Raw genomic sequence first — 203,218 nt, 5'->3', positions numbered from 1 at the left:
TTACTGAGAAATTTTTCTTGAGGGCTAAGTTTCTGGAACAACAACAACAACAACAGCAACAACAAAAAGCCATAAGTAACTGAGGGCATTGGAGAATGCTGTTATAAATGGCTTAGCAGAAGAGACAGGAAGAAATAGTAGAAGACCCAAAAGAAAAAAAAAAGTCATACTCAACACTTGAGGCACTAGTGTATGAGTTTTCCCTTTACATTAAACAACTCTCTAATTGGACACTTTATCCTACAACTAAATTGTGACACTAGCCACCTGGAATGAATGCCAGTTAGGAGACACAGGTTGTGACCTGCACTTCTGGCCAACCAGCTATATATCAGGATGTCTTGAGCCCTTCTTGTTCAATAACTTGTTAGAATGACTCACAGAACTCAGGAAAGTCCTTTACTTATGATTACTGGTTTAATATAAAGGATACAGCTCAGGAACAGTCAAATGGAAGAAACACAAAGAGTAAGGTATAGGAATGGGGAGGGGGATGCATGGACCTTCCATGTCATTTCTGGGCAAGTCCTTCCTCCTTCTTCAGAACCTTAATTTATTCACCAAACTGAAAGCTCTCTGAACTATGAAATCCAATGATGAGGGTTTTTATGAAGGCTTTATTATTACATAAATATGATTGATTAAATTACTAGCAAGGAGTACTTAAATCAATCTTCTCTCCCTCTTTTCTGGAGATCAGAGTGGGCTGAAAGTTCTGATCATTTAATCACAAGATTGGTTTCTCTGAAAGTTCACTACCAAACTCTATGAAGCCATCATAACCCTCATCCCAAATTCAGGCAGGGACTCATCAAAGAAAGCGAACTATAGACCCATTTCTTTGATGAACATCGATGCAAAACTTCTCAACAAAATTTTGGCCAAGCAACTTCAATGCCTCATCAAAACAATCATACACCATGATCAAACAAGATTCATTTCAAGGATACAAATCTGGTTCAATATATACAACTCAATTATTATAATTCATCACATCAACAAGAGCAAGGATAAGAATGACATGATTATCTCAATAGATGCAGAAAAAGCATTCGACAAAATCCAACACCCCTTTATGATGAAAGCTCTGGAAAAACTAGGAATCCATGGAACATTCTTCAATATAATAAAGGATGTGTATGATAAACCTACAGCCAGCATTATAATGAATGGAGAAAAGCTGAAGCTATTTCCTCTAAATTCAAGAATGAGACAAGGATGTCCACTCTCTCCACTTCTCTTCAATTTAGTATTAGAATGCTTAGCTAGAGCAATAAGACAAGATACAAACATAAAGGGGCTCCAAGTAGGGAAAGATGAAATTAAACTTTCCCTTTTTGCAGATGACATGATCTTGTTTTGTTGTTGTTTTCTTTTGTCGGTCATGGGGCTTGAACTCTGGGTTTGGGCGCTATCCCTCAGCTCTTCAGCTTTTTTTTTTTTTTTTTTGAGTCTGGTTGTGGGGCCTGAACTCTGGGCCTGGGCACTGTCCCTCAGCTCTTCAGCTCAAGGCTAGCACTTTACCACTTGAGCCACAGTGCCACTTCTGGCTTTTTTTTCTTTTTGCTTATGTGTTGCTGAGGAGTCGAACCCAGGGCCTCTGGCATGCAAGGCAAGCGCTCTACCACTGAGCCACCTTCCCAGCCCAGCTCTTCAGCTTAAGGGGAGTGCTCTACTGCTTGAGCCACAGCACCACTTCCAGTTTTCTAGTGGTTTATTGGAGATAAGAGTCTCACGGACTTTCCTGCTTGGGCTGGCTTTAAACCACGATCCTCAGATCTCAGCCTCCTGAATACCTAGGATTACAAGAGTGAGCCACCGGCTCCCAGCTTGATCTTGTATTTAAAGGGCCCCATAGCCGGGCGCTGGTGGCTCACGCCTGTAACCCTAGCTACTCAGGAGGCTGAGATCTGAGGATCGCGGTTCAAACCCAGCCCGGGCAGGAGAGACCGTGAGACTCCTATCTCCAATAAACCACCAGGAAACCGGAAGTGACGCTATAGCTCAAGTGGTAGAGCGCTTGCCTTGAGCTGAAGATCTGAGGGACAGCGCCCAGGCCCAGAGTTCAGGCCCCACGATCGACAAAAAAAAAAAAAAAAAGACGGACCCCATAGACTCTACTCCCAAGTTACTGGAACTGATCCGAAACAATGGCAAAGTAGCAGGACACAAAATTAACCCTCAAAAATCAATGGTTTTTCTGTATTCCAATAACAAGATAAACACGGCTGAAATCAGGAAAGCAACTCCTTTTGTGAACCTCCTCCCAAAAAAATAAAATACCTAGCAGTTAACTATAGAAGTGAAGGACCTCTACCATGAAAACTTTAAAATCCTGAAAAAGGAAATTAAAGCAGAGCTAACCAAGTGGTAAAACCTCCCATGCTCCTGGATTGGGAGGATTAACATCATGAAAATGGCAATACTGCCAAAGGCTATCTACAAATTCAATGTGATACCTATCAATATCCCAACCTCATTCTTCAAGTAAGTAGAAGAAGCAATCCAAAAATTCATATAGAACAATAAAAGACCCTGAATAGCAAAAACAATCCTTGGCAGAAAGAACAAAGCCATAGTAATCAAAACATCTTGGTGCTGGCACAAGAAAGAACAGACCTGAGGACCAATAGAATAGAACTGAAGACCCAGAAATGAACCCACAGACCTACAACCACCTAATCTTTAATAAAGGAGCTAAAAAAAATAGAATGGAAGAAAGACACACTCTTCAATAAATGGTGCTGGCAAAATTGGTTAGTCACCTGTAGAAAACTAAAGTTAGATCCTTATATATCACCTTGTACCAGAATCAACTCCAAAAGGATCAAAGACCTCAAAGTCAAAGCAGACACTCTGAAAACATTACAGGAAGCAATAGGAGAAACTCTAGAGTTCCTTGGAACAGGCTGAAATGTTCTTAATAAAGACCCAGAAACACAACAAATCAAAGAAAGGTTGGGCAAATGGGATTGCATGAAACTGCAGAGCTTCTGCATGGCAAAGGATATAGCTAGCAAGATCAATAGCCCCTGGATTGGGAGAAGATCTTCACTAGCCATACAATGGACAAGGGTCTCATATCTAAAATATACTTAGAACTCAAAAAATTAAGTCCCCTGACAACAAATCCTCAAAGAAACAACCACCCGATTAATAAGTGGGCTAAAGACTTAGAGACTTCTCTAAAGAGGAAATAAGAATGGCCAATAGACACATGAAGAAATAATGCTCAACTTCTCTAGCCATAAAAGAAATGCAAATCAAAATAACATTGAGATTCCACCTCACCCCAGTTAGAATGCCTATCATCAAGAAATCTAATAACAACAGATGCTGGAGGGGATGTGGTCAAAAGGGAACCCTACTGCATTGTTGGTGGGAATGTAAACTTGTTCAATCACTTTGAAAAGCAGTATGGAGGTTCCTCAAAAGGCTCCACATAGAGCTCCCCTATCAACCAGCAATCCCACTTGGGACATTTACCCAAATGATCACAAACAAGACTACACTAAAGCTACCAGCACAACTATGTTTATTGCAGTATTATTTACCATTATTCACCCTCAGTAGATGAATGGATCAAGAAAATGTGATATATATATGAATTCTATGCCTCCATCAGAAAGAACCGCACTGCCCCATTTGTTAGGAAATGGAAAGACTTGAAAAAAATTTATATTAAATGAAGGAAGCCAGACCCAAAGAAGCATCGATTTCTTCATTTCACTTATCTACAATAACTAGTATATGTCTAGGACAAGCAGAAGAGGTCAAAAGCTATGTACATATGACCATATAACCTCATGCTAAGTGAAATGAACCCCAAGATAGGAACACAAGAGATTTTATCTTTCTTGTTGTTCTTTCTAATGTACTTGTAATGTATTGTGTGATTTTTTTTTTTTTGTTTCTTTGTATGTCCTTCCCCCATGGTACAACCTCTGTTGTCACTGTATTTGATACCGGTGTCCTGCATCTTATATATACATTTTTCTAATTTGGGGAGAAAGGAAATAACAACATGCTGATAGAAGAAAACAGGATGGGACTGGGAAGGTGGCTCAGTGGTAGAATGTTGCCTTGTATGCATGAGGCCCTGGGTTCAATTCCTCAGCACCACATGAGCAGAAAAAGCCGGAAGTGGCGCTGTGGCACAAGTAGTAGAGTGCTAGCCTTGAGCTGAAGAGCTGAGAGACAGCGCCCAGGCCCAGAGTTCAGGCCCACAACTGACAAAACGAAAGAAAGAAAGAAAGAAAGAAAGAAAGAAAGAAAGAAAGAAAGAAAGAAAGAAAGAAAGAAAGAAAGAAAGAAAGAAAGAAAGAAAGAAAGAAGGAAAGAAGGAAAGAAGGAAAGAAAGAAGGAAAGAAAACAGGATGGCTCATTGTAGCAATGAGATGTACAAGACACTATGTTGAAAATGATCTTTACGACTTTGCAGCTTTGGAGGGCGGGGAGAGTTGGGGAGGTGGGGAGGGAAGGGATGGTAGGAGAAAAACAAAGGAGGGAGTAACAGTGCTCGATAGGAAATGGACTCATTACCTTGCTCATGTAACTGTTACCCCTCTGTACAGTATCTTTACAATAAATATATATATTTAATTTTAAAAAAAGATTGGTTTCTCTGGCAGTCAACATCTCATTCTCCAAGAGTTAGCTTACTACCATAAACTCTGGTATATAGTTGAAAAGAGCTGATTATGAATTTTAAAAAACATGCTTGCCTCACTCCTGTCACTCAGGAACTTCCAAGGGTTCTAGGAGCTCTGTGTCAAGACCTCAGGATGAAAACCATACATATTTCTTACTGTACTGCAATATCACCTCTAAGCTGATGATTTCTGTATATGTGTTTTTCTCAACTGTGTTGGTGTGGCTGGCGCAGCTTGGATTATAGTCCTGACTAAGTTGAAAAAAGTCTTAAGATCTAAGCAAGAAGTATACTTTGAAATATGTCCCATAATAAAGATTGTCGGAAAAAATTTAGGCCTCTAAAGGGACAGGGATGCTGGTTTTTTTATTGTTGTTTTGAGGTTTTTTGGGTTGTTTTTTGTTTTGTTTATGGTTGGTCATGGGGCTTGAACTCTGGGCCTAGGCACTATCCCTCAGCTCTTCAGCTTAAAGTGAACACTCTACCACTTGAACCACAGTGCCACTTCCGGTTTTCTGGTGGTTTATTGGAGATAAGAGTTTCAGGGACTTTCCTGCCCAGGCTGGCTTTTAACCATGATCCTCAGATCTTAGCCTCCTGAGTAGCTAGATTACAGGCAGGAGCCACCAATGCCAGGCTGTTTTTGTTTTGTTTTATAGTAGTGGGGCTTGAATTCAGGGCCTAGGTTCTATCCTTGAGTTTTTGTGCTCAAGGTTAGCACTCTGCTCACTTTGAGTCAAAGCACCACTTTGAGGTTTTCAGTGGTTAATTGGAGATGAGTTTCATGGACTTTCCTGCTGGAGCTGGCTGCAAACTGTGATCCTCAGATCTCACTCAGCCTTCTGAGTGACTAGGATTATATGCGTGAACTACCAGGGTCCAGCAAGGATTCTGCTCTTTGTATAACCTTTTGATCCTACTTTTCAGAGACTTTGTATTACTGAGGAAGACCCTGTCCTTTCATTGATCTTTTCCCAATCTACAGCCAGCTTCTTCCTCTTCCACTGCTTCCTTCCTCTCACAATGAATCCCTATCCTAATATTCTTTTGGAATGCCCCCCCCCCCACACACACACACCATCTGTATGTATGTGTGTGTGTGTTCTATTGGCCTGGCTGAGTTTTCCTTATTTCTAGAATGGTTTGTAGAGTGAGAGTGGTTCCTGGCAATTTCCTTTCTCCTGCTCCCTTTGTGTCTGAGAACTAGCCCTCCTTGGGCTTGATCTCCAGTGAGTTGCTGTCTTCTTGTTCTTTATCATCTCCTTAAGTGTAATTCCTCTGCTATCTATCCTTCTGAAAACAGATTTTGGAGGTTAAGAAGTTTGCTTTTTATGTTTAGTTGGCTGCACTGATGCATTTCTTTCTGTTTATTTTAGTGATAACTCTGACTCTAGATCTACAAAGAGAATTAGTCCTCAGGCAGAAATCAGCCTGTTTCTAAAGCTTTGGGGGAAATGCTGTGGGAGAAACTTCCTGTTTCTTCCTTGGCTATTTGTCTCTTGCAGTCTTCATGTTAGGGTGGTATTGACAGTCCACTGTTTTCCTTTAACACTCTAGTTTTCTCATGGTCATTATTGTTGATCAATTAAAACTCTGAGAATGTAAAATAAAAAGAACTTTATTTGGGAACCTTAGGAATTACAATTAGGGAAAAACTGGATGAGTGACTTGAAAGAGACAGGGAGAGTGGGATCTTTTTTTTTTTGTGTCCTGGGACCTGAACTCTGGGCCTGGGCGCGTCCCTGAGTTCTTCAGCTCAAGGCAAGCCCTCTACCACTTGAGCCACAGAGCCACTTACAGATTTTTCTGCTTATGTGGTGCTGAGGAATCAAACCCAGGGTCTCATGCATGCAAGGCAGGCACTCTACCACTGAGCCACCAAGCAGTGCTGATTTATTGCAAAATGCTAAAAATCCCTTTGTAGGAAAATTCTGTTGAGTGTTGAGAAGGAACAGGGGCTGTGATAGATAAGAGGATTTTTATATGTAATAAAAATGTCCATAAAACAAGAGTCAGACAACCTCTTGACACACATTTTGAGTCTCTGGATACATTGTAATTATCTGCTCATTCAAGATTCCTACAGATTTCTCTCTCAAATCTTTATTTTTATTTTTTGATGATTCTGTCTTCTTTTCTTTGTGTTTAGGATATTAACATGTATATCTTCAGGGGGGAGGAAGACTACAGAACCAAGGAAAATCTCAAAAATTGTGGCAGTAGAGCTTACTGGACACTGATGAAAGTGAACTATACAACTTGTGGGTAGAGACAGGAGGTAGGGACTGGGAGAGAGTGAGGGAACAGAAAACACTGTAGGAAAGGAATGTACTCATTACCTGACTCATGTAATTGTAATCCCTTTGTACACCATCTTTATAATAACAATAGAGTAAAATTTAAAAAAGATTCCTGCAGTCAAAGATGACAGTAAATAAAAGCTCACACTCTAGAAAAGGAGTGAAGAAAGAAGGAAAGAAAGGAAGGAAAGAAGAAAGAAAGAGTAAAGAAAAATAAGTAAATGGCTATGAATGTAGCTTGGTAGTAGAGTGCTTGCCTAGTATGCATGAAACCTTAGGTTCTATTCCTCAGTACCATATAAACAGAAAAATCCAGAAGTGATGCAGTAGCTCAAGTGGTAGAGTGCTAGCCTTGAGCAAAAAAAGCTTGGAGACAGTGCCCAGGCCCTGAGTTCAAGCCCCAGGACTGCAGAAAGAAAGAAAGGAAGGAAGGAAGAAAGAAAGATAGAAAGAAAGAAAGAAAGAAAGAAAGAAAGAAAGAAAGAAAGAAAGGAAGGAAGGAAGGAAGGAAGGAGTGAGGGACTCCAACAGAGGGAGAGAGAGAGAGAGAAAGGAAAGAAAGAAAGAAAAAAAGAAAGAAAGAAAGGAAAGAAGAAAAGTAAAAAGGGAAAAAGAAAAAGAGAAAGAAAAAAGTTTACATTCCTAGTCAAAAACAATATAAACATCTTGTTCCCTTAATGGCCTGCTGACTACATTTTTACAAAGCTTCTTGTGTTGTTTTCAATGTGATTTTTCTTTTATTGTCACACAATGTGATCATCATCCTTACCATCATCATCATCATCATTATCATCACAGGCTTTCCTAATTCAGAAAGGCCATCTTCATTAGATTACCTGAAAATATCCCTACCCATGTACAACACTGTCAAGCAGCCTTCTTCATAATTAAGGAGGCCTTCAGGGATACTCATTCCCCAACTTGGAATGACTCTCTAACTTCATGATACTATAGGACATGGATGATACTATTAATATCTAAGATTTGTAAAGTGCTATGTGCCAGATCCTGTTTTAAACACTTGCTCACATATTTAGCTCTTTTAATTCTTATAAGACATAGATTTTACTAGTATTCGTGTGTGTGTGTGTGTGTGTGTGTGTGTGTGTGTGTGTGTGTTGGTTGTATGGCTTGAACTCTGGGCCTGGGTGCTGTCCCTGTGCTCTTCATTCAACTCAATGTGGGTGCTCTACTGCTTGAACCACAGTGCCACTTCTGGTTTTCTAGTGGTTTATTGGAGATAAAAGTCTCATGGACTTTGTTGCCCAGGCTGGCTTTGAACCATGATCCTCAGCCTCCTGAGTAGCTAGGATTATAGGCATGAGAGACCCCCACCCAGCTGTTCTTATTTTATATATGAAGAAACTGAGGCACAGAGATATCAAGTAGCCTTTTTTTGGTCAGTCATGGGGGCCTGAACTCTGGGCCTGGGTTCTGTCTCTCAGCTCTTCAGCTCAAGGCTAGCGCTCTACCACTTGAGCCACAGCACCACTTCTGGCTTTTTCTGCCTATGTGATGCTGAGGAATGGAACCCAGGACCTCATGTATGCAAGGCGAGCACTCTACCACTGAGCCACCTTCCCAGCCCTCTAATAGCTTTTCTAAAGCAACTGAGTGGTTGAACTAGCACCAGAATTCAGGCAGTCTGACTTCAGATCTGTGCTTTTTATATCACACTGACAAGGGACTGGATAATTGAAGGGCAGCCAGAATGGTTGTCAAGGATGTTGTCCAACCTAGCTTAGAGGACAAAGAGAGCAGTTTCCCTAAACTGAGCTCACAATTTTCTGCTTGGATCCTCATATCCCAAACAGGTAAGATCTAGACCTCTTACATCTTTCCAGGGAAGGAACCACATCTGGTCTTTACTACTCCCTGACTGCTTTATTAGGCTCCTCCTGACTGTATAAATGCCCTGATCTCATCCAGTTGCCTTCCCTATTGCTTGCGGGAACATATGGCCAGGAAATCTGAAATTTAAAATGGCTTGAAATGAAATGCTTAGAGTAATGGGGCTTAGGGGCTGGGAAGGTGGCTCAGTGGTAGAGCGCATGCCTTGCATGCCAGAAGCCCTGGGTTTGATTCCTCAGCACCACATAAGCAAAAAGAAAAAAGCCGGAAGTGGCATTGTGGCTCAAGTGGTAGAGCGCTAGCCTTGAGCTGAAGAGCTGAGGGACAGCACTCAGGCCCAGAGTTCAGGCCCCATGACCGGACCCAAAAAAAAAAAAAGAGTAATGGGGCTTAGAACTTGGGAGGTATGGCTAATATGCATGCAGAAAGAAGTGTCCAAAGTACAGAGTATGACAGGGAAAGGTATGGTATCCTGAAATGAAGCTTATTCCATTTCTAACTCTTGAGAGAACCCAGGCCTCATTTACTCCCCTGAATCAGTTCTCAACAGGAGGATGTACTGCCCTCTAGGGGTTATTTGGGGAATCTATAGGATATATTTTTGGTTGTTCGACTGTTTTGTGTATAGTGCTGGAGGTTTCTGGGAGTTAGTGTTCGAGTCAAGGATACTAAACAATACTGGAATGACCAGAACAGTGAAAAGAATTATGCCACATACTTCATGACGGGTATTAATGTACTTGAAAACCTATTATTAGCTGGGTGCCAGTGGTTCATGCTTGTAATCCTAACTACTCAGGATGAGATCAAAGGATTATGGTTCAAAGGCAACTTGGATAGAAAGTCCAATTAACCAGCAAAAAGGATGGAAGTGGAGTAGTGGCTCAAGTGGTAGAGCAGCAACCTTGAGCAAAAAAGCTAAAAGACAGTGAGTTCAAGCACACACACACACACACACACACACACACACACACACACACACACACACCTGTTATTATCTGAGAGAACCTAGAACCAGCTCCCTCTTACATGGAAATGCAAAGTTGTTTTTTTTCTTTTTTTTATTGTGAAAATACTGTATGAGGGGTTACAATTACATGGGGCAAGATAATGAGTACATTTCTTTTTTCTTTTTTTTTGGGTCCGGTCATGGGGCCTGAACTCTGGGCGTGGGAGCTGTCCCTCAGCTCTTCAGCTCAAGGCTAGCGCTCTACCACATGAGCCACAGCGCCACTTCCAGCTTTTTTCTTTTTTGCTTATGTGGTACTGAGGAATCGAACCCAGGGCCTTAGGCATGCAAGGCAAGCGCTCTACCACTGAGCCACCTTCCCAGCCATGAGTACATTTCTTATCATGCCATTTGTTGCCTCCTTGTTTCCCCTTCCCATCCCTTGCCATACCCACCCCCCTTCCAGCAAAGTAGTTTTTGCATCATTTAGATTGAGTTTCCCAGAAATGCTACTAAGGTATAGATTGAAATTATAATTATAAATTATAGATTGAAATTATAATTTGTTCAGAAATTTACTAAAAATTGTTCACCATTTCAGAAATTCTTGTCAACATTGACAGTGTTGCTCATAGTATTTGAGTTGCTGATACTTATATCACTCTGTTTGCCTTTGCTGCTGTTGAATTCAAAGTAATTCTATGTATAACTCTAAGGCTCTGACTTCTACATTATGGTTCAAGTACAGTCATGCTTAAACATTGTATATTAAAATACTTACACTTTTATTATAAATTAATCTTATTGCAACTACAATACAGAGAATCACATTTACTTTTTTGAAAGTAAATGCATGTATCTATGTTCTATTACATGTGAATTTCATTTCAGGATAATAAAAAGGGAAGCAGGTCTGACAAGAGTACAATGGTACCTATTGCTCTAAATGTTTAGGAAGCCATACACACAGAAAGTAGAGTCAGGAAGATTGCCAGTTTAAGACCAGTCTGGATTATATAAGGAGATCCTGTATCAAAAAACTGAAAAGAAGGAAAAAGAAAGCCCAGCAATTGCTTGAATATTCAGGGACCCTATCTGTCTTTTGCTTTCAGTCCTATTCTATAAAGAGTCTGTGAATCTCACTGCTGGGGTAGAAATCTTTGCCAATAGATTGGACACTGGACAGTCAAGAAGCTACTGCAAGATAGTTAGTGGGGGCTCAGCTGGGAGTCTAACTTAGAACAGAAAGAGTGTTTTTTCCCTCCCGTGCTGGGGATAAAATACAGAGCCTTAAGTATGTTAGGCAAATGCACAATATTGAAATCCATCTTCTAATCCCAGCCTAAGGAAAGGCCTTTGTTGGATAAAGGGATAGTGCCTAAATTGTGATGATGTTGTGATGGTGTCCAAATTATAAGGCAAACAGAACTAGAGTAAACTACCAGATAGTCAGTTAGGATTCATAAAATGTCTCCTCCATAGCTGTGCCATTTCTCATAACTTCTGTCTAATCAAAGAACTTAATTAACAGCAAAGAAATACGTTGCTAGGCTCATGCTCATGGAATTAAAGTAATCTCAGCACATTCCCCAGCTCTTGGTAAGAAGATGCTCATTTAAAACTTGGATTGGCTTCCTGAAGACTCAAAACAACAGTTGAAAGATAATACCTAGAAAGAATGAGGATCTCTCTTATAAGATGCAATATACAGGGGGTAGAAATGTGGATTAGCAGTAGAGTGCTTGCCTAGCATGCATGAAGCCCTGGGCTCGATTCCTCAGTACCACATAAACAGAAAAAGCCAGAAGTGGCTTTTTCTCAAGGAAAGTGCCAGGCTCTGATTTCAAAGCCAGTAGGACTGGCAAAAAAAAAAAAAAAAAAAAGCAGTATATGCTTTGAATGAGAGGTTGTTATATAGAATGTTGTTTTCCACATAGTCAAAATGGATTCAGGAGTGATTCTTTCACTGTTATAATAATCACTCACAGATTGTGTGTGTGTGTGTGTGTGTGTGTGTGTGTGTGTGTGTGTGTGTGCATGTGCATGTGTGTGTGTGTGTGTGTGTGTGTGTGTGTGTGTGTGTGTGCTGATACTGGGGGCTTGAACTCAGAGCCTGAACTCTGCCCCTTAGCTCTTCTGCCCAAGGCTGGCACTCTACCACTTGAACCATACCTCTACTTCTGGCTTTTTGCTTGTTAATTGGAGATAAGAATCACATAGACTTGCCTGCCTAGGCTGGCTTTGAACTTTGATCCTCAGACCTTAGCCTCTTGAGTAGCTAGGATTATAGGGAGCCACTGGTAGCGTCACTGATAGAATTTTTGTTTCCCATCAGCCAGCTCTGCTGCTTTGGAGGACTTGGACCCCAAAGGGAGATTTCTCCCATTGGAAAACACAAGAATGGTTTCATTGGCTTGGAAAATGGGACTGCAACCTGGCCATTTGGACATCTATATGCTACTGAACAAAGAGGAATAAAAGGAGCTAGTAGTGTGCCTAGCAAGCAAGAGGCTGTGAATCCAAACCCTAATACTTCCCATCCTTTCCCCCAGAAAACCAACTTTGTGCAGTGGCAGTATAGCCAGTGAGGTTGATTCTAGGTGTGATTATTGCTAAGAGGTGGGGAAAGGCACTGTTCACTGACTGGTGTGATTGATCCTGAATATCTAGGAAAAACTGTGTTGGTACTGCACAGTACCAGTGAGGAAATCTAGTTCTAAAACCCAGGAGAGTCTCTGGAGGTGCTACTTAGTACTTCAGTACCTAATCATAAAGGGGAAAATAGTGCAACCAAATAAAAGCAGGTAACTCAGACCTTGAGTCAGAAATGGACACTTGGATCATTTCATCAGGTAAAGAACTTTGACTATGCTGGGCTCTGAAGGCTCAAGCCTATAATCCTAGCTACTCAGGAGGCTGAGAGCTGAGGATCCCTGGTTCAAGCCAGCCCAGGCAGAAAAGTCCATGAGACTTTTATCTTCAAATAACTACTAAAAAAGAATGGAAGTGGAGATGTGGCTCAAGTAGTAAAAGTGGTTCAGAAAAAAAGCAGAAAAAGACAAATGAGAGTATGAGGCCTTGAATTCAAGCCTCAGTTACCAGTACAAATAAACAAAAAACCTTGCCCGCTGTTCTGGCTGTAAGTGGAGAAATAAAAGTGGGTAGGATACCAGGCGCTGGTGGCTCACACCTGTAGTCCTAGCTACTCAGGAGGCTGAGATCTGAGGATCGAGGTTCAAAGCGGTGAGACTCTTATCTCTAATAAATCACCAGAAAACCGGAAGTGATCTTGTAATTCAAGTGGTAAAGTGCTAACCTTGAGCTGAAGAGCTGAGGGACAGGGCCCAGGACCAGAATTCACAACTGACAAAAAAAAAAAAAAAAAAGTGGGTAGAATAACATAACATAAATGGCAATTATGGCTCTTGACCAATCAGAAATGAGGACCGTGATAAGTTGGCATTACTTTTTTATTGTGTGTTTGTCATTGCTAATCATTTTATTAATCTCCCTTTCATTTTTTTGGTTAATCATACATCTAGAATAATGTATCAACAAAACTGTATGTGTAGGTAGAGAGATGAATGAGATTTATGCTAGTATATTAACTGTATACACTTAGGCAAGAGCTAGAAACATCTTTAAAGGACTGGCCCTTAATTCTTAATGGTATATCAACTTTTATAACTTCAAAAGTTTTCTATACACAGATCTCACTTGATTCTCACAAAAAATATGGAGAGGGTAAGGTATCCTGAGCTTAGTTGTTTACAAATGTATAAACAAACGTATAAAAGTCTAGCAACTATCCTCATAAGTAGTTGAGAGGTTTTAGAATTCAGATCTTGGTAAAGGGGAATTCTGTGTTTTTCACTATGTAAAAGTAGAGGCTGACAGGTTAGCATATAGTACAACTCACTGAATATTTGTTGAATATATAAACATGTCTTGTAAGCCTATGTCAGAGTTTTTCCCCCCCTATACTACAAAAGCCCCACCATGAGAACCAAGTTCAATAACTGAAACCAGTTCATAAGAAGGAAGCATGGGAGGCTGGGGTTGGGAGAAGAGGTGAGGCGTATTCTGGGGAAAACTAGGAAATACAAGATGAGGCAGTGGCTTTTGGAAATGTCAGTGTTTATTAAACATTTAACAACATGTGGAGACTTGAGAAGCAATATACAGAATGTAGAAAAATCCTAAGAATCCCCTGTGGCTGAAAGTACAGCCTCTTCTTTTTCCCCCTATTTTCTACCCTCCTCCCCTTTCTCCTTGTTAAAGCCATTTCTTAGTATTAATTTGTTCCCTCTTCTGCCCCTGACTTGTGAGAATCAATTCTCTCTCTCTTTCTCCTTCTCTCTCTCTGTTAGTCACTCTTTCTCCAAGACCTTGATTTCCAGAACAGTGTTCCAAAGCAGTCAAGGGGCATCAAGCCTATAATGAGGTCTGAGGATCAGGGGCCCCTCTGTTTGAGCTGGCTGGATCTCCATTTAGGACTTAATGGGAGTGGGGACCTGCAAAAGCTACATGACGTCATTGGTCCTCAGTCATGGGAGTAAAGGGCAGGGAGCACCGGCACAGGTAACCAAACCAACAACAACAACAAAAAAGAATGGATTAAAAATAAAAAAAAATCAATAACCTAACTAAACCCTGAAGGACAGACTGATCCGTATGTTAGTCAGAGGAGAGGATGTGGAGCTGGGCCACCGGATAGAGGAAAGGGAGGGACAGAGAAGGAAAAATCAAGATCCATGGTGGTCAAGCTGAAGTACATAGGATGAGAAACCCAGGTGGCTTGGAGTTGGGGCAGGGGCTTTCAAGGTCCCTTTCTTCTCAGTGCCTGAGGGACAGGCACCAAACACGCAGCCCTTGGGGCAGGGAAGGGGTAGGATTAGTCCATGGGCTCCCAGAAAACCAGGGATAAGGTGTGAGAGTACAATTGCTTAGGAATGAATTTTGGAACGAAACTTACATCTCAAAGGAAGGTGAGGGCAGGGCAGGGCTGGGGAGCAAGGGAGGAAAGCACCTAGACTGGGGGATGAGAGGAGCCTAGGTCCCCCTGCTCGGGTGGGGCCTGGGGGTGGCGATCACTTGTCCGAGTCCAGGCCCATCATGTTCTTGAGGGCGTTCTTGAGGCTGGTTCTGCTGGGGGACTTGACAGCAGGCCGAAGCTCCGCGCTCTGCTCATCCTTTCGAAGCTCCATCTCGATGACCACCACTTGAGCTCCTTTGGCGGACTCAGCCCCTGACCCCCGACCCCCTGCCCGGCCCGCTAACCGCTATTTCTTATCTTTGCGAGACTCCCCCAGCCCCTTAGACTTCTTCTCACTGGCAGCTTTGGTGCTTCTGCTGTGGTCCAGCATGGCATACAGCACTGGCGTCTGGGGGAAGAGGTGCGTGCATCAGCGGCCAGTCACAGCCGTAGAGGCTGGACTTTGCTGATCCCGCCCCTCATGGCTGCCGGGGAGGCTCCCGGGGGTTCTCCTCCCCAGCTTTATCCAGCACCCCCAATCCCCGCTAACCTGACGCCCGCGCTTCGACGAGTCCTTGGAAGACTTGTGCAATTTCCCCTTCTCCATGGCACTGCAGGAAAAGGGGGTGCCGTGGATTCGGCCTCACAGGAACCCCAAGGCCAGCTGGGTGCGTCTTCCCGGGCTTCCCTTTGGCCCTCCCTTCCCAGAAGTAGTCTCCGCCCACGTCGGGGAATCCTGAACTGCTGGCGGCGAGCCACGCTCGGCCCTTACCTGAGCCGCCTTTGCAAGGTCGCCTGCCTCCGGAGCCAGCAGTATCGAACCAGGTAGAAGAGCAGCAGCAACAACAGCACCACCCCAAAGACACCTCCAATCACGGAACCCAAAATCACCCCGTACCTAATTGGCACTAGGAAAGAGGGGAAAAGAAGTTGGGGAAAGGGCAGGGAGTTCTGTTGGTGGTTCCTTGTTCCATTCCTAGCCATCCCTTGCCAAGGCTACTTAATGTTCATCTTTCTAGAACCTGACCATCATTAGGCTGAGACTTTTGTGTTTTCCCCCAGACTATCAGTACTTCCTACCCCTCTCCTGGAAGTGCCTCCCAGACTCCCTGTGCCTTTCCCTTTCCATACCTTTTTCAAAGACATAGAGTGTGACCTGAGAGGTCTTGCCCACTATGTCTGGTGGGTTTTTGACATCGCAAGTGAAGGTACCGTTGTCACTGTAGTCTAGGTTGTGTATGACAATGGAGCCATCCTTCCAGCGAGGGTCTCCTACCCACTGGATGCGCTCTTTGAAAGCCCCCACCTCATCGATGTAGGGTTGTCCCTTGGCATAGTGGAAGATCTAGGGAAAATGAAGGGAAGGACTCTACTGTGAACAGTGCTTCGGGGTAAAAGGATCCTGGTTTGGGAAGGGTAGTGCCATGTGACAAAGGTCACCACTTACCTTACCAATGTTGGACTTACATCGCATAACAAATTTTACCTCAGCAGGATTTCTCTCTCTTTGTTCTTTAAAGCACACTTTTTATTATCCAACCCCAAAAGCCCTCCCCACAAGGCACTCACTGAAATGGCATCTCGGCCCCCTTCAGGCTGGTAGCGCCAAGTGAAAGAGATGTCATCTGAGACCCATTCACTGGACCAGAAGGAGCAATGCAGGGTCACCCGGGAGCCCACAGCACCATGGACCTCCCTGTCCGTGTAAACCACAATGGCCTGGGTTGGGGACAGCACTGAAAGCACAGAGAAGAAATCAGATAGACATATAGAAATATAGAGGATGTGAGACCAATAGGTAGACAAGGGCTGAGTCACAAGTCTGAAGTCATAGCAAAGAAACAGTATGCTCTGAGGTCTGGATTTCTGAATCAACTGAATTGGCTAGTATAAATGCTGCATATCTTCAAGTTCTGAGCAAATCTGTAGAGGAAATAAACTTCCAGAACTTCCAGAAAATGGGTGTCTACAAGTCTCACTTTCCACTGAGTCAAACTCTCTTTTGAGACAGGGTTCAACTATGTAGCTCAGGTGGGCCTCAAACTCACTTCCTCCTAAGCCATGTTCAGAAGTGCTGGAAATGCGGTCATGCACCACCATGCCCAGCTAGTATCTATCTTGTAAGCTATCCTTTAGATACAGGCCTTAAATTTGACACAAATTATATATTTAATATTTATTGCTTTCTTCTCAGCAATTATTAAAGCAATATGATAAAGTTTCTTTGAATCTACCCCAAATGTTAGCAGTTTAATGTGTATGTTCTCCTTATGTATCAAACTCAAACTCAAGATACAACTGTATTTAAATACTTTTATAGTTTTTTTCATATATTGCATTATATTCCACTTTTTTAGTTTAAGAATATATGGATCTGGGTGAGATCTGCATAGACATCAAGAGAGCCTTAAGCTCTCACTTGGCCTTTAAATATATATACATATATATATATATATATATTATCTGTAAGTATTTGGACAAAGGAGTTACCATTCAACAAAATACCAGGCATTTTGATCAGTGTCACCCCTCTTCATCATTCTCCTCCATCTCTCCCAACCCTTCTCTTCAATTTTCCTAATTTCATAGAATATGCATTGAATGTTATAACTGTATTTTCCCCACCTTGCTTGGCTTTTTTGATCATGGTTGCTGCTCTACCACTTGACCCATACCTCCAGCTCCAGATTTTTAAATCTTTATTTATTTGTCAGTTATGGGGCTTGAACTCAGGAGCTGGGTGCTATCTATGAGCTTTTTCACTCAAAGCTACTGTTCTACCACTTTGAGCCACATTGCCACTTCTGGTTTTCTAGTCATTCATTGGAGATAAGCTTCTCACAGATTTTTCTGCCCAGGCTGGCTTTGAACTGTGATCCTCAGATCTCAGCCTCTTGAGTAGCTAAGATTACAGATCTGAGCGATTGGCACCTGGCCCAGATTTTTTTTTTTTCTGGTTAATTGGAGATAAAAGACTCATTCATTGATTGCCCAGGCTGAGTCTGAACCTTGATCCTCAGATCTAAGCCTCCTGGGTAGTTGGGATTACAGGTGTGAGCCATTGGTGCCCAGTCAACAATTTTTAGCAGCTATGTATGCTGTATTTCACAGGATAGCAAACTAAAATTTCTTGCAAAAAAATAATAAAGATAAAGAAAGTTATTCTCTGACACAGCTGTCTTCACTGATGAATTCCTGGTTGCCATACTACTTGGCTTCCTCTTGACCTAGGGAGCCAGAAAGAAAAGGACCTTCCAGCTCTCTCAGCAAAGCTGATGGAGAGCAAGACCCTAAATGCAGATCTCAGATGCCAGTGCATATGAAGCTCTGTGGTTCAACCATTCACACTCCTGATAGCCATTCTGCTCCAGTGACACCCCCAAGACCCACCCACACATGGAAGGCCATTCCAGGGAGACTATGTGTGTGGGTTGGTCCTCAATTGGGGTAACTGTAGATTCTTTTGTTCTAAAGGAGACAAACAAAGTCCTATTGTCTAACCAATGTTGAGGATTCATGCCATCCCCAACCCTTACCTTCATTGTTCTCTTCCACCTCAGCATGCAGTATCATTTATTCACTCCTGCAACTTTCAACTTACATAATTCTTGGGAATCACCAATATACAAGAGAGGTTATTTATTGGATCTAACTTCTATTCCTTTTGTTATAATATCAACCATTGCCCTTCTCAGCTCTGCTCAAAGGCTCTAAGAGCAGGACAGAACCCACTCCCTCCCCTTATACTTCACATTTTCTTCTCCTCATTTCCTTTGCTATAACTTTTTCCAACTCACTAATTTAACATATTTTTAGGGGATTAGAATAGCATAGACTGCAGTGAGTCTAGGTTCTGGGCTTACAACTCAAGGAATTGACACCAGAGAACCTTGGACCTTCCTCCTATTCCTTTTTCTGCTACTCCTCATCCCTCAGTCCAGCTTGCTGCTGTCATTTATTATGTTAGGCATCAGGGCAATTTGGAGAAGGGAAGGATCCACCATTAACACTACTTTGACCTTCCCTTGCTCACCCAACAAAATCCTAGGATTCAGCTCTGTACCAGATGAGGAGCTGCAGAGAGAAACGAAGACACCACAAAACAAAGAATCTGAGGAGCTGAGACCTAAATCTTCAGCTCTCTCTTTAGACCTCTCTTTAGCATTTCCCTTCTGGAAAACTAAGGTTGGATATCTCATGTACTACTAGGGGTAAAATGGGGATCAGACCCCACTCTTTGGATCCTGCTCCTTCCCACACACACTCTAACATTGTTTCCTACCAGGCCCTCAGCACAGCTTTGGGAACATCTGACTAGTTTCAACCTAAGTACAGCCATGCCCACTCACAAAAGTTATCCATGATCTCTTTTACCATCTCCCTTCCTGGAATACCTTCTCTCACCCACTCTAAAAAGATTCCCCGCCCTCCCCTGTAAATATAGTATCACCTTCGGACCTTTGTTTACTGGCTCTCTGCAGTGAAGAGGGAATGAAGGCAATGGGAAGGTATTGAAAGACCACCTAAGTAGCAGGGCTCCCAGACTGTAGGGGTTCCACTTACCCAAAGAAGATAAGAGTAGCACAGCCAGAATAGGGCTGGAGCTGGATGAGGGAGCCCCAGGAGCCATAGCTGGGGAAGGGACTATGGCCTGGAGCGTCTGCGGGGTGAAGAGAGTGGGGGACAAGGACTGAGCGGGGGGATTCCTGGAACCTGCTTAAAATCCCCTGGGACTTCATCAGGAGGGGGCTGTCCTGGGCCAGTAACCAATTGCAGTTTGGCATGTGCAGTTAGGAGGTGGTGGGGAGGGAGGCAGAGTGCAAGGAGCAGAAGGGGCATTGTACAGTCTGGGTGGGGGGGGTGGGGGGACACATACCACCCCATACACAGAAGGCATTGTGTCTATTGGCCTCCCCCTGCCCCAGGCTGGAATGTTGGGGGGTGGTGAGGGACAGGGACAGAAAAATGGACACACACTTCACTAAGAGAAGATAGGAAGGGAAATCTAACTACAAAGTCCACAAAAAGGGATTCCTCCTTAGCTCCCTTGTCTGGAGGTGGCTCCTTGAGAGCTTTAGGAGTTAGAGGCAGGTTCTCCTCAGAGAACTCCCCAAATAGGATATGCTTTGTTATCTTGATGACGTAGGCTACATTACAGACTTCTTGAGATAACCTGGTCCTTTGGGAATCTTTTTTCCATTTCTCTTCATCTTAAGAGATAGAAGCTTAGCTCCATTGGAAAATTCACAGCAAAGAGGTATCAGACCTTTCACTCTCTGTTAGGAACTCCTTCAAGGCCTCATGCTGCAGTTTAATATATTTCAGTTTAGAGCAATGCAACAAACTGCATCCCAATTATATGTAAAGTATGGGAATGTGGGGAATAGAATCAAAATAATAAATTCCTTTTACAAGTTCAAAATCTAGTTTAGGGAGGCAGAAAACAAACCCATCAACATCTTGCTTTAGTAATGAACTACTTGCTTTAGTAATAAACAAATGCCAGGAAAACCACAGAGGGCATACAAGTCACAATATCAGGAAAGTTATATGATTAAAAACAAAAAATAAACTGCATTTAATAAATGAAGCTCAGAGGACGTGGCAGTCAGGCACGGGAAGCAAGGTTAGATACGACCCAACCTTAAAGAATGAGTGCCATTTTGAAAAGGGGAATGGGTAGGGAGGGTAACAGGACAAGCAAGAACAAAGAGGTGACTTGGGTGTCAGTGGTTCACACCTGTAATCCTACCTAAGCAGGCTGAGATCTAAGGAACCAGGCTCAAAGCTAACTCAGGCAGGAAAGTCTGTGAGACTCTTTTTTTTTTTTTTTTGGGTCCGGTCGTGGGGCCTGAACTCTGGGCCTGGGCACTGTCCCTCAGCTCTTCAGCTCAAGGCTAGCGCTCTACCACTTGAGCCACAGTGCCACTTCTGGCTTTTTTCTTTATGTGGTGCTGAGGAATCGAACCCAGGGCCTCAGGCATGCAAGGCAAGCACTCTGCCACTGAGCCACCTTCCCAGCCCCTCTGTGAGACTCTTATCTCCAATTAACAACCCAAAGTCAGAAGTGGAGCTGTGGCTCAAGTGGTAGAGTGCCAACTTTGAGGGAAAAAGCTAAAGAACAGGGCCCGTGTGTCCTGAGACACACATAATAAAAAGGGTGGATTTAATTTGCTTCATCATAATTATCTTCTGAAGATTTAGGGGGGATGGAGTTAGGGATGGGATGTTTATATAAACAGAACTGAGTTTTAAGACAAATCTGGCTAACAGTGTTTCAGACAGAGCTCTCCTGATTATGACTTCCTTTGTTTACCTCCTTAGGATCATATAAAACGATTTTGCTTTTCATCCAACTTACCTCACTCCCGTTCCTTTCTCTCACCTTTTCACCTGTAACCTTGGCAAGGCTCTGCTTCTTCTTGATTACTTTTTTTTTTTTTTTTTTTGAGCTGGTCCTGGGGGCTTCAAGGCCTGGGCTCTATTTCTGGGCTTTTTTGCTCTACCGCCTGTACTACAGCTCCTCTTAAGGCTTTTTCTGTGATTAATTGGAGATAAATTTCATGGCCTTTCCTGCCCTGGATGGCTTCGAACTTTATCCTCAGAACTCAGCCTCCTGAGTTGACTTCTACTTTTGAGTCAGGCTGTTACTGCGTAGTCTAGTCTAGCTACAAAATCCTCCTGTTTCTGCTTTTCAGTGTTGTGATCATAGCCTTGCCTCACTATGCTTAGCTAAAACTTATGTTTTGAGGTATTCATCATGGAATGTGTTGGAGCAGTCTTAAAGATCCAGGAATGCTGTAAAGGGATTCCTGAATAGAAGGTTGAATTAGGGAGCCTCAAAGATCTCTTCCAATCCTTAAGTCTATGAAAGTAATTCTGTTGTCAAGCATTAATAGAAATGCAAAATAGCATTATTCATTTGATACAGTAATAAGCAAATTTGTGCTATTTAAATCCTGAAAGGAACAATACAATAGTGCTAAATATAAATGAGATTTAAATATGAATACAGCCAAACATGTTTTATTGTAAAATCACTAAATTGCTCTGGGCTGCCTCATTTACCCCTCCCTTCTTTTAACTTTCTCTCTGCCAAGGGTCAAGAACTTTTGCATTCTAGTTCCTTTCTCACTAGCTCATTTTCCCTCTTCAGTCTCTCAGGGATTGATTCCTGTACTTAAACGCCTCAAAGCTGCTAATTGATATACAGCATATAAATCAAGGCGGGTTCTCCTCCACACCCGGGTTCTTGTGGTTGTGGGTGTCACCCACACAGTGCTGAAACAAGGAACAAGGGAGCGTTGTCTTTGGCTAGTGGGAGTTCAGCGCATGCAGCAGCTGTAGCCCAGGAACCCCGGGACTTGAGATAGTTAGAGGCCCCCCAACCTTTAAAATGGTGGTGTGAGGTCCTCCTGCAGCCATGTCCTGTCTCCTTAAATTGGGTTTCAAATGTGGGGTGGCAGGGCACAAGTGATACTTTGTAATACTAAAGACTCAGGAGATCTGAGATCTGACCATCACAGTTTGAATCCAGCCCGTTAAAGTCCATGAGAATCTTATTTCCAATTACCCACCAAAAAGCCAGAAGTGGGGCTGTGGTTCAAGTGGTAGAACACTAACCTTCAGCACAGGGCCCTGAGTTCAAACCACAGGATGGACAAACATACATAGACAAAATGTGTTACCGCCTTCTGACTGAAGCTTCCCCTTAGAACCAGAGAAAATCTAAACTTATCCTTTTTCTTGAGTGCCTCAGCTGGCCAAGCCTGACCTTTTTAGGCTGACCTGTGAAGGCGAGTGAAACTGTGGGAAGGGCTCCATGAAGAATCTAGGCAAATTCGTCACTTGGTAAACCTGTAAGGCATGCAAAACATAAGACTGCAATTTTTTTTTCCTTTGCCAGTCCTGGGGCTTGAATTTAGGTGCTGGGCACTGTCCCTCAGCTCTTCAGTTCAAGGCGAGCACTCTACCATTTGAGCCACAGCACCACTTCTGGTTTTCTAGTAGTTTATTGGAGATAAGAGTCTCACGGACTTTCCTGCCCTGGCTGGCTTTGAACGGAGATCCTCAGATCTCAGCCTCCTGAGTAGCTAGGATTACAGGTGTGAGCCACCGCTGCCAGGCGCCCTGAGCTTCTTTTGCTCAAAGCTAGCACTCTACCACTTGAGCCACGGCGCCACTTCCGGCTTTTTCTGTGTATGTGGCGCTGGGGAGTCGAACCGAAGGCTTTATGCATGCAACGCAAGCGCTCTACCACGGAGCCACAGTCTCAGACCCTACTGCAAATTTTTAAGCCAGTGGTGTGTCTACCCAAATCCTTGTAAATAATCAGTGGTGAGGGAGCAGGAGAGCAGTACCATGAAGGAGAAAAACACCATCATCCGAATACAGACCCGAGCCGCGCCACGCCACGCCGGAGCCGGCTTTAAGGAACGCGTGCGATCACGTGACAGCCCCTCCCCTCCCGCTCGGCCCCAGCTCGCGGGGATGGGGGAGGGAAGGGGCGGGAGGGGCCATTCGTCACTTCCGCCCAGGCCGGAATCCAAGATGGCTGCGCTGTTGCTGAGGTGACTTTAGCGCGGGGCGGGGACGCCGTGCTTATGACCCTTGGGGTTTCTGAACTGTCCCCTCTCGCCTTGTCATCTGCGGCTTATGCTGTGCAGGGGCAAAGAAAGGACCCCTGGGTGTGGAGGGTCCTCGCTCTGGAGTCGGGAGACCCCGGCCCTTCTCCCCTGCGGTTGCTATGAGACTGGGCCGGGCTGCGGGGCCCGAACTCCGGACGTTGGGAGTTGTGGCGCGGCGCTCTCCTTTCTTACTCCCCCTTCCCTTCTACTGCTTCGCCCCCATTTTTTTTTTTTTCTTTTCTTTTGGCCCCACAGCCGAGACCCTATAAATCATTCTTGGAGGTCAGCCGACCTTGGCTGCTGCAGCTCGGTGTCCTCTTCGGAGCCGGGCCCGGGGAGGGCTGTGCTGCACCGCTGCCCCCGGGGCGCACTGGGGACGGTTCAGGTTCTAACTCTGCTTTTTTTCTTTTTGCTGTGCTAGGGTGGAACTCAAGGCCTTGTGCTAGACCTCGAGCCACACCCGATCCCTCCAACAGTTTTGTTCCTATTTTGCGAAGCTATTTGTTCTAGAAAGTTAACCTTCGTTAACGGTTGAGATTTCAGCGACTGTGACTGCCTAAGTTCCTAAGGAAACCCTACCCAGCCCGTGACGAGCGGTAGCACCCGGATTAGCCTCGGCTGCCCTCAGAGGGTTCATTTTTGAGTTTTATTTTTCTCCACCGGGGTCTTGGGTAATGGAGTAGATGTTCCAACTTTTGGCGTAAAAGATCAACTCACTGTCTAGAGTAGCATCCTATTTACAACTTTCTCTTTTGTTGTTGGTGGTGGTAATGGGGCTTTGAATTTAAGGACTTGGCGCTGTCCTTGAGCTCTTTTGTTCAAAGTTAGCGGTCTGCCACTTTTAGCCACAGTTCCACTTCTGGCTTTTTCAGTGATACTGGAGATAGTAGTCTTACAGACTTTCCTGCCCAGGCTGGCTTTGAACCGTGACCCTCAGATCTCAGCCTCCTGCTTAGCTAAGATTATAGGCGTGAGCCACCAGGGACCAGCTACAGTTTTATTCAGAACTGTCTAGCTCTCTTTCTGTAATTCACTGCCCTCTAGTTCTAGGGACTAATGCCTTTAGATAACTTCTGGTACAAATCCCAGCATTGTTTCCCTCACCCCCCCCCCCTCACTCTCCCTTCCCTCTCCCTTCCTCCCTCCCTCCCTCCCTCCCTTCCTTCCTCTCTTCCTCCCTCTTTCTCTCTCTCCCCCTTTCCAGTACTGAAGGTTGAATTCATATTTGTTGATAATTGATTGATATTGATTGATAATAAGATAAGTGACCTTTTAAAACATGTCTTCAGTATTCAGGAAGCTTGTATTGTTTTTCTAATATTTACTTTTGTCTTTGTTTTTGCCAATCCTGGGCTTGAACTCGGCGGGAAACTGTCCCTGAGTTTCTTTGGTTTCCGACTTTTTCTGTTTATATGGTACTGAGGAATCAAACCCAAGGTTCATGCATGCTAGGCACTGAGCCACATTCCCAGCCTTATGTTTACTTTTATTTCAGTCATTTTATATATTATAGAAATTTCTTTTGGGGACCGTTTAAGTAGTATCAAAGTTATCTTTTTTTTCTTCTAATCTTTTTTAGTAAGGTGCTGGTGGCTCACACCTGTAATCCTAGCTACTCAGGAGGCTGAGCTCAGAGGATTGCAGTTCGAAGCTGGCCTAGGCTGGAAAGTCTGAGACTCATCTCCAAAAACTACTCAGAAAAAGCCAAAAGTGGTTTTATGGCTTGTGGTAGAGTGTTAGCCTTGAGCACAAGAGGCTCAGGGACAGAGTCTAGGCCCTGAGTTTCAAGCCCAGGTCCAGCAAAAAATAAAATAAAAATAATAATAAATAAAATTACTTTTTATGTGTGTGCCAATACTGGGGCTTGGACTCAAGGCCTGGAGCTGTCAGCATTTTTCCTTACAGCTAGCTGGCTCTCCACACCTCCATTCTGATATTTTTGCTGGTTAATTGGGAGATGGAATATCTTATCTGCCATAGCTTTGAGCTGGGATCTTCAGATCTAAGATGATAGGCCTGAACCACTGAAAAATCTTTGTGCCTGAACCCCTAAAAAATCTTTGTGTTTTCCTTTGTGTTGTACTCGAGTTTGAACTCAAGGCCTTGTGCTTCATCTAGTACTTAGCCATATCCCTACTCCCCAGTACAGGTTTGTACTAACTTTATTTTTGGAAACTTATTTGTTATGGAAAGTTTGCTTCATTGCTGTTGAGATTTCAATTTCTGATTTCCTCAAATACCTTCTCATTTCTCTCCATTTCAGTCATGTAATATAAAAATAGACTTTGTTTAGTTTTTCTTGACAGAATGATTCTCTTGGAGTTGTGATCAGAGTTATCTTAATTCTTCATTTTCTCCTGCCCTTTTTTGTATCTTTTCTCAAAGACAGGCCAAGGCAAGTAGTTCTAGAGAGGCTTCCTGTATTTCAGATGATCAGTTTGAATGCTTTTGAATTATTTGACATTTCACATATATTTCAGTACATGTTTCAGAATCAATGTTTAAAAGCTGGGATTTTTTTTTTTTTTTTTTTTTTGATCAGTTGTAGAGCTTGAACTCGGGGCCTGAGTGCTGTCCCTGGGCTCTTTTTGCTCAGTGCTAGCACTCTACTACTTGGAGCAACAGTGCCACTCCTGGTTATCTGGTGGTTATTTGGAGATAAGCATCTTATAGGGACTTTTCTGCCCTGGCTGGCTTTGAACTGCAGTCCTCAGATCTCAGCCTCCTGAGTAACTAGGATTACAGGTGTGAACTACTGATGCTTGGCTTAGCTGAGCATCATTATACAGTTGATCATTTTCACTCTCAGGTTTTCATTCTTGGATTTAACCAATCTCAGATTGAAAATACTTGAAAAACAAATTGCAGAAAGTTGCAAAACTTGATTTTGTTACTTAGTATTACATCATGTGCACATGCAGTAAAGTAATGATTATATGAGAGAATTGCATTGAATATATGAGAAACCTCAAGCATTTTATACAAACAATTTAATTATTCTTAGATCTTAGTTCTGCTGGGTATCCTGGAACCAGTCCCTGGCCACCATACTTAATATGTGTATCCAGACAATATCATTTGGGGTTGTGTAACACTGACCATTCTAGGACTTAATGTCCCGAGCCCTCAGTCCAATATTTATCACAAAAACAACAACAAAAGCAAAGAACAAGAAAACTAACCACAAAAGTTATACTTAGTACTTTTTTTTGGTTTGTTTTTTCTCTTCTATATGTCAGACATTTTTATTGTTGCTATAGATGCAAAGTATTCAATCCTATCCTCAGGAAGCTCAAAGTCTAGTAGGGGAGATAAATAGGTGAGTTATTAGCATAATGTATAAAGATAGGAACAAATACTATGGGAATATGACTGATGAACCACGTAAGGCTAAAGAAGTAGTGACTTTTTTTCCCCAGTCGTGGGGTTTGAACTCTGGGCCTGAATGCTCAAGGTGAGCACTCTACCACTTGAGCCACAGCACCACTTCTGGTTTTCTGGTGGTCAATTGGAGATAAGAGTCTCATGGACTTTCCTGCCCGGGCTGGCTTTGAACCACAATCTTCAGATCTCAGCCTCCTGAGTAGGTAGGATTACAAGTGTGACCCACCAGCACCTGACTTAAGAAGTGGTGATTTTTAAGCCATACTTAGCCGTACATGGAGAGGCTGAGGCAGGGAGAATCTTGAATTTGAGGCCAGTCTAGGCTATAAGAGCTTGTCTCAAAAACAGACAGAAAATGGTAATTTTGCCATCTAGGAATTAGATTTTGAAGGATGAGTTTTATAGGTTGTGAGAGGTTCCAATAAGATTATGAGCAGATGCATGTAGTCATAAGAGGGCTCCTTCTATTTGGACATAATATAAAAATCAAAGTGGGAGAAGTAAGGAAATTAAGGGAGTTTGTGAGAAAGAGGTCTGGAAAGTTGGGTTGGGTTTTGTTTGCTTACTTTGGATCTTATATTCTAAATAACAAGAGCTGTTAAGTCTTTTAGGCAGAATGATAAAAATAAGCTCTATTTTAAGTTCACACTGGTGATATTGAAAGGTAGGGAAGAAACTACTATTAGGGAGGTCAAAGGTTACTGTTTCAGTTTTAAAAATAGGATAAAGCCAGGCACTGGTGGCTACTGCCTGTAATCCTATCTATTCAGGAAGCTGAGCTCTAAAGATTGCAATTTGAATCCAGTCAGGACAGGAAAATCCATGAGACTCTTCACTAAACTACCAAAAAAAAAAAAAAAAAATTTGGAAGTGGCACTGTGGCTCAAGTGATAGAGTGCTAGCCTTGAGAACAAAAGCTCAGGGGCAGTGCCTAGCTGACTTTGAGCTGAGATCTTCAGATCCAAGCCACTGGATCTGGCCCAGAGTTCAAGCCCCAGGACTAGGAAAAAAAAAAAGAGAGAGAATATGGACCAAAGAAATGGACTAGATTGAAATTTTCTACATAGTATGGTAGGATTGGATGGTTTCGTACATGTATATGAGAGGTAAGAGTAAAGGAGAAATCAGGTATGACTTACGTTGTTGCTTGGGAGTTAGTTGGATGGTAATGATCTTTTAGGTCATTACAGTTATATAAATCAGGTAATGAGTACATTTCTTTTTGGACAATGTCATCTCTTTTCTTCTCTCTTCCATTTTTTTCCTCCCATTGCCACTCACAAGTTGTATAGCTCATTTTCAAAATAGTCCCAGAGCTTTGTATATAAATGATTGTTCTCATCATTCAAGGTTATATATTTTATTGTTGCTTTCACCCAGACATTTATGAAGTTTGGATATAGTATCAGATAAACCTTAGAGGTTGTGTAAGAGAAATACATTATATATGTGTAAAATATTTACATTATACACACACACCAGTTTTTTTAATGCCAGTACCAGGGCTTGAACTTAAGGCCTTATGTTCTCCCTCAGCTTTTTCATTTAAGGCTGCCACTAACACTTGAGCTACCCCTCTACTTTCAGCTTTTTATCTACTAATTGGGGATAAGAGTCTCTTGAATTTGTCTGCCCGGGCTTGCTTTTAACCAGAACTCAGCCTTCTGAGTAGTTAGTAGGCATCAGCCACCAGCACCTGGCCTTTTTTTTTTTTTTTTTTTTGGTCATAGACTCAATATGTAACCCATATTGGTCCTAACTTATACTCCTGCCTCAGCCTCCAAAATGGTGAGATTATAGTTACAGGCTTATTTGTTGTATCTTGTTTTGTCCTAAAAATGGTATTTAATTTGATCACATAGATTTGGCTTCAAATAACTTTTTGGATTTTTTTTCCAGAAGTAATCTAATTTTCAGCAGATGACTTTTTTTTTTTTAATCACCATTGATAGTTTTAAAAATGTGATGTGAATTCTAGAGACCTTGGGAATGGGAGAGGAGAAAGAAGCAATGAGAATATGGGTGAGGGAATGAATTTTTCAAAGTATACTGTGTGCATGTATGGAAGTATCACAAAAAAAACCCTCATACTACAAAATCTGTTAGCTAATGGAACACTAATGGAACAGTATTTTATATATGTGGTATATTTCAGTTTATAGAGAATGTTTTTCTGCACATTTCCTTTTTCTTCCAGCATGAGGTTGAACTCACTGCCTGGGCTCTGTCCCTGAGCTCTTTTACCCAAGGCTACCGTTCTACCACTTTGAGCCATTGCACCACTTCTGGTTTTCTGATGGTTAATTGGAGATAAGGGTCTTGGACTTTCCTGCCTGAGCTGGCTTTGAACTACAGTCCTCAGATCTCAGCCTCCTGAGTAGCTAGGATTACAGGCGTGAGCCACCAGTGCCTGGCTCCACATTTCCTTTTTTTAATGTTTTAAACTTTAAGATAAGTTACCCTATTTATCCCAGACTGGCCTTGAGCTCACTATATCATCTAAGACTGGCCTTCAGTTTACTATCCTCCTGCCTCATCCTGAGTACTGAGATAATAGTGCCCAGCTCATTTCCTATACAGCTCATTTCCTGTATGTTTTTTAAAATGTAGTTCTTAGTTGACACTAAGCAAAAGGAATGTACATATCACCCGATGTAGAAGAAATAACTGTATTTTCAAAGCTTTATAGACCATGATAAAAACAATTTGCCCCATGAAGGTTAGAATGTGTTTGTGACTTTAACTAAGTATCACTATCCCACAATACTGTGAAGTTTGTGAAATTTATGTATCACTTAATCACAATAAAAATTGCAAAAAATAAATAAAATGCAGTTCTTCCAATTTTTTTTTTTGTCGGTCGTGGGGCTTGAACTCTGAGCCTGGGCACTGTCCCTCAGCTCTTCAGCTCAAGGCGAGTGCTCTACCACTTGAGCTACAGCGCCACTTCCGGTTTTCTGGTGGTTTATTGGAGATAGGAGTCTCACGGTCTCTACTGCCCGGGCTGGCTTTGAACCGCGATCCTCAGATCTCAGCCTCCTGAGTAGCTAGGATTACAGGCATGAGCCACCAGCGCCCGGCAGTTCTTCCAATTATTAATGAGGTAGATTGATCAGTCTGGTGAAAATGGTAAAGCAGAAGTTCAGTGAATCCTTCGTGTTAAAACTCATGTAGATCTAAAACTCTAACCTAGCATTTTTACATATTATTGTTGCTGCCTTAGTCTGTAGAAGTGGTTCAAAGATGTTAAATGATTACATTTTTGAGGAGACACGTTTCATGCACAGGGAAAGAGACAGCACTAGAATTATAGATTTCTACTTTGTAAAAGTAAAACAAACTACTGTTTTCTAGCTATAACATTTTAAGTTCTATCATTGTGTAGAAAATGAGTCTTTCTGTTGTTGTTCCTGGTTGCACATGAAAGGCAAGTATCGATAATTACTTTTGTCATGTTTAAAATGAGGTTATGGAGTTTGGTATAACTCATTTCTATAAGGGCCTTGTGAAAGCTTACATTGGTATTTGGGGAACAATAGCACTAGACCGGACACGCCATAGATTCCAACCCACATCTGCAAACTCTTACTGGGTAGCGGAGTAACAAGGCCTAGCCTCGTGTAAGGAATGTGTGCCCTGCAACTTCAGAGACAATTCAGTTGATTTAAAGAGATTTGTTCCCACTTCTTTCTGAGAGCATTGGGTATACAATGGGTATATTCACGTCTTGCCTCCAAAGCTGGGGAGAGGGAAGAATTGAAGAAGGAAGTGTTATTGGATTTTTCTCTTCAAATAGTGGTCCCTTCCAATATATTGCTGTATAGCATAAGGCTCTTGAAATGTTTGCGATTCTAATATCAGTGGTATGAGATCTTTATATCCTTATAATGCCTTCCACATAATGGATACAGAAAAAACTTTTCTAGAAGCTGGATACCAGTTGCTCACGCCTGTAATCCTAGCTACTGAGGAGGCTAAGATCTGAGGATCACGGTTCAAAGGGAGCCCAGGCAGGAAAGTCTGTGAGACTGTAATCTCTAGTTAACCACCAGAAAACCAGAAGTGGCACTGTGGCTCAAATGAGCTGAAGAGCTCAGGGCCAGCACCCAGACCCAGAGTTCAAACCCCATGACCGACCCCCCCCCAAAAAAAAAAACCCAACTTTTTCAGAATCAATTTTTAATTTTTGCTCCCAGAATTCCAAGTGATCAATTACTTAAGTGCTTTTGAAAATTTTGATTTTTTGTAACTAAAAGGTAGAGTGGGTTGTATGTTTTTTCATAATACTATTTCAACTTGGTATTGGTTACATTCTCCATAAATAAAATGCTTGGCCACACTTTAGTTTTTACTTGAAAAGTAGTTCTGGCCATAATATATACATTTCTGCAAGTTTTACTTAGAAAATTTAATGTCTGTTTAAATACATTTTTACGAGAGTGGCTTTTTAACTTGAAGTTTATATAGGTTTTCTAGAATTTGATGGTAGTTCCTGAAATAATGTGGTTAAGATTAGGATAATCCCTCTTCAAATCCTGTAGTCTTTTGGGGGGCTGCAAGAGGGGAGAGCGTTAGCAGGCTTGAACTCCAGGCTTTAATTGGCTAAGCTTGCTCAGCTAGCACTCTACCAGTTGAACTAAGCCTTCATCCTGGCTTTTTGCCGTGCCACTGGGGATGACAAGAGATTGCCACTGTATTTAGTCATTGTGCCTCCCCCATAGCTAGGACAATAAGCAAGCATCACCATGAGTCTAGCCATTGAGTGAAATGGAATGTCCTGAACTTGCTTGGGCTAACCTCAAAGCTCAATCCTTAGATTTCGTCCTCCCAAGTAGCTAGGAGTATAGGCTTGAGTGACTGTACCTGACTTGTTTCTTTGTGTTCAATTGATACATTATTTTACAATTGTAGATAATACTTTTATTTTCAAATTACATTGTAGGTAATACTTTTCAAATTACGTCCAAGTGTAGGTTTTCAGCCAGAAAATAGGACACATACTGTTACTATTTTCATCATCTTACTTTATTTTCTATTTTATGTGTTTAGGTGCTGTTTGAACTCTGCTCCATATATGCTAAGCTCGTGTTTACCACTGAGTTACAGTCCTAGACCTTCTCTTCTTTTTATATAATACTCTAAGGCTAACGCAGTACAAAAATAGAAAAGTTGATATACTAATGTTGATCTCTAAATGTGTATTGATTCTAGATTCTCTTATGTTGCAGACATACAGGCCGTCATTGCCTCCGAGCCTACGTTAATCCTCAGCTCTGTTTCAGAAAGTAAGTTTCCAAATCTATTAATAATAATATTATCACTTTTCCCCCTCAGAGAAAAGCAGTAGATTGTTGGTAGAGATTTGAAGAATAATTAAGAAAGCATGCAGTAATTGACACTTGGCTGAAAAGTTAATAATTGTAGAAACTGTGTTTCTGATTTTGTGTGTGTGTGTGTGAGAGAGAGAAAGAGAGAGAAGGGAGAAGGAGAGAGAGAGAGAAAGAGAGAGTGAGTGTGTCCTGGGGCTTGAACTCAGGACATGGGCACTGTCCTTGTGCTTCTTTTGCTTAAGACTAGCACTCTACCACTTGTGGTGCTGAGGATTTGAACCCAGGGCTTCATGCATGCTAGACAAATGCTCTTCCACTAAGCCACATTCCCAGCCCTGTGTTTCTGTTTTTTAATTTTTTTCTTTTTTCCTTCCTTCCTTTTGTTTGTTTCTTTCTTTCTTTCTTTTTTTTTTTCCAGTTTAAATGGTTCTCCTGACTGAGATGCTGGAGTACTGGGATTACAGATATATGCCACTATGTTTAGCACAGTTAGCCTTTTGCCTTTTACCCAGATACATCAGTTGTTAACATTTTCTTATATTTTCTTTTATAACACAGTACAATTATATAGGCATAATTAGCAAATTTAGGAAGTTTAACATTTTCAAACACTTGATATACAGTTAATTTTTAGATTTTTTATTTAAAAAAATATGCTTTATAGAAATACAATCTTCTGGGGCTAGGAAGGTGGCTCAGTGGTAGAGCACTTGCCTTGCATGCCTGAGGCCCTGGGTTCGATTCCTCAGCACGACATAAGCAAAAAGAAAAAAAGCTGAAAGTGGCGCTGTGGCTCAAGTGGTAGAGCTCTAGCTTTGAGCTGAAGAGCTAAGGGACAGCACCCAGGCCCAGAGATCAGGCCCCACGACCAGAACAACCCCCCCCCCCCCCCAAAAAAAAAAAAAAAAAGAAATACAATCTTCTTTTTCTCATTCAGGGAACTAATTCGATGCACACATATTTCTGTCATATTTCTGTAGTATCTTTTAACCTAGATATGAGTCTTAGCCTTTCTTTGTTGTTGTTTGTTTTTTTTTTTTTTTACTGTACTGGCTTTGCTTGGTCTCTCCTCTGGCACTGTCATTTGAGCCACACCTCCAGCCCTTCCTTTTTTTTTAAAATTCCAGTTCTAAGGCTTGAACTCAGGGTCCAGATGCTGTCCCTGATCTTTTTCTTTTTTGGGGGGGTTCCGGTCGTGGGGCCTGAACTCTGGGCCTGGGCGCTGTCCCTCAGCTCTTCAGCTCAAGGCTAGCGCTCTACCACTTGAGCCACAGTGCCACTTCCGGCTTTTTGCTTTTTGCTTATGTGGTGCTGAGGAATCAAACCCAGGGCCTCAGGCATGCAAGGCAAGCGCTCTACCACTGAGCCACCTTCCCAGCTCTGTTGTCTGTGAGTTTTAAACATTGGTCATCTGAATAAGGAAATATAGACCAGGCTTTTGCTACTACAGAGGTGTTTTTTGTTTTGTTTTGTTTTCATTTTGTGCTTGCTTTTTGTTTTGTTTTTATCCTTTTATAGTACCAAATAATTTATCAGGAGCTTTTCACCTTTGTCAATCCTTCCTTCCTAACTTCTTTTCTTCCTTCCCTCCATCCCTCTTTTCCTCTCTTGGTAATAGCATTGATCCCCAGGCTTAGTATATGTTAAGCGTGTACTTTTACCACTGGTCCATACTTATAGCCCTTGATATCCTGAGGGAAATGGAATCACATTTTGTTTATTTTATTTTAAATTTTTTTATTGTGAAAAAACTGTACAGAGGGGTTACAATTACATGGGCAAGATAATGAGTACATTTCTTATCAAGCATTGTAGCCTCCTCCTTTGTTTCCCCTTCCCATCCCTTCCAAGCCTCCCCCCACCCCCCCACATTTCGTTTAATATTTGTTTTTTGTTCTTCTGTCTTGGAGGTCAAACCTAGGGCCTTTGTATGCCAGATAAGTATTGTACACCACATTCCTTGGCTGAGGTTATTAATTGAATCAGACTTGTCAGAAAAATAAAGCAATTGGACAAACATGTTTTTCTCCCAAGTCAGTCTAGTCATCTTACCTTTTTAAATATTTTATTCTGAGCTGGGATCCAGTGGCTCACTCCTGTTATCCTAGCTATTCAGGAGGCTGAGATCTGAGGATCATGGTTCGAAGCCAGTTTAGACAAGAAAGTCTATGAGACTCTTATCTCTAATAAACTACTCAGAAAAATTCAGAAGTGACTCTGTAGCTCCAGTGATAGAGCACTAGCCTTGAGCACAAAGAGGCTCAGGGATGGTACCTAGGCACTGAGTTCAAGCCCCAAAACTGGCCAAAAAAACAACAACAACAAAAACCCTAATTAACTAAATAAATAAATATTTTGTTATGTAAAGTAGTAAGCCAGGTTTACTTTTAATACTTCTTAAACCTTCTGATTTTGTTTTAGTGCTATTCCTATGGGAACAACAGCCAAAGAAGAAATGGAACGGTTCTGGAATAAGAACACAACTTTAAATCGTCCTCTGTCTCCCCATATCACTATCTACAGGTAAGAATTCTGGAGCCAAGAATGTGGAGGGAGTAGGTGAAAGTTCTGCAAGTTGGTCTTTGTCTCCCTGTTATTTTCTTCAGATAGAGGGAAATACTTACTTCACTGGTATATAACATTAGATGATAGGGTAGAGAGAGATAACAAAAGTCTTATATTTGGCTCCTTATATAAGAATGACTAAATTCTAATCTTACTAGATCTTTAAAAAAATGCTATCATTTAGGAAATTTTGGTAAGTCAAATGTAATTCCTGTTAACTAAAGAAAAAAACTTTGGGAGCAATTTCAAATTTGTATAACCCTTAAAGGAAAAATGTAGAGTTTCCCTTTACCTTTATGCTAGCTCCCAATTTGTTAATATGTCTGAATTATTTAAGAAAAAGAAGCAATGAGGCTGGGAAGGTGTCTCAGTGGTAGAGCGTTTGCCCTGCATGCATGAGTACCACATAAGCAAAAAGAAAAAAGCCAGAAGTGGCACTGTGGTTCAAGTGGTAGAGCGCTAGCCTTGAGCTGAAGAGCTGAGGGATAGCTGAAGAGCTGAGGGATAGCATCCAGGCCCAGAGTTCAGGCCCCACGACCGGACCCAAAAGAAAAAGAAGCAATGCCTCATTACTCCTGTGTGGGCTTTTTTTTTTTTGGTCTACATTAGTTGTGCCAGGGGAGTTTCATTGTGATATTTCCGTACTTGGAAATAATATATCTGAATTGAACCACCTCATTTATTATCATTTTCCTTTATCCCTCCTTCTTAAAACAATTTCAACCATTTTTATACTTGCAAATAAACTATTTCTACCATATTTATCCTCACTCACTTTCTCCCTCCTTGTCATAGCCTTCCCCAACAGATTCTGTTTGAGTTCATGACTTTCAGTTTTTACTATATATTAATTGTACGAAGGAATTTTACCATGATACTTCAAATGTACAAATATTTTAATCAAAATAACTCTTTCTTTTGCTTTCTCTTTCCTTTTATCTCTCAGCTCCTTATTGACTGGCACTATTTAGATAGCTTTTTTTTTTTTTTGCCGGTTGTGGGGCTTTAACTCAGGCGCTGTCCCCAAGCTCTTCAGCTCAAGGCTAGTGTTCTACCACTTTGAGCCACAGCTCCACTTCTAGTGTTTTGTGTGGTTAATTGGAGATAAGAGTCTCACAGGGACTTTTCTGCCCAGGCTGGCTTCAAACTGTGATCCTCAGAGATCCTCCTGAGTAGCTAGGATTATAGGTGTGAGTCACTAGTGCCCAGCTTTTAGATACTTTTTGAGTAGTTGTACAGAGTGGTTACAATTCCATAAGTCAAGTTATGAGTACAGGTCTTCTTGGTCAGTGTTATCCCTTTCTTTGTTCTCCCATTTTCTCCTCCATTTAGATGCATACAAAATTATCAGTATAGGCAGAGAGTCTTGGGACACCAACAAGAAGCATTTGAGGGGTTGGGAAGGTGGCTCAGTGGTAGAGTGCTTGCATGCATGAGGTCCTGTGTTCAATTCCTCAGTACCACATAAGCAGAAAAAGCCAGAAGTGGCACTGTGGCTCAAGTGGAAGAGCACTAGCCTTGAGTTGAAGAGCTGAGGGACAACAATCAGGCCCAGAATTCAGGCCCCATGACCAACAAAGAAAAAATTTTTAAAAGAAGCGTTTGAGAAGCATTATGTCTTTCTTGCCATATATGGTCTACCCATTGGCTGGGCATTCCCTTCCCCTGCACCAGTTCCATAGTTAGAATCATGTTTCTGTGTGTATATTAGGTGTATATATGTGTCTGTGTATGTAAGTGTATATATGTGTGTGTGTGTGTGTGTATATGTATATAGATACATATATATATATTATGTATGTGTTCACAAATACATATATCTTTTAGATCTAGCTTTTACAAATGGGGAAAAAATTGCTATTTGCTTTTCTAAGCCTGACTTACCTTGTTCAATATAGTGTTCTTTAATTCCATTCATTTTCCTGCAAATGACATGTTTTCATTCTTCTTTATGGATGTGTAATATTCCATGGTATGTATTGCTATATTTTCTTTATCCCCTTTACCTGTTATTTGGTACCTCAGCTTATTTCCATAGTTTGGCTGTGGTGAGCAGCACTGCAGTAAATATGGCTATGCAGGTATATTTCTTTTCTTTTTTCTTTTTTTTTGGTAGGTGGTGGGGCTTGAACTCTGGGCCTGGGTGCTGTCCCTCAGCTCTTCAGATCAAGGCTAAGCCTCTACAACTTAAGCCACAGCACCACCTCTGGTTTTCTGGTGGTTTATTGGAGATAAGAGTCCAATGGACTTTTCCTGCCCCGGCTAACTTTGAACCACAATCCTCAGATCTCAGCCTCCTGAGTAGCTAGGATTATAGGCATGAGCCACCAGCATCTGGCCCTGCAGGTATATTTCTTGTGTTTTGATTTATACTCCTTTGGATACATGTCTAGTAGTGCTATATCAAGGACATAAGATAGGTATACTTTTAGGTTTGTTTTTTTTTTTAAACAAACAAACATGTTGTCAGGTGCTGATGGCTTATTCCCTTTAAGGTACTCAAGAAGTTGAAATCTGAGGATCATGGTTCAAAGCCAGTCTGGGCAGGAAAGTCCATGAGACTTTTATTACCAATTAACCACCAAAAAAAATAAGCTGAAAGTAGAGCTGTAGTTCAAGTGGTAGAGCAATAGACTTGAACAAAAACTCCCAAGGATAGCTCTCAGGCCCTAAGTTAAAAACCCAGGATGACCACACATACACACAGAAAGGAACCTTCTTACCGATTCTATTGCAGTTGTGATAGTTTTTGTTCCTACCAACAATGCATGAGGGTTCCTTTTTCTCCACATCAACTTCAGCATTTGTTGTTGTTGTTGTTGTACACTTTTTGTTTTTTGGGTTTTTTTTTTTTTTTTTGGTTGGTCCTGGGGCTTGAACTCTCAGCCTGGGCAGTCCTTCAGCTCTTCAGCTCAAGGCTAGCGCTGTACCACGTGAGCCACAGTGCCACTTCCGGTTTTCTGTGGTTTATTGGAGATAAGAGTCTCACAGACTTTTCTGCCTGGGCTGGCTTTGAATGGAGATCCTCAGATCTCAGCCTCCTGAGTAGCTGGGATTACAGGCACCCAGCTGTTGTTGGTGTTTTTAATGATTGCCATTTTGACTGGAGTGCGATGGAATGTTACTATAGTTTTGTTTTGTGTTTGTTTGTTTTGATTTGATTTTTTGTTTTTTTGGTTGGTTGTGGAGCTTGAACTCAGCTTGTGCACTGTCCCTGAGCTCTTTAGCTCAAGGTGAGTTCTCTACTGCTTGAGCCACAGTGCCTCTTCTGGATTTTTCTGCTTATGTGGTGCTGAGGAATCGAACCCAGGGCCTTAGGCATGCAAGGCCACCTTCCCAGCCCATGCTTTGTATTTTCGTAAAGCTGAGGGTGTTGAACATATTTTCATGGGTCTATTAGCCATTTGTATTTCTTTTTCTGAGAATTGTCTTTCCATTTGCACCCCCCCTTTTTTTTTGGTCATGAAACTTGAATTCAGGGCCTGAATCTTGTCCCTGAGCTCTTTTGTTCAAGGCTAGCACTGTACCACTTTGTGCCATAACTCTACTCCCGGTATTTTTTTGGTTAACTGGAGATAATAGTCTCATGGACATTGTTGCCCGTGCTGGTTTCTAACGGTGATCCTCAGATCTCATTCTCCTGTGTATCTAGGATTACAGGCATGAGCCATCAGTGCCCAAGTTTGCTTATTGATTTATTAATGGCTTATTCTCTTGCTGTCTAATTTTTTGAGATCATCTATCTATCTATCTTATCTATCCTATCCACAAATGTTTTTATAAATTTATTTCTCCCAACATACTATATGTATGTAGCCATATTAATATACACACAGACATAATCTCTGTTTATCACTTGTTCTCACAAGGAATTACTAGCTTACTTTGTGGGTATCTTCTAAGAAAGTCCCTGAAGAGTTGCTTTTTGTTTGTTTGGTTGGTTTTTCAAAGCTAACCCAGCAAATCATCTTGACTTCTTCTACCTTCTTTACTTGGTTTCCTGCCAGAGAGGCTGCCATTTTTTAACCACCTCCACAAATACCACAATCCTTCGTTTTTTTTCCAACCCAAATTCCAGGAATAATTCTGATTGCAGAAGTTGGACATTGTACTAAAAATAAGGCTGCTAATAAGAGATCTCAATTCTTAGTACTTCATGGTAAAACTTTTTAAAAGAGGTAAATGATTTAGGGAGGATTATATTTGACAGAGAACTTCCAAAATTATTCAGTCTATATTTAAAGCCCGGGACTTTTCCCCCCACAATCATACAAAATTGGGCAGTAGATTCATAGTAGAGGTAAGTAGAGATAGTAGAGGCAAGTCTCTTACTGCCTTTTTTTTGAGGAGGGGGGGGGGAGGTGAGGGAGTCCGGTTGTGGGGCCTGAACTCTGGGCCTGGGTGCTGTCCCTCAGCTCTTCAGCTCAAGGCTAGCGCTCTACCACTTGAGCCACTTCTGGCTTTTTTTCTTTTTGCTTATGTGGTGCTAAGGAATCGAACTCAGGGCCTCATGCATGCAAGGCAAGCGCTCTACCACTGAGCCACTTTACCAGCCCTACTACCTTATTTTTTATTCCAGTTATGGCACTCCAGACCCACTTTTGAGAAAACAAAAGGAACAGCAGGAAACATAGGGCTTTTTCCAGCATGATATGTTAGGGACATATTTGATTAGGTAAAGTCATATTTTCTCTTAAAGAGGCATAGAAAGTAAGTGCTTAATGAAGTTGAGCATTACTGGGTATACTTTTTTCTTTCCTTCTTTCCTTCTTTGTGTGTGTGTGTGTGTGTGTGTGTGTGTGTGTGTGTGTGTGTGTAAGACCTAGGGGTGCTGTTCCTGAGTGTGTGTGTGTGTGTGTGTGTGTGTGTGTGTGTGTGTGTGTGTGTGTGTGTGTGTGTGTGTAAGACCTAGGGGTGCTGTTCCTGAGCTTCTTTTGGTCAATCATAAGGCTTGAACTCAGGGACTTTCCAGCTTGGACTGGCTTTGAACTGTGATCCTCAGATCTCAGCCTCCTGAGTAGCTAGGATTACAGGCATGAGCCACCAGTGTCCAGTGTCCCTGAGCTTTTATGCTCAAGGTTAGCACTCTACCACTTCAGCCACAGCTTCACCTTTGTTTTTTTTGTGATTAATTGGAGATAAGAGCCTCATGGACTTTCCTGCCCAGGTTGTCTTTGAACCAACATCTTCAGAACTCAGCTTCCTAAGTAGCTACGATTACAGAAGTGAGCCACCAGTGCCGGGCTTTGTTGGTTATAGTTTTTAGCCATCTGCGTCTACTTTCTCAGTGATATTGTTAGATTACTTGGTGAAACTCATATATTCGATATCCCTAGCATTTCTTCAATTAATATTCTATTTTTAAAAAGCAAAAAGCAAATAAAGTTAATATAATTCATCTCAGTAGATTTTTTTTTCATGGTTCCTAATATGCTTGGGACTCCTTAGGAACTGGAAATGCAAAGATAATAAGTTAGATACTTTGTTGCAAGAGGATTGTAGTATTTCCTGATAAAATTTTTTTTTGCTTTTAAAAGGATATCACACAAGTTCCTAGTAATTTTGTATCAGTGAATCAGTGAATTAAAACCAGTTTTGTTTTGTTTTGTTTTTGTCAGTCCAGGGACTTGAACTCTAGGCCTGGGTGCTATCCCCCAGCTCTTCAGCGGAAGGCTAGTGCTCTACCATTTGAGCCACAGCACCACTTCTGATTTTCTGAGTGGTTTATTGGAGATAACAGCCTCATAGATTCCCTGCCTGGGCTGGCTTTGAACCATGGCCCTCAGATGTCAGCCTCCTGAGTAGCTAGGATTATAGGCATGAGCCTGATTTTTTTTTTTTTTTGCCAGTCCTGGGACTTGAACTCAGAGCCTGGGCTCTGTCTCTGAGCTTCTTTAGCTTAAGGCTAGCACTCTACCACAATGCCACTTCCAACTGTTTCGGTTTATGTGGTACTGAAAAATTGAACTCAGGACTTCATGCATGCTAGGCAAGCACTCTACCACTAAGCCACATTCTCAGCCCACTTTTGATTTTTTTTATGCTAGCCTTTTTACCCTAATGTTTGAACATGGAATAAAAAACTGTGGATAGAGCTGGGTGCCAGTGGCTTGCACCTGTAATCCTAGTTCCTCAGGAAGCTGAGATCTGAGGATTGATGTTCAAAGCCAGCCTTAGCAGAAAATTCCATGAAACTTCTTTTTTTTTTGGGGGGGGGGGGGTCCGGTTGTGGGTCCTGAACTCTGGACCTGGGCGCTGTCCCTCAGCTCTTCAGCTCAAGGCTAGCGCTCTACCACTTGAGCCACAGCACCACTTCCGGTTTTTTCTTTTGTGCTTATGTGGTGCTGAGGAATTGAACCCAGGACCTCATGCATGCAAGAGCATGAAACTTCTTATCTCCACTAAACTACTCAGAAAAAGCCAGAAGTGGTACCATGGCTCAAGTGGCAGAGCACAAAGAGGCTCAGGGATGGTGTTCAGGCCCTGAGTTCAAGCCCCAGGATGCAAGGGAAAAAACAACAAAAAACTGTGGATTGTTTGTCTCACATGAGCCTTTCTACATAAACCCTGGGAAGGTGGCTCAGTGGTAGAGTGCTTGCCTTACATACATGAGGCCCTGGGTTTGATTCCTCAACACCACATAAGCAGAAAAGGCTGGAAGTGGTGTTGTGGCTCGAGTGGTAGAACACTAGTCTTGAGCTGCAGTGCTGAAGGACAGAGCCTAGGCCGAGTTCAGGTTCCACGACCTGCCAAAAAAAAAAAAAAAAGGCGACTTAAATTCTTAGCTGATAAGAAATGACAAGATTCTGGAAGATCATATAGTATTAGAAATTTGTCCTGGTCAGTTTTGGAAATTAAAATATCCCTAACTCTGTACTAGACTAGACAGGTTATGTTTTAACAAAACACTTCTTAAAATTTGAGTGATGCAGGTTTAAGAGCTGAATAGTCAGGGCTGGGAATGTGGCTCAGTGGTAGAGTGCTTGTCTTGCATGCCTGAGGCCCTGGGTTCAATTCCTCACCATCACATAATCAGAAAAAGCCGGAAGTGGTGCTATGGCTCAAGTGGTAGAGTGCTAGCCTTGAGCTGAAGCGCTGAGGGACAGCACCCAAGCCCAGAGTTCAGGCCCCATGACTGACCAAAAAAAAAAAAAGCTGAGCAGCCATTGAATTTAAATTATTTGGGCCAGCATCTCTAAATGAATTTAGAATGTTAAGTGTTTGTTCTCCTGCAATTTTCTCACCTCTTCAGGTTTTAATCTTTTAAATCAATATTCTATCATTTTCAGTCTGATAAAAATTTCTGACAAAATATTTGAATAATCTGTTTCAGTTAGCATATGTGTTTGGAGGTAGGCTTTCTCTGCAAACAGTTTTAAAAATCCCCTCTTTTTTGCTAAAAATTAAGTCATTTTTACTTTTACATAAAAAAAACTAAATGACATACTAAAGGGCTGGGATGTAGTTCAGGGGTAGAAAGCAGCCCTGTGTTCCATCCTCAGTATAAAAAAAATAAGTGCTGGTGACTAACACCTGTAATCCTAGCCACTCAGTAGACTGAGATCTGAGGGTCACAGTTCAAAACTAGCCCTGGCAGGATAGTCTGTGAGACTCTTTATCTCCAATTAATTAAAAAAAAAAAAAAAAAAAGAGCTGAAAATGGAGCTGTAGCTTAACTTGTAGAATGCTAGCCTTGAGCATAAAAAAGTCAGGGAAAGTACCTAGGACCTGAGTTCTAGCCCCAGGACAAACACACACACACTTAAAAAAAAAAAAAAAAAAAAGACAGGATACATTACAAGTTTTATTTATTTATTTTTTTGTTTTTAGTCTGGTCGTGGGGCCTGAACTCTGGGCCTGGGCGCTGTCCCTCAGCTCTTCAGCTCAAGGCTAGCGCTCTACCACTTGAGCCACAGCGCCACTTCCAGCTTTTTTCTTTTTGCTTATGTGGTGCTGAGGAATCGAACCCAGGGCCTCGAGCATGCAAGGCAAGCGCTCTACCACTGAGCCACCTTCCCAGCCCCACAAGTTTTATTTTTTAACATTTAAAAAATTGGGGGGGGGGGGGGCCTTGGTCGTGGGGTCTGAACTCTGGGCCTGGGCACTGTCCCTCAGCTCTTCAGCTCAAGGCTGTACTCTACCACTTGAGCCACAGCGCCACTTCTGGCTTTTTTCTTTTTGCTTATGTGGTGCTGAGGAATCAAACCCAGGGCCTCAGGCATGCAAGGCAAACACTCTACCACTGAGCCACCTTCCCAGCCTAACATTTAAATTTTTAACAGGATTTAGAACATTCTAGAATACATCACTGAAAAACAATTATGTGGTAACTATATATTATATTAAGGGAATAAATTATCTTTTTCAAATGTAAAAGGAAGTCTTTCTACAATGTTAACCATAAGAACTACTGTCCTTTATAGACTACAATATTGTCAGTTTCATACACTTTTACTTTATTGAATTAAGTTACTTTTGTAAGGTATATGGGTAGGCTTCATTAGGTAGCTGATGAAGAGTACACCAGGCCCTATTCAGGCAGGAAAAGAAGTTTATTTACCAAACTGCTGCCCCCACCTTGCATGGTGGAGAGGCTTGGCTGAAAATGGAAGGGCCACCCACCCCTCAGCCAGGACTTATCTATGCTAAGGACAAGAAGAGGTGTGGCCACACTAGATCTGGATGTGACCTCAGGGTCTGGGACCCTCCTAAGGTAAGGAGACCTGTGACCAGAGGTGGCCCAGGATGTGACCTAGCAAGAGGGAAAGGTGACTGCTTCCAGGTCTGCCAGTTACCCAGGTAACAGATACTGGACCGAAACTTAGCCAAGAGGGAGGGAGGTGTCCCTGTGCAGACCTTATAATTTTGTGCTAGTCCTGGGCTTGAACTCAGGGTTTGAGTGCTGTTCATAAGCTTTTTTTTTTTTTTTTTTTTTTGATTGTGGTGCTTGAACTCTGGGCCTGGGTGTTGTCCCTTAGCTCGTTAGCTCAAGGCAAGTGCTCTACCACTTGAGCCACATTGCCACTTCCGTTTTTTATCTGGTGGTTTATTGGAGATGAGTTTCACGGATTTTCCTGCCCAGGCTGGCTTTGAACTGCGATCCTCAGATCTCAGCCTTCTGAGTAGCTAGAATTGCAGGCATGAGCAAGTGGCGCTGGCTCCTAAGCTTCTACCACTTGAGCCACAGCTCCACTTCCAGATTTTTTTGTATGAATGATTAGAGAAAACAGTCTCGTGGGTATTTCTGCCCAAGCTGGCTTTAAACCATGATCCTCAGATCTCAGCATCCTGAGTAACTAGGATTACAGGTGTGAGCTACTGGTTCCCGGCCACTTTTGCTTTTTTTTGGGTCCGGTTGTGGGGCCTGCGCCACTTCCGGATTTTTTCTTTTCCACTTTTGCTTTATAAAGAGCTCCCACAGGAAGAAATTTCTGAAGGTTTTCCCAAATTCTTTATAAAGCTGCATTTTCTGACATGCTTACAAGGCTGCAAAATATGGCACATCTGACTCCCTTTAATACAATCAGGGGGTTTCAGAATGATCTCCAAGTGTTTTCTGAGGTCAAAATGGTCAAATTCATAACCATTCCTGTAACAGAATCAAGTCTTTTTAATTGTGTCCATAGCCATTTGGATTATTACATTTCCTGAATGGTTTCAAGTTCTCTTCATCACTCAGAGATTTGCTATGTAGATAGTGGTTTGCATTGAAGGAGACAAGACAGGATACTCGTGCCTGGGAGCTGCTGCCAAAGGCCTGCCATGCTCTGCCATGTTCATGTCTTCCAGCTGGCACCTGGGGACCATAGCACCTTCTTCCTTTGCCCACCATGGCCAGAAGCCGACTTTTGGTTGTTTTGACATTTTTGCAAGGTCTTAGCTCATTCTGGGTTTTAGTATCCTGATTCTGAGTTACCAAATTATGTCATTATTTTCTAATTGTCTTTGGTTATATGAGTTTTACCTATTACCTTTTATATTTATCCCATTAAATGTGTCAGAGTGGTTTCTAGCTAGTTGTTTGTCCTTTTTTTCTTTGAACATTATTCTTTTTTTACTAACACTACTTTCATGTAGGTAGGATTTTTGAGTTCCTTTTAACCTTGTTTCTTTTTAAAGTGCGGAGTACAATTATGTTTAATATTCCCTGTGTAAACTGATTTTCCAAATAAATGGCAACCATCCCCAAAAATTCTTACTCTATTTTACCAACTAATTCTCTTGAGCATGAGAACTGGGACTAGATTAACAATATATTGGTTGACCTCCTATGAAAATGCTTTGGAAAATTGGTGGTTTGTAATCTTAAAAAGGGATTTGATGACAAAGTATGTAAGACCACCATAGGTAAGGAAATGTATACTAAATCCAGCAATGTAATGTATTCAGTGTAGATATTTTAGGACACAACAGTTGGGCATGCCTATAATTCTAGGACCTGGGAGGCTTAGGCAGAGGATCCTGAGTTGAGATCAGCCTGAGTGCTACATAATGAGTTCAAGCCAACCTAGGCTACATAGTTGAGATCTGTCTTTTTTTTTTTGGGGGGGGGGGGGAGGGGGGGAGGGCCGGTTGTGGGGCTTGAACTCTGGGCCTGGGTGCTGTCCCTCAGCTCTTCAGTTCAAGGCTAGCACTCTACCACTTGAGCCACAGCGCCATTTCTGGCTTTTTACTTTTTGCTTATGTGGTGCTGAGGAATCGAACCCAGGGCCTCAGGCATGCAAGGCAAGCGCTCTACCACTGAGCCACCTTCCCAGCCCCCTGAGATACTCTTTTATATAGCTTATGGTTACACCTATAATCTTAGCCACTCAGGAGGCTAAGGTCTAAAGGTTTGGGGCCAGCCTGGGCAGAAAAGTTTGCTAGACTCCATCTCCAAAATAATTAGCTAGAAAAAAAGCAAGACTGGTACATGGCTCAAATGGGAGAATGCCAGCCTGCCAAGTGTGAGGCCTCTGTTCAAGTCCTAGTAGCACCGAGAATGAAAGAAACTAAAAAGACTTGTGTGTTCTATGAAATCATGGATAAATAAAATTTGTGTTTTGGCTTGCCTTTATGACTGTAGAACAAAAGAACCCAAGTGGACATATTCTTGTAATAAGTGTTCCCTGTCTCTCTCTCTGGTCCTCCCCACTCCACAGCATATTCAGCTAAGATCTAGAGATTACTTTGTAATTTTACCAACTTTAATTGGTGTCATGGTGAACCATGTTGTTTGTCCTTTTGAAGGGACTTTTGAGTTATGATTATTCCTGCTTCTAGGCTCTAACACTTACATAGTCTTGTAAAAAGGGAGAGACATTTCTCCTTAAATAAATTAGTTTTCTTCTCCTCCACCCCCTGCACCAGGGGATTAAACCCAAGGCCTAACACATGCTAGACAAGCATTTTGCTACTGAGCCATGCTCCTGGTCCAATTATTTATTTTCAAATTAGAAAAGGGAAATAAAGGAATGTGAAAGTATTTTTGTTTTTTAAAAACAGGACGTTGGTGGGGCACCAGTGGCTTATGCCTGTAATCCTAGCTACTCAGGAGGCTGAGATCCGAGAGAATGATGGTTCAAAGCCAGCTCGGGTAGGAAAGTTCATGAGACTCCTATCCAATTAAGCACCAAAAACAAAACAAAATAAAACAAAACAACAACTGGAGGCAGAGCTGTGGCTCAAGTGGTAAAATGCTAGCCTTGAAGAAAAAAAGCTCAGGGACAGTGTCCAGGCGCTGAGTTCAAGCCCCAGAACCAAAACAAACAAAAAAAACCACAAAAAACTATTCAAAATTATATTTCCTTTGTGAAGATGGACCTTTCTCTATAGATATATCTTTTTTGTTCTTTCTTTTTTTTCTTGTAGTACTAGAGGTTGAACTCATGTTCTCACACTTGTCAGGCAATCTACCATTTGAGCCAGGACCCCAGTCCTTTTTGTTTCCATTATTTTAGGGACAGGTTCTTTAATTTTTGCCCAGGACAGCCTAGACAATGCTTGTCCATTTACATTTCCCCACTTAACTAGGATGACAGGTGTGTGCCACTGTGCCTAACTATAATTGAGGTACATTCTTGATCATTTTTTGCCTAACCTCATAACCATCCTGATCTCCACCTTTCCAGTATTTAGTATTATAGGTGTGAGCCACTGTGCCCAGCCCATCTTTTCCTGTGTAAAATTGACTTTGTATTTTCTTTGTAGGTGGTCTCTTCCCATGGTGATGTCTGTTTTCCACCGTGGCACTGGTATAGCCATGAGTGGAGGTATGTATGTATATTTTTAAATATACACATATATGTTTGTATGTATACTTTTTTGAAGAACAACTGTTTCTGTGGCTTGTCACTGACTCCTTTACTACTCAGCAACTCAGAATGATGGATCCTTATCATGAATTCCCATTATGCTCAGATTCTTTGTTAGCAGATATTTTCCTCATTTAGTAGAAGTTACTGATACTATATTTATGAAAATTAAAGAGAACAAAGATTGAAATAAAATAGCGATGTTAGATGATGAGTATATCCTTTTCAGGTAGAAAGGTTTACTTCATGGAATACAATACAGGTAGATAATCAGGTTTCTGAAATGTGATATGTATCTCTGCATAGTATGGGTATATTTCACAAGAGGCTGATATATCTGAGGATCATGGTCTGAAGCCAGCTGAGACAGTTAACCACCAAAAAGCTGGAAGTGGAGCTGTGGTTCAAATGGTAGAGCACCAGCCTTGAGCAAAAAAGCTCAGAGACAGCACCTAAGCCACAGCACTAGCACACAGAAAAAGGGGATAGTATATGAAATGAAGTCAGTTTCAGCAGCTGCAATCTTCCTTTTAGCCTTATTCCCATCCTTCATGCACAGCAAGAAAAAAAAAATCTTTTGAAAATAAGTGGAATCAGCTGGACACAGTGGCTCACACCTCTAAATCCTCAGGAGGCTGAGATCTAAGGATTGCCATTAGAAGTCAGCCCAGCCAGGAAACTTTCCCTGAGACTTTTCCAATTAACCACTCAACAAAAACAAACAAAAGGAAGTAGCTGTAGTTCAGAGTAGTAGAGCACTAGCCTTGAACAAAAGCTTTGGGACAGCGCCCAGACCCTAACTTCAAGCCCTACCTCTGACCAAAAAAAGGGATCATCTTACTCTCTTACTTAACAATCTTCCAGTGACTTCATTTACCATTTTACTTAGATTGAAATTCAGATCTCATTCAGGTATAGTAATATATGGCTATAATCCCAGAATTTAGAAAGCTAAAACAGGAAGATCAAGAGTTCAAGGTCTGGGACTGGGAAGGTGACTCAGACGTAGAGTGCTTGCTTTGCATGCATGAGGCCCTGAGTTTGATTCCTCAGCATCACATACCCAGAAAAAGCCGGAGTGGTGCTGCGGCTCAAGTTGTAGAGCGGTAGCCTTGAGCTGAAGCGCTGAGGGATAGTGCCCAGGCTCAGTGTTCAAGCTCCAGGACTGACAGGGAAAAAAAAAGAAGAGTTCAAGGTCCATCTGAGCTACATAGTTAGGCCTTGTTTCAAAAATATTTTTCAAGTGGTAGAGTGCTAGCCTTGAGCCAGAGAAGCTCAGAGACAGCATCCAAGCCCTGAGTTCAAGCGCAGGACTGGGGGAAGGGATTGGGGGGGGGATATTTTAGCAGGGCTGGGAATGTGGCTTAGTGATAGAGTGCTTGCCTAGCCTGCATGAAGCCCTAGGTTCGATTCCTCAGTGCCACATAAACAGAAAAGGCCAGAAGTGGTGCTGTGGCTTGTGGTAGAGTGCTAGCCTTGAGCACAGAGAGGCCCAGGGACAGTGCCCATGCCCTGAGTTCAAGCTCCAGGACTGGCTAAAAAATAAAATATTTTAGCTCTTGGTACTGGTGGCTCATGCCTGTAATCCTAGCTACTCAGGAGAATGAAATCTGAGGATCATGGTTCAGAGCTAGCTGGGGCAGGAAAGTCTGTAAACTGTTATCTCCAGTTAATCACTGAAAAAGGCATAAGTGGAGTTGTGGCTCTAGTGATAGAGTGCTAGCCTGGAGCAAAAGAAGCTCAGGGACCTTGCCTATGTAATTGTAACCCCTCTGTACAGTATTTTCACAATAAAAATTAAAAAAAAAAAAAAAAAAAAGAAGACGCTCAGGGATAGTGCCCAGGCCCAGAGTTCAAGCCCCAGCACTCACACACACAAAAGAGGTGTGTGTGTGCGTGTCTGTGTGTGTCTGTATGTGTGTGTGTGAAGAAATTTCAAAATGTATGGCTTTTGCTCTGCCATATCTGGCCATTTCTGCCATTCTTCTTATACTGATCTCTGAATTCTTGAAACAGGCGAAACTCTTCCACTTCAGAGCCGTTGTATACTTTTGTCCCTTTATTTGAACAATTTTTTGTGTGTGTGAGGAGGTGTCAGTCATGATTCCCTTGATTTGAAATGCCCATCCAACCTTTTGCCTTGTTAGTTCTTCCAGTCTTTCAGATGTCAACAAAATTGTCAACTCAGAGTACTTTGCTTCCCATCTTATCTAAAACAATATTTTCCTTGTTACTTTTCTATTTCGCAGAACTAGTCCTTTGTAGTTCATTATATTGGTTGTTTCTTTCACAGCTTTTATCACACAGTTTTTCTAACTTCTAAATTTTATATCTTTAATCATACTGTAAACTCTTCAGAGTGTGTGTACTTCATCTTATTTACCATTTATACCCTCTAGCACACAAAGATTTGCTTAGCAAATTTGCTAAACAAATTCTAAATTTCAGTTAGTAAACATATAAGATACACACATAAGTCACTTTCTGTCAGAGTTGTCACCTCAGAAATGTTTAATCCTCCTACCTTCTAATGAGTTACACTCTTTTTTTTTTTTTTTTTTGGTCGGTCATGGGGCTTGAACTCTGGACTTGGGCGCTGTCCCTCAGCTCTTCAGCTCAAGGCTAGCACTCTACCACTTGAGCCACAGCGCCACTTCCAGCTTTTTTTCTTTTTGCTTATGTGGTGCTGAGGAATCAAACCCAAGTCCTCATGCGTGCAAGGCAAGCGCTCTACCACTGAGCTACCTTCCTAGCCCCTACTTCTGGTTTTTTAGTGGTTTATTGGAGATAAGAGTCTTACGGAGTTTCCTGCCCGGGCTGGCTTTGAACTGTGATCCACAGATCTCAGCCTCCTGAGTAGCTAGGATTACAGGCATGAGCCACTGGCACCTGGCCCTATAATATTCTTTATGAAGTTCCCTAACTGCCTAATCCTGCTTCTTTCCTTGATCTCAAAATCATCACTTATTAAATGTCTGCATATGCTTTTTAAAAAAATCACGCATCAGATACATGATTTGCAAGTATTTTCTCCCATTCCCATTGGTTATGCCTAAACATGTCTTCTTAGTAAAACTATTTCCAGGGCAAAAGTTTTTAATTTTGATGAAGTCTAATTCTTCTGTTTATCACTTATGGTTTTAGTATTATATCTAAGAAACCAATGCCTAATCCAAGATCAAGATTTAGTCCTATGCTTTTCTGCTAAAGGAAGGCTTTATAGTTTACTTACAATATTTAAGTCTTCTTATACAAAATTTATGTTGTAATGGTGATGTACAGAGGAGTTTTACAGTTATAGAAGCCAGGTAAAGAGTGTGTTTCATTTTTCTTTTGCCTATTCTGGGACTTAAACTCAGCCTGGGTTCTTTCCCTGACCCTCTTTATGCTCAGGAATAGCACTCTCCCACTTGAGCCACAGCAATACTTCTTGGTCTTTTTAAGTAGTTTATTGGAGACAAGAGATTTTTCTGCCCAGGCTGACTTTGAACTGCGATCCTCAGATCTCAGCCTCCTGAGTAGGTAAGATTATAGACATGAGCCACTGACACGCAGCTTTTTTTTTTTTTGTCAGTCATGGAGCTTTGAACTCTGGGCCTGGGTACTGTCCCTCAGCTCTTCAGCTCAAGGCTAGCACTCTACCACTTGAGCAATAACCCCACTTCCCTTTTTCTGAGTAGTTTATTGGAGATAAGAATCTCATGGACTTTCCGGCCCAGGCTGGCTTTGAACCTCAATCCTCAAATCTTAGCCTCTCCTAAGTAGGATTACAGGTGTGAGCCACCAGCACCTGGCTAATCCACCCAGCTTTTATTTTTTTGATGGAATGTGCTAAATGTCTGTAGAATTATGTTCAGTTGACTTCAGAACATGGAAAAGCTCTTGCTACTATTGATGTTATAACATGCTGCTATTGGTCATATCTCTCTCTATATATATACATATGTATACTTAAATATAATGTGTATATTTACATATATAAGTATGTATGTTATATATCTAAAGTTATATGTGTACTTATATAACAAAGTATATATACATGTTTATATGTAAGTTGTAAATAACTCACATATGAGTTATATGTACATTATATATAATCTACATGAGTTATATATAACTACATATAATATACTTTATATGAGATATATATGCTATTTATGTTCTATAAAATAGTGTATGTGCATATGTTATATAGTTACAATGAATAATTATAGTTATATTTCATATGTAATATACTGCATGATACATGTGTTATATATTACATGTGGCATATAGTTGTATGCTATATATTACATAATATATATTATATAATGCATACACACATATATATAATTTGAACTTTAGGAAATTTTAGCTATGATACCAGCTTTTTAAAAAAGTATCCTAGAGGCAGGGAAGGTGGCTCAGTTGTAGAGTGCTTGCCTTGCATGCATGAGGCCCTGGGTTCCATTCCTCAGCACCACATAAGGAGAAAAAGCTGGAAGTGGTGCTATGGCTCAAGTGGTATAGCGCTAGCCTTGAGCTGAAGTCAGCTGAGAGACAGTGTCCAGGCCCAGAGTTCAGGCCCCATGACCAACAACAATAACAAAAAAGTATCTTGTGTTGAGTTGGCATTGAACAGAAATTAATGGCTCTATTGGTATAGAAATGTTAAATGTTATTTTTTTTCTATTTGTACAGGGTTCATTCAAAATAAAAGGTCTATCGTTTGTGGGTTTAGATTATGAAAACTTGTATTCTCTAAATAGGGAAAGAAAAGTGGTTTAGAATTATATAAGGTGCCAGCAGCTGTCCTAGAAGCCCACTTTTACACTTCATACTTGTTGTAACCGGTGTTGTGATAGGCTCCTTGCTTTTCTCCTCAGTGATCTCTCTTGTTGGCTTGTCATCACTGGTGCTGCCTTGGAACTTTGAGACTTATTTGGAATTTTTGAAGTCGCTGAATCTGGGGCCAACACTGATCTATACAGCTAAGTTTGTACTTGCTTTGCCTCTCTCATATCACATGTGGAATGGGATTCGACATTTGGTAAGTTAAATTTGGATTTGTACATTTTCTGAAAGAAGGCCACAGTATGAGGGAGGACTTTACTTCATTGCTGATTTTTAAGGCATGTGTGTGTGTGTGTGTGTGTGTGTGTGTGATATTTTTAAGGCGTGTGTGTGTGTGTAATGAGTATTCAACCTAGAGTTTCATATATGTTAAGCCTATGCCTGGGGCTGGGAAGGTGGCTCAGTGGTAGAGTGCTTGCCTTGCATGCATGAGGCCCTGGGTTCGATTCCTCAGCACCACATACACAGAAAACGCCAGAAGGGGTGCTGAGGCTCAAATGGTAGAGCTCTGGCCTTGAGCTGAAGAGCTGAGGGACACAACCCAGGCCCAGAGTTCAGGCCCCAATATGGACCAAACAAACAAAAAAAAGCCTATATTGTACCTCTCAGGTATACCTTTAATCCTTAGAGCTGTTCTGAGGAGAGTTGTGAAAGACTTTTACTTCAGGTGTTCTTAGGGAAAGATCCCTCCTCTATTTCTTAATAGGTATAAGCCAAGCAGATGCTTCAGTGTGTCAGCATGAACTCTCCCAATGTTGAGTGATGTTACTAAAAGATACTCCTGAAACTAGATCATTTATTAAGCATAGAAGACATATTTATTAAGTAAATATGAACTGATAGCTATTATGTGTTAAACACTATTCTAAACATTGGTAATTCTGTTATGAGCCACATAGAACTGCTTTCAGGCTAATATTTCTGTCAACTCAGTGATAAATCTGACTGAATACGAAACTATAATAACCTTTGTCTTTTTAACTTTTGTTGTCTTAACATTATATTGTATTAACTATTTTTATTTCTTTTGAATGACTGGAGAAAAAGCCAATACTTTAATAGATAATACTACGGATCCTAGCTTTTGATCTTGATTTCGAATCTATCAGTGTATGTTGTTCATACATTACCTTAGTGTTAGTCACGTGCTCTCTCTCTCTCTCTCTGTTTGAACTTAAGGCTTACATTTATTTATTTATTTTGCTGATACCTGATTTGAACTTATAGCTATATGTGCTCTATAGGCTTTTTTTTGGGGGGGGGGGCTAACAACTGAATCTCTACCACTTGAGCCACACCTCAAGTCCACTTTAGTTATTCTTTGTTTTTATGCCAGTCATGGGACTTTTTGCTTAAGACTAGTGCTCTACCACTTGAGCCATAGCTCTGCATCTGGACTTTTCTGCCCAGGCTGGTTTTGAACCATGATCCTCAGATCTCAGCCTTTTGAGTAGCTAGGATTATAGATGTGAGCCACTGGTGCCTGGCTAGTTTAGTTATTCTTTGAACAGTCTCACTTTTTGCTGAAGCCAGTCTGTACTTCTATCTTCTTATTTATGTTTCTTGAGAAGCAGGGATGAGAGGTGTAAAAACTAGTGCATACCCAGTATTTTTTTTTATTCAGTTGAGATATAATGTTGCAGTTTTTTGAATTTTTAATTGTTTTATTTGCCCTGGCTGGTCTTCAATTGCAATCTTCCATCTCTTAGCTGAAATCACAATTTTTCCCCCCACCCAAAGGAGTTACAGACATGAACCACTTCACTTGGCATCTTTTCTCTTTATAAAGGAATTAAAACTGAAATAAACATGCCCTGAGTCAAAGGTTAGTCCCTCCTCCAGATGTTATTTTTTTTTTTAAGATTACATATTTTGTAGTTTCGTTACCTATAACTTTGCATTCTTCCCCAGGAAAACAATTAAAAATTTTGTTTTCTAGTTTCCTATTACTTCTGAACCTGAGCCACCTGTCAGATGGATACTTTTGTCCTGATTTAACCTTTTATAGCTTCCACATAGGAGCTTTAGAGACATGTACTTTATGGATTTTGGTCCTCTCCAATCGACAGTTTCATAGAAGAAAAACAAAGTGAGACCAAGTGACCCATTAAATTATGTTTATTAGTGGTTCCCATGAGCAGTGTTGAGTTTGACTTAAAAGGACTTTTCACTTTTCTGAAAGGGAGAAGGAAGTGGAGATAGAAGACATTATTCTATAAACAAAGCTATCTTTAAAAAAAAAAAAAAATCAGCTGCTGAGCTTCCTCTGTTCAATTCTGTCCAGGCAGGAACTTGCCTTGTATTTGCTTTTGTCTCAATTTGGGGTTTTGGAGAAGGTCAGTTTACAAAATCCTAGACTCAAGCTTTTTTGCTCTGGTTGCTGCTAATAATATTCTCTTTGTTGAGAGAAGTGAGGAACCTAAAGGCTTTACTTAAGCCCTTAAGTCTCTTTTTCTTTTTTCTTCTAATAAATATTAGCTCTAGGTATGGGTCAGATTTTAACTGTTTCAGAAATTTGAGGCCTCTGAAGTTGCCTTACTAGAAGATCTAACAGGTATGAAGAATAGTGTGAATGTAAAAGAGAAAGATTTTAAGGCATTCTACAGACTCTTCTCTCCTACTAACACCCAATATGACTCTTTTTTTTTTCTTACCAGTGCTGGTATTTTACCTCAGGGCTCACACTTGCTCATGACTTGCTCTATATTTGAGATATATTCTACCCTGGCTTTTTTGGAGATGGAGTCTTTTCCACATGGGTTGGCTCTCTGGATGGATCTCAAATTCCTGAGCCATCAGTGCCCAGCCAAACTGTTTCTTTTTTCCATTCTTTTTTTTTTGGCTGACACTGGGGTTTGAACTCAGGATTAGGGTGCCATGCCTTAGCTCTTTCACTCAAGTCTGATGCTCTACCACTTAAGCCATACCTCCATTTCTGGCTTTTTGCTGGTTAATTGGACATGACAAAATTACTGTGCCTCTCCGTGTGGAAATGTCACATGAAACCCCCAATTAGCATACCAATGAATGCTGATTTTAAAAATACACTATGCCTATATAAGCAAAACTGCTCTTTGTGAAATTTGTTTGACTCAATTTGATCTAGGTAGAAATTAATTAGAGGCTGAGATGGGAATATTTTCTTTCTTTTTTTCCTCCAGGCTCCTGCCAACTTTTCTCTGAAATGGGTGCTAATTTAGTCACTACTTATAATCAGGATGTGGAAATTTGGGTGTGTGTTGTATGTATGGAACCTGAAGACTTCACTTCTGCACAAGGAGTCAGGCAGGGCAAAATGCTTAGATGTTAATATGTTTGTAGAACAAGAGAGGCTAGTATTTTTTTTTTAATGTGGGTTTTTACCCAGTGGGTTGAAAGTCAATTTATGGGTTGCTACCAATAAAAAAAGAAAGAAATTTAAGTAAGGCTGATGGTCCACACCTATAATCCCAACTGCTTGGGAGGCTAAAATAGGAAGATAGGGATTTGATGCTAGTCTAGGAAAGCCTTTGCCCTTGCTCAACCAATAGCTTGGCATGGTGGCATTTGCCTATCATTTCGGCTGCATAGGAAGCTGAGACAGTGTGGATGGTTGTTTCAGGACATCTTGTACAGAAAAGTTTATGAGACTCCATTTCTTTTTTTGTCGGTCATGAGCTTGAACTCTGGGCTTGGGCGCTGTCCCTCAGCTCTTCAGCGCTGAGATGGGGCGGGGAGAAAAGGAAAGAAAAGAGTCTCACAAAAATAACTAGTACAAAAAAGGTGAAGGCATGGCTTAATGGTAGAGCACCTACCTAGTTAGTATAAGGCTCCATGTTCAAACACAGTGCCACTTCCAGTTTTCTAGTGGTTTATTGGAGATAAGAGTCTCATGGACTTTCCTGCCCGGGCTGGCTTTGAACCATGATCCTCAGATCTCAGCCTCCTGAGTAGCTAGGATTACAGCTGTGAGCCACCGGCACCCGACTGCAAGACTCCATCTCAACAGGAGTAAGCTGTCAGGTCAGCTACTTTGGAAGCCTAAAATAGGTAGATCTCTTGGCCCAGGTGCTTATGAAATCAAAAATGAGATCCTATCTCAAAATTAACTAGTACAGCTAGGTGCTGGTGGATCATACCTGTTGTAATCCTAGCTACTCAGGAGGCTGAGGTAGGATCAAGATTTAAAGTCAGCCCAGGTAGGAAAGTCCATGACACTCTTAACTCCAACTAACTAACAAAAATAAGCCAGAAGTGGAGCTGTGACTCAAGTTGAAGAGCACTAACCTTGAGCAAAAAAGGTAAGGGACAGCACCTATGCCTTGAGTTCAGGCCCTAGTACCAGCACAAAGAAAGAGTACCAGGCACAGTGGCTCATGCCTGTAAACCCTAGCTACTCAAGAGGCTGAGATCTGAGGATCACAGTTCAAAGCTAGCCCAGGCAGGGAAGATTCTGTGGGACTCTTATCTCAATTAACCACCAGAAAACCAGAAGTGGTGCTGTGGCTCAAAATGGTACAGTGCTAGCCTTGAATGAAGAAGCTCACCCATCAGGCGCTGAGTTCAATCCCCACAACTGACAAAAGGAAAAAAAGAGGAGGTGGGGCAGGGAGAAAAGGAAAGAAAAGAGTCTCACAAAAATAACTAGTACAAAAAAGGTGAAGGCATGGCTTAATGGTAGAGCACCTACCTAGTTAGTATAAGGCTCCACATTCAAACACATCAGTACCCCCACACACACAAAAAGATAGAAAATATAGAATGTAGCACAAATTAATAGTGGTAAATGTTTTTTATTGTTTCATGAACTTTTGTTGTATTTCTGCTAGGTTCTAATTTAAAAGATTTTTAAATTTTGGTATGATCATAGTCAAAATTGAGAGTTGGTCATTGGTGGTGAGTGCCTATAGTCCCATAGTTCAGCTGTTCAGAAAGCTGACATGGGAGGATCTGTTGAACCTAGTTTGAATCTGCTTAGGAGCAACATAACAAGTTTCCATCTCAAAAGAAAAAACTTTTTTTGAAAAAGTATTTTAGATCCTCAAAAACATTTTTTAAAATAGTAGTCCTCTGGGGCTGGGAAGGTGGTAGAACGCTTGCCTTGCATGCCTGAGGCCCTAGGTTCGATTCCTCAACACCACATAAGCAAGAAGAAAAGCTGGAAGTGGCGCAGTGGCTCAAGTGGTAGAGCGCTAGCCTTGAGCTGAAGAGCTGAGGGACAGCGCCCAGGCCCACAGTTCAGGCCCCACGACTGGACCCAAAAAAAAACAAAAAAAATAGTAATCCTCTGATAGGTATTCTCACTAGAAAGGAATTCTATAACTCAATATATCATAAACACTATCTCTTTTTGGAGACTCACAGGATGCACCATAATTGGTTTTGAGAATTTTTTTCTTTCTTTTGCCAGTCCTGGGGCTTGAACTCAGGGCATGGGCACTGTCTTTGAGCTTCTTTTGCTCAAGGCTAGTGCTCTACCACTTGAGCCATAGCACTACTTCCAGCTTTTTATGTTTCTGTGGTACTGAGGAATTGAACCTAGGGCTTCATGCATGCTAGGCAAACATATTCCCAGTCCCATGTTTTGAGTATCTTTTTTTTTGGTCGGTGGTGGGGCTTGAACTCTGAGCCTGGGCGCTGTCCCTGAGCTCTTCAGCTTAAGGCAAATGCTCTACCACTTGAGCCACCGTGCCACTTTGGTTTTCTGGTAGTTAATTGGAGATAAGAGTCTCATGGACTTTCTTTGCCCAAGCTGGCTTTGAACCATGATCCTCAGATTACAGGCATAAGCCACTGGTGCCTGGCTGTTTTGAGAATCTTTTTTGGGTCCGGTCGTGGGGCCTGAACTCTGGGCCTGGGCGCTGTCCCTCAGCTCTTCAGCTCAAGGCTAGTGCTCTACCACTTGAGCCACAGCGCCACTTCCGGCTTTTTTCTTTTTGCTTATGTGGTGCTGAGGAATCGAACCCAGGGCCTCGAGCATGCAAGGCAAGTGCTCTACCACTGAGCCACCTTCCCAGCCCTGTTTTGAGAATCTTATAGTGAAATATTTACCAAATTTATATGACCACAACTTTTCCTAACCTCATATAATGCCTTATAATAGCAGTATTCAGAATTAAGTTTGGGGGCACAAATTCAAAAGGTTGTTTTTGTTTTGTTTTTGGATTTTTTAAATGATCTTGCTGTGTAACCCAGGTTAAACTTGATCTTCCTGCTTCACCCTTACAAGGGCTAAGAGCACTGAAAAAAAGTTTGGTTTGTTTTTTTGTTTGTTTGTTTTTTTGTTTCTGTTTTTTTTGTCAGTCGTGGGGCCTGAACTCTGGGCCCAGGCACTGTTCCTCAGCTCTTCAGCTCAAGGCTAGCGCCCTACCCGCTTGAGCCACAGCACCACTTTACGGCTTTTTTCTGCTTTTGTGGTGCTGAGGAATCAAACCCAGGGCTTCATGCATGAAATGCAAACATTCTACCACTGAGCGAACTTCCCAGCCCCCTGAAAAGAAGTTTTATCAGTTCAGTCTAGAAGCTTCTTTATGTAGGGTCTGTGGTATTGCAGTAAATACTCCTCTATCACTATCACATAATAGGACTTGATTTTGTCTTTAGGATAAATGGGTAAAGGTATTATATTGTGGGTTTTGAGAAAGGCAAAGGTGGGATATTCTTTATAATCACACAGAGGTACCTATTTTATTAGGTAAAGAATTCCTTTCTTAGAAAGGAGCTGTAGGAATGACAAGTGTCTTAATTACTAGAAAAAAAAAATTTTTTTTTTCCTTTTTCTGCAGACATGGGACCTAGGAAAGGGCCTGAAGATTCCCCAGCTCTACCAGTCTGGAGCAGCTGTCTTGGTTCTTACTGTGTTGTGCTCTCTAGGGCTGGCAGCCATGTGAAGATCTGAAGTTCCCATCATTGTCTTCCTGAAAATTATTATACCAATTTATCTTCCTGTTTGTCACTCACCTCCTGCCAATAAAGGTCTTCTGACTTGTTTAGTTCTTTTTGCAAATTCCCTTTAGGCTTGTTAGAGTAGAAAAGGTGCAATTTCCCTTCATTTCTAACAGTAGCTGTAAAAATTCTCTTTTTCTGCCCACAGGTTATAGCCTACACTAGGCCTAGGAACCATTTTTCCCTCTCTATATTGGGCTCTAATTTGTGCTGAGAGTCAGCTTTTAGTTTCTTCTTCCTGAGACAGTGGAAACAATGCCATCTCTGTGGCTGCCTGGGGACTGGGGGAAAGGCTTTGGGTGCCACTGCCTGTGGGTTGCTTGTTTAAAGGACAGTTCTGCTCATTGGTCAGAGTCCAAGGCCTTTAGCACCCACATAGTGTAATTGAAAGAAGGGAGATGGGGGTGGAGGGGAATTATCCTGGCCCACCTAGAGCAAGATAAAGAGTTGTTACTTAGAGCTGAGGCTTTGGAAAAAAGACATATAAGTTCGATGCAAGAAGACCCAGAAATTACTCTTGCATTTTTGTTTTCTATTTCTGGAAAAATAAAACTCTTGGTGTCATGTTTTCTAATCCAAATTCATGTACCAACTTTTTCTAAAACTTCAATTAAAGAACTAATTTTATCTTTGACTCTCTTTTTCTAGAGAAACCAAAAGGATGGCTGCTGGGGAGTAACCAATTTCCTCCCCCTCCTTTGGGTTTCAGGTATCCCTCAGTATAAACTTTCCCAGGGGAAAGTTTGTCATATAAATGACCACAAGAAAAATTTTAGAGGGGAGCTGGGAAGGTGGCTCAGTGGTAGAGCGCTTGCCTTGCATGCTCAAGGCCCTGGGTTCGATTCCTCAGCACCACATAAGCAAAAAGAAAAAGCCAGAAGTGGCACTGTGGCTCAAGTGGTAGAGCGCTAGCCTTGAGCTGAAGAGCTGAGGGACAGAGCCCAGGCCCAGAGTTCAGGCCCCACGACCGGACCCAAAAAAAGAAAAATTTTAGAGGATTAAATATAAGTAGCCAGAGATTTGAGTATCAATCACAAGCCGGAGAAAGAGAAGGGAAGTTAAACATATTGAGAGCATTAGAGTTACTACAGGCTCCAAAATCCCATCGAGAGCTGATATATGCCTCATGATATAGTTCAGCAAATTATCCAGTGAGAAGTGACAGCTAAGGGGTGATGACCAGCAAAGAGATGATTTGAAGATAAAGATGAATGGAGATTAAGAAAAAAAGAGATTATTGAAATCCTAGCAAATTATAATGAGAAAACTTGGTACTTTTTTTTTTTTTTTTTTGGTCAGTCATGGAGCTTGAACTCTGGGTTTGGGCGCTGTCCCTCAGCTCGTCAGCTTAAGGCGAGCACTACCACTTGAGCTACAGTGCCACTTCCGGTTTTCTTGTGGTTTATTGGAGATAGGAATCTCAGGGTCTTTCCTGCCTGGGCTGGCTTTGAACCATGATCCTCAGATCTCAGCCTCCTGAGTAGCTAGGATTACAAGCGTGAGCCACCAGCACCTGGCTAAAACTTGGTATTTTTATAATCGTATAAGCCACGCTACTGGGTCCCTAAAGCCCTTGATAGGAGTACAGTTTTCATAGTCTTGCCTACTCAGGAGTAAAAGTAACCACTTGTCACTCTGAGTTGGTGGTAAAACTTGTTAAAACTATGGGTTTCTGGGACTGGGAAAGTGGCTCAGTGGTAGAGCACTTGCCTTGCATGCTCGAGGCCCTGGGTTCTATTCCTCAGCACCACATAAGAAAAAAGCCGAAAGTGGCGCTGTGGCTCAAGTGGTAGAGTGCTAGCCTTGGGCTGAAGAGCTGAGGGACAGCGCCCAGGCCCAGAGTTCAGGCCCCACAACCGGACCCAAAAAAAAAAAAACTGGGTTTCTGGGTTGAAGAGAAGTAGTAACTAATTCACTGTCAGTTGGAAAGAGTCATATAAGCTAAGACAATGGGATCTACTATCCCACTAGTCTATCCAGTTCCCAAAGTCTTTAAGTAATGCTTACTTCCCCTTTTTTGCTAGACTGGCCCTAGGAAGTCTGATAGCCATCAACTGTATCCTATAGTTTGAGGAACAAGTGTTCAGAGGGAACACTGATATTGAGACTAGGAAAGGGCATTAAATTTAACAGGAAGATGCAGAGTATGGCCAATGATAAATAGGACCCTGGGAAAGGGATAGAGGACTTTCTGGCTTTGGGGATTGCTTCTTACTATGCCAGTTACTGAAGGAAGAGGATAGTAGAAGAGCATGAATTCATTTCTATCCAAAAGAAATTTAGGATAAAAAGTAGAAATACTTGTCATCTTGATTTTTCTTCTGTCTTCTTCCATATCTTTTTTTTCTTAAATAACTTACTTTTTATTTATTTTTATTTGTTGTTTTGTTGGTCCATGGGGCTTGAACTCTGGGCAGGACGCTGTCCCTCAGCTCTTCAGCTCAAGGCTAGCTCTCTACCACTTGAGCCACAGCGCCACTTCTGGCTTTTTCTGTGTATGTGGTGCTGAGGAATCAAACCCAGGGCCTCATGCATGTGAGGCAAGCACTCTACCACTGAGCCACCTTCCCAGCCCCATATCTTGTTTTTATATTTTGTTTAGATTTTTGTCTTCTACATTGGTTTTCCATACCTTTTCTTTCTTCTCTAAACACATGCATATATTCTAGTAAACAATCCCTACTTTTGGTTTTTAAATTATAAGCTGTCCATTGTCAGAATGAGAGAGTAAATGATTGGTTCTTTGAGATTCTACCCTTTTGCTTCAATTCAGATCATTTTTTTTCTTGGTCATTTCTGGAGTTGGAACTGACTCACTCCTTACAAAAATGAGTTGCATCCCATTCTTATGAGTATGTATTAGTTGTAAAGGGGTGTTTCATTATGACATTTCCATGCACACGATGTACCCCTCCCCTATCAAACTCTCATCCCCTTCCTTCCCTAATCCTAATTATGACTTATAAGCAGCAGGTGTAGCAGGAAGAGAAAATCCAGATCAGCAAAAGATTCAACAATGTTTATTGTTCAAATTTGTCTTTATAACTTTTCTGTTACACATTTCTGACCTAAGTCTTACTTCTTTATTCTCCAAGACAGATTTTTCTCAGTGTGGCCTCTTGAGCTCCTGAAGTTGTAGATTTGCATTTCTGGGTTGTGGCTACATAAAAGACCTGCTTAGTGTTCTAGCACACACATGGGGCTTCCAGGTACGCTCTTAGGAGAGCTGATTGGGCTTTGGGGACCTGGAGTGTGACCTGCAGAAGGGTGTGAGCTTTGGGAATGATCTGGGGAATTTTCAATAGTAGGGGATCTTGGAATTATGGTTGGACTTGATGCTTGCTGTACAGTCTTCGTGACAGACTCCTTCCTGAGTTTCTTCTGATTGTCTGGATCATTGGGCTGGTTAAAGTTAGAGTGGGAGAGACTATCATGTTTCTTATCAAGCCCAGGTTACTCCCAATCCACCTTAGAATTCTATCTCCATTCGCATACTGTAAACATGTTTCCTGCAAGAATAGTTAAACTTTAACCTCCCCTTCAGATTAGATTAATTCATAGCTTCAGACCTCAGAAAGTGATTAAAGAGTAGGCAGGAAAAAACAATTGGCTAGTGCTCCCCTACTGGGCTAAAGGTGGCATAACTACACTTTGTTGAGAACAATAAGGTTTGAGGTTAAGATGGAAAGAATAGATACCTTGCCTAAAATTTCAGGCTGAAGCCCATTAGAGGCCTTAAGTAGATCAGGATTTTTCTGTATCCATTTGGTGAGGGAGGCAGCACCAGCCGCTGTCCGGGAGGTCAAGTTCACGCGAGCAGGAGGTATCTTCAGAGGCATTTGCCAGGTGCCCATGAAAGAACCCCAAGGACTCGCCTGAAAGGAAAAGGGATTTCTCAACAGGGCCAGGAGATTTCTTGTTGGAGGACTTTTGTTTTCTTATTTCCATCTTTTTTCTTTTTCTTTTTGTGTTGGTACTGTGGCTAGGACTCAGGGCTTAGGCAACGTCCCTTAGCTATTTTTCTGCTCACAGCTAGTACTCTACCACTAGATTCAAATCTTTACGTCTGACTTTTTGGTGATTAATTGGAGAGTCTCCTTGCTTTAAACTGTGGTCCTCAGATCTCAGCCTCCTAAGTAGCTAGGATTTATGAGCACCTGTAGTACCCAGTTTATTTCTATTCTTTACCTTTGGGAGTGCTTGATAATGAAATAAGGATAATTGGGGGTTTTAGCTGAGTAGTAGTATACTTGCATAGCATAAAGGCTGCTCTGAGTTTGATTCCCAGCACCACAATAAAATAAAAACACACATCCCTGAAAAAAAAACTCAGTTACTTTTAACATGAAACAAAGCTGAAAGCATAATCTCATGTTTTGCAGTCACTCCTTTGCTGACTTAATATGCATCCTTGGCGTAAGTGTGACGAGTCCTGTGCATAAATGTCTCACCTGCAAACATTTGTTGATAAGAATCACTCATCAGTTTTAAGGATTTGTGTGTTAAACCAAACTCTTCTGTTGAAAAAACTGGAAGTTTGGGTTACTTACCACAAAATTAGATTAAACTTTAATTTTCTAAATAGTGGCTACAATCTGCCAAGTGCTATATGCCTCAGTTCTTTACCTTCTTGATAGGAATCCAGATTTGTATCTCACCTTGGAACGGGGCACAGAAGGCAACAGATGACCTCGATCATCAGCAATAATCTGAGTATAGCCTTCTTGGGGAGAAATTGTCTGTAGTGAAGGTGGGAGAGAGAAGTTATTGAAATGAAAAAGAGGGAGGGGGAAAAAGGAATATCTGGTGGGCTTGGATTAAGGTCCTGGGGAGGGCTAAAGTTTAAACAAGGCTAAAAGGGATTAGGCCATGGGAATTATAAGGTATGTAGGCATACTGTAAAGTACTGTAAACTATCCTTATAGAGGTAATGAACATAAAATACCTCTTTTGTTGGCTTGGCAGGAGACCAGTTCTGCAGATACCTAGCTGAGAAGGCTTTCTCATACTGTGGGGAGAAAGATGAGAATACTTGTGTGGGTTACAGGCCCCAAATCTAGGAAATCATGACTAAAATAAAGGTCTGAACAACCATGTATGTTCAAAATTACATCCTGGAATTAGGATGTAATTCATTTTGTTTTTAAAGTGCTCAGGATTGAACATAGGACCTTGTTCATGCTGGGTGGTACAGGGTTAATTTAGTTTAGTGGGTGCAATCTGGCATGTATCTATTGAAAACATGAAATATGACTAGGTGCTTTGTAAATATGAAATGCATTGGATTTTGAAGATCTAGTACAACAAAATCTGATTATAATGTTTAACACTGTTAAAATGTTCAAATAATATTTTGGATTTATTGAGTTAAACACTACTAGAATGAACTTTAATTTTCACAACTGCTAGAGGTTTTTGTTTTTGTTTTGGTCAGTCCTGGGGCTTGAGCCACATCACCACTTCTGGCTTTTTCTGTTTATGTGATACTGAGGAATCGAACCCAAAGTTTCATGTATGCTAGGTAAGCACTCTACTACTAAGCTACATTCCCAACCCTAGAGATTTTTTAAAGAGCATATAAAGTGATTTATTGAAACTGGCTAAGGTCCATTCTATAGAGGTAGAAACCATGAGAAGTGTACCAAAAATTAAGAGTATCGATAAAGACAATTTTATAGACGGAACAAATGAAAAACATGTTTAACACAGACAATATGTAATTATGAAAAAAGTAAAACATTATTCTATGATTATTAAAAGTCTTTGCAAATCCCAGCATTGTAGGCTCACACCTGTAATCCTAGTTATTCAGGAGGCTGAGATCTGAGGATAACAGTTTGAAGGCAGCATAGGCAGAAAAGTCCACAAGACTCTTTTGACCAATTAACCACTGAAAAAGCTGGAACCAGAACTGTAGCCTAAGTGGTAGAGTGCTAAATTTAAGTAAAAAAGCTCAGGGACAGTGCCCAGACCCTGAGTTCAAGCCCTAGGGTCACACATATACATGTGTGCATACACACACACACACACACACACACACACACACACACACACACACACATTATACAGCAGGGAACTAGTTGCTGATGTCCATATCCTAGATACTTTGAAGGCTGAGCTCTGAGGTTAGAGGTTCAAAGACAGCCTAGGCAGACAAATCAAAGAGATTTATCTCCAATTAACCTGCAAAAGACAGGAACTAGAAGCATGGGCTTAAGTGGTAGAGTACCAGCCATAAGCAAAACTGAGTTCAAGCTCCAGTATCAGTACCAAAATTTTTTTAAATGGTTTATAAACATGGCAAAAGGCAGGAGCAGATCTGTAATCCCAGCACTCAGTAGGCTGAGGCCAGAAGATCAAGAGTTTGAAGGCAGCCTGAACCAATCAAAATTTGAATCCAATCAATTAGAGTCCCTGCCTCAAAACAACAACAACAACAACAAAAACTAACTTTGTTGTTAGCTTTTTATTTTTCTTTTTTATTTACTTATTTATTTTTTTTCAGTCATGAGGCTTGAACTCTGGGCCTGGGTGCTATCCCTAAGCTCTTCAGCTCAAAGCAAGTGCTCTATCACGTGAGCCACAGCACCACTTCTGGTTTTCTAGTGGTTAATTGGTGGTAAAAATCTCACAGCAGGATGGGAAGGTGGCTCAGTGGTAGAGTGCTTGCCTTGCATGCATGAGGCCCTAGGTTCTATTCCTCAGCTCCACATAAACAGAAAAAGCTGGAAGTGGAGCTGTGGCTCAAGTGGGAGAGTGCTCGCCTTGAGCTGAAGAGCTAAGAGACAGTGTTCAGGCCCAGAGTTCAAGCCCCATGATTGACAAAAAACAAACAAACAAAAATTCCTGCTCCAGCTGGCTTTGAACCACAATCCTCAGATCTCAGCCTCCTGAGTAGCTAGGATTATAGACATGAGTCACCTGCACCCAGCTAGCTTTTTATTTATTTATTTATTTATTTTGGGGGGGGGGGGGTCCAGTCGTGGGGCCTGAACTCTGGGCCTGGGCGCTGTCCCTCAGCTCTTCAGCTCAAGGCTAGCGCTCTACCACTTGAGCCACAGCGCCACTTCCGGCTTTTTCTTTTTGCTTATGTGGTACTGAGGAATCGAACCCAGGGCCTTAGGCATGCAAGGCAAGCGCTCTACCACTGAGCCACCTTCCCAGCCCCTACATTTAAAATTTTGCCAAAACTTAAGAGCATGGCTCAAGCAGTAGAGCACCTGCCTATCAAGTCTAACACCCTGAGTTCAAAACTAATGATAAAAATTTAAAAATAAAATAATACTGCCAAATTAGTACTGCAAAATATAAAACTTATTTGAAATCATTCATCTTATGTAGATATCTACACAATAGCTTTGTTTTCCTACTTTGCTCAAAAGCCTGAAATATGTACTCACTGGCCTGTTAGGGTTTTTTTTGTTGTTGTTGTTTTGTTTTTTGTTGGTCCTGGGGTTTGAACTCTGGGCCTGGGCGCTGCTGTCCCCTCGACTCTTCAGCTCAAGGCTAGCACCCTACCACTTGAGCCACAGTGCCACTTCCTGCTTATGTGGTGCTGAGGAATCGAACCCAGGGCCTCATGCTTGTAAGGCAAGCACTCTGCCATTGAGCCAACTTCCCAGCCCTGGCCTGCTTTTTTTTAATGCTGACTTCTGGTTTACATCGTGAAATTTCAACCAAGAGGTACCTTTAGCTTGTCTCTAGCCCCTCCCAATCTTTTTTTTTTTTGGGGGGGGGGGGGTAGGGGTCGGTGGTGGGGCTTGAACTCTGGGCTTGGGCATTGTCCCTGCACTCTTTAGCTCAAGGTGAGTGCTCTACTGCTTGAGCCACAGTGCCACTTCCGGTTTTCTAGTGGTTTATTGGAGATAAGAGTCGGACTTTCTTGCCCGGCTGGCTTTGAACTGTGATCCTCAGATCTCAGCCTCCTTAGTAGGTAGGATTACAGGCTTGAGCCACCGGCGCCTGGCTGCCCCTCCCAATCTTGAGGTAAAACAGATTGTAACCCATTCTCAGTATCTGCTCAAAGATCAGAATCCTATAGGAAGGGTCAGTCCAAAGATAGAATCTGGGACACAAAATTAAAGAAGTGGAGAAAGAACATACCTGGTTAGCACTGTAGTTAGTGGCCATAATCCAGTGCTGTTTACACTCAGTAGCCTGGTAACCGCTGGAGGCAGACCTTCAGGACTGCCTCCCAATCAGCAAGGGTGTGCTGCCTATTATTTCCTTGGCTCACACTGCTCCCATGCTTTCTGAAACAGGTTAATTTTCAGTTTAGAGATATGATGGACGGAGTAAATATAAGAAAATTAGCTAAACAGCAGTGCCTCTATCCTTCCCTCCCTCCCTCCTTCCCCCCAGCATAACCCTACTTAAAAACCTTTAGGTTGTCCTTGACTAGCAAATTTAGCCACTTTAACAAACTATGGGATTCTAAAAACCAGGTTCCTTGGACAGTGTAGGGTTGTAAACAGACCATAGAGCCAGAACCTGGGATTTGAGTCTTCATTCAAAATTAAAACATAAAAACTCTATGGCACAAAGAAACTGGTTTCCCTTCATTAAATATCTGTTGACTCATTTGTATTTTAAAATAGCCTGTTTTTTTTTTGTTTTTTTTTTTTTACAAAGTAAAAAAGTGTTTACATAATGCCAAAGGTAATGGGTAGTCAATACTGGTAAGATAACTGCTAATAGGACCCAGGCCTAGGTTTATTAGGTACAATAACAAAGGAAAAATGTCTAAAAAGTAAATGACTCCTCAAATTTACTCTCAAGGAAAAATGTATCTGGTCCTTGGTCTTTAAATAATTCCTGTCTTTTCCATTACTCTCTAAAATCACAGAATCTAAACACAGGTGCATAGTATTGGCTGGGCTTGGATGGAATCAGGAACTAGTACAGGGAGATTGAGCCTGGAAAGTAAAGTGTTGGTGCCAGGACACAATCCCAATAACTGTCCAGGCAAGCATCCTGGACTAATCTAAATTGGTATTCTAGAGCTGAGAGCAGGGCTCAAATGGTAGAGTGTTACTTAGCAAGTTCAAACCCCAGTACTGCAAGATGGAAAAAAAAAAGTATTATGATACCCATTTCAGGTTGTTAGAATTAATAAGGGAGGGAAAGTGTGCTTTGTAAAGGTGTCAAGGTGATAGGGAAAACTAGGAAATAAGTAGTCCAATTAAACAGATAACTTAAAAATGGGTGAGGTAGCAGACACCTATGAATTTAAGACTAGGGAAGATGAGGCAGGAAGATTGAGAATTCCAGGCCAGACTGGGCTACACAACAAAATTCTCCCTCTCTCCCCCGCCTCTCACACAACACACAATTATTAATAATAATGCAAATTTTTAAAGATACAATTGAGATAAGAAAAATGTAAAGGATAATTGTTAATCCTTCCTTTTTGTTCTGTGGCCATTCAGGGTCTGCAGCATACTAGGCAAAACACTTCACCTCTTGAGCCATGCCCTCAGTCCTTTTTTCTGTACCTTTTTAGTCTAGTTTTGCTAACTTTGCTAGGGTTAGCCTCAAATTCACCATCTTCCTGCCTCTATCTCCAAATTAGCTCATATTAATAGAAATGTGCCACCAACCTCCAGCTAGTCCCTTCTTTCTCTTCCCCTTGAAGTCCTCATCTCAACCAAACATACCAAGTGTATGGATATTCCTAACACTTCCAGAGATGGTGTAAAACAATTGCTACCTATAAATATCTTAGTATCTGTTGCATAATGTGAGGTTAGATGAAAACTCAGATACTTCTGCCCTGTGGTTCTCATTTCTCTCTAAAGTGATGGAAGAGATGGGATTATTTAAGGCCTATGGACACCCACTTCCCCTCACCATGCTGGAGATCCCACTCAGAACTTCATGCATGCTAGGCATGTAAAAAAAACTAAAAAACTTCATGTTTTTATTTAGCTTTCAGACTCTGTGCTATGTCTTCAACACTTTCATAATCATTTCCACTCCTCAAAAAACACATTTGACAGTGAGGGAAGGGGGGTAACCCTCTCCAAAAAGAAATGTACCCTTGACCTGACTTATGAACAGTAACCCCTCTGTATATAACCTTTATAATAACAATAAAAATTTTTAACCCACATTTGATTCTGTCACGGACACATTCAGCACTCTGCCCTGGCTAGCCAATCTCAGCTTCCTGAGGAGCTAGAAGTACAGACTCTGTGTCTGGCTTACAAAAAATTTACATTGTTTGATAAACTACCATGTATGAATTTATAATAGCCCCCAAGTCAGCAACTTCAACTTTTAATATATTTTTCTTCCCATGACAGAATTTTAAAGCTTAAAAAAATGATGAGTAACCAATTGTTATTAAAGACTTATCTATTTAATGTATTAGTATGCTTCATGAGACAGGCTGACTTCTTAAATCACTGTCACTAGTAATATCATCAGCTTCCAAGCTATAGCACAAGCTATAGCTACTAGCCTCCAAGTAGCTCCATGCTACCTCCCCAGTATAGGTGTTGGCTTGGAGATCTGGCTTTTACTTCATTTCCTTAGCTAACAGGATTGTATCCAACCAAGTTACTAGTCAAGTTTTAAACTATTTATAGCCCCTGTCCCCCATGGCCTTTCTTTTCCTTCCTTCCTTCCTTCCTTCCTTTTTCTTTTGTAGGTCGTGGGGCTTGAACTCCTTCAGCTCTTCAGCTCAAGGCTAGCACTCTACCACGAGCCACAGCGCCACTTCCGGTTTTCTGATGGTTACTTACCTGTCAGGGCTGGCTTTGAACCATGATCCTCAGATCTCAGCCTCCTTAGTAGCTAGGATTACAGGCATGAGCCACTGACACACGGCCAAGCCTTTCATTTTCTTATAGGAAATGAAAACACAATTCTGAACAAAGTATGCATGTGCATAGAGATAGATTGCTACACACATACATGCATCTGTAGATGTGTCTCTGTAGATTTCATATTGCTGAGCTAATTTCCCTTCCTGAGACTAAGGCTCCCTCTAATGGAGACTACTATTACATCCTCCTTTAGCACCGATATACCCAAAATATTCTGGGTTTTCTTTTGTTTTAAGTTTTAGCAAAGTTTTGTTCTAGAATAATAGGTCTAAAGGAGCAAGAAATGGAGAAGAGAAACATTTTCTGCCATGCAGGAGTTAAAGATTTCTTGGTAAGAATCATGTTTGTCGGGGCTAGGAAGGTGGCTCAGTGGTAGAGCGCTTGCCTTGCTGAGGCCCTGGGTTCGATTTCTCAGCACCACATAAGCAAAAAGAAAAAAGCCGGAAGTGGTGCTATGGCCCAAGTGGTAGAGCGCTAGCCTTGAGCTGAAGAGCTGAGGGACAGCGCACCAGTCCTAAGGCTCTTGTACTCAAGACCTGGGCGCTACTGAGCTATTTTGCTCAAGGTTAGCATTCTAGCACTTGGCCACAGCTCCACTTCTGGCCTTTTGGTGAAACAGTTCAGGGAAAAGCACCCAGGGTCTGACCAACAAAAATAGATTAATAATTTAAAAAAATCAGAATTTAGACCCAGCACCATTACTTGATAGGATCGGAAACACATCTCATCACACTTGATCCTAGCCAAAAGGCTGATAACGCCTTCTTTACAACCTTATTCCTTCATCTGTAGCATTTCAGTAATAGATGTTTACCAGATCATTAAAGAGCATTAACTATACTAAGTTAGACTGATACAGCATAAATGTAAAATAAGCGCCAGACATATTAGCATATTAGCAAAATGAAGATTGAAAGCTACTTAAAGGGAATTTCCCAACTGTGGAACTCAATTTCCCGAGTTGACAGGCTCCCGCAGAAATGACACACTTTCCCAACTGTGGAACTCAATTTCCCGAGTTGACAGGCTCCCGCAGAAATGACACCCAACTGAGACGAGAGGATTAGATGGGGTGTGGACCCCTGAATGGCGGGGACAGGCGCGCAGACGTTAGTATGACGTGTTCGGGGACAGGCCCGCCGCTCCCCTGCCGGGAACACTGGCCGGGTTTCCTTGCCCTGCGGGAGGGAGCCCGGATGGGTTTCCGTTCCCTCGCCACACCCTGCGCTCGGCTCCGCCTCCCTCACACGAAGTCCACGTCCTGTCCCGTCCGGCTCTGCTGCCGGGAAATGAGATCAGTCCTTTTCCCTATCTTCCGCCTCGACTCCAACCTCACTTACCGGAAGCTACAGACTTCCCTCAGTGGACCCGAGTTAACGGAGCAGGGGGCGGGGCGGGGCCGTGCGCGTTCAGGAAACGGGGCAGGGCACGGGCATAATGGGGCGGGGCCACCCACAGGCAGGAGGCGGGACAATCCATCTACAGGAGGCGGGGCTAAGGCGGGGCGAGGCGGGGCTAGAGTGGAGCGGGGCCGTCCGCAGACCAGCCCTTGGCTTCCGGAAAACTCCGACTGCCTATCTTCTGGTCTCAGGATCCTCTGCTGAACTTGATGTTTTTGTAACCTAAGGTTAGCCAGGAGAAGTTGGTCAGTGTGCAGGGTCAGTGCCCAGGCCACAGCCTGGCCCAGCTGTTACTCCTGCACACACTCAGGCACACCTAAGCACACACACCCAGAAATGAGCCTAAGAGACACTTGTCATAACTCCAGAGGTTAGCCAGAAGCTTCATTTACATTTCATTATAGTTATGGTCATATGCCTATACCTCTCTCAAATGGCCATCTGGGCTTTGAGGACACCTTATTAGGTAAGCCCTACCTGGGTCCCGGTTCTTGAAAATGCCCTCCCAGGGCTGGGAAGGTGGCTCAGTGGTAGAGCGCTTGCCTTGAATGCATGAGGCCCTGGGTTTGATTCCTCAGTACCACATAAGCAAAAAGAAAAAAAAAAACGGAAGTGGCGCTGTGGCTCAAGTGGTAGAGCGCTAGCCTTGAGCTGAAGAGCTGAGGGATAGCGCCCAGGCCCAGAGTTCAGGCCCCACGACCAGACCCCCCCCAAAAAAAATAAGTAACAAGATAGTTTAAAATAACAATTAAAAGGGCTGGGAAGGTGGCTCAGTGGTAGAGCGCTTGCCTTGCATGCATGAGGCCCTGGGTTCGATTCCTCAGCACCACATAAGCAAAAAGAAAAAGAAAAAAGCCGTAAGTGGTGCTGTGGCTCAAGTGGTAGAGTGCTAGCCTTGAGCTGAAGAGCTGAGGAACAGTGCCCAGGCCCAGAGTTCAGGCCCCATGACCGGACCCCCCCAAAAAAAATAATAATAATTAAAAATTTACGTGAACAAATATTGGGATTAAAATCATAGGAAATGGAGAATGCCTGACTCAACCTGGAAGTGGATTTTTAGGATGGTTTCAAAGGGATTTGAAAATATATGGAAAAAATAAAAAGAGTACAATATAAGACAGCCCTGTCTTAGGTTTGTTAATTATTAAACATAAAAAGGCTGAATAGATGATGTATTGTATTAAACAATATGCTAGACTTGTTTCGCACCACTTAGCAGTTGGTGGGATAGTCATCAATTTCCATGTAACCCATTAATGCTTTGCTTTTCTTAAAAATTGATTACGTGCTTAAATAAACAAAGAATCTATGTCACAATCACACACTGTATAAAAATGTTAATTCTCCTCAATAAAGATACACTCAGATGCAACTCTTTTGAGTCTGTGTCTGTTTATCACTTCACCGACTCCTTGCCCACCTATCCCGAGATCCCTGTCCCGTCAGTCCCAGTGCTCTGGCCGAGCTGGTCCGTTGCAGAAAAGTCCATAATCATGTCCATACTCTTTTCTTTTTCTTTTTTGTCGGTCATGGGGCTTGAACTCTGGGCCTGGGCACTGTCCCTGTGCTCTTCGGCTCAAAGCTAGCACTACACCGCTTGAGCTACAAGGCCACTTCCCGTTTTCTGGTAGTTTATTGGAGATAGAGTCTCACGGACTTTCCTGCCTGGGCTGGCTTTGAACTGTGATCTCATTTCTCAACCTCCTTAGTAGATCAGCTTATAGGTGTGAGCCACCATTGCTGGGCTATGTCCATAATCTTAGCATAATCATTAAATCTTATCCAGAGAAATGCCTGAGACCCCAGAGCTTCCTACACTTGACTGCTTTGTTGGGGGGTGTGGAGTGTGGGTGTGTTGGTCATCCACTTTTGGCTTTTTGCTGGCTAAATGGAGATTGCAGTCTCAAGGATTGTCTGCCTTGACTGGTTTTGAACTGCGATCCTCAGACATCAAACTCCTGAGTAGCTAGGATTATAAGCACTTGGTACCTGACTTCAGTTTTCTTTGAAGGTGCTTTACAGTCACTTCTGTTTCAATGAAATCTAGCTTTTGTCTAAATAAGTCTTCTCTGTTTAAAACTAATTTATTTTTTTTCTTGGTCCTGGGACTTTAACTCTGGGCCTGGGCGCTGTGCCTCAGCTCTTCAGTTCAAGGCTAGTGCTCTACCACTTGAGCCACAGTGCTACTTCTGACTTTTTCTCTTTATGTGGTACCAAGGAATAGAACCTAGGGCATTCGAGGCAAGCACTCTACCACTGAGCCACCTTCCCAGCCCCTAAAACTAATTTCTATGTCTTCTCTGACAGTAGAAAAAAATATTAGTTTAATTTTCAAAAAAAAAGAGAAAAAGATATGACAGTATTGTTAGAGAAAAGAGTAAGAGACAAGCTGACATCAATCATAGAGGAAAGCAAAGTAAAATAGGTAGGTACCATTCTAGTGGCTGGAAACAAAGGACCAGGGTGTATAACAGGAGGAAGAATAATAAAACCATCATGCTGAATTTTTTAAAAAATCGCATGCACAGCCAGACACCGGTGGTTCATGCCTATAATCTTAGCTATACTCAGGAGGCTGAGATCTGAGGATCGCGGTTCAAAGCCAGCCCGGGCAGGAGAGACCGTGAGACTCCTATCTCCAATAAAACCACCAGAAAACCGGAAGTGGCACTGTAGCTCAAGTGGTAGAGCGCTCGCCTTGAGCTGAAGAGCTGAGGGACAGCGCTCAGGCCCAGAATTCAAGCCCCACGACCGACCAAAAAAAAAGAAACAAGCATATGTTAAATACTACATATTAACCCCAATGGATTGAGATTAACACTCTATTAAGATCTATCTAGGACATGACAAATTATACAGGATTCTAGACACTCACAGTGAGACCCAAAGATGATAATCTTAAGAGAAAATCACCAAATTGCAATACCTAAGCACCTCTTCATACGTGCATAAAGTAATATACATACTGAAATGAATTCCAAAGATAAGGAAACAAAGGACCTTTTCTTGATTTGTCTTTTCGTTTTCTGATGACTCTGAATTCTTTACCTCATATGTGGTATATACACTTGCACATCTGACAGAAGGTGTGGGGAGGACACAGAATTAGTAGAAAATGGGAGCGAAAGTGCAGCAGCAGAGCCCACTGGCTACACTGGATATTGATGAAAGTGAACTACACAACTCATGGGCGGAGATGGGAGGGAGGGAATGGGATAGAATGAGGAAATAGAGGATACTATGCAAAAGGAAGGAAATATACTTATTAACTAACATATGTAAAGGCAACCCTACTGTATATCACCTCTAAAACAATAATAAAGTAATTTTAAAAAATTCATCTAGGAGCCAGGAGCTGGTGGCTCACATCTGTGATCCTAACTACTCAGTAGGTTGAGATCTGAGGATCAAGTCCATGGAACTTAAACTCAGGGCCTGGGCAGCCAGGGCACCATTTCCTGGTTGTTGTTGTTTTTTCTGTGATACCAAGGAATATAAACCCAGGGCTTCATGCATGCTAGGCAAACATTCTTACCACTAAGCCATATTCCCATCCCCTCCATGAGACTTTTTTATCTCCAGTTAACCACCAGAAAACCAGAAGTGGAGCTGTAGCTCAAAGAAGGAGAGTACTAGCCTTAAGCAGAAAACTTCTGGGACAGCATCCTGTCCTTAAATTTAAGCCCCATGACTACCCCCCCCCAAAAAAAAATCTATCTAGGAAGTGGAGGTATTATAGCTCAACTGGTCCAGAGTACCAGCTATAAGCAAAAAAAGCCAAGTGAAAGTTCAAGGCCCTAACAACAACAAAAAAATCCGTCTAAAATTATTGTGGTGGATATATATGTATGTATGTATATATATATATATGTATAGATATATATTTGTTTCATCATATTTTTAGAAAAATATTTATGTATACAGACCAATTTTCAAATATGAGTATTTGGGAGGAAAGTACTAGTTTTGAGTTCATATTTACACTGGGAGCCAAAAGGGGCTGCTGAATAAATGAAGTCACATGTTAGAACTGGGTCAAGAAATCAAGTCTGGTTCAAGGGCAGATTTTTTTTTTTTTTTATGTCTTCTACATTGGAAAGAATGTGGAAGAACTGAAACCCTAATATGAAATGCTGGTGGAAATGTAAAATGGTACATCTATTTTAGAAAACTCACAGTTAAACTGGGACTGGGGATGTGGGAAGGAGGAAACGGAGCCAGAGAGGGAAGAGGAGGAGGATCACCCAACTCAGTCATCCTCAGTCATTTTCTTTGGAAAATACCTAGGAATATAGGTATAGAGCACATCTTCATGAAGTCTTGCCCAGAGATGTTCACAGAAGTTCTATGTGTGATGTGTCCAAATGGGAAACAATCAAAAAGGTAATCAACAGATGAAAGATAATGCCCATACAATGAAAATTACTAGAAAAAAAAGGAACAAGTCAGGCACTGATGGATCATGCCTGTGAGCCTACCTACTAGGAAGATGAAATCTGGAGAACTGCAATCCAAAGAGGTCCAGACAGAGAAGTTCACTACACTCCATCTCCAAAATCACCAGCAGAAAGTAGGGCTGTAGTCATGGTTCAAGTGATAGCTCACCAGCCTGTGCCTGACTTTGACTTCAAATCCCAGTGCCACACACACACACACACCCCAAAGAAAGAAACAATGACAATATAATAAGAACAAATTGATACACACACAAGATGAATCATAAAATAAGCCAAGTTAACATGTCACCAAACTCAGGTTCAGAAGCTTGTCATACAGGAAAACCAGTATCTGAGATATGAATGTTAGGAGAGAAAGAAGAGTTCCTTCTGAGTGTCAGAAAGGACACGACACAGAAACTGAAAGGGTTCTCCGGAAGCACAGATGCATGCCAGTTTCAAAAGTCTAGCTGCAGAATCAAATAAGCAAACAAACCAGGCCAAAACAAAAGCTGATGATTCACACCTGTAATCCTTAGCTACTCAGAAGGCTGAGAACTGAAGATTGAAGTTCAAAGTCAACCAAGGTAGGAAATTCAATGAGGCACGTATCTCCAATTAACCACACACACACACACACACACACACACACACACACACACACACACTCCACAAGTGGAGCTGTGGCCTTGAGCAAAAAGCCCAGACCTTGAGTTCAAGCCAAAGGAAAAAAAGAAAGAGGGATGGAGGGAGAGAGGAAGGAAAAAGAAAGAAGAGCAAAGAAAAAGAAAACCAAAACATTAGTCTTGGTCCACAAGAACCAAGTCATCCCGTAGGGACCTCAACGGGTGCCTTCTTGCTGCTGGGCTCGCGCCCTCCAACCGGCTTAGCCCCAAGATCTCCAGTCCTGGCAGATTATTTTAAGAGAGGAAAAAAAGGCGAAAGGAAACTGTTTCCGCCCGGTTTCGAACCGGGGACCTTTCGCGTGTGAGGCGAACGTGATAACCACTACACTACGGAAACAAGCTGCCGGCAGGCCTGATAGGGATAACCCTTGAAGCATAACCTTCCATCTTTGTATCGCTACCTAGTTCACAGCGAAAGTATTTAAACCCTGTTGTATTTTTCTACTTGATACTAGCATCAATTAATTGTACAAGGGGCTTTGTTTTGACATGTCCATATCGACATCGCATGTACCTTAATCAGATTCACCTCTCCCTCAATTCTCTCATTCCCTTTCCTTGATTCCCAAACCAGTCTCAACAAGCTTCGTTGGGCACCCCCCTCACCCAGCGTGGGGAAACATTCAGCAAGCTCGAGAGAGTCCGGCAGACACGGAGAACTGGAGAATGCCTGCACGATTAGGACCCCAGCCAGAATCCCTGAGGCGGTGAAGCAGCGAGCCCAGACTTCCCCAATGTTCCTTGGGGAGACTTCCTGCACCGCTCTGGTCACGCCACCCGAGGGCACTTAGCACGTGTGTTCTGCTACGGGAGTGGAGAAAAATGCAGTCCCCCCCCACCCAGGACGCCCAAGTGATGGGCTTGGACTTGAGGGAGTTCAGGTCCTATTTGAAACAATAAACATTGAAACAACAAACCTTAGGTTTGTCTTTAGAAGGCACTTTTACATGTTCTCATTTTTTAAATATAATACGACAACAAAAGTATTAAAACCCTGTTGTATTATTTTCATTTGATATTAGCATCAATTATTGCAAGAGTTTTTGTTTTGGCATGTCCATATCTGCATCCCATGTACCTTATTCTGATTCACCCCTCCCAGACTCCCCCATTCCCTTTCCCTAATTCCCAGGCCAATCTCAACAAGTTTGGTTGTAAAAACAACACACACACAGACGTACACTCACCCAACAGGAACTTTCACATAACTGGTGTTCAATTTTTAGTATATTGCTAATTGTTCACATATGCACTTGCAGAATTTTAATTGTATTGATCCCCTCATTTACTCTCACTTTCTCGATTTCTACTACCTTTTATTGTTAACTGCTTTCAATGAGTTTTCTGAGACGAATAAACCCTAGAAGAGAAAGGAAGCTAGAACCTACAGCAGAAAGTGGATTGTGGGGTGACTAATTACAGGGGCTGTGTAAATGAGCTGGGAGAGAGTGTGAGACTCAGCCATGTCTGAGGGAGTGATGCTAGGTTGTAAGCAGAGACATTTTCAGATTAAGCCACTTGAATAGAAAGTTTGTTTAAATAGGCTTAAACAACAAAGGGAAAATATTAATTCTATGTGCTAGGTATATGAAGGCTTCAGGAAAATCTTTATTTAGATTAGCCTTTCTTCCTCCATTTGTTGACTATTCTCAGGGAGATAGTGTACTCATACTCTAAAAATGCCCCAAATTCCCAACTTAGGGTACTGGCTTCATTGCTCATATCCAATGGAAGAGTGTTTATATCCTGCAGAATTCATTATTAGGCAGTAATCATGCTGTGTATAAAATGGGTCAGATAGGCTGCTATCACTTGGAGACTACGCTTGAAGTTTCAGATAAAATCAATCCCTCTTAAATTAACTGACTGACAAATTCAAGGCCTCTCTAAAAGAAAAAGAGGTAGGTTTGCTGCAAACCACCCAGGCTGGAAAGTACTTGAGACTCTTACCTCACTATCGAAAAGCTGGAGTTGGAGCCCTGGCTCAAGTGATAGAGCACTAGCCTTGAGGGGAAAAAAAAGTGAGGAACAGTGCCCAGGCCCAGAGTTCAAGTCAGGATTGGCACACACACACACACACACACACACACACACACACACACACACACACACAATTGCCTGACCAGAAAACAAGCCAAGATCACAGTGAAGAAAGCACTAAAATAAGCTACTAGATCAAAAGAAAGAAATGCTGTACTGTTTGGGGGTAACACTTCAAGGTAAAAGTTCTCAAGAATAATTCAAGGGTGCTGGGCGCTGGTGGCTCACACCTGTAATCCTAACTACTCAGGAGGCTGAGATCTAAGGATCACGGTTCAAAGCCAGCCCGGGCAGGAGAGACCGTGAGACTCCTGGACAGCGCCCAGGCCCAGAGTTCAAGCCCCACGACCGACAAAAAAAAAATAATAATAATTCAAGGGCTACAAGAATATTTACCTACTATGCCTCTAGCCTATTAAGCATGAAACCCTAAATTTAAATTCAAGTACACTTCCTCCCCAAAACATTAATTTATGGGTATTTTAGAGATGGATAAATATATTGGATATGTGCTAAATTGCAGACTACCTCCCAGATGAAAGAGTAGCAAGTAGCTTTAGGTGAAGAAAGCATCAACAATCAGGGCAGAAAATAGAAAAGTATTTCTGGCAATATTTTCAGATAGGTTCTTTCCTTCTCTTGTCTTTTTTTTTTTTTTTTTTTTTCTTCTATAATCTAGGTGATGCTTCCATACCTACGGTTTCCTAGGTGGGCTGGGTAGCTTCTGAGTCAGACTAAGCTGATGTGAATCTAAGGAATGAGGAGGAGGAAGCAAAATAAGGGAGACCAAGAGCTCATGACTGCTTACTGAAAGGAAAAGTGAGAGAAAGCCTGTGGAAGGAGGATTGGTTCTGGAGGTGTGAAGCATAGAGAATATGGATATGTGGCCCAAACTGGCTGTATAAAATGGGCCTCCTATGGAGTCAAGAAGAAATTTATTGGAAGTGGGCTGAAGGTAGAATAATATCAAGACCCAGTGGTCAGAGAAAGAAACAGAAAAACACACAGACCAGAGAATCAGAAAGTACTAGAGAAAATATGGCAGAATGACGGGAATATCAAAGCACTGCTCAACATTCAAATACTACAAAGTGTTTACAGTGGTAGGCAAGGATGCAGGACTCAAGAGTAAAATCCCTTCTCAATTAAGATCACCCACACCTTGCAAGGGAAAACTTCATGTTTGAGAAGCAGACACTGTGCAAGTGGTGAGCCTTGAGCCAAGTTGTGGATTATGGTAGATGAGGGGTTTGGGTGGGGTGAGGGTGGAGATGGTAAGTGTCAGACATGCTGTGGCTGAGGGTGGCATAGGGGAGACAGCAGTATTCATGGGGCATGGTAGCACTGGAAGTCCCGGGAGGTCCATGGTATGCACGGATGATAGTGGGGCACGTAGGAGAGCTGAGAACAGGTGTTGTGGCCATTGGAAAAGTGTACTTGTGGGCTGGTTAGTGGTTTGGAGAGAAGGTAGTAACGTTCAGGGGTAGGAGATGACAGGAGGTGGGTTGATGGGGTGCTGGGACAGGATGCAGGTACAGTGTGTGTGTGTGTCAGTGTGTGGGTGTATGTGTTGGAAATGGTGTGAGGTGAAGGACGGGTGAGCAAAGATGTAAGAAGGAATAATTTTCTGTCTGTCTGTGAGCATCTGTGAGTGTGTATGCACACGCGTGCAAAGGCAAATGGCCAAAATAAGGCAGGAGGAGAAGGCAAGGTAGTACTGTGATTGTTGGCTGGGGTGGGTGGGCCCCAGGCACGGTTCCCTGAGTGTCTGTGCCAAAAAGGGGAGGATGTAAGGACTGGGATTCGACCCCACACCTCCAGAGGAGACTGTGACCTGAACACAGCACCTTACACCCTTGGGCCATCCTGATGGCACAGGTAGACAGCAGCTGGAGAAGTAGAAAAAAGAAGTTGGCTCCCAAACAGTCAGTCGGTCCAGGAGGGAGCGGTGGGGCGCCTGGTGCTGCAGGGAAGGGGCGTGGTGAGCGAGGTGTAGACTCACTCCTTTCCGCCTTGCCATCTGGGTCAGGAGGTGCGACGTGTGTGTCCCGCCATGCCGTGCCATGCCGTGTGCCGTGAGTGGCCGAGTGCCATGGTTTCCACAGCCACCAGTACTCTCCAAAGCGTGGATGCCCTCTCTTGACGAAGCTTGCCCGGCCTGGCTGGCCTGGCCTGGCCAGTCTGGTACGATGCACAGGTCAGAGGCACCACTTGCGGTGGCGCGGGGCCGCCCTGCTGTGTTCCCACGGCCCAGGCCCTGTGCTTTCCCTTAGGGGTGCTTTGTGGTGTCCAGGTGGGCGACGCCGGGGCTGGAGCTAAGCCGCCCTGTCCACTCATGCCGGTCATTGTCTTGGCGTGGCCCGGCACCCCTCTGTTCCCTTGTTTTGCCCTGCCCTGCCCTGCCCTGCCCTGCCTTGGCCTTTCCTGGGGTCTGGCTCTCACTGGCGAGCCTCGCCTGGGTGTGCCTCATTGTGAGAGATGTTGGCCAGCGCGGGCAGAGAAAGCAATGCAGCCAGCGCGTCCAACCCCAAGGCAAGCTGTCCCGTGAGGAGGAGGATGGGAAGACAGGGAGCGCGTCAACCCCGGCAGGGTGCTGTGAGAACGGGATGAGAAAAGGGGTGAGTCAGAGGACGGGGTGGGGGGTACGTGGGGCAGAGACTGGTGAACAGGACAAGAAGTCGCACAGGGTTGTCCCCTAGAGCCTCGTGTGCAGAAATGTGCGGCTTTGGGCGAGTGGCTGCCTGGGCCCTGCTGGCGTTAGCCGGTGGTGTGGGATGGGTGGGAGGGCTTTCCAAATGGCACAGGTGTGAGCGGTGCTGGGCTCAGGGCAGCCACCAGTCTGTCTGTCTTTGTCCCTGTGTGGGCTTGTTGGTTAGGGTTGTGTTGGAGGGAAACACTGGGCTTGAGTGTGTGTGTGTGTGTGTGTGTGTGTGTGTGCGCGCATGTCTTTTGTTGTGTGTGGGGGTGTAGAATGGTGGGGGTAAGGGGAGATGGAAGGTGGAGGGTCAGCAGAGCAAGCCACTGGAGGAAAGAAGGAGGGAGCGGTAGATGGAAGGGGTGAAGCTCCACCTGAGTTGGTGGGTCGTGCGTGCGTGCGTGCGTGTGTGTGTGTGTGTGTGTGTGTGTGTGCCTGGGAATGGACTTTGACAGTGGGTAGAAGGCCCTGCCCGCACCCCCCTCAACCCCACGGGTGGGAGGGAGAGAGAGTGCGGGGGGTCGGGGGAGGGAGGAAGGGAGAGTCGAGAGGAGGAGCAAGATACAAGGGAGGCAGCCAGCGGGGAGGGTGGCAAGAAAGCGAGGGCAAGGCAGGAGGAGAAGGCAAGGTAGTGCTGTGATTGTTGGCTGGGGTGGGCGGTCCGCAGGCAGGGTTCCCTGAGTGTCTGTGGCCAAAAGGCGAGGTTGTCAGGAGTGGGATTCGAACCCACGCCTCCAGGGGAGACTGCGACCTGAACGCAGCGCCTTAGACCGCTCGGCCATCCTGACGGCGCGGCGCGGCTGGTGGCTTCTCCTCTCGCCTGGCTGGGGCCAGGCGTGCGCCCTGGCCCTGGCCGGGAGCCGCGTCCACCGGGGTGCGCTTGGCGCGCCGTATTGCCGGCCTGGGGGTCGGAGGGCAAGCGGGGTCAGCGGGGAGGCTTAGGGGCTCAGTCCCGCGAGGTCAAGCGCACGCGCGCCCCCGCGATCGAGCGGCGGCTGCGGGCGGCGTGCAAGCTGGAGGCGCGCAACCAGCCGCTGCGGGCCGGGCCGGCCGGTGCTTCTTGCTCGGGTCCGCACCCACTGGCACCGAGGCGGCGGCGGCGGACAGGTGACCCCGGCCGGCAGGTGGCCCCGGGTGGGTCCTTGGCAGGCGGGTGGGGCGGGGCTTGTGGGGAGAGCGCGGCAGCGCGTGCTTGGGCTTGGGCTTGGGGTCGGAGGCCAGACAGGGCAGATGCGAGCCCCAGGCCGGGGCTGGAGGGCCGCGGGTCCGGGCGGCTGTCGGAGAGGGGCCCGTGTCCCCGACGGCGGGCGGCGTCATCCTCGTTAGTATAGTGGTGAGTATCCCCGCCTGTCACGCGGGAGACCGGGGTTCGATTCCCCGACGGGGAGGCCGCCGTGGCGTTCTTTTTGCCCAGCGCGGCCTCTCTGCTCCAAGGCGTCCTCACTTCAGCAGCTCCAGGCCCCCTGGTCCACCTCTCGGTCGTCGTCGGCGTCTGCCGCCCAGCCACCAGTGGGGACTCACAGACGAGCGAGCGAGCGAGCGAGCGGGCCCTGGCAGTGGGTGTGGTGGGCTGCGGGCCGGACGAAGGAAGACGCTGTGGCTGTCGGCCGTCGCGCCGCCGCGCCCGCGTCCAGCCCGGGAGGCGTGCGGCGCCGGGCTCCGGAGCAGTCAGGCGGCCGGAGCTCGGAGGGCGCCCCGCAGGAACCAGGAGGCTAGGCTGGACCCAACCCGTCCCTTTGCGTGGCTGCGGCAGCCAGCAGCTTCGGGCGTGGCGCAGGACGGGCCGTGTGTGGCTCGGGCTGGCCCGGCAGCGCCGCGTGTCCCAGCCCACAGGGAAGTGAGGTGCGAGACACGCGCTGCGCCCACCCGCACCCGCGCCCACCCGCACCCGCACCCGCACCGGCAACCCCCGCCTCCTTCCCCGCAGGAGCTGTGGCCCGCGCCAGTCCCCGGCGTCCTGTGTGCGCTGGCCGTGGCGTGTGGCGTTGGTGGTATAGTGGTGAGCATAGCTGCCTTCCAAGCAGTTGACCCGGGTTCGATTCCCGGCCAACGCAACGCAGTACCAGGCCACTCAATGCAGCCGGCCGACCTTTTAGCCAGCTCCAGCTGTGGCTCGGGCCTGCGGGAGGGAGCAGAGGGCGTGGGTGCCGGAGTGCACGCGTGTTGTGTTGGACACTGCCGCAGCCGGCCGGGATTGCGGGCTGCTCGCGGCTACAGGCAGGAGGAGAGCTGCCGCTGGGTTTGGCTTGGCTTGGCTTGGCTTGGCTGACGGGGAGGGAGCTAGGGAGGAGGAGGGGAGAGGGGGAAAGGGGGCAGGCGGAGGGGGAGGGCGAGGGGGAGGTCGGCCAGGCAACCGGCTCGCCAGTGTCCTTGTCTTTTTGGCCAGCCATACCTCCAACCCATGGGGCCGGTGGATGGCAGGCGTCCAGCGGCGGTGAGTGTCCGGCAGCGCTGCTCGTTTGCAGGAGGAGTGCTCGGTGCAGGCAGTGGCACGCTCCCTGGTGGTCTAGTGGTTAGGATTCGGCGCTCTCACCGCCGCGGCCCGGGTTCGATTCCCGGTCAGGGAAGCCTTTCTTCTTCCTTTCCCACTTTCACTTGCCTTCTTCACTGCCCTTCCACTTCCCATCACACAACTCCACCCACCCCCTTTTGGGACTAGCGCTCCTCCCAGGCCCCCACCAACACACCTGCTGCGCACTCACCCTTCCTCCTGCAGGCAGCATCACTGCTTGGCTGCTTGTTCTCCTGCCTTGTACCCCACCCTGCCGCCTTCAGCTTCTTCCCTTTGCTTTTCCCTTCCTTAGCCAACGTCTCCCTTTCCTCATCTGGCCACCCCAGAACTCTCCCGGCCTGGCCAGCTGACAGAGGAATGCTGACACTGCACCAACACCACCAGCCTATCCTAGCACGAGTGTGCTTGTGAGCAGCAGTGCTCCCGCGCGTGGGCTCGTGCGCGCACACAGACACACACACACACACACACACCATCCACACCTGAGTCAAGTGCCTGACTTCCTTCTTGAATCTTACTGAGCCTCCACTCACCTTTCTCCAGCCTCAGCCCATCACAATCTCCAAACCCAGTCTTCCAATCCACCACTCACTCACCCCACACTCCACCACTGGCCCATCCACTGCCTGCCTCTCTCCCTTTCCCTCCCGCTCTCACCCTCCCTGCCTCCTTCCCTCCTGTGTTGCATCACTCCCTCCGTCTTTCACTCCCTCTGTCCCTCTGTCCTGCTCTCCTTCCTTTCCTACCACCCTCAAGGACTCCCTCACCTCACTCACCTGCTTGTTCCCTTGCATATCCCCTTCCCCCTGAGCTGCTCCCCCCACCCCCAACCCTAAGCTCAGGCATTCTTCCCTCTGGCTCATTTGATCACCCGCTCACTGCAACATATACAAGTCTCTCTCCGATTCTCTCAGGCATCTATCCCTTCCTGCACACCTACCCTTCCCTCGCTCTAGCTGTCACTTGTGCAACCTCCAGCTCACTCACTCACTCACTCACTCACTCGGAGGGGGGGATGGATGGATGGATGAATGGATGGATGGATGGATGGGTGGATGGATGGATGGAGGAAGGGAGAGAGGGAGGGATTGGGAGAGTGATGGACCTCCATCCACACTTTTCACACACTTCAAGCTATTTACAGTGGTAGGCTAGTGGTAAGGAAGGCTCAAGAGTAAAATCTCTTCTCCATCCAGACCACCTACACCTTACCTTGTAAGGGACAAGTTCATGTTTGAGAAGGCAATTCAGTGATGCCCGAGGAGCAGACACTGTGCAAGTGGTGAGCCTTGAGCCAAGTTGCGTATTACGGGAGATGAGGGGTTTGGGTGGGGTGAGGGTGGAGATGGTAGGTGTCAGCTGTGCTGCTGCGGGGATTCGAAGACATGCTGTGGCTGCGGGTGGCATAGGGGAGACAGCAGTATTCATGGGGCATGGTAGCACTGGAAGTCCCGGGAGGTCCATGGTATGCACGGATGATAGTGGGGCACGTAGGAGAGCTGAGAACAGGTGTTGTGGCCATTGGAAAAGTGTACTTGTGGGCTGGTTAGTGGTTTGGAGAGAGGGGGTAGGACAGGTCAGGAGGGGGGTTGATGGGGTGGCGGGGCAGGATGCAGGTACAGTGTGGTGGGGTATGTGTGTGTGTGTGTTTGAAATGGTGTGAGGTGAAGGACTAGTGGGCAAAGATGGAAGAAGGAATATTTTCTGTCTGACTGTGAGCGTGTGTGCACACGCGTGCATAGGCTAAGGGCCAAAATAAGGTCTAGCAATGAACTGCATGGGCCGGGAATCGAACCGGGGCCTCCCGCGTGGCAGGCGAGAATTCTACCACTGAACCACCCATGCACAGTCGTCGGAGGCCGTCTGCTCAAGGCACAGATGTGCACCCAGGCTGGCCAGGCATAGCTGTTGCCTGCCTGCCCTCTCTGAGCAACTGCTGGCTTCACGTGCGCGCCGGGGTCCGCGGTGGCACAGGATCCATGATGGTACAGGGGGCCAGGCCATGGGCAAGTAGAAAGAAAGGCTGGCTCCCAGACGGTGGGCTCAGGAGGGGGTCGTGGGTGCCTACTGCTGCAGGGAGGGGGTGGGGTGGGCGGGGAGTGCGCTTTCCCTATCCTGTGCCATCCCTGCTGGACTGCCTATTGGGTTCAGCGTTGTATGTCCGTCAGGACAATGGACGTGCCGTGCCGTGTGCCGTGAGTGGCTGAGCGCCACAATTTCCTTGGCTACCTGCATTCTCCAAAGCGTGGATGTCCTCTCCTGACAAAGCTCGCCTGTCCAGTCCTCTCCTGTCCTGTCTGGTCTGACGTGCAGGTCAGCGGCATCACTCCTGGCGCCGAGGGGCTGCCCTGATATGTTCCTATGGCCCAGGCCATGTGCTTTCTACTTGGGGTGCTTGGTGGTGTCCATGTGGTGAGTGCTGGAGCTGTGGCTAACCACCCACGTGACCCAGACTTAAGGCTTTGGCCCTAAGCTCCACACTCCACACACCTGAGCCATTGTTTCGGCTCGTCACCCCTACTCTGCTCTACTCCGCTCCGCTCCGCTCTGCTCTGCTCTGCTCTGCTCTACTCTGTTTTGTGCTGCCTTGCTCCCATTTCCACTTCCTGTCTGATTGCAGCGGTGGTGGTGGTGGTGGTGGTGGTGGTCTGGCTATCACTGGTGGCTATTGCCTCACTGTGCCTCATCGTGAGAGGTGTTGGCCAATCTGGGAGGGGAAAGACATCCCCCTTCCCATTTCTGAGCCAAGCAGTCTCAAGAGGAGAAGGAGGACCGTTTCCCAGCAAGACACAGATAGCATCATCCTCAGCAGGGTGCAGAGAGAATGGAAGGGGTTGGGGACATGGTAGGAAGACACAGAGGTCCCGAGGACTGTTGACCAGATCAGGAGGTCACCCTGGGCGCTTCTAGAGTCCCCATCCCCCATGTGGCTTTTGGAAGAGTGACTGCCCAGAGACCGGCAGAGGGTCACACAGACACACAGATAGATACACACTCACACACACACACACACACACACACACACACACACACACACAGACTCCCCCCCTACACACACACAGAATAGGATTGGGAGAATGACTCTATACCCCCGCCCTTCACACACTGCATGGTGTGCTCAGTGGTTGAGTAGCGGTAGGCAAAGCTAGTGCACAAGAGAATGGTGGCGTCACTTCTCCACTGAGACCAAACCTGCACGGGGCGAGTTTATGTAATGAAGTCTAGTGACATGTAATGAAGTCCAGGCACAGGCTCATACAGTGATGCCCAAGGAGCAGACGAGGTGCAAGTGGTGAGCCTTGAACCAAGGTGTGGGAGATGAGGAGTTGTGGGTGGGGTGGGGGTGGAGACAGGTGTGGGTGTCAGCCGTGGTGCAGTGGGGGTATTCGAAGACATGCTGTGGCTCTGGGCGACCCAGTGAAGGTGGCCATGTGCACATGGGGTGATTCTATGGGGAGTCCTGAGAGGTCCCTGGTGTGCACGGATGACGGTGGGGCCTGGTGGGAGAGCAGGGAGCAGGTGTTGTGGCCACTGGGAAAGTGGAGTGTGTGGACTAGATAGGAGTTTGAAGCGAGGGTGGTAATGTCCATGGGTAGGAGCTATCAGAGGGTGAGGAGATTGTGTGGCAGGCTGGGATGAAGGTGCAGTGTGGTGGGCTGTTTTTGTGTTTGTGTGAAATGGGTTAGAGTGAAGGAGTGGTGGGCGAGGAAGGGAAAAGGAATAGTTGTGTTTGCCAGTGCATGTGCATGTGCATGTGTGTAAATGAGGGAAGTAAGGAGCAGAGCACACACCGGAGCAAAATGTGCTGTGGTAGTGCATTGCATGGGCCGGGAATCGAACCCGGGCCTCCCGCGTGGCAGGCGAGAATTCTACCACTGAACCACCCATGCATAGACGGTGTGCTGTCTCTGGGTATGCCCCAGATGTGCTCCCAGGTCGGCGAGGGCCGGCCGTTGACTTCCTGCCCTCCGAGCAAGTGCTGGCTTCAAGAGTGCGCCGGGATCCTGGATGGCACAGGGAGCCAGCGGCTGGGCAAGTAGAAAAAAAGGTTGGCTCCCAAACAGTCAGTCGGTCCAGGAGGGAGCGGTGGGGCGCCCGGTGCTGCAGGGAAGGGGCGTGGTGAGCGAGGTGTAGACTCACTCCTTTCCGCCTTGCCATCTGGGTCAGGAGGTGCGACGTGTGTGTCCCGCCATGCCGTGCCATGCCGTGTGCCGTGAGTGGCCGAGTGCCATGGTTTCCACAGCCACCAGTACTCTCCAAAGCGTGGATGCCCTCTCTTGACGAAGCTTGCCCGGCCTGGCTGGCCTGGCCTGGCCAGTCTGGTACGATGCACAGGTCAGAGGCACCACTTGCGGTGGCGCGGGGCCGCCCTGCTGTGTTCCCACGGCCCAGGCCCTGTGCTTTCCCTTAGGGGTGCTTTGTGGTGTCCAGGTGGGCGACGCCGGGGCTGGAGCTAAGCCGCCCTGTCCACTCATGCCGGTCATTGTCTTGGCGTGGCCCGGCACCCCTCTGTTCCCTTGTTTTGCCCTGCCCTGCCCTGCCCTGCCCTGCCTTGGCCTTTCCTGGGGTCTGGCTCTCACTGGCGAGCCTCGCCTGGGTGTGCCTCATTGTGAGAGATGTTGGCCAGCGCGGGCAGAGAAAGCAATGCAGCCAGCGCGTCCAACCCCAAGGCAAGCTGTCCCGTGAGGAGGAGGATGGGAAGACAGGGAGCGCGTCAACCCCGGCAGGGTGCTGTGAGAACGGGATGAGAAAAGGGGTGAGTCAGAGGACGGGGTGGGGGGTACGTGGGGCAGAGACTGGTGAACAGGACAAGAAGTCGCACAGGGTTGTCCCCTAGAGCCTCGTGTGCAGAAATGTGCGGCTTTGGGCGAGTGGCTGCCTGGGCCCTGCTGGCGTTAGCCGGTGGTGTGGGATGGGTGGGAGGGCTTTCCAAATGGCACAGGTGTGAGCGGTGCTGGGCTCAGGGCAGCCACCAGTCTGTCTGTCTTTGTCCCTGTGTGGGCTTGTTGGTTAGGGTTGTGTTGGAGGGAAACACTGGGCTTGAGTGTGTGTGTGTGTGTGTGTGTGTGTGTGCGCGCATGTCTTTTGTTGTGTGTGGGGGTGTAGAATGGTGGGGGTAAGGGGAGATGGAAGGTGGAGGGTCAGCAGAGCAAGCCACTGGAGGAAAGAAGGAGGGAGCGGTAGATGGAAGGGGTGAAGCTCCACCTGAGTTGGTGGGTCGTGCGTGCGTGCGTGTGTGTGTGTGTGTGTGTGTGTGTGTGTGCCTGGGAATGGACTTTGACAGTGGGTAGAAGGCCCTGCCCGCACCCCCCTCAACCCCACGGGTGGGAGGGAGAGAGAGTGCGGGGGGTCGGGGGAGGGAGGAAGGGAGAGTCGAGAGGAGGAGCAAGATACAAGGGAGGCAGCCAGCGGGGAGGGTGGCAAGAAAGCGAGGGCAAGGCAGGAGGAGAAGGCAAGGTAGTGCTGTGATTGTTGGCTGGGGTGGGCGGTCCGCAGGCAGGGTTCCCTGAGTGTCTGTGGCCAAAAGGCGAGGTTGTCAGGAGTGGGATTCGAACCCACGCCTCCAGGGGAGACTGCGACCTGAACGCAGCGCCTTAGACCGCTCGGCCATCCTGACGGCGCGGCGCGGCTGGTGGCTTCTCCTCTCGCCTGGCTGGGGCCAGGCGTGCGCCCTGGCCCTGGCCGGGAGCCGCGTCCACCGGGGTGCGCTTGGCGCGCCGTATTGCCGGCCTGGGGGTCGGAGGGCAAGCGGGGTCAGCGGGGAGGCTTAGGGGCTCAGTCCCGCGAGGTCAAGCGCACGCGCGCCCCCGCGATCGAGCGGCGGCTGCGGGCGGCGTGCAAGCTGGAGGCGCGCAACCAGCCGCTGCGGACCGGGCCGGCCGGTGCTTCTTGCTCGGGTCCGCACCCACTGGCACCGAGGCGGCGGCGGCGGACAGGTGACCCCGGCCGGCAGGTGGCCCCGGGTGGGTCCTTGGCAGGCGGGTGGGGCGGGGCTTGTGGGGAGAGCGCGGCAGCGCGTGCTTGGGCTTGGGCTTGGGGTCGGAGGCCAGACAGGGCAGATGCGAGCCCCAGGCCGGGGCTGGAGGGCCGCGGGTCCGGGCGGCTGTCGGAGAGGGGCCCGTGTCCCCGACGGCGGGCGGCGTCATCCTCGTTAGTATAGTGGTGAGTATCCCCGCCTGTCACGCGGGAGACCGGGGTTCGATTCCCCGACGGGGAGGCCGCCGTGGCGTTCTTTTTGCCCAGCGCGGCCTCTCTGCTCCAAGGCGTCCTCACTTCAGCAGCTCCAGGCCCCCTGGTCCACCTCTCGGTCGTCGTCGGCGTCTGCCGCCCAGCCACCAGTCGGGACTCACAGACGAGCGAGCGAGCGAGCGAGCGGGCCCTGGCAGTGGGTGTGGTGGGCTGCGGGCCGGACGAAGGACGACGCTGTGGCTGTCGGCCGTCGCGCCGCCACGCCCGCGTCCAGCCCGGGAGGCGTGCGGCGCCGGGCTCCGGAGCAGTCAGGCGGCCGGAGCTCGGAGGGCGCCCCGCAGGAACCAGGAGGCTAGGCTGGACCCAACCCGTCCCTTTGCGTGGCTGCGGCAGCCAGCAGCTTCGGGCGTGGCGCAGGACGGGCCGTGTGTGGCTCGGGCTGGCCCGGCAGCGCCGCGTGTCCCAGCCCACAGGGAAGTGAGGTGCGAGACACGCGCTGCGCCCACCCGCACCCGCACCCGCACCCGCACCGGCAACCCCCGCCTCCTTCCCCGCAGGAGCTGTGGCCCGCGCCAGTCCCCGGCGTCCTGTGTGCGCTGGCCGTGGCGTGTGGCGTTGGTGGTATAGTGGTGAGCATAGCTGCCTTCCAAGCAGTTGACCCGGGTTCGATTCCCGGCCAACGCAACGCAGTACCAGGCCACTCAATGCAGCCGGCCGACCTTTTAGCCAGCTCCAGCTGTGGCTCGGGCCTGCGGGAGGGAGCAGAGGGCGTGGGTGCCGGAGTGCACGCGTGTTGTGTTGGACACTGCCGCAGCCGGCCGGGATTGCGGGCTGCTCGCGGCTACAGGCAGGAGGAGAGCTGCCGCTGGGTTTGGCTTGGCTTGGCTTGGCTTGGCTGACGGGGAGGGAGCTAGGGAGGAGGAGGGGAGAGGGGGAAAGGGGGCAGGCGGAGGGGGAGGGCGAGGGGGAGGTCGGCCAGGCAACCGGCTCGCCAGTGTCCTTGTCTTTTTGGCCAGCCATACCTCCAACCCATGGGGCCGGTGGATGGCAGGCGTCCAGCGGCGGTGAGTGTCCGGCAGCGCTGCTCGTTTGCAGGAGGAGTGCTCGGTGCAGGCAGTGGCACGCTCCCTGGTGGTCTAGTGGTTAGGATTCGGCGCTCTCACCGCCGCGGCCCGGGTTCGATTCCCGGTCAGGGAAGCCTTTCTTCTTCCTTTCCCACTTTCACTTGCCTTCTTCACTGCCCTTCCACTTCCCATCACACAACTCCACCCACCCCCTTTTGGGACTAGCGCTCCTCCCAGGCCCCCACCAACACACCTGCTGCGCACTCACCCTTCCTCCTGCAGGCAGCATCACTGCTTGGCTGCTTGTTCCCCTGCCTTGTACCCCACCCTGCCGCCTTCAGCTTCTTCCCTTTGCTTTTCCCTTCCTTAGCCAACGTCTCCCTTTCCTCATCTGGCCACCCCAGAACTCTCCCGGCCTGGCCAGCTGACAGAGGAATGCTGACACTGCACCAACACCACCAGCCTATCCTAGCACGAGTGTGCTTGTGAGCAGCAGTGCTCCCGCGCGTGGGCTCGTGCGCGCACACAGACACACACACACACACACACACACACCATCCACACCTGAGTCAAGTGCCTGACTTCCTTCTTGAATCTTACTGAGCCTCCACTCACCTTTCTCCAGCCTCAGCCCATCACAATCTCCAAACCCAGTCTTCCAATCCACCACTCACTCACCCCACACTCCACCACTGGCCCATCCACTGCCTGCCTCTCTCCCTTTCCCTCCCGCTCTCACCCTCCCTGCCTCCTTCCCTCCTGTGTTGCATCACTCCCTCCGTCTTTCACTCCCTCTGTCCCTCTGTCCTGCTCTCCTTCCTTTCCTACCACCCTCAAGGACTCCCTCACCTCACTCACCTGCTTGTTCCCTTGCATATCCCCTTCCCCCTGAGCTGCTCCCCCCACCCCCAACCCTAAGCTCAGGCATTCTTCCCTCTGGCTCATTTGATCACCCGCTCACTGCAACATATACAAGTCTCTCTCCGATTCTCTCAGGCATCTATCCCTTCCTGCACACCTACCCTTCCCTCGCTCTAGCTGTCACTTGTGCAACCTCCAGCTCACTCACTCACTCACTCACTCACTCGGAGGGGGGGATGGATGGATGGATGAATGGATGGATGGATGGATGGGTGGATGGATGGATGGAGGAAGGGAGAGAGGGAGGGATTGGGAGAGTGATGGACCTCCATCCACACTTTTCACACACTTCAAGCTATTTACAGTGGTAGGCTAGTGGTAAGGAAGGCTCAAGAGTAAAATCTCTTCTCCATCCAGACCACCTACACCTTACCTTGTAAGGGACAAGTTCATGTTTGAGAAGGCAATTCAGTGATGCCCGAGGAGCAGACACTGTGCAAGTGGTGAGCCTTGAGCCAAGTTGCGTATTACGGGAGATGAGGGGTTTGGGTGGGGTGAGGGTGGAGATGGTAGGTGTCAGCTGTGCTGCTGCGGGGATTCGAAGACATGCTGTGGCTGCGGGTGGCATAGGGGAGACAGCAGTATTCATGGGGCATGGTAGCACTGGAAGTCCCGGGAGGTCCATGGTATGCACGGATGATAGTGGGGCACGTAGGAGAGCTGAGAACAGGTGTTGTGGCCATTGGAAAAGTGTACTTGTGGGCTGGTTAGTGGTTTGGAGAGAGGGGGTAGGACAGGTCAGGAGGGGGGTTGATGGGGTGGCGGGGCAGGATGCAGGTACAGTGTGGTGGGGTATGTGTGTGTGTGTGTTTGAAATGGTGTGAGGTGAAGGACTAGTGGGCAAAGATGGAAGAAGGAATATTTTCTGTCTGACTGTGAGCGTGTGTGCACACGCGTGCATAGGCTAAGGGCCAAAATAAGGTCTAGCAATGAACTGCATGGGCCGGGAATCGAACCGGGGCCTCCCGCGTGGCAGGCGAGAATTCTACCACTGAACCACCCATGCACAGTCGTCGGAGGCCGTCTGCTCAAGGCACAGATGTGCACCCAGGCTGGCCAGGCATAGCTGTTGCCTGCCTGCCCTCTCTGAGCAACTGCTGGCTTCACGTGCGCGCCGGGGTCCGCGGTGGCACAGGATCCATGATGGTACAGGGGGCCAGGCCATGGGCAAGTAGAAAGAAAGGCTGGCTCCCAGACGGTGGGCTCAGGAGGGGGTCGTGGGTGCCTACTGCTGCAGGGAGGGGGTGGGGTGGGCGGGGAGTGCGCTTTCCCTATCCTGTGCCATCCCTGCTGGACTGCCTATTGGGTTCAGCGTTGTATGTCCGTCAGGACAATGGACGTGCCGTGCCGTGTGCCGTGAGTGGCTGAGCGCCACAATTTCCTTGGCTACCTGCATTCTCCAAAGCGTGGATGTCCTCTCCTGACAAAGCTCGCCTGTCCAGTCCTCTCCTGTCCTGTCTGGTCTGACGTGCAGGTCAGCGGCATCACTCCTGGCGCCGAGGGGCTGCCCTGATATGTTCCTATGGCCCAGGCCATGTGCTTTCTACTTGGGGTGCTTGGTGGTGTCCATGTGGTGAGTGCTGGAGCTGTGGCTAACCACCCACGTGACCCAGACTTAAGGCTTTGGCCCTAAGCTCCACACTCCACACACCTGAGCCATTGTTTCGGCTCGTCACCCCTACTCTGCTCTACTCCGCTCCGCTCCGCTCTGCTCTGCTCTGCTCTGCTCTACTCTGTTTTGTGCTGCCTTGCTCCCATTTCCACTTCCTGTCTGATTGCAGCGGTGGTGGTGGTGGTGGTGGTGGTGGTCTGGCTATCACTGGTGGCTATTGCCTCACTGTGCCTCATCGTGAGAGGTGTTGGCCAATCTGGGAGGGGAAAGACATCCCCCTTCCCATTTCTGAGCCAAGCAGTCTCAAGAGGAGAAGGAGGACCGTTTCCCAGCAAGACACAGATAGCATCATCCTCAGCAGGGTGCAGAGAGAATGGAAGGGGTTGGGGACATGGTAGGAAGACACAGAGGTCCCGAGGACTGTTGACCAGATCAGGAGGTCACCCTGGGCGCTTCTAGAGTCCCCATCCCCCATGTGGCTTTTGGAAGAGTGACTGCCCAGAGACCGGCAGAGGGTCACACAGACACACAGATAGATACACACTCACACACACACACACACACACACACACACACACACACACACACACACACAGACTCCCCCCCTACACACACACAGAATAGGATTGGGAGAATGACTCTATACCCCCGCCCTTCACACACTGCATGGTGTGCTCAGTGGTTGAGTAGCGGTAGGCAAAGCTAGTGCACAAGAGAATGGTGGCGTCACTTCTCCACTGAGACCAAACCTGCACGGGGCGAGTTTATGTAATGAAGTCTAGTGACATGTAATGAAGTCCAGGCACAGGCTCATACAGTGATGCCCAAGGAGCAGACGAGGTGCAAGTGGTGAGCCTTGAACCAAGGTGTGGGAGATGAGGAGTTGTGGGTGGGGTGGGGGTGGAGACAGGTGTGGGTGTCAGCCGTGGTGCAGTGGGGGTATTCGAAGACATGCTGTGGCTCTGGGCGACCCAGTGAAGGTGGCCATGTGCACATGGGGTGATTCTATGGGGAGTCCTGAGAGGTCCCTGGTGTGCACGGATGACGGTGGGGCCTGGTGGGAGAGCAGGGAGCAGGTGTTGTGGCCACTGGGAAAGTGGAGTGTGTGGACTAGATAGGAGTTTGAAGCGAGGGTGGTAATGTCCATGGGTAGGAGCTATCAGAGGGTGAGGAGATTGTGTGGCAGGCTGGGATGAAGGTGCAGTGTGGTGGGCTGTTTTTGTGTTTGTGTGAAATGGGTTAGAGTGAAGGAGTGGTGGGCGAGGAAGGGAAAAGGAATAGTTGTGTTTGCCAGTGCATGTGCATGTGCATGTGTGTAAATGAGGGAAGTAAGGAGCAGAGCACACACCGGAGCAAAATGTGCTGTGGTAGTGCATTGCATGGGCCGGGAATCGAACCCGGGCCTCCCGCGTGGCAGGCGAGAATTCTACCACTGAACCACCCATGCATAGACGGTGTGCTGTCTCTGGGTATGCCCCAGATGTGCTCCCAGGTCGGCGAGGGCCGGCCGTTGACTTCCTGCCCTCCGAGCAAGTGCTGGCTTCAAGAGTGCGCCGGGATCCTGGATGGCACAGGGAGCCAGCGGCTGGGCAAGTAGAAAAAAAGGTTGGCTCCCAAACAGTCAGTCGGTCCAGGAGGGAGCGGTGGGGCGCCCGGTGCTGCAGGGAAGGGGCGTGGTGAGCGAGGTGTAGACTCACTCCTTTCCGCCTTGCCATCTGGGTCAGGAGGTGCGACGTGTGTGTCCCGCCATGCCGTGCCATGCCGTGTGCCGTGAGTGGCCGAGTGCCATGGTTTCCACAGCCACCAGTACTCTCCAAAGCGTGGATGCCCTCTCTTGACGAAGCTTGCCCGGCCTGGCTGGCCTGGCCTGGCCAGTCTGGTACGATGCACAGGTCAGAGGCACCACTTGCGGTGGCGCGGGGCCGCCCTGCTGTGTTCCCACGGCCCAGGCCCTGTGCTTTCCCTTAGGGGTGCTTTGTGGTGTCCAGGTGGGCGACGCCGGGGCTGGAGCTAAGCCGCCCTGTCCACTCATGCCGGTCATTGTCTTGGCGTGGCCCGGCACCCCTCTGTTCCCTTGTTTTGCCCTGCCCTGCCCTGCCCTGCCCTGCCTTGGCCTTTCCTGGGGTCTGGCTCTCACTGGCGAGCCTCGCCTGGGTGTGCCTCATTGTGAGAGATGTTGGCCAGCGCGGGCAGAGAAAGCAATGCAGCCAGCGCGTCCAACCCCAAGGCAAGCTGTCCCGTGAGGAGGAGGATGGGAAGACAGGGAGCGCGTCAACCCCGGCAGGGTGCTGTGAGAACGGGATGAGAAAAGGGGTGAGTCAGAGGACGGGGTGGGGGGTACGTGGGGCAGAGACTGGTGAACAGGACAAGAAGTCGCACAGGGTTGTCCCCTAGAGCCTCGTGTGCAGAAATGTGCGGCTTTGGGCGAGTGGCTGCCTGGGCCCTGCTGGCGTTAGCCGGTGGTGTGGGATGGGTGGGAGGGCTTTCCAAATGGCACAGGTGTGAGCGGTGCTGGGCTCAGGGCAGCCACCAGTCTGTCTGTCTTTGTCCCTGTGTGGGCTTGTTGGTTAGGGTTGTGTTGGAGGGAAACACTGGGCTTGAGTGTGTGTGTGTGTGTGTGTGTGTGTGTGTGTGCGCGCATGTCTTTTGTTGTGTGTGGGGGTGTAGAATGGTGGGGGTAAGGGGAGATGGAAGGTGGAGGGTCAGCAGAGCAAGCCACTGGAGGAAAGAAGGAGGGAGCGGTAGATGGAAGGGGTGAAGCTCCACCTGAGTTGGTGGGTCGTGCGTGCGTGCGTGCGTGTGTGTGTGTGTGTGTGTGTGTGTGTGCCTGGGAATGGACTTTGACAGTGGGTAGAAGGCCCTGCCCGCACCCCCCTCAACCCCACGGGTGGGAGGGAGAGAGAGTGCGGGGGGTCGGGGGAGGGAGGAAGGGAGAGTCGAGAGGAGGAGCAAGATACAAGGGAGGCAGCCAGCGGGGAGGGTGGCAAGAAAGCGAGGGCAAGGCAGGAGGAGAAGGCAAGGTAGTGCTGTGATTGTTGGCTGGGGTGGGCGGTCCGCAGGCAGGGTTCCCTGAGTGTCTGTGGCCAAAAGGCGAGGTTGTCAGGAGTGGGATTCGAACCCACGCCTCCAGGGGAGACTGCGACCTGAACGCAGCGCCTTAGACCGCTCGGCCATCCTGACGGCGCGGCGCGGCTGGTGGCTTCTCCTCTCGCCTGGCTGGGGCCAGGCGTGCGCCCTGGCCCTGGCCGGGAGCCGCGTCCACCGGGGTGCGCTTGGCGCGCCGTATTGCCGGCCTGGGGGTCGGAGGGCAAGCGGGGTCAGCGGGGAGGCTTAGGGGCTCAGTCCCGCGAGGTCAAGCGCACGCGCGCCCCCGCGATCGAGCGGCGGCTGCGGGCGGCGTGCAAGCTGGAGGCGCGCAACCAGCCGCTGCGGGCCGGGCCGGCCGGTGCTTCTTGCTCGGGTCCGCACCCACTGGCACCGAGGCGGCGGCGGCGGACAGGTGACCCCGGCCGGCAGGTGGCCCCGGGTGGGTCCTTGGCAGGCGGGTGGGGCGGGGCTTGTGGGGAGAGCGCGGCAGCGCGTGCTTGGGCTTGGGCTTGGGGTCGGAGGCCAGACAGGGCAGATGCGAGCCCCAGGCCGGGGCTGGAGGGCCGCGGGTCCGGGCGGCTGTCGGAGAGGGGCCCGTGTCCCCGACGGCGGGCGGCGTCATCCTCGTTAGTATAGTGGTGAGTATCCCCGCCTATCACGCGGGAGACCGGGGTTCGATTCCCCGACGGGGAGGCCGCCGTGGCGTTCTTTTTGCCCAGCGCGGCCTCTCTGCTCCAAGGCGTCCTCACTTCAGCAGCTCCAGGCCCCCTGGTCCACCTCTCGGTCGTCGTCGGCGTCTGCCGCCCAGCCACCAGTGGGGACTCACAGACGAGCGAGCGAGCGAGCGAGCGGGCCCTGGCAGTGGGTGTGGTGGGCTGCGGGCCGGACGAAGGAAGACGCTGTGGCTGTCGGCCGTCGCGCCGCCGCGCCCGCGTCCAGCCCGGGAGGCGTGCGGCGCCGGGCTCCGGAGCAGTCAGGCGGCCGGAGCTCGGAGGGCGCCCCGCAGGAACCAGGAGGCTAGGCTGGACCCAACCCGTCCCTTTGCGTGGCTGCGGCAGCCAGCAGCTTCGGGCGTGGCGCAGGACGGGCCGTGTGTGGCTCGGGCTGGCCCGGCAGCGCCGCGTGTCCCAGCCCACAGGGAAGTGAGGTGCGAGACACGCGCTGCGCCCACCCGCACCCGCGCCCACCCGCACCCGCACCCGCACCGGCAACCCCCGCCTCCTTCCCCGCAGGAGCTGTGGCCCGCGCCAGTCCCCGGCGTCCTGTGTGCGCTGGCCGTGGCGTGTGGCGTTGGTGGTATAGTGGTGAGCATAGCTGCCTTCCAAGCAGTTGACCCGGGTTCGATTCCCGGCCAACGCAACGCAGTACCAGGCCACTCAATGCAGCCGGCCGACCTTTTAGCCAGCTCCAGCTGTGGCTCGGGCCTGCGGGAGGGAGCAGAGGGCGTGGGTGCCGGAGTGCACGCGTGTTGTGTTGGACACTGCCGCAGCCGGCCGGGATTGCGGGCTGCTCGCGGCTACAGGCAGGAGGAGAGCTGCCGCTGGGTTTGGCTTGGCTTGGCTTGGCTTGGCTGACGGGGAGGGAGCTAGGGAGGAGGAGGGGAGAGGGGGAAAGGGGGCAGGCGGAGGGGGAGGGCGAGGGGGAGGTCGGCCAGGCAACCGGCTCGCCAGTGTCCTTGTCTTTTTGGCCAGCCATACCTCCAACCCATGGGTCCGGTGGATGGCAGGCGTCCAGCGGCGGTGAGTGTCCGGCAGCGCTGCTCGTTTGCAGGAGGAGTGCTCGGTGCAGGCAGTGGCACGCTCCCTGGTGGTCTAGTGGTTAGGATTCGGCGCTCTCACCGCCGCGGCCCGGGTTCGATTCCCGGTCAGGGAAGCCTTTCTTCTTCCTTTCCCACTTTCACTTGCCTTCTTCACTGCCCTTCCACTTCCCATCACACAACTCCACCCACCCCCTTTTGGGACTAGCGCTCCTCCCAGGCCCCCACCAACACACCTGCTGCGCACTCACCCTTCCTCCTGCAGGCAGCATCACTGCTTGGCTGCTTGTTCCCCTGCCTTGTACCCCACCCTGCCGCCTTCAGCTTCTTCCCTTTGCTTTTCCCTTCCTTAGCCAACGTCTCCCTTTCCTCATCTGGCCACCCCAGAACTCTCCCGGCCTGGCCAGCTGACAGAGGAATGCTGACACTGCACCAACACCACCAGCCTATCCTAGCACGAGTGTGCTTGTGAGCAGCAGTGCTCCCGCGCGTGGCCTCGTGCGCGCACACAGACACACACACACACACACACACACCATCCACACCTGAGTCAAGTGCCTGACTTCCTTCTTGAATCTTACTGAGCCTCCACTCCCCTTTCTCCAGCCTCAGCCCATCACAATCTCCAAACCCAGTCTTCCAATCCACCACTCACTCACCCCACACTCCACCACTGGCCCATCCACTGCCTGCCTCTCTCCCTTTCCCTCCCGCTCTCACCCTCCCTGCCTCCTTCCCTCCTGTGTTGCATCACTCCCTCCGTCTTTCACTCCCTCTGTCCCTCTGTCCTGCTCTCCTTCCTTTCCTACCACCCTCAAGGACTCCCTCACCTCACTCACCTGCTTGTTCCCTTGCATATCCCCTTCCCCCTGAGCTGCTCCCCCCACCCCCAACCCTAAGCTCAGGCATTCTTCCCTCTGGCTCATTTGATCACCCGCTCACTGCAACATATACAAGTCTCTCTCCGATTCTCTCAGGCATCTATCCCTTCCTGCACACCTACCCTTCCCTCGCTCTAGCTGTCACTTGTGCAACCTCCAGCTCACTCACTCACTCACTCACTCACTCGGAGGGGGGGATGGATGGATGGATGAATGGATGGATGGATGGATGGGTGGATGGATGGATGGAGGAAGGGAGAGAGGGAGGGATTGGGAGAGTGATGGACCTCCATCCACACTTTTCACACACTTCAAGCTATTTACAGTGGTAGGCTAGTGGTAAGGAAGGCTCAAGAGTAAAATCTCTTCTCCATCCAGACCACCTACACCTTACCTTGTAAGGGACAAGTTCATGTTTGAGAAGGCAATTCAGTGATGCCCGAGGAGCAGACACTGTGCAAGTGGTGAGCCTTGAGCCAAGTTGCGTATTACGGGAGATGAGGGGTTTGGGTGGGGTGAGGGTGGAGATGGTAGGTGTCAGCTGTGCTGCTGCGGGGATTCGAAGACATGCTGTGGCTGCGGGTGGCATAGGGGAGACAGCAGTATTCATGGGGCATGGTAGCACTGGAAGTCCCGGGAGGTCCATGGTATGCACGGATGATAGTGGGGCACGTAGGAGAGCTGAGAACAGGTGTTGTGGCCATTGGAAAAGTGTACTTGTGGGCTGGTTAGTGGTTTGGAGAGAGGGGGTAGGACAGGTCAGGAGGGGGGTTGATGGGGTGGCGGGGCAGGATGCAGGTACAGTGTGGTGGGGTATGTGTGTGTGTGTGTTTGAAATGGTGTGAGGTGAAGGACTAGTGGGCAAAGATGGAAGAAGGAATATTTTCTGTCTGACTGTGAGCGTGTGTGCACACGCGTGCATAGGCTAAGGGCCAAAATAAGGTCTAGCAATGAACTGCATGGGCCGGGAATCGAACCCGGGCCTCCCGCGTGGCAGGCGAGAATTCTACCACTGAACCACCCATGCACAGTCGTCGGAGGCCGTCTGCTCAAGGCACAGATGTGCACCCAGGCTGGCCAGGCATAGCTGTTGCCTGCCTGCCCTCTCTGAGCAACTGCTGGCTTCACGTGCGCGCCAGGGTCCGCGGTGGCACAGGATCCATGATGGTACAGGGGGCCAGGCCATGGGCAAGTAGAAAGAAAGGCTGGCTCCCAGACGGTGGGCTCAGGAGGGGGTCGTGGGTGCCTACTGCTGCAGGGAGGGGGTGGGGTGGGCGGGGAGTGCGCTTTCCCTATCCTGTGCCATCCCTGCTGGACTGCCTATTGGGTTCAGCGTTGTATGTCCGTCAGGACAATGGACGTGCCGTGCCGTGTGCCGTGAGTGGCTGAGCGCCACAATTTCCTTGGCTACCTGCATTCTCCAAAGCGTGGATGTCCTCTCCTGACAAAGCTCGCCTGTCCAGTCCTCTCCTGTCCTGTCTGGTCTGACGTGCAGGTCAGCGGCATCACTCCTGGCGCCGAGGGGCTGCCCTGATATGTTCCTATGGCCCAGGCCATGTGCTTTCTACTTGGGGTGCTTGGTGGTGTCCATGTGGTGAGTGCTGGAGCTGTGGCTAACCACCCACGTGACCCAGACTTAAGGCTTTGGCCCTATGCTCCACACTCCACACACCTGAGCCATTGTTTCGGCTCGTCACCCCTACTCTGCTCTACTCCGCTCCGCTCCGCTCTGCTCTGCTCTGCTCTGCTCTACTCTGTTTTGTGCTGCCTTGCTCCCATTTCCACTTCCTGTCTGATTGCAGCGGTGGTGGTGGTGGTGGTGGTGGTGGTCTGGCTATCACTGGTGGCTATTGCCTCACTGTGCCTCATCGTGAGAGGTGTTGGCCAATCTGGGAGGGGAAAGACATCCCCCTTCCCATTTCTGAGCCAAGCAGTCTCAAGAGGAGAAGGAGGACCGTTTCCCAGCAAGACACAGATAGCATCATCCTCAGCAGGGTGCAGAGAGAATGGAAGGGGTTGGGGACATGGTAGGAAGACACAGAGGTCCCGAGGACTGTTGACCAGATCAGGAGGTCACCCTGGGCGCTTCTAGAGTCCCCATCCCCCATGTGGCTTTTGGAAGAGTGACTGCCCAGAGACCGGCAGAGGGTCACACAGACACACAGATAGATACACACTCACACACACACACACACACACACACACACACACACACACACACACACAGACTCCCCCCCTACACACACACAGAATAGGATTGGGAGAATGACTCTATACCCCCGCCCTTCACACACTGCATGGTGTGCTCAGTGGTTGAGTAGCGGTAGGCAAAGCTAGTGCACAAGAGAATGGTGGCGTCACTTCTCCACTGAGACCAAACCTGCACGGGGCGAGTTTATGTAATGAAGTCTAGTGACATGTAATGAAGTCCAGGCACAGGCTCATACAGTGATGCCCAAGGAGCAGACGAGGTGCAAGTGGTGAGCCTTGAACCAAGGTGTGGGAGATGAGGAGTTGTGGGTGGGGTGGGGGTGGAGACAGGTGTGGGTGTCAGCCGTGGTGCAGTGGGGGTATTCGAAGACATGCTGTGGCTCTGGGCGACCCAGTGAAGGTGGCCATGTGCACATGGGGTGATTCTATGGGGAGTCCTGAGAGGTCCCTGGTGTGCACGGATGACGGTGGGGCCTGGTGGGAGAGCAGGGAGCAGGTGTTGTGGCCACTGGGAAAGTGGAGTGTGTGGACTAGATAGGAGTTTGAAGCGAGGGTGGTAATGTCCATGGGTAGGAGCTATCAGAGGGTGAGGAGATTGTGTGGCAGGCTGGGATGAAGGTGCAGTGTGGTGGGCTGTTTTTGTGTTTGTGTGAAATGGGTTAGAGTGAAGGAGTGGTGGGCGAGGAAGGGAAAAGGAATAGTTGTGTTTGCCAGTGCATGTGCATGTGCATGTGTGTAAATGAGGGAAGTAAGGAGCAGAGCACACACCGGAGCAAAATGTGCTGTGGTAGTGCATTGCATGGGCCGGGAATCGAACCCGGGCCTCCCGCGTGGCAGGCGAGAATTCTACCACTGAACCACCCATGCATAGACGGTGTGCTGTCTCTGGGTATGCCCCAGATGTGCTCCCAGGTCGGCGAGGGCCGGCCGTTGACTTCCTGCCCTCCGAGCAAGTGCTGGCTTCAAGAGTGCGCCGGGATCCTGGATGGCACAGGGAGCCAGCGGCTGGGCAAGTAGAAAAAAAGGTTGGCTCCCAAACAGTCAGTCGGTCCAGGAGGGAGCGGTGGGGCGCCCGGTGCTGCAGGGAAGGGGCGTGGTGAGCGAGGTGTAGACTCACTCCTTTCCGCCTTGCCATCTGGGTCAGGAGGTGCGACGTGTGTGTCCCGCCATGCCGTGCCATGCCGTGTGCCGTGAGTGGCCGAGTGCCATGGTTTCCACAGCCACCAGTACTCTCCAAAGCGTGGATGCCCTCTCTTGACGAAGCTTGCCCGGCCTGGCTGGCCTGGCCTGGCCAGTCTGGTACGATGCACAGGTCAGAGGCACCACTTGCGGTGGCGCGGGGCCGCCCTGCTGTGTTCCCACGGCCCAGGCCCTGTGCTTTCCCTTAGGGGTGCTTTGTGGTGTCCAGGTGGGCGACGCCGGGGCTGGAGCTAAGCCGCCCTGTCCACTCATGCCGGTCATTGTCTTGGCGTGGCCCGGCACCCCTCTGTTCCCTTGTTTTGCCCTGCCCTGCCCTGCCCTGCCCTGCCTTGGCCTTTCCTGGGGTCTGGCTCTCACTGGCGAGCCTCGCCTGGGTGTGCCTCATTGTGAGAGATGTTGGCCAGCGCGGGCAGAGAAAGCAATGCAGCCAGCGCGTCCAACCCCAAGGCAAGCTGTCCCGTGAGGAGGAGGATGGGAAGACAGGGAGCGCGTCAACCCCGGCAGGGTGCTGTGAGAACGGGATGAGAAAAGGGGTGAGTCAGAGGACGGGGTGGGGGGTACGTGGGGCAGAGACTGGTGAACAGGACAAGAAGTCGCACAGGGTTGTCCCCTAGAGCCTCGTGTGCAGAAATGTGCGGCTTTGGGCGAGTGGCTGCCTGGGCCCTGCTGGCGTTAGCCGGTGGTGTGGGATGGGTGGGAGGGCTTTCCAAATGGCACAGGTGTGAGCGGTGCTGGGCTCAGGGCAGCCACCAGTCTGTCTGTCTTTGTCCCTGTGTGGGCTTGTTGGTTAGGGTTGTGTTGGAGGGAAACACTGGGCTTGAGTGTGTGTGTGTGTGTGTGTGTGTGTGTGTGTGTGTGCGCGCATGTCTTTTGTTGTGTGTGGGGGTGTAGAATGGTGGGGGTAAGGGGAGATGGAAGGTGGAGGGTCAGCAGAGCAAGCCACTGGAGGAAAGAAGGAGGGAGCGGTAGATGGAAGGGGTGAAGCTCCACCTGAGTTGGTGGGTCGTGCGTGCGTGCGTGCGTGTGTGTGTGTGTGTGTGTGTGTGTGTGCCTGGGAATGGACTTTGACAGTGGGTAGAAGGCCCTGCCCGCACCCCCCTCAACCCCACGGGTGGGAGGGAGAGAGAGTGCGGGGGGTCGGGGGAGGGAGGAAGGGAGAGTCGAGAGGAGGAGCAAGATACAAGGGAGGCAGCCAGCGGGGAGGGTGGCAAGAAAGCGAGGGCAAGGCAGGAGGAGAAGGCAAGGTAGTGCTGTGATTGTTGGCTGGGGTGGGCGGTCCGCAGGCAGGGTTCCCTGAGTGTCTGTGGCCAAAAGGCGAGGTTGTCAGGAGTGGGATTCGAACCCACGCCTCCAGGGGAGACTGCGACCTGAACGCAGCGCCTTAGACCGCTCGGCCATCCTGACGGCGCGGCGCGGCTGGTGGCTTCTCCTCTCGCCTGGCTGGGGCCAGGCGTGCGCCCTGGCCCTGGCCGGGAGCCGCGTCCACCGGGGTGCGCTTGGCGCGCCGTATTGCCGGCCTGGGGGTCGGAGGGCAAGCGGGGTCAGCGGGGAGGCTTAGGGGCTCAGTCCCGCGAGGTCAAGCGCACGCGCGCCCCCGCGATCGAGCGGCGGCTGCGGGCGGCGTGCAAGCTGGAGGCGCGCAACCAGCCGCTGCGGGCCGGGCCGGCCGGTGCTTCTTGCTCGGGTCCGCACCCACTGGCACCGAGGCGGCGGCGGCGGACAGGTGACCCCGGCCGGCAGGTGGCCCCGGGTGGGTCCTTGGCAGGCGGGTGGGGCGGGGCTTGTGGGGAGAGCGCGGCAGCGCGTGCTTGGGCTTGGGCTTGGGGTCGGAGGCCAGACAGGGCAGATGCGAGCCCCAGGCCGGGGCTGGAGGGCCGCGGGTCCGGGCGGCTGTCGGAGAGGGGCCCGTGTCCCCGACGGCGGGCGGCGTCATCCTCGTTAGTATAGTGGTGAGTATCCCCGCCTATCACGCGGGAGACCGGGGTTCGATTCCCCGACGGGGAGGCCGCCGTGGCGTTCTTTTTGCCCAGCGCGGCCTCTCTGCTCCAAGGCGTCCTCACTTCAGCAGCTCCAGGCCCCCTGGTCCACCTCTCGGTCGTCGTCGGCGTCTGCCGCCCAGCCACCAGTGGGGACTCACAGACGAGCGAGCGAGCGAGCGAGCGGGCCCTGGCAGTGGGTGTGGTGGGCTGCGGGCCGGACGAAGGAAGACGCTGTGGCTGTCGGCCGTCGCGCCGCCGCGCCCGCGTCCAGCCCGGGAGGCGTGCGGCGCCGGGCTCCGGAGCAGTCAGGCGGCCGGAGCTCGGAGGGCGCCCCGCAGGAACCAGGAGGCTAGGCTGGACCCAACCCGTCCCTTTGCGTGGCTGCGGCAGCCAGCAGCTTCGGGCGTGGCGCAGGACGGGCCGTGTGTGGCTCGGGCTGGCCCGGCAGCGCCGCGTGTCCCAGCCCACAGGGAAGTGAGGTGCGAGACACGCGCTGCGCCCACCCGCACCCGCGCCCACCCGCACCCGCACCCGCACCGGCAACCCCCGCCTCCTTCCCCGCAGGAGCTGTGGCCCGCGCCAGTCCCCGGCGTCCTGTGTGCGCTGGCCGTGGCGTGTGGCGTTGGTGGTATAGTGGTGAGCATAGCTGCCTTCCAAGCAGTTGACCCGGGTTCGATTCCCGGCCAACGCAACGCAGTACCAGGCCACTCAATGCAGCCGGCCGACCTTTTAGCCAGCTCCAGCTGTGGCTCGGGCCTGCGGGAGGGAGCAGAGGGCGTGGGTGCCGGAGTGCACGCGTGTTGTGTTGGACACTGCCGCAGCCGGCCGGGATTGCGGGCTGCTCGCGGCTACAGGCAGGAGGAGAGCTGCCGCTGGGTTTGGCTTGGCTTGGCTTGGCTTGGCTGACGGGGAGGGAGCTAGGGAGGAGGAGGGGAGAGGGGGAAAGGGGGCAGGCGGAGGGGGAGGGCGAGGGGGAGGTCGGCCAGGCAACCGGCTCGCCAGTGTCCTTGTCTTTTTGGCCAGCCATACCTCCAACCCATGGGTCCGGTGGATGGCAGGCGTCCAGCGGCGGTGAGTGTCCGGCAGCGCTGCTCGTTTGCAGGAGGAGTGCTCGGTGCAGGCAGTGGCACGCTCCCTGGTGGTCTAGTGGTTAGGATTCGGCGCTCTCACCGCCGCGGCCCGGGTTCGATTCCCGGTCAGGGAAGCCTTTCTTCTTCCTTTCCCACTTTCACTTGCCTTCTTCACTGCCCTTCCACTTCCCATCACACAACTCCACCCACCCCCTTTTGGGACTAGCGCTCCTCCCAGGCCCCCACCAACACACCTGCTGCGCACTCACCCTTCCTCCTGCAGGCAGCATCACTGCTTGGCTGCTTGTTCCCCTGCCTTGTACCCCACCCTGCCGCCTTCAGCTTCTTCCCTTTGCTTTTCCCTTCCTTAGCCAACGTCTCCCTTTCCTCATCTGGCCACCCCAGAACTCTCCCGGCCTGGCCAGCTGACAGAGGAATGCTGACACTGCACCAACACCACCAGCCTATCCTAGCACGAGTGTGCTTGTGAGCAGCAGTGCTCCCGCGCGTGGGCTCGTGCGCGCACACAGACACACACACACACACACACACACACCATCCACACCTGAGTCAAGTGCCTGACTTCCTTCTTGAATCTTACTGAGCCTCCACTCACCTTTCTCCAGCCTCAGCCCATCACAATCTCCAAACCCAGTCTTCCAATCCACCACTCACTCACCCCACACTCCACCACTGGCCCATCCACTGCCTGCCTCTCTCCCTTTCCCTCCCGCTCTCACCCTCCCTGCCTCCTTCCCTCCTGTGTTGCATCACTCCCTCCGTCTTTCACTCCCTCTGTCCCTCTGTCCTGCTCTCCTTCCTTTCCTACCACCCTCAAGGACTCCCTCACCTCACTCACCTGCTTGTTCCCTTGCATATCCCCTTCCCCCTGAGCTGCTCCCCCCACCCCCAACCCTAAGCTCAGGCATTCTTCCCTCTGGCTCATTTGATCACCCGCTCACTGCAACATATACAAGTCTCTCTCCGATTCTCTCAGGCATCTATCCCTTCCTGCACACCTACCCTTCCCTCGCTCTAGCTGTCACTTGTGCAACCTCCAGCTCACTCACTCACTCACTCACTCACTCGGAGGGGGGGATGGATGGATGGATGAATGGATGGATGGATGGATGGGTGGATGGATGGATGGAGGAAGGGAGAGAGGGAGGGATTGGGAGAGTGATGGACCTCCATCCACACTTTTCACACACTTCAAGCTATTTACAGTGGTAGGCTAGTGGTAAGGAAGGCTCAAGAGTAAAATCTCTTCTCCATCCAGACCACCTACACCTTACCTTGTAAGGGACAAGTTCATGTTTGAGAAGGCAATTCAGTGATGCCCGAGGAGCAGACACTGTGCAAGTGGTGAGCCTTGAGCCAAGTTGCGTATTACGGGAGATGAGGGGTTTGGGTGGGGTGAGGGTGGAGATGGTAGGTGTCAGCTGTGCTGCTGCGGGGATTCGAAGACATGCTGTGGCTGCGGGTGGCATAGGGGAGACAGCAGTATTCATGGGGCATGGTAGCACTGGAAGTCCCGGGAGGTCCATGGTATGCACGGATGATAGTGGGGCACGTAGGAGAGCTGAGAACAGGTGTTGTGGCCATTGGAAAAGTGTACTTGTGGGCTGGTTAGTGGTTTGGAGAGAGGGGGTAGGACAGGTCAGGAGGGGGGTTGATGGGGTGGCGGGGCAGGATGCAGGTACAGTGTGGTGGGGTATGTGTGTGTGTGTGTTTGAAATGGTGTGAGGTGAAGGACTAGTGGGCAAAGATGGAAGAAGGAATATTTTCTGTCTGACTGTGAGCGTGTGTGCACACGCGTGCATAGGCTAAGGGCCAAAATAAGGTCTAGCAATGAACTGCATGGGCCGGGAATCGAACCGGGGCCTCCCGCGTGGCAGGCGAGAATTCTACCACTGAACCACCCATGCACAGTCGTCGGAGGCCGTCTGCTCAAGGCACAGATGTGCACCCAGGCTGGCCAGGCATAGCTGTTGCCTGCCTGCCCTCTCTGAGCAACTGCTGGCTTCACGTGCGCGCCGGGGTCCGCGGTGGCACAGGATCCATGATGGTACAGGGGGCCAGGCCATGGGCAAGTAGAAAGAAAGGCTGGCTCCCAGACGGTGGGCTCAGGAGGGGGTCGTGGGTGCCTACTGCTGCAGGGAGGGGGTGGGGTGGGCGGGGAGTGCGCTTTCCCTATCCTGTGCCATCCCTGCTGGACTGCCTATTGGGTTCAGCGTTGTATGTCCGTCAGGACAATGGACGTGCCGTGCCGTGTGCCGTGAGTGGCTGAGCGCCACAATTTCCTTGGCTACCTGCATTCTCCAAAGCGTGGATGTCCTCTCCTGACAAAGCTCGCCTGTCCAGTCCTCTCCTGTCCTGTCTGGTCTGACGTGCAGGTCAGCGGCATCACTCCTGGCGCCGAGGGGCTGCCCTGATATGTTCCTATGGCCCAGGCCATGTGCTTTCTACTTGGGGTGCTTGGTGGTGTCCATGTGGTGAGTGCTGGAGCTGTGGCTAACCACCCACGTGACCCAGACTTAAGGCTTTGGCCCTAAGCTCCACACTCCACACACCTGAGCCATTGTTTCGGCTCGTCACCCCTACTCTGCTCTACTCCGCTCCGCTCCGCTCTGCTCTGCTCTGCTCTGCTCTACTCTGTTTTGTGCTGCCTTGCTCCCATTTCCACTTCCTGTCTGATTGCAGCGGTGGTGGTGGTGGTGGTGGTGGTGGTCTGGCTATCACTGGTGGCTATTGCCTCACTGTGCCTCATCGTGAGAGGTGTTGGCCAATCTGGGAGGGGAAAGACATCCCCCTTCCCATTTCTGAGCCAAGCAGTCTCAAGAGGAGAAGGAGGACCGTTTCCCAGCAAGACACAGATAGCATCATCCTCAGCAGGGTGCAGAGAGAATGGAAGGGGTTGGGGACATGGTAGGAAGACACAGAGGTCCCGAGGACTGTTGACCAGATCAGGAGGTCACCCTGGGCGCTTCTAGAGTCCCCATCCCCCATGTGGCTTTTGGAAGAGTGACTGCCCAGAGACCGGCAGAGGGTCACACAGACACACAGATAGATACACACTCACACACACACACACACACACACACACACACACACACACACAGACTCCCCCCCTACACACACACAGAATAGGATTGGGAGAATGACTCTATACCCCCGCCCTTCACACACTGCATGGTGTGCTCAGTGGTTGAGTAGCGGTAGGCAAAGCTAGTGCACAAGAGAATGGTGGCGTCACTTCTCCACTGAGACCAAACCTGCACGGGGCGAGTTTATGTAATGAAGTCTAGTGACATGTAATGAAGTCCAGGCACAGGCTCATACAGTGATGCCCAAGGAGCAGACGAGGTGCAAGTGGTGAGCCTTGAACCAAGGTGTGGGAGATGAGGAGTTGTGGGTGGGGTGGGGGTGGAGACAGGTGTGGGTGTCAGCCGTGGTGCAGTGGGGGTATTCGAAGACATGCTGTGGCTCTGGGCGACCCAGTGAAGGTGGCCATGTGCACATGGGGTGATTCTATGGGGAGTCCTGAGAGGTCCCTGGTGTGCACGGATGACGGTGGGGCCTGGTGGGAGAGCAGGGAGCAGGTGTTGTGGCCACTGGGAAAGTGGAGTGTGTGGACTAGATAGGAGTTTGAAGCGAGGGTGGTAATGTCCATGGGTAGGAGCTATCAGAGGGTGAGGAGATTGTGTGGCAGGCTGGGATGAAGGTGCAGTGTGGTGGGCTGTTTTTGTGTTTGTGTGAAATGGGTTAGAGTGAAGGAGTGGTGGGCGAGGAAGGGAAAAGGAATAGTTGTGTTTGCCAGTGCATGTGCATGTGCATGTGTGTAAATGAGGGAAGTAAGGAGCAGAGCACACACCGGAGCAAAATGTGCTGTGGTAGTGCATTGCATGGGCCGGGAATCGAACCCGGGCCTCCCGCGTGGCAGGCGAGAATTCTACCACTGAACCACCCATGCATAGACGGTGTGCTGTCTCTGGGTATGCCCCAGATGTGCTCCCAGGTCGGCGAGGGCCGGCCGTTGACTTCCTGCCCTCCGAGCAAGTGCTGGCTTCAAGAGTGCGCCGGGATCCTGGATGGCACAGGGAGCCAGCGGCTGGGCAAGTAGAAAAAAAGGTTGGCTCCCAAACAGTCAGTCGGTCCAGGAGGGAGCGGTGGGGCGCCCGGTGCTGCAGGGAAGGGGCGTGGTGAGCGAGGTGTAGACTCACTCCTTTCCGCCTTGCCATCTGGGTCAGGAGGTGCGACGTGTGTGTCCCGCCATGCCGTGCCATGCCGTGTGCCGTGAGTGGCCGAGTGCCATGGTTTCCACAGCCACCAGTACTCTCCAAAGCGTGGATGCCCTCTCTTGACGAAGCTTGCCCGGCCTGGCTGGCCTGGCCTGGCCAGTCTGGTACGATGCACAGGTCAGAGGCACCACTTGCGGTGGCGCGGGGCCGCCCTGCTGTGTTCCCACGGCCCAGGCCCTGTGCTTTCCCTTAGGGGTGCTTTGTGGTGTCCAGGTGGGCGACGCCGGGGCTGGAGCTAAGCCGCCCTGTCCACTCATGCCGGTCATTGTCTTGGCGTGGCCCGGCACCCCTCTGTTCCCTTGTTTTGCCCTGCCCTGCCCTGCCCTGCCCTGCCTTGGCCTTTCCTGGGGTCTGGCTCTCACTGGCGAGCCTCGCCTGGGTGTGCCTCATTGTGAGAGATGTTGGCCAGCGCGGGCAGAGAAAGCAATGCAGCCAGCGCGTCCAACCCCAAGGCAAGCTGTCCCGTGAGGAGGAGGATGGGAAGACAGGGAGCGCGTCAACCCCGGCAGGGTGCTGTGAGAACGGGATGAGAAAAGGGGTGAGTCAGAGGACGGGGTGGGGGGTACGTGGGGCAGAGACTGGTGAACAGGACAAGAAGTCGCACAGGGTTGTCCCCTAGAGCCTCGTGTGCAGAAATGTGCGGCTTTGGGCGAGTGGCTGCCTGGGCCCTGCTGGCGTTAGCCGGTGGTGTGGGATGGGTGGGAGGGCTTTCCAAATGGCACAGGTGTGAGCGGTGCTGGGCTCAGGGCAGCCACCAGTCTGTCTGTCTTTGTCCCTGTGTGGGCTTGTTGGTTAGGGTTGTGTTGGAGGGAAACACTGGGCTTGAGTGTGTGTGTGTGTGTGTGTGTGTGTGTGTGTGCGCGCATGTCTTTTGTTGTGTGTGGGGGTGTAGAATGGTGGGGGTAAGGGGAGATGGAAGGTGGAGGGTCAGCAGAGCAAGCCACTGGAGGAAAGAAGGAGGGAGCGGTAGATGGAAGGGGTGAAGCTCCACCTGAGTTGGTGGGTCGTGCGTGCGTGCGTGTGTGTGTGTGTGTGTGTGTGTGTGTGTGTGCCTGGGAATGGACTTTGACAGTGGGTAGAAGGCCCTGCCCGCACCCCCCTCAACCCCACGGGTGGGAGGGAGAGAGAGTGCGGGGGGTCGGGGGAGGGAGGAAGGGAGAGTCGAGAGGAGGAGCAAGATACAAGGGAGGCAGCCAGCGGGGAGGGTGGCAAGAAAGCGAGGGCAAGGCAGGAGGAGAAGGCAAGGTAGTGCTGTGATTGTTGGCTGGGGTGGGCGGTCCGCAGGCAGGGTTCCCTGAGTGTCTGTGGCCAAAAGGCGAGGTTGTCAGGAGTGGGATTCGAACCCACGCCTCCAGGGGAGACTGCGACCTGAACGCAGCGCCTTAGACCGCTCGGCCATCCTGACGGCGCGGCGCGGCTGGTGGCTTCTCCTCTCGCCTGGCTGGGGCCAGGCGTGCGCCCTGGCCCTGGCCGGGAGCCGCGTCCACCGGGGTGCGCTTGGCGCGCCGTATTGCCGGCCTGGGGGTCGGAGGGCAAGCGGGGTCAGCGGGGAGGCTTAGGGGCTCAGTCCCGCGAGGTCAAGCGCACGCGCGCCCCCGCGATCGAGCGGCGGCTGCGGGCGGCGTGCAAGCTGGAGGCGCGCAACCAGCCGCTGCGGACCGGGCCGGCCGGTGCTTCTTGCTCGGGTCCGCACCCACTGGCACCGAGGCGGCGGCGGCGGACAGGTGACCCCGGCCGGCAGGTGGCCCCGGGTGGGTCCTTGGCAGGCGGGTGGGGCGGGGCTTGTGGGGAGAGCGCGGCAGCGCGTGCTTGGGCTTGGGCTTGGGGTCGGAGGCCAGACAGGGCAGATGCGAGCCCCAGGCCGGGGCTGGAGGGCCGCGGGTCCGGGCGGCTGTCGGAGAGGGGCCCGTGTCCCCGACGGCGGGCGGCGTCATCCTCGTTAGTATAGTGGTGAGTATCCCCGCCTGTCACGCGGGAGACCGGGGTTCGATTCCCCGACGGGGAGGCCGCCGTGGCGTTCTTTTTGCCCAGCGCGGCCTCTCTGCTCCAAGGCGTCCTCACTTCAGCAGCTCCAGGCCCCCTGGTCCACCTCTCGGTCGTCGTCGGCGTCTGCCGCCCAGCCACCAGTGGGGACTCACAGACGAGCGAGCGAGCGAGCGAGCGGGCCCTTGCAGTGGGTGTGGTGGGCTGCGGGCCGGACGAAGGACGACGCTGTGGCTGTCGGCCGTCGCGCCGCCACGCCCGCGTCCAGCCCGGGAGGCGTGCGGCGCCGGGCTCCGGAGCAGTCAGGCGGCCGGAGCTCGGAGGGCGCCCCGCAGGAACCAGGAGGCTAGGCTGGACCCAACCCGTCCCTTTGCGTGGCTGCGGCAGCCAGCAGCTTCGGGCGTGGCGCAGGACGGGCCGTGTGTGGCTCGGGCTGGCCCGGCAGCGCCGCGTGTCCCAGCCCACAGGGAAGTGAGGTGCGAGACACGCGCTGCGCCCACCCGCACCCGCACCCGCACCCGCACCGGCAACCCCCGCCTCCTTCCCCGCAGGAGCTGTGGCCCGCGCCAGTCCCCGGCGTCCTGTGTGCGCTGGCCGTGGCGTGTGGCGTTGGTGGTATAGTGGTGAGCATAGCTGCCTTCCAAGCAGTTGACCCGGGTTCGATTCCCGGCCAACGCAACGCAGTACCAGGCCACTCAATGCAGCCGGCCGACCTTTTAGCCAGCTCCAGCTGTGGCTCGGGCCTGCGGGAGGGAGCAGAGGGCGTGGGTGCCGGAGTGCACGCGTGTTGTGTTGGACACTGCCGCAGCCGGCCGGGATTGCGGGCTGCTCGCGGCTACAGGCAGGAGGAGAGCTGCCGCTGGGTTTGGCTTGGCTTGGCTTGGCTTGGCTGACGGGGAGGGAGCTAGGGAGGAGGAGGGGAGAGGGGGAAAGGGGGCAGGCGGAGGGGGAGGGCGAGGGGGAGGTCGGCCAGGCAACCGGCTCGCCAGTGTCCTTGTCTTTTTGGCCAGCCATACCTCCAACCCATGGGTCCGGTGGATGGCAGGCGTCCAGCGGCGGTGAGTGTCCGGCAGCGCTGCTCGTTTGCAGGAGGAGTGCTCGGTGCAGGCAGTGGCACGCTCCCTGGTGGTCTAGTGGTTAGGATTCGGCGCTCTCACCGCCGCGGCCCGGGTTCGATTCCCGGTCAGGGAAGCCTTTCTTCTTCCTTTCCCACTTTCACTTGCCTTCTTCACTGCCCTTCCACTTCCCATCACACAACTCCACCCACCCCCTTTTGGGACTAGCGCTCCTCCCAGGCCCCCACCAACACACCTGCTGCGCACTCACCCTTCCTCCTGCAGGCAGCATCACTGCTTGGCTGCTTGTTCCCCTGCCTTGTACCCCACCCTGCCGCCTTCAGCTTCTTCCCTTTGCTTTTCCCTTCCTTAGCCAACGTCTCCCTTTCCTCATCTGGCCACCCCAGAACTCTCCCGGCCTGGCCAGCTGACAGAGGAATGCTGACACTGCACCAACACCACCAGCCTATCCTAGCACGAGTGTGCTTGTGAGCAGCAGTGCTCCCGCGCGTGGCCTCGTGCGCGCACACAGACACACACACACACACACACACACCATCCACACCTGAGTCAAGTGCCTGACTTCCTTCTTGAATCTTACTGAGCCTCCACTCACCTTTCTCCAGCCTCAGCCCATCACAATCTCCAAACCCAGTCTTCCAATCCACCACTCACTCACCCCACACTCCACCACTGGCCCATCCACTGCCTGCCTCTCTCCCTTTCCCTCCCGCTCTCACCCTCCCTGCCTCCTTCCCTCCTGTGTTGCATCACTCCCTCCGTCTTTCACTCCCTCTGTCCCTCTGTCCTGCTCTCCTTCCTTTCCTACCACCCTCAAGGACTCCCTCACCTCACTCACCTGCTTGTTCCCTTGCATATCCCCTTCCCCCTGAGCTGCTCCCCCCACCCCCAACCCTAAGCTCAGGCATTCTTCCCTCTGGCTCATTTGATCACCCGCTCACTGCAACATATACAAGTCTCTCTCCGATTCTCTCAGGCATCTATCCCTTCCTGCACACCTACCCTTCCCTCGCTCTAGCTGTCACTTGTGCAACCTCCAGCTCACTCACTCACTCACTCACTCACTCGGAGGGGGGGATGGATGGATGGATGAATGGATGGATGGATGGATGGGTGGATGGATGGATGGAGGAAGGGAGAGAGGGAGGGATTGGGAGAGTGATGGACCTCCATCCACACTTTTCACACACTTCAAGCTATTTACAGTGGTAGGCTAGTGGTAAGGAAGGCTCAAGAGTAAAATCTCTTCTCCATCCAGACCACCTACACCTTACCTTGTAAGGGACAAGTTCATGTTTGAGAAGGCAATTCAGTGATGCCCGAGGAGCAGACACTGTGCAAGTGGTGAGCCTTGAGCCAAGTTGCGTATTACGGGAGATGAGGGGTTTGGGTGGGGTGAGGGTGGAGATGGTAGGTGTCAGCTGTGCTGCTGCGGGGATTCGAAGACATGCTGTGGCTGCGGGTGGCATAGGGGAGACAGCAGTATTCATGGGGCATGGTAGCACTGGAAGTCCCGGGAGGTCCATGGTATGCACGGATGATAGTGGGGCACGTAGGAGAGCTGAGAACAGGTGTTGTGGCCATTGGAAAAGTGTACTTGTGGGCTGGTTAGTGGTTTGGAGAGAGGGGGTAGGACAGGTCAGGAGGGGGGTTGATGGGGTGGCGGGGCAGGATGCAGGTACAGTGTGGTGGGGTATGTGTGTGTGTGTGTTTGAAATGGTGTGAGGTGAAGGACTAGTGGGCAAAGATGGAAGAAGGAATATTTTCTGTCTGACTGTGAGCGTGTGTGCACACGCGTGCATAGGCTAAGGGCCAAAATAAGGTCTAGCAATGAACTGCATGGGCCGGGAATCGAACCCGGGCCTCCCGCGTGGCAGGCGAGAATTCTACCACTGAACCACCCATGCACAGTCGTCGGAGGCCGTCTGCTCAAGGCACAGATGTGCACCCAGGCTGGCCAGGCATAGCTGTTGCCTGCCTGCCCTCTCTGAGCAACTGCTGGCTTCACGTGCGCGCCAGGGTCCGCGGTGGCACAGGATCCATGATGGTACAGGGGGCCAGGCCATGGGCAAGTAGAAAGAAAGGCTGGCTCCCAGACGGTGGGCTCAGGAGGGGGTCGTGGGTGCCTACTGCTGCAGGGAGGGGGTGGGGTGGGCGGGGAGTGCGCTTTCCCTATCCTGTGCCATCCCTGCTGGACTGCCTATTGGGTTCAGCGTTGTATGTCCGTCAGGACAATGGACGTGCCGTGCCGTGTGCCGTGAGTGGCTGAGCGCCACAATTTCCTTGGCTACCTGCATTCTCCAAAGCGTGGATGTCCTCTCCTGACAAAGCTCGCCTGTCCAGTCCTCTCCTGTCCTGTCTGGTCTGACGTGCAGGTCAGCGGCATCACTCCTGGCGCCGAGGGGCTGCCCTGATATGTTCCTATGGCCCAGGCCATGTGCTTTCTACTTGGGGTGCTTGGTGGTGTCCATGTGGTGAGTGCTGGAGCTGTGGCTAACCACCCACGTGACCCAGACTTAAGGCTTTGGCCCTATGCTCCACACTCCACACACCTGAGCCATTGTTTCGGCTCGTCACCCCTACTCTGCTCTACTCCGCTCCGCTCCGCTCTGCTCTGCTCTGCTCTGCTCTACTCTGTTTTGTGCTGCCTTGCTCCCATTTCCACTTCCTGTCTGATTGCAGCGGTGGTGGTGGTGGTGGTGGTGGTGGTCTGGCTATCACTGGTGGCTATTGCCTCACTGTGCCTCATCGTGAGAGGTGTTGGCCAATCTGGGAGGGGAAAGACATCCCCCTTCCCATTTCTGAGCCAAGCAGTCTCAAGAGGAGAAGGAGGACCGTTTCCCAGCAAGACACAGATAGCATCATCCTCAGCAGGGTGCAGAGAGAATGGAAGGGGTTGGGGACATGGTAGGAAGACACAGAGGTCCCGAGGACTGTTGACCAGATCAGGAGGTCACCCTGGGCGCTTCTAGAGTCCCCATCCCCCATGTGGCTTTTGGAAGAGTGACTGCCCAGAGACCGGCAGAGGGTCACACAGACACACAGATAGATACACACTCACACACACACACACACACACACACACACACACACAGACTCCCCCCCTACACACACACAGAATAGGATTGGGAGAATGACTCTATACCCCCGCCCTTCACACACTGCATGGTGTGCTCAGTGGTTGAGTAGCGGTAGGCAAAGCTAGTGCACAAGAGAATGGTGGCGTCACTTCTCCACTGAGACCAAACCTGCACGGGGCGAGTTTATGTAATGAAGTCTAGTGACATGTAATGAAGTCCAGGCACAGGCTCATACAGTGATGCCCAAGGAGCAGACGAGGTGCAAGTGGTGAGCCTTGAACCAAGGTGTGGGAGATGAGGAGTTGTGGGTGGGGTGGGGGTGGAGACAGGTGTGGGTGTCAGCCGTGGTGCAGTGGGGGTATTCGAAGACATGCTGTGGCTCTGGGCGACCCAGTGAAGGTGGCCATGTGCACATGGGGTGATTCTATGGGGAGTCCTGAGAGGTCCCTGGTGTGCACGGATGACGGTGGGGCCTGGTGGGAGAGCAGGGAGCAGGTGTTGTGGCCACTGGGAAAGTGGAGTGTGTGGACTAGATAGGAGTTTGAAGCGAGGGTGGTAATGTCCATGGGTAGGAGCTATCAGAGGGTGAGGAGATTGTGTGGCAGGCTGGGATGAAGGTGCAGTGTGGTGGGCTGTTTTTGTGTTTGTGTGAAATGGGTTAGAGTGAAGGAGTGGTGGGCGAGGAAGGGAAAAGGAATAGTTGTGTTTGCCAGTGCATGTGCATGTGCATGTGTGTAAATGAGGGAAGTAAGGAGCAGAGCACACACCGGAGCAAAATGTGCTGTGGTAGTGCATTGCATGGGCCGGGAATCGAACCCGGGCCTCCCGCGTGGCAGGCGAGAATTCTACCACTGAACCACCCATGCATAGACGGTGTGCTGTCTCTGGGTATGCCCCAGATGTGCTCCCAGGTCGGCGAGGGCCGGCCGTTGACTTCCTGCCCTCCGAGCAAGTGCTGGCTTCAAGAGTGCGCCGGGATCCTGGATGGCACAGGGAGCCAGCGGCTGGGCAAGTAGAAAAAAAGGTTGGCTCCCAAACAGTCAGTCGGTCCAGGAGGGAGCGGTGGGGCGCCCGGTGCTGCAGGGAAGGGGCGTGGTGAGCGAGGTGTAGACTCACTCCTTTCCGCCTTGCCATCTGGGTCAGGAGGTGCGACGTGTGTGTCCCGCCATGCCGTGCCATGCCGTGTGCCGTGAGTGGCCGAGTGCCATGGTTTCCACAGCCACCAGTACTCTCCAAAGCGTGGATGCCCTCTCTTGACGAAGCTTGCCCGGCCTGGCTGGCCTGGCCTGGCCAGTCTGGTACGATGCACAGGTCAGAGGCACCACTTGCGGTGGCGCGGGGCCGCCCTGCTGTGTTCCCACGGCCCAGGCCCTGTGCTTTCCCTTAGGGGTGCTTTGTGGTGTCCAGGTGGGCGACGCCGGGGCTGGAGCTAAGCCGCCCTGTCCACTCATGCCGGTCATTGTCTTGGCGTGGCCCGGCACCCCTCTGTTCCCTTGTTTTGCCCTGCCCTGCCCTGCCCTGCCCTGCCTTGGCCTTTCCTGGGGTCTGGCTCTCACTGGCGAGCCTCGCCTGGGTGTGCCTCATTGTGAGAGATGTTGGCCAGCGCGGGCAGAGAAAGCAATGCAGCCAGCGCGTCCAACCCCAAGGCAAGCTGTCCCGTGAGGAGGAGGATGGGAAGACAGGGAGCGCGTCAACCCCGGCAGGGTGCTGTGAGAACGGGATGAGAAAAGGGGTGAGTCAGAGGACGGGGTGGGGGGTACGTGGGGCAGAGACTGGTGAACAGGACAAGAAGTCGCACAGGGTTGTCCCCTAGAGCCTCGTGTGCAGAAATGTGCGGCTTTGGGCGAGTGGCTGCCTGGGCCCTGCTGGCGTTAGCCGGTGGTGTGGGATGGGTGGGAGGGCTTTCCAAATGGCACAGGTGTGAGCGGTGCTGGGCTCAGGGCAGCCACCAGTCTGTCTGTCTTTGTCCCTGTGTGGGCTTGTTGGTTAGGGTTGTGTTGGAGGGAAACACTGGGCTTGAGTGTGTGTGTGTGTGTGTGTGTGTGTGTGTGTGTGCGCGCATGTCTTTTGTTGTGTGTGGGGGTGTAGAATGGTGGGGGTAAGGGGAGATGGAAGGTGGAGGGTCAGCAGAGCAAGCCACTGGAGGAAAGAAGGAGGGAGCGGTAGATGGAAGGGGTGAAGCTCCACCTGAGTTGGTGGGTCGTGCGTGCGTGCGTGCGTGTGTGTGTGTGTGTGTGTGTGTGTGTGCCTGGGAATGGACTTTGACAGTGGGTAGAAGGCCCTGCCCGCACCCCCCTCCACCCCACGGGTGGGAGGGAGAGAGAGTGCGGGGGGGGTCGGGGGAGGGAGGAAGGGAGAGTCGAGAGGAGGAGCAAGATACAAGGGAGGCAGCCAGCGGGGAGGGTGGCAAGAAAGCGAGGGCAAGGCAGGAGGAGAAGGCAAGGTAGTGCTGTGATTGTTGGCTGGGGTGGGCGGTCCGCAGGCAGGGTTCCCTGAGTGTCTGTGGCCAAAAGGCGAGGTTGTCAGGAGTGGGATTCGAACCCACGCCTCCAGGGGAGACTGCGACCTGAACGCAGCGCCTTAGACCGCTCGGCCATCCTGACGGCGCGGCGCGGCTGGTGGCTTCTCCTCTCGCCTGGCTGGGGCCAGGCGTGCGCCCTGGCCCTGGCCGGGAGCCGCGTCCACCGGGGTGCGCTTGGCGCGCCGTATTGCCGGCCTGGGGGTCGGAGGGCAAGCGGGGTCAGCGGGGAGGCTTAGGGGCTCAGTCCCGCGAGGTCAAGCGCACGCGCGCCCCCGCGATCGAGCGGCGGCTGCGGGCGGCGTGCAAGCTGGAGGCGCGCAACCAGCCGCTGCGGGCCGGGCCGGCCGGTGCTTCTTGCTCGGGTCCGCACCCACTGGCACCGAGGCGGCGGCGGCGGACAGGTGACCCCGGCCGGCAGGTGGCCCCGGGTGGGTCCTTGGCAGGCGGGTGGGGCGGGGCTTGTGGGGAGAGCGCGGCAGCGCGTGCTTGGGCTTGGGCTTGGGGTCGGAGGCCAGACAGGGCAGATGCGAGCCCCAGGCCGGGGCTGGAGGGCCGCGGGTCCGGGCGGCTGTCGGAGAGGGGCCCGTGTCCCCGACGGCGGGCGGCGTCATCCTCGTTAGTATAGTGGTGAGTATCCCCGCCTGTCACGCGGGAGACCGGGGTTCGATTCCCCGACGGGGAGGCCGCCGTGGCGTTCTTTTTGCCCAGCGCGGCCTCTCTGCTCCAAGGCGTCCTCACTTCAGCAGCTCCAGGCCCCCTGGTCCACCTCTCGGTCGTCGTCGGCGTCTGCCGCCCAGCCACCAGTGGGGACTCACAGACGAGCGAGCGAGCGAGCGAGCGGGCCCTGGCAGTGGGTGTGGTGGGCTGCGGGCCGGACGAAGGAAGACGCTGTGGCTGTCGGCCGTCGCGCCGCCGCGCCCGCGTCCAGCCCGGGAGGCGTGCGGCGCCGGGCTCCGGAGCAGTCAGGCGGCCGGAGCTCGGAGGGCGCCCCGCAGGAACCAGGAGGCTAGGCTGGACCCAACCCGTCCCTTTGCGTGGCTGCGGCAGCCAGCAGCTTCGGGCGTGGCGCAGGACGGGCCGTGTGTGGCTCGGGCTGGCCCGGCAGCGCCGCGTGTCCCAGCCCACAGGGAAGTGAGGTGCGAGACACGCGCTGCGCCCACCCGCACCCGCACCCGCACCCGCACCCCCACCCGCACCGGCAACCCCCGCCTCCTTCCCCGCAGGAGCTGTGGCCCGCGCCAGTCCCCGGCGTCCTGTGTGCGCTGGCCGTGGCGTGTGGCGTTGGTGGTATAGTGGTGAGCATAGCTGCCTTCCAAGCAGTTGACCCGGGTTCGATTCCCGGCCAACGCAACGCAGTACCAGGCCACTCAATGCAGCCGGCCGACCTTTTAGCCAGCTCCAGCTGTGGCTCGGGCCTGCGGGAGGGAGCAGAGGGCGTGGGTGCCGGAGTGCACGCGTGTTGTGTTGGACACTGCCGCAGCCGGCCGGGATTGCGGGCTGCTCGCGGCTACAGGCAGGAGGAGAGCTGCCGCTGGGTTTGGCTTGGCTTGGCTTGGCTTGGCTGACGGGGAGGGAGCTAGGGAGGAGGAGGGGAGAGGGGGAAAGGGGGCAGGCGGAGGGGGAGGGCGAGGGGGAGGTCGGCCAGGCAACCGGCTCGCCAGTGTCCTTGTCTTTTTGGCCAGTCATACTTCCAACCCATGGGGCCGGTGGATGGCAGGCGTCCAGCGGCGGTGAGTGTCCGGCAGCGCTGCTCGTTTGCAGGAGGAGTGCTCGGTGCAGGCAGTGGCACGCTCCCTGGTGGTCTAGTGGTTAGGATTCGGCGCTCTCACCGCCGCGGCCCGGGTTCGATTCCCGGTCAGGGAAGCCTTTCTTCTTCCTTTCCCACTTTCACTTGCCTTCTTCACTGCCCTTCCACTTCCCATCACACAACTCCACCCACCCCCTTTTGGGACTAGCGCTCCTCCCAGGCCCCCACCAACACACCTGCTGCGCACTCACCCTTCCTCCTGCAGGCAGCATCACTGCTTGGCTGCTTGTTCTCCTGCCTTGTACCCCACCCTGCCACCTTCAGCTTCTTCCCTTTGCTTTTCCCTTCCTTAGCCAACGTCTCCCTTTCCTCATCTGGCCACCCCAGAACTCTCCCGGCCTGGCCAGCTGACAGAGGAATGCTGACACTGCACCAACACCACCAGCCTATCCTAGCACGAGTGTGCTTGTGAGCAGCAGTGCTCCCGCGCGTGGCCTCGTGCGCGCACACAGACACACACACACACACACACACACCATCCACACCTGAGTCAAGTGCCTGACTTCCTTCTTGAATCTTACTGAGCCTCCACTCCCCTTTCTCCAGCCTCAGCCCATCACAATCTCCAAACCCAGTCTTCCAATCCACCACTCACTCACCCCACACTCCACCACTGGCCCATCCACTGCCTGCCTCTCTCCCTTTCCCTCCCGCTCTCACCCTCCCTGCCTCCTTCCCTCCTGTGTTGCATCACTCCCTCCGTCTTTCACTCCCTCTGTCCCTCTGTCCTGCTCTCCTTCCTTTCCTACCACCCTCAAGGACTCCCTCACCTCACTCACCTGCTTGTTCCCTTGCATATCCCCTTCCCCCTGAGCTGCTCCCCCCACCCCCAACCCTAAGCTCAGGCATTCTTCCCTCTGGCTCATTTGATCACCCGCTCACTGCAACATATACAAGTCTCTCTCCGATTCTCTCAGGCATCTATCCCTTCCTGCACACCTACCCTTCCCTCGCTCTAGCTGTCACTTGTGCAACCTCCAGCTCACTCACTCACTCAATCACTCGGAGGGGGGGATGGATGGATGGATGAATGGATGGATGGATGGATGGGTGGATGGATGGATGGAGGAAGGGAGAGAGGGAGGGATTGGGAGAGTGATGGACCTCCATCCACACTTTTCACACACTTCAAGCTATTTACAGTGGTAGGCTAGTGGTAAGGAAGGCTCAAGAGTAAAATCTCTTCTCCATCCAGACCACCTACACCTTGTAAGGGACAAGTTCATGTTTGAGAAGGCAATTCAGTGATGCCCGAGGAGCAGACACTGTGCAAGTGGTGAGCCTTGAGCCAAGTTGCGTATTACGGGAGATGAGGGGTTTGGGTGGGGTGAGGGTGGAGATGGTAGGTGTCAGCTGTGCTGCTGCGGGGATTCGAAGACATGCTGTGGCTGCGGGTGGCATAGGGGAGACAGCAGTATTCATGGGGCATGGTAGCACTGGAAGTCCCGGGAGGTCCATGGTATGCACGGATGATAGTGGGGCACGTAGGAGAGCTGAGAACAGGTGTTGTGGCCATTGGAAAAGTGTACTTGTGGGCTGGTTAGTGGTTTGGAGAGAGGGGGTAGGACAGGTCAGGAGGGGGGTTGATGGGGTGGCGGGGCAGGATGCAGGTACAGTGTGGTGGGGTATGTGTGTGTGTGTGTTTGAAATGGTGTGAGGTGAAGGACTAGTGGGCAAAGATGGAAGAAGGAATATTTTCTGTCTGACTGTGAGCGTGTGTGCACACGCGTGCATAGGCTAAGGGCCAAAATAAGGTCTAGCAATGAACTGCATGGGCCGGGAATCGAACCCGGGCCTCCCACGTGGCAGGCGAGAATTCTACCACTGAACCACCCATGCACAGTCGCCGGAGGCCGTCTGCTCAAGGCACAGATGTGCACCCAGGCTGGCCAGGCATAGCTGTTGCCTGCCTGCCCTCTCTGAGCAACTGCTGGCTTCACGTGCGCGCCGGGGTCCGCGGTGGCACAGGATCCATGATGGTACAGGGGGCCAGGCCATGGGCAAGTAGAAAGAAAGGCTGGCTCCCAGACGGTGGGCTCAGGAGGGGGTCGTGGGTGCCTACTGCTGCAGGGAGGGGGTGGGGTGGGCGGGGAGTGCGCTTTCCCTATCCTGTGCCATCCCTGCTGGACTGCCTATTGGGTTCAGCGTTGTATGTCCGTCAGGACAATGGACGTGCCGTGCCGTGTGCCGTGAGTGGCTGAGCGCCACAATTTCCTTGGCTACCTGCATTCTCCAAAGCGTGGATGTCCTCTCCTGACAAAGCTCGCCTGTCCAGTCCTCTCCTGTCCTGTCTGGTCTGACGTGCAGGTCAGCGGCATCACTCCTGGCGCCGAGGGGCTGCCCTGATATGTTCCTATGGCCCAGGCCATGTGCTTTCTACTTGGGGTGCTTGGTGGTGTCCATGTGGTGAGTGCTGGAGCTGTGGCTAACCACCCACGTGACCCAGACTTAAGGCTTTGGCCCTATGCTCCACACTCCACACACCTGAGCCATTGTTTCGGCTCGTCACCCCTACTCTGCTCTACTCCGCTCCGCTCCGCTCCGCTCCGCTCTGCTCTGCTCTGCTCTGCTCTGTTTTGTGCTGCCTTGCTCCCATTTCCACTTCCTGTCTGATTGCAGCGGTGGTGGTGGTGGTGGTGGTGGTGGTCTGGCTATCACTGGTGGCTATTGCCTCACTGTGCCTCATCGTGAGAGGTGTTGGCCAATCTGGGAGGGGAAAGACATCCCCCTTCCCATTTCTGAGCCAAGCAGTCTCAAGAGGAGAAGGAGGACCGTTTCCCAGCAAGACACAGATAGCATCATCCTCAGCAGGGTGCAGAGAGAATGGAAGGGGTTGGGGACATGGTAGGAAGACACAGAGGTCCCGAGGACTGTTGACCAGATCAGGAGGTCACCCTGGGCGCTTCTAGAGTCCCCATCCCCCATGTGGCTTTTGGAAGAGTGACTGCCCAGAGACCGGCAGAGGGTCACACAGACACACAGATAGATACACACTCACACACACACACACACACACACACACACACACACAGACTCCCCCCCTACACACACACAGAATAGGATTGGGAGAATGACTCTATACCCCCGCCCTTCACACACTGCATGGTGTGCTCAGTGGTTGAGTAGCGGTAGGCAAAGCTAGTGCACAAGAGAATGGTGGCGTCACTTCTCCACTGAGACCAAACCTGCACGGGGCGAGTTTATGTAATGAAGTCTAGTGACATGTAATGAAGTCCAGGCACAGGCTCATACAGTGATGCCCAAGGAGCAGACGAGGTGCAAGTGGTGAGCCTTGAACCAAGGTGTGGGAGATGAGGAGTTGTGGGTGGGGTGGGGGTGGAGACAGGTGTGGGTGTCAGCCGTGGTGCAGTGGGGGTATTCGAAGACATGCTGTGGCTCTGGGCGACCCAGTGAAGGTGGCCATGTGCACATGGGGTGATTCTATGGGGAGTCCTGAGAGGTCCCTGGTGTGCACGGATGACGGTGGGGCCTGGTGGGAGAGCAGGGAGCAGGTGTTGTGGCCACTGGGAAAGTGGAGTGTGTGGACTAGATAGGAGTTTGAAGCGAGGGTGGTAATGTCCATGGGTAGGAGCTATCAGAGGGTGAGGAGATTGTGTGGCAGGCTGGGATGAAGGTGCAGTGTGGTGGGCTGTTTTTGTGTTTGTGTGAAATGGGTTAGAGTGAAGGAGTGGTGGGCAAGGAAGGGAAAAGGAATAGTTGTGTTTGCCAGTGCATGTGCATGTGCATGTGTGTAAATGAGGGAAGTAAGGAGCAGAGCACACACCGGAGCAAAATGTGCTGTGGTAGTGCATTGCATGGGCCGGGAATCGAACCCGGGCCTCCTGCGTGGCAGGCGAGAATTCTACCACTGAACCACCCATGCATAGATGGTGTGCTGTCTCTGGGTATGCCCCAGATGTGCTCCCAGGTCGGCGAGGGCCGGCCGTTGACTTCCTGCCCTCCGAGCAAGTGCTGGCTTCAAGAGTGCGCCGGGATCCTGGATGGCACAGGGAGCCAGCGGCTGGGCAAGTAGAAAAAAAGGTTGGCTCCCAAACAGTCAGTCGGTCCAGGAGGGAGCGGTGGGGCGCCCGGTGCTGCAGGGAAGGGGCGTGGTGAGCGAGGTGTAGACTCACTCCTTTCCGCCTTGCCATCTGGGTCAGGAGGTGCGACGTGTGTGTCCCGCCATGCCGTGCCATGCCGTGTGCCGTGAGTGGCCGAGTGCCATGGTTTCCACAGCCACCAGTACTCTCCAAAGCGTGGATGCCCTCTCTTGACGAAGCTTGCCCGGCCTGGCTGGCCTGGCCTGGCCAGTCTGGTACGATGCACAGGTCAGAGGCACCACTTGCGGTGGCGCGGGGCCGCCCTGCTGTGTTCCCACGGCCCAGGCCCTGTGCTTTCCCTTAGGGGTGCTTTGTGGTGTCCAGGTGGGCGACGCCGGGGCTGGAGCTAAGCCGCCCTGTCCACTCATGCCGGTCATTGTCTTGGCGTGGCCCGGCACCCCTCTGTTCCCTTGTTTTGCCCTGCCCTGCCCTGCCCTGCCCTGCCTTGGCCTTTCCTGGGGTCTGGCTCTCACTGGCGAGCCTCGCCTGGGTGTGCCTCATTGTGAGAGATGTTGGCCAGCGCGGGCAGAGAAAGCAATGCAGCCAGCGCGTCCAACCCCAAGGCAAGCTGTCCCGTGAGGAGGAGGATGGGAAGACAGGGAGCGCGTCAACCCCGGCAGGGTGCTGTGAGAACGGGATGAGAAAAGGGGTGAGTCAGAGGACGGGGTGGGGGGTACGTGGGGCAGAGACTGGTGAACAGGACAAGAAGTCGCACAGGGTTGTCCCCTAGAGCCTCGTGTGCAGAAATGTGCGGCTTTGGGCGAGTGGCTGCCTGGGCCCTGCTGGCGTTAGCCGGTGGTGTGGGATGGGTGGGAGGGCTTTCCAAATGGCACAGGTGTGAGCGGTGCTGGGCTCAGGGCAGCCACCAGTCTGTCTGTCTTTGTCCCTGTGTGGGCTTGTTGGTTAGGGTTGTGTTGGAGGGAAACACTGGGCTTGAGTGTGTGTGTGTGTGTGTGTGTGTGTGTGTGCGCGCATGTCTTTTGTTGTGTGTGGGGGTGTAGAATGGTGGGGGTAAGGGGAGATGGAAGGTGGAGGGTCAGCAGAGCAAGCCACTGGAGGAAAGAAGGAGGGAGCGGTAGATGGAAGGGGTGAAGCTCCACCTGAGTTGGTGGGTCGTGCGTGCGTGCGTGTGTGTGTGTGTGTGTGTGTGTGTGTGTGTGCCTGGGAATGGACTTTGACAGTGGGTAGAAGGCCCTGCCCGCACCCCCCTCCACCCCACGGGTGGGAGGGAGAGAGAGTGCGGGGGGGGGTCGGGGGAGGGAGGAAGGGAGAGTCGAGAGGAGGAGCAAGATACAAGGGAGGCAGCCAGCGGGGAGGGTGGCAAGAAAGCGAGGGCAAGGCAGGAGGAGAAGGCAAGGTAGTGCTGTGATTGTTGGCTGGGGTGGGCGGTCCGCAGGCAGGGTTCCCTGAGTGTCTGTGGCCAAAAGGCGAGGTTGTCAGGAGTGGGATTCGAACCCACGCCTCCAGGGGAGACTGCGACCTGAACGCAGCGCCTTAGACCGCTCGGCCATCCTGACGGCGCGGCGCGGCTGGTGGCTTCTCCTCTCGCCTGGCTGGGGCCAGGCGTGCGCCCTGGCCCTGGCCGGGAGCCGCGTCCACCGGGGTGCGCTTGGCGCGCCGTATTGCCGGCCTGGGGGTCGGAGGGCAAGCGGGGTCAGCGGGGAGGCTTAGGGGCTCAGTCCCGCGAGGTCAAGCGCACGCGCGCCCCCGCGATCGAGCGGCGGCTGCGGGCGGCGTGCAAGCTGGAGGCGCGCAACCAGCCGCTGCGGGCCGGGCCGGCCGGTGCTTCTTGCTCGGGTCCGCACCCACTGGCACCGAGGCGGCGGCGGCGGACAGGTGACCCCGGCCGGCAGGTGGCCCCGGGTGGGTCCTTGGCAGGCGGGTGGGGCGGGGCTTGTGGGGAGAGCGCGGCAGCGCGTGCTTGGGCTTGGGCTTGGGGTCGGAGGCCAGACAGGGCAGATGCGAGCCCCAGGCCGGGGCTGGAGGGCCGCGGGTCTGGGCGGCTGTCGGAGAGGGGCCCGTGTCCCCGACGGCGGGCGGCGTCATCCTCGTTAGTATAGTGGTGAGTATCCCCGCCTGTCACGCGGGAGACCGGGGTTCGATTCCCCGACGGGGAGGCCGCCGTGGCGTTCTTTTTGCCCAGCGCGGCCTCTCTGCTCCAAGGCGTCCTCACTTCAGCAGCTCCAGGCCCCCTGGTCCACCTCTCGGTCGTCGTCGGCGTCTGCCGCCCAGCCACCAGTGGGGACTCACAGACGAGCGAGCGAGCGAGCGAGCGGGCCCTGGCAGTGGGTGTGGTGGGCTGCGGGCCGGACGAAGGAAGACGCTGTGGCTGTCGGCCGTCGCGCCGCCGCGCCCGCGTCCAGCCCGGGAGGCGTGCGGCGCCGGGCTCCGGAGCAGTCAGGCGGCCGGAGCTCGGAGGGCGCCCCGCAGGAACCAGGAGGCTAGGCTGGACCCAACCCGTCCCTTTGCGTGGCTGCGGCAGCCAGCAGCTTCGGGCGTGGCGCAGGACGGGCCGTGTGTGGCTCGGGCTGGCCCGGCAGCGCCGCGTGTCCCAGCCCACAGGGAAGTGAGGTGCGAGACACGCGCTGCGCCCACCCGCACCCGCACCCGCACCCGCACCCCCACCCGCACCGGCAACCCCCGCCTCCTTCCCCGCAGGAGCTGTGGCCCGCGCCAGTCCCCGGCGTCCTGTGTGCGCTGGCCGTGGCGTGTGGCGTTGGTGGTATAGTGGTGAGCATAGCTGCCTTCCAAGCAGTTGACCCGGGTTCGATTCCCGGCCAACGCAACGCAGTACCAGGCCACTCAATGCAGCCGGCCGACCTTTTAGCCAGCTCCAGCTGTGGCTCGGGCCTGCGGGAGGGAGCAGAGGGCGTGGGTGCCGGAGTGCACGCGTGTTGTGTTGGACACTGCCGCAGCCGGCCGGGATTGCGGGCTGCTCGCGGCTACAGGCAGGAGGAGAGCTGCCGCTGGGTTTGGCTTGGCTTGGCTTGGCTTGGCTGACGGGGAGGGAGCTAGGGAGGAGGAGGGGAGAGGGGGAAAGGGGGCAGGCGGAGGGGGAGGGCGAGGGGGAGGTCGGCCAGGCAACCGGCTCGCCAGTGTCCTTGTCTTTTTGGCCAGTCATACTTCCAACCCATGGGGCCGGTGGATGGCAGGCGTCCAGCGGCGGTGAGTGTCCGGCAGCGCTGCTCGTTTGCAGGAGGAGTGCTCGGTGCAGGCAGTGGCACGCTCCCTGGTGGTCTAGTGGTTAGGATTCGGCGCTCTCACCGCCGCGGCCCGGGTTCGATTCCCGGTCAGGGAAGCCTTTCTTCTTCCTTTCCCACTTTCACTTGCCTTCTTCACTGCCCTTCCACTTCCCATCACACAACTCCACCCACCCCCTTTTGGGACTAGCGCTCCTCCCAGGCCCCCACCAACACACCTGCTGCGCACTCACCCTTCCTCCTGCAGGCAGCATCACTGCTTGGCTGCTTGTTCTCCTGCCTTGTACCCCACCCTGCCACCTTCAGCTTCTTCCCTTTGCTTTTCCCTTCCTTAGCCAACGTCTCCCTTTCCTCATCTGGCCACCCCAGAACTCTCCCGGCCTGGCCAGCTGACAGAGGAATGCTGACACTGCACCAACACCACCAGCCTATCCTAGCACGAGTGTGCTTGTGAGCAGCAGTGCTCCCGCGCGTGGCCTCGTGCGCGCACACAGACACACACACACACACACACACACCATCCACACCTGAGTCAAGTGCCTGACTTCCTTCTTGAATCTTACTGAGCCTCCACTCCCCTTTCTCCAGCCTCAGCCCATCACAATCTCCAAACCCAGTCTTCCAATCCACCACTCACTCACCCCACACTCCACCACTGGCCCATCCACTGCCTGCCTCTCTCCCTTTCCCTCCCGCTCTCACCCTCCCTGCCTCCTTCCCTCCTGTGTTGCATCACTCCCTCCGTCTTTCACTCCCTCTGTCCCTCTGTCCTGCTCTCCTTCCTTTCCTACCACCCTCAAGGACTCCCTCACCTCACTCACCTGCTTGTTCCCTTGCATATCCCCTTCCCCCTGAGCTGCTCCCCCCACCCCCAACCCTAAGCTCAGGCATTCTTCCCTCTGGCTCATTTGATCACCCGCTCACTGCAACATATACAAGTCTCTCTCCGATTCTCTCAGGCATCTATCCCTTCCTGCACACCTACCCTTCCCTCGCTCTAGCTGTCACTTGTGCAACCTCCAGCTCACTCACTCACTCAATCACTCGGAGGGGGGGATGGATGGATGGATGAATGGATGGATGGATGGATGGGTGGATGGATGGATGGAGGAAGGGAGAGAGGGAGGGATTGGGAGAGTGATGGACCTCCATCCACACTTTTCACACACTTCAAGCTATTTACAGTGGTAGGCTAGTGGTAAGGAAGGCTCAAGAGTAAAATCTCTTCTCCATCCAGACCACCTACACCTTGTAAGGGACAAGTTCATGTTTGAGAAGGCAATTCAGTGATGCCCGAGGAGCAGACACTGTGCAAGTGGTGAGCCTTGAGCCAAGTTGCGTATTACGGGAGATGAGGGGTTTGGGTGGGGTGAGGGTGGAGATGGTAGGTGTCAGCTGTGCTGCTGCGGGGATTCGAAGACATGCTGTGGCTGCGGGTGGCATAGGGGAGACAGCAGTATTCATGGGGCATGGTAGCACTGGAAGTCCCGGGAGGTCCATGGTATGCACGGATGATAGTGGGGCACGTAGGAGAGCTGAGAACAGGTGTTGTGGCCATTGGAAAAGTGTACTTGTGGGCTGGTTAGTGGTTTGGAGAGAGGGGGTAGGACAGGTCAGGAGGGGGGTTGATGGGGTGGCGGGGCAGGATGCAGGTACAGTGTGGTGGGGTATGTGTGTGTGTGTGTTTGAAATGGTGTGAGGTGAAGGACTAGTGGGCAAAGATGGAAGAAGGAATATTTTCTGTCTGACTGTGAGCGTGTGTGCACACGCGTGCATAGGCTAAGGGCCAAAATAAGGTCTAGCAATGAACTGCATGGGCCGGGAATCGAACCCGGGCCTCCCACGTGGCAGGCGAGAATTCTACCACTGAACCACCCATGCACAGTCGCCGGAGGCCGTCTGCTCAAGGCACAGATGTGCACCCAGGCTGGCCAGGCATAGCTGTTGCCTGCCTGCCCTCTCTGAGCAACTGCTGGCTTCACGTGCGCGCCGGGGTCCGCGGTGGCACAGGATCCATGATGGTACAGGGGGCCAGGCCATGGGCAAGTAGAAAGAAAGGCTGGCTCCCAGACGGTGGGCTCAGGAGGGGGTCGTGGGTGCCTACTGCTGCAGGGAGGGGGTGGGGTGGGCGGGGAGTGCGCTTTCCCTATCCTGTGCCATCCCTGCTGGACTGCCTATTGGGTTCAGCGTTGTATGTCCGTCAGGACAATGGACGTGCCGTGCCGTGTGCCGTGAGTGGCTGAGCGCCACAATTTCCTTGGCTACCTGCATTCTCCAAAGCGTGGATGTCCTCTCCTGACAAAGCTCGCCTGTCCAGTCCTCTCCTGTCCTGTCTGGTCTGACGTGCAGGTCAGCGGCATCACTCCTGGCGCCGAGGGGCTGCCCTGATATGTTCCTATGGCCCAGGCCATGTGCTTTCTACTTGGGGTGCTTGGTGGTGTCCATGTGGTGAGTGCTGGAGCTGTGGCTAACCACCCACGTGACCCAGACTTAAGGCTTTGGCCCTATGCTCCACACTCCACACACCTGAGCCATTGTTTCGGCTCGTCACCCCTACTCTGCTCTACTCCGCTCCGCTCCGCTCCGCTCCGCTCTGCTCTGCTCTGCTCTGCTCTGTTTTGTGCTGCCTTGCTCCCATTTCCACTTCCTGTCTGATTGCAGCGGTGGTGGTGGTGGTGGTGGTGGTGGTCTGGCTATCACTGGTGGCTATTGCCTCACTGTGCCTCATCGTGAGAGGTGTTGGCCAATCTGGGAGGGGAAAGACATCCCCCTTCCCATTTCTGAGCCAAGCAGTCTCAAGAGGAGAAGGAGGACCGTTTCCCAGCAAGACACAGATAGCATCATCCTCAGCAGGGTGCAGAGAGAATGGAAGGGGTTGGGGACATGGTAGGAAGACACAGAGGTCCCGAGGACTGTTGACCAGATCAGGAGGTCACCCTGGGCGCTTCTAGAGTCCCCATCCCCCATGTGGCTTTTGGAAGAGTGACTGCCCAGAGACCGGCAGAGGGTCACACAGACACACAGATAGATACACACTCACACACACACACACACACACACACACACACACACAGACTCCCCCCCTACACACACACAGAATAGGATTGGGAGAATGACTCTATACCCCCGCCCTTCACACACTGCATGGTGTGCTCAGTGGTTGAGTAGCGGTAGGCAAAGCTAGTGCACAAGAGAATGGTGGCGTCACTTCTCCACTGAGACCAAACCTGCACGGGGCGAGTTTATGTAATGAAGTCTAGTGACATGTAATGAAGTCCAGGCACAGGCTCATACAGTGATGCCCAAGGAGCAGACGAGGTGCAAGTGGTGAGCCTTGAACCAAGGTGTGGGAGATGAGGAGTTGTGGGTGGGGTGGGGGTGGAGACAGGTGTGGGTGTCAGCCGTGGTGCAGTGGGGGTATTCGAAGACATGCTGTGGCTCTGGGCGACCCAGTGAAGGTGGCCATGTGCACATGGGGTGATTCTATGGGGAGTCCTGAGAGGTCCCTGGTGTGCACGGATGACGGTGGGGCCTGGTGGGAGAGCAGGGAGCAGGTGTTGTGGCCACTGGGAAAGTGGAGTGTGTGGACTAGATAGGAGTTTGAAGCGAGGGTGGTAATGTCCATGGGTAGGAGCTATCAGAGGGTGAGGAGATTGTGTGGCAGGCTGGGATGAAGGTGCAGTGTGGTGGGCTGTTTTTGTGTTTGTGTGAAATGGGTTAGAGTGAAGGAGTGGTGGGCAAGGAAGGGAAAAGGAATAGTTGTGTTTGCCAGTGCATGTGCATGTGCATGTGTGTAAATGAGGGAAGTAAGGAGCAGAGCACACACCGGAGCAAAATGTGCTGTGGTAGTGCATTGCATGGGCCGGGAATCGAACCCGGGCCTCCTGCGTGGCAGGCGAGAATTCTACCACTGAACCACCCATGCATAGATGGTGTGCTGTCTCTGGGTATGCCCCAGATGTGCTCCCAGGTCGGCGAGGGCCGGCCGTTGACTTCCTGCCCTCCGAGCAAGTGCTGGCTTCAAGAGTGCGCCGGGATCCTGGATGGCACAGGGAGCCAGCGGCTGGGCAAGTAGAAAAAAAGGTTGGCTCCCAAACAGTCAGTCGGTCCAGGAGGGAGCGGTGGGGCGCCCGGTGCTGCAGGGAAGGGGCGTGGTGAGCGAGGTGTAGACTCACTCCTTTCCGCCTTGCCATCTGGGTCAGGAGGTGCGACGTGTGTGTCCCGCCATGCCGTGCCATGCCGTGTGCCGTGAGTGGCCGAGTGCCATGGTTTCCACAGCCACCAGTACTCTCCAAAGCGTGGATGCCCTCTCTTGACGAAGCTTGCCCGGCCTGGCTGGCCTGGCCTGGCCAGTCTGGTACGATGCACAGGTCAGAGGCACCACTTGCGGTGGCGCGGGGCCGCCCTGCTGTGTTCCCACGGCCCAGGCCCTGTGCTTTCCCTTAGGGGTGCTTTGTGGTGTCCAGGTGGGCGACGCCGGGGCTGGAGCTAAGCCGCCCTGTCCACTCATGCCGGTCATTGTCTTGGCGTGGCCCGGCACCCCTCTGTTCCCTTGTTTTGCCCTGCCCTGCCCTGCCCTGCCCTGCCTTGGCCTTTCCTGGGGTCTGGCTCTCACTGGCGAGCCTCGCCTGGGTGTGCCTCATTGTGAGAGATGTTGGCCAGCGCGGGCAGAGAAAGCAATGCAGCCAGCGCGTCCAACCCCAAGGCAAGCTGTCCCGTGAGGAGGAGGATGGGAAGACAGGGAGCGCGTCAACCCCGGCAGGGTGCTGTGAGAACGGGATGAGAAAAGGGGTGAGTCAGAGGACGGGGTGGGGGGTACGTGGGGCAGAGACTGGTGAACAGGACAAGAAGTCGCACAGGGTTGTCCCCTAGAGCCTCGTGTGCAGAAATGTGCGGCTTTGGGCGAGTGGCTGCCTGGGCCCTGCTGGCGTTAGCCGGTGGTGTGGGATGGGTGGGAGGGCTTTCCAAATGGCACAGGTGTGAGCGGTGCTGGGCTCAGGGCAGCCACCAGTCTGTCTGTCTTTGTCCCTGTGTGGGCTTGTTGGTTAGGGTTGTGTTGGAGGGAAACACTGGGCTTGAGTGTGTGTGTGTGTGTGTGTGTGTGTGTGTGCGCGCATGTCTTTTGTTGTGTGTGGGGGTGTAGAATGGTGGGGGTAAGGGGAGATGGAAGGTGGAGGGTCAGCAGAGCAAGCCACTGGAGGAAAGAAGGAGGGAGCGGTAGATGGAAGGGGTGAAGCTCCACCTGAGTTGGTGGGTCGTGCGTGCGTGCGTGTGTGTGTGTGTGTGTGTGTGTGTGTGTGTGCCTGGGAATGGACTTTGACAGTGGGTAGAAGGCCCTGCCCGCACCCCCCTCCACCCCACGGGTGGGAGGGAGAGAGAGTGCGGGGGGGGTCGGGGGAGGGAGGAAGGGAGAGTCGAGAGGAGGAGCAAGATACAAGGGAGGCAGCCAGCGGGGAGGGTGGCAAGAAAGCGAGGGCAAGGCAGGAGGAGAAGGCAAGGTAGTGCTGTGATTGTTGGCTGGGGTGGGCGGTCCGCAGGCAGGGTTCCCTGAGTGTCTGTGGCCAAAAGGCGAGGTTGTCAGGAGTGGGATTCGAACCCACGCCTCCAGGGGAGACTGCGACCTGAACGCAGCGCCTTAGACCGCTCGGCCATCCTGACGGCGCGGCGCGGCTGGTGGCTTCTCCTCTCGCCTGGCTGGGGCCAGGCGTGCGCCCTGGCCCTGGCCGGGAGCCGCGTCCACCGGGGTGCGCTTGGCGCGCCGTATTGCCGGCCTGGGGGTCGGAGGGCAAGCGGGGTCAGCGGGGAGGCTTAGGGGCTCAGTCCCGCGAGGTCAAGCGCACGCGCGCCCCCGCGATCGAGCGGCGGCTGCGGGCGGCGTGCAAGCTGGAGGCGCGCAACCAGCCGCTGCGGGCCGGGCCGGCCGGTGCTTCTTGCTCGGGTCCGCACCCACTGGCACCGAGGCGGCGGCGGCGGACAGGTGACCCCGGCCGGCAGGTGGCCCCGGGTGGGTCCTTGGCAGGCGGGTGGGGCGGGGCTTGTGGGGAGAGCGCGGCAGCGCGTGCTTGGGCTTGGGCTTGGGGTCGGAGGCCAGACAGGGCAGATGCGAGCCCCAGGCCGGGGCTGGAGGGCCGCGGGTCTGGGCGGCTGTCGGAGAGGGGCCCGTGTCCCCGACGGCGGGCGGCGTCATCCTCGTTAGTATAGTGGTGAGTATCCCCGCCTGTCACGCGGGAGACCGGGGTTCGATTCCCCGACGGGGAGGCCGCCGTGGCGTTCTTTTTGCCCAGCGCGGCCTCTCTGCTCCAAGGCGTCCTCACTTCAGCAGCTCCAGGCCCCCTGGTCCACCTCTCGGTCGTCGTCGGCGTCTGCCGCCCAGCCACCAGTGGGGACTCACAGACGAGCGAGCGAGCGAGCGAGCGGGCCCTGGCAGTGGGTGTGGTGGGCTGCGGGCCGGACGAAGGAAGACGCTGTGGCTGTCGGCCGTCGCGCCGCCGCGCCCGCGTCCAGCCCGGGAGGCGTGCGGCGCCGGGCTCCGGAGCAGTCAGGCGGCCGGAGCTCGGAGGGCGCCCCGCAGGAACCAGGAGGCTAGGCTGGACCCAACCCGTCCCTTTGCGTGGCTGCGGCAGCCAGCAGCTTCGGGCGTGGCGCAGGACGGGCCGTGTGTGGCTCGGGCTGGCCCGGCAGCGCCGCGTGTCCCAGCCCACAGGGAAGTGAGGTGCGAGACACGCGCTGCGCCCACCCGCACCCGCACCCGCACCCGCACCCCCACCCGCACCGGCAACCCCCGCCTCCTTCCCCGCAGGAGCTGTGGCCCGCGCCAGTCCCCGGCGTCCTGTGTGCGCTGGCCGTGGCGTGTGGCGTTGGTGGTATAGTGGTGAGCATAGCTGCCTTCCAAGCAGTTGACCCGGGTTCGATTCCCGGCCAACGCAACGCAGTACCAGGCCACTCAATGCAGCCGGCCGACCTTTTAGCCAGCTCCAGCTGTGGCTCGGGCCTGCGGGAGGGAGCAGAGGGCGTGGGTGCCGGAGTGCACGCGTGTTGTGTTGGACACTGCCGCAGCCGGCCGGGATTGCGGGCTGCTCGCGGCTACAGGCAGGAGGAGAGCTGCCGCTGGGTTTGGCTTGGCTTGGCTTGGCTTGGCTGACGGGGAGGGAGCTAGGGAGGAGGAGGGGAGAGGGGGAAAGGGGGCAGGCGGAGGGGGAGGGCGAGGGGGAGGTCGGCCAGGCAACCGGCTCGCCAGTGTCCTTGTCTTTTTGGCCAGTCATACTTCCAACCCATGGGGCCGGTGGATGGCAGGCGTCCAGCGGCGGTGAGTGTCCGGCAGCGCTGCTCGTTTGCAGGAGGAGTGCTCGGTGCAGGCAGTGGCACGCTCCCTGGTGGTCTAGTGGTTAGGATTCGGCGCTCTCACCGCCGCGGCCCGGGTTCGATTCCCGGTCAGGGAAGCCTTTCTTCTTCCTTTCCCACTTTCACTTGCCTTCTTCACTGCCCTTCCACTTCCCATCACACAACTCCACCCACCCCCTTTTGGGACTAGCGCTCCTCCCAGGCCCCCACCAACACACCTGCTGCGCACTCACCCTTCCTCCTGCAGGCAGCATCACTGCTTGGCTGCTTGTTCTCCTGCCTTGTACCCCACCCTGCCACCTTCAGCTTCTTCCCTTTGCTTTTCCCTTCCTTAGCCAACGTCTCCCTTTCCTCATCTGGCCACCCCAGAACTCTCCCGGCCTGGCCAGCTGACAGAGGAATGCTGACACTGCACCAACACCACCAGCCTATCCTAGCACGAGTGTGCTTGTGAGCAGCAGTGCTCCCGCGCGTGGCCTCGTGCGCGCACACAGACACACACACACACACACACACACCATCCACACCTGAGTCAAGTGCCTGACTTCCTTCTTGAATCTTACTGAGCCTCCACTCCCCTTTCTCCAGCCTCAGCCCATCACAATCTCCAAACCCAGTCTTCCAATCCACCACTCACTCACCCCACACTCCACCACTGGCCCATCCACTGCCTGCCTCTCTCCCTTTCCCTCCCGCTCTCACCCTCCCTGCCTCCTTCCCTCCTGTGTTGCATCACTCCCTCCGTCTTTCACTCCCTCTGTCCCTCTGTCCTGCTCTCCTTCCTTTCCTACCACCCTCAAGGACTCCCTCACCTCACTCACCTGCTTGTTCCCTTGCATATCCCCTTCCCCCTGAGCTGCTCCCCCCACCCCCAACCCTAAGCTCAGGCATTCTTCCCTCTGGCTCATTTGATCACCCGCTCACTGCAACATATACAAGTCTCTCTCCGATTCTCTCAGGCATCTATCCCTTCCTGCACACCTACCCTTCCCTCGCTCTAGCTGTCACTTGTGCAACCTCCAGCTCACTCACTCACTCAATCACTCGGAGGGGGGGATGGATGGATGGATGAATGGATGGATGGATGGATGGGTGGATGGATGGATGGAGGAAGGGAGAGAGGGAGGGATTGGGAGAGTGATGGACCTCCATCCACACTTTTCACACACTTCAAGCTATTTACAGTGGTAGGCTAGTGGTAAGGAAGGCTCAAGAGTAAAATCTCTTCTCCATCCAGACCACCTACACCTTGTAAGGGACAAGTTCATGTTTGAGAAGGCAATTCAGTGATGCCCGAGGAGCAGACACTGTGCAAGTGGTGAGCCTTGAGCCAAGTTGCGTATTACGGGAGATGAGGGGTTTGGGTGGGGTGAGGGTGGAGATGGTAGGTGTCAGCTGTGCTGCTGCGGGGATTCGAAGACATGCTGTGGCTGCGGGTGGCATAGGGGAGACAGCAGTATTCATGGGGCATGGTAGCACTGGAAGTCCCGGGAGGTCCATGGTATGCACGGATGATAGTGGGGCACGTAGGAGAGCTGAGAACAGGTGTTGTGGCCATTGGAAAAGTGTACTTGTGGGCTGGTTAGTGGTTTGGAGAGAGGGGGTAGGACAGGTCAGGAGGGGGGTTGATGGGGTGGCGGGGCAGGATGCAGGTACAGTGTGGTGGGGTATGTGTGTGTGTGTGTTTGAAATGGTGTGAGGTGAAGGACTAGTGGGCAAAGATGGAAGAAGGAATATTTTCTGTCTGACTGTGAGCGTGTGTGCACACGCGTGCATAGGCTAAGGGCCAAAATAAGGTCTAGCAATGAACTGCATGGGCCGGGAATCGAACCCGGGCCTCCCACGTGGCAGGCGAGAATTCTACCACTGAACCACCCATGCACAGTCGCCGGAGGCCGTCTGCTCAAGGCACAGATGTGCACCCAGGCTGGCCAGGCATAGCTGTTGCCTGCCTGCCCTCTCTGAGCAACTGCTGGCTTCACGTGCGCGCCGGGGTCCGCGGTGGCACAGGATCCATGATGGTACAGGGGGCCAGGCCATGGGCAAGTAGAAAGAAAGGCTGGCTCCCAGACGGTGGGCTCAGGAGGGGGTCGTGGGTGCCTACTGCTGCAGGGAGGGGGTGGGGTGGGCGGGGAGTGCGCTTTCCCTATCCTGTGCCATCCCTGCTGGACTGCCTATTGGGTTCAGCGTTGTATGTCCGTCAGGACAATGGACGTGCCGTGCCGTGTGCCGTGAGTGGCTGAGCGCCACAATTTCCTTGGCTACCTGCATTCTCCAAAGCGTGGATGTCCTCTCCTGACAAAGCTCGCCTGTCCAGTCCTCTCCTGTCCTGTCTGGTCTGACGTGCAGGTCAGCGGCATCACTCCTGGCGCCGAGGGGCTGCCCTGATATGTTCCTATGGCCCAGGCCATGTGCTTTCTACTTGGGGTGCTTGGTGGTGTCCATGTGGTGAGTGCTGGAGCTGTGGCTAACCACCCACGTGACCCAGACTTAAGGCTTTGGCCCTATGCTCCACACTCCACACACCTGAGCCATTGTTTCGGCTCGTCACCCCTACTCTGCTCTACTCCGCTCCGCTCCGCTCCGCTCCGCTCTGCTCTGCTCTGCTCTGCTCTGTTTTGTGCTGCCTTGCTCCCATTTCCACTTCCTGTCTGATTGCAGCGGTGGTGGTGGTGGTGGTGGTGGTGGTCTGGCTATCACTGGTGGCTATTGCCTCACTGTGCCTCATCGTGAGAGGTGTTGGCCAATCTGGGAGGGGAAAGACATCCCCCTTCCCATTTCTGAGCCAAGCAGTCTCAAGAGGAGAAGGAGGACCGTTTCCCAGCAAGACACAGATAGCATCATCCTCAGCAGGGTGCAGAGAGAATGGAAGGGGTTGGGGACATGGTAGGAAGACACAGAGGTCCCGAGGACTGTTGACCAGATCAGGAGGTCACCCTGGGCGCTTCTAGAGTCCCCATCCCCCATGTGGCTTTTGGAAGAGTGACTGCCCAGAGACCGGCAGAGGGTCACACAGACACACAGATAGATACACACTCACACACACACACACACACACACACACACACACACACACACACAGACTCCCCCCCTACACACACACAGAATAGGATTGGGAGAATGACTCTATACCCCCGCCCTTCACACACTGCATGGTGTGCTCAGTGGTTGAGTAGCGGTAGGCAAAGCTAGTGCACAAGAGAATGGTGGCGTCACTTCTCCACTGAGACCAAACCTGCACGGGGCGAGTTTATGTAATGAAGTCTAGTGACATGTAATGAAGTCCAGGCACAGGCTCATACAGTGATGCCCAAGGAGCAGACGAGGTGCAAGTGGTGAGCCTTGAACCAAGGTGTGGGAGATGAGGAGTTGTGGGTGGGGTGGGGGTGGAGACAGGTGTGGGTGTCAGCCGTGGTGCAGTGGGGGTATTCGAAGACATGCTGTGGCTCTGGGCGACCCAGTGAAGGTGGCCATGTGCACATGGGGTGATTCTATGGGGAGTCCTGAGAGGTCCCTGGTGTGCACGGATGACGGTGGGGCCTGGTGGGAGAGCAGGGAGCAGGTGTTGTGGCCACTGGGAAAGTGGAGTGTGTGGACTAGATAGGAGTTTGAAGCGAGGGTGGTAATGTCCATGGGTAGGAGCTATCAGAGGGTGAGGAGATTGTGTGGCAGGCTGGGATGAAGGTGCAGTGTGGTGGGCTGTTTTTGTGTTTGTGTGAAATGGGTTAGAGTGAAGGAGTGGTGGGCAAGGAAGGGAAAAGGAATAGTTGTGTTTGCCAGTGCATGTGCATGTGCATGTGTGTAAATGAGGGAAGTAAGGAGCAGAGCACACACCGGAGCAAAATGTGCTGTGGTAGTGCATTGCATGGGCCGGGAATCGAACCCGGGCCTCCCGCGTGGCAGGCGAGAATTCTACCACTGAACCACCCATGCATAGACGGTGTGCTGTCTCTGGGTATGCCCCAGATGTGCTCCCAGGTCGGCGAGGGCCGGCCGTTGACTTCCTGCCCTCCGAGCAAGTGCTGGCTTCAAGAGTGCGCCGGGATCCTGGATGGCACAGGGAGCCAGCGGCTGGGCAAGTAGAAAAAAAGGTTGGCTCCCAAACAGTCAGTCGGTCCAGGAGGGAGCGGTGGGGCGCCCGGTGCTGCAGGGAAGGGGCGTGGTGAGCGAGGTGTAGACTCACTCCTTTCCGCCTTGCCATCTGGGTCAGGAGGTGCGACGTGTGTGTCCCGCCATGCCGTGCCATGCCGTGTGCCGTGAGTGGCCGAGTGCCATGGTTTCCACAGCCACCAGTACTCTCCAAAGCGTGGATGCCCTCTCTTGACGAAGCTTGCCCGGCCTGGCTGGCCTGGCCTGGCCAGTCTGGTACGATGCACAGGTCAGAGGCACCACTTGCGGTGGCGCGGGGCCGCCCTGCTGTGTTCCCACGGCCCAGGCCCTGTGCTTTCCCTTAGGGGTGCTTTGTGGTGTCCAGGTGGGCGACGCCGGGGCTGGAGCTAAGCCGCCCTGTCCACTCATGCCGGTCATTGTCTTGGCGTGGCCCGGCACCCCTCTGTTCCCTTGTTTTGCCCTGCCCTGCCCTGCCCTGCCCTGCCTTGGCCTTTCCTGGGGTCTGGCTCTCACTGGCGAGCCTCGCCTGGGTGTGCCTCATTGTGAGAGATGTTGGCCAGCGCGGGCAGAGAAAGCAATGCAGCCAGCGCGTCCAACCCCAAGGCAAGCTGTCCCGTGAGGAGGAGGATGGGAAGACAGGGAGCGCGTCAACCCCGGCAGGGTGCTGTGAGAACGGGATGAGAAAAGGGGTGAGTCAGAGGACGGGGTGGGGGGTACGTGGGGCAGAGACTGGTGAACAGGACAAGAAGTCGCACAGGGTTGTCCCCTAGAGCCTCGTGTGCAGAAATGTGCGGCTTTGGGCGAGTGGCTGCCTGGGCCCTGCTGGCGTTAGCCGGTGGTGTGGGATGGGTGGGAGGGCTTTCCAAATGGCACAGGTGTGAGCGGTGCTGGGCTCAGGGCAGCCACCAGTCTGTCTGTCTTTGTCCCTGTGTGGGCTTGTTGGTTAGGGTTGTGTTGGAGGGAAACACTGGGCTTGAGTGTGTGTGTGTGTGTGTGTGTGTGTGTGCGCGCATGTCTTTTGTTGTGTGTGGGGGTGTAGAATGGTGGGGGTAAGGGGAGATGGAAGGTGGAGGGTCAGCAGAGCAAGCCACTGGAGGAAAGAAGGAGGGAGCGGTAGATGGAAGGGGTGAAGCTCCACCTGAGTTGGTGGGTCGTGCGTGCGTGCGTGCGTGTGTGTGTGTGTGTGTGTGTGTGTGTGTGCCTGGGAATGGACTTTGACAGTGGGTAGAAGGCCCTGCCCGCACCCCCCTCCACCCCACGGGTGGGAGGGGGAGAGAGTGCGGGGGGTCGGGGGAGGGAGGAAGGGAGAGTCGAGAGGAGGAGCAAGATACAAGGGAGGCAGCCAGCGGGGAGGGTGGCAAGAAAGTGAGGGCAAGGCAGGAGGAGAAGGCAAGGTAGTGCTGTGATTGTTGGCTGGGGTGGGCGGTCCGCAGGCAGGGTTCCCTGAGTGTCTGTGGCCAAAAGGCGAGGTTGTCAGGAGTGGGATTCGAACCCACGCCTCCAGGGGAGACTGCGACCTGAACGCAGCGCCTTAGACCGCTCGGCCATCCTGACGGCGCGGCGCGGCTGGTGGCTTCTCCTCTCGCCTGGCTGGGGCCAGGCGTGCGCCCTGGCCCTGGCCGGGAGCCGCGTCCACCGGGGTGCGCTTGGCGCGCCGTATTGCCGGCCTGGGGGTTGGAGGGCAAGCGGGGTCAGCGGGGAGGCTTAGGGGCTCAGTCCCGCGAGGTCAAGCGCACGCGCGCCCCCGCGATCGAGCGGCGGCTGCGGGCGGCGTGCAAGCTGGAGGCGCGCAACCAGCCGCTGCGGGCCGGGCCGGCCGGTGCTTCTTGCTCGGGTCCGCACCCACTGGCACCGAGGCGGCGGCGGCGGACAGGTGACCCCGGCCGGCAGGTGGCCCCGGGTGGGTCCTTGGCAGGCGGGTGGGGCGGGGCTTGTGGGGAGAGCGCGGCAGCGCGTGCTTGGGCTTGGGCTTGGGGTCGGAGGCCAGACAGGGCAGATGCGAGCCCCAGGCCGGGGCTGGAGGGCCGCGGGTCCGGGCGGCTGTCGGAGAGGGGCCCGTGTCCCCGACGGCGGGCGGCGTCATCCTCGTTAGTATAGTGGTGAGTATCCCCGCCTGTCACGCGGGAGACCGGGGTTCGATTCCCCGACGGGGAGGCCGCCGTGGCGTTCTTTTTGCCCAGCGCGGCCTCTCTGCTCCAAGGCGTCCTCACTTCAGCAGCTCCAGGCCCCCTGGTCCACCTCTCGGTCGTCGTCGGCGTCTGCCGCCCAGCCACCAGTGGGGACTCACAGACGAGCGAGCGAGCGAGCGAGCGGGCCCTGGCAGTGGGTGTGGTGGGCTGCGGGCCGGACGAAGGAAGACGCTGTGGCTGTCGGCCGTCGCGCCGCCGCGCCCGCGTCCAGCCCGGGAGGCGTGCGGCGCCGGGCTCCGGAGCAGTCAGGCGGCCGGAGCTCGGAGGGCGCCCCGCAGGAACCAGGAGGCTAGGCTGGACCCAACCCGTCCCTTTGCGTGGCTGCGGCAGCCAGCAGCTTCGGGCGTGGCGCAGGACGGGCCGTGTGTGGCTCGGGCTGGCCCGGCAGCGCCGCGTGTCCCAGCCCACAGGGAAGTGAGGTGCGAGACACGCGCTGCGCCCACCCGCACCCGCGCCCACCCGCACCCGCACCCGCACCGGCAACCCCCGCCTCCTTCCCCGCAGGAGCTGTGGCCCGCGCCAGTCCCCGGCGTCCTGTGTGCGCTGGCCGTGGCGTGTGGCGTTGGTGGTATAGTGGTGAGCATAGCTGCCTTCCAAGCAGTTGACCCGGGTTCGATTCCCGGCCAACGCAACGCAGTACCAGGCCACTCAATGCAGCCGGCCGACCTTTTAGCCAGCTCCAGCTGTGGCTCGGGCCTGCGGGAGGGAGCAGAGGGCGTGGGTGCCGGAGTGCACGCGTGTTGTGTTGGACACTGCCGCAGCCGGCCGGGATTGCGGGCTGCTCGCGGCTACAGGCAGGAGGAGAGCTGCCGCTGGGTTTGGCTTGGCTTGGCTTGGCTTGGCTGACGGGGAGGGAGCTAGGGAGGAGGAGGGGAGAGGGGGAAAGGGGGCAGGCGGAGGGGGAGGGCGAGGGGGAGGTCGGCCAGGCAACCGGCTCGCCAGTGTCCTTGTCTTTTTGGCCAGCCATACCTCCAACCCATGGGGCCGGTGGATGGCAGGCGTCCAGCGGCGGTGAGTGTCCGGCAGCGCTGCTCGTTTGCAGGAGGAGTGCTCGGTGCAGGCAGTGGCACGCTCCCTGGTGGTCTAGTGGTTAGGATTCGGCGCTCTCACCGCCGCGGCCCGGGTTCGATTCCCGGTCAGGGAAGCCTTTCTTCTTCCTTTCCCACTTTCACTTGCCTTCTTCACTGCCCTTCCACTTCCCATCACACAACTCCACCCACCCCCTTTTGGGACTAGCGCTCCTCCCAGGCCCCCACCAACACACCTGCTGCGCACTCACCCTTCCTCCTGCAGGCAGCATCACTGCTTGGCTGCTTGTTCTCCTGCCTTGTACCCCACCCTGCCACCTTCAGCTTCTTCCCTTTGCTTTTCCCTTCCTTAGCCAACGTCTCCCTTTCCTCATCTGGCCACCCCAGAACTCTCCCGGCCTGGCCAGCTGACAGAGGAATGCTGACACTGCACCAACACCACCAGCCTATCCTAGCACGAGTGTGCTTGTGAGCAGCAGTGCTCCCGCGCGTGGGCTCGTGCGCGCACACAGACACACACACACACACACACACACCATCCACACCTGAGTCAAGTGCCTGACTTCCTTCTTGAATCTTACTGAGCCTCCACTCACCTTTCTCCAGCCTCAGCCCATCACAATCTCCAAACCCAGTCTTCCAATCCACCACTCACTCACCCCACACTCCACCACTGGCCCATCCACTGCCTGCCTCTCTCCCTTTCCCTCCCGCTCTCACCCTCCCTGCCTCCTTCCCTCCTGTGTTGCATCACTCCCTCCGTCTTTCACTCCCTCTGTCCCTCTGTCCTGCTCTCCTTCCTTTCCTACCACCCTCAAGGACTCCCTCACCTCACTCACCTGCTTGTTCCCTTGCATATCCCCTTCCCCCTGAGCTGCTCCCCCCACCCCCAACCCTAAGCTCAGGCATTCCTCCCTCTGGCTCATTTGATCACCCGCTCACTGCAACATATACAAGTCTCTCTCCGATTCTCTCAGGCATCTATCCCTTCCTGCACACCTACCCTTCCCTCGCTCTAGCTGTCACTTGTGCAACCTCCAGCTCACTCACTCACTCACTCACTCACTCGGAGGGGGGGATGGATGGATGGATGAATGGATGGATGGATGGATGGGTGGATGGATGGATGGAGGAAGGGAGAGAGGGAGGGATTGGGAGAGTGATGGACCTCCATCCACACTTTTCACACACTTCAAGCTATTTACAGTGGTAGGCTAGTGGTAAGGAAGGCTCAAGAGTAAAATCTCTTCTCCATCCAGACCACCTACACCTTACCTTGTAAGGGACAAGTTCATGTTTGAGAAGGCAATTCAGTGATGCCCGAGGAGCAGACACTGTGCAAGTGGTGAGCCTTGAGCCAAGTTGCGTATTACGGGAGATGAGGGGTTTGGGTGGGGTGAGGGTGGAGATGGTAGGTGTCAGCTGTGCTGCTGCGGGGATTCGAAGACATGCTGTGGCTGCGGGTGGCATAGGGGAGACAGCAGTATTCATGGGGCATGGTAGCACTGGAAGTCCCGGGAGGTCCATGGTATGCACGGATGATAGTGGGGCACGTAGGAGAGCTGAGAACAGGTGTTGTGGCCATTGGAAAAGTGTACTTGTGGGCTGGTTAGTGGTTTGGAGAGAGGGGGTAGGACAGGTCAGGAGGGGGGTTGATGGGGTGGCGGGGCAGGATGCAGGTACAGTGTGGTGGGGTATGTGTGTGTGTGTGTTTGAAATGGTGTGAGGTGAAGGACTAGTGGGCAAAGATGGAAGAAGGAATATTTTCTGTCTGACTGTGAGCGTGTGTGCACACGCGTGCATAGGCTAAGGGCCAAAATAAGGTCTAGCAATGAACTGCATGGGCCGGGAATCGAACCCGGGCCTCCCGCGTGGCAGGCGAGAATTCTACCACTGAACCACCCATGCACAGTCGTCGGAGGCCGTCTGCTCAAGGCACAGATGTGCACCCAGGCTGGCCAGGCATAGCTGTTGCCTGCCTGCCCTCTCTGAGCAACTGCTGGCTTCACGTGCGCGCCAGGGTCCGCGGTGGCACAGGATCCATGATGGTACAGGGGGCCAGGCCATGGGCAAGTAGAAAGAAAGGCTGGCTCCCAGACGGTGGGCTCAGGAGGGGGTCGTGGGTGCCTACTGCTGCAGGGAGGGGGTGGGGTGGGCGGGGAGTGCGCTTTCCCTATCCTGTGCCATCCCTGCTGGACTGCCTATTGGGTTCAGCGTTGTATGTCCGTCAGGACAATGGACGTGCCGTGCCGTGTGCCGTGAGTGGCTGAGCGCCACAATTTCCTTGGCTACCTGCATTCTCCAAAGCGTGGATGTCCTCTCCTGACAAAGCTCGCCTGTCCAGTCCTCTCCTGTCCTGTCTGGTCTGACGTGCAGGTCAGCGGCATCACTCCTGGCGCCGAGGGGCTGCCCTGATATGTTCCTATGGCCCAGGCCATGTGCTTTCTACTTGGGGTGCTTGGTGGTGTCCATGTGGTGAGTGCTGGAGCTGTGGCTAACCACCCACGTGACCCAGACTTAAGGCTTTGGCCCTATGCTCCACACTCCACACACCTGAGCCATTGTTTCGGCTCGTCACCCCTACTCTGCTCTACTCCGCTCCGCTCCGCTCCGCTCTGCTCTGCTCTGCTCTGCTCTGTTTTGTGCTGCCTTGCTCCCATTTCCACTTCCTGTCTGATTGCAGCGGTGGTGGTGGTGGTGGTGGTGGTGGTCTGGCTATCACTGGTGGCTATTGCCTCACTGTGCCTCATCGTGAGAGGTGTTGGCCAATCTGGGAGGGGAAAGACATCCCCCTTCCCATTTCTGAGCCAAGCAGTCTCAAGAGGAGAAGGAGGACCGTTTCCCAGCAAGACACAGATAGCATCATCCTCAGCAGGGTGCAGAGAGAATGGAAGGGGTTGGGGACATGGTAGGAAGACACAGAGGTCCCGAGGACTGTTGACCAGATCAGGAGGTCACCCTGGGCGCTTCTAGAGTCCCCATCCCCCATGTGGCTTTTGGAAGAGTGACTGCCCAGAGACCGGCAGAGGGTCACACAGACACACAGATAGATACACACTCACACACACACACACACACACACACACACACACACACACACACACAGACTCCCCCCCTACACACACACAGAATAGGATTGGGAGAATGACTCTATACCCCCGCCCTTCACACACTGCATGGTGTGCTCAGTGGTTGAGTAGCGGTAGGCAAAGCTAGTGCACAAGAGAATGGTGGCGTCACTTCTCCACTGAGACCAAACCTGCACGGGGCGAGTTTATGTAATGAAGTCTAGTGACATGTAATGAAGTCCAGGCACAGGCTCATACAGTGATGCCCAAGGAGCAGACGAGGTGCAAGTGGTGAGCCTTGAACCAAGGTGTGGGAGATGAGGAGTTGTGGGTGGGGTGGGGGTGGAGACAGGTGTGGGTGTCAGCCGTGGTGCAGTGGGGGTATTCGAAGACATGCTGTGGCTCTGGGCGACCCAGTGAAGGTGGCCATGTGCACATGGGGTGATTCTATGGGGAGTCCTGAGAGGTCCCTGGTGTGCACGGATGACGGTGGGGCCTGGTGGGAGAGCAGGGAGCAGGTGTTGTGGCCACTGGGAAAGTGGAGTGTGTGGACTAGATAGGAGTTTGAAGCGAGGGTGGTAATGTCCATGGGTAGGAGCTATCAGAGGGTGAGGAGATTGTGTGGCAGGCTGGGATGAAGGTGCAGTGTGGTGGGCTGTTTTTGTGTTTGTGTGAAATGGGTTAGAGTGAAGGAGTGGTGGGCGAGGAAGGGAAAAGGAATAGTTGTGTTTGCCAGTGCATGTGCATGTGCATGTGTGTAAATGAGGGAAGTAAGGAGCAGAGCACACACCGGAGCAAAATGTGCTGTGGTAGTGCATTGCATGGGCCGGGAATCGAACCCGGGCCTCCCGCGTGGCAGGCGAGAATTCTACCACTGAACCACCCATGCATAGACGGTGTGCTGTCTCTGGGTATGCCCCAGATGTGCTCCCAGGTCGGCGAGGGCCGGCCGTTGACTTCCTGCCCTCCGAGCAAGTGCTGGCTTCAAGAGTGCGCCGGGATCCTGGATGGCACAGGGAGCCAGCGGCTGGGCAAGTAGAAAAAAAGGTTGGCTCCCAAACAGTCAGTCGGTCCAGGAGGGAGCGGTGGGGCGCCCGGTGCTGCAGGGAAGGGGCGTGGTGAGCGAGGTGTAGACTCACTCCTTTCCGCCTTGCCATCTGGGTCAGGAGGTGCGACGTGTGTGTCCCGCCATGCCGTGCCATGCCGTGTGCCGTGAGTGGCCGAGTGCCATGGTTTCCACAGCCACCAGTACTCTCCAAAGCGTGGATGCCCTCTCTTGACGAAGCTTGCCCGGCCTGGCTGGCCTGGCCTGGCCAGTCTGGTACGATGCACAGGTCAGAGGCACCACTTGCGGTGGCGCGGGGCCGCCCTGCTGTGTTCCCACGGCCCAGGCCCTGTGCTTTCCCTTAGGGGTGCTTTGTGGTGTCCAGGTGGGCGACGCCGGGGCTGGAGCTAAGCCGCCCTGTCCACTCATGCCGGTCATTGTCTTGGCGTGGCCCGGCACCCCTCTGTTCCCTTGTTTTGCCCTGCCCTGCCCTGCCCTGCCCTGCCTTGGCCTTTCCTGGGGTCTGGCTCTCACTGGCGAGCCTCGCCTGGGTGTGCCTCATTGTGAGAGATGTTGGCCAGCGCGGGCAGAGAAAGCAATGCAGCCAGCGCGTCCAACCCCAAGGCAAGCTGTCCCGTGAGGAGGAGGATGGGAAGACAGGGAGCGCGTCAACCCCGGCAGGGTGCTGTGAGAACGGGATGAGAAAAGGGGTGAGTCAGAGGACGGGGTGGGGGGGTACGTGGGGCAGAGACTGGTGAACAGGACAAGAAGTCGCACAGGGTTGTCCCCTAGAGCCTCGTGTGCAGAAATGTGCGGCTTTGGGCGAGTGGCTGCCTGGGCCCTGCTGGCGTTAGCCGGTGGTGTGGGATGGGTGGGAGGGCTTTCCAAATGGCACAGGTGTGAGCGGTGCTGGGCTCAGGGCAGCCACCAGTCTGTCTGTCTTTGTCCCTGTGTGGGCTTGTTGGTTAGGGTTGTGTTGGAGGGAAACACTGGGCTTGAGTGTGTGTGTGTGTGTGTGTGTGTGTGTGCGCGCATGTCTTTTGTTGTGTGTGGGGGTGTAGAATGGTGGGGGTAAGGGGAGATGGAAGGTGGAGGGTCAGCAGAGCAAGCCACTGGAGGAAAGAAGGAGGGAGCGGTAGATGGAAGGGGTGAAGCTCCACCTGAGTTGGTGGGTCGTGCGTGCGTGCGTGTGTGTGTGTGTGTGTGTGTGTGTGCCTGGGAATGGACTTTGACAGTGGGTAGAAGGCCCTGCCCGCACCCCCCTCCACCCCACGGGTGGGAGGGGGAGAGAGTGCGGGGGGTCGGGGGAGGGAGGAAGGGAGAGTCGAGAGGAGGAGCAAGATACAAGGGAGGCAGCCAGCGGGGAGGGTGGCAAGAAAGTGAGGGCAAGGCAGGAGGAGAAGGCAAGGTAGTGCTGTGATTGTTGGCTGGGGTGGGCGGTCCGCAGGCAGGGTTCCCTGAGTGTCTGTGGCCAAAAGGCGAGGTTGTCAGGAGTGGGATTCGAACCCACGCCTCCAGGGGAGACTGCGACCTGAACGCAGCGCCTTAGACCGCTCGGCCATCCTGACGGCGCGGCGCGGCTGGTGGCTTCTCCTCTCGCCTGGCTGGGGCCAGGCGTGCGCCCTGGCCCTGGCCGGGAGCCGCGTCCACCGGGGTGCGCTTGGCGCGCCGTATTGCCGGCCTGGGGGTTGGAGGGCAAGCGGGGTCAGCGGGGAGGCTTAGGGGCTCAGTCCCGCGAGGTCAAGCGCACGCGCGCCCCCGCGATCGAGCGGCGGCTGCGGGCGGCGTGCAAGCTGGAGGCGCGCAACCAGCCGCTGCGGGCCGGGCCGGCCGGTGCTTCTTGCTCGGGTCCGCACCCACTGGCACCGAGGCGGCGGCGGCGGACAGGTGACCCCGGCCGGCAGGTGGCCCCGGGTGGGTCCTTGGCAGGCGGGTGGGGCGGGGCTTGTGGGGAGAGCGCGGCAGCGCGTGCTTGGGCTTGGGCTTGGGGTCGGAGGCCAGACAGGGCAGATGCGAGCCCCAGGCCGGGGCTGGAGGGCCGCGGGTCCGGGCGGCTGTCGGAGAGGGGCCCGTGTCCCCGACGGCGGGCGGCGTCATCCTCGTTAGTATAGTGGTGAGTATCCCCGCCTGTCACGCGGGAGACCGGGGTTCGATTCCCCGACGGGGAGGCCGCCGTGGCGTTCTTTTTGCCCAGCGCGGCCTCTCTGCTCCAAGGCGTCCTCACTTCAGCAGCTCCAGGCCCCCTGGTCCACCTCTCGGTCGTCGTCGGCGTCTGCCGCCCAGCCACCAGTGGGGACTCACAGACGAGCGAGCGAGCGAGCGAGCGGGCCCTGGCAGTGGGTGTGGTGGGCTGCGGGCCGGACGAAGGAAGACGCTGTGGCTGTCGGCCGTCGCGCCGCCGCGCCCGCGTCCAGCCCGGGAGGCGTGCGGCGCCGGGCTCCGGAGCAGTCAGGCGGCCGGAGCTCGGAGGGCGCCCCGCAGGAACCAGGAGGCTAGGCTGGACCCAACCCGTCCCTTTGCGTGGCTGCGGCAGCCAGCAGCTTCGGGCGTGGCGCAGGACGGGCCGTGTGTGGCTCGGGCTGGCCCGGCAGCGCCGCGTGTCCCAGCCCACAGGGAAGTGAGGTGCGAGACACGCGCTGCGCCCACCCGCACCCGCGCCCACCCGCACCCGCACCCGCACCGGCAACCCCCGCCTCCTTCCCCGCAGGAGCTGTGGCCCGCGCCAGTCCCCGGCGTCCTGTGTGCGCTGGCCGTGGCGTGTGGCGTTGGTGGTATAGTGGTGAGCATAGCTGCCTTCCAAGCAGTTGACCCGGGTTCGATTCCCGGCCAACGCAACGCAGTACCAGGCCACTCAATGCAGCCGGCCGACCTTTTAGCCAGCTCCAGCTGTGGCTCGGGCCTGCGGGAGGGAGCAGAGGGCGTGGGTGCCGGAGTGCACGCGTGTTGTGTTGGACACTGCCGCAGCTGGCCGGGATTGCGGGCTGCTCGCGGCTACAGGCAGGAGGAGAGCTGCCGCTGGGTTTGGCTTGGCTTGGCTGACGGGGAGGGAGCTAGGGAGGAGGAGGGGAGAGGGGGAAAGGGGGCAGGCGGAGGGGGAGGGCGAGGGGGAGGTCGGCCAGGCAACCGGCTCGCCAGTGTCCTTGTCTTTTTGGCCAGCCATACCTCCAACCCATGGGGCCGGTGGATGGCAGGCGTCCAGCGGCGGTGAGTGTCCGGCAGCGCTGCTCGTTTGCAGGAGGAGTGCTCGGTGCAGGCAGTGGCACGCTCCCTGGTGGTCTAGTGGTTAGGATTCGGCGCTCTCACCGCCGCGGCCCGGGTTCGATTCCCGGTCAGGGAAGCCTTTCTTCTTCCTTTCCCACTTTCACTTGCCTTCTTCACTGCCCTTCCACTTCCCATCACACAACTCCACCCACCCCCTTTTGGGACCAGCGCTCCTCCCAGGCCCCCACCAACACACCTGCTGCGCACTCACCCTTCCTCCTGCAGGCAGCATCACTGCTTGGCTGCTTGTTCCCCTGCCTTGTACCCCACCCTGCCACCTTCAGCTTCTTCCCTTTGCTTTTCCCTTCCTTAGCCAACGTCTCCCTTTCCTCATCTGGCCACCCCAGAACTCTCCCGGCCTGGCCAGCTGACAGAGGAATGCTGACACTGCACCAACACCACCAGCCTATCCTAGCACGAGTGTGCTTGTGAGCAGCAGTGCTCCCGCGCGTGGCCTCGTGCGCGCACACAGACACACACACACACACCATCCACACCTGAGTCAAGTGCCTGACTTCCTTCTTGAATCTTACTGAGCCTCCACTCACCTTTCTCCAGCCTCAGCCCATCACAATCTCCAAACCCAGTCTTCCAATCCACCACTCACTCACCCCACACTCCACCACTGGCCCATCCACTGCCTGCCTCTCTCCCTTTCCCTCCCGCTCTCACCCTCCCTGCCTCCTTCCCTCCTGTGTTGCATCACTCCCTCTGTCTTTCACTCCCTCACTAGCTCCCTTCCTCTGTCCCTCTGTCCTGCTCTCCTTCCTTTCCTACCACCCTCAAGGACTCCCTCACCTCACTCACCTGCTTGTTCCCTTGCATATCCCCTTCCCCCTGAGCTGCTCCCCACCCCCAACCCTAAGCTCAGCTATTTTTCTCACTTCTTTTTCTTTTGTCCTTCACAATCCCTGCTCCCCGGGCCCCTTGTTCAGCTGTAACTAATGTTCTTGCTAATTACTCACCAGTTTGTTTTTATCTCCTTCATTCTCTGCCTTCGGGTAGAAGTCACTCACTGGCGTATTCACGTTTTCACTGGTTTTTCACCTTATCACTCAACTCTGTGTCTCCCAGTCACCCCCTCACCCTATGTAATCACGAGTCCCTCTTCCCTTTCACTCATCCCCTAAATTCTGTGCTCTTTCACTTTGTCTTCTTTGAGTTCCTTCATTCCACCCTTATCCTTTCACCCCAGTACTCTGTCATCAAATCGGCCATTCTTTAATTTTTGTTTTGTACAGGTACTGATTCCTTCAGTCACTTTCTGACTCCCCACCTCTCAGACTCAATCCAGGGAGTCTCTCATCCACCCAGTCCCTCTCCCATTCATTTCCTCATCTACCCACTCCCTCTCCCAATCTCACTTTTCCCTGACTGCGCACATAACTATGGGTTTTACATATAAAATTCCATTCATTAATAGAACGTGTGTGTCAACCTGTTTTAGTAATCTTTCAGGCCCCAGACGTATTTATCCACCCTAATTTCCCCAAATTCCATCTTATAGTGATTTCCCTTGTCTTTATCCTCTATTATGGCTACATCATGGGCTTGACTAGTTACTAATTCTTCTATTTCTTTTTCCATTAATATCATATAGTGCTGAGATTGCTAAGCTAAGTACTGTGAGTACTAAGCTAAGTACTATACCTTTTTGGTGAGTTCTTTCCATCCTTAAACTCTCCTGGAGTCCGTCAACTGTCACCTCATTAGCACAGAATATATTAGCACCCAGAAGATTTCAAAGGATGTTGAAACTCTGTGTTCACAACTGGAGTCAAACATCAATTATTGGAGAAGACTTTATTTACTCAAGCTCCTGTAGCCCACTGTACACTAATGTCATTCATTAAAATGAGTTTTGCAGATGATAAATCCCATTCAGGTTGCAGCCATGCTTAGAGGCATGAAACTCAAATCTTAATTCTTCCTGAGGTAAGGTTCAGATATATTATCCAAATCTGCATTGGAAAACATAAGGCTCTGTACTCTGCTTCCATGTGTAAGTGGGCATTTCCTTTTGCTTACATAATGGCATAGTGTTCTTTAGGGATCCTGGAGTTAAATCATCCTCAGGACATTGAGTTTTCCTTGTCCATCCAGTTTGTCTGTCTTCTCAAAAGGCAGTCCTATCTCTTCATGTCCTTTCATTAACAAGGTCTGTCCTGAAGATGAGTGAAGTAGGAGCATTGACAGTCACATAGAACCAATAATGCCAAGCCATTCCTAAGAACAACTTTTGCTTTTCATTAGTTACAATTCTTTCCTCAGTGAGATTGTGCCTCAATGCTGAAGGATAGCTACAGTTATGATTTTATTCAGTAACTGTTCATATTGATTCAGCTGTAGGAGGAAAGATTGATGTGTTAGGAAGATTTACCACTGAAGCAGAGCTAAAGAGAATAAAGGGAAGATGTAGAATAAAAAAAAGGGAATGTAATTTATATAATTAACCTTAATTGAAAATTGTGGAATGGAATACTCTGTCCTCTACTTCCAATTTTGGTTGTATTAAAAGAAATTGGAACCGGACGCTGATGGCTCTCCCTTGTAATCTTAGGTTGTGAGGCTTGAACACACACGCGCACACACACACACACACGCACACACACACACACACACACACGCACACACACACACACGCACACACACACACACACTCACACACACACACTCACACACACACACGCACACACACACACGCACACACACACACACACTCACACACACACTCACACACACACACACACACTCACACACACACACACACACACACGCACACACACACACACACACGCACACACACACACACACACACACGCATTCTAGTTTAAGGCTTGGGAAAGGAGATTAGATGAGATAATTAGTGGCCTATGCATGCAAAATCTTTCTTCATGTTTTTTGTTGTTGTTTGTCATGGGGCTTTTGGTTAATCATGGGGCTTGAACTCAGGGCCTAGACACTGTTTCAGGCTCTTTCTGTTCAAGGCTAGCACTCTACCACTTTGAGCCACAGTATGCCAGTATGAGCCATAGTATGACTCTCCATACTGTGCCCAGGCTGACTTTGAACTGTGATCCTCATTTCTCAGCTTCCTGTGTTGCTAGGATTACCAGCATGAGCCACTGACTAGACTGTTTTTGTTTTGTTTTTGCTGGTCCTGGGGCGTGAATTCTGGGCCTGGGCCCTGTCCCTCAGCTCTTCAGCTCAATGCTAACACTCTACCACTTGAGCCACAGCACCTTGTCCAGCTTTTTCTGCTTATGTTATGTAGTGCTGAGGAATCAAACCCAGGGCCTCATGCATGCAAGGCAAGCATTCTACTACTGAGCCACCTTCCCAGCCCAACTAGACTGTTTTTGACAATGTTCCTAAAAGGCAATCTAGGCAATTGTTGCTATATGACCTACACATCCAGAGGTATTATGTACAGCAAAGCTAGTGGCAATCAAATATATATTGCTTAGATTTATGGTCTCAGAATTAGTGATTTTTTTTTTTCTTTTCTTTTCTTTTTTCTTTTTTTTTTTTGGCCAGTTGTGGGGCCTGAACTCTGGGCCTGGGCACTGTCCCTGAACTCCTCAGCTCATGGCTAGAGCTCTACCCCTTGAGCCACAGCACCACTTCTGGCTTCTTCTGCTTATGGAGTACTGAGGAATCAAACCCAAGGCCTCATGCATGCAAGGCAAGCACTCTACCACTGAGCCACTTTCCCAGCACTCAAAATTGGTGATTTTTAAAGTCAACTAAAAGTAACTAAAAGCAAATAGAGCTATAGAATTTATTTAGGTTTTCCCTTTCAATGCCCTACATACCTTATTTGGTTGTTCAACTGTATTCCTTATCATATCCTTTATTATTAATTAGTTGGGAAGCATTAACTCTTTCCTTGAATTCTGTGAAACATTCTAGCAATTTATAGAACCTAAGGAAGATTTCAGGAATTCCTGGTTTATAACCATCATTTAGAAGTTCAGGAGGCCCTGACATGCCATTAGATGGAGCCAAGTTGTAGCCTAAGAGCTCAATCTGTGGGATGTTATGATAACTCCAGTTAGATGGAACCCCCTCCCACTATCCATATATTTTCTGTCCAAAGTACCTAGAGCATATAGACAATCTTTTCCCTTTTCCCTCCCTTCTTCACTCCCTTCTTCACTCCCTTCTTCCCTCCCTCCCTCTTCTCTCCCTCCTCCCTCCCTCCTCTCTCCCTTCTTCCCTCCTTCCCTCCTTCCTTCCTTCCCTCCTTCCCTCCCTCCTTCCTTCCTTCCTTCCTTCCTTCCTTCCTTCCTTCCTTCCTTCCTTCCTTCCTTCCTTCCTTCCATCTTTCTCTGTTGTGGTGCTTGACCTTGGGAGCCTAGGCACTGTCTCTAAACTGTTTTGCTTAAGGCTAGTGCTATACCACTTTTAGCCACAGTAACTCTTCTGGTTTTCTGGTGGTTAATTGGAGATAGTCTTATGGGCTTTTCTTCCTGGGGTGGCTTTGAAATGTGATCCTCAGATCTCAGCTTCCTGAGTAGCTAGGATTATAGGTGTGAGTCACCAGCACCCAACTCTTTTCTTTCTTTTAATGAGATTTAAAATTGCTTTATGGTTTTCCTACCCTTTTTTTTTTCTTTTCTTTGTACTGAAGTTTGAACTAAGGGTCTTCCACTTGAGCCATACTCTCAGTCTGGGGTTTGATCTTAGGGCTTTCCTCATACCATCCAGGCACACTCTACCTCTTGAGCTAGCCACCAGACCTTTTAGCTTTTGTTATTTTTTGACTAGTGTCTAACTTTTTTCCTGGTCAGCCTGGACTATAATCCTGTTTGTGCTTCCTGAGTGGCTGGGAATGACAGGCCACACATCACTGTATCCAGCTTTTTATTGGTTAAGATGGAGTCTCATGAACTTTATTTTGGCCTGGGCTGGCCTTGAACTATGATCCTTTAGATCTCAGCCTCTGGAATAGGTAGAATTAAAGACATGTTTCAAAATTTGTTTCTTGAACTTAAAAACTTTCTTGTGTGTATGTAGGACAGAAGTAGAGAAAAATTATCTTGTTTGTAGTATATTTAGATTCTCTCCTGCAGCTAACTACTTTTATTAACATTGATTTTTTGGTTACATATTTAGAAGGGTATTTTTATTTTCCTGTCTTGGTTAAAGCTCCTTTGGAACTTCCTATACTAGCTGGTGACACAGCACAGAGGGTGTTCTGGAAACAACACTAAAATGAGATCTAAGATATGGATTTCATCTCAGCTGTCCTCCTGGTGATCACTCCACACCCATCAGTTTCTTCACCAGCAAACAAAAACCCACATTTTTTGTTTTTTTGTTTTTTGTTTTGTTTTTAACAAGGGCACAACAGGAAAGGCAGATTAATCTGCAAAGTTGACTCCATTTTGAGCTTGGTTTGTTAGAGATTAGTTAGCAGAAATGGAGTCTCCTGACTGATGACTGTTTCATAGAAGATGAAATAATTTCCTTCCTCTTTTCTGAGTTCATGTACTACACGCCACAGGACTTGGGTGAAGTCGTAGGACAATGTTGAAGTCCCAACTGTTTCATAATGTACAACCTTGGAATCAATGGCTGCTTCAACCACTGACAATTTTACTGGTATTTGGTGAGTGAGGGTCATTCTGGACTAGGGTAATTTCAGCCACCAATATTACTCAGACTCCAGGAGCTAGTCCTGTGAAGAGGAGGAACTCCATTCTGTACCAAAAGTTCAAGCTTACTTTGAAGCCATGCTAAGGGGTCAGGAATAAGAAATACTTATAGACGAGTGTTCTGATGAAAGATTACTAGAAACAAGCTCTTGAGGAAAATAGTTCCTGAGGGGGTAGGGAAATAAAGGAACCCCAAGTCACTTGTCCTTACAATTAATTTGTACCATTTTCTGCTGCTCTACATTGACCTATTCTTTTCTCCCTTACAGCTTCCGTAGATAGGCAAAGTGGTAAGTTTGTTAATTTCTTGTTTGTTTTTGTTTCTTTCTCCTCCTCCTCCTTCTTCTCCTTCGTATTTGTGTGTGTGTGTGTGTGTGTGTGTGTGTGTGTGTGTGTTTGTGTGTGTGTGTGTATGCTGGTCCAGGGGCTTGAACTCAGGATAAGCTTTTGTGCTCAGGGCTAGCACTTTACTACTTTGAGCCATGGCTCCACTTTTGGCTTTTTTTTTTTTGTAGTTGAGTGGAGATAATCTGACAAGGCTAAGAATTTAGCTTAGCAGTAGAGTGCTTGCCTACCATGCACAAAGCACTGGGTTCGATTCCTCAGCACCACATAAACAGAAAAAGCCAGAAGTGGTGCTGTAGCTCAAGTGGTAGATTGCTAGCCTTAAATAAAAAGAAGCATTAGGGACAGTGCTAAGGCCCTGAGTTCAAGCCCTAGGACTGGCAAAAAAAAAAAAAAAAAGTCTTACAGACTTTCTTGAATTGGTTGGCTTTGAACTGTAATCCTTGGATCTCAGCTTCCTGGGTAGCTAAGATTACAGGCATGAGCCACCAGTGCCAGGTTTGTTTTGCTTCCTTTATTGTGCTTGAATTCAAGGCCTCCCCTACTCCTCTCATGGCTGGAGCACTCTACCACATGCCTCAAATTCTGGCTCCTTGTTGATAAGTTGGACACAAGAATCTTCAGGTTTGCCTGCCTAGGCTGCCAAGGAATTTAATCTTAGATCTCAGTCTCCTAAGTAGCTAGGATTATAGGTATGAGCTACTAGCACCCAGATGCTCGTTTGTTCTGATGATGGTACTTCCTCAGAATGAAGTACTGTATTTACTTTGTAGGGACATGTCTGTTCTACCAAGAATCAGACTTGGGTTCAATATGGGCAGGGCATTCATTGCAGTAGGCCTTAGGATATGATTCTTGGTAAGAGTTTGACTGGAGGGGGCTGGGAAGGTGGCTCAGTGGTAGAGTGCTTGCCTTGCATGCATGAGGCCCTGGGTTTGATTCCTCAGCACCACATAAGCAAAAAAGAAAAAAGCCAGAAGTGGTGCTGTGGCTCAAGTGGTAGAACACTAGCCTTGAGCTGAAGAGCTGAGGGACAACGCCCAGACCCAGAGTTCAGGCCCCACAACTGCCCCCCCCCACCAAAAAAAAGAGTTTAACTGGATTCATCAAAGACCCAAGGGAGAGAGGCTACCATGTGTGCACAGATCTTTAGCTGGGTCTACAAGGGGACTCTGTGGTCTGTGTTCTCCTCTGAGCTATTCTTGGGAATCCATAGTTCCTCCGCAGTTTATTCACTACCACTCCTGCTTTCTGGCCTCAGCAAATCTCCTCAAGGCTGTGGTGAAACTTGAACCCCCATGGATCCAAGTGCTCCAGGAAGACAATGTGACACTAGCCTGCCAGGGGTCCCACAACCCTGGGAACCACTCCACACAATGGTTCCACAATGGGAAATCCATCCCAGCCCAGGTCCAGCCCAACTACAACTTTAAAGCCAAGAGAAATGACAGTGGGGAGTACAGGTGCCAGATGAGCCAGACCAGCCTCAGTGACCCTGTGCATCTGGTTGTGATAGCCGGTAAGTAGAGGGAGTCCCAGGAAGGGGCTGGGAAGCCAGCAGGGAGCAAATGTGCTTACAAGGCACAGGTTTGCCTGTTCTTGGCAAGCCTAGTCCTGAGCTGCTAGAAGTGCTTTTCCTCATGCATTGCCCTTTTCACTCATTCCTTTGCTTAGTGTATGAGTTGGTGATGGGGGGGGGGGGGTCTATGCAAATTCCTAAGAAATACCTCAGTGCATGTGAATGGTTATTCTTGCTTCAGTCCTGATTGAGCAAGAAGGTTCTAAGGCAACAGACAGGCAGCTGAGTGTGAGAGAAAAGGAAGTCCCCATTTCACAGAAGCCCGTTCACGTTCATGTAGAGCCAAAACACACAGAGTGACCATAACTGAAGTTCAGTCCTGTAAGCAGCCAACCATGTAAATACGATGAATTCATTTACTCCTTCTCGGTTGGTTCCCTTGCCTGCTTCCCAGGGATAGTAACGCCTTCCTCACTCACTGAGCTCTGGGAAGAAGTGACATTTCCCTAACCTTTATATCCCTTCTCCACACTCAGTGCTGGGTGTCCTGCTCTGTCTTTTTCCATCATCCTGTAGGCAGTTTGAATTGAAAATTGTGTCTCATCCATTTCTGTATTTGCAGCACCTGAGGCAATGCAGGACTTTGTAAATGTTTGCTGAACACATCAACAATTTTACAAAGTTCCTGTTAAAATAATAGACTCTCCATAAAGAAGAGCTGTCATGTGACTATGATGACTACTGTTGTAGCTCTTCACTTACTCCCCTAAGAGGTATTTAGCAAGCTCATGACTTACCTCTTACTGCCATTATTCATTCAGAGTAGCTCCTCAGTCAGACTGAATTTCTTTCTCCCCACCTCCAGGAAGGGACTGGATCTCTGGATCTCATGTGTCCTTCCTGATAGGACAGGGCTGTAGCTGCCTTCTTCCAGGAGAGGAAAGAGAAGATAAGCATATCTGGGAACTATAAGTAGATGCATGGTCTTATTACACTTTGAGTATACACCATCTTGTGGTGGTCCCTCACCTCCTCTGAGATCTTGTAATCTACAGTTTCTTCACAGTTATTTATTCACATTCTTTCCTGCTTTTAGGCCCTCTGCAGAGTTCTTGAAGGCTGTAGTGAAACTTGAGCACCCTCAGACTGGCAGCTGAGGCCCAGACAGAATTAAGTTACTCCTCCAAGATTTCAGAGTGCATAAATGAGTGGAGCTGGAATTAGAGATCAAAACTATTTGATTCCAGATTTGGTGGCTCATGCCTGTAATTCTAGCTATTCAGGAGGCTGAGATCTGAGATTCAAAGCCAGCCAAGGGAAGGAAAGTCCATGAGAGTCTTATCTCCAATTAACTGCCAGAAAACTGGAAGTGGTGCATGGCTCATGTGCTGAAGCACTAGCCTTGAGCTGAAGTGCTGAGCGACAGTGCCCAGGCCCAGAGTTCAAACTCCACAACCAACAAAAAAAACGAAACTGATTCTGAATTTAGGCTCTTTCTCTGCACATGAGGTCCCACCAATAAGGATAGTCGAGGTCTCAGAGTGAGGCAAAAGACTTTGAGGGAGGTCTGTGTCCTTTCCTGTCTTTCAGACTGGCTGCTGCTTCAGACCCCTCAACTGGTGTTCCAGGAGGGGGACACCATTGTGATGAGGTGCCACAGCTGGAAAGACAGCTTTCTGAACAAGATCACTTTCTACCAGAATGGGACATCCAAGAAGTTCTCCCATTTCAGTGGCAACTTCTCCATCCACAATGCCAATCTTAGTCACAGTGGTGATTACTACTGCACAGGAAATATAGGAAGGATGTCTTACTCATCCAAGTCTGTGGCCATCACTGTCCAAAGTAAGAACCAGTACCATTGAAGGATTTTCAGCCCTTGGAAGGATAGATAATGAGGGCATTATGGATCTTTTCAGACTTGTATTTTCATAAGTGGTCCTCTCAAAGTCAATGAGATGCTAAAGTTTTGGTTGAGGGACTGGGAAGGTGGCTCAGTGATAGAGCACTTGCCTTGCATGCATGAGGCCTTGGGTTCAATTCCTCAGCACCACATAAGCAAAAAGAAAAAAGCCAGAAGTGGCGCTGTGGCTCAAGTGGTAGAGTGCTAGCCTTGAGCTGAAGAGCTGAGGGACAGTGCCCAGGCCCAGAGTTCAGGCCCCATGATCAGACCTCCCCCTGCATCAAAAAAAAAGTTTTGGTTGACCTGACAGCTGGGTGGATGTGTGCTGTCTTCTGATTTGTGTCTCAGCAATTATGGGGATAGATGTCATTCACTTGGGATTTTAATGAAATCATCTTTTTTTCACAAATATACCTACCAGACATAATTACCCTCCGTTGTTCCCACCTCATCTAAACCCTCCATTTTATCTGATGTCCCTCTATCTCTGGGATTGTGAGGTTGGTGGTTACTTACTGCCTCTCAGTTTAGGTATAAACCTAAGCTCTAGCTCAGGAGAGCCATGTTGCCTTGGGTAGTTCTCTCCAACTATGCAGAACTACAGCTCTGTTCTTAAGAAGTTTTGCATTGTGGAGTCCTCATCATGCTTTTTAGGAGGTATTATATGCTCCAGTGACAGATTAGTACTGGTCAATGAACACCTCCCAGCCCTCTGGGCTCAGAGGAGGTGGTGGGTAAAGATATATTGATGTGGTTTGTGGATTCTCTAATTCAATGCTCCCCAAAGGTCATTCTAGTCAAGTAACTCCTGGAGAAGTGCTTTAAAATGAGAGGTTCGGTGGCTAAATTGATGTAGAACATATTGCATGCTCTGTCCTTTTTATATTAATAATGTACATTAAAAGTTTTCAGACAAGCTGGGCACTGGTGGCTCATGCCTGTAATCCTAGCCTCAGGAGGCTGAGATCTTCGAATCATGGTTCAAAGCCAGTCTGGGCAGGAAAGTCCCTGAGACTCTTATCTCCAATAAACCACTCAGAAAACCCGAAGTGGCACCATGGCTCAAGTGGTAAAATGCTTACTTTGAGCTGTAGAGCTGAGGGACAGCGCCCAGGCCCAGAGTTCAAGTCCCATGACTGACCAAAAAAAAAAAAAAAAGCTTTCAGACATCTGGGCACTGGTGGTTCATGCCTATAATAATAGCTACTCAGGAGGCTGAGATCTGAGGCTTGCAGTTCAAAGCCAGCCTGGGCAGGAAAGTCTGTGAGACTCTTATCTCCAATTAACTACCAGAAAACTGTGGCTCAAAGTGGTAGAGTTCTAGCCTTGAGCAAAATTGCTCAGGGACAGCATCTAGGCCCCAAGTTCAAGACCCATGATCAACAGAAAAAAATGTTTTCAGTATGCCCAGTGTGGTGGGATACTGTAGTACCTGGGAGGCTGAGGCAGGAGGATCTCAAGTTGGAGGCTAGTCTGAGCTACATAGCAAAATATTGTCCCTGCCAGGGCTAGCTTTGAAAACCTGTTAGAAAGAATATGCATACTGTATTTCATGTCACATTTGCCAAGTCTAGATGACCACAAAAATCTTTGTCCTTTATAACTTCAGACAGCTGTGCTCAGGACACCTTATTGGGATAATAAAGGCTAAAGTCTTTATTGGGAAAGGTAGAAAGATGAAGGCATCTTCTGAAGACTTCTTGGCCTACCTATCTACTCTTGGCCTTGTGTTAAGTTCTTGGTTTGGGTGACATTTACAAAGGCTGACAGTTCATTTCAAATTTCTGCCTTAATAACTATCATTTTCCCCATTTCTCTGCCTCTCCCACTAGGTCCAGCAATTCCATCCATCTCTCTATTTTGGTTTCAAGTTCCTTTCTTCCTGATGATGGTATTTGTATTTGCAGTGGACACTGGGATATACTTCTCTGTGTGCAGAGACCATTGAAGCTCAATGGGGCTAGATGAATCACAAAGGCAGATGGTACCAGGATCCTCAGGACAAATGGCAGCTAATTTTATGGCTTAAAAACAATAGCAGGGCTGGGAAGGTGGCTCAGTGGTAGAGTGCTTGACTTGCATGCATGAGGCCCTGGGTTCAATTCCTCAGCACCACATAAGCGGAAAATGCCAGAAGTGGTGCTGTGGCTCAAGTGGTAGAGCACTAGCCTTGAGCTGAAGAGCTGAGAGACAGTGCCCAGGCCCAGAGTTCAGGCCCCATGACCAACCAAAAAAAAAAAAAAAAAAAGAAAAGCAATAACAGCAGCAGCTGTCCAGTCCACACTTTTCCTTCTCCCATAGCCCCTTCTTGAAAGCAATCTGGGATCCACAGCTTGTTTTGTTTACCTCTTTGCTCAAAATCACATAAAAGTTTACTTGGCAAATGTTAAAACCTTTACGATGTTCTACAAGACACTACACAATCCTATTCCTTTTTGTGTCTCTGATCTCATTTCCTTCTGTTCTTCCTTGTTTACTTACTCATTTTTGTCTTCCTTGAACTCACCCAGTCAATTATACTTCTTCACACAGCCTATATTAATTCAAGAATGTTCTTTCTGGTCTGGTGGTTAGCTCAGTAGCACCATGCCTGCCTAGCAAGCTGCCCAACCCTCCAAAAAAGCTTTTCTTGTAGCAATACAAGGTCCTTATCAGAAGCCAAGCCAATGTAGGTAACTGTTTTGGAACTTTCAGTGTCCACAACTGTGAACTAAATAAACCTCTTTTATTTGTAAATTACCCTGTCTCAGATGTTTTGTTATAGAAATTGAAAGTGGGCAAAGGCCATGTCCTTTAGGTCTTTATTCAAATGTTGCATTTTCAATAAAGGTTCCTTGATCATTTAGTACTTCACTTCCCACCATACACTGAATTCCCTCCTGCTTTTTTCTCCATTGTGCTTATTGTCAACTAATGTGTTGTATGTTTACTTATTTATTGTCTGACTCTTCCATTAGAATATTGTCTGTTTTCTATCAGACTATGAGCTCCTGGAGAAGTCCAGTGCTTTGTTTGCTCAGAGGCTAGTTCAATGTCTGGCACATGATAAAGCAACAGTTCAGTGTCTGACAAATGATAAAGCATTCAATACATATTTGTGGAAGGAGAACATTCTTTAACACTTGAAATCAGAGACCTTGAAACCTGGATAATTCCTACAAACAAGTAGTCCAATATCATTCACTTTAAAACTGAGGAAGCTGCTGTTCAGATAGGTGAAATGACTTAAGAACATATAGGTGCTGGGTGCCCTGAGACTCATCTCCAATAAACCACGCAGAAAACTACAAGTGGTGCAGTGGCTCAAGTGGTAGAGCACTAGCCTTGAGTTGAAGAGCTGAGGGACAGTGCGCAGGCCCAGAGTTCAAGAACCATGACTGACAAAAAAAAAAAAAAAAGATCATAGGTGTTTTGGGTTTGTGACATGAGAGGCAGGTGTTTGGTTCACATAGGGGTGTTGTGGACGTGTTTTATTGTTTTTTCTTTTAAAAAGTATTTTCAGTAGTCATGTAATCTCAATAAAGAAATATTTGAAAAGGGGCTGGGAAGGTGGCTCAGTGTAGTCCCCAGACTTATGGGAATGCATCTAGTTATTATATTAACATGTGGATGGACCAGGACTGCAGCAATTTCTAGGCACTGGTTCTGTTCCCTACCAGGTCAGAGAAAAATATGCAATGTCTTTCTAAAGGGATTGGGGACCAGTCTTGAGAATAGAAGTGACATTTCAGCTACTTTGGACCTCCAGCCCAGTGCACTGGGTTCATCCCCGAAGCAGAGTGGTCAGGGCACTCCTGAACTCCTGAACACCAGTGCAAAGGGCTGGTCCCTGTGAGTAGAGCTGGTGGAGGAGCAGGAACTGAACTGAAAGATCACACATGACTGGGCCAACTTTTTTTTATTTTAATTGTTAAAAGCCCTAGAATAGAAAAATATTGGATCAAATTTAGGGCCTGGAAAGCGAAGTATTAGTCTTGGAGTGGTTAGAATTGAACCCAGGTCTCCCGTGTGGTATACAAAAAGTCTACCATTGAGCCATCAACACGAACAATGAAAATATTTTGCAGTAAAACATATCCACCCTGTCTCTTATTTCTGCTTTGTCACAGAATAATATTGCCTTGTGGCTCCAGAGGAAATTTTTGGTAATACTTAGAAAGCAGCCATTTCATCTGGCTCTGAGGCTACTCTTAGTATATGCCTTTCCATTCATTGAGCTGCAATCCTTCTGCAAACCCGCCCATGCTTGGGCTAGTGTTTGCACAATGAGCTCCCTTCCCATAGCTTAGTACACTCCTTCCCCTCTCCACAGCTTAGCATGCTCCCTTCCTAGGCAACACTAGGCCCATTTAGTAAAGGCAGTAAATAATCAGCCTCCAACCCCCTATACCTTGGGATGGCACTCCTCTGGGACAGCTACCACCATATAAGGCAACAAGAGCCCCTTCGAGTGACTTTCAGGTCTGGACAGCAGTCATAAATCTTAGTCTGCCATGATGAAGCCCCTGGTCCTCACGTCCACACTAGGATCTCCACCTCCTAGCCCCATTTAGCCCCTCCTAAACCTCCTAGGTAATATAGGTCACCTCAGACAATAACCAGAGCTTCTTCTCACTTCTCCCTTGTGAGAAAGGGGTCTTTTCCAGCCCCTTCCCCAGCAATAAACCTTTCTTTGTTCTCTGTACCTGGATGTCTGCGTGGTTTTCTGGCAAAGTCTAAAGTACTCTAACAGCTAGCCTCCATTCTACACCAGGGAGAACTAATTCAATGGGTTACTGCCTCGACCAGCTTCTACCCTAACTGGGAGCCTTTAGAATGAGCCGGGAAGACTTGGAACCTTCTCCATGTTTCCTTTCAGCAGGCCCTCATCTATAAAAGTTCATTTTTTGAGACTTCTGTTTTCTCTAATCCTACCCTTTAACTTTAGGGATTAGGTGAATAATCTTGCTCCCAAAGCTAGGAACTTGCTTCTCAGTATGTTATATAACTAAAGTCTTTGTCATGGATTAAAGTAAGTAATAACCTCTCCTATTAAAAAAAAAAAAGCAGTACTCATTAATTTGTTATTAACGTATGCTAGCACTTTCACATTGGTTTTCACCTATATTTTTTTGTATATATGGGTTCTGTTAAGTGAATATAGATCTAAATAAACTTTAAAAGAAGAAAACTCCTTGATTTTCATTTCAACCATTAAGATAAATGATGGGACTTGGCTTTCAGAAGTTGAAAATGTTGGAGTAGGTTCTGAAGGAGAGATGTAAAAAAAATTCACAAGGCTGTGTATGTATGAAAAAAGGATAGAGGGAAGAGATTGAGGCAGAAACACATTACTGAGACAGGAGGATTAAGAGAAGAAGACATGTCCTTATAGTGCAGGGAAAGGGAGGAGAGAAGTAGAGGTAAAAAAGCGGAGAATGGAGAGCTTAATCCATCAACCTGAAGTTAAAATGACTGGGAATGGCAGCTCTGGGGTAGTTCACACCTGTAATCCTAGCTCCTCAGGAGGCTGAGACCTGAGGATCTCCTACTCTTCACAAGTGGTTGTTTCCACGTTTTAAAAAGTGTTACAATTTTAGATACCAAATGTATTTACAATTACTGTGTATTTGTCATAATATTAAGATCTTATATAACCACAACATACTGATCAAACCAAAGAACTTGACACTGGTAGTATTTTACTAAACTGTAGATTTATTCTGATTTCAGACTTTTCCACTGATGTCCTCCTGTTCTAGAAGTCAATCCAAAAATTTGCTTTTGGTTATTGTGTCTCCTAAATTCTCTACATACCAGGGGTATATGATATCAACATGACAAATCACTGGTGATGTTAACCTTAAATACTTGGTTAAGATTCAGTTTCATTTGAGAACTATTTTTTCTTACTTATTTCTCTTATAAATGCACTACCATTTTCCTTAGAAACAGTATGTAACTTCTTATCTTCTGTTCTAAGTACATCCTTTAAAACATTGTGAATGGATACTGAGAAAGGGTAGCCTTGTGAGAAGCAGGGAATGATACTCCAGATTAAAGATCAACCTGTGCAAAGGCATGTAGATTAGATAGAGCAGGTCTTCAGAAACTTTCATATGCACTTGAGTCACCTGGGAATCTCCAAAAGGCAGATACAGTAGATTTGAGGTGGGGCCTGAAATTAGAAAATTCCTCCATGTATTTATAATGGTTATAATGAAGCACAAATAATCTTCATAGAGATAGATCCATCAGATTTTAAAAATTGGGGGAGGGGGAGGGAAAGTGATGACGTGGGTGAAATTGATAGGAATACACTGTAAATTTGTTGAAATGTAACAATGAAATACCACCCCAAAGTAATATAAACAAAAAAAGGTGAGTGTCTGGGACCATTTGAAATGTGAGTCCAAAAGAGGATATATTTCTCTATCTATCTATCTATCTATCTATCTATCTATCTATCTATCTATCTATCTATCTATCTATCTATCTATCTATCTATCTATCTATCTATGCGTGCATGCCTGTATGTATCTCAAAATGAACTCCAAGATAGGGAAACAAGAGATCTCATCTTTTTTGATGATTCTATTTTCTTTCTTTTTTATTGTGAAAATACTGTACAGAGGGGTTACAATTACATGGGCAAGATAATGAGTACATTTCTTATCAAGCATTGTAGCCTCCTTTGTTTCCCCTTCGCATCCCATCCTCCCCCCTTTTCTTTTTGTATGATGTATTTGCTTGTATAGCTTAGGGAGGGGAAGGGTAGAGAACTCTAGGGAAAAGGGTGAAAATGTGCAGCAGTGGAGCTCACTGGACACTGCTGAAAGTGAACTATGTAAGTCGTGGGTGGAGATGAGAGGGAGGGACTGGGAGAGAGTGAGGGAAGGGAAGACATTGTACAAAAGGAAATGTACTCATTACCTGACTCATGTTAATTGTAATTCCTCTTTACATCATCCTTAAAATAAGAATAAAAATTTAAAGTGTGTGTTAGCAGTTCTTTTTCTAAGAATTTGAACCGTGTTTATTAGGTGATGTAGTCCAGAGGATGATACAATCCAGAGAAAATAAATAAAGGACCAAAAGTGAGGAAAAAGCAAACCAACTTGTCAGAACCCACGCCTCCTGGTGGGATCGTGAGCTGAGCGCAGTGCTTTACACCACTCAGCCATACTATCATGATAGAAGCAGGTCCTATCAGTACCCTTTTAAGTTCTCACATTGATACTTCCAGCTGCGAGGTGGAGGCGGATCTCAGTGAACTAGTGCCAGCCATTTTCCCTGTACCCTTAACACTAAGCCCAGTCACCAGAATCCATCACTCGGTTGATCAGTTTAGGGTTTGGCGGAGCTGAATGCTGTGAGAGTTGGGCTGGAGGGGTGAGAGGAGGGGGAGGAACGCTCCGATCTTTTCATTAAGCCCCGCATGGTATTCGACTTGTGATTTAAAGTGCAGGTGGGCTTTGAGTTTCCAGTTAGTGGTCATAAATGCGAGACACACTTGAAGGAACCAACGGCAAAGAAATGACTTTCTTCCCTTAAATAACGAATCCGAAAAAGCACAGCCCATTGGGCGTTGGTGGTATAGTGGTGAGCATAGCTGCCTTCCAAGCAGTTGACCCGGGTTCGATTCCCGGCCAACGCACCTCTGTCCTTAACGTTTGGGTGGGTGATATAGTTGCCGTGCACCCCTTTTTATTCCTGAACTAAACTAGAAACTGCACCTGCACCGTCATGACATTCTTTCTGACTTTCGGTTTTGCCTCTGAACACCATTCGTTTCCCAGGCATGTTTTCATGGGATTAGATTCTTCCCCACTCTCCCCCTCTTCTAACTGTTGAAGGAACCTTTAGGAACTTCTGGATTCTGAGATATCTAGTTTGAACATCTGTCTCGGAAAAAGGCTTTGTGTCTTTATCTGCGAGGTTCATAGGACAACCATGACCGGCGCCTCTAACACTGCACTTTCTAATTTAATTTATGAGTGAATTGATATAAGAACATTAAGTGAAATGATCAAATAAGTGGAAAGTATTAGATTGGATACTCAATTCAGTTATTGTAGAACATTTCAGTATGTCTGGAAAAACGTGGCTATGAGCCTTGTTCAACTGCAAATTTGTGAATTTTAGGTGTCAATTCAGTGTCCTATGAAAATTTGACATCCCAGTTGAATTATGTTGTAAAAATAAAATACATATCATATTGTGAAGACATAAGAAAAAAAACATGGGGGCTAATTAACCATACCTTGATACTGATTACATATTGAAATATTTTAATATATTAGATGCATAAAAATGTATTATTAAAATTATAAAAATAAAATTTTATTGTTAAACTGGCCTCTAGAAAATTAAAACTTATTTGTGACCACATTATATTTCGATAGTAGTGTACAATACAATTTCCCCAGCAATTTGCAGCTATTATTTCTCCAATTTAGAAATAACTTTCCTAGAGAAAAGTTATCTAGGTACCTACTTTGAAACAACTTTCCCTGGGGTTGTCCTCGTTAGTATAGTGGTAAGTATCCCCGCCTGTCACGCGGGAGACCGGGGTTCGATTCCCCGACGGGGAGGCTCTTCTCTTTTTGTCATTATTTCTTTGAAACTTTTTAAAAAAACTAATGAAGTATACAAGAGAACAATTGTGTGCATTACTTTAACTCTGGTTGCATATTTTAATTTATTATTATTATTATAAAGGTAATGTGCAGAGGGTTACAGTTACATAAGTCAGGTAAAGAGTACATTTCTTTCTGGACAATGTTACCTCTTCCCTCGCTGTCCCCCAACTCTCCTCCCCCCCCTCCCCCTGCCTGGTTTGGTTGTTTTATTTATTTATTTATATTATTGTAAGGATATTGTACAGAGGGGTTACAGTCACATAAGCAAGGTAATGAGTCCATTTCCTATCTAGCATTGGTACTCCCTCCTTTGTTTTGTTCCCTATCATCCCTATCCTCCCTACCACCCCCAAAGTTGTAAAGTTCATTTTCAACATACTGTCTTGTACATCTCATTGTTACAATGGGTCTCCTGTAACCTTATTTCAGCATTTTGTTATTTCCCTTCCCCTTCCTAAATTAGAAAAATGTATATACAAGATGCAGGACACCGGAATGTAATACAGTGACAACAGGGATTATACCATGGGGGAAGAACATACAAAAGAAACAAAAAAAAAATCACATAGTACATTATAAGTACATTAAAAAGAACAACAAGAAAGATAAAATCTCTTGTGTCCCTATCTTGGGATTCATTTCACTTAACTTCATCTTCTCTGGTCGTTTGTACACAGCTTTTGACCTTTTCTGCTTGTCCTAGACATATACTAGTTATTACAAAAAAGGGAAACCATGGGACCTATGTTTCTTTGGGCCTGGCTTACTTCACTTAATATAATTTTTTCCAAGTCTTTCCATTTCCTAACAAATGGGGCAATGTCATTCTTTTTTTTTTTTTTTTTTTTTATTTTATTTTATTTTTTTATTGTAAAGCTACTATACAGAGGGTCACAGTTACATGAGTGAGGTTATGAGTACACTTCCTCTTGAACATTGTTACCCCCTCCATTGTTTTCCCCCTACCATCCCCTCCCTCCCTCCCTTCCCCGAGGTTCTTTTTTTTTTTTTTTTTTTTTTGATTGTGATTAAATGATTACATAATTTCAAAGTCACAAGTTCATTCTAACTTCCCTGGAGCAAATTGTCTACCACAGTCTGTAATATATAACAGTGTTCACATGTTATATACCATATTTGCATGAGGATATTTAGTAGTGGTTCAACCAGATGAGCGGGAGTTCTTTGCAATGTCATTCTTTCTGAGATATATATATATATATATATATATATATCACTTTTTCCTGATCCATTCATCTACTGAGGGGCATCTGGGTTGGTTCCATACCTTACCTATGGTGAATAATGTTGCTATAAACATAGTTGTGCTGGTAGGTTTAGTATACCCTTGTTTGTGATCGTTGGGGTAAATGCCTAAAAGTGGGATTGCTGGGTCATAGGGGAGCTCTTCTGGTTGTTTCTTAATGGGAACGGTTGATTAATCCAGCAAGGAAGTTTCTACCGGATGCTCCACTGAATGGGCCTGAGGCTGGCTTACTGTCTTCGGTAACCAGAACCTCCTACTGCTCACAGGAGTACAGAAAAGGAGGACAAGGGTCTCCTATCTAAAATATACTTGGAAGTCAAAAAATTAAATCCCCCAACAACAAATCCTCAAAGAAACAACTGCCCAATAAATAAGTGGGCTAAAGACTTAAAGAGAAACTTCTCTGAAGAGGAAAGAAGGATGGCCAATAGACACATGAAGAAATGCTCAACCTCCCTAGCCATAAAAGAAATGCAAATTAAAACAACATTGAGATACCACCTCACTCCAGTTAGAATGGCTAAAATCAAGAACTCTAAAAACAACAGATGCTGGAGGGGATGTGGACAGAAGGGAACCTTACTGCATTGTTGGTGGGAGTGTAAACTTGTTCAACCACTTTGGAAAGTAGTATGGAGGTTCCTCAAAAGACTCCACATAGAGCTCCCCTATGAGCCAGCAATCCCACTTTTGGGCATTTACCCAAATGTTTACAAACAAGACCACACTAAAGCTACCAGCACGACTATGTTTATTGCAGCACTATTTACTATAGCTAAGATATGGAACCAACCCAGATACCCCTCAGTAGATGAATGGATCAAGAAAATGTGGTATATATACATAATGGAATTCTATGCCTCCATCAGAAAGAATGACATTGCCCCATTTGTTAGGAAATGGAAAGACTTGGAAAAAATTATATTGAGTGAAGTAAGCCAGGCTCAAAGAAACATAGGTCCTATGGTTTCCCTTATTTGCAATATCTAGTATATGTTTGAGTCAAGCAGAAAAGGTCAGATAAGGTGATGTTAGGGAAATGAATCCTAAGATATGTACTCAAATGTTTTTTTTTTCTTTCAAGCGATTGTTTCTCACACATTTATAAGATTATTTCTTTGTTGCTTTGTATGTCCCTCCCCCACAGTATAACCCCTGTTTTCACTGTATTTGATGTCGGTATAATTTGTGGAGGGGAAGGGGAAAAACAAATCGTTTAAATAGGGATACAGGTGGACCCATTGCAACAATGAGATGTACAAGTCCTTATGTCCAAGACGAACTTTACAACTTTGGTTGGGGTGGGCAAGGAGGGGGGGGTGGGGAGGATGGGAAGGGATGGGAAGGGGAAACAAAGGAGGAGGCTACAATGCTTGATAAGAAATGTACTCATTATCTTGCCCATGTAATTGTAACCCCTCTGTACAGTATTTTCACAATAAAAAAATTAAAAATAAAAAATTAAAGAAAAGAAGGAGGAGATTCTGTGTGGAGGGTCCAGAAGGTGCTGGGGACTCAGGCAATATACAAAATGACTCATTAGGCCCAGCACTGATGAGGAACCCCTAGTCTGAAAATGATAGTGTAGGTAACATCTCTGTCTTTCAGTATTGGGGTCCAGATATGTGTGAACATCTTTAATTTACAGGCAATTAAAAAACCCCAAGTTCTGGAAGGGTGAACAAATGCAATTATACTATTAAGTATTCACTACCTGGAAAATGACCTATGTAACTCATGGGCAGGGATGGGAGGAGGAAAGTGGGGGGAAAGCAAAGGAAGGGGTGACTTGTCCAAAAAAGAAATGAATTCGTTACTTGACTTTTGAAATGGTAACCTCTCTGTACAACACCTTAATAATAGCAGAAAAATTATATTAATAAATTAAAAAACCTCCATGTTCTGTCTGGGTACCTAAAATGCTAGCAGACCTTCAGCACAGCTCCAATTGCAGGCTCATTTTGTTGTATGTAGAGCCCTTACTTAGATATCCCGTTTCGCGAGACATGATTGGCCACGCGATACACCACTGTAAGTCGGTATTCACGTTTGACCAACAAAGTAATTTATGGACCTGTGTTTGAGAGAAACTAACCAAACGCCGAACCCCCCAGAAGCATCCGTTTTGTTTTCCAAGGGCCCTCTCGCGTGGATTTCTGTTTCCTTTTCTCAGTTTCCAAGTCTTAGCTCGCGCAGGGCGGGGGAGATGCTTGCGGGCTCCGTGCCCTGCTGACGGGAAAGTTGAGAATTTCGCTGGTTTCCGCTTTAGTTTCCGCCATAGATTTTAGAAACGGCAAATATTATGAATTCATTCTTCAGTGAACTGACTTGTTAGCGAGCATAGCTGCCGCCTGTCTCTGTGGCGCAATCGGTTAGCGCGTTCGGCTGTTAACCGAAAGGTTGGTGGTTCGAGCCCACCCAGGGACGGGAGCCTGTACGTTTTGTGAGACAGTTGATGATGGGAGTACCTTGCTTGGCTAACTAGACGACCGCTAGAAGAACCCTCGTTGGTGGCCCAGCCTACCCAGGTTAGATGTTTTGCTCGCAGATGTGAAGCAGTTAGTCTGAGAAGCAGTTGGTCTGAGGGTTGCGTCTGGTTTAGCTGCTTAACCCCGGTAATTGCGTCTTGAAGCTGACACCTTACGAGAATGTAAAAACCAAAGGAAGTTACAGTTCTCATATCCCAAAGCTGAAGTCCTACTTTTTCAACCAGCAACACAACATGCCTGTCTGGTCTGTATTTCCTGTCTTGTACAGATGGGGACCACTTTGTTTTTTTGTTTGGTCCTGGGGCCTGAACTCTGGTCTGGGCACTGTCCCTCAGCTCTTGAGCTCATGGCTAGCTCTCTACCACTTGAGCCACAGCGCCACTTCTGGCTTTTTCTGCTTATGTGGTGATCAGGAATTGAACCCAGGGCCTCATGTAAGTCAAGCAGTCTACCACTGAGCCACCTTCCCAGACCATGGAGATCACTTTGAACTTGTGGTCCTGAGTCACTAACTTCCAGATCTTGGAGTCTGCCACCTACTTATCTTTTAGACGAGACACCTGGAAACCTCTCAGCCGCTGATTCCCTGCCTCCCTGTTTCCTCTGGGGTTACCGCAATACCTACCAGCCCCGCCTAGAGGCTTTCCTGTAGCTCTTTCTTTCGGGACCTCTACTGAGGTCCTTTTGAACAACAAACCTGATTGGCTTAAATTTTCCTACAGGCTCTCGGTATCTGATGCAATCTCCTTAAATTGGGCAGTAGTGCCTGGCACACCCTGGCCCCAGAACTCCCTTCCTCCTCACCGGCTGTTTTAGACAGAACCAAATTTAGCTTTTGACTCTTTGCCCCTGACCTTTGTCTTTTCTCTTTTTTCAGCAAACTCCTAACTCATCTTTCGTGACCATATCCCAAATAGCCTCTTTTCTGCTCCTCTTTCTTCATTCTCCTAAGATGAAAGTTTCTGCAATGAATGACTTTTGAGTTGTTCATGTGATCTTCACAGCACCTATATTTCAGTTGGATACACTAAATGAATGGGAGCCAAATGGCCAAGGTTTCCATATGTTCTTTTCTCATCTCTAAATCTCATCTAGTAGCCATACACTTCATTTGAATGGCCTTGATTCTATGAGCTTTTAATTCATACAGGCCTCTGCCTCTGCCTAGCTGTGGACTCTCCTACCAGCCCTAGTGTACCAAATGAACCTGCCTATCCCATGCCACCCACAATCCCCATCTCCTTCACTGACTCACTTGCTAGTGACTTGGAAAGCAAGCTCCATAGTTCACCTGGGTTTCGGTAAGAGGTTACTGTGAAGAGGAGCTTTTCATGAATACAAACCAATCTCAGAGTTTTGACAAAAGGAAGGGAAAAAAAGGCTTTGTCATTCATGTTTTATTGTCATGTCTTTTCCATCTTCTGAGGGTAGCATCCAAGATCTTATAAAATGCTTTACTGAAAGCAAGAAATGCTGTTAAAAATATCGAAAGCAGAAAAGAATGAAAGCTTTCTTTCAGAAAGCAACAATTACCTGTTCCAACCGCAATATTCCATTGCTACTGACATGCTGAAGAGATTTCAGAGTTTCCTAATTCAATTCAGTACAGTTCAGAACATTCCCCTTCCCCCCAGCCAACTTTGGTTTAATGAATGATATGAACAGAGTTCTGAGTTTGATACTGGGGCAGAAAAGCTGATTTTTATAGCTCCTGCTCCTGTGCTCTCTAATTTTGACTACTTTGGTGAACAAAGCTGTCTTCCTCCTGAGGCCCCTTCCTTCCTGTGAACTTGTGGGTGACTTTTTCATGACATACTTTCTCAATTCAGATGCTGAGTTATCTCTGTGTATGCAGCACAATGCAGTTTATTTTGTGCTTTCTTTTAAACTCTTTCAGTCCTTCTTACGTTTATTTTCTACTCATAGCATTAAAAGAATTATCATTATGTATTCATAAACCATCCTACTTTTGCTAGAAACTCCCTTAGGGGAAAAACAACTCTTGTCAATGTTATGATGTGATTTCTGGCAATTGGGCCACAGTGCCTGCAATAAGAAGGAAGTTTTATCTCTGGGCCCAGATGGAAGTACCTCCCTTGATCTGTCATGCTTCCTCACTCCATCCTCAGCCATCACCTTCATCAGTTCTGCTGAATTGTCTAGATCCCCAGCAGTTCTCTCAGTCTGGAATTCGGGTCCCCTGAGGGAGTCAGCCCTCAGGCACAAAAAGGCAGAGTCTGCCTCAATCTTTAATCCATTCATTTTCTTATCCATTTATTTATGGACAGTTATTCTACTTTTTTTTTTTTTTTTGTCACTTGTGGGGCTTGAACTCTGGGCCTGGGCACTGCTCTTCAGCTCAAGGCAAGTGCTCTACCACTTGAGCCACTGTGCCACTTCCAGTTTTCTAGTGATTTATTGGAGATAAGAGTCTCACAGACTTTCCTTGCCTGAGCTGGCTTTGAACCTTTATCCTCAGATCTCAGCCTCCTGAGTAGGTAGGATTACAGGCGTGAGCCACCAGTGCCTGGCTAGTTATTCTACTTTTAAAGGGTCGACTTCCAGAGCCCGGGTTGTCACTTTGCTGTGAGGAACTGGATGAGATTTCAGAACTGGATGAGATTTCAATAGAGAGGTGTTACACACCAGGGATTCTTTGTGGGCCCTTGAAGGTTGTAAGCTTGTCCTTTTTATTGGAGACCAAGAGAGTTAGAGGAGGGCCTGAGCCTAGGCTCTGAGTTGTATTCCCCTGCTGCTCCAGATGTCTGATGTAGATAACCAGAGAGAGGTTCATAGATTCTGTGGCCACTGCTCTTATTGCCCTGGGAGACAAGGGGTCATTTGTCCTGAATATCTAGGCGACACTGAAATTTGTGTTTCCTCCTGTCTTCCATTGAGCTTTGAAGGTTTCTCTGCACAGAGAAATATAGTCCTGTGTCTACAGCAAACAATACTCCCATTACCAGGCAGAAAGTGATTTGGGGCCACGGCAGGACTGGTGAGATGGTTGGAGATCCTGGACCTGGTAGAAGAAGGCAGAATTTGGAATGAACAGTGAGGTCACTGGTGGACAGGCTTCCTGACACCTATTAGGAACCAGGTTCTAGGGTATTCCCCTGGTGGGGGAGCCTGGAGGAATATTTGCTGTGTCTCATTTCCTCTCAATCTCAGCTGCTAGAGCTTGAGCCCAGCTCATCAGATTTTTAGCCTCAGCCTCTGCTTGTTGGTGGAGATGCAGCAGGGAGTATTCAGTAAGTTAGATTGTTGTTAGGGGTATGACAATTAAAAATTGTCAGACAGCAGGGTACTAGCAGCTCAAGCCTGTAATCCTAGCTTTTAAAGAGGCTGAGATCTGAGGATTGTAGTTCAAAGCCAGCCCAAGCAATCAAATCTGAGACTTGTCTTCAATTAACCACCAAAAAGCCAGGAGTGGAGCTGTGGCTCAAGTGGTAGAGCCTCAGCCTTGAGTCAAAAAGCCAAGGAATGGCCAGGCACTGGTGTCTCATATCTGTAATCCTAGCTACTCAGGAGGCTGTGATATATGGTTCAAAGCCAGTCCAGGCAGCAAAGCAGCCTAGGAGACTCTTATCTCCAAGTAAGTTGTGGCTCAAGTAGTAGAATGCTAGCCTTGAGCAAAATGGTTCAAGGATAGCATCCAAGCCTCGATTTCAAGCCCTTCCCCCTCACACCCTGCCCCATACATCAAAGTTAGGAGATGCTCTTCTCTTTATTTTTACTTTTTGTCCTTCATGGGCATGGGGCTTGAACTCAGGGGCTGGGCACTGTCCCTGAGCTCTTTTGCTCAAGGCTAGTGCTTTACCACTTTGAGCCATATATCCACTTGCATTTTTCTGGTGGTTAATTGGAGATGAGTCTGATGGACTTTCCTGCCATGGATGACTTTAAACCTCGATCCTCAGTTCTCAACCCCCTGAGTAGCTAGGATTACAGGCATGAGCCACCAGTGCCCAGCAGGAGATAGTTTTCTCTTTAATAAGTTCACACAAATTGCAAATTTTAGTACCATCACTTTTACTTTAATATAATTTCAAACTGATTATTCATATTTTATCTCATTTACTTATCATTTTCTGTTTCCCTAAACATTTAAGCATACACTAGATTCGCTATATCCATAGGTTCTGTATCTCTGGATTCACCAACTTTTCAAAAAAACTTCAGTATTTCCAAAGAGAAAGCAAAGTATAATAAAATTAGCTTTTGTCCAAATTATAGTATAGCTCTGTTAAAAAATTAAAAGGTAGTTGGATATAGCTCATAACCATAACCCTAGCTAATCAAAAGACTGAGATCTGAGGATTGTAGTTCGAAGCCAGCCAGGGGCAGGAAAGTCCATGAGACTCTTATCTCCAACAAACTACTCAGAAAAAGCTGGAAGAGTACTGTGGCTCAAGTGGTACAATGCTAGACTTGAGCACAAAAAGGCTCAGGGTCAGTGCCCAGGCCCTGAGTTCAAGCCCCAGGGCTGGAAAATAAAATAAAAAATTAAAAGGTGTATTGCTGCCTTTAAATTTCAACAATTTACAATATTAAATAGCTTACAATTTAAATTTGGGCCCAGTTATAGGCAGAAGGCCTGTGAAATCACAAAGTCTGGGGACATTGTATTGGTACTGGGGCATGGGTGCTATCCCTTAACTTTTTCACTCAAGGCTGGTATTCTACCACTTAAGACACAAATTTACCCCCAGCTTTGTGCTGGTTAATTGGAGATAAAAGTTTTTACCCAGGCTGGCTTTGAACTCTGATCCTTAGATCTCAGCCTCCTGAGTAGCTAGGATTACAGGCATGAGTCCTCACTCAGTACCCAGCTTGCTTCATTTTACTAATGGTCACATATTCAGGTTTTGAAGTCTTTGATGTACTCTTATGACAATTATTGTTTTCTCTATTTATTGTATATTACTTTGTCCATAAAATGGAGTCATTACCATAGTAATGAACTTTCATGACATGAAAGTTCATTACTATGGTAAAACCAGGTGTGTATGTAAAGAATCTAGCACATTGTGAAAGTGTCAGATTAGTAGCAGCTTGTCTTTATTACAGAGAAGAAACTGAGGTCCAGAGAGATGGAGTGACTCACCCATAGTCACAGTTAAATCAACCAAGGAGACAGAACTTGATTTGGAGCCTTTTCTGAGAGGAACAGAGGGGCTCCTGCCAGTTTGGATCTTGACTGAGAATTGATGCTTATTTGGGAAATGAATGCAAGAAAAAGTGGGCCACCATGCCTGGGCACATGGCATTGCAGGTGTTTGGGGGTAAAGACAGCTGTATTTATGGGAGAGCAATGTGGCTTTTGCTGCTGCTCTCCTGCTCTACTGAGTGAATGATACTCTAGGCTACTCTTTAGGAGGAGACTGGAACAGAACTGTAAACCTCCCAGCAACCAGAGATTTTCCGGGTCTCTACTAGTCACCGGGAGGGAACCCTATAGAAAGCTGCTGAGACTGTACTTCCATATAAATGGGCCATGACCACCTAGGGCTAGATAGCTCTCACCTTGAACCATAATCTTCACAGCCTCTGAAGACTTGTTTTTGGACCCGATAAGACCCCTGCAGAAGTAGGAGCCGCTGTGATTGCGTGTGGCTTTTGGAATGTAGAAGTCAGAATTCTGGTGAAAATATTTCATGCCTTTGCCATCCTGTAAATACGTGACCTTTTGCACAGGTTTGTTTCTCCAACTGTGACATTTCAGCCAAATGGTCTCTCCTTCCTGGAACACCTCCTGAGTGGTCTGGAGTAACAGCCAGCCTGAAAGACACAGAGACACCTCAGGCCAAAAGACTAAGTTATCAGTGAAGAGCTCTTGGGAAGGCACTATTTACCACCTAGATCCTGGGATGCAATGGAGAGCCAGTGACACCGGAAGCCATCCTACAGAGCTCACTTTTGGAAAAAGCTGATTGGGTTCTTTAAGATGATTCAGGTTTCTGGTCACACTAAGATTGTGTGTGTGTGTGTGTGTGTGTGTGTGTGTGTGTATGTGTGTGTGTACTGATATTGGGCCTTGAACTCAGGACCTAGGTCTAAACCTTAACTTATTTTTGCTCAAGTCAAGAGACTCTACCATTTGAGCCACAATTCCACTTCTGGCTTTTGCTGGTTTAACTGGAAATAAGAGTCTCATGGACTTTCCTGCCCAGGCTGGCTTTAAACAGCTATCCTAAGCTCTCAGCTTCTGGAGTAGCTAGGAGTACAGGCAAAAGAAACCAGCGCCCACTACAGTAAGACTTTTAGTCTAATGGAGCACACAAGCCTGATCAAAATACAAAGTTAGGCCTTGGAGACTTGACTCAAGTGGTGGCCTTCTCAAGGGCCTCAATTCAAATCCTAGTACTGCCAAAACAAAACAATAAAACCTGTAAGGCATATTATTGAGCATTAGTGTTATACTCTGACTTTTAGGGGACACATTCATGTTGTATGTGTTCTCCATGAGAGGCAATTGCTGGATTTATTCAGGGCAGCAGTTCTGTATCTCATAGTATAGTACATCCCAAGTACATCAGCATTTTAGGCCTAGCATTTTAGGGCCTTTTATTGGTGATTTCCCTGCACCCCATCACCTACTCACCAATGTGGACTTCTAGTTGTACTGGGTCACTGAGTGTGGAGAGGCTTGTTTGGCACTTGTACTCTCCACTGTCCTTAACTCTGGCAGATTCAATGAAGTAGCTGAAGGTCTGACTTGAGATGAGGCTTCCATTATGTAGCCACTGGGTAGCATTGTCCCCAGGAGGATAGGTGCCCTGGCACTTCAGAGTCACACTGTCTTCTTGGAGCACTCTAGCCCATGGAGGATCTAGGAGCACCACAGCCTTTGGGAGACCTGCTGAGGAGTCAAGAGAATGTGGGCAGAACACACGGATGAGCAGCACTATACTGGTATTTTCAGGGAGTTGAGCCCAGTGCTAATGCTGCATGGTGTGGGTGACATAGCCTGATTCTGTGACTCAGCCTTAGTTCATCTTAATTGGGAGGCACTTGGCTCCATTTTGGGCTTGTCCTACAGCTCGAGAAAAAGTGGTCAGAGAAGCTTAGGGTTGAATTGAGAACTGTTCCTGTCTATTCCACACCAACTGTTGCATGCAAAGCTGTTTCCCATGCAAAGGTAATTTCCCAACATCACTTGACCTTGACAATCAATCAATCCAAGACTATGAAGCAAACTCACCAACTAGCACTCCAGCTGAAACTGAAAAAAAAAAAAAGAAAAAGTGTGGGTTAGATATTGAATATAGAATGATCTAAAACTTCTTTTCATCCCTGCCTTGGAAGCCCATGTACCCCAGAATCAAGCTATTTAGAGTGGATACCTTTCCTGCTTCTTGCCTTCCAGATGTAGTGTCTATGCCTCTTTCCCTACTGAATCCCTGAATCCCTGTTTTCAACACAGTTCCCTTACTTCTTGTTCCCTGTTAAAAGTCACAAGGGTAAAGACTGAATTTCCCCCTGGCCTTTGCTGGATCAAACCTGTGATCCTAAGCTACTCAGGCTGGTGAGGTCTGAGGATTGAGGATATGAAGCCAGACTGGCCAAAAAGTTTGTGTGACTCTTGTCTCCAATTAACTAGCAAAAAGCTGGAGGTAGAGCTGCAGCTCAAGCAACAGAACACCAACCTTTACCCAAAAAGCTAAGCAAAATGTAGAGGTCCTGAGTGCAAGCCTCCTTGTACTCTCTCTCTCTCTCTCCTCTCTCTCTCTCTCTCTCAGTATCACACACACACACACACACACACACACACAGATTAGATTGACTTTTCCTGAACTAAGCCACAGAAACAACCTTAATCCAAGACCCCCAGAAAGAGTAGAAATGAAAAGATTTAGACAGGAACCCTGGCATGTCAGACTAGAAGAGACAAAACCTTTGTGACCAACTAGTTCATAGTCTTCAATTTACATATAAGGAAACAGAGGCAGGGGTGTGAATTAACTGACTGCCCACCTTTCTTTTACCTCCCAATTAAGCCCAAATCAGAACCACCATCTCTCTCCTCTACACTGGGACTATAAAGATGGGAAGGGTGATCCATCTCTGCCCTGCAAAGCTGTCTCTGATAAATTCAGAGCATCTGGAGCTTCTCCTTCAGCCAGGGGACCTGGACTTACCTAGAAGTAGCAGAACTGTTGGTGGCAGTAGCCGCCTCATACTGCTGCATGGCATGAACATTCACCACAGCGATCTGGAACCCTCAAGGGACCTGGCTGACTAGAAGAGAGGAAGTAAATGGCCTTTCCCCACCCACTCCCCACACAGTCCATCTTTCACTAGGTTCCTTTTCCGGTAACTAGGAACTTGTCTCTCTCTTCCTCCCTCTCTCCCTCCCTCCTTCCCTCCCCCCTCCCCTCCTCTTTCCCTCTCCCTTCCCCTCCTCTTTCCCTCCCCCTTCCCCCTTCCCCTCCCCTCTCCTCTCCCCCTCCCCCTCCCCCCCTCTCTCCCCCTTTCTCCCTCCCTCCCCTTTTCTCCCTCCCTCCCCCTGGCCTTTCTCTCTGTGCTGGTCCCAGGGTTTAAATTCGGGGCTTGTGCACTGTCCTTGAATTTTTGGGCTCAAGGTTGGTGCTCTACCACTTGAGCCACAACACTACTTGTGGCTTTTTGGTGGTTAATTGGGAATAAGAATCTCATGGAGCTGGGCTCAGGTGGCTCACCCCTGTAATCCTAGCTACTCAGGAGGCTGAGGTCTGAGGATCTCCGTTTAAAGCCAGCCGGGGCAGGAAAGTCCGTGAGACTCTAATCTCCAATAAACCACTGTAGCTCAAGTGGTAGAGCGCTCGCCTTGAGCTGAAGAGCGCAAGGACAGTGCCCAAGCCCAGAGTTCAAACCCCACGACTGACCAAAAAAAAAAAAAAAGGGCTGGGAAGGTGGCTCAGTGGTAGAGCGCTTGCCTTGCATGCCTGAGGCCTTGGGTTCTATTCCTCAGCACCACATAAGCAAAAAGAGAAAAGCCGGAAGTGGTGCTGTGGCTCAAGTGGTAGAGCGCTAGCCTTGAGCTGAAGAGCTGAGGGACAGCGCCCAGGCCCAGAGTTCAGGCCCCACAACTGGACCCCCCCCCCAAAAAAAAAAAAATCTCATGGACTTTCTTGCCTGGGCTGGCTTTAAATCATGATCCTTAGATCTCAGCCTCCAGAATAGCTAGGATTACAGTAGCTAGAATTACACTGCCTCCAGCCCCCACCACACCATCTGGCTCCTGAAAGTGAACTCCAATAAGTGGGAGAAAGTTGTTCATCTAACACCATGGTGGCCACAAAATGGAATTCATTCGCTTTTATCTTCTTTGGCCGCAGGTCACTGTTGTGCATCTTAGTACTAGGAATACCTTTGGTTCAGCTGGGTCTGACAATACCTACAACACCAGGTGGCGCATTATCCCTGCTGACACTTGGATCGTTGGTGGCACTCCAAAGAGAAAGAATTAATTTCATTTTTTAAACTGATACCTGAAAACAGAAACATTGTATATTTATGAGGTTTCATCTGGTATTTACATACCTATATACATTGTTTTGTTAAATCAAATTGAATTCAATCATGCCCTAATTGATCACTTCTTCAAAGAGCAAAGTTTTAAAGAGTGGTGGTGTGTTATGTATGGGAAGGAGGAGGAAATTCAGGTTTTGGTTTCAGTCTGACAGTGTCTAGCCATCAAACCACAACTCTTCCCTAATCCTATTTATTCATCTATGGAGGGCAGTCATTGGGCTAGGTTGTATTCAGCTCTTTCCATTTTAAATAGTCTATGGTTCTGACTTCCAGGTTTTTTTTTTTTTTTTTTTTTTTTTGGGGTCCAGTCGTGGGGCCTGAACGCTGGGCCTGGGCACTGTCCCTCAGCTCTTCAGCTCAAGGCTAGCACTCTACCACTTGAGCCACAGCACCACTTCTGGCTTTTTTCTTTTTGCTTATGTGGTGCTGAGAAATGGAACCCAGGGCCTCAGGCATGCAAGGCAAGCACTCTACCACTGAGCCACCTTCCCAGCCCCAGACTTCCAGTTTTGTTGTTGTTGTTGTTGTTGTTTTTGCCAGTCCTGGGGCTTGAACGCAGGGCCTGGGAATTGTCCCTGAACTTCTTTTTGCTCAAGCCTAGCATTCTACCACTTAAGCCACAGTGCTACTTCTACCTTTTTCTGTTTATGTGGTACTGAGGAATGGAACCCAGGGCTTCATGCGTGCTAGGCAAGCACTCTACCACTAAGCCACATTCCCAGCATCTCAATAATTCTTAGACATTGCAGAATATAATAGTCTCCTTTCTAAAAATCCTATAGAAGTTAGGATAACTTCAGAGACTCAAAAAGGATTTTTTAAAAAGCATATCTAGGGGCTGGGAAGGTGGCTCAGTGGTAGAGCGCTTGCCTTGTATGCCTGAGGCCCTGGGTTCGATTCCTCAGCACCACATAAGCAAAAAGAAAAAAGCCAGAAGTGGTGCTGTGGCTCAAGTGGTAGAGTGCTAGCCTTGAGCTGAAGAGCTGAGGGACAGTGCCCAGGCCTAGCGTTCAGGCCCCCCCAAAAAAAGCATATCTAGGAAATTTTACATGCATAATTTAAAAATTAGTCATAAAAATAGAATTTATGTTTTGACTTATGTTTGAACATTTTGTTGTTTTTTTTACTGTATAATTTTTTTTATTGTGAAAATACTGTACAGAGGAGTTTCAATTACATGGGCAAGATAATGAGTACATCTCTTATCAAGCATTGTAGCCTCCTCCTTTGTTTCCCCTTCCCATCCCTTCCCATCTTCCCCCCTGTTTGAACATTTTGTAAAATATTCAGAATCTTATCTACTAGGAAAATAAAGGGTAACATCAAAAAGAAATGTAGGGGTATGGCTCAGGTGGTAGTGAGCCTGCCTAAGAAGCATAAAGCTTCTGAGTTCAAATCTCAGTATTGAAAGATAAATGGAAATACTGTTTGTTTTGTTTATCAATGCCTTTCTTTTGGATATGAAGGAAAGATTGGATAGATTGTTGACATGTATGAACACAGAATAATGAAACCTTTTGAAATTGTATTAGGAAGCAAGAAGAGGGTAAGGGAGAGTTATAGAGGGGGTTGATTAGAATGTGTAGTATAAATGCATGGAAAGGTCACAATGAAGTCCCCTCTTGTATGGCTAATGTATGACAGAGAGAGAGGGAGAGAGAAGGGGAGAGAGAAGAGGGAGGGAGGAGAGGGAGAGAAAGAGGGAGAAGAGAGGAGGCAGAGGAGGCAGGAGAAAGGAGGGGGAAGAGAGGGGGAGAGGAAAGGTAGGCAAGAGGGATGAGGTGCTAGGAACTCATCAATGCAGAGCGTGAGTCAGTCTCAGAACCATCCCAAGAGATTCAGTCCTTGTTCCTATCATCAATATATTCCTTTGTTGCCTTAAACCATTTTTTGTTTGAAAACACACAAAATAACCTCTGGTATATTCTTTTAAAAAAATGTGAAGTAGTTCAAATGTAAATAAAGTGAAGGTGGCAATGACATTGATCATCCAATTTCATACCCTTCCTCAGAGGGTAGCCTCTGGCAAATTTGTATATCTCACTCCAGAACTTTCTGAATTCAATCATGTTCATGTTAATATATCTATCCCTACATATTTATCAAGCTTTTTTTTTTTGGGGGGTCTGGTCATGGGGCTTGAACTCTGGGCCTGGGCGCTGTCCCTCAGCTCTTCAGCTCAAGGCTAGCACTCTACCACTTGAGCCACAGCACCACTTCCAGCTTTTTTCTTTTTGCTTATGTGGTGCTGAGGAATCGAACCCAGGGCCTCATGCATGCAAGGCAAGCGCTCTACCACTGAGCCACCTTCCCAGCCCTGTTTTTGTTATTTTTATGTATTATATAAAACTATTATTAATACATTTACAATTTGGTTTTTATAACGACTACACAGGCATATACCACTCAACATTTTCCTTTTTAAAAAATTTTTATTAAGAAACTAAGTCTCACTATGCAACACAGATTGGCTTCAAACTCTCCATCCTCCTGCCTAGAATTCCTTCTGAGAGGATACAGGTATTAACCACCACACCAAGAAGACAACTTTTTTCCCCTGGTGCTGGTCCTGGGGTTTGAACTCAGGGCCTGAACACTGTTCCTGAACTTTTGGCCCAAGGCAAGTGCTCTACCACTTGAGCCACAGCTCCACTTCTGGCTTTTTTTGGTAGTTAATTGGAGATAAGAGTCTCATGGACTTTCCTATCTGGGCTGGCTTAGAACAGTGAGACTCAGACTAGGCTTATAGGCATGAGCCACAGGTGCTTGGCTCCTTTGACTTGGTTTTATGATCTGAGTTCTGTTCTATTTCACAACCATGTATTTCCCTTTCTTCTTAGGTAAGAACATGATTTTGTTCAGATATATGATAGTCATGAGATTTGAAGAAGGTTCTAGTACTAGGAAGTGAATTTGATTAGTTTAAACTGGCAGTTCTCAAAGTTAAGCTATGTGGTGAGCTTGTAAAAATAGAGTTTGGAATAGAAACAGAGTTTTGTTTTCTTACTGTATTTGTTTTTGTTTTCTTTTTGTCTTGTTTATTCATTTATCTGTCTTTGGGAGGGTAAGCAGGGAACACAGAAATGGAAGGACAAAGGGTGAGCAAATGCAGCAGTGGTACTCACTGGACAGTATGTTGAAAATGAACTATACAACTTGTGGGTGGGGATAGAAGAGAAAAACTAGGAGACAATGATGGAAAGTCTGACATTGCCTAAGAAGAAATGTGTTCTTGCTGGGTGCCCAAGGTTCATGCCTGTAATCCTAACTACTCAGGGAAATCTGAGGATCACAGTTCGAAGCCAACCTGGGCAGAAAAATCCTCATGAGACTCTTATCTCCAATTAACTGAAAGATTAAAAATTAGAGTTACATTTTACAATTGCTAACTGCTGATTTTGCTTTTGTAAACTTGCTTGCGCTAGCACCAACCCCCTCCCTGGAAATAAGGAATTGGGCAAAAATCTCAGTCCAGATATTGGCCCCAGGACAAGGTCTGTGGTCATAAATAAAGAACAAACCAGTACATTTTCTTTTTAGTCCCTGTTCAGGAATTCCCCAAATGGGACCCTGAGATAATGACCATCTGGCAGGACTAGTGGATATGAACTCCCCTAACAGTGGGACCTTGAAATTAACGACCCTCTGGCAGGGAGTACCTGACAAAGTACCTGACACATTCCAGACCACTTTCCCGGGCCTAGGATCAGGATAGTTGCTGCCTGGCAACCACTTCCCCCGGGGCCGGGTCAGAGATAGTGTCCACCTGGCAACCACTTCTCCTAAATTACCCTAGAAGTACTGTCTAATTAGTTAAGAACAATAACTCGTTAGCCTGACCAATTATCAGCCCCAGCCCCCCCCCCCCCCCCCCCCCCCCCCGGCTTTGTACTGCGTCAATTATTTTACAAAGAGTGTTACTAAATTCTTTCGTGGAAAAGTGATTGCTGGTGTATATGGTGACCTCTAAACGAGCCAGTCATGGGATGCTTTGTGTTATGCGTTAATCTTGTAGTTTTAGCTTTTAAAAATGCTTGTAACCGCTGCTCAGGGCTCTCTCCCCTGCCAAGGCAGAGAGACCGTTTGCGCAAATGCTGAATAAACTCCTCTTGCTTATTGCATCTACTGGTCTGGAGTCTTGGTTTCTGGGGCGCCCTCCCGTAGATGAAGGTATCCCAGTGAGTCTGGGGTCTTTCATTAACTACTCAGAAACTGAAAGTGGAGCTATGGCTCAAAGTGGTAGAGCACTAGCCTTGAGTAAAAAACTTCAAGGACAGTGCTAGGCCCTGAGGTGAAGCTCTACAACTGACAAAAAAAGAAAAAAAAAGAATTTACTCTTTACCTGACTTATGTACCTGTAGTCCCTCTGTACATCATCTTTACAATATCAATAAAAAATTTGAAAAATACTAATTAGTGGGCTCCTTACTCAAAATATCTGATTTTGAGCTGGCCTGAGAATTTGCACTGTCATTTCCAGGAAATGCTAATGTTGTATCAAGGACTTTGAGATCCTCTGGTCTAAGACAGTCACATGATTCTATTCTCTCGACAGACCTTTTCTGAGGACTGAGCATGTGATACACATTAGCACAGCCTGCTAGATGAGATTTTGGGGCAAAAGAGTAATGAGCAGTTAGTCTTTAGGCATGGTAATGTTTAAAGATATATTGCTAGAAGCTACTAGGGCCATATTATTTCTGTGAGAGGAGTGACTGACAGGTTGAGAATGGCAACACAAATGAGAATCTGGGTTACAGATGACATTGAAGCTGGCCTCGAAGCTGATGAATCTATAGAGCTGTATTGTAGCAAGACATCATGTGATTACTCAAACAGGAAAAACAGCAAGAATACCCAAAACTGCCTGGGATAAACAGGACCCTAAGATGGCCACCAACTGACCTTTGCTTCTTTATAATGACACCTCCATATCACTGTTGCCTTTCTATGAATCCAAGTCAGAAAAAGACATCCGTAAGCCCCAACTTCCTAGCCAATGCACCAAATATGTTATGGGAAATTTAGGGCTGTTAAATTGACCTTGGTTCTTACATCTGGGAAGAGAAGAATTCAGGCAAGACACAAACCTAAGTAAATACTGTTAGGTTTTTTAAAAGAGGTGGCCGAGTAAGAACAGCACCATGAACATGGTATTTAGGTAAGGGGTAGGTTTATTCATCGTTCCGGCTGGCACCAGGCCATCTTGGTCCTCCACGCAGTGGGGAAAGGCCTGGGAAAGAGAGCTGGGAGAGCTGGGAAAGAGAGAGAGAAGAGCTAGAAAAGAACAGAGTGAGAGCAGAGAGAGGGGAGAGAGCTAGAAAAGAGCAGAGAGAGAGCATCTGGGCCTGGGCTAGGCCTTATCTAGAGTATGGGCGGAAAAGGTGTGGCCACATCAAATTCAGATGTGACCTCTTCCAGGTGTCCCAGGTGCCTAGGTAACACAGGTACTGGGGGGAGACTTTGCTGTGAGGAGGGTGGAGTCTGCTCACCATCCAGGAGCGGACCTTACAAATACAATAAGAAAGTTCATTAGGAAAGAGATATTGTGGAGAAAGAGAACATGTTGCAGACAACACTTTGGCTCATCTCAGCATCTTGCGCCATCTTGCTCCTTACACAGCTTGACCTTGAGTTAAACAGGGAGAATTGGGGTTTTTGGAGAAACATTTGATTACTGGGTTGCCATTTTGCTTACTGTAAAGTTGTGATGCCAACTATCAAAGAGTTAGCATCTCCACTTTATTTCCTCATTCTAGTGTTCTTACTTTCTTCTTGCTTTGTAGCTCCTTGCCTCTCTTTTGTTGTTAGGCAGAGTTTGGTTTATCAGCTTATCCTACCATCTCAAGTTAGGTAGGTGGAAATTCCCTGCCTGCTTTTCAAATTTGTATCATCCCTAGTCTTGCAAAATCACTCTTCTTGTCATTCATTTCACCCCATGACATATTTGAAAACTGTATATAAGGACAAAAAAGGAGAGTAAACTCTATTCATTTCCCTCTCCAGCTTAACTTGTGACATTTTTTCCTCTATTACAGATCGCCCATGAAATTCTATCCAAAACTTTGGAGGAAGAGACTCCTAAAAGCCCATATTCACCTCTTGAGGGTCTACTTTTGTTCTGAAATAACCTTCCTTCCTCTTCCTTACTTCATTGGTCTCTCCAGTCCCTCTATCTGTGAGACCTCCTACAAACACTGATAACATTATTGTATGCCAGCACTGGTGGCTCGCCCCTGTAATCTAGCTACTCAGGAGGCTGAGATCTGAGAATCGCGGTTCAAAGCCAGCTGGGGCAGGAAAGTCTGTGAAACTCTTATCTCCAATAAACAATCAGAAAACCAGAAGTGGCACTATGGCTCAAGTGGTAGAGCACTCACCTTGAGCTGAAGAGCTGAGGGACAGTTCCCAGGCCCTCAGTTCAAGCCCCAAGACCAACAAAAAAAAACAAAAACAAAACAAACATTATTGTAGATTAACCAACCCTGGAACTGCCCTATCTTCAAGAAACTTGATATGTGAAATAGTAAAGTCTTTCTTGTTACTTAAGCCATTTGAGTAGAATTTTTGGTTCACGCAGCAGAAAAAACCACCTGACAAGTTCCTATCTCTTTCAGGACTTGAAGACATGCCTGCTGATAAAACTTTTTCCTTTCCTCTTCCCTCCTCCCACCCCTTTTCTTTTTTGGTTGGTTGTGGGACTTGAACTCTGGGTCTGGACACTGTCCCTCAGCTCTTCAGCTCAAGGTGAGCATTCTATGACTTGAGCCACAGCGCCACTTCTGGTTTTCTGGTGATTAACTGGAGATAAGAGTCCTTCAGACTTTCCTGCCTGGGCTGGCTTTGAACCGTAATCCTCAAATATCAGCCTCCCAAGTAGCTAGGATTATAGGCATAAGCCTCCAGCACCCAGAATCAAGTCCATTTCCATCCTCTATGATGCCCGTGCTAGAGTACCAAATATACTACATCATGTATTTAGTGTTCAATGTAGGTACAGGATAGGTCTCAGAGAGTCAGCAACTCAGATGACTTTCCTCTTGCAAATGAAGGTGTAGCTGTATGTGACATGGGGAGGGCTTTATGGAGAATAATTTCATCTAGAAAAATAAGTATGAGTTGGTAAGACAGTTTTGTTGTTGTTGTTGTTGTTGTGGGGCTTGACCTCTGGCTCTGGGAACTGTCCCTGGGCTCTTCAGCTCAAGGCAAGCAGCACTCTACCGCTTGAGCCACAGTGCCACTTCAGGTTTTCTAGTGGTTTATTCAAGATGAGTCTCATGGACTTTCCTGTCCAGGCTGGATTTGAACTGTGATGCTCATATCTCAGTCTCCTCAGTAGCTAGGATTACAGGCGTGAGCCACTGGAGCCCAGCGAGCGGCAAGACAGCTTTGCACAGCATATATTGCCACCGTATTGCAAGCTTGAGGAACAGCAAAAAGTCTGGCATAAGATTGATTTAAGATGCTGTGTATCAGCTGGGTGCCAGTGGCTCACATCTGTAATCTTAGCTACTCAGGAGGCTGAGATCTGGGGATCATGGTTCAAAGCTAGCCTGGGCAAGAAAGTCTGTGAGACTCTTATCTCCAATAAATCACTAGAAAGCCAAAAGTGGTGTTGTGGCTCAAGTGGTAGAGTACTCACCTTGAGCTGAAGAGCTGAGGGACAGCGCCCAGGCCCAGAGTTCAAGCCCCACAACTGAAAAAAATGCTATGTATCATCCTGAAGGACATAAATGTCACCTTTAAAAGTTGAATATCAACTTGGTATTGGTATCTCATGCCTGTAATCCTAGCAATTTAGGAGGCTGAGATCTGAGGATTGTGGTCTGAAGTCAGCCTTGGCAGGAAAGTTTATCTCCAATAAACTACCAAAGAACTGGAAGTGGATCTGTGGCTTAAAAAAAAAAAAAGATTGACTATCATTCTGAAGACAATGGGAAGAGTCTGAGAAGGAATTTTCTCAGGGTAGTCATCTGCTCTGTCAGGCATTTTTTGTTTTGTTTTGTTGGTCATGAGCCTGAACTTGGGGCATGAGCACTGTCCCTGAGTTCTTTGGTTCAAGGCTACCAGTGCCCCACTACTTTGAGCCACAGGGCCCACATCCAGTTTTCGATGGTTAATTGGAGATAAGAGACTCATGGGGACTTTGATCGAAGGATCAAACCATGATCCTTAGATCTCATTCTCCTGAGTATCTAGGATCATAGGCCTGAGACACCATTGCCCAGCTTTTTTTTTTTTTGCTATGTAGCCCAGGCTAGCCTTGAACTCATCATTCTCTTGCCTCTGGGATTACAGAATATGGCACTGGTGCTGTTTTGTTTGTTTGTTTGTTTGTTTTATTGTAAAGATACTATACAGAGGGTTACAGTTACATGAGTGAGGTAATGAGTACACTTCCTCTTGAACATTGTTACCCCCTCCATTGTTTTCCCCCTACCATCCCCTCCCTCCCTCCCTTCCCCGAGGTTCTTTTTTTTTTTTTTTTTGATTGTGATTAAGTGATTACATAATTTCAAAGTCACAAGTTCATTCTAACTTTCCTGGAGCAAATTGTCTATCACAGTCTGTAATTTATAACAGTGTTCACATGTTATATACCATATTTGTGATCAGCAGCATGGGGATATTTAGTAGTGGTTCAACCAGATGAGCGGGAGTTCTTTGTTTCTTAAGTTTTGTCGTATCACCTAACATTTTGGATTTAACATCCACTTATCAGGGAGACCATTACCATTTGTCTCTTCGTTCTTGGCTTACCTCGCTCAACATTATTCCTTCTAGCTCCATCCATTTCCCTGCAAATGCCATTATTTTGTCATTTCTAATGGCTGTATAATATTCCATTGTGTATAGATACCACAATTTTTGGATCCATTCATCTGTGGTGGGGCATCTAGGTTGTTTCCATATCCTAGCTATTGCGAACAGTGCTGCAATAAACATGGAGGTGCACGTGTCCTTGTATATTGGTTCCTGTTGTTCAGGGTAGATGCCTAGAAGTGGTATGACTGGGTCGTAAGGGAGGTCAATCTTTAGCTTTCTAAGGACCCTCCAGACTGCTTTCCAAAGTGGTTGTGTAAGTGTACATTCCCACCAGCAGTGTAATAGGGTTCCTCTTTCTCCACATCCCCTCCAGCATTTGTCGTTGGCTGATTTGTGGATGTGGGACATTCTGACTGGGGTAAGGTGGTATCTCAGGGTTGTCTTTATTTGCATTTCCTTCACCACCAGGGATGATGAACATTTCCTCATGTGTTTCTTTGCCATTTTTATTTCTTCATCTGAGAAGTCCCTCTTTAGTTCCCTTGCCCATTTAGTAATTGGTTTGTTAGGTTTGGGAGGGATTAGTTTCTTGAGTTCCCTGTATATACAGGATGTTAACCCCTTGTCTGATATATTGCTGGTAAATATTTTTTCCCAATTAGTTGGTTGTCTTTCTAGCTTAGTTGCGATAGATTCAGCTTTGCAGAAGCTTTTTATTTTAAGGTAGTCCCATTTGTCGAGTCTCTCTCCAGCTTGTTGTGACCCTGGGACTCTGTTCAGGAAGTTCCTTCCTGTGCCTATTAGTTCAAGTGTCTCTCCTACTCTGTCCTGCAGTAGTTTCAGAGATTCAGGTTTAATGTTAAGGTCTTTAATCCATTTTGAGTTGATGTTGGTGCATGGTGATAGGCTGGGGTCCACTTTTAGTTTTCTGCATGTGGCTGCCCAGTTTTCCCAGCACCAGCGGTTGAAGAGGCTGTGTTTCTTCCATTGTATGTCTTTGGCTCCTTTGTCGAATATCAGCTGGCTGTAGGCCTGTGGATTTATTTCTGGATCTTCTATTCTGTTCCATTGGTCTTCGGGTCTGTTTTTGTGCCAGTACCATGCTGTCTTTGTTATTATAGCTCTGTAGTAGAGTTTGAAGTTCGGCATGGATAGCCCTTCCATATTGTCTTTATCCCCTAGAATTGTTTTGGCTATTCTAGGTCTTTTGTTGTTCCGTATAAATTTTTGGACTGTTTTCTGTATTTCAGTGATGTACATCATTGGGATTTTAATAGGAATTGCATTGAATTTGTATATTAGTTTTGGAAGTATTACCATCTTTTCTATATTAAGTCGGCCTATCCAGGAGCATGGGAGGTCTTTCCATTTCCTAGTGTCTTCTGCAGTTTCTTTCTTTAACTTTTTATAGTTCTCATTAAATAGTTCTTTTACATCTTTGGTTAGGTTAATTCCTAAATATTTTATTTTTTGGGAGGTTATTGTGAATGGGGTTGCTCCCTTTATTTCCCTCTCTTCCTGTACATTATCAGTGTATAGGAAGGCAACTGATTTTTGTGGGTTTATTTTGTATCCTGCTATTTTGCCGAAGTGACTTATGATTTCTAAAAGTTTGGGGATGGAGTTTTTGGGATTGTGGAGGTATAGTATCATGTCGTCTGCAAAAAGGGATAGTTTAATTTCTTCTTTCCCTATGCGGATCCCTTTAATGTCTTTTTCTTGCCTTATTGCCCTGGCTAAGGGTTCTAGGACTATATTGAAGAGGAGTGGAGACAGTGGGCATCCTTGCCTTGTTCCTGATTTTAGGAGGATTGGTTGTAGCTTTTCCCCATTAAGTATAATATTGGCTATTGGTCTGTCATAAATGGCTTTTATTGTTTTTAGAAATGTTCCTTCTATTCCTATTTTCTCCAGAGCTTTTAGCATGAATGAATGTTGAATTTTATCAAAGGCCTTTTCTGCATCTGTGGCGATAATCATGTGATTCTTGACCTTGGCTCTGTTGATATGCTGGATTACATTTATTGACTTACGTATGTTAAACCATCCCTGTGTCTCTGGGATGAAGCCTACCTGATCATAGTGTATTATTTTTTTTATGTGTTTCTGGATTCTGTTAGCTAGAATCTTGTTAAGGATCTTTGCATCTGTGTTCATCAAGGAAATTGGCCTGTAATTCTCCTTTTTGGTTGGGTCTTTGCCTGGTTTGGGGATGAGTGTGATATTGGCTTCGTAGAATGAGTTTGGGATAGCTCCCTCCTTCTCTGTTTCTCTGAAGAGCTTGAGGAGTATGGGTATTAGTTCTTGTTTAAAGGTCTTATAGAATTCTGCTGTGAATCCATCTGGTCCTGGGCTTTTTTTTGTTGGAAGACTTTTGATAGCTTCCTGTATCTCATTATAGGATATTGGCTTATTTAATTGGTTAACTTCTTCTTTGCTCAGTTTGGGTAACTTGTATTTCTCTAAAAATGCATCCATTTCTGCCTGATTTTCTTCCTTTAGAGAGTATAGCTTTTGAAAGTAGTCTGTTAGAATTGTTTGGATATCTTGAGTACGTGTTGTGATGTTTCCGGTGGCATCCCTAATCCTATTAATATGGGTTTCCTCTCTTCTTTTTTTAATTAATCTTGCCAACGGACCATCAATTTTGTTTATTTTTTCAAAGAACCAGCTTTTTGTTTGGTTTATTTTGGTTATGGTTTTCTGATTTTCTAATTGGTTAATCTCTGCTCTTAATTTGGTTATCTGGCTTCGTCTAGTAGCTTTAGGTCCCATTTTTTCTTGTTTTTCTAGCTGTTTTAGTTGCAACATGAGATTATTTACTTGGTCTGTCTCCATTCTCTTGATGTGGGCACTGAGGGCAATAAATTTGCCCCTCAGGACTGCTTTTGCTGTGTCCCACAAGTTTCTTTGTGAGGTGTTTTCATTTTCATTGAGTTGTAGGAAATGTTTTATTTCTTCTCTGATCTCTTCTGTTACCCAGGCATTGTTAAGGAGTGTGCTGTTCAATTTCCATGTATTAGAGAAATTTCTGCGGTATGCTTTGTTATCGAGAGCTAGCTTGATTCCACTGTGGTCAGATAGGATACAGGGGATTATGTCGATCCCTTTGTATTTGCTTAAGTTCCTTGCATGAACTATGATATGGTCTATTTTGGAGAAAATTCCATGAGCTGCTGAGAAGAATGTGTACTGTGTTGTTTTAGGGTGAAATACTCGGTAGATGTCAGTTAATTCCGCTTGAAGTATGGCCTCACTTAATTCGGTAGCTTCTTTGCCAATCCTCTGGTTGGTAGACCTGTCCTTTGGTGAGAGTGGGGTGTTAAAGTCTCCTAGTATTATCGTATTGGGATCTATTTTATTCTGTAAGTTTGAGAGCATTTGTTTGACATATCTGGGTGCACCAATATTTGGGGCATATAAGTTGATGATGGTTATATCCTCCTCTTGGATTGTTCCCTTTATTAATATGTAGTGTCCGTCCTTGTCTTTCTGTACTGATTTTAATGAAAAGTTTATTTTGTCAGATATCAGGATAGCTACACCTGCTTTCTTATTGGGGGAATTTGATTGGTAGATCCTTTTCCACCCCTTCACTCTGAGTTTGTTTGTATGTTTGGCTGAGAGGTGGGTCTCCTGAAGGCAACAGATGGATGGGTCTTGTTTTCTGATCCAGTCCTCAGTTCGTTTTCTTTTAATTGGCGAATTCACCCCATTTATATTAAGAGAAAGTATAGAGAGATGCATTGTTGTCCCTGCCATTCCGTTTTCCTAAGTTTTTCTTCTTTCCTTTCCTCCAGTGCTTGCTCAGTTAGACTTTGAGTAACGCCTGTTTGGGGCAGGTCCCGGTTCCTGGTTGCTTTCTTCAGGTTGTGTCCCCCCTCTTAGAATTCTTTGTAATGCTGGCTTAATGTTTATGTATTCATTTAGTTTTTCTTTGCTATTAAAAGTTTTCAGTTCTCCATCGAATGTGAATGCTAGCTTTGCCGGATATATCAGTCTGGGTTGGCAGTTATTGGCTCTCAGGGCTCGTATGGTGCTTTCCCAGGCTTTTCTTGCATTCATTGTTTGTGTGGAGAGATCTGCAGTGATTCTAATTTTTTTCCCGTTGTAGTATAGCTTCTTCTTCATTTTTGCTGCATGCAGGATTGTTTCCTTATTATTCAGATCTATCATTTTTACTATAATGTGTCTAGAAGTGTTTCTCCTGGGATCTTGCTTGTTGGGGGTTCTATAAGCTTTTGTAATGTAGTTAAGATGGTCGTTTTTGAGGTGGGGAAAATTTTCTTTTTTTTTTTTTTAAATTTTATTTTATTTTATTTGAGAACATACTGTACAGAGGGGTTACAATTACATGGGCAGGATAATGCATACATTTCTTACCAAGCATTGCAGCCTCCTCCTTTGTTTACCCTTCACCTCCCTTCCCACCCTCCCCCCTCCCCCCCCACCTAATCAAACCCCCCCTCCCCCCCCACTCCGACATTGTAAAGCTGGTTTTGACATGACATTTTGTACTTCTCATTGTTGCAACAGGTGAGGTGGGGAAAATTTTCATTGATTATCTTGTTAAATAGGTGTTGCATTCCCTTGGTCTGGAATTCCTCACCTTCGTCCACTCCGATTATGCGAAGGTTAAATTTCTTGGCATTATCTGCTTGCTCTTGAATTTCCCTTTGGTTTAATTTGAGTGATTTTTTCATATCTGTCACTTTTTGGTCCAGTTGGTGTATTCTGTCTTCTGTATCTGACACTCTACCTTCCATTTCATTCACTCTGTTGACCGTGGCTTCTATTGTGGTTTGCATGGAGGAAATGGATCCCTTTATGGATTCAATGTTGGTTCTCAGAGTACTGATCTCACCTCTCAATGAGGTATGCATTACCTCTAATTTGGCGTTTATCTCACTTCTTACTGAGGTTTGTGCAGCTTCTATTTTTGCATCCAACTTTTGTTTGATATCCTGTATCTCTTTTGATAGTTCATCCTTGTGCTCTTTCAATTTCTGATCCATTTCTCGCTTTATTTCTTGAGTCATTGCCTCCAGCAACCCTTGGATGTAGCTTTTGTCTTCCATTCCTGCTTTGCTCCCACTGGGGCTCTCCCCTGCGTGGCTGCTGGCTTTTGAGGTGAGCTTGCTGTCCTGGGTGGTGGCAAACCTTGTGATTTTTCTCTGTGATTTTCGCATGGGGGTTCAGGAGACTGCTCTTCAATCTTGTTTTGGTGTGTCTGTCTTTGCTTGGTTGCTGATTCTCTATTGGTAGAGAGAGTCTGTGCCTGATCTGGGTTCTGTTGGGAGCCTATTTCCAGCTGCTATACTGACTTACTTAGGATTCTCAGCTCTCTGCTGTAGATTGCTGGCAATTCCTGCCTTTGGAAGGGTTGAGCAGCCTAGACTGCTTGTGTTTGCTCCTACGGGTGCTCTTGGGAAGATCAGATGCTCTGGATGCACTCTCCCAAATACTGGAGTCTGCTATGGGCTCCTGATGTGTTTTTGTTTGTTTGTTTTGGGCTGGTTGTGGGCTTGAACTCTAGGTTTGGGTGCTGTCCCTCAGCTCTTCAGCTCAAGGCTGGCACCCTACCATTTGAGCCACAGCACCACTTCTGACCCTTTTTGCTTTTGTGATGCTGAGGAATCAGATCCAGGGCCTCATACATCCAAGACTATCACTCTATTGCTGAGCCTCCTTATCAGCCTGAGCTCCTGCTTACTATCAGGTGCTGGCAGCCTGTGTTGCCCAATTCCCAGCTTAGGGTATATGGGTGGAGTTTTGGTGGGGTTTGGGCTTCTCTTGTCCTGAGCCTCCAGGTCTTTTGTTGTCACAGGCGTGCTTCCCGGGGAGTGTTGTTTCCTGGTTTTCTCCCCTCTGTTGAGGCTTATGCTCAGCTTTTTACTTCAGTTGGGAGGAGTTGGTTGTGTTGTTCAGGCGCCAGATCCCCGGGCCTGGTTCCGGCCCCAGCCTGGAGCGCGCTCGTTAGGCCTGTGCTGATGTGTATACCACCTAGGTTATGCAGCCTGGAGGACACAGTTCAAATTTCTTCTACTGTTGGTAGTCTTGACCCACGGGTGCTGTTCCTGGCTTGGGCATTTAAGCTCCCTTCTGGGGCACTCTTGCTCTGGCCTGGCCAGCAGAGTGTGCTCCACAGGCTGGTGCTCTCGAACAGTTCCCAGTTTTAGTGGGTCCTGTGGTCCGGGTGTTGGGGTAGGGAGTCTAGGTCAGGGTCTGGGGATTCCCTCCAGCTCTGGTCTCCCTTGAGGGATACACTGTCCCCTGTGGGGTACTCACCCTGGAGCTGGTTGTTTCTGTGTGGTGTAGGTCGTCAGTTGTTGTTGCAATCTGAGTTCAGTTGGGGTGGTTGCGGGCTGGGTTGGTCATTGCGATCGCGATTGGGCGGGTGTTCTGCCGCTGACAGGTCCCTTTGTCGCGCTGCTGGTGCCGGGCGGCTTTGGCGGGATGGAGAGTGAGGGGTGGGGGTGGGATCCTCGTGGAGACTCCCGGCTGGTAGGTTTCTCTGTTCCTGGCGATCCGCTGTTCTGCAATCCGGTACCTGGTGATCTGCAAGCGGCCCCCTGTGTCTCTGTGGCTCCGGCAGCCCCCGCCGGGCCGGCTGGCCAGCGGCTTGGCGCACTGTTCGCTCTTCTCTGTTCTGAAATTCTTCTTTTCCTCTCTTTCTTTTTTTGTTATTTTCCACCTCTGGTTTTTCTCTGAGTGTTCATCTTTTTGTTGTTGTCGGTCTCTTGGGGAGATTAAGCGTTGGAACTCGAACTCTCTTTTTGGTTGGAGAGAGCTATGGCGTTTCCCTACTGCCCCGTCGCCATCTTGGTCCTCCCTCTGTTTGTTTGTTTTTAACCTGGGGTATATCTTGATTTTATCAATCTGTTTAGCCATTTGGGAGTGTATAGTGGTTTTATGCTTTTAGTGTGTATTCCCTTGATAAGTAATTATGTTGAGTATCTTTTTATGTGCTCATTTGGCCATTGAATATCTTCTTTTGTGAAGGATCTAAGTCCTTTTTTTTTTTTTTTTTTTTTTGGGTCCAGTCGTGGGGCCTGAACTCTGGGCCTGGGCGCTGTCCCTCAGCTCTTCAGCTCAAGGCTAGCGCTCTACCACCTGAGCCACAGCGCCACTTCCAGCTTTTTTCTTTTTGCTTATGTGGTGCTGAGGAATCGAACCCAAGGCCTCAGGCATGCAAGGCAAGCGTTCTACCACTGAGCCACCTTCCCAGCCCATGGATCTAAGTCCTTTACATACTTACTGATTGAGTTGCTTGTATTTATATTGATTTTAAAGAGCTGTTCACGTATTTTAGATATGAGACCCTTGTAAATATACTTGTAAATATCTTCTATTAGTCTTTAGCTTGTCTACTCATTTTTTAAATGATGCCTTCCATTATACAAAAGCTTGAAATATCTTTTTGAAAATAATGTGGAAAACGAAACACAATGAAATGGAACAAAACCAAGGCAGGAAGACTAGCTAAGAGTTTGAGCTGAGCATGGTGGTGCACACCTGTAATCATAGCACTTGAGAGGCAGAGACAAGAGGATCTGGAATTCAAGGTCAGCCTACATATCAAGACAGTGTTCTTAAAGAAGTTTTTAGCATTCTGTATATGAGAATACATAGAAGGCATCATCTAGGAAATACTTTTCTGTAGTTTATAAAAAAAAAAAAAAAGGAAACAAAAACCAAAGCTTTGTTGGTAATTTGACAAGAAATGATTAGGCCATGAAATAATAATTATATTAGTGCTTGTTAGTACCCACTATATATAGACCCCAATCTAGCACATTAATTCATCTACTCCCAACATCCCCCTCTCTCTCTTATTATTTTTATTTTACAAACAAGAAAAACAATGCATGGAGAGATTGACTTACTCAACTTTTTTTTTTTTTTAGTCAGGAAATTTCAGCCATTATTATTTATTGAGAGCAGACTATATAGATAATGGTAGAGAAGGTTTTATTTATTTATTTTTTCTTTTCAAATTCTTTATTGTGATTAAGTGATTACATAATTTCCCAAATTTCACATTATTGTGGGATAGTGATGCTTAAAGTCACAACACACTCTAACTTTCATGGGGTAAATTGTCTATCATGGTCTATAACATTTATGAGTTCTATGATCTTTGACAATACACTTATTTCTTCCACATTGGGTGATGTTTACAATTCTTTTGTTTTGTATAGCGTCAGCTGTTCCCTCTTTCCCACTTGTTCCCTCCCTCCCATCACTGCCATTGAGTTGCTTAGTTCATTTTGATCAATGTCCAGTGCAGCTGATGGGTCCTGCTGTTGTATGTTTTTCCCTGATTCCCTCTAGTTCTGTGTCATCCTCCTGGTTTCCCTCCAGTGTGCACATATATACTATATATGTGATCAGCAGCATGGGATTATTTAGTAGTGATTCGACCAGATGAGTGGAGGTCCTTTGTTTATTAAGCCTTGTTAATTTTGTTGTGTCACCTTACATTTTGGATTTAACATCCACTTATCAGGGAGACCATGTGCCATTTGTCTCTTTGGTCTTGGCTTACCTCACTCAACATGATTTCTTCTAGCTCCATCCATTTTCCTGCAAATGCCATTATTTTGTCTTTTCTAATGGCTGCATAATATTCCACTGTGTATAGATACCACAATTTTTGGATCCATTCATCTGTGGTGGGACATCTGGGTGTTTCCATATCCTGGCTATTGTGAACAGTGCTGCAATAAACATGGAGGTACATGTGTCCTTGTATATTGCTTCCTGTTGTTCAGGATAGATCCCTAGAAGTGGTATGGCTGGGTCATAGGGGAGGTCAATATTTAGCTTTATGAGGACACTCCAGACTGCTTTCCAAAGTGGTTGTGTAAATGTACATTCCCACCAGCAGTGTAATAGGGTTCCTCTTTCTCTGCATCCCCTCCTGCATTTGTCATTGGCTGACTTTAGGATGTGGTCCATTCTGACTGGGGTAAGGTGGTATCTCAGGGTTGTCTTTATTTGCATTTCTTTCACAACCAGGGATGGTGAACATTTCCTCATGTGTTTCTTTGCCATTTTTATTTCTTCATCTGAGAAGTCTCTCTTTAGTTCCCTTGCCCATTTAGTAATTGGTTTGTTAGGTTTGGGAGGGATTAGTTTCTTGAGTTCCCTGTATGTACTGGATATTAATCCCTTGTCTGATATATTTCTGATAAATATTTTTTCCCAGTTAGTTGGTTGTTTTTCTAGCTTGGTTGCTATAACTTTAGCTGTGCAGAAGCTTTTTATTTTAAGGTAGTCCCATTTGTCGAGTCTCTCTCCAATTTGTTGTGACCCTGGGACTCTGTTCAGGAAGTTCCTTCCTGTGCCTATAAGTTCAAGTGTCTCTCCTACTCTGTCCTGCAGTAGTTTCAGAGATTCAGGTTTGATGTTAAGGTCTTTAATCTATTTTGAGTTGATGTTGCTGCATGGTGATAGGCTGAGGTCCACTTTTAGTTTTCTGCATGTGGCCTCCCAGTTTTCCCAGCACCAGTGGTTGAAGAGGCTGTGTTTCTTCCACTGTATGTTTTTGGATCCTTTGTCAAATATCAGCTGACTGTAGGCATGAGTTTTTATTTCTGGATCTTCTATTCTATTCCATTGATCTTTGGGTCTGTTTTTGTGCCAGTACCATGCTGTCTTTGTTATTATAGCTCTATAGTAGAGTTTGAAGTTCCACACTGAGATCCCTCCCATGTTGTCTTTTTTGCCTAGAATTATTTTGTCTATTCTAGGTCTTTTGTTGCTCCATATGAATTTTGGACTGTTTTCTGTATTTTAGAAATGTACATCATTGGGATTTTAATAGGAATTGCATTAAATTTGTATATTAATTTTGGCAGTATTGACATTTTCACTATATTAAGTCTGCCTATCCAAGATGATGGAAGGTTTTTCCATTTTCTGGTGTCTTCTGTAATTTCTTTTTTTCTTTCTTTCTTTCTTTTTTTTTTTTTTTTGTCAGTTGTGGGGCCTGAACTCTGGGCCTGGGCGCTGTCCCTCAGCTCTTCAGGTCAAGGCTAGTGCTCACCACTTGACCCACAGCTCCACTAATGGCTTTTTCTGCTTATGTGCTGCTGAGGAATCAAACCCAGGGCCTCATGCATGCAAGGCAAGCACTCTACCACTGAGCCACCTTCCCAGCCCCTGTAATTTATTTCTTTAAGTTTTTTTTTTTTTTTGGTCCGGTCGTGGGGCCTGAACTCTGGGCCTGGGCACTGTCCCTCAACTCTTCAGCTCAAGGCTAGCGCTTTACCACTTGAGCCACAGCACCACTTCTGGCTTTTTTTCTTTTTGCTTATGTGGTGCTGAGGAATCAAATCCAGGGCCTCATGCATGCAAGGCAAGCGTTCTACCACTGAGCCACCTTCTCAGCCCCTTCTTTAAGTTTTTATAGTTTTCATTAAATAGCTCTTTTACATCTTTGGTTAGGTTTATTCCTAAATATTTTATTTTTGGGAAGGTTATTGTGAATTATTTCCCTCTCTGCTTGAACATTTTCTTTTTCTTTTTCCAGGTTGTGGGGCCTGAACTCTGGGCCTGGGCATTGTCCCTCAGCTCTTCAGCTCAAGGCTAGTGCTCTACCACTTGAGCCACAGCACTGCTTCCAGCTTTTTCTGCTAATATGGTGCTGAGGAATCGAACCCAGAACCTCATGCATGTGAGGCAAGCACTCTACCACTGAGCCACCTTCCCAGTCCTGCTCGAACATTTTTGGTGTACAGGAAGGCAACTGATTTTTGTGGGTTGATTTCATATCCTGCTACTTTGCTGACGTGGTTTATAATTTCTAAGAGTTTGAGGATCGAGTTTTTGGGATCATGAAGGTATAGTATCATGTCATTTGCAAAAAGGGACAGTTTAACTTCTTCCTTCCCTATGCAGATCCCTTTAATGTCTTTTTCTTGCCTTATTGCCCTGGCTAAGGGTTCCAGGACTATATTGAAGAGGAGTGGAGACAGTGAGCATCCTTGCCTTGTTCCTGATTTTAGAATCGGTTGTAGTTTTTCCCCATTAAGTATAATATTGGCTATTGGTCTGTCTTATATGGCTTTTATTGTTTCAAGGAATGTTCCTTCTATTCCTATTTCCTCCAGAGCTTCTAACATGAATGAATGTTGTATCTTATCAAAAGCCTTTTCTGGATCTGTGGAGATAATCATGTGGTTCTTGACCTTGGATCTGTTGATGTGTTGGATTACATTTATTGATTTATGTTTGTTAAACTATCCTTGTATCTCTGGGATGAAGCCTACCTGGTTCTAGTGTATGATTTTTTTTATGTGTTTCTGGATTCTGTTAGCTAGAATTTGGTTAAGGATCTTTGCATCTGTGTTCATCAAGGAGACTCGTGTGTAGTTCTCTTTTTTTGTTGAGTCTTTGCCTGGTTTGGGAATGAGTGTGATTTTGGCATCATAGAATGAGTTTGAGATAGATCCCTCTTTTTCTACTTCTCTGAAGAGCTTGAGGAGTATGGGTATTAGTTCTTTAAAGGTCTTATAGAATTCCATTGTGAATCCATCTGGTCCTGGGCTTTTCCTTGTTGGAAGACTTCTGATTGCTTCCTGTTTCTCGTTGTAAGATATTGGCTTAATTAAATGATTTATTTCTTCTTTGCTCAGGTTGGGCAACTTGTATTTCTCTAAAAATGCATCCATTTCTGCTAGGTTTTCTTTATTTAGAGAGCATAACCTTTGAATATAGTTCTTTATAATTGTTTGGATATCTTGGGTATTTGTTGTGATTTTTCCAGTGGCATCCTTGATCTTGTTAATTTGGGTTTCCTCTCTTATTTTCTTAATTAATTTTTCCGAAGGTCCATCAATTTTATTTATTTTTTCAAAGAACCAGCTTTTTGTTTTATTAATTTTATTTATAATTGTCCTATTCTCTAGCTCATTAAAAATTTCCACTCTTAATTTGATTATCTGGCTCCATCTAGAAACTTTAGGTTCCATTTTTTCATGTTTTTCTAGCTGTTTTAATTGCAACATGAGACTATTTACTTGATCTGTCTCTATTGAGACAGATCTTGATATGGGCACTGAGGGTGACATATTTGCCCCTCCGGACTGCTTTTGCTGTGTTCCACAATTTTCTTCTCTAATTTCTTCTGTTACCCAGATATTGCTTAGAAGTGTGTTGTTCAATTTCCATGTATTTGAGTAATTTCTGTGGTATGTTTTGTTATTGAGAACTAGCTTGATTCCACTGTGGTCGGATAGGATAGAGGGAATTATATCAATCCCCTTGTATTTGCTTAAATTCCTTGCATGAACTATGATATGGTCTATTTTGGAGAAAGTTCCATGAACTTCTGAGAAGAATGGGTACTGTATTGTTTTAGGGTGAAATACTTGGTAGATGTCAGTTAATTCCACTTGAAGTATGGCCTCACTTAATTCGGTAGCTTCTTTGCCAGTCCTCTGGTTGGTAGACCTGTCCAGGTGAGAGAGGGGTATTAAAGTCTCCTAGTATTATTGTGCTTGGCTCTATTTTATTCTTTAAGTTTGCGAGTATTTGCTTAACATATTTGGGTTCTCCAATATTTGGGGAGTATAAGTTGATAATGGTAATATCCTCCTCTTGGATTGTTCCCTGTATTAATATGTAGTGTCCTTCCTTTTCTTTTTGTATTGATTTTAATGAAAAGTTTATTTTGTCATATATCAGGATAGCTACTCCTGCTTTCTTACTGGGGGCATTTGATTGGTAGATCCTTTTCCACCCCTTCACTCTGAGTTTGTTTGTATGTTTGGCTGAGAGGTGGGTCTCCTGAAGGCAACAGATGGATGGGTCATGTTTTCTGATGTAATCTGCATTTCTTTTTCTTTTGATTGGTGAATTAAGTCTGTTAATATGTAAGGTTATCATAGAGAGATGCATTGTGGTTCCTGTCATTCCCTGTTTTCCTAAGTTTTTCTTCTTTCCTTCCCTTCTGTGCTTACTAAGTTAGACTTCTATTAATGCCTGTCTGATGTGGGTCCCCATTCCTGGTTGCTTTCTTCAGGTTGTGTTTCCCCTCTTAGTATTCTTTGCAATTCTAGCTTATTGTTTATGAATTCATTTAGTTTTTTTTTTTTTGCTATTAAAAATTTTCGTTTCTTGGGGCTGGGAAGGTGGCTCAGTGGTAGAGCACTTGCCTTGCATGCCTGAGGCCCTGGGTTCAATTCCTCAGTACCATATAAGCAAAAAGAAAAAAGCCAGAAGTGGTGCTATGGCTCAAGTGGTAGAGCACTAGCCTTAAGCTGAAGAGCTGAGGGACTGCGCCCAGGCCCAGAGTTCAGGCCCCACGACCGGACCCCAAAAAATAAAACAAAACAAAATTTTCGTTTCTCCATCGAATGTGAATGCTAGCTTTGCTGGGTATATCAGTCTGGGCTGGCAGTTATTGGTTCTCAGGGCTCAGATGTTACTTTCCCAGGCCTTTCTTGAAGTCAGTGTCTGTGTGGAGAGATCTGCAGTGATTCTATTTTTTTCCCCATTGTAGTATAGCTCCTTTTTCATTTTTGCTGCATGCATGATTGTTTCCATATTATTCAAATCTATCATTTTTACTATTACTCAATGTTTGATACTGCTACTCTTTTGCAGGAGAAGAAATTTGAAAGAACTTGAGTCTCATTGATGAGGGAGCTTGAAGGACCCAGGAGAAGTTGAAGAATTCAGACTTAGTAGATCGTAGAGAATACAAGCTTGGCAGGAATAAATTTATTTAAAAAAAATTGGTGCAAATCTTGGGGCTTGAACTC

General features: G+C 49.1%; 5 protein-coding genes, 62 non-coding genes and 1 pseudogene across 72 annotated transcripts; 35 read left to right on the top strand and 33 right to left on the bottom strand.

Moving 5' to 3' along the window:
* Positions 1-13,887: 13,887 nt before the first annotated feature.
* Positions 13,888-16,826, bottom strand: Mpz (myelin protein zero). Its single transcript, XM_042681443.1, has 6 exons — positions 16,706-16,826; positions 16,296-16,462; positions 15,858-16,071; positions 15,499-15,634; positions 15,277-15,337; positions 13,888-15,135 (listed from the first exon to the last, which is right to left on the bottom strand). Exons 1-6 carry the CDS (start codon positions 16,824-16,826, stop codon positions 15,034-15,036), a joined length of 801 nt encoding a protein of 266 aa, XP_042537377.1. The 3' UTR covers positions 13,888-15,033.
* A 6,412-nt stretch (positions 16,827-23,238) lies between these two features.
* On the top strand, positions 23,239-58,729 carry Sdhc (succinate dehydrogenase complex subunit C). The gene is made up of 6 exons (XM_042682260.1): positions 23,239-23,296; positions 31,966-32,022; positions 34,489-34,590; positions 46,822-46,883; positions 51,791-51,954; positions 58,523-58,729. Exons 1-6 carry the CDS (start codon positions 23,277-23,279, stop codon positions 58,625-58,627), a joined length of 510 nt encoding a protein of 169 aa, XP_042538194.1. The 5' UTR covers positions 23,239-23,276; the 3' UTR covers positions 58,628-58,729.
* Positions 43,040-44,464, bottom strand: LOC122109653 (annotated as a pseudogene).
* Positions 58,730-61,686: 2,957 nt separating the features above from the next.
* Positions 61,687-70,911, bottom strand: Cfap126 (cilia and flagella associated protein 126). 2 transcript variants are annotated; one of them, XM_042681936.1, is made up of 6 exons: positions 70,852-70,911; positions 66,786-66,934; positions 63,628-63,690; positions 63,341-63,421; positions 62,381-62,557; positions 61,687-62,084 (listed from the first exon to the last, which is right to left on the bottom strand). In XM_042681936.1, the coding sequence occupies exons 2-6, from the start codon at positions 66,810-66,812 to the stop codon at positions 61,860-61,862; spliced, it is 573 nt and encodes a 190-aa protein (XP_042537870.1). In that variant the 5' UTR covers positions 66,813-66,934; positions 70,852-70,911; the 3' UTR covers positions 61,687-61,859. The 2 variants fall into 2 exon arrangements, with proteins under 2 accessions (XP_042537870.1, XP_042537871.1); XM_042681937.1 differs by lacking the exon at positions 70,852-70,911 and adding an exon at positions 69,428-69,449.
* Positions 70,912-76,297: 5,386 nt separating this feature from the next.
* Positions 76,298-76,370, bottom strand: Trnav-cac. Its single transcript has one exon. It is a non-coding gene; the product is annotated as a tRNA-Val (tRNA).
* A 5,103-nt stretch (positions 76,371-81,473) lies between these two features.
* On the bottom strand, positions 81,474-81,556 carry Trnal-cag. Its single transcript has one exon. It is a non-coding gene; the product is annotated as a tRNA-Leu (tRNA).
* A 528-nt stretch (positions 81,557-82,084) lies between these two features.
* Positions 82,085-82,156, top strand: Trnad-guc. The gene has a single exon. It is a non-coding gene; the product is annotated as a tRNA-Asp (tRNA).
* Positions 82,157-82,750: 594 nt separating this feature from the next.
* On the top strand, positions 82,751-82,822 carry Trnag-ucc. The gene has a single exon. It is a non-coding gene; the product is annotated as a tRNA-Gly (tRNA).
* A 441-nt stretch (positions 82,823-83,263) lies between these two features.
* Trnae-cuc lies at positions 83,264-83,335 on the top strand. The gene has a single exon. It is a non-coding gene; the product is annotated as a tRNA-Glu (tRNA).
* Positions 83,336-85,054: 1,719 nt separating this feature from the next.
* Trnag-gcc lies at positions 85,055-85,125 on the bottom strand. Its single transcript has one exon. It is a non-coding gene; the product is annotated as a tRNA-Gly (tRNA).
* Positions 85,126-87,099: 1,974 nt separating this feature from the next.
* On the bottom strand, positions 87,100-87,170 carry Trnag-gcc. Its single transcript has one exon. It is a non-coding gene; the product is annotated as a tRNA-Gly (tRNA).
* A 1,644-nt stretch (positions 87,171-88,814) lies between these two features.
* On the bottom strand, positions 88,815-88,897 carry Trnal-cag. The gene has a single exon. It is a non-coding gene; the product is annotated as a tRNA-Leu (tRNA).
* Positions 88,898-89,425: 528 nt separating this feature from the next.
* Positions 89,426-89,497, top strand: Trnad-guc. The gene has a single exon. It is a non-coding gene; the product is annotated as a tRNA-Asp (tRNA).
* Positions 89,498-90,081: 584 nt separating this feature from the next.
* Trnag-ucc lies at positions 90,082-90,153 on the top strand. The gene has a single exon. It is a non-coding gene; the product is annotated as a tRNA-Gly (tRNA).
* Positions 90,154-90,594: 441 nt separating this feature from the next.
* Positions 90,595-90,666, top strand: Trnae-cuc. Its single transcript has one exon. It is a non-coding gene; the product is annotated as a tRNA-Glu (tRNA).
* A 1,723-nt stretch (positions 90,667-92,389) lies between these two features.
* Positions 92,390-92,460, bottom strand: Trnag-gcc. Its single transcript has one exon. It is a non-coding gene; the product is annotated as a tRNA-Gly (tRNA).
* A 1,982-nt stretch (positions 92,461-94,442) lies between these two features.
* Positions 94,443-94,513, bottom strand: Trnag-gcc. Its single transcript has one exon. It is a non-coding gene; the product is annotated as a tRNA-Gly (tRNA).
* A 1,650-nt stretch (positions 94,514-96,163) lies between these two features.
* Trnal-cag lies at positions 96,164-96,246 on the bottom strand. Its single transcript has one exon. It is a non-coding gene; the product is annotated as a tRNA-Leu (tRNA).
* Positions 96,247-96,774: 528 nt separating this feature from the next.
* Trnad-auc lies at positions 96,775-96,846 on the top strand. Its single transcript has one exon. It is a non-coding gene; the product is annotated as a tRNA-Asp (tRNA).
* Positions 96,847-97,440: 594 nt separating this feature from the next.
* Trnag-ucc lies at positions 97,441-97,512 on the top strand. The gene has a single exon. It is a non-coding gene; the product is annotated as a tRNA-Gly (tRNA).
* Positions 97,513-97,953: 441 nt separating this feature from the next.
* On the top strand, positions 97,954-98,025 carry Trnae-cuc. Its single transcript has one exon. It is a non-coding gene; the product is annotated as a tRNA-Glu (tRNA).
* A 1,721-nt stretch (positions 98,026-99,746) lies between these two features.
* Positions 99,747-99,817, bottom strand: Trnag-gcc. The gene has a single exon. It is a non-coding gene; the product is annotated as a tRNA-Gly (tRNA).
* A 1,980-nt stretch (positions 99,818-101,797) lies between these two features.
* Positions 101,798-101,868, bottom strand: Trnag-gcc. The gene has a single exon. It is a non-coding gene; the product is annotated as a tRNA-Gly (tRNA).
* Positions 101,869-103,522: 1,654 nt separating this feature from the next.
* On the bottom strand, positions 103,523-103,605 carry Trnal-cag. Its single transcript has one exon. It is a non-coding gene; the product is annotated as a tRNA-Leu (tRNA).
* A 528-nt stretch (positions 103,606-104,133) lies between these two features.
* Trnad-auc lies at positions 104,134-104,205 on the top strand. The gene has a single exon. It is a non-coding gene; the product is annotated as a tRNA-Asp (tRNA).
* A 594-nt stretch (positions 104,206-104,799) lies between these two features.
* Trnag-ucc lies at positions 104,800-104,871 on the top strand. Its single transcript has one exon. It is a non-coding gene; the product is annotated as a tRNA-Gly (tRNA).
* A 441-nt stretch (positions 104,872-105,312) lies between these two features.
* On the top strand, positions 105,313-105,384 carry Trnae-cuc. Its single transcript has one exon. It is a non-coding gene; the product is annotated as a tRNA-Glu (tRNA).
* Positions 105,385-107,107: 1,723 nt separating this feature from the next.
* On the bottom strand, positions 107,108-107,178 carry Trnag-gcc. The gene has a single exon. It is a non-coding gene; the product is annotated as a tRNA-Gly (tRNA).
* Positions 107,179-109,152: 1,974 nt separating this feature from the next.
* On the bottom strand, positions 109,153-109,223 carry Trnag-gcc. Its single transcript has one exon. It is a non-coding gene; the product is annotated as a tRNA-Gly (tRNA).
* Positions 109,224-110,873: 1,650 nt separating this feature from the next.
* Positions 110,874-110,956, bottom strand: Trnal-cag. Its single transcript has one exon. It is a non-coding gene; the product is annotated as a tRNA-Leu (tRNA).
* Positions 110,957-111,484: 528 nt separating this feature from the next.
* Positions 111,485-111,556, top strand: Trnad-guc. The gene has a single exon. It is a non-coding gene; the product is annotated as a tRNA-Asp (tRNA).
* Positions 111,557-112,140: 584 nt separating this feature from the next.
* Positions 112,141-112,212, top strand: Trnag-ucc. Its single transcript has one exon. It is a non-coding gene; the product is annotated as a tRNA-Gly (tRNA).
* A 441-nt stretch (positions 112,213-112,653) lies between these two features.
* Positions 112,654-112,725, top strand: Trnae-cuc. Its single transcript has one exon. It is a non-coding gene; the product is annotated as a tRNA-Glu (tRNA).
* Positions 112,726-114,446: 1,721 nt separating this feature from the next.
* On the bottom strand, positions 114,447-114,517 carry Trnag-gcc. The gene has a single exon. It is a non-coding gene; the product is annotated as a tRNA-Gly (tRNA).
* Positions 114,518-116,485: 1,968 nt separating this feature from the next.
* On the bottom strand, positions 116,486-116,556 carry Trnag-gcc. The gene has a single exon. It is a non-coding gene; the product is annotated as a tRNA-Gly (tRNA).
* Positions 116,557-118,210: 1,654 nt separating this feature from the next.
* On the bottom strand, positions 118,211-118,293 carry Trnal-cag. The gene has a single exon. It is a non-coding gene; the product is annotated as a tRNA-Leu (tRNA).
* A 528-nt stretch (positions 118,294-118,821) lies between these two features.
* On the top strand, positions 118,822-118,893 carry Trnad-guc. Its single transcript has one exon. It is a non-coding gene; the product is annotated as a tRNA-Asp (tRNA).
* Positions 118,894-119,489: 596 nt separating this feature from the next.
* On the top strand, positions 119,490-119,561 carry Trnag-ucc. The gene has a single exon. It is a non-coding gene; the product is annotated as a tRNA-Gly (tRNA).
* A 441-nt stretch (positions 119,562-120,002) lies between these two features.
* Positions 120,003-120,074, top strand: Trnae-cuc. The gene has a single exon. It is a non-coding gene; the product is annotated as a tRNA-Glu (tRNA).
* A 1,712-nt stretch (positions 120,075-121,786) lies between these two features.
* Positions 121,787-121,857, bottom strand: Trnag-gcc. The gene has a single exon. It is a non-coding gene; the product is annotated as a tRNA-Gly (tRNA).
* A 1,973-nt stretch (positions 121,858-123,830) lies between these two features.
* Positions 123,831-123,901, bottom strand: Trnag-gcc. The gene has a single exon. It is a non-coding gene; the product is annotated as a tRNA-Gly (tRNA).
* Positions 123,902-125,552: 1,651 nt separating this feature from the next.
* Positions 125,553-125,635, bottom strand: Trnal-cag. The gene has a single exon. It is a non-coding gene; the product is annotated as a tRNA-Leu (tRNA).
* Positions 125,636-126,163: 528 nt separating this feature from the next.
* Trnad-guc lies at positions 126,164-126,235 on the top strand. The gene has a single exon. It is a non-coding gene; the product is annotated as a tRNA-Asp (tRNA).
* Positions 126,236-126,831: 596 nt separating this feature from the next.
* Positions 126,832-126,903, top strand: Trnag-ucc. The gene has a single exon. It is a non-coding gene; the product is annotated as a tRNA-Gly (tRNA).
* A 441-nt stretch (positions 126,904-127,344) lies between these two features.
* On the top strand, positions 127,345-127,416 carry Trnae-cuc. The gene has a single exon. It is a non-coding gene; the product is annotated as a tRNA-Glu (tRNA).
* Positions 127,417-129,128: 1,712 nt separating this feature from the next.
* Positions 129,129-129,199, bottom strand: Trnag-gcc. The gene has a single exon. It is a non-coding gene; the product is annotated as a tRNA-Gly (tRNA).
* Positions 129,200-131,172: 1,973 nt separating this feature from the next.
* Positions 131,173-131,243, bottom strand: Trnag-gcc. Its single transcript has one exon. It is a non-coding gene; the product is annotated as a tRNA-Gly (tRNA).
* A 1,650-nt stretch (positions 131,244-132,893) lies between these two features.
* On the bottom strand, positions 132,894-132,976 carry Trnal-cag. The gene has a single exon. It is a non-coding gene; the product is annotated as a tRNA-Leu (tRNA).
* A 528-nt stretch (positions 132,977-133,504) lies between these two features.
* On the top strand, positions 133,505-133,576 carry Trnad-guc. The gene has a single exon. It is a non-coding gene; the product is annotated as a tRNA-Asp (tRNA).
* Positions 133,577-134,172: 596 nt separating this feature from the next.
* Trnag-ucc lies at positions 134,173-134,244 on the top strand. Its single transcript has one exon. It is a non-coding gene; the product is annotated as a tRNA-Gly (tRNA).
* Positions 134,245-134,685: 441 nt separating this feature from the next.
* Trnae-cuc lies at positions 134,686-134,757 on the top strand. Its single transcript has one exon. It is a non-coding gene; the product is annotated as a tRNA-Glu (tRNA).
* A 1,712-nt stretch (positions 134,758-136,469) lies between these two features.
* Positions 136,470-136,540, bottom strand: Trnag-gcc. Its single transcript has one exon. It is a non-coding gene; the product is annotated as a tRNA-Gly (tRNA).
* Positions 136,541-138,521: 1,981 nt separating this feature from the next.
* Trnag-gcc lies at positions 138,522-138,592 on the bottom strand. Its single transcript has one exon. It is a non-coding gene; the product is annotated as a tRNA-Gly (tRNA).
* A 1,648-nt stretch (positions 138,593-140,240) lies between these two features.
* Trnal-cag lies at positions 140,241-140,323 on the bottom strand. Its single transcript has one exon. It is a non-coding gene; the product is annotated as a tRNA-Leu (tRNA).
* Positions 140,324-140,851: 528 nt separating this feature from the next.
* Positions 140,852-140,923, top strand: Trnad-guc. Its single transcript has one exon. It is a non-coding gene; the product is annotated as a tRNA-Asp (tRNA).
* Positions 140,924-141,517: 594 nt separating this feature from the next.
* Trnag-ucc lies at positions 141,518-141,589 on the top strand. Its single transcript has one exon. It is a non-coding gene; the product is annotated as a tRNA-Gly (tRNA).
* Positions 141,590-142,030: 441 nt separating this feature from the next.
* Trnae-cuc lies at positions 142,031-142,102 on the top strand. Its single transcript has one exon. It is a non-coding gene; the product is annotated as a tRNA-Glu (tRNA).
* Positions 142,103-143,823: 1,721 nt separating this feature from the next.
* Positions 143,824-143,894, bottom strand: Trnag-gcc. Its single transcript has one exon. It is a non-coding gene; the product is annotated as a tRNA-Gly (tRNA).
* Positions 143,895-145,872: 1,978 nt separating this feature from the next.
* Trnag-gcc lies at positions 145,873-145,943 on the bottom strand. The gene has a single exon. It is a non-coding gene; the product is annotated as a tRNA-Gly (tRNA).
* A 1,641-nt stretch (positions 145,944-147,584) lies between these two features.
* Trnal-cag lies at positions 147,585-147,667 on the bottom strand. The gene has a single exon. It is a non-coding gene; the product is annotated as a tRNA-Leu (tRNA).
* A 528-nt stretch (positions 147,668-148,195) lies between these two features.
* Trnad-guc lies at positions 148,196-148,267 on the top strand. Its single transcript has one exon. It is a non-coding gene; the product is annotated as a tRNA-Asp (tRNA).
* A 594-nt stretch (positions 148,268-148,861) lies between these two features.
* On the top strand, positions 148,862-148,933 carry Trnag-ucc. The gene has a single exon. It is a non-coding gene; the product is annotated as a tRNA-Gly (tRNA).
* Positions 148,934-149,364: 431 nt separating this feature from the next.
* Trnae-cuc lies at positions 149,365-149,436 on the top strand. The gene has a single exon. It is a non-coding gene; the product is annotated as a tRNA-Glu (tRNA).
* A 5,413-nt stretch (positions 149,437-154,849) lies between these two features.
* On the top strand, positions 154,850-160,876 carry LOC122109328 (low affinity immunoglobulin gamma Fc region receptor III-like). Of its 2 annotated transcripts, XM_042681609.1 has the most exons (5): positions 154,850-154,974; positions 155,290-155,310; positions 156,627-156,884; positions 158,475-158,729; positions 160,620-160,875. In XM_042681609.1, the coding sequence occupies exons 1-5, from the start codon at positions 154,893-154,895 to the stop codon at positions 160,733-160,735; spliced, it is 732 nt and encodes a 243-aa protein (XP_042537543.1). In that variant the 5' UTR covers positions 154,850-154,892; the 3' UTR covers positions 160,736-160,875. The 2 variants fall into 2 exon arrangements, with proteins under 2 accessions (XP_042537543.1, XP_042537544.1); XM_042681610.1 differs by lacking the exon at positions 155,290-155,310 and having other exon boundaries at positions 160,620-160,876.
* Positions 160,877-166,351: 5,475 nt separating this feature from the next.
* Positions 166,352-166,423, top strand: Trnag-ucc. Its single transcript has one exon. It is a non-coding gene; the product is annotated as a tRNA-Gly (tRNA).
* An 865-nt stretch (positions 166,424-167,288) lies between these two features.
* On the top strand, positions 167,289-167,360 carry Trnad-guc. The gene has a single exon. It is a non-coding gene; the product is annotated as a tRNA-Asp (tRNA).
* A 3,668-nt stretch (positions 167,361-171,028) lies between these two features.
* Positions 171,029-171,102, top strand: Trnan-guu. The gene has a single exon. It is a non-coding gene; the product is annotated as a tRNA-Asn (tRNA).
* A 2,540-nt stretch (positions 171,103-173,642) lies between these two features.
* On the bottom strand, positions 173,643-179,360 carry Fcgr3a (Fc fragment of IgG receptor IIIa). Of its 4 annotated transcripts, none has more exons than XM_042681607.1 (5): positions 179,306-179,360; positions 178,369-178,389; positions 177,769-178,026; positions 176,691-176,945; positions 173,643-174,186 (listed from the first exon to the last, which is right to left on the bottom strand). In XM_042681607.1, the coding sequence occupies exons 1-5, from the start codon at positions 179,358-179,360 to the stop codon at positions 174,002-174,004; spliced, it is 774 nt and encodes a 257-aa protein (XP_042537541.1). In that variant the 3' UTR covers positions 173,643-174,001. The 4 variants fall into 4 exon arrangements, with proteins under 4 accessions (XP_042537541.1, XP_042537542.1, XP_042537539.1 ...); XM_042681608.1 differs by having other exon boundaries at positions 177,769-178,023; XM_042681605.1 differs by lacking the exon at positions 178,369-178,389 and having other exon boundaries at positions 173,645-174,186.
* Positions 179,361-203,218: the final 23,858 nt, after the last annotated feature.

Source organism: Dipodomys spectabilis, unplaced genomic scaffold, assembly GCF_019054845.1.
Source record: "Dipodomys spectabilis isolate Male_0828 unplaced genomic scaffold, ASM1905484v1 ptg000069l, whole genome shotgun sequence".
NCBI classification, from domain to species: Eukaryota; Metazoa; Chordata; class Mammalia; order Rodentia; family Heteromyidae; genus Dipodomys; species Dipodomys spectabilis.
Note: the sequence above shows the minus strand (reverse complement) of the source record. Positions and strands in the feature narration are given on the sequence as shown.

What these genes read in the sequence shown, in the direction of transcription:
- Cfap126 (XM_042681936.1), bottom strand. Translation starts at nt 66,812, where the DNA reads ATGGCCACTAACTACAGTGCTAACCAG. An exon ending in CTTCTGTGCCCCGTTCCAAG is followed by an intron (nt 62,558 to 63,340) that starts GTGAGATACAAA and finishes TTTTCCTTTCAG; the next exon opens with GCGAGTCCTTGGGGTTCTTT. An exon ending in AGCCTGAAATTTTAGGCAAG is followed by an intron (nt 62,085 to 62,380) that starts GTATCTATTCTT and finishes AACTTTAACCAG; the next exon opens with CCCAATGATCCAGACAATCA.
- Sdhc (XM_042682260.1), top strand. Translation starts at nt 23,277, where the DNA reads ATGGCTGCGCTGTTGCTGAG. An exon ending in ATGGCTGCGCTGTTGCTGAG is followed by an intron (nt 23,297 to 31,965) that starts GTGACTTTAGCG and finishes CTTATGTTGCAG; the next exon opens with ACATACAGGCCGTCATTGCC. An exon ending in CCTCAGCTCTGTTTCAGAAA is followed by an intron (nt 32,023 to 34,488) that starts GTAAGTTTCCAA and finishes ATTTTGTTTTAG; the next exon opens with TGCTATTCCTATGGGAACAA.
- Mpz (XM_042681443.1), bottom strand. Translation starts at nt 16,826, where the DNA reads ATGGTGGTGCATGACCGCATTTCCAGCACTTCTGAACATGGCTTAGGA. An exon ending in GGGGCCGAGATGCCATTTCA is followed by an intron (nt 16,072 to 16,295) that starts GTGAGTGCCTTG and finishes CATTTTCCCTAG; the next exon opens with ATCTTCCACTATGCCAAGGG. An exon ending in ACTCTATGTCTTTGAAAAAG is followed by an intron (nt 15,635 to 15,857) that starts GTATGGAAAGGG and finishes CCTCTTTCCTAG; the next exon opens with TGCCAATTAGGTACGGGGTG.
- Fcgr3a (XM_042681607.1), bottom strand. Translation starts at nt 179,360, where the DNA reads ATGCCATGCAGCAGTATGAGGCGGCTACTGCCACCAACAGTTCTGCTA. An exon ending in AACAGTTCTGCTACTTCTAG is followed by an intron (nt 178,390 to 179,305) that starts GTAAGTCCAGGT and finishes TTTTTTTTTCAG; the next exon opens with TTTCAGCTGGAGTGCTAGTT. An exon ending in TGTGAAGATTATGGTTCAAG is followed by an intron (nt 174,187 to 176,690) that starts GTGAGAGCTATC and finishes TTCTTCTACCAG; the next exon opens with GTCCAGGATCTCCAACCATC.
- LOC122109328 (XM_042681609.1), top strand. Translation starts at nt 154,893, where the DNA reads ATGTTGAAGTCCCAACTGTTTCATAATGTACAACCTTGGAATCAATGG. An exon ending in GACAATTTTACTGGTATTTG is followed by an intron (nt 154,975 to 155,289) that starts GTGAGTGAGGGT and finishes TCTCCCTTACAG; the next exon opens with CTTCCGTAGATAGGCAAAGT. An exon ending in TTCCGTAGATAGGCAAAGTG is followed by an intron (nt 155,311 to 156,626) that starts GTAAGTTTGTTA and finishes TTCTGGCCTCAG; the next exon opens with CAAATCTCCTCAAGGCTGTG.